General features: G+C 39.3%; 3 protein-coding genes and 2 pseudogenes across 10 annotated transcripts; 3 read left to right on the forward strand and 2 right to left on the reverse strand.

Annotated features, from left to right (window-relative positions):
* Positions 1-55,753: 55,753 nt before the first annotated feature.
* Positions 55,754-87,933, reverse strand: LOC127438330 (transmembrane protein 59-like). 2 transcript variants are annotated; one of them, XM_051693852.1, is made up of 9 exons: positions 87,602-87,933; positions 84,942-85,047; positions 82,650-82,744; positions 82,392-82,544; positions 72,466-72,574; positions 72,154-72,268; positions 58,443-58,560; positions 57,669-57,710; positions 55,754-57,578 (listed from the first exon to the last, which is right to left on the reverse strand). In XM_051693852.1, the coding sequence occupies exons 1-9, from the start codon at positions 87,758-87,760 to the stop codon at positions 57,423-57,425; spliced, it is 1,053 nt and encodes a 350-aa protein (XP_051549812.1). In that variant the 5' UTR covers positions 87,761-87,933; the 3' UTR covers positions 55,754-57,422. The 2 variants fall into 2 exon arrangements, with proteins under 2 accessions (XP_051549812.1, XP_051549813.1); XM_051693853.1 differs by lacking the exon at positions 57,669-57,710 and having other exon boundaries at positions 87,602-87,932.
* A 2,247-nt stretch (positions 87,934-90,180) lies between these two features.
* Positions 90,181-102,631, forward strand: LOC127438329 (cytokine receptor-like factor 1). 6 transcript variants are annotated; one of them, XM_051693845.1, is made up of 8 exons: positions 90,181-90,727; positions 92,049-92,327; positions 93,577-93,706; positions 94,162-94,328; positions 95,889-96,046; positions 97,140-97,308; positions 99,770-99,955; positions 102,428-102,631. In XM_051693845.1, exons 1-8 carry the CDS (start codon positions 90,595-90,597, stop codon positions 102,613-102,615), a joined length of 1,410 nt encoding a protein of 469 aa, XP_051549805.1. In that variant the 5' UTR covers positions 90,181-90,594; the 3' UTR covers positions 102,616-102,631. The 6 variants fall into 6 exon arrangements, with proteins under 6 accessions (XP_051549805.1, XP_051549809.1, XP_051549807.1 ...); XM_051693849.1 differs by having other exon boundaries at positions 101,554-102,569; XM_051693847.1 differs by having other exon boundaries at positions 102,364-102,569.
* Positions 102,632-103,237: 606 nt separating this feature from the next.
* On the reverse strand, positions 103,238-106,876 carry LOC127438331 (required for excision 1-B domain-containing protein-like; annotated as a pseudogene).
* A 3,350-nt stretch (positions 106,877-110,226) lies between these two features.
* Positions 110,227-188,640, forward strand: LOC127438115 (C3 and PZP-like alpha-2-macroglobulin domain-containing protein 8). 2 transcript variants are annotated; one of them, XM_051693394.1, is made up of 43 exons: positions 110,227-110,492; positions 116,365-116,516; positions 116,762-116,784; positions 116,911-117,076; positions 117,505-117,557; positions 119,040-119,057; positions 119,700-119,754; positions 120,511-120,624; positions 120,786-120,870; positions 120,949-121,057; positions 121,473-121,700; positions 121,815-121,985; positions 122,928-123,056; positions 123,238-123,433; positions 123,570-123,745; positions 123,845-123,994; positions 124,089-124,247; positions 125,087-125,229; positions 129,990-130,052; positions 131,372-131,603; positions 140,258-140,411; positions 141,328-141,467; positions 142,985-143,036; positions 143,155-143,453; positions 147,297-147,522; positions 147,691-147,867; positions 148,002-148,083; positions 151,954-152,110; positions 156,724-156,798; positions 158,422-158,587; positions 158,667-158,753; positions 158,938-159,074; positions 159,181-159,336; positions 159,547-159,609; positions 161,511-161,752; positions 162,498-162,585; positions 165,874-165,948; positions 166,826-166,931; positions 168,902-169,012; positions 169,669-169,836; positions 175,345-175,419; positions 186,068-186,260; positions 186,391-188,640. In XM_051693394.1, coding segments are annotated over exons 1-43 (5,544 nt in total). In that variant the 5' UTR covers positions 110,227-110,400; the 3' UTR covers positions 186,392-188,640. The 2 variants fall into 2 exon arrangements, with proteins under 2 accessions (XP_051549354.1, XP_051549353.1); XM_051693393.1 differs by having other exon boundaries at positions 110,229-110,492; positions 169,624-169,836.
* A 2,148-nt stretch (positions 188,641-190,788) lies between these two features.
* Positions 190,789-205,748, forward strand: LOC127438081 (outer dense fiber protein 3-like protein 2; annotated as a pseudogene).
* Positions 205,749-207,660: the final 1,912 nt, after the last annotated feature.

Consider the following 207,660-nt stretch of genomic DNA (forward strand, 5'->3'; position numbering starts at 1 on the left):
CAAACTAATCGGAAAAGTTAAGTTACACCCTGTTATTTCGCATTTACACTCGGTATGGACTGAAGTGTCCAGATTGTTTAAATTGTACACTTATTTAAATGTTGCATAAAATGTTGAGTAAAAATCGTATCTTAGAGGGAAAATGCATACGGAATTGTTCAATGTAATTTGCATATTGTGTACATCAGACTATCTGGTTTTAATACCCCTGTAATTTCCTGTAATCTCGTGTGACCCCACGTACACATGCGTGGATGTTGTATTTTTGCTTCGCTATATGCAACGCATGATTCAAATTCATTTAATCTGACTCAGTTCAGGAGACTCTGTTCTGTCAGTAAAGGGTTAAACATAACAACATGGCGCCAACCACAGCAGAGTTTGTCTTTGGGAGAAACGCCAACAAAACTACATCTGTTAAGAAACCTAATTAAGTTTTGACATTGAAACCTGTTTGAGTCAAAAGATTTGTCTCTAGTTTCAGCCGATATGCCATTTTAAAAATTTGAGCTATTTATCGCGAAACACCATGCTGCTAAACACGATGTACACTAATGTGTACTTTAGCACATTTATTCCTGAGAAATCCTATATTTACTGTGCATGATCACACTGAGAATCCAAAAGCTGGAAAATGTTGCTTTCAGAAGCTTTATATGGAGGTAGGATGAAAATAAGGTGCATTTCGAACTGTTCTGAGATCAGTGCAAACAGACAGCACACTGGAGGTGAAGTCATGCACAAAATAGGGAGCAAGGGAGCATCCTATAGCTTTCCTATGCAGCTAAGTGCATTCACTCAGATGATGTTTTGACCACACAACATGTCTGGCAGACATGGGACAATAGTAATCAGTACATAGATTTAGAATTTATAATCTAAATTTTTTTTTTTTTGTTGCAATTAACATTTTTTATTGATTCAAAGAAAATAACACAACAGAGAAAACACAACACATACACACCGAATCAACATTTAACTTTTAATCCTCACTAATATCCCTCACAACCCTGTGGTCACATAAAATAACACACACACACACACAAAATAGATAAAAATAAAATAAAATATATAATAAACATTCATAATTAAACTAAACTTCTCTCTCCTTATCCCTTCCCCGAGAGTCCCCCCAAAACAGCAGATACCTTCCCCACTTCCTGAAAAACAAGTCCCCCAACCCCAGCCTTCTATCTGTCATCTCTTCAGAAGCCGCCACCCTCCCCATCTCCACACACTACTCCGGAAATGGTGGCGCTCCGTCCGACTTCCAACCCCTTAAAATAATTTGTCTGCCAATCATCATGATAGTCAGAAACCATTTTTTAAAATATATTTGTCCCCCAAATTTATAACTGCCCCATCGCCCAAAATACAAACTCTGGGGTAAAGTAAAATTTGAATGCCCAAAATGTCACACAAATAATTCTGAACCTTTAACCAAAAATGTTGGATCTTAACACATCCCCTAAAAACATGGGTTGTGTCTCCAACTTCTGACTGGCATCACCAGCAGGTGGGTGTGTCTTTAATACCAAGCCTATATAATCTAGAGGGGTCCAATAAAATCTATGCAAAATCTTAAATTGCATAAGGCGAACCCTTGCATCTCTAGATGCGAACTTGACATTTTTTAGAATCCTAGTCCACACTCCTTCCTCCAATACCAAGTTCAAATCTTTCTCCCATAATCTCTTGATAGAAGTTAAAGCTCCATCCCCCAGACTCTGAATTAGCAGGGAGTAATACACTGATGCCTCATGACCTTTTCCAAAAGCAGTAATCACCTCTCCTAAAGTATCTGCTGCTTTAGAGGGGTGTGTGCTACTCCCAAAAACAGTACAGAGCATGTGGCACAGCTATAAATACCTATAAAACTGAGATCTGGGAATCCCAAAATGATGACCCAAATTCTCGAAAGATCTCAACACTCCACTCTCATACAGGTTGCCGAGTGTAGTAACTTCCCTCAATCCACTCTGACCAACAGAAAGGGGACTTGTTGATACAAAATTTGGGGTTCAGCCATATGCTTGAGGCAACATTTAAATAAATGTCCGAATTAAATACTCTGGCCACTCTTGTCCAAGTCACGTGCAAATGTGAGATAACGGGTGTGACTTAACTTCTCCGGTTAGTTTGATAGAAAGGCTTTGCAATGGCGAAATAGGGGCAAGGACTTCCTGTTCAATAGAAAACCAGGGAGGGGCTCTTTCAGGTGGAAGCGACCAATGAGCCAAATGCCTGAGACCGAACGCATAATAATAAAACAAGATCTTGTGTAGGCCTAGCCCACCTTTGTCAATCGGCCTATGTAATTTGTTGGAATGTAGTCTGGGACGTTTACCAATCCAAATGAAGGACTTCGCTATGCTATCAAATTGCTTGAAATAAGAGTGGGGGACATCGATAAATGTAATGAAGCCCACCTGGCCACATCGCTCGAAAACCTTTTTATTAAAGGGTCAAAATTAACTAAAACTAAATCAGACAAATTTGCTGGGAGTAAAATACCCAAATAATTAATGCCCTGTTTGGGCCACTGGAAGGTGCCCGGCTGGAAGGCTGTTACAGTACACTGTCAGAGCCAAAGCTTAGGATTTAGACCAATTGACTTTGTATCCTGAGAACTTATTAATAATCCTGTGGAGTCAAGGCATAGATCTAGTAGGGTCAGAGATAAATAATAAAATATCATCTGCGTAAAGCAGAAGCTTATGCGCCACACCTCCCGCTGTCACCCCTGGAAAATCATCCTCCTTTCTTATCGCGGCTGCTAATGGTTCCAGGGCAAGACAGAACAACAATGGGGAAAGAGGGCAACCCTGCTGAGTGCCCCTATTCAGAGTAAAATAATCTGAAATTAATCCATTTGTTTGTACCGCTGCTACAGGGTGTCTATAAAATAACTTAATACAACCAATAAATGTACTCCTGAACCCATACATTTCCAAAATCTTAAAAAGATAATCCCATTCTACAATATCAAACGCCTTTTTGGCCTCAAGTGAGATGGCAGCGACCAGAGACTGATCATTCGCTACTCTCCACATGATATTGATGAAATGCCTAATGTTATCAGAAGAGCTATGGCCCCAAATAAACCCCACCTGATCTATATGTATAAGAGATGTCATAACTTTACTTAACTGGTTAGCCAAAATTTGTGTCCAAATTTTTACATCTATCTTGATCAGGGAAATTGGACGGTAACTTTTACTCTCACTTGGATCTTTGTCCTTTTTAAGAATCAGACTGATCCGGGCTTGTGTCATGGTTGGGGGAAGCTTTCCATTCTTTAATGATTCCGTAAAAACTTCTAACAAAAGTGGAGCCAATTCTGAAGCATAAGATCTAAAAAATTCAGCAGCAAAACCATCTGGCCCCGGAGCCTTGCCTGTAGGTAAGGTCTTAATTACTCGTCAAGCTCTTCCAAGGTTATCTCAGAATCAAGATAATTGTTTTTTCTCAGTCATCAATTTAGGGTGTTCTTATGGTTCCACAAATGTTCTAATATATTCATCAGTAGACAAAGACGTGGAACTATAGAGATATAACTCTTTAAAGGCATTATTAATATCAATGGCCGAGGTAAAATTTTTTACCACCGGCAGATTTCTTTCTTCTCTGCTTTATATATCTAGCCAAAAGCTTCCCTGCTTTGTCCCCTGACTCAAAGTATGACTGTCTTGCCCTGAATAACCAAAACTCCACTTTCCGCGACAAAATAGTATTATATCTGTATTTCAATCAGGTCAATTTTCTGAGGCCATCAGATGACATTCGCCGCTTCAGCTCTGCCTCGGCACTTTTAATATTCCCTTCCATCTCCAAGAGTTCTTGTGCTTTGGATTTTTTGTAAATGAGGCATACTGTATGATCTGACCCCTAAGAACCACCTTAAGTGCCTCCCAAGCCACGCCCACAGAAGATACAGAGGACCAGTTGGTCTCCATATAAACACTGATTTCAGTCTTTAACATTTGTTGGAAATCAGGATTTTGCAACAGGGATACATTAAAGCGCCAACTATATGATTTCTTTTTCTCCATAAGTGGCAACATCTCTAAATTCACCAGGGCATGATCTGAGACTTAGATGTTTCCAACTGAACAATCAACAACAGATGAAACAAGGAACTTAGATATATATATATATATATATAAAAAAATATATTCTAGAATAAATATTATGGACTGATGAAAAAAATTTATAGTCCCTACCAGATGGGTTCAAATGTCGCCAAATATCTGCAAGACCAAGATTTTTACACATCCTGTGAAGCGTCAGTGTTGCTCTGGGGGGCTTACACACATTCGCTTCACTATGATCAAGGACTGAGTCCATCAAAAGATTAAAGTCTCCTCCCAATATTATATCACGAGGGGTGCCAGCGGCTTGCAACATCCCTTCAAGATCAATAAAAAAGCCCTGATCATCAACGTTAGGCATGTAAATATTAGCCAAAATCAACCTTTGCCCCTGAATTTCTGCTAAAACAATAATGATTCTTTCTAATTTATCTTTAATCTGTCAGAGAGATTTGAATTGTAGATGTTTACTTATCAATGTAATGACTCCCCTACTCTTACTTGAGCCAGCACTAAAGAAGAAATGCCCACCCCATATCTTCCCAATTTTTTCAGCTTCCTGTGGCGAAAGATGCGTTTCTTGAAACACTATATCACATTTCTTATGCTTAGGAAAAGAAATAACCTTCCTTCTTTTTATGGGGTGCCCCAACCCATTCACATTCCATGTGGAGAAAGATAACCGACTCATATTAACATTTGACATTTTGATATAATAGACAAAATAAATTGTCAAAAACAAGATTATACAGACCACATTCCAACATTAGTGCAACAATCAAACCCCAACACCCCCCCCCCGAACCAAACAAACAGAAAAAAGAAAAACGTGCGCATTAACCCCACGCACGACAGCGCCAACCGGAGTCCATCCCTCTAAACTCAAAAGGTCCATGTCCGCCTACGAGAGCCCCCATGACAACTTTGCCATCGGATTGCTCAAGTCCGGTGCTTCTGCACAAATTTTGTAAGGCAAAATTACATAACAGAAAATACTTTGTAAAACAAACCCCAGCCAATAGGCAGAATAAACACAAAGAATGTGTAGATTCATTCACAGAACTATCTCGAAGGTGTGCTCCTCCACAAAACAAATTCCGACCGATATAAAGCCATTCAGTTTCCTTGGACAGACAAACAAGTGTTCAGTGAGCCGGCTGTTTATGAGTGCAGCAGATGACGTAATCATTCCAATATCCCGCAAAAATACTCCACAAAACAAACTCCAGCCAACAGGAGGCATAAGCACAAGGAAAGAACAGATTCATCCACAACTGTCCCGAAGCAGTGTTATTCCACAAAACAAACTCCAGCTGCTAGGCGGAACCAGCACAAAAAGAAACAAAACAGGTGTCCCGGTTCCTCGGATGGTCAAGAGTCAAATTCACTCAGAGGCCGCATGAAAAAATACACCATGACTTACTCAGTCCGTCAGCTTTATAAAAGGCATCCTTTGTATGGGCATGTAGATATTTTGCGGCCATCCACAGCATCCACTCTCAATCTGGCCGGGAACCCCAGTGCAAAAGCGATCCTCCGTCAATGCAAAAGTTTCTTGAAGGAGAAGTGTTATTCCACAAAACAAACTCCAGCCGCTAGGCGGAACCAACACAAACAGAAAAGAAAATGGTGCCCAGCTTCCTCAGACAGTCGAGTGCATGTTCAGTGAGACAATCCACTCACAGGAGAAACACCAAATGGCTTTGTGAAGGACTCCACAAACAGAAGGGAAGGAAGACACAGGGAAGCGGGTTTTTTGGCCACTTCAATGCTTTACAGCTTCACAAACTCTCTCTCTGGACAGATGCTCGACCATGCCCCCACTGCCACAGGCTTACTCACTCCAATGTATTTATGAAGGACAGTGATTGTTTGGGACACGTAAATACTTTGCGGCCATCCTTCGTATCTATTCTCAGTTTGGCTGGAAACATCAGTGCAAAAGCGATCTTCCGTTGATGCAAGAATTTCTTACACTCCTTGAATCGATCGCATTTCTCTCGTCGAATTCGCAAAATCTGGGAACAAGAAAATATTGTGATTCTTCCAAGAAAGCTTTCCTTTGCTCCTCGCCTCACACAACACGAGATCTTTATCGGATGATCTCAAAAATTTGACCAGAATTGATCGGGGCCTGTCCCCCTCAGCAGATCTGCAAGCCGGGACTCTGTGATTTTGCTCGATTTCCAGCTTATGGCCCGTTATGTCGAGGAGACTCGGGGAGAGCATGTCTAGGAAGTTCACCATATCTCTGCCTTCTTCATGCTCAGGAATTCCAACAATCTGTACATTATTTCTTCTGCTCCTATTTTTGAGATCTCCCAGTTTTTCCAGAATGTTTCCCATGTCTATTTTGGTCGCGAGCGGATTAGCGGATAATTCCCTTTCCGATGACTCCAGATAATCGATCCGTTTCTCAACATCTCCCACTCTTGTAACCAACTCAGAGAATTTTGTATCCATCGCCATAATCGATCAAAGTAAAAACCTTCATCAGCATCACAAACATGTTGGACAGTTGGTGTTGAATCTCTCCTGCCGCGCCATCCAAATCGAGTCTCCAGTCTGCAGGCCCGTCAGAGGTTTCAGCTTGAGCACGTAAGTGTCTTTTAATGTCACCAGAGCCCGAGGATTTTGACTTCTTTGCCATGTTTACCTCAAAGAACAAATATGTAACTAGGTATATCGAATCTCTCTGGATTATAACATGAAAATAATAAAAAAACTAGCAAAGTGCGCAAAGCTCGTCACTCACACTTCTGCTCCTCACATGGCGTCACGTGACCTCCATGTATAATTTTATTTTAGCATGGTTGGCAGTGATTGGATGATGCTGGCCATTACTTTGCATCAGAATTAATTATGCTCATTTCTGATGTAATGTCTGTAACGTCTCAAAAACATGAATAACCAACACTCCTGGAAACATAATAAACAATTTGAAAAAAAATATAAAAAATGACTGTCTATAGCAGCAACATTTCTGACATGGAGTGCCATTTTTTATTGGAGTGTCGATTCTTAAAAATTTCACAACTTAGTCTCGCTGTCCACATATGTTGCCATACATTTTTAGGAAAACTATTTGCTGTAGAATTTATTTTTTATTTATTTTTTTGCATGTTTATTAGGCGCTACTAGTTAAAAATCAAAAAGGGAAATGGAAAATGCACTCAGCAGTCATGCTCAGGTCTCAGGAGGTTAAGTTTACACTATGTCTTTGATAATGCTGCATTTTCAAAATTGTGAAATACACAAAATCAGTTTCACCCTCCAGTTACGACAAGATTTCAGAACTGCTTTACAAGAGAGAGCAGTAGAAGAAAATATTTTATATATTCAAAGCGACAGGGGGCAAGGATGGAGGAGGTTACACATTAGCAGACTGCTAATTTATGCAGAATTTGAAGGTAGGGGAGGAGCTAGGGTAATGACAGACTAAACAGAGGTTGTTCTGTTGTTCCTATTTGATAGGATTATTTACACACCGTCCAAATGTCATTGAAGGTACAACCTTTAGCCATAGTTGAGTGGTTGTTGGGGCCAGAGCTCTCAACCAAACCGTTTCTAATTACTCCAGTTACCCTTTCCTCTCCAGAGCTGTTCACAGGTTTTACTGTGTATGTGGTTCATTGAGTTGGCTTCATTCATTTCTCCCATACTCGTTTGTTTTTCACACTTGTCTGTTTTCTCAAAGGAGCGATCGCAGATCGCTGATTGCAGTTGGATTAGTTCTCCACTTGTAAACTGGATTGCCTACTCTACAATGACTTTTTTATTTATAAAAGCATGAGAAAGATTGTGACATCATGTTTGGTGGCACAATGGAGCATGTTTTTGGTCAAATGTAAACTCCTCCTTGTAATCAATCAAAATGCATTTGAAAAACTGACAGGCATATACAGTATTTAACACGTTGCAATTGTCATGTATGACACAACACAACGGCATCAACTACATAACTGTTTTTGGGTCTCCAATGTGTTCTACATGCACCAGCATAATCCAAATGGAGCACTTGATGTGGACATGCAGTCTCTTGCTCTTGCTCATGGCAATTGCTTGCACCCATCTGTGAAGTCCATGAGACTATAAGATGTTCCATTTGTCATCTCATGATTCAGAAGAGTGCCTCACAAGTGCCCCCTTTGTTGGTGATATTATCATTTTCACACGGGAAGTCGACATGTTGCTACCGAATGTTCCAGTACCCTAAAATCAGCCCCATTCTGCCCAAGTTACTGACAAGCACCATCTCCAATCAGACATTTTTGCATCAGTTCAAGTGTGTTTACCTTCTACTGTGACTCAAGTGTGTTGCGTGTGTTTTCAACACTCGTTTAAACCAGGAAGTAATCACGTTCTCATTATCAGTGATGAGCGTGATTTGGAGATGTCATTTTCTCTCTAAGATTACATTTTTGCTCCCTGGTAATGTCCTCGTGGTCACTATGTGTGGTTCTCGCTCTCGATGGGGAGCGTGGTGAGATGTGTGTGGATGCCACGGATAATAGCGTGGGCCTCCACACGCGCTACGTCTCCGCGGTAACGTGCTCAACAAGCCACGTGATAAGATGCGTGGATTGACGATCTCAGTTGCGGAGGCAACTGAGATTCATCCTCCGCCACCCGGATTGAGGTGAGTCAATATGCCACCACTAGGGCTTAGAGCGTATTGAGAATTGGGCATTCCAAATTGGGGAGAAAACACTTCCCACTTTGGCCACTGGGAGCAGTGCTTCGAATTTCGGTAAGCAAAAACATAGTTTGATTCAGTGAGATCAGTCTGCTGACATCATGTCGCCAAAGTGTAAACTTAGAGCAAAGTATTTTTTTATTTTAGCTCTGTTTTATTTTGTACATTTTTAAGTGCAGTTTACTATTTTTAATTTAAATTATGGTTTTATTTTTTCAAATTATTTTTTTATTTTAGCTCTGTTTTATTTTTTTATTTTTTTGAAGTACAATTTACTATTTTTAATTTAAATTTCTGTTTCATTTAAGTCCGTTTTAGCAATACATTGTGAAATGCGTTTTTATTTTGTGGACACATTTCTATTTTGTTTTTATATATTTTGGTTTCAGTTTAAGTAATTAGTTATGGAATCAATTATGGACCCAACAGATTAATACCAAAATGTATTACATCTAAAATGGATTTTGTGTGACACCATTTGTATAATCCACCTTCTTTGTTAACTTTGTGTTTTTTATTTTGTCAAAAATGAAAATATTGCATTTTACAAAAAGTTTTTAAAATGTTTTTTGTCTTTTAGTTTTAGCTTTTGTATACAATAACAACCCATGGTTATATATATTGTGAATATATTGTAACAGAGTTCGTATTTTCAGGGCAAATGGAGGAGTCAGGAGACAGCGGAAACAGTCAACGTGAGTATTTTATTACTCTTCAGCGTTGTTCATAAAACTCAAACAAAAGGGCACGAAGTGGCCAGGTAATCACACACAAACGAAACAATAATTCTTGTCGCACACACAGGAACAGTCTCTCTCTGGTCTCTCTCTTTCTCCTGACTGATGCGCTTGTCGGCCTTTTCAGGTCTCCCTCTGCCATCACTATAACGAGAGACAGGTGTTAATGATAATGACAGCCCAGGTGACGAGCCTTACCGCTCTCCCTCACACGCAGACAGACACACGACCACACCCCATCCCCACATACCCCCACCACCCGACTCAGGCCAGGGCAACATTCGGCCTGCCAAAGCCCCCCCCCCCCCCCATTTCTGGAGAGAAAGTCAGCCACAGCCATCTGCACCCCCAGTCTGTGGATCACCTCGAATTAAACGGGATCCGCGCATTGGTATCTTTCATGCAGTGGAGCCATTGGAGTGGGCCGTGATCTGAGCAGAGGGTGAAGGCCCACCCCAGCAGGTAGTAGTGGGGGGTGAAGACAGCCCACTTGATCGCAAGACACTCCTCTATGGTACTGTACTTTGTCTCCCTCAAGGAGAGCTTGTGACTTATGAACAATACCGGGCGTTCCTCCCCTCCCACCACCTGCGAGAGCACCGCTCCCAGCTTTTTAGGAAAGCCTGTTGGCACGACTCCTTCCACTGGACTGGATCGGGGTCCCCCTTTCTTGTAAGATCAGTTAATGGGCTGGTGACATCAGAGTAACTAAGCACAAACCTTCGGTAGTAGCCAGCCAGCCAGCCCCAGAAACTGTCTGACCTACTTTTTTGGTCTTGGGCCTTGGGCAGGCCGCGATCACTGCGGTTTTGTTAACTTGGGGTCACACCTGCCCATGACCCAAGTGGAACCCCAGATACCGAACTTCCACCCGCCCAATTGTGCACTTCTTCGTGTTGGCCGTCAGTCCCGCCCATTGCAGCAACCTCAGGACAGCTCTCAGATGTTGCATGTGCCGCCGCCAGTCATTACTATAAATAATAATATCATCTAAATACGTGGCGGCATATGCTGTATGTGGTCTGAAAATTTTGTCCATGAGACATTGAAACGTGGCCAGGGCCCTGAACAAAGCGAACGGAATAGTCACAAATTGGTATAAGCCAAACGATGTGGAAAAAGCTATTTTTCTCGGGAGATTGGAGTTAAAGGGATCTGCCAATAAACCTTTAAGTCCAGTGTCAAATAAATTGAGCTGCGCCCAACCGATCGAGCAACTTGTCAATCCGAAGCATTGGGTACACGTCAAATTTGGACACTGCGTTCACTTTGCGATAGTCTACACAGAACCGGACCGTCCCATCACTCTTAGGTTCCAGAACCACCGGGCTTGCCTCTAATTTTTCTGAACAACCCTTTTCTTGTGTTCAGAAAGGGGATGGGGTGGCAACGAACCACCACCAGTGGTGTTCTATGAGGTTCGTGTGACCGGGGAGAGGCGACAACACATCTGCGAATTCTGATTGCAACTTGGCCACGTCTGTGAGCTACGACGGTGAGAGGTGGTCTCCACACAGGACCGGGGTGAATGAATTTGGTTTGTGAGTCACCTCCGGCCTGAGTTCCGCCCTCTCCGGAACTACCATCTCCAAGGCCACAGGGACCACCATGATTTTAGGAGGTTGAGGTGGTAAATTTGATGTGCCCCGCCCCTTTCTGTTCCCCTAACCTCATAATTGAGATCTCTGACTCGCCGTTTGACTTAAAATGGCCCTTGCCACTTGGTGAGTAATTTAGAGCTTGAGGTGGGCAGTAATACAAGCACTTTATCTCCCGGTGCAAATTCCCGTAGTCAAGTGCCCCTGTCATACAGTCGGCTTTGACATTCCTGAGCTTGGAGCAAATTCTCCTGTGTTAATTGACCCAAAGTGTGGAGCTTTGCTCTAAAGTCAAGAATGTACTGAATTGTAGGGGGCCTGGGTAGCTCAGCGAGTATTTACGCTGACTACCACCCCTGGAGTTGTGAGTTCGAATTCAAGGTGTGCTGAGTGACTCCAGCCAGGTCTCCTAAACAACCAAATTGGCCCAGTTGCTAGGAAGGGTAGTCACATGGGGTAACCTACTCGTAGTTGCGATTAAGTGGTTCTTGCTCTCAATGGGGCACGTAGTAAGTTGTGCGTGGATCACGGAGTTTAACATGAGCTTCCACATGTTGTGAGACTTCGCGGTGTCATGCACAGTGAGCCACGTGATAAGATGTGTGGATTGACGGTCTCAGAAATGGAGGCAACTGAGACTTGTCCCATGCCACCCGGATTGAGGTGAGTAACCGCGCCACCATGAAGACCTACTAAAAAAAAGTAGTGGGAATTGGGCATTCCAACATTGGGAGAAAAGTGTATAAAAAAAAGAAAAAAAAAGAAAAAAAAGAAAGTACTGAATTGAATTTTTACTTATCACACTGAGCGCGCCGCGCGGCCGACGCTCATACAGCAGCTCGAATAGAGAAAACCCTTTGGAGGCTTGTGGGACCTCTCGCAATGCAAATAACAGGGATTTGAGCCACTTATCCCAATTTCCAGTGTCCTCATGTAAGAACTTACGAATCATATTTTTTAAGGTTTTATTAAATCGTTCCACCAACCCATCTGTTTGTGGGTGGTAAACACAGGTGTGAATCGATTTAATACTTACACCCCAATTTGCACAGTTTGCGTAGTGTTCGTGATGTAAATGTAGTGCCTTGATCAGTGAGGATTTCTTTTGGAATCCCCACTCGGGAAATTATTCTGAAGAGTGCCTCTGCAACTGCTCCCGGATATCGCGTTGCATAGTCCACCAGAACTAATACAAAGCGATGCCCACGTGCGGTCCGTTCTAATGGCCTGACGAGGTCCATGGCAATTCTTTCGAAGGGGACCTTAATTAGCGGTAGAAGGTGCAATGGCGCTTTTGGGGTGGCCGGTGGATTCACTAACTAACATTAACGGCATGCCGCACGCCACTTGAACGCCCGGCCAAAAAAAACGTGCCATTATTCAGTTAAGCGTTTTCTCATGACCTAAATGGCCAGCCATTGGATTATGGTGAGCCGCCTGGATGAGGGTTTCCCGATGACTCTTCGGCATTAATAATTGGGTTATATTTTCTTTAGTTTGAGTGTCATGCATCACTCAATACAACCGATCTTTAATAATTTAAAAATATGGGTATGTGAGTGTGACGTCAGGCTGGATCTGTTGACCATTGATGACTCGCACTTGGTCAAATGCGTATTTGAGGGACTTGTCACGATGACTGCTCTAGAGGGAAATCCCACTCAAGGAACACCCTGAGGACAGGAATTCCCTCTCTTGCGTCATCTTGACATGGAGCAGATGCAGACAGCCCTGGCACCACCTCTCCAGCCATAGCATTGCACGACAACATTTTACAGGACCCATCCACACATATTTCCTTTAATAAATTCCTAAAATCAGGCCAATTTCTTCCTAAAATCAGTGAATGGGTGAGGCGGGAATTAACCGCAGCCTCTACTCTATGCTTTTTCCCGCTAAATAGTATCTCAATGGTAATCACCAGATACCTGTGAATATCCCCGTGCACACGCCGCACACTCACCCATTTATTCGTACCCAATGCCCTGCCTAGCACCAAGCGTTAGTGGATAGAGGTTTGGGTACAACCCGAATCCACCAAATCTTGATATGTATCCCCTTTTAAACTCACCAGTATCCGATACGTCCCTGCCTGATTGGGGCGGCCTGCGGAGTGTCAGGGATCCGGATCATCGTCCCCACCTCCATCACTGGACACCGATCCTGGCAGTGCCCAGCTTCCCTGCAGCTCTCACAGACTGGCCCAGGCTTCCCTAACGTGCCCATGGGGGTGGTATTGACAACCTGGGAGAGCGGAGGCAGACAGGGGAAGGGTGAGACACAAACAAGGGGAAGGGTTTGGGCAGGGCTCCTCCCAATGGGGGGGGGGGGTTGGAGAGGTTGGAGAGAAAGAGAGAGAAGAAAGAGCCTCTGGTTCACTGCCTCCTGGAAACGCTGGTATGTAGTCTTCTGCCAGCTGGACGGCCTGTTCTGGGTGGTGGCACTGGACCCACTCGGTCATCCCCCAAGGGAGTTGAGAGATGAACTGCTCCAGTGTCACCAGGCTGACGATATCCATGACACCACAGGTTCCCTCAGCCAGAAGTGCTTCCCAAACTTCAGGGTCCTGAAGTGTTGGCGGTTCTGCTCAAGACTACGGCCAACCTGTTGCATGATCGCATTCTTCAGGTCTCTGTAGTTGAGGAGGCTGGCGGCAGGAAGTTGCTGGGCTGCTAGCTGTGCTTCCCTGGAGAGCAAAGGTAACAGGTGGGTCACCCATTGGTCAGGTGGCCATCTCCACACCTCAGCTGTCTTTTCAAATAAGTCGAGGTAGGCCTCGGAATCATCACTCGGCCCCATCTTGATGAGGGTAACAGGAGTTGTGGGCTCCGGTGTCGAAGCTGCAACCCCCTCTCTGGCGATCAGGCTCCAGAACACCTGCTGATCCTCTGCTTGGGCCTGGAGCAGGAGTTGGAAATGCTGTTCCTGCTCTAGACGTAAATCCATGAGGGCTTGATATTGGTTCTGCTGGATGCTGGTGAGGTAATTGATTACTTTGCCCAGTGGTGAAGGGTCCATGACGACGTTATCCTCCAAATCCCGGGTTTTGGCACCAGTGTAACAGAGTTTGTATTTTCAGAGCAAATAGAGGAGTCAGGAGGAAGTGAAAACAGTCAACGTGAGTATTTTAATACTCTTCAGCATCGTTCACAAAACACAAAAAGGGCACTCAGTGGCCAAATAATCACACACAAACGAGACAATAATTCTTGTCATACACACAGGAACAGTCTCTCTCTGGTCTCTCTCTTTGCTTGTCGGCCTTTTCAGGTCTCCTTCCGCCATCACTATAACGAGAGACAGGTGTTAATGATAATGTCAGCCCAGGTGACGAGCCTTACCACTCTCCCTCTCCTGCAGACAGACACACGACCACACCCCCATTCCCATATATATATATTTAACATAATCAGTATATTAATAAATATGTTTAACATTATTGAATTAACTTTAATACATTAGGTTAAACCAAAAAAAAAAAAAAAAAGAGTAAGAACAAGTGGGGGAGGGGGGATAGGGTTAGGCATACCGGCACAGTGATTAAAATTAAAATGGCACTTCATGTCATAAAGATTGCCGACCCCTGATTTAGATGATATTGTGACACTACTGAAATACACCCTGTCACGCCCAACCAATCTAATGTGCTGAGACACCACTTTTGGAGTCCATTGTATTTCAATCGCCATGCCATCCAACTTGTCTGCAGATACCTCTATTTGTCAATATTTGCATGTAGGATGATGTTGCCAACAACATCCCCCCTCCTCCATCTGCCGCCTGCATCTCCTTCTCTTCTCTTTCTCTCCACCGTATCACATGTGTCAGTGAGGAGCTTATCCACATAGTCTATTTGCCTCCTTGTTTTGTTTGGTTTCTAATTTCGCCACTGTTGGAAAATTACACATAATTGCAGCCTACAAATGCCTCCCCCTTCTCTCTCTATCTCTCTCTCTCTCTCATTTTCCCTCTCGTTCGCCCTAAGTGTCGTCTGCTACCCACCCCCCACATCCCCCCATCCCCCTTGTTGTCTCTTCTCCTCTGCAGCCAGTAGTTGTTAGTGTTAAAGAAATTCTTTATCCTCAATAGAGGCTATCCAAACACACTCAAAAACAGAGCACCATAATCCGCTGATTGACAGACAGACCTGTATGTTCATTTTAGCATTGATGCAGCAAAATGGACAATGTATTCATTGTAATGGGCAATGTGGAGAGGGATACATAGGTTGCCATAGTTTGGTTGACAATGCCTTACACACCTTGTTGTAGGTTAGAAATGTATGAGTAAAGACGTAGTTCACCCCAAATTTATAATTTATATGTATGCATTTGGCAGACGCTATTAACCAAGAGCGCATTTAAGATAAACATTTTATCAGTGAATGCATTGTCTTGAATTAAAAACACATGACCTTGGAGTTGCTAGCGCCATGCTGTACCATTTGAGCTACAGGAACTCTTGGTACTTGCTTATCATTTACTCATCATCATGTCATTCCCATCCCGTATGACTTTCTTGCCGAAGATGTTTCGGCAGAGTGTTTTTAGTGACCACGTCTGTCAAGATCCAAAAAGAACAAAAAAGCATGATAAAATACCATGGTACGGTGTAGCCAAGGGTGTAAATTTAGCTGAACATTGGGGGGGTTGCAGTGTGAAGCATTTACCCATTTTTCCATTGATCATGGTATAAATAATGGGGGGGGGGGGGATTGTACTTTTTTTGCAGGTTATATCCCCCCAGAATCTACGCCCCTTGGTGTAGCCATATGGCAACAATTGATTTTCTTTCACAACAATTCACATTCTTTTTTCACCTTTTAGAAAAAACTACAACACAATGCATTTTTGGAAATGAAATGGCAGTCTGTAAAGTATACAACTGATTTTGTCTACATCCCTGTCCAACATCATAGTATATTAAAAGGAGTGTCCCAAAGTTGCGTAGATGGCCTACTATTTATTGCAGATTTTCGAAGTGTGGATCCTTGCACACTTTTTTGTCTAATATTGCCGACAATCCCTTGCTCGACATAAGAGGAGTTTGACAATTTGCTTCAGAACAACAATTTTGTAATGTGAAAAACTTTACCAGTTTTTAAACGTTTTAACAACTTTAACGTCAAGTTAGTTTAATAGTTGAATGTTGTGAAAAGAAACTACTTTTCCCACCTTTCAGGTACAAGAGCCAATCACCTTTTACAGAGATCACCTGTCAGTCAACTCGAAAAGGCGCATGTGTATTAGCGGAACCAGTCTGAAAAATAGCGTATTTCAGACAGAGCCAGAGCCAGCACTGCAAGCCTCATCCGTCCCAGAGCCAGCGTTGCAAGCCTCGTTTGTCCCAGAGCCAGCGTTGCAAGCCTCATCCATCCCAGAGCCAGCGTTGCAAGCCCGCTCCAGCCCTAGAGGAATTTTCAGGGGAGGGCCACTATGGCTCCAGTGGTCTCCGAGCTCCCTTCAGTGGAGACCACTTTCTCCCCAACCTCGGTGGTCCTGGAGACTTCCTTTGAGTCTCCCATGGCTCCGCCCTCCAAGTCTCCCACAGCTGTGCTCATGGCCGTCTGGAAGCAGAAGAGGAGAAGAAGGGCTCCTACTCCCCAGTCACTGCCAGTGTTCACGGCCACGGAGGCCATTCCCCTATCACTGCCTATGCACACGACCACAGAGGTCATTCCCCTATCACTGCTTGTGTCCACAACCACGGAGGTCGTTCCCCTATCACTGCCCATGCTCACAACCACGGAGGTCGTTCCCCTGTCACTGCCAGCTCTCCTGACCACGGTGACTCCACCCTCAGAGTCTTCCATGACTCCACCCACTCCTCCAGAGACTCCTCCTCCAGCGCTCACGTCCGCTCACCCAGAGACTCCTGCTCTAGCGGTTCTGTCCACTCCTCCTGTGATTCCTTTTCCACCGGCTCCGCCCACTCCTTTAGAGACTTATCCTCCAGGGTCTCCGCCCGGTTCTCCTGAGACTCCTCCAGGGACTCCTCCCACTCCAGCTGAGTCTTAAATCCCTGATCCTCCAGCGGCTCCCCTGCTCCACCTCCGGATCCTCCTTCTGGAATTCAATACCCTGCTTATCCTGCGGCACTGCCTGCTCCGCCTCCTGAGACTCAGCTCTCCGAACCAACTGTGGCTCCACCCCCTGACCCTGTCCCTACCTTGTGGCCACCTCCCAGGCTTCCTGTCCTGGCCCTGGGGTCACCTCCCTGGACTCCTGATCATCCGCAGGCTCCTCCCTGGCCCCCTGATCGTCCGCCAACTTCTCCTTGGTCTCTTAATCATCCTCCGGATCCTTCCTGGTCTGCTTAGCCCTGACTTCCTTCCAATCCGTCATTGGGTGCCGCGGGCGGGGGGGGGGGGGGGGGGGTTTCTGTCACGAACTGCCTTGTGTTTTTTCCCCTCACCTTCAGTTCAGTTTCAGTGACTGTTTAGTTTTCCCCTAGTTCTTGAACTACATTTCCCAGTATGATTACCCTCACCTGCCCTCCATCTTCCACAGCTGTTCCCTGTTCCCTCATCATTCTTCTGTGTATAAATACCCTCTGGTTTCCTTCCTGCATGGTCGGTTCATGTTAGTTTGTTAGTTTATTTGTTTGATCGTTTGTGAGCACATTAGTGTTGGAATATTACACACATATTTAACCAGCAAACTGCTGTTATGTTTGATTTCCCTTTATCTCAAGTGTTTTATTTTCATCATTTCTTCTTCTTCTGAGTAGCAAAATAAAATATTCTGCATTTGGATCCACACTCTCTTGTCTCGTCCATCCCATCAGCATAACAGGATGGGCGATACCACTTATTTTCTTTTCGATCCGATACCAATAATTTCCAATATGGTCGATACCGATGCCGATACCAATACCGATACTTCTATTAAATTGATGTTTTTGTGATTTCTTGGGATAAAATGGGTAATTTAAATATAATTTTTAGTCATAATTCAAGTCTTTATTTATTTATTTATTTATTTTTTACGTTTGTGTGCCTAAACAGAAAATTGTTAGACTTCTGTTTTGTTTACCCTTACAAAAATTAACCATGTTTCACTACAGTAACTATAGTTAACCATGGGATTTAGTTAAACTATAGTTACCACACAATTAACAATGGTTACTACTACAATATTACTGTAGTAAAACCATGGTTTCTGAATTTATGAAAGACCCAATTTTATTAGAAAAATAAAATTTTATTTAAAAAAAAAAAACATTTTGAAATGGTTGACTTGGACCGAATAATTAAGAAAAGTAGCTAATATGTGCCCAGTATTGATGGGAACTCCTTCAATACTGTTTAAAAAGCATCCCAAGGTGATATCTCAAGAAGATGGTTGAGAAAATGTCAAGAGTACATTCCTGCAAATTCTATGCAAAGGCTGGCTACTTTGAAGATGCTAAAAAATAACATAGTTTTGATTTATTTTAGATTTTTTTAGTTACAACACAATTCCTATAGTTCCATTTCTGTTCTTCCATAGTTTTGATGACTTTCCTATTATCCTTAAATGTGAAAAATAATAATAATAAAGAATGAGTAAGTGACCCTAAACTTTTGACTGGTAGTGTATATATATATATATATATATATATATATATATATATATATATATATATATATATATATATTTTTATGTTTAGCAGGGAAATACATTTACAGTGCAAGTTATGGTTACTCCAGGGTTGCTTGTGCATCAGACGCTGGAAATGTCCTGCCCCTTACTGAAACGTAAAATATTATTGGTTAGCAAATATCCAATCACATCTGAAATGAATGTTCTGATTGGTGGATCAGCTTAGTCCGACTGTCTGTCTTGCCAGTGCCATCAGTTGCGCTCCCGCAGCTCTGCGCGTGTTTAGAGAGAATCTTTCCTGGGTGCCCAGATGTTTGTGTGATGTCACATATCTGCATCTTGGCGAAATCATAGTTGAAGTTTTCTGCACGAGTTTCCAAGTTGGAAGTCGGACTTCAAGTAGCGTTCCATTGCACTTTTCCTAGTAGGAATTTGAACATTTCTAATTTCCGATTTGATTTCAAGATGCAAATTTATGATGTGTTAGTAGCCTATCCCTTACAAAAATCGAGAGTTCATGGCAAATTTGTCAAAAATTCACTACTGATCATTTTCAAATGCAAATGAGCTTTGCGGCAAATTGTCCATTGTTGCCAAGGTTCACCACTACCAGCAAAGAGCTGCAAACTTCTGGCAAACATCTGTGGCGAATCACAAGCTCATTTGCATGTGAAAATAACAATCGGCAAATTTGCGGCAAGTTTGCGGCTAGTTTAGGTTTTTTTGTAAGGGTGGTGCATGAATACACACCACGCCAGCTTTGACATTGGTTTTCGAATGTCTTGACGAACCGTTTAACAAGATTTGTATGGAAAAGAGCAGCACAAACGTTCTTCAAAACATCTATTTTTGTGAAAGAAAAAAATATGTGTTTGGAACGACATGGGAGTGAGAAAACGATTTTTGTGACCTATTCTACAGATCGACATTCACATTGAGACCAAGAGGATTTATAAATGAGAATACAGGAATTAAGAGCAGGAGTAATGCAAACCTGACCTTGGAAAAGAACAATTTTTAAGAGTGAGGTGTTGTGGGAGTTGAGTGAGACAGAGCGAGACAGAGAGACAGACAGTGAGGGAGGGCGTAAAGAGGTCATGAAAATGGTTATGAAAGCTGTTCTGACCTAATCTTCAGTGTTTATGGCTTTTTGCAGTCGCAGCGATGCAGGCTGAAATTAGAGTGGGTGATACCACAGCAGCGAAGACAGCAGACAGGGAAGTCACTACAGTTCACCATCCCTCTCACTCCTACTGAATTAAAGTCACAAAACGTATTTTAAACAACAACAGCTGCATAACATCTCATTGCCTATCTATTCGCATACTGGAAATGCCGAATATGCCGAATAAGGTTGGCAAAATCCTGAGTTTCACACTGCAGCCACATTTTTTTTTTTTACCTATTTGTTTGGTTGCCAGAGTGCCCATTATAATTAAATCAAGCATTACTATTACTAATGTTCATTTTTAGAGTTGAACAAACCCCTATCTCTGAGTTCTAGCAAAGTCTTTCTAACAAGTCAGTCCACGGGCTATTTCCAGCCATGCCATTGCAGCTCTTATCTACTTGAATGGGGGGACACCGAAATATAAAAAATGGTCAGTCAAGTTTACGATCAAAGAACATATTTCAAATAAGCAATAAAATCTGATAATATTGGAATCATAAATTGTGCTTCTTGACCTCATATTACGCTAAAACCCGCAATTTTCCCGGCTTGTATAGCATGAGTTGATTGACAGGCAATGTCTGTATCTAAAAGGTGATTGGCTCTTTTACCTGTAAGGCGGGACTTCCCTTCTACATCCATTGACCGTTGGGCACGAGAGCTTCTTGGTTGGGCATTCCAGTTTCTCCCATTCATTTAAATAGAAGTGGCCCATCTCTGCTAAATAGTCTCTGGTACTAGCCTAACATTTGGTGTGTAACTCGACCTGCACTGGTGTGCTATGGATGTGAATGATACCTTTAAAATAATGCAATTTTCTCATGGCGGATAATAAAATGGTTAAAAAAATCCCCTAGATTTAAATTGAAGGAGCGACCTGAGCCATATCTAGGGACCAAAATAACATACATTTGAGTTGGACCAGTAAGCAACCATCTAGCAACCACCCAGAACACTCTAGCAACTACCAAACAAGGGCCTCGCAACCACCAACAACACCCTAGCATCATGGTGGCGGGTTTTGCATTGGCAAGCACCACTCATATTTTCGTCCTAAAATGTAAAAATCTATAATATGTAAGACATATTTTGAATTTGAACATACTGAAACACAGTGCTTCCACAATCAAATTACTGTGCACCAGTACCATGCATCCATTCTATCAAATTAATCCATATATATGCTACGATTATGAATCAACATGGCAGAAACATGTCTGCCTGCAAGAGGGGTTTCACTCACCATCCGAGCACACCGTCGTTATGAACTAATCAAAAGCAGGTATTGCTAAGAGCAACAAGAAAAAGCCTATCTGCGCATGAAAAAGTCCAACCACATTGTGGTGGACCATGCATGCCATTTCGGTGATGTAGGTAGATGGAACGGGGCCTCTCTGACTTGGAGCTGTCGGGGAAAGCAGAATAGAAACAATATTCTGTTTAGAGTTGGCAACAGATTTCTTGATGTTGCATAGCGTAAAAGCCCTTCTTATTCTTTTGCATCAAATTATCCAGAGTGTGAAATACAGGGAGGTTTGGGAGGGTCTGACCCCTGTAATTAAGACCTGAACCCCCCAATAGAAGTCAAAACAAAAGGTTTTGTGGGTCTTAAAAGTTATACTTTACAGTTTTAATTCATCATATTGCATAAGAAAGGATGTTTCAGTAATGTTATTTTAAACGTTGTTTAAATGTTTATTGCACGTAAGAGTGCATATTTTACCTGGCACAAAATAGTCATGTTCCCTTTAGGATGTAACCTTAACAACAGTAGACAGAATCGTTTTCATTAAAAATGTAGTATCTTGTTTAAAATGTAAATAAATTATACCTGACATTTGGCTAACTGTTTGAGGGGTGCCAAAAGACAATTCAGATTGATCTTACTACGAATTCGGCGAGAGTAGGTCGAAAGTTCTTCAGCTGAAATCGTTCTGTGCTTACTAAAATTCAAATTACTTCCCTCAGTAGCTAAAGCTGGAAGTGTTGTTGAATGTATGGGCATGCGTAATGCATAATATATGCATGTAATACAGTCAACAGGAACACATTTTTTATTAATCATGAACTAACCCCAACCCTTAACCTAACAGTCAGTGGATTGAAAATGCAATCTTAGAGGGAAAATACAACCTCATCATTGATTATTTGAATGCAATTACTTCCTGGTTTCCATGGGACCAGTACCCATGTCTCGGAGGCTGCTCACGCAACGTGTTATCAGTAGTGCCACAGGAAAAGGTAAAAAAAATCTGAATTGATGCAAAAATGTCTGATGAGAGATGGCACTCATCAGTAACTCGGCAGAATGGGGTCGATGTCAGGGTACCAGAACTTTTGGTAGCAACATTTAGAGTTACCATGTGATCATGTTGGACAATTTGAGTTGTCTGAAACAAACATTATGCCTCGAAAATTAACTACAGCAGTTATTCTAAAATTGATGACCTGCCCGATGGTCATTGTATAATTCACAAACTGATTATCGATGCAAGAAAATTGTGCATTTTACTTAGGGCCAATAAAAAGAGCAGTTCAAGTTTATGACCGCAGGTCAATTCTGATAGGGTCACAGACAGCAAATAATCAGTGTTGGGGGTAACGCGATAAAAGTAATGTGTGTTACGTAATCAGATTACTTTTTTGAGTAGCGAGTAAAGTAACACAATATTTTTTATTTTAGACCATAATATCTGAGTTCTTTTTTTTAATAAATGACGCGTTGCTTTTGTATACCTCTCCTTTCCCCGTATTGTGATAAATCAGGAGAAAAAGTGTGCAAACTTCGAGGAGGGGCATGTTGGGCATTTGTAGTTCTATACAGTGGGAAGCTTACTAGAGATGTTCAATGAAGTTGTAGTATGTGTGTGCAGGATGGGCATTGTAGTTCTATAGAGTATGAGCCATGCTTATCAGCGATGGGCAGAGCACAACAAGTCTTCTTTTAGCCCACCCTGAGATTTATGTTTTAAAAATGGCAAAATATTGCTGGTAAAGGAATGTAAATCTGACTGGAGCTTAAATGAGCAGTCGTCATAAACTCTTCCATTGTCATGACAAGCACAGCAAGACTTAAGAAATGTGTTCTCATAAGGCAACATTTTGTCAAAAATGTAACATTCGGGTAAGTGATACTTTGATTCTCGCGATTGATTCATGTAGGCTGCATTTATAAGTGTGTAAACACACATTTTCGTGGTTTAATATAGCACAGGCATAAGTCGGAGAAGTCTTCTTGTGACCATGGCATGATTATACAGATACATACAACGTGGAAGGATCGCTGACTGTTTGTGCATTTGAATTGCTTTGTGTTAAAGCATTTAACATTCAACATTCGGTTGAGTGAAACATGATTGATTCATGTGTAAATACACACTGCATTAAGAAAAAATCAGTAAATGCGTTTAGGCAGAGGGATTATAAGACTTGTTTTCCACTGGCCACAGCGTGATATACAGGGTGAAATACCTGCTCAATTCACTGACTTATGCAGCCGAACTCTCTGTGTAAGAGCTCCCTGTAACTGGGAGAATAGGATGAGAAAAGCTGTCTCAGGATTAGCAGCTGCAAGCAACGTTCTACATCGATTGTGTACACAGAGAAAATGTCTTAATTTCTTTCTTTCTTTGGCCTTTTCTGGCTTTATTAGTGAGAGGACAGTGGAGAGGTGACAGGAAATGATAGGGGACAAGAGTGGGAATGGGATTGGGAAAGGACCTCATGAGCCAGGACTCATACTCAGGTCACCTGTGATGCATCAGCATTGTATGTCATGAGCGCAGCCCGCTAGGCTATGGCTCAGACAATGTCTTCATTTCTTAAAATATTCGACATTTTATTTCTATAATAAACAAGTAATTTGATTCGTGAAACACAAAGTTTTGAAGACATTTGGTAGCATTAAATACGATTCCATTCAAGTTGTATCAACACGCACGTTTGCAGTTGTATGCGATCAACCAGTGGCATCTGTACGCACCGAGCATCAGCTCAAAACAAGCATGCACTGAAATGACTTGAATGAAAAATATTCATTTATTCATCAGACGTATTCCTTGAACATGTTAGACTGGCATTCCCCACTGAATTTTATCCTGACTTCTGAAAAACATCTCAAGTTGACTCTGGCATTGTCGATGGGCACAGCACATGATGACATATGATGCAGGTTCAAGTGTTGGACTTTGCAGCTTTAGGTAAGACAGTGGTTATTCTTCATTATTCATGATGGCTGCCATGTCGATGGAAAAACAAATCATGCATATTCCAGTTGAGTCTTTATAATAAATATGTCATGAAGACCTACTGATTGTAGACTTTCTAAATTTCTGTTTGTTTAATATGTTTTTTTGACATGAGTATTGTATAGTAGCTAACATGACCTGTAATGTCTCTACATATCTCTTGTATTTGTACTGAATGCACAGCAGAAGACAGAGTGGCGGTGAGAAAAAAGAAACGCAAAAGTAATGTAACATTTTACTTTCCATAAAAAGTAACTTTTAATTAATTTAGTTACTTTTTTAAGGAGCAACACAATGTTCTAATGAGTTACTTTTAAAAGTAACGTTACCCAACACTGCAAATAATAGCCCATGGCTGTGACATAAACTAAAGTCTACTGGCTGTTTTTTTTTTTTTTAAGTCACAAACACTTCAATATTTTACGTTTCAACTTCTTGTATCAATAGGAGATATGTCAACACTGCAAAGAAAGCTCCACTTGTCAAGGCATATTATGGAGTGTTTAAAAGAATTTGATATTAGATTTTTTTTACTTTTCTTTTACTTTTCTTCAATGAACTTTTTTCAACATGATCATACAGGAAGTCGACATGTTGCTATTGAATGTTCTAGTATCCAGACGTCGACCCAATTCTAATGAATTACTGACAAGCACCATCTTCCATCAAAATATTTTTTGGATTAATTCAAATGTGTTTACCTTTTTCTGTAACGCTACTGATACCACATTGCGCATGCAGCCTCAGAGACACGGGTTCTGGTTCCACGGAAACCAGAAAGTAATCATGTACACAGAATCAATATTGAGTGTGATTCGGAGGTTGCATTTCCCCTCTAAGATAATAGTTTTACTTCACTGGCGGATGAGTTAAGGGTTGGTGTTCCGTTATAAAAAATCTAATCTAGCCGCAAACTTGCCACAAATTTCCAGCGAATTTGTCACTAGTTATTTTCACATACAAATGAGCTTTTGATTTATTGCAAAAGTTTGCATCTCTTCGCCAGTAGTGGTGAAACTCCGGCAAACCTTTGGCAACAATGGACAATTTGACGCAAGTTTTCCTCAAAGCAAGTGAAAATTATCACTGGCGAATTTGCAACAAGTTTATGGCAAATTTGCCATGAACTCTCGATTTTTGTAAGGGCTCCAATTTCTGCTACGGGGGACAGTGATTCGAATTTCGGTATGTACACACCGATTTCAGCAGCAGAACTTTCGACTTACTTTGCCAAATTCACTGTGAGAGAAATATGCTCTTTTGGTACTGTGTTTGTTCGCCACTTGATGTTGAATGTAAAATTTGGGTTCTGAAGCAAAACCAGCTAAGAACCACTGTGTAAGATTACATTTGCAATTTTCTTGTACGGTATGAAATGCCAGCTAAGGAATTTTCCTTGTCTTGTTTTATGCCATATCGTCATGTGTCTAGGCCGATATCAGCTCCCTTCTTAGTGTTTTGCATTGTTGACTGTGTTTCCGTGGGCCAGGCCAGCTAACAAGCTCTGTGTATTCCCTTCCAGGGCCTCAACACCCCGAAAAACTGTGCGTACAAACACACACACATACAACCCTCCCCCACTGCGAGCAGAGGAGGCATGTGGACAAACCGCAGGCAGGGAGAGGTACACAGGGCTAGGGCTGTACTATCCCTGATTACTGCAGGAAAAACACCACAGCCAAGCCATTTTTCTTGCTTTCTCTCTCTCTCTCACACATATACACTCACAAACTGCTATGTTGCACGGTCACATACATTCTCATTTTTATGCAACACACAAACAATAACTAAGCATCCTTCAAAACATGTCAAAACAATACATTTACAAAACTTGAGAAGCAAAATGACATAAGGTTTATGCATAAAACAAGAAAAATGTATTTACCAATGCGGTAAGAAAGGTTAACTTAGGCTACGTCCACATTAAAGCAGATTAATAAAAAAAACGTTTTGGCCTTTTTGTCCACAAAACACGCTGTCCCAAATGAAAAAATTTGAAAACAACCTATTAGCGCTAGGGACAACGGAGATATTAGAAAACGATGTAAGTATTTGTTGCCATGTGACGCAGTCATGTGATCCATTCAACTGAAAACAGTTAAGATGGTGCCCCATGTTGTAGTGGCATTGTTGTGCCTGCATTCTTCTTTGAAAGCATTGTTTTTTTGTTTCGTTTTTATCCCCTTTTTTTTTTTTATCCCAGTTTGGAATGTCCAATTTCCACTACTTAGTAGGTCCTTGGTTACTCACCTCAATCCGGGTGGCGGAGGACAAGTCTCAGCTGCCTCCGCTTCTGAGACCGTCAATCCGCACATCTTATCACGTGGCTCGCTGTGCATGACACCATGTGGAGGCTCATGCTTCTCTCCGCGATCCACGCACAACTTACCACGCGCCCCATTGAGAATGAGAACCACCGATCGTGATCACGAGGAGGTTACCCATGTGACTCTACCCTCCATAGCAACTGGACCAATTTGGTTGCTTAGGTGACCTGGCTGGAGTCACTGAGCACACCCTGGATTCGAACTTGCGACTCCAGGGGTGGTAGTCAGTGTCAATACTTGCTGAGCTACCCAGGCCGCCTACTTTGAAAGCATTATTAAAGATAAATGTTACTTTGTACAACCTTCACATCCCTTACAAAAATATTTGCAGCAAATTTGCCGCTCGTTATTTTCACATGTAAATGTTTGCGAGAAGTTTGCAGCTCTTCACCGGTAGTGGTGAACCTCTGGCAAACCTTTGGCAACAATAGAAAATTTGCCACAAGTTTGCCGCAAAGCTCATTTGTCATGAACTCTTGATTATTGTAAGGGATTGCATTCCTTCAGATGTGAAGGGAAGTTTAATCGGAATTCCTGTCCGGCGGCAGAACACAAGGAGTATTTCGTATCAGACCGTACATGGAATGGCAATTTTGGGTGCGACCTGGACACACTAGTAGGACAGTTTTGTAAATTAAATGAAATAGTCCTGTCTGAGGAATGGCGTGAGAACTTTAGGATGTGCAGGGACTCAGTGAGCATGCACAGTAAAGGGATTTAAGCGTTTTCAGACATTTCAGTGTAGACGTGCAAATTTTGGAAAACGAATGGAGGGTGTTTCGAAACAAAAACGGCGTTTTCAAATTTATCCGAATTAATCTGGAATTAGTCTTCATTCGAATGGAGAACAATTTATTTTCTGTCCATCTGCAAATATTATTTTCTTGTAAAAAGTATAGGTAAAGTAAATGTATCTTTTATTAAGGATTTTTAGATAATTTTACTGGAAAACAAGACAAAAATACTGATGAAGAATATGATTTTTTGTAGTGTTCCACCAGCACTGACAGCACACAGACACATAATTGGACACATACATATGCTTACCCAACAGGCTACCAGCACACACACGCACACACAACACACACACACACACACACACACACACAGAGGTGTTCATTATTTTACCAGAAACGCACACACACAAACATTCGCTCACACATACTTCTCCAGTGACGTCCGTGCTCACACACACCCTCCACTCTGACATACTACTGCAGCGCTCCCACTCACACACACACACCTTCACACACTCTTAAGCCCATAATACACTCCAACTCCTATGAGATCCCACACACACACACAGGAAACAAGCTTCTTTTCTCAAATACTCACTCTTGCACTTTTACACTCACATAAACACATAAACATACACTGACACCACTGACCAAGCTTCTTTTTTTTTTTTTTTTTTACATACATATAATGCAGGATAATTTGTATTTGACTGTAATATAATAATACAACGCTGCAAAAATAACAGTAGAACGCTGCATGTGCGCACTACAACATGATCTGGTGGGAAATTCCCGTGTTAATTCTGAGTGTATTTGCACAAAAATTCTACCCCGACGTGCCGAATTACGTATAAGCACCACCATGCGGCGAATGTTAATGCCCTGATGTTAGACTTTATGGTTAGGTTTAGGTTAAACTTAGAAAAATCATGATAACATCGTTTGTTGGAGTTTTTCCCAAAATGGAATGACCAATTCCCAATGCGCTCTAAGTCCTCGTGGTGGAGTAGTAACTCGCCTCAGTCTGGGTGGCAGAGGACGAATCCCATTTGCCTCCGCGTCTGAGACTGTCAATCCGTGCATCTTATGACATGGCTTGTTGAGTGCGTTACCGCAGAGACATAGTGCATGTGGAGGATTCACGCTATTCTCCGCGGCATCCACGCACAACTCACCATGCGCCCCACCGATAGTGAACCACATTATAGCAACCACGAGGAGGTTACCCCATGTGACTCTACCCTAGCAACCGGGCCAATTTTGTTGCTTAGGAGACCTGGCTGGAGTCACTCAGCACGTCCTGGATTCGAACTCGCGACTCCAGGGGTGGCGTTTGTTGGAGGTTTGGAAATTCTGAAAGCAGAGACAGATTTTAGTAGTCCTGTCGCAGATTTCACGCGACTCTAGAACATGATTTCACAAGTGTAAATTTGTGGCAGTATTCTCATACAAAGGCTACTGTGTGAGATGTTTTAATATTGACTGAAATATAAAAAACTTTTGTTAGAGTTAGAGAAACTATTATACAGACTTGATATTAAGACTTGATATTTGTACAATATATAATCAAATTGCCCAAGATTTACATAAGATTAGGCAACAATTTCTAAAAATGGTTTACTTTACAAATGTCTCTTTTACAAAAAAGTACTGTGGCAGGACTATTGTACAGTGATGCTATATAAGTTGTTATACCATGGTACATTGATATCTACCATTTGATATCTACAGTATATGTACATACTATGGTACAGGTACATGTCCAAAAATATGGTATTACCGTGGTATCATGTCTAAAAAAACATGGAAAGAACGTTTTGTAAGTGTTGAAATGGACCCATAATACATACGTAGTATTACCATATGAAACAGTGATTGTCTTGAGCCAGACAGTATGCAAATGCAGACATACATTGTTGGCTAACGGATAGCAAACGTGCTGTCCCGTTGTGCATACTTAACGTGCATTCTTGCATTACTGTGGCTGTAAAAAACCTCAGTCCTCAAGGGCATGATAAAGTTACCTTGAAATATCTATCCCATCAAATCGGATATGTTGTTTTTCAGGTATCTAGCTATAAACACATATACAATTTAGCAAATTTGCTCTGCAAGATTCTCTCCAGACTGTTGCTCCGCCATTATAATAGTTGACCTAATAGAGAAAACTGACAGTAGTTGGCCGAAAATAGAAAACTGAAGAAATTAGTTAAAAGATGAAGACAGCAAAACTGAATGACCAGCGTATGGTAACTCAGTGGCAATTGGTCAATCAATCCCAAATACTGTGCTTCCATTTCTAGTCTGGATCTCTGAGGACTGTTGTGTCTGTTTTCCCTGACCACTTCCCTCTGCCCTGTGTAGCCCTTTAATACTTCTGCCATGTTTATTAGCCCTTTGTAATATATCTATTTTACTGACTGCAGCCCTGGACCTCCTCAAGCAAAGGTGTGTACCTTCCTAAAGCACTGCATCCTCCACGGCTTGCTCCAAACCAGGGGCAATTCTAGGATTTCAATCTTAGTTCAATTTCAGCCCCCAGAGACACTTTAAGATTTGCACATTTAATTTATTCCACTCTGTTGCATAGATTTTTTAAACTGTGTTTACATAATTTAAGCTAGCCAGTTTATATTCATTCAGAATATTGTCATTTTCTATAATAAACATTTATAAAGCTATAAAAATAACCTAAACTGCTCAAAGAACACAGACAAACCATATATTTTCATTACCGTCTACTTATTGGAAAATGTTTCATCTGTTCTCATCATTCCATTTTGTTCTCCATTTATTAACAATAATCATAGAACACAAATGAATAATTTAGCAATTTCTATAGTTTAAAACACCTTAAAAACTATTACTACAACAAATGTCACATTTATTTTGTGGAGTGAACAAACTCCAGATGGTGTTTCTCTGTCTGTCAGGAACTGGTGACTCCAGTCTTTTGAATTCCTACACCAAAAGGTTCAGGTCATTCAGTGTCAATTTTTTTAAATCACACCTTAACCAGTAGGTGGCAACAGATTAACGTCTTTTATGTGTGTTTAAATGAGTCATTAAACCATTGATAAAGCACCATTAAGTTGTTCACAACCAAAACAACTGAAATTGTACTTTAATAAAATGTGCATTTCTACAGATCTACTAAGAGAATTCAGCAGAGTGTCATTTTGTTAAATGATGTGCAGAACTATACAAAAAAAAAAAGTTAAAAACTAAGATTATACGTGATTCAATTACGTCCTGAAGTCATTGTAATGTCATTAGTCACTTTTACTCATAATTTATACAGCCCCTTTCTCGCCTTGTCAAACTAGATTACCAAACTAAACAAACAACATTCCTCCTTTTCTCCTTCAGTCGGTCAACAGATCATAATCCTCGCTAATTTACAAACGAGATGACTGATTTGTTCCATTCAGATTCAATGAACGACTGGTTCAGTGAAGGGCGTATTCATTCAGTGGGTCAAACCAATGATATGCTCATTCACAGCCCATACTCAAATGCTATTGACTCGGGCTATAATCAATCTTTACAGACAAGAAAAGTCACCAAAGCAGTCTTGCGCTACAAACTAGAGCTCACAATGGGCAATAACAGATTTGCGTGCTGATTGCAGAGTCGCAGATTTTAAGGGGGCTGAGAGTCCTAAATTGGGTCTAGCATGTACATATTCACGCCTGTTTGCATGTATGATGTAAATGAGTGCATGTGTATATGCACAAGGTGATTTTTTGGGCCTTAGTAGCCTACAGAAGGACTGCCTCAGAAGGACTGAACCCAGTGTTCCCCTAATGTTTTGTGCAGACAGAAAAGATTCCAGGGAGAAGGCAGACTAAAATGTGTGGAACAAAACTATTGATTCTTGAATCAGTGTCTATCTGCATGTGCATTGATTAGTTGTGCAACAGAAGCTGTAAGAAATCTTGTCTGTAAATACACAGAGCTGATTAACTCGTAAGATAATGACCACGTTATAGAACGATACCGAGATTTTAAGATTTTAAGTGGCGCATACAGAAGCCCACAGAGGCCATGCGTTATTAGGCCAGAAACATACTTCATGCAAGTATGCGTACGCAGATGCGAGTGCTTGGCCAATGCATTGCTAACACATGTTATGGTTGAACATGCTTAACATGCGTTCTTGCATTAGGAGCTGTTCACACAGACACGCGTTATTAACAGTTGAAGCTCTTTTCAACTTGACACGGTGTCTAAAAAAATGTGGTGCTCCTGCATGAGACTCTTAAAAAATAGCGAGACGTGGATCTAAGACGTGTTAGCACATTTTCACAAAGGAAAACAACTGGAAAAACGCTAACAGACACAAAAACACATTCGGTCTGTCAGCAGACAATCAGTTCACACTAGTCTACTATAGCACTGAACTGCAGTCTGACACATTTTGGAAAGCAGCAACGCAACAAAATCAAGCTTAAGTAGCTAGAAGCGTCCGTATTCACGTGCTTGCAAAGAGTCTATTTTGACCTTTATGTTTCTATATTGTTAAAAAAAACAAAATAAATTTTTTAATTTTCTCTCTTTTTTTCTTCGAAAAAAACAAGCCCGAAAAACAACAATAATGTATAGCTTCTAAATGTATTGTTAATTAAATATTATTATTTAAATTTCATTATTTATATAATAAATGTAGAATTATTAATTTATATTTTATTAATTACATTTTGATTAAGAGTACAAATCATTTGAGAATATATACTATATATTATTCAGTTATTATTATTTTATTTGGGCGGACTGTTCGGCAGTGGCGTGTCCAGACTTTTTTGACTGGGGTGGCCCATATGTGGCATAGATTCATTCAAGGTTGGCATGAAGTGTAACTCAACATCCCTGATATTATTATTAATAATAATAAGATATATACATTTTCAGGAAATTTTAATAGTCGAATGTTACTTAGCTAAATAATTTATTAACTGTTATTAAATGTTAATACTGCAAAACACAGAAGGCCCAAATAGCATTTCTTTTTTATTTATTTATTTTTTCAGGATAATTTTTAATGAATGTAGTGTCTCTTGAAACTGCATAAATGTTATGGACACTGCTAAAATGAACACGGTAGTTCTGTGCAATTTTGTGAAGATGACGCTACCGTGATGTGATGTAATACTATCAAGTAGGCTACTGTTTTATTTTGAGACAATAAAAAAAGATATTTCTTAATCTTATCATAGGCCTAAAGAATGTGCATGGATTTCAGTTTTGTGTAGGCTACTCAATTTAGCCATATACTGGGACTGCCAAAAGCAATTAGATTAATTAAACAGTGCTTTAAAAACAACTTAATTTGATATTAAAATAGTTTTCCTGATCTCCAGATCTCTTTTCTTAAGAGATGCACAATTAAGACTGAATGCATTACATTATAAAATGAAATAAAAATAGCCTATATGAAGACTCAACTTTCTGCTAATTAAAAAATGTAAAGGTGTATTAATTTAATTGTAACTCCAACACATGATTATGATAAAGAACCTGCCAAAGTTTACAAGGTTTGTGGCAATGTGACATCATATCTTTTAAAGATTTAAAAAAAACTTTGTTTGAGGCAGATAGATTTAAGTAAATGAGATATCCCTGCATGTTTAAAAAAAAAATAATTATGATGCACACATCAATGTTATACACACCTCAAAACAACATGTGGGAAAGTAGTCCGACATTTTATATCTGAATGAATGAATGGTTCTTGGCTACAATAAGATGATGAAATATGCAGAAGTTTACAGCATTACAGTTTTTGTCTAGTTGGGACAGAAGAGAGTACTGGCTTGTTTACTTCAAGCACTGGTGATAGGACATAGAGGTGCATTCCCGCGGATTTCCGCAGGTTGTTTCTTGTGGTGCGAGATTACATTTCCGAGTTGAAAGCGGGAGCAGATGGTAATTCCATGAGATGTGGACGGGAGCAGGTAGTCAGAAAATATCCTGAAAAATTAGATGTGGATTTGTATTTTATTTGATTAACTGATGAATGCAAAAAAAAAATTAAAAAAATAAAATAAAATAAAATAATAATAATTGCAAATTTTTTTACCAGGTAAAATAAATGTGCACACAGCACGTGCATCAAATTTTACAATATTTAGAGCAGGCAAGTAGTCAACAGGGCTTTATAAGAATGGCAGAGCAAAGCGTGTGCACACTGTGTCATCAAAGGATGTGTAAGTCGGACAAGAAAATGGTCAATTAGTGTTAAGAAACCAAGTCAGATGGGCATCATGTCACACGTCTTCTGATAATTGCAATAACAGAAAAATAGAAAGTTTTAACTTGTGTACACTTGTCTATTTGTATATTTGGAAAACAAATGTGGAGTTGAGGGAACGGAAGCGGTTGGGAAGAAAATCACTGTGGGCAGAGAGCGGGTGAACATGGAGTAAAATTCAGCGGGAGGGTTCGTGTGCGGGATAGAAACTTGCGGGAGAGGGAAGGAAAAAACTGTCCTGCGCAGACCTTTATCGGAATTTCAAGTGCTTTTTGTCACTATGTACAGTGTTTGCAGTGAATGTAACCATTGTTTCTAGTGAAATGGTCCCTCACCTGATTTCCTCAAGCCCTCTTCACGGGTGCACTTTAGTTATGTCGCGTTCTCAAGGATCATGTGACATGCAGCGAGATCTACAGTTCACGTTCATGCCATATTTCATTTCGGATGACTGTACGTAGTGTTTCCCCCGAGTCCACTTGAATAACTATTATTTCCTGACACTGCTTTCTGCCCCAATTTAAACCAACAAGGTGACACCCCATGCCCTCCATCTTGACACGCCCCTGCTGTTTGGCCATGTGAGCAGATACATATTCTACTCAGGTGGCTGAACCGCCCAACAGAATTTTCAAGACTTCACATGTTTTCTTAGAAGATAGAAAGTCCTGAATCCTTAAAAAACTATTCCTTGGTTAAACATTTTTTGAAAGACTCAGTCAAGGAAATTAATTAAGAAGTGTGACTCAATGCATTAATTGCTATCAAAGCTCATTTAACTCTTAAAAATTTTAAAAACATTGACTTCAAACATGAGTGCACTCGTAAGTCCCATTAAAACTGCCATCAAAGAACAGCAAATCTGTTTTCCTCCTTCTCCCTTACGTTTTGTGCAATCAACACACCAGCGCTATCTGCGGCTACGTCTGTACGATCCTTTTAAAGACAACCAGGGCCCAATTGATTATCGTCTCAGTGTTCAGGTCCCAAATAATGAGATTTGACTCAATTAGGCTCCTTTCAATGTGTGAAAGTAGAGTGAAGAGGCTCTGAGAGCCAGAAGCAGCTAATCCACACGGCTCGGACTGAGCACAGTGGATTATACCCGCTGCTGCTGTTTATCCTGTTCATATAGCCATCCGCACTACAGACACCTCCTCCAGAGATAACGTCTCATCTGGGGAGAGGGAACACGTCAGAATGTGTGTGACAAAAAGCAGAACTCATATTTCTTCAGTAGGACTCATTTCAGACCAAGTGTGTTTGGATTTTGGATGTTCTGGATGATCTCTACCTGTGGCCAAACTACAGCATGGCGCTAGCAATGCATGATTGTGGGTTTGATTCCCAGGGAACACATACAGTACACGTATACTGATGAAATAGGTAGGGGAGAATGGGGCTAGTTGTCACACGAGGAAGTTATCACAAAAGCTACATTTCAGTTACTATAAGGTTTTGAGTAAGGCTGTCGATTTTACTGATTTAATTTAATTTTGTGTTATTAATTTAAAAAATGTACACTATTAAATCATGCCCCCTGACTCTATATGTAATTTCAGTGATAAAGTATGTATTTTCCTACCATTGGAGCAATTCAATCTTGAAGTACATGTAACTTCGTGTTTTAATGAACAGCGTCAACAGGGGGCAGTCAGTGCGCCTCAACAAACCTTGCAAGCACTGCACAGAATAAAAGTCAATCACACAAGACACAATCTTGACAGCTGGACAAAGCGCAACAGAATGCAGGGATCTCAAGATGTGATTTTCAAAGTTTCAACAACTTGACACAGCATTTTAAAAATTAATTTATGACACTGAAAACCAGTGAGACGCTTCAAAAACGTCTATATGAAGCACATTCATAGACCAACAATTAAAAATAGTGCAGATGGAATACATTAACATGTCCTGTGAAAACAGAACAGGTTAACGTATTCAATTGCAAAATAAACTGCTGTAGACTGTGGCTTGGTCAAATAATGGGAATAAATTTATTGACTTCTAAAGACACTTTTTGTATTGTCTAATCAATGCTTTTCTCATTTACCACAATAATTATATTTATTATAGGCCGATAGATAATTATTTGAATTAAGTATTATTTATATTGAATTATGTTTATTTACTTGGAGGTCGTTCTCAGCTAATTTTGATATATGCTATAAATTAACTGCCATGTCATGTAATTCATTTGTTTAAAAAAAACTAATTTGCGATATACAGCCCTAGTTTTGTGTCAATAGTCATATTACATAATTTTTTGTTTCAAACACCATGTTCAAAAATGTCTTAAATTAGGATACTTTTTTGTATATTAGGTCACTAGTATTACCAAACAAAACTGCAAAATAATTGTTTTCAAACAAGGTTCCCGAACACTCTCTTCCCGTCTGCAATTTGTAAGACAGGCACGCCCCAAATTCATGCCATTTGTTGAGCCAGTGTTGCTAATTATCAACTAGAGAATTGCATTGTGGACTGCCCAACAATTCCACACCAATATACAAACTAACAAAGTAATTAAAATGAACACTTTGTGGGATGTCATCCCATCTTCTTTTTTCTTTTCTCCCAATTTGGAATGCCCAATTCCCACTACTTAGTAGGTCCTCGTGGTGGCGCGGTTACTCACCTCAATCTGGGTGGCAGAGGACAAGTCTCAGTTGCCTCCGCTTTTGAGACTGTCAATCCACGCATCTTATCACGTGGCTCATTGTGCATGACAACACGGAGACTCAGCTTGTGGAGGCTCATGCTACTCCCCGCGATCCACGCACAACTTACCACGCGCCCCATTGAGTGCGAGAACCACTAATCACGACCACGAGAAGGTTACCCCTTGTGACTCTACCCTCCCTAGCAACTGGCCCAATTCGGTTGCTTAGGAGACCTGGCTGGACGTCATCCCATCTTCTTTTTTTTTTTTTGTAATTAACATATTTATTGATTCATATGTATATGACAGTAGAAAAAAACTCTACACATATATAAAGAATCAACATTTTACATTTAAACCCTACTAATACAATCCCACCCTGACCCCTAACGAACACCCCTGTGGTCCCACATAACACACACACAATCCAAAAAAATTAAAAAAATACAAATATATATATATATATATATATATATATATATATATATATATATATATATATATATATATATATACATACATACATACATACACATATACACATATACATACATACACATCCACATACATAAAATAAAATATATATATATTATATATATATATACACATACATACACAAATAAATAAATAAATAATAATAAACATACATGATTAAACTAAACTACACTCACCACATCCCCTCCCCGAGAGTCCCCCAAAAAAATTAAATATTTGCCCCATTTTTTAGCAAATAAGTCCCTAAACCCCAGCCTTCTACTTATCGCCTCTTCAAATGCAGCTACCCTCCCCATTTCCACACACCACTCCGAAAAAGAGGGTGCTCCACTTGACTTCCAACCCCTTAAAATTACTTGCCTGCCAATCATGAGACTGGTCATAACCCAATTTTTTATGTGATTATCCCCTAAATGCATGACCGCCCCATCACCCAAAATACAGAGTCTGGGACAGAGCAAAACCTGAGTGTTCAAAACATCACACAAATACCTCTGAACCCTCAACCAAAACTCCTGGATCCTAACACACCCCCAAAAGTCATGGGTAGTGTCTCCAACTTCTGACTGGCATCGCCAGCAAGTGGGTGTGTCTTTAAGACCAAGCCTATATAATCTAGAGGGGGTCCAATTAAATCTATGTAAAATCTTAAATTGCATAAGGCGAACCCTTGCATCTCTAGATACAGACTTGACATTTTTAAGAATCTTAGTCCACACTCCATCCTCCAATACCACATTCAAATCTTTCTCCCATACTCTCTTGAGAGAAGTCAAGGCTCCATCCCCCAGACTCTGAATTAGTAGGGAGTAATACACTGATGCTTCATGGCCTTTTCCAAAAGCAGCAGTCACCTCTCCCAAAGCACCTGCCACTTTAGGTGGGTGCGTGCCACTCCCAAAAACAGTGCAGAGTAGGTGGCGAAGCTGTAAATACTTATAAAACTGAGATCTGGGAATGCCAAAATGTTGAACCAAATTTTCAAAAGGTCTCAATACTCCACCCTCATACAGGTCACCAAGTGTATTAACCCCCCTCACAATCCAATCTGACCAACAAAAAGGGGACTTATTAATACATAGTTTAGGGTTCAGCCATATGCTCGAGGCTGCGTTTAAATAAATATCCGAATTAAACACTCTGGACACTTTTGTCCATAACGAGTGCAAATGCAAAATAACGGGGTGCGACTTAACCTCTCCGGCTAGTTTGATCGAAAGGCTTTGCAGTGGCGAGATAGGGGCAAGAACTTCCTTTTCAATACAAAACCAGGGAGGGGCTCTTTCATGTGGAAGCGACCAATGAGCCAAATGTCTAAGACCGAACGCATGATAATAAAACAAAATCTTGGGTAGGCCTAATCCATCTTTGTCAATTGGCCTATGTAACTTAATGAAATTTAACCTGGGGCGCTTAACATTCCAAATTAAGGATTTTGCTATGCTATCAAATTGCTTGAAATAAGAGAGGGGGACATCTACAGGGAGAGACTGAAGCAGGTAGTTGAATTTTGGAATACAATTCATTTTAATAACATTAACCTTCCCAATCATCGATAAATGTAATGAAGCCCACCTACTCACATCGCTCGAAAAGCTTTTTATTAAAGGGTCAAAATTAACTCTAACTAAATCAGACAAATTTGCTGGGAATAAAATCCCCAAATACTTAATGCCCTGTTTGGGCCACTGGAAGGCGCCCGGCTGGAAAGCCGTTTCTGGGCAGTACGCTGTCAGCGCCAAAGCTTCGGATTTAGACCAATTGACTTTGTATCCTGAGAATTTGGAAAAGGAATTAATAATTCTGTGGAGGCAAGGCATAGATCTAGTGGGGTCAGAGACAAATAATAAAATATCATCTGCGTAAAGCAGAAGCTTATGCGCCACACTTCCCGCTGTCACCCCTGGAAAATCATCCTCCTTTCTTATCGTGGCTGCTAATGGTTCCAGGGCAAGACAGAACAATAATGGGGAAAGAGGGAAACCCTGCTGAGTGCCCCTATTCAGAGTAAAATAATCTGAAATTAACCCATTTGTTTGTACCGCTGCTACAGGGTGTTTATAAAGTAACTTAATCCAACCAATAAATGTACTCCCGAACCCATACATTTCCAAAATCTTAAAAAGATAATCCCATTCTACCATATCAAACGCCTTTTCGGCGTCAAGTGAGATGGCAGCGACAGGAGATTGTTCATTCGCCACTGGCCACATGATATTGATGAGACACCTGATGTTATCAGAAGAGCTGTGGCCCCGAATAAACCCCACCTGATCTATATGTATAAGAGATGTCATAACTTTACTTAATCGGTTAGCCAAAATTTTTGACAATATTTTTACATCTAGCTGGATCAGGGAGATTGGACGGTAACTTTTACACTCGCTTGGATCTTTGTCCTTTTTAAGAATCAGACTGATCCGGGCTTGTGTCATGGTTGGAGGAAGTTTCCCCTTCTTTAATGATTCAGTATAAACTTCTAACAAAAGTGGAGCCAGTTCTGTAGCATAGGATCTAAAAAATTCTGCAGCAAAACCATCTGGCCCCGGAGCCTTACTAGTAGGTAGGGACTTAATTACCTCGTCAAGCTCCTCCAAGGTTATCTCAGAATCAAGAGAGTTTTTTTGCTCAGGCGTCAGTTTAGGAAGATCTAATGGTTCCACAAAGTTTCTAAAATCTTCATCAGTAGACGAAGGCGTGGAACTATAAAGATCAAGATAAAATTCTTTAAAGGCATTATTAATATCAATGGCTGAAGTAAAAATTTCACCGCCAGCAGATTTCACTGAAGGAATGATAGAAAGAGACTCTCTCTGCTTTATATATCTAGCAAAAAGCTTCCCTGCTTTGTCACCCAACTCAAAGTATGACTGTCTTGCCCTGAATAACCAAAACTCCACTTTCCACGACAAAATAGTATTATATCTGTATTTCAATCGGGTCAATTCTCTGAGGCTGACATACGGCGCTTTAGCTCTGCCTCGCACTTTTAATATTTACTTCCAACTCCACAAGTTCTCGTGCTTTGGACCAGTTGGTCTCCATATAAACATTGAATTCGGACAAATTTGTGAAGCAAAATTACATAACAGAAAATACTTTGTGAAATAAACCCAGTCAATAAGAAGAATGAACACAAAGAATATGTAGATTCATTCACAGAACTGTCTCAAAGGTGTGATCTTCCACAAAACAAATTCCAGCTGATATAAAACCGTTCAGATTCCTCAGACAGACAAACGAATGTTCAGTGAGCCGGCTGTTATGAGTTCAGCGGATGACGTAATCATTCCAATGTCCCGTAAAAATACTCAACAAAACAAACTACAGCCAGCAGGAGGAATAAGCAAGAAGAACGTACAGATTAATCCACAGCTGTTTCAAAGGAGTGTTTTTCAATAGAACAAGCTCCAGCCGCTAGGCGGAACCAATACAAACAGAAACAAAACCGGCATCCCGGTTCCCCGGATGATCGAGTCAATTCACTCGGAGGCTGCATAAAAGTATATACCATGACTTACATAATCCGTCGACTTCATAAAAGACATCCTTTGTGTGAGCATGTAGATATTTTGCGGTCATCCGTAGTGTCCACTCTCAATCTGTCCGGGAACTTCAATGCAAATGTAATCTTTCATCAGTGCAAAAGTTTCTTTAAGGAAAAGCGTTATTCACAAAACAAGCTCCAGCTGCTCGGCGGAGCCAACGCAAAAAACCTAAAATGTCGCCCAGCTTCCTAAAGAGTAAGTACAGCGAGTCAGGCCCACTCACATGAGAAACATCCAATGGTTTACTCAGACATTGATTCTATAAAAGACATTGCCAGATTTGGACATGTAAATACTTTGCGACCGTTTTTCATTTCTATTCTCAGTTTTGCTGGAAACATCAAAGCGAACGAGATATTTTTCTGATGTAAGAGTTTCTTACATTGCTTGAACCGATCGCGTTTCTCTCTTGTCGAACTCTTAAAGTCCGGGAATAAGAAAATATTATGGTTCTACCAAGAAAACTTCCCTTTGCTCCTCGCCTGTCGCAACACAAGATCTTTATCGGATGATCTCAGAAATCTGGCCAGAATCGATCTGGGCCTGTCTCCCTCAGCTGATCTGTGAGCTGGTACTCTGTGAGCTCGCTCGATTTCCAGCTTATGGCCTGTTATGTCGAGTAGACTCGGGAAAAACTCGTCTAGGAATTTCACCATATCTCTGCCCTCTTCATGCTCAGGAATTCCAACAATTCTGATATTATTCCTGTGGCTTCTATTCTCAAGATCTTCAAGCTTTACAAGGAGATGTTCCAAATCAACTTTGGTCGCAGGCGGATTAGTGGTTAATTCCCTCTCCGAAGATTCCAGAAAATCGATTCGTTTTTCAACATCAGTCACTCTTGAAGCTAACTCAGAGAATTTTATTTCCATCGCCGTAATCGATCAACGTATTACAGCGAGATCCTCCAAGTCAGCAAGAATCTTCGTCAACATCACCGACATGTTGGACAACTGACACTGGATCTCCTCTCCCGCCGCGCCATCTAAATCGAGTCCCCGGTCTGTAGGCCTGTCAGGCCTGCCTGAACATGTAAGTGTCTTTTAATGTCTCCAGAGCCCGAGGATTTTGACTTCTTTGCCATTTTTTTGCAACAAAGGGCAAACGTGTAACTGGGTGTATCAAAATTAACCAGATTATAACATGAAAATAATCGAAAATTCAGCAAAGTGCGCAGAGCTCGTCGCTCACACGTCTGCTCCTTGCATGGCGTCACGTGACTCCCGTCATCCCATCTTCTAAAATAATGACGTCTTCTTTTATCCAGACATGCCAACATGTCTTGGTTTGATACGCGGTTTCTTCATCAAGGAAAAGAAGTAGAGCAAGAGCAAGTTCATACCATCTTACTGCAGGTCTACCAACCTCCAGCCCAAATCTCTACTTTTGACAGAGGAAAAGTGAACTCATCCCAATGTCATTGGGTTCGGTTTTTTGGGGGGATACATGGGGCCCTTTTTACTTTTATGGCATGTGTTCCAGGCCTATAGAGATATGGTTTCATTCTCCCAGTGCGGGAAAGATCCTGCAGGCCCCACTGCTGGCAGCAGCTTTTATTTAATGTGGATGTCTCGTGTTGGGTTTCAGCACCAGCTAAACATATGATCTCCATTACGGGCTGGAGTAGCGTATGGTGGTTGCTGACTGGTGATGCTGTACAGAGTTAGAGTGAGGCACTAATACATCCGCTGCCAGATTGTGGGTAAAAGTGAACAGCTAAATCCGACATCAAACATGCATAGTATGTTCAGCGAAATGCGAGATGGGGTTTTATCTATGAGCTGAATTGTAGCGTGAGAAATCTGATGGGGTCTTGTAGAGGCGAAAAGTGTGGCGGTGTACATCATTGAAATCTAACCACGTATCACTGCTGTTCAGTCGGCCAGTACAGATCTCAAACAAAATAAATCACAACCATGTGATGAATGAGAGGTAAAAAAAAAAAAACATTTCCATGAGAAAAAATCAACATAGTCTGATGACAACTAATAATAATTAGTACAAGATGGCAAAAATCGTAAGATATACTACGACTTGGCTCGTTCGAAAAGTAAGGCTTTTATTCCCATAGAGACCAACCAATCAACATACAGAATTTCAAATCGATACAATACAGGCATCGAATTGTAGCTCGCCTCCTATCCAACACTTCATTTTGAGAAAGAAAACGTCTCTAACAAATTTAGTTACTCATTCTATATTTATGTATGCAATACAAATGGCTGATGTAAGTCATTAACCTGGAATATGCTTTCCTCGTGTCGTTCCAAACCCAGATGTTTTCTTTCTCATGGTATACATGAGTGATTTTAACCATGAAATCATGGTTAGGTTTAGGGTTTGGGTAATGGGTTAGACTTAAAGTTTAGGTTTAAGCTTTACACTTTGGAAAAATCATAATAACATAATTCATTGGTTCATTTATTTTTCTCTATGCCCTTATGAAAATCAAGAGTTCATGGCAAATTTGCTGCAAACTTGCCGCAAATTCGCCACTGATAATTTGCACATGCAAATGAGCTTTGCTGCAAACTTGCAGCAAATTATCCATTGTTGCCAAAGGTTTGCCGGAGGTTCACCACTACCAGTGAAGAGCTGCAAACTTCTGGCAAACATTTGCAGCGAACGGCAAATTTGTGGCAAGTTTAGATTTTTTGTAAGGATGGTAGTAAAAGTCATACTCATACAATTTCTTAAGATTTTTTTTTTACCTCATACTATTATTATAAATGGCTGTAAAAAATGTATAGTTCCGACTAAATTCTGATTGCCATGTTCAAAGCCGTTGTAAAATAACAAGGGCTGGGAAATTTACTGCATAAACTGCATTAATTGTGTTCATTTTTTTAACGCATTAAACAGTCACTTCCTGAATTTTCATTAATGTTTTCCACCACTTCCTGTGGCTAAAATTGGCATATGTAAATTTCCAGGAGGTACATGCTTGACTCCATTGCACATTCTAAGTCCATTCTCTCCGTAAAATCAGAAAGGCACAGTATTTTATAATGCTTCCTTATCAGCTTCGGGGTTTAGTTATCTATTTTATGGAGCGGATTTACTATACGGAGAATGGAGACTTCAACTGCAAGTGGCGAGCCAGGTGTGGGAGGGATATGGGCAAGCTGCCGTATCTCTTCGCATCGCCTGTAAACGCTCACGAGCCTTATTAATGCACACACTAACAAAAAAATCTAGAGTTGCCGCAAACTTGCTGCAAATTCACCACTCTTCATTGTCACCAAAGGTTTGCTGCAGGTTCACCACTACCGGTGAAGAGATGCAAACATTTAGCAAACATTTGCCACAAATAGCAAGCTCATTTGCATGTGAAAATAATGAGTGGCAAGTTTGTGGCTAGTTTGCCAGAACTCTAGATTTTTTTGTAAGGGCACCCCTTACCCCGGGTAAAATCATTACAATGCACGGCCTCTCATTGGTTTTTTGCTTTATTTCATAAATCCCACTGAATTATTCATGATATGTAATAATTATGTCATTCAATATGAGCTCTGTAAATGAAATAGTGGAAATCTGTGTTTCTAAACAGTACTCGGTATCCAAGATTCAGGTATCGGCAGATTTATCCAGATTAACCTTGATTTATAAGAAACGTCGTGCACAGAGATTACTGATACTGCTTATGCAACAAGTGTAACCAGACTGCTGAAATAAAAAAATGCAATCTATCTACTTGTGTGCTGATGCAAGTTCGCATTTGTACAAGATGCAGCTAGTTCCTGTAGCATGAGTCTCTGATGATGCGCTGGTATGTTTTAAGTTTTTCGAGTAAATGGTAAATTAAAATCATTTGGGTTATGAATGACTTGAATTAATTATTTAGTGCATGAAGTCTCAATGTTATTATTGTAACAAATATGTAATAACATCCAAGAAGAACACATTTGAAACAGTCATCAATTCATTCAATTACAGGAATGCTTGGATTATTAACCACATTTAAAATCTCTATCATATCTCGAAAGTTTGCTTTATTTTATATATTTTAGTTGATGATAGTCTATCTCTCTATTTTATTGTCTTGGCCATCTATTGTTCCTCCTCCGTTTATGATAGGAAATATTTACATTTCCATAATATGATGGGACAGAAACATTCACATTTATTGCGTATTTATTTTAAATCAATTCTCTCCGTAAAATCAGAACGGCACAATATTTTATAACGCTCCCTTATCTGCTTCGGGGTTTAGTTATTTACTTTAAAATGGACTAATTTCTTATTCTAGCGGAGGGGGTAACGGCCGCTGACTTGAACAGCTGCTTCATGACCCAAAAAACTGTCAGTCTTTCCCTGGAATAAATTGTGGAATGTTCCATTTTTCGAAGGAGGGTGGAGAAGCTGCGCGGAGAGAGACGTGCAAAGGAGAAAATCGGCGTTAATAAAACCAGGTTTTGCTTTCTTACAACAAATAAGCATAAAACATATTCCTAAACACATATCTGATTGATTAGAGGCAGACAATGGGTGGTATTTGTCCGATTAAAAGTTTATATTTTCTGGTGTACACCTCGGTCCTTTCTTGCTCCGATTCGGGTAGGCTCATAGTAGAATCAATTCACAGAGAGGGGAGCTTGAAACCGTCTTCTCATGCCCGTGCGCTTAGTTTGGTGAGCGGCGTGTTGGGTATCTCAGAGCTGAACTCTGGTGTAAGATGTATGATAACCTGTCCATCTCCTCACTCAGTCGTATATCTGTGTAGTGCGCTGGAGACATATCCATTTATGTTTAAATATGTCGTTCATGAACGTGCGTTTTAGATTTAAAGCAACAAACGACACGTTTGCTTCGGAATTAAACCAACACATTCTTGCGTCCTTTGTTTATAAAGTTAAAACTTAAAGTTTTACCTCATTTCAAGTACGCTTGCGTGTGCTGTGGCTTTAAAATTAATGTTTACAGGGTTGTCAGCTGTTTGGAGACCAACATGAGGTTTCCTAATTTTTTTTTTTTTTTTTTTTTTAAGTCCACAGGTCCGATACACTTCGTTCATTTGATTGACAGGCGTCAAGTACTACTCACGCAAATCCTTTGTGACGTCATGCGCCGCTACTCATGAATTATGCATATTTAGCAAATGGAAAGGATGATATTGGATGTGTACTTATTTTTTTATTTTTTTTATTTGTTGTAATATCTTCTCACCATATGCATACACTCATGCAAACGCACATACATTAATATGATTGTTATGCACACTACAGCTTAAAATATACACAAATATATTTTTAAGAGAAAACTTTTGCTTTAAAAGGTTTAAAAATATTTATTTTCTCATGTTGTCATTCATAAAACACTGTACACCCTATGGAATAAGTAGTGTATGCACATTTGATGTTTATCCAGTTTAGAAGTTGTTTATGCTATGTAATTCCAAGGTTTTGCGACAAATGACAGTTTGTATAATGAATAAATAATTATATATATATATATATATATATTTTTTTTTTTTTTTCTCCTTAGCTGTCTGAGCTGATAAATATATGAAATAGTGTGTAATGATGTTGGAAGTTACAGTAGTTGCTCACAATTCTTGCATATGGATGCCCTGCATTTTTTCCCCCTTTGGTTGAATCTTATTTATTATTCTTGATTATTTCCATTTCACTTATGTACGTACTATAACCTTATTTGGGAGGTCATATAGCTCACATATAAACAAAAATAATTTTAGTGCTGGTCCATAAATGACTTAACCTCACTGGCAAAAACATATTCCAATAGCACCTACTTATGCATACATGAGATGATTATGGAAACGACCTGATATCACATTCATACCACTTAGTTTCTTTCACTGTTTTTCTCTCGCTCGATCTCTCCCAGTCTCTTTGACTACTCTGTTCATTTCTGCCAGCATGGTTATTTTCATAGGGCCCTGTGTGGTCGTGGGTTTGGCTCTTCATTGCAGGCTGACTTTACCAGCAGGCTGGGGCTGATAAGGAAGTCGTATAGGGTTGACGCGGAGCTCTAGTCCAAAGACAGTTTCCACACCTTAGCAGCAAAGGACCTTATTCACAGTAGCGCCATCTTTAATTATTATTTTTTTTCCCTTTTTCACCCAATTTTGGAATGCCCAATTCCCAATGCACTCTAAGTCCTCGTGGTGGCGTAGTGATTCGCCTCAATCCGGGTGGCGGAGGATGAATCCCAGTTGCCTCCGCGTCTGAGACCATCAACCCGCGCATCTTATCACGTGGCTTGTTGAGCGCGTTTCCACGGAGACCCACCGCGGCATCCGCGCTCAACTCACCATGTGCCCCACCGAGAACGAACCACATTATAGCGACCATGAGGAGGTAACCCCATGTGACTCTACCCACCCTAGCAAACGGGCCAGTTTGGTTGCTTAGGAGACCTGGCTGGAGTCACTCAGCACACCCTGGGATTCGAACTAGCAAACTCCAGGGGTGGTAGCCAGTGTCTTTTACCACTGAGCTACCCAGGCCCCCTTTAATTTTTGATGGAAATGACAATGAGGCTGTAAGGGATATACATAAAGTTTTTTCAATGGGTTGTTGTTTAAAGTGTTTTTGGATTGTTCCGCTGACAAAACATCGAAAAAACATCTTTCCATAAAAATTAAGTAGACAAAAAACGTCAGATTTCAGACATTAAATGTTGAAAATTAGATGTGAGGGGCCTGGGTAGCTCAGTGACCACTGACACTGACTACCACCCCTGGAGTCGTGAGTTTGAATACAAGGTGTGCTGAGTGAATCCAGCCAGGTCTCCTAAGCAACTAAAATTGGCCCGGTTGCTAGGGAGGGTAGAGTCACATGGGGTAACCTCCTCGTGGTCGCGATTAGTGGTTCTCACTCTCAGTGGGGCGTGTGGTAAGATGTACGTGGATTGCGGAGAGTAGCATGAGCCTCCACATGCTGGGAGTCTCCACGGTGTCATGCACAATGAGCCACGTGATAAGATGCGCAGATTGACTGTCTCAGAAGCGGAGACAACTGAGACTTGTCCTCCACCACCCGGATTGAGGTGAGTAACTGCGCCACCACGAAGACCTAATAAGTAGTGGGAATTGGGCATTCCAAATTGGGGAGAAAAAGGGATAAAAAAAAAATAAATAAAAAAAATTAGACGTGTAAAGTACAATTACTTTAAACAAAATACTGGATATACTCAAGTAGAAGTAAAAGTACTCATGTTAATAATTACTTGAGTAAGAGTAAGAAAGTAACTAACTGAAAGAATACTCAAGTAGTGAGTAACTAATTACTTCCACATATAACATAATAGACGTTTACTCCCCAATATTCCATTACATAATACACATTTAATGTGTTACATAATAGTAATTATTATTAAAATAATAATTATTATTATTATTACTATTATTATTATATTGGAAATTCTGTCATCATTCACCATTATGTTGTTCCAAACCATATGACTTTCTTCCACAATCAAGGAGATGTTAGACAGATTGTTAGCCTTAGTCACCATTTACTTTCACTGCGTGTTTTTTTTTTCTCTCCATATTTTAAAAGGGAATGGTGACTGAGACTGTCAGTCTCTAACATTCTGTCTAACATCTTTCGGGTTCCACAAAATACAGAAAGTCACACATGTTTGGAACAACATGAAGGTGGGAAAATGATGACAGCATATTCATTTATGGCTAAACTATCACTTAAAGGATGCTTTTCAGATTTAGATGAATATATCAAGTAGAAGAAAAGTTTGGAAACCTTTCTAGTAATTAATGTGAACAATGTTTCACAGGCCCAATTATATATAATGCTGAATAAAACAAAGAAAGATCATGCCTACTGTTGCTACCTCACAGCTTTTTAAAGTCCTGTATGTATATATTTTGTCGAAAGAATTTAGATCATTAGTTCTGTACAGTAAGGCTAAACTGCGCCTTATCTCTGTGTTTGGAAGCATGTTAGTCTTATTTAAGTTCAAAGCTGGTTCTCTGTTGTCCATTAGAAAAACATGCCGTGTCTGTCAAACGAAGAAATGCTGTGCCCTTGATGGGCAGAGCAAAAGACATTTACACTTAATGCGAATGTTTACATGGATACAGACACAGATGTATTGCAGCACTGATATAAAAATGTACAATTATAAACTGAGGTACTAAGAGCCCATAGATAAAGAGCCCCTGAAAATGACCATCACCATGACACAAACAAGCTCAAGTTATCAAAAAATTGCCAAAACTTAACAACGTGCTTTCTTAACTGCAATTTTAATCTTGAAATATCCGCTTGTCTTGGTGTAAAATGAAGGCATTGTGTGTCGAAAGAAAGTGTTTGTTTTGTGCACTTGCTGCAGGAGTGATGAGCTCGACTTGAGTGACAGCGCCGCTGTAAAGTTCCGCTGTCGGAAAAGTCCCATTCAAAAACTCTCAATAAATTATGTATTAATTAAAATTAAACCCAGTAATGTAGTGACAGGAACGTCGCTCATTATAATGAAGTAAAAGTAAAAAAATTTCATTCGAAATTTACCTGAGTAAGAGTAAAAAGTACCCATAATTAAACATACTCATAAAAGTATATGTTTTCCAAAAAGTTACTCAAGTAAATGTAACGGAGTAAATGTAGTGCGTTACTACCCACCTCTGGTCACAGTATACTTAGTTTAAGGTATTATGGGTATGCACGTCATACCGGCATCACTTTCAGATTAAAGATAAGTATCCTTGATGTGGAATGAACGTAATAAAATGTTATTCATGTAAAAAAGCTACAGATTTCATGCTTTAGATGTAATTTTGCTGCACTGTTTTAAAGGAATATTATGGGTTCAATACAAATTAAACTCAGTCTACAGCATTTGTGGCATAATGTGGATTACCACAAACATTTATTTAGACTCGTCCACCCTTTTCTTTAAAAAAAAAAAAAAAAAAAAAAAGCAAAGTGAGTCACTTACAATGGAAGTGAATGGGGCCAAAAGGTAAACGTTAAAATACTCACTGTTTAAAAAGTATAGCTATAAGACGTAAAGCCGTAATGGCATAAACCCTAAAAGTGATGATTTAAACAACTTTACAGCTCAAATAATATACAAGTTTTAACAGAAGAATTAATGCAAGTGCTTTTATAAAATTATAAGCTTCACATTTCTGCCTTTAAACCCTCCAAAAATTGGCCCCATTCACTTCCATCGTAAGTGCCTCACTGTAACCTCGACTTTTCCTTTTTTTTTTTCTTTAAAGTAGACACGAGTCAAAATAATTGTCTGTGGTAATCAATATTAAGCCACAAATGCTGTCAGTTGAGCTCAACTTGTTTTGATGAGCTCAATTTTTTGAGCTTTTTTCTCCCCTTTTCTCCCCAATTTGGAATGCCCAATTCCCAATGCACTCTAAATCCTCGTGAGTGACTCGCCTCAATCCGGGTGGCAGAGGACGAATATCAGTTGCCACCGCATCTGAGACTGTCAATCCACGCATCTCATCACATGGCTTGTTGAGCACGTTACCGTGGAGATGTTGCACGTGTGGAGGCTTCACGCTATTCTCCGCAGCATCCATGCACAACTCACCACGCGCCCCACCAAGAGCGAACCATATTATAACGACCACGAGGAGGTTACCCCATGTGACTCTACCCACCCTAGCAACCGGGCCAATTTGGTTGCTTAGGAGACCTGACTGGAGTCACTCAGCACACCCTGGATTAGAACTCACGACTCCAGGGGTGGTAGTCAGCGTCTTTACCCGTTGAGCTTGAACCTTGAACCTGTGCTTGAACCCCCGAACCTGGAACATTCTTTTAATTAGGCTTGATTTTCTTTATGCAGAATATATGCATTTTTTCTTTTCTTTTTCTTTTGGGGTAAAATGTGACTTGGACATATTTCTGCTGGATTCATCCCTAGATGTACCCTCACCAGATACCCAGGTGGAGCAAGCCGCTCTATTCAGAACCCAGCACATATCTTCACTGTTAAAGTTGGATGCACTTATGGGGACAAACAGAGTAGAACAGGCCGGTCTCATTCACTGAGGAGTTCGTGTAGGGTTGTTATTAGCTTTGTGCGTTAGTATTGAGTCAGATGCTTCAGGAACTGACCGTGTGAGTCATACGCAAACAAATCTATCTTTAGTTGGGTTTCTGTAGTCAACCAGCAAGCCTATTGTGTGGCACCAGAGGCCCGTCGACTCTGTTTGCACAGCAGCACAATGGTCTCTATCTGATATCCTCATCCACAGCCTATCAGATTAATACTAAACTGAGGTGAATAGATAGACTAGATAATCCAGAGCAACTTTATCACCATCCGATATCCATGTTAATCTCAAATCGAAAGGTGACGGTTCCAGGGATAGGTATACTTCCTTTCAGTCTATGTGTTCCTTGTGCTTGTGTTTACTTAATTTATGATGCACCTTAACATGTTTTGTAATTCATCATTGACATATGCACAACTCTTTTAATGATTAAATAGGTCTACAGATACTCTCCGTCCAGGTGGGAAATGTTCAAATGTTCACAAAAGATGAGTGTGTATATGTGTGTGTGTGTGTGTGTGGGCAGGTTTGGATGGTTTACAAGGAAAATATTTTAGGTTACAAACTGGTAATTACAAGGGTATTATGCTATAAATGTGGTTTATGAGGACAGTTCTAGTGTCCCCATAATTCAAATCGCTTAAAAAAAACATATTAACAATGTTTGTTTTTTTTTTAATGTAAAAATGCAGAACGTTTTTTTTTTTTTTTAGGGTTAGGTTTAGGGGTAGGGTTAGGGGATAGAATCTATAGTTCTTACAGTATAAAAATAATTAAGTCTATGGAGAGTCCTCATCAGAATAGCAGCACCAACGTGTGTGTGTGTGTGTGTGTGTGTGTGTGTGTGTGTGTGACAGGGTGTTACATCTCAAGGAGGCTATTTTTGAAGAACAATCAGCTGGACATATCGCCTAAAATGTGCCATTGACCTTCACAGGTGGTTTACTGTTTTCAGAAAATACCTGTAAATGCCTCGAGATACAGTGCCTTCATTGTGTAGGTAAAAGTCAATAAGTTTGAGAGTTTATGATATAATGAAGCAAAAGCAAAAATGTTTTTATTATTTATTTTTCTCATCCTATACATTAAACTGAGATTGAATTGAGGATTATATAACTAGTTATTCATTTAAACACGTCATCTGTGTGCCTGAAGGCGTCCGGTCATCTCTATGTGAAAGGTCGCTATCTAGTGGTCATAGTGTGAACGTAAACTTTTACACAAGTCCGTACAAATGCTTCACACTATCAAAAGCCTTTATTTATTATTTAGGTCGAGGTTCACGTCTCCACTCAAGCTACCATGTCAAAACGTGTCTTAACATAATTAAAAGTATGAGAAAATGTAAAACATACAGGGCTCTCACTAGCGAATTTCCAAGACCTTTTCAAGTGCTTGTGATCACTGGATTTCAATGAACGTCATTCGAATTTAGACCGATTCGATAGTGAATAACGTAGAACATTTGTGAACAACTTAATTGAAAAGAATTGACTCAAAAGTACGGTTTGCTCGCAAATGTCTTTCGAGCTTTATTCTCTAAACATCACTATAGAAATTTCCATGATTTTTCCATGGCCGTAGAAGCCCTATATGTGAAAACTTTGCTTAAAAGATTTCTAATGCTTAAACCAAAATGAAATCTGCCATTTAATGCCTGGGGCCATTCGTTTTGCAGTAACTTATGGCTGTAGCGCCTTGTTGTGGTGGATAAACTACCACAATTACAGTGCTATGGACATTCACAGTAGCGCCATCTTGGATTTTTGACGGGAATGACAACAAGGCGTTGAGGGATAGACGACCAGGCTTTTCAGTGGGTTGTACAGTGGTTTAAAGTATTTTTGGATGGTTTCGCTGACGAAACATTGTAAAAAATTGGCTTTCCTAGAAATTCCAGTAGACCAAACAAACAAAAAACAAACTCTAGACAACATGAGTTGTGGACAATTAGATTTCATGAAGCTTTATATCATCGAAGAGTCTGTAAGTCAGTCATAACCTCACAGAGTTGAATGTTCAGTATCAGATCACATTAGATGGGGTAAGTCAATCCCAAATACACTTTCCTTTGCTGTCATTGCCATTTATAATTTCACTTAAAAGTGAATGAAAAAAAGATCATTCATTATTTCAGGGTTGCCAAATTTGGATACCAGGCTGGATTGAGATTTTGATGTCATGACAAATAGTTCAAGCCCAGGGGGCCCCGTGACCATGGCACCTTAATGTGTCCCTGGACATATAGTGCACGTACTTGATACTAGAAGGGCATTCTATCTTTAATTTCTAACACCAAAACAAGACCTCATCCAACCCTACAAGGCAAATAATAATAATTTATTTATTTATTTTTGGCTCACTTATGCCAATTTACCTACCATTCACAATTTCAAAACACCCATTCACTATGGCACAACCAGGGTTATCCTTGGGTCCAAAAATGGTCTTCAGTGTTTGGTTAGGTACCGAGCTCACCCACAAGCTCAAAGTTGGTTGGTTACATAATTGCAATCAACTACTTATTAACAGAATTACTAATCTGCATTTCATGTTTACACTGGAAATCTGGAACTTTTTGATTTTTACAAAAAGTTTTACTTCAGAATGCTATGGGAAATCAAATTAAATTAACGTTAATTAAACAAGACCTTATTTTTATAGGGCTAGTTAAAATATTCTGACGGTATACCTACAGTATGAGTGGGCCACTTTACTTTGCTGGGACTGTGTTTCCAGTAAAAGAAATGTGTGTCCTTTCAAAATACTATTTTCCTTTCATTGGCTCTTAATAATTTATATTAAGACATATTTTGAAATTTCTAAAGGTAAACAGGGCCAGGGCCAGTTAGAACAGGAGGAAAACCTTTTCTATAATTTGTCCAAAATTAATGGAGGTCCAGATTTTAAACCCCTTCATTCTACAATTTGTCCTTGCCTTTATGAATGTTTAGCCTGTCATAGTTCTTCCACTGTTTAATTGTTATTGGTAGACTTATAATAGTGCCATAACCGTAATGGATGGCTCCTCATCATGTCTTTAGGTAGGTCAATGTAGCTAGTCTTTCTAAAAAATATAAACTTGTATTTGTTATGGAAAAAACTAATAGCCTAAACACATTTACATAAAGTACTTAAAAAATACTTAAAATAAAATAATATAAAAATGAAGTTAAATGGATTCCTCCTAATAGGTTTAATATGAAACTATAACTTGTCTGTCACTGTCTTTCTATAGAATAAACCATGCATTTTAGTAAGGTTGATGATGTGCATTTAAAAAGCCTTAATTTATATTGATGCATGGTGTTGTCTCCTCTTTGAGGAAATGTAGAGACCAGACCTCTTGGAACTTTAATTGAATACCCCTGCATTAGGCTTTAAAGGTCATTATCCTCCTGAGGCCCAGCAATTCATTTTTGTGTAGGACAATTGTTATTTCTGTTTTTCTTAGCCCATACAAGCTACAGTGGTACATATTGGGGTATTTTTAGAGGACTCCCTGCGCTTTTCAGAGATACCAAATGTTTAAGAGTTTGGCCATGACAAATTCCTCTCTTTGGTCTAAAAATATGGACTGAAATGTATCACAGTTCAATTCAGCATATCAAATACAATATGAATAAAATATTCTTTTTTCAATAAACAATTTTTATCATATGTATTCTAAGCACCAAACACTACACCGATCAGCCACAACATTAAAACCACCTGCCTAATATCATGTAGGTCCCCTTCGTGCCGCCAAAACAGCTCTGACCTGTCGAGGCATCGACTCCACAAGACCTCTGAAGGTGTCCTGTGGTATCTAGCACCAAGACATTAGCGGCAGATCCTTTAAGTCCTGTAAGTTGTGAGGTGGGGCCTCCATGGATCGGACTTGTTAGTCCAGCACATCCCATAGATTGAGATCGGATTGAAATCTGGGGAATTTGGAGGCCAAGTCAACACCTTGAACTCTTTACCATGTTCTTCAAACCATTCCTGAATAAATTGCAGTGTGAAAGGGCACATTATCCTGCTGAAAGAGACCACTGCCATCAGGGAATACCGTTGCCATGAAGGGGTGTATATGGTCTGCAACAATCTTTAGGTAGGTGGTACGTGTCAAAGTAACATCCACATACCAGGACCCAAGGTTTCCCAGCAGAACATTGCCCAGAGCATCACACTGCCTCCTTCTTCCCACAGTGCATCCTGCTGCCATCTCTTTCCCAGGTAAACCATGCACACGCACCCGGCCATCCACATGATCTAAAAGAAAACGTGATTCATCAGACCAGGCCACCTTCTTCCATTGCTCCATGGTCCTGTTCTGAAGCTCCCGTGCCCATTGTAGATGCTTTCGGCAGTGGACAGGGGTCAGCATGGGCACTCTGACCGGTCTGCTGCTATGCAGCCCCATACACAGCAAGCTGCGATGCACTGTGTGTTCTGGCACCTTTCTATCATGGCCAGCATTAAGTTTTTCAGCAATTTGTGCTACAGTAGCTCTTCTGTGGGGACGGGCTAGCCTTCGCTCCCCACACGCATCAATGAGCCATTGGCGGCCATGACCCTGCTGCCGGTTCACTGGTTGTCCTTCCTTGGACCACTTTTGGTAGGTACTAACCACTGCATACCAGGAACACCCCACAAGACCTGCCATTTTAGAGATGGTCTGACCCCGTCGTCTAGCCATCACAATTTGGCCCTTGTCAAAGTCACTCAGATCCTTACGCTTGCCCATTTTTCCTGCTTCCAACATATGAAATTCAAGAACTGACTGTTCACTTGCTGCATAATATATCCCACCCCTTCACAGGTGCCATTGTAATGAGATAATAAATGTTATTATTCACTTCACCTGTCAGTGGTTTTAATGTTGTGGCGGTGTATATTGCCATTTAAAAATGGGACATTCTAAAACTTTTTTCGCTGGGTCTCACGAACTTATGGTAAGATGACATCATAATAGCTTGTAATGTAAAATATTTTGATCTTTATAATGACAGAGCAGGCTGCATATATGAAAATACACAGAAATATTACTTTACACAAAATATATATTTTGAATTTTCAGAATTTTCAAAGTTCTGTGATTTTTTTTTGGGTATGACTGGAACGTAATGTGATTGAGAGATATACCTCAAAAGCGTGTTGTATCTTATTTGATAAATGGATTTCAAAGGGTGTTTTTCAATCAAATAATATTCAAGCACAAGTTGCTTATATTCAGCAAATACTCATTCTAAAATATCATTAAAAATATAATCATTACTGTCACTTTTACTTTATTAAAATAAGCTGTCATTTATCCCAACATAAAAGTCACTTTTTCACGCAAGTCCGCCAGCATTTTAAATAGATCAATATAAACATTGAAACCATTTTTGTTCACAAATAACCACTAGATGGTGCCATAAACATGTGAAACTTACATTTCATAGGTTGTTTGGCTCGTCAGCTTGAACAGAGTGAAACAGGAGCCGTCAAACGTTCATATTTGATACACATGGCTTTACAGGGTTAAGAAATATAATATATTTATAATATTAATATATAAATATAATTGTATAACAAAAGTTCTGCCATATATAGCTTGAACAGGAATTGCACCCACACCAGATTAATTAGAACATGAAAACACTTTATTCATCCGATATTATGGATTACCTTACGACAAACGGTTTAAAAAAAGGAAAAAAAAAAGATATAATTGACCTCATACATTGTATTTCATACAGTAATGATGTTGTTTAACCAGTTGATATTAAATGGCTTATTAAGTTATACCTCACCTTTTCTTAATAATCTATGGTCATAATTACAATGTCTACTGAACATTAAGCAAAAACACAAAGATCACGAGCATACAGCATTTTGCCAAGAGATGGGACGATACAGTATATTCAATGTTACATAGCATACTTGCATGCACTGTGGCTGGGCTTAAAAGGGGGAAAATAGTTGCACAAGACATATAGTGCCATGAAAGCACCTCAAATCTACAGTCTAATTACAAAAGGTATATTTGTCAAAGCCTGGCACTAGGCAGGAAGGAACCACCCCATCTAAAACACCAGCTCTAACTCCACCCCCACTACCTTTACATTAACTTTTGGGGTCAGTTTTCCCAACAGAATGAAACAATGTCTATAATCGGGCATAGATGGAGAATATAAAAGCACAATTCACATTCGGTCTGAACAGAAACGTTTTTTGCCTCTCTATAATGGAAATAAATGTCACAATGAAGCATTAGAATCGATGAGCTAACTAAATGAGAGATGATAGACTACAATCGCTATATGCTGTGTTACTCGAAGCTGTTAATAAATAGAGAACTAAATAAATATATAAATAAATATACAACATGCTTCTTTGATTTGTATGTGGGTAGTGTAGTTAGTTAAGTTTAGATGCATAATTATGCAATATTAAAATCTCCCTCTATTCTTGTCAGAGTATAAAACATCCCACAACCTTTAAACACGGTAATTTCCAATTTTACTATTTAAACTACCAGCATTTACTGTTTTTAAAAGTAATTAAGAGTCCTTGTCAGGTTGATGACATCAGTTCAAAGGACATATTTACGCCTCGTGAATATTTTGTAAACGGCATCTCAAGCATCAGTTACGAAACCAGATCTGCCACTAATTGGTTGCGTTTGATTTTTCCATTGCTCCTTTCACTCCACCAAAAATCAACCTTCAAAAGCAATCTTTCAGTCTTTGTGTGACACCAATTAATAAGGGGGAGGGACACTTATTCATCCTTAATTTCGTCGCAGTATGTGTTCTGTATAATCTAAACGCTAGATAAAGCTCCCAAACCTTGACAAGTCATCCTACTCTTCTTTCGAAGTTAGGGTAAGTGGCTTTATCTAACAGAGCCCAATGTGTTTCTACAGTGCGTATTTCATAAAATCGATAATAATGTATCACAATAGCCATAAGAAACTTGCTGCAAAGTTGTTCATGAGCTCAAACGTTACTAGTGTTTTTAATGTATAGATAGAGTTAAAATGCATAAGTTAGTACATTATGTGAACAAGCACCTAAACTATGACTGCATGATGTTTAAGAATTCAGTGAGGAGACTAGGATTCAGACAGGACATAACCAATAATAATAATAATAATAATAATAATATTAATAATATTGCAACCAATAATAATAAATGGTGTCATGCTTTTTATTTAGAAAAATTATGTGACTTCTTAAATTTGAGAGAAATAGCTCTGGAGATGAGTTAAACCCTAGTCATCAAAAGTATCAACCTCCTCAGTGCTTTTAAAGTGATGTTTTGCTGAGGTCGACCTTGACCGGGAGTGGCCCCGCCTCCTTGCTTTCAGATTGGCCAATCGTCATAGCGATTACTGGCATCAAATGGTAGGGATTGGACTTCTGGGTGTCATCCAAGAACTCTTTATCTCCATTGATGCTTAGCTGTAATAACAACATCTACTGTAAACATGTAACATATTGCCAGTGGCGAATTAGGAATAGTTCACCCAAAAATTGTCATCATTTACTCACTCTCATGTCGTTCCAAAGTCGCATCTGTATCTGACTTTTTTGCTTCCGTCGAACACACAAACAAAAAAGAGAACTTCAGCAGAATAGTCTACCTGCATCTTTCAATAGAATGAAAGTGAATAGAGACGGGGGCTACCCTACAACACTGCTCTCAAATTACACAAAGCTATCTAATAATAATTGTAACATTTTTTTCTCCCCAATTTGGAATGCCCAATTCCCAATGCGCTCTAAGTCCTTGTGGTGGCGTAGTGACTCGCCTCAATCCGGGTGGACGAATCTCAGTTGCCTCCGTGTCTGAGACCGTCAACCCGCGCATCTTATCATTATCACCGCGGAGACTTAGCTCGTGTGGAGGCTCCACGCACAACTCACCACGCGCCCCACCGAGAGCGAACCACATTATAGCGACCACGAGGAGGTTACCTCATGTGACTCTACCCTCCCTAGCAACAGGGCCAATTTGGTTGCTTAGGAGACCTGGCTGGAGTCACTCAGCACGCCCTGGGATTCGAACTCGCGACTCCAGAGGTGGTAGTCCATAATTTTCATTTTTTGTGTGAACCATTCCTTTAAGTGTGCCCTTATGTGTACTTTGCACATCACAATATTGCATAATCAATTTTACAAGTCATTTGCTTAAAATCTTAAATAAGCAAACAGGGGGGTAGGCTGAATTCTCAAGAGAAAAGAATAAAATTAGTTTTTCCTCTCACTGACGTTGTCTGGCTTGTATCACAGTTGCTGGTGTGTGTCTGATAAATTATTGTGTACCTGAGTCTTGACGTGCTGCTCGGGTGCTGTGACAAGACTGGCACAGCTCAGCCACAACATGACCATGATGGACAGGAAAAGACATGCTGCTAAAATCCAACGTGGCAGTCCTGAGCGCCTGGGGAGAGACATGGTACAACGTTTTACCTTAAGGCGTAAATCCATGAAGACATTTTGAGTCTTCATAAACCATTTAAAAAGCACAGATCAAGTTAAGTGTGCATCAAGTAATTGTTTTCACGTTTCACAGGTCAGTATAACAGTGGTCTTTATACTGACACCTATCGGTCAATTTAGCATCATGCACATTTTTGGTTAGTGATGCCATTGCAGAAATACCCTACTTTCAGCAACTCACTATTTGAATGTTTTAACATGGCAGAATAAAAAAAAAAAAAAAAAGCAAAAACAAAAAAACATCTGCATTCTTCCAATCAAAAACAACTGCATTCATCTGATAAAAAAACACCACCTGTATTCATCCATAAAAAAAATAAATAAAAAAACCCCTGCATTCATCCAATAAAAAACACCTGCATTCATCTGATAAAAATAAAACAAAACAACACCAGCATTCACACAATCAAAAAACAAAACACACCTGTATATATCCAATGAAAAAACAACAACAGAAAACAAACCAAAAACAACACCTACATTCATCCAGTCAAAAAACAAAATAAAAAACAACTGCATTCATGCAAAAGAAAAACACCTGCATTCATCCGATCAAAACCAAAACACCTGCATTCATCCAATCAAAAAACACCTGCATTCATCCGATCAAAACCAAAACACCTGCATTCATCCAATAAAAAACACCTGCATTCATCTGATAAAAAAAACCACATCACCTGCATTCATCCATTAAAAAAACAAAACAAAAAAAAACCCCTGCATTCATCCATTAAAAACCACCTGCATGGGTTCACGTGACGCCATATGAGAGACAGACGTGTGAATGAGGAGCTCTGCAAACTTTGCTAGTTTTTAAATTATTTTCATGTTGTGATCCGGTGAGATTCGATACACCCAATTACATACTTGCTCTTTGAGGTAAATATGGCAAAGAAGTCAAAATTCTCAGACTCTGGAGACATTAAAAGACACTTAGGTGTTCATGCTGAGGCCTCTGACGCGACTGCGAGACGGGGACTCGATTTGGACGGCACGTCGGGAGAAGATATTCAGCGTCAGTTGTCCAACATGTCGGTGATGGTGACGAAGGTTCTTGCTGACTTGGAGGATCTCACTGTAATACGTCGATTGATTACGGGTCATCGGAAAGGGAATTAACTGCTAATCCGCCCGTGTCCAAAACAGATTTGGAATTAATTTCGGAAAAACTGGAATATTTCGAAAATATGAGCTGAAGGAATAACATAGGAATTGTTGGAATTCCTGAGCATGAAGAGGGCAGAGATATGGTGAAATTCCTGGACGAGTTTTTCCTGAGTCTGCTTGACATAATAGGCCATAAACTGGAAATCGAGTGAGCTCACAGAGTGCCTGCTCGCAGAACTGCTGAGGGAGATAGGCCTCAATGCATTCTGGCCAAATTTCTGAAATCATCCGATAAAGATCTCGTGTTGCGCCAGGCGAGGAGCAAAGGGAAGCTTTCTTGGAAGAACCATAATATCTTCTTGTTCCCGGACTTTGCGAATTCCACAAGAGAGAAACGCGATCGGTTCAAGGAATGCAAGAAACTCTTACATCAGAAAAAGTTCTCGTTTGCTCTGATGTTCCCGGCCAAACTGAGAATAGAAATGAAGAATGGTCGCAATGTATTTACTTGTCCAAAACAGGCACTCTCCTTTATAAATACATTGGAGTAAGCCATTTGATGTTTCTTATATTAGTGGACTGACTCGCGGTTGAGGGACTCTATTATCTGAGGAAGCTGGGAGCCATTTTTGTTTCTTTTTGTGTTGACTCTGCCTAGCGGCTGGAGTTTGTTTTATGGCATGACTCCAAGAAATTTTGAGATTGAGAGATTTTGCATTGACGGAAGATTTTTTGTTACACTGAAGTTTACGGCCAGATCGAGAATGGACACTTTGGATGACCACAAAATATCTATATGCTCACATAAAGGACGTCTTTTATAAAGTTGACGGGCTGAGTAAGTTATGGTGTTTTTTTTTTTCGCGCGGCCTCCGAGTTAGTTTGGCTCTTGATCATCCGAGGAAACAGGATGCTGGTTTTGTTTTTCGCGCTGGCTCTGCCTAACTGCTTGTTTTGTGGAATTACACTACTTCAGGACAGTTGTGGTTAAATATGTTTGTTCTCTGTGCTTATGCCTCCTAGTAGAATGATTACCTCATCTGCTGCACTCATAACAGCCAGTTCACTGAACAACTGTTTGTCTGTCCGAGGAAACTGAACGGTTTTATATCAGCTGGAGTTTATTTTGAGGAGGAACACACCTTCAAGACAGTTCTGTGAATGAATCTACATGTTTTTTCTGTTATTCTGCCTGTTGGCTGGGGTATGTTTTACAAAGTATTTTCTGTTATTATAACTGTGCCTCACAAAACCGGACTCGCGGGGGCTCTCGTAGGCGTACATGGACTCAGGACTCACGGGGGCTCTCGTAAGCGTACATGGAGTTTAGAGGGTTTGTCGCCGGTTGGCGCTATCGTGCGCGGGGTTAATGCACACATTTTTCTTTTTTCTGATTGTTTTGTTCCGGGGGAAGTTCGGGGTTTGATTGTTGCATTAATGGGGAATGTGGTCTGTATAATTTTGTTTTTGACACACTCATTTTTTTATTATATCAATATGTCAGATGTTAATGTGAATGGGTTATTTCTCTCCACATGGAATGTAAACGGGTTGGGGCACCCCATAAAAAGAAGGAAGGTTATTTCTGTTCTTAAGCGCAAGAAATATGATATAGTGTTTCTTCAAGAAACGCATCTTTCCCCGCAAGAAGCTGAAAAATTTGGGAAGATATGGGGTGGACATGTTTTCTTTAGTGCTGGCTCAAGTAAGAGCAGGGGAGTCATTATATTGATTAATAAAAATCTACAATTCAAATGTCTCAAACAGATTAAAGATAAATTAGGAAGAGTCATTGTTGTGTTAGGAGAAATTCAGAGGCAAAGGTTGATTTTGGCTAATATTTACGCACCTAACGCTGATGATCAGGGCTTTTTTATAGATCTTGAAGGGATGTTGCAAGCTGCTGGCATCTCTCATGACATAATATTGGGAGGAGACTTTAATCTTTTGATGGACTCAGTCCTTGATCATAGTGAAGCAAAAATGTGCAAGCCCCCTAGAGCAACACTGACACTTCACAAGATCTGTAAAAATCTTGGTCTTGTACATATCTGGCGACTTTTGAACCCATCTGGTAGGGATTACACATTTTTTTCATCAGTTCATAAGATTTACTTCAGAATAGATGTTTTTTTTTTTTTATATCGAAGTCCCTCATTTCATCTGTTGTTGATTGCTCAATTGGAAATATCTTAGTCTCAGATCACGCCCTGGTGAGTTTAGAGATATTGCCACATACAGAGAAAAGGAAATCATATAATTGGTGCTTTAATGTATCCCTTTTGCAAAATCCTGATTTTCAACAAATGTTAAAGACTGAAATCAGTGTCTATATGGAGACCAACTGGTCCTCGGTATCCTCTGTGGGCGTGGCTTGGGAGGCACTTAAGGCGGTTCTTAGGGGTCGAATCATACAGTATGCCTCATTTATCAAAAAATTCAAAGCACGAAAACTTGTGGAGTTGGAAGGAAATATTAAAAGTGCCGAGGTCATCTGATGGCCTCAGAGAATTGACCCGATTGAAATACAGGTGTAATACTATTCTGTCGCAGAAAGTGGAGTTTTGGTTGTTCAGGGCAAGACAGTCATACTTTGAGTCAGGGGACAAAGCAGGGAAGCTTTTGGCTAGATATATTAAGCAGAGAGTCTTTTTCTACTATTCCCTCAGTGAAATCTGCTGGTGGTGAAATTTTTACCTCAGCCATTGATATTAATAATGCTTTTAAAGAATTCTATCTTGATCTCTATAGTTCCACGTCTTCGTCTACTGATGAGGATATTAGGAACTTTGTGGAACCATTAGAACTCCCTAAACTGACGAATGAGCAAAAAAACACTTGATTCTGAGATAACCTTGGAGGAACTTGACGAGGTAATCAATTCCCTACCTACTGGTAAGGCTCCGGGGCCAGATGGTTTTGCTGCTGAATTTTTTAGATCTTATGCTACAGAACTGGCTCCACTTTTGTTAGAAGTTTATACTGAATCATTAAAGAATGGAAAGCTTCCACCAACCATGACACAAGCCCGGATCAGTCTGATTCTTAAAAAGGACAAAGATCCAAACGAGTGTAAAAGTTACCATCCAATTTCCCTGATCCAGCTAGATGTAAAAATTCTGGCTAAAATTTTGGCTAACCGATTAAGTAAGGTTATGACATCTCTTATACATATAGATCAGGTGGGGTTTATTCGGGGCCGCAGCTCTTCTGACAACATTAGGCATCTCATCAACATCATGTGGTCAGTGGCGAATGATCAGACTCCGGTCCCGGCCATCTCACTTGAGGGCGAAAAGGTGTTTGATATGGTAGAATGGGATTATCTTTTTAAGATTTTGGAAATATATGGGTTCGGGAGTACGTTTGTCGGTTGGATTAAGTTACTTTATAAACACCCTGTAGCAGCGGTACAAACAAATGGATTAATTTCAGATTATTTTACTCTGGTTAGGGGCACCCGTCAGGGCTGCCCTCTTTCCCCATTATTGTTCTGTCTTGCCCTGGAACCATTAGCAGCCGCGATAAGGAAAGATGGTGATTTTCCAGGGGTGATGGCGGGAGGTGTGGCGCATAAGCTTCTGCTTTATGCAGATTATATTTTATTATTCGTCTCTGACCCCACTAGATCTATGCCTTGCCTCCACAGAATTATTAATTCCTTTTCCAATTAATTAATACAGGATACAAAAGTTAATTGGTCTAAATCCGAAGCTTTGGCTTTGACAGCATACTGTCCAGTAACGGCCTTCCAGTGGCCCAAACAGGGCATTAAGTATTTGGGCATTTTATTCCCAACAAATTTGTCCGATTTAGTTAGTTAATTTTGACCCTTTAATAAAACGGTTTTCGAGCGATGTAGACAGGTGGGTTTTATTACATTTATCGATGATTGGGAAGGTTAATGTTATTAAAATGAACTGTATTCCAAAATTTAACTACTTGCTACAGTCTCTCCCTGTAGATGTCCCCCTCTCTTATTTCAAGCAATTTGATAGCATAGCGAAGTATTTCATTTGGAGTGGTAAGCGCCCCAGACTACATTTCAATAAATTACATAGGCCGATTGACAAAGGTGGGCTAGGCCTACCCAAAATTTTGTTTTATTATTATGCATTCGGTCTCAGACATTTGGCTCATTGGTCGCTTCCACCTGAAAGAGCCCCTCCCTGGTTCTGCATTGAACAAGAACTCCTTGCCCCTATTTTGCCATTGCACAGCCTTTCCATCAAAATAAATAGAGAAGTTAAATCACACCCCATTATTTCACATTTACACTCAGTATGGACAAAAGTGTCCAGAGTGTTTAATTCAGATATTTATCTAAATGTTGCCTCGAGCCTATGGCTAAACCCCAGAGTTGGTCAGAGTGGATTGCGAGGGGGGTTAACACACTCGGTGATCTTTATGAGAGTGGTGTGATGAGATCCTTTGAAAATCTGGTTCAATATTTTGGGATCCCCAGATCTCAGTTTTTTAGGTATCTTCAGTTACGCCATTTGCTCTGTACTATTTTTGGGAGTAGCATACACCCCCCTAAAGCAGCAGATACTCTAGGAGTGGTGATTTCTGCTTTTGGAAAGGGCCATGAGGCATCAGTGTATTACTCCTTATTAATTCAGAGTCTGGGGGATGGAGTCTCAACCACTCTCAAAAGATTATGGGAGAAAGATTTAAACCTGGAATTGGAGGAGAGAGAATGGGCTAGGATTTAAAAAAAAACATAATAACTGCATCGAGAGATGTAAGGGTGCACCTTATACAATTCAAGATTTTACATCAGTTCTGTTGGACCCCCTCTAAATTGTATAGGCTTGGCCTTAAAGACACACCCACCTGCTGGAAATGCCAATCAGAGGAAGGAGACATGGCCCATGTTTTTTGGTGGTGTGCTGAGATTCAGGAATTTTGGTTGAAGGTACAGAGTGTTCTGTGTGACGTGTTGGACATTCGGATTTCGTTTCGCCCCAGACTCTGTGTTTTGGGTGATGGGGCGGTCATCGACGTAGGTGATAAATACATAAACAATTGGATCCTCACTAGTGCGATGATAGGCAGGCAGATTGTTTTAAGGGGTTGGAAGTCGGTGGGAGCACCCTCAATTCAGGAGTGGTGTGAAGAGATGGGAAGGGTGGCAGCCTTCGAGGAGGTATCATGTAGAAGGCTGGGGATATGGGATTCTTTTATTGGGAAATGGGGTAGATATTTGACGTTTTTGGGGGCTCTCACAGTGGGTCTGTGGAGAGAGAGGTATAGTTTAAAGTTGTATGTTTATTATAGGTGTGTGCATGTGTATATACATATATATATATGTGTGTGTATATGTTTATGTATGTATGTGTATATGTATGTATATATGTATGCATGTGTGTGTATATACTGTATATGTATATATTTATTTATTATTTTATTCTCTGTAAATGTGTGTACTTATGTAAGACCACTGGGATGTTCGTTTGGGGTGGGGTTCTTGATCGGGGAGGGGAAGTAGTGGGTGTTAATGTCGATTCACTGTATATATGTTTTGTTTTTCTTTATTTTGAAAATTAATAAAAATGTTAAATCACAAAAAAAAAAAACAAACACCTGCATTCATCTGATCAAAAAAAACCCACAACACCTGCATTCATCCATTAAAAAAAAACAAACAAAAAACACTCATTCATCCAATAAAAAACAACTGCATTCATCCATTAAAAAAAACAAACAAAAAACACCTGCATTTATCCAATAAAAACAACTGCATTCATCCGAACAAAAAAACCACAACACCTGCATTCATCCATTAAAAAACAAACAAAAAACTCCTGCATTCGTCTAATAAAAAACACCTGCATTCATCCGATCACAAAACCACAACACCTGCATTCGTCTAATAAAAAACATCTGCATTCATCCAATCAAAAAACCACAACACCTGCATTTACCCATTAAAAAAACTAAGAAAAAAACCTCCATTCATCCAATAAAAACACCTGCATTCATCTGATAAAAAACAAACAAAAAACACCAGCATTCTCCCAATCAAAAAATAAAACACACCTGTATATATTCAATGAAAAAAAAAAAAAAAACAGAAAACAAACCAAAAACAACACCTGCATTCATCCAGTCAAAAGAAAAACACCTGCATTCACCCAATAAAAAACTACTGCATTCATTCAATAAAAAGACACCTGTATTCATCCAGTCAAAATACAAACAAAAACTACACCTGCATTCATCCTATAAAACAAACAAACTTGCATTAATCCAATAAAAAAAAAAAAAGACACCTGTATTCATCCAGTAAAATACAAACAAAAACGTCTCGGTTACGTACGTAACCTCGGTTCCCTGAGATGAAGGGAACGAGACATTGCGTAGTTACGCATATGGGGAGTGCCTTCATACACAACCTAGTTGAAACCTCTCTTCAATAACGCCAGTATTCTAATATTGGCTATGGTGTTTGAGCCCCGCCTGTTTTGGCGTGAAACTGTCCGCTATAAAAACAGGTGCACAAACACCATTTCCTCAGAATTTCTGACTGAGAACAAATAGCACATCGCTCATGCCTCAAGAACTCTGAGTCTTGTAGTGCGGCTAGCGTTCACAATGTCTCGTTCCCTTCGTCTCAGGGAACCAAGGTTATGTACGTAACCGAGACGATCCCTTACGACTCAGTACACTTGACATTGCATAGTTACGCATATGGGGAACAGAATCCCATCACGCCGCACTACACGACATAACTTCCCAGAGAGGAAACATGGCGGCGCAGTCTTGTGGGACGGTGACCAACATGAGCATGCCGCAGTGAGTGATCCTCGTGATGGCCAGGAGGAGAGCACTCATAACGAATATATGAGCTATAGTCATATAGTATGAATTAACTCCTTATGAACCCAGTCGGGAAGGGAGTATATTTATAGTGAAAGTGCTTGCAACTTTATGGTAAATTATAACAGCCTGACTGCAGGCGATTTTGCAAATGATGCGGAGCCCATACTGAAAGGGAAGGGCATAAATATATATATATATATATATATATATATATTTGGCTAATGCATAGCAAGTGCTCTAAACAGAGAGGACTGTGAAAAAAAGAGACGCTACATCTAGGTTGTAAAACCTTGCGAATGTGTTTTGAGAGGACCATCCTGCTGCAAAACATATGTCCATGCCCATGAGGAGGCCATGCCTCTAGTTGAATGTGCTTTAACACCAATTGGGCAAGTCTTACCCTGCGACTCATAAGCCGGGGTAATTGCATCGACAATCCAGTGAGAGAGCCTTTGCTTGGAGACGGACATTCCTTTTGTGTGTCCTCCATAGCATATAAAGAGCTGATCAGACAGTCTGAACTGGCAAGTATGCTCAACATATGCATGTAGTACCTGTACAGGTCATAACAATGCAATGATTGTTCCTCATCCAAATTAAATGGAGGAGGGAAGAAGGCCTGAAGGTGAAACACCTGCGCTTTGACGGGCGTGGTTAGGACCTTGGGTACATAGCCTTTCCTGGGTTTGACAGTGGCTCTTGAAAGACCGGGCCAAACTCCAGACATGAATTGTTGACTGATAGTGAATGCAGGTCACAGACCGTTTTACTAAGGCCAGAGCCAGCAGTAGTGGCGTCTTAACGGAGAGCATGTGCAGTTCAACAGAGTCCAAAGGCTTGAAGGGGGGCCCTGCGAGAGCTTTTAGGACTAAAGTTAAGTCTCAGGTCGGGACTGTAGCCGGCCGAGATGGGTTTAATCATCTTGCTCCTTTAAGGAACTTTATGATTAAATCATGCTTGCCTATAGAGGAGTGTGTGTGATACGCAGATATAGTTGCCACATACACTTTGAGCGTTGATGGGGTGAGTCCTGCGTCTAATCGCTCTTGAAAAAATATTAGAATTTCATGTATGGGCAGTTTACTGGGTCCTTGCCATGTAAGAGACACCAATCAGTGAACACCTTCCATTTTAGTGTGTAGAGGCGTCTCATGGACGGTGCTCCGGCTTGTAAAATGGTGTTCATGACTGAATGCGTCAGTTCTGGTGTGGGTAGTGTGCCCCGTTAAGAGGCCACACATGCAGGTTCCAGAGCTGGGGCTGGGGATGCCAGATTGTGCCTCGCGCCTGAGGGGAGATCCCTCCTCAGTGCTATTTCCCATGGTGAGCAAGCTGTACAGCATCTCTATCATTTCCGGAAACCATGGCTGGTTGGGCCATTTCGGTGCAACTAATAGAACCGTTTCCTTGTCCTCTCGGACTTTGCATATGACAGAGTGAATAAGGCATACCGGGGGATACGTATATTTGCGTTTCGCTGGCCATTTGTGTGCCATTGCATCCGTTCCCAGTGGGGCTTGGGACTTCGAAGGGGACAGTGGGCATTCTCCACTGAGGCAAATAGATTGATTTCTGCTTTGTCGAATATTTCCCAAATCCTCAGTACAGGATTTTTTTTTCCCTTTTTCTCCCAATTTGGAATGGCACATTCCCAATGTGCTTTTAAGTCCTTGTGGTCACGTAGTGATTCGCCTCAGTCCGGGTGGCGGAGGATGAATCCCAGTTACCTCCGCGTCTGAGACCGTCAACCCGCGCATCTTATCACGTGGCTTGTTGGGCGCGTTGCCACGGAGACATAGCGCGTGTGGAGGCTTCACGCCATCCACCGCGGCAACCACACCCAACTCACCATGCACCCCACCGAGAACGAACCACATTATAGCGACCACAAGGAGGTTACCCCATGTGACTCTACCCTCCCTAGCAACCGGGCCAATTTGGTTGCTTAGGAGACCTGGCTGGAGTCACTCAGCATGCCCTGGGATTCGAACTAGCGAACTCCAGGGGTGGTGGCCAGCGTATTTTACCACTGAGCTACCCAGGCCCCCCCTCAGTACAGTTTGAGGATGAAGTCTCCATTCGCCCAGTATCTCAACAGTGGCGGTAAATGAATTCCGCCTTGGCTGTTTATATATGCCACAACTGTCATGCTGTCTGAGCAAACCAGGACATGACAGCTCGCTTTTCTGACTGAAATCCTTTAAGGCTAGAATTACAGCCAATAGCTCTAAGCGGTTGATGTGCCACACCCTCCTCACACCTGTCCAGGTGCCGAAAGTCGGGCGTCCATCGCACACCACTCCCCAACCTGTGTTGGAAGCATCCGTGGTCACCACTTTCCGCCTGACAACTTGGGACTTCGAGTACCAGAGTTGGATTGTAGAACCATGTTCGATCGTTTTTGCACCCATTCTGAAATAGCCGTTAGGGCTTGCCACACATCCGTGTAATGGGACAGAGGGCAATTTGGTTTGCTCACTGTATATGATGCGACACTCACTATAGGAGAGCGGCTGCGCATAATGTGTGTGCTTTGAAGAGGAAAAAGGGGCTCTTTATTGAGAATGTGTGAGCATCTTTTGCATTTGCTACAAATGCTGTATTCCTTTTTGCACATTTTTTATTGCATTTATTTGAGTGCAAGACACAGAAACAACATTTTGAACTATATTGTGAACAGCAATATTCCTTTCCTGACAAACAATAGTGGGGAGATGGGGAAAAGTGTTTTGTGTCTCCAGTCAAGCCTTTTTTGGAGTAACCATGGACTCTACTTTCCGCTTCAAAGAGTTGTGCCCGTCAGGAGCGCTTTTGCTGCGCGTGCAGATACACAGATGCCGGTGAGGCAGCAGGTATGGGGCTTTTAGTCAGGAACTGGCTCAAAACAGAGCGAGGGCGAACCAGCTGATATGTACTCCATTTGGGCATAAAGTGTCTCATAGCCTGTGACTGCTGCTGAATCGCGACGTAATGCTCAGCAAACTTATTCACAGAGCCGCCAAAGACGGCGTCCGGACTGCTGGAACCATTCATCGAGGCGAGACTGTTCAGGTTCCTCTGGGGGAGACCACTCAAGGTGAAGCTCTGACCACCCTTGTAAGGACGCGGAGCATCTCCCTGTCAGTGTCACGTGCACGTTCCTCGCCCTCGCTAGGGGGAGGGGCGGCAGCATCATCCGCTGACCACTCGCCTGATGCAGCGAGAGACATGACATCATTATTATTATCCCCAACTTCAGAACCGCTGCACAAGACGAGGCCGCCCGCTCTTTCAGAAGGCCGGAGCTCGTCTCGCACATAGCGTATCGGAAAACATGTGCTTCGGAGAGACTGAGGGGCTCGCGGGGCGTACCGCCACAAGGACCACCTCAAAATCCTCTTGCTCGACCTCGCGGCCCCGCCGTGCCTCCTCGTGTGAATCCTTGGGTATCACAGAAGAGGCGGGTGGGAGGGCTTGTGAGGCTGAATCATCCCTCAGAACGAGGGTGATTCACGAGAAGCGTCTTGAAACTCATGCCCACACAGTGAGGGCAGTCTGTCTCCATGAAAGCTGACTCTGCGTGGGCACGGCTCAGACAATAAACGCAGCTCTCATGCTGATCTGATGGCGGGATGTGCCTCTCGCACAAGGAACACTTACGGAACTTTTAAAAAGACGCGAACACGTAAGTGACTCTTTTAGATATATAAATATATAAATTAATATATATTTATATTTATATTTATATCACACAGTATACAATACACCATTGTAGAGCCGAGGAGGGCGGGGCCAGGCTGGAATGATGCACGCCCGGTCCCCAATCAGCCTGATGGGGCACATGAGGGATAAAGGCGGCCGGGGACGACAGTTTGAGAGAGAGAGAATTACAGGCAGCTGCCCTGTGTGTGTTTATGGTTGTGTGTTTTTGGTTAAGTTGTTCATTAAATTATTATTTAAGTTATCAAGTCGGTTCTCGCCTCCTCCTTTCCCTCCAACTCCCCTTACACTGGTGCCAAAACCCGGGAGGGAGGATGGATTCCCGTTGCAGAGTCCTCGACACTGCCGTCCACCCAGGGGAGCACTGATGACATCCGACGGGGGACGGAGTAGCCCGACCACCAGGACGCGGCTGGTCGTTCTGTCCGCTGGGGGTCGGAGGTCTGACTCCGGTCCACCCGGGGAGGAGCGGCTGCCGTCCGCCTGAGAGGGTGGAGGAGTGATCGAGGACCACGCGACGGCGCATCAGAGAACCGGTGAGTTTCTTTTTCTCTCTCTCCTCTCTCTCTCTCTCTGTCGCTCCGGGTTGGCCTTTCCCTCGCCTATTTTGTTTTTGTTGTTGTTTTTCCCCTCCTGTCTCCTCCCAGGTCGAGGAGGGCGGGGATGACCCGCCGGCAGTCGGGGCGCAAGGCACGCCCCCCGGAGCGGAAGGGGGGATGTACGTCATGCCGGGGGCTCCCCGGCCTGAGGCAACGCCGGGAGGAGTGTAGAGCTGAGGGGGGCGGGGCCGGGCTGGAATGATGCACGCCCGGTCCCCAATCAGCCTGATGGGGTGCGCGAGGTATAAAGGCGGCCAGGGACGACAGTTCGAGAGAGAGAGAATTAAGGGCAGCTGTACTGTGTGTGCGTTTACGGTTGTGTGTTTTTGTTTAAGTTGTTCATTAAATTAAGTTGTCAACCTGGTTCTCGCCTCCTCCTTTCCCTCGAACCCCCTTACAACCATATACAATTGCTTTGTAAGGATACACAAACCCTGCCGAAACGCTGCGGAGAATCAGGATGCTGAGGCCCGTTCACCAGCGAAGCGTCAATCGGCGAGTCAGTGTGATGTTAACCGGAACACTGCAGGGGAGCGTAAAGTTTTCCCACGAAGATTCCGCCCGCTGACTCGTGTATATCGAAGGCAAAGGAAGAGGGCTTCTAGACAAGAGATGATCGCTGTCTTGAAGGAAGAAATTCTGAGGAAATGGTGTTTGTACACCTGTTTTTATAGCAGACATTTTTGCGCCAAAACAGGCGGGGCTCAAACACCGTAGCCAATATTAGAATATTGGCGTTATTGTAGAGAGGTTTCAACTAGGTCGTGTATGAAGGCACTCCCCATATGTGTAACTACGCAATGACTCGGTACACTTGACGTAAGAGAACTACACCTGCATTCATCCAATAAAACAAACAAACAAACTTGCATTCATCCAAAAAAAAAAGACACCTGTATTCATCCAATCAAAAAAAAACAATCAAAATCAACACCTGCATTCAACCAATAAAAAACCTTCTGCATTCATCCAATAAAAAAAAAACCTGTGTTCATCCAATCAAAAAACAAACTTGCATTCATCTAATTAAAAAACACCTGTGTTCATCCAATCAAAAAACAAACAAAAACAAAACCTGCATTCATCCAATAAAATAAAAACACACCTGCATTCAACCAATAACAAAAACAAACTTGCATTCATCCAATCAAAAAAACAAACAAAAACAACACCTGCATTCATCAAAACAAAACAAAAACACAAATATTCATTCAATAACAAAAACAAAAAAAAAGACACCTGCATTCATCCAATAAAATAAAATAAAAAAACACTTGCATTTATCCAATTTCTGCCTGTCTCACCTTGACATGCAGCCCAGAAAGTCGTGCTCAGCAGCTGGTTCCTCAGCGTGTTGGCTGACATGCTTACCTTTCACCCCAGGTTTTGCTGCATTCCTCTCCCCATGCAATCGCCCACCTGCAAGGATGCAAAGGCAGCACTTTCAGCATGAGGCCATCGATTTTATGACCCTCCACCTCCGGATGCTGCACCGGATGTGTCACCAATGAAAGTCAAAGTGCAAGCTCTGGTCCACCACTCCACCGAAATGAGTTTTCAGAGGAAAAATGAAAGAGCTGTCAACAGCCATCTGGGGTGAAGGCGGTTACTCTTACCCGTATGTGGCCGCTGTGTGTGGGTGTTGACTTGGGGCCAGGGCTTGTCAGCCACATTGGAGCGCGGGGCTTGTAATTCAGGCAAGGAGTACTCGATCTCTGGCTGGCTCTGGGAGAATCAACAAACACAATGTCAAGAGCAGGAAACGGTATTATGGGATTTACTCAGCAGACAGGCTTCTGAATGGAATGGCTGAGCGTTTTATTATGGTGAAGTTTTCAACACCATCATGAACAGAGTGGCAATGTCTGGCAGAAATTTAATTTGCAGAGTGACAAAAATGCTATGTTTTTCACAAACATAAGAGATGATGAATAGCACACTTAAACTTGATTGCATAGAAGACACATTTCAAAAATATGAGCTAAAACGAAGTGCTAAAGTAGCTCCTGCATACGGCAATACCACAGGAAGCAAAAATAGATTCCTATGAGCGATCATTGACTTACAGTAAGTAATCCCTGACAGCATACCTAAATTATACCCCCTGCAGAACATTTAAGGCTGCACTTCTCAAACCGGGTTCTGATTTTAATTGAGCTATTTTTTGCAGACCCCTTGGTTATTTGAGATGTACCTCCAGGGGTCCGCAAAAAATTGCTGAATAATTGTTTTTTAAATTCAAGCATTCGTACATAAATTTAAGTAAGGAATGGTTTACGAACAATTTACACAAAGTTGATCTGATCGCATTTAATGAATACGGTACTTTGACTAGAAGTATACAATATATTAGACATTTATTAGTAGTGCTTGCTTTAGCAAAGTGCCACAATTACTATAGCTCTGACCTTTGTTTAGGGATTTTCCAAAATCCCTAAATCAATTCTTCTTCTTCTAAGAAAATTTTCGGCATATAACTCGCCCTGCACCGTTTATGGTACACCCTGTGAATGAGGTGTCAAATCGACCAGCTTAATGAGGACAAGTATGCAATTACTCTTCTAAATGATTAGGCTTACGATGTTCGCTCGGCAGGCAAAAAAGCCCATAGACTTAACATTGAAAAGGGAGTGCATGACTCATTTCTCTAAAACAGAAATCGTTGAGATATGGGGGTGGCCTCATTTCACTTGGGGCAGTAAGGCAAGTTTAGGGACACCCTAGCAACCACCCAGAACATGTGGGGGGGGCAAGTCTCTACTCTAAAGATATGGATTTAACCACTGGAGTCTTATGGATTACTTTGGCTGCCTTTATGTGCTTTTTGGAGCTTTAACATTTTGGTACCCATTCACTTGCATTAAATGTACACTCAGAGCCGAGAAATTCTTCTAAAAATCTTAGTTTGTGTTCTGCAGAAGAAAGAAAGTCAACCACATCTGGGATGGCATGAGGGTGAGTAAATGAGATAATTTTCATTTTTGACTGAACTTTCTCTTAACAAGCTAAATGTATTCGTTTGCTCGTTAATGAGTTGCTAGATAACCAACTAGCTAGTTTGTTAGCTAATAAGCCAGCTAGCTAGCAATAAACTGGAACGCTTTGAGGTCGACACTGTGGTTTTCAACTCAGCACTCCCATCTCCGATTTCATCTTGGCAGAAGACTAAATGTAGAGAGGGGAAGGATAAGTAAAATCAGAACAGTGTCTAAATATTTCATTTCACTATGACCCCATCAAGATTCCTTAAAGCCAAAGTCAGCTCCTTTTAGGTCAAGAAACCACACAGGAACACCAAGTCAACTGAGTCCCTCTTTCCGCCCTCAATTACATTCGCTGCCTGGCGGTGCTAAGCCTTGCTGGTCCAAGTGAGCTGGTCAAACAGAGCACCAGACAGCAACTCAGACGAGAGCGAAGGGACAACTTGACTTGAGTAAGAGCTTTTAAGAGGCCACTTTCAAACAGGATTCAAAAGGACATCATTTGAAATCTGCCTCATTAGTCTATGGCAGAATGTGTCCCTCTCCATCCCTCTGTCTCGCCTTATATGGGTAAATGATTACATGTTTTTTTAGAGTGTTTCTTCAGTTCCCCCCTTGAGACCTTATTAAAGAGGGATTTTTGCTCTCTTACACTGAATTCTTCTAAAACGAGCCAACAGAGCAGACATCTGAGATAACCTCTTCAGGGAGGCTCATATGAACTTCCAAAATTACTACAGAGAGGTTGGTGGAGGATGGTCATGGTACTCATCCATCATACAACCCAGCCCTACGAGGAACCCAAGTTTCATGTTTTTCATCTATTTAAATAATTCATAACTGGACGCAGTAGGTCTATGGGTAGAAGGGGTTATGTGCACATTGCACATAGCGAATGTATAATTTACTGGTATGTACAATCTTAATTTCCAAAGATTAAAGGGACAGACATGGGAAAACATTAAGTCATAGCATGGCATAGCATGTAATGCAACATAGTATGGGCAATTTAGCCCAGCAAAATCTCAAGTCTCACAGTCACGTTAATTGAAATGGATGCTGTCACAAGTATTAAATCCAGATGTCTGCAAGGGATGAGAATCAAAGGGGGGGGGATGAACATCTGAGGAAGTTAATGTTGACTGGCCACAGACCGATGGAATCTTGCCATTAGTGAAAGCAGCCTGATGTGCATCTGTCACGCATTACCACAGAACTCGCCAAAGGTGATCGGTGCAGCTTATGAGACTGCCAAGAAGACGAGGCTGAGATTGTTGACTTAATAGTAAACAATCCCATTTCTCTTATTTGGAGTTTGCTAGCTTTCTCCGAGCCCATCTTTTCTTGTGTAGTTGGTCGTCCACATTGAACTCGTCCAGAATTTAAACAAGATGGCAGACCTCCTTACAAACAAAAATCCATCCCCCCAATTAGTGGCTAGTCAGCAACAAGTCATGTTTACTCCTTAGCTCGCAGGAAATAGTCAGATTCCCCTTGATTACCTCTAAGGGACTCAACAAAACACTGGACAGAATGGACAAATATTAAGCCCATAGTGCAGCTTAACCAATGTCAAATGTCGGCCTGTTACTAATGTGAACCTGGGCTCCAGATCATTGTAGATTTGTTGGGGATGGGGGACAGTCCCCCAGTGTTCGCAACATGTCCCCCGCAATGTTTGGAAGGGACATTGTCCCTATTAGTGTACAAATGCAACGGTTCTGAAATTAAAGGTATGCAAAAATTCCTACTCCCTGAAAGATATTAATAAAATAAGTGTTGTGAGATCTCACCAGTCTCTGTGACAGTACTAGACTCTGTAAACAGCAAACAAATATGTGTTTGCAGTCTCTGACATTTTCTTCCTGTCAATCATTTAGCACGTTCTTATAGTATTGTAGTTACAGCGAATTATTGAGGCTTAATGCCAATTTTATGCCATGTTGTTCATAACAGTTGTCAGTTGAGGGCACTATTTTGCTGCAGTTGTTTTTGATAACCATTTCTGCTCAATGTCCAAATCAAATCAAATCAAATCACTTTTATTGTCACACAGCCATATACACAAGTGCAATGGTGTGTGAAATTCTTGGGTGCAGTTCCGAGTAACATAGCAGTCGTGACAGTGATGAGACATATACCAAATGATGAGACATATACCAATATACCATATACCATAGCTCATTTGGTCTCTTTTAAGTGAGGTGTTTTGGAAAGAAGGGGCATGGCTAATCCAATGACTCAACTTGTGGTAATTCCAGAACAGCTTAAATCACTAACAGCACCTTTAATAAACAGAAACTAATTAAATCAATAACTGACTGACCAAAATGCTTTGATACACTACATTGTATCAAAGCAAGTAAATAAACATTGAACTGTCCCTCACTGTTTTCAACATGTCCTCCTCAATGTTTGGAAGGGACATTGTCCCTATTAGTGGAGAAATGCAATGGTTCTGAAATTAATATACAGATTATAAATCAAATCAAAAACTGTCTCACTCATTCTGCATTGTTTTAAAGCACGTAAATAAACACTGGACTGTCATTCAATGTTTTCAACATGTCCTCCCAATGTTTGGAAGGGACATTGTCCCTAATAGTGGACAAATGCAACAATTCTGAAATTAATATACAGCAGATAAATAAAATCAATAACTGACTCACCTAAATAGCTGCATTCTATCAAAAGATGTAAATAAACATTAGATGGCCTCCTAATGTTTGCAACATGTCCCCCAATGTTTGGAAGGAACATTCTTCCTGTTTCTATGGTTCCTATTTGGTTCCTCAATGTTGTGTTAAAAACCTACAACTGAAATTAAATGAAAATCTACACCAAACGTTCTACAGCATTCATGGAGTGCTAGATGGTCTTTGCTGGAGAATCTTGAGCATCAATCAAAGACCAATCAAAGGCCTGAACAAGCTGCTTCATACAGAATTTTTTACATTAGTTTCTACCAATGCTACTTAAAAATGGATTCACTGTGCTGGTATCTTGAATGGATTTTTCCAATATTATATTTGTGCAGTGTTCTAGGAGTCACTTGGGGAAGTGCTCTTTCTTAAGTGTAAGAATTCCCTTCAGACACCCCTTCATTGATTATTTCTATAAGATAATCAAACAGATTCTAACATTTATCGAGGAAACTCTCAAATTCTGCGAACCCTGCTCCAGCACAGAGAGTCAGCCCAGTGATTTGGTAAAGTTTCCAAGCTCCATATTTTGTGTTCTTTATGCTTTACCAATTCTGTTGTGCAATGGTCCACGTAACTGTGAAAACTGCATTATCTTTGCCAAATGCTCACTACAGCAGTATGGAAGCCAAGGACTGCCAATTAAAAAAGAATAAAGGAATAAATTATCAGTCTATTAATTTGAAAATAAAAACATAAATAAACCAATTTATAAATGGACAAATAAAGACATTTAAATGTGTTTATTTAATTCGCATTTAAAAATGTAATTATATTTAACAATAATATTTAGCATGAATAAATTTAATTCATGTTTAAAATGCAATTAAATGTAACAATAAAATAGCACATTAATAAGTCATTTTTAAATGCACCTTTTAAATTGCATTAAAAAAAAAAGCATTTGGCAATTGCTTTTCTTCATTCATTTGCCAATGGCTTTTCATTTTACTTTTGCTTTTCTTTTTTGTTTTACTTTGGCTTTTCTTGCCATTGGACCATTGGACAGTTGACATGTGGGAGCATCCAATGAACTTTCAGCTCAGTTTTAAGACACACTCCCTCTCCTACGTCCCACTCGAAGGAGATGCAAGACGATTTGTCAATGGATGGCTATTGATAGAGGTTTACGTGGTCTGTGAAGCCCACGGAAAAGAAACGGACGCGAGGCGTATCAAAAGTTAATGGTCACTTGTCGCTGCCGCAGTTAAATGCTAAACACAGCCCTACCCGAATATGCAGAGTAGTACGTGTCCAGGAAGGGAGCCAGTAACCGCGATGCCATCAACAGAACAGATCCGTGCCACTGACTGAAAGCACGCTAGATCCTACCTGAAGCAGACGCTTCTCTGTGCGGCCAGACCTTCCAGTTAATAATCTATTTCATATGACTTTACTCCATGACCACTCTCTCTGCGATATTTGTGAACAAACTCCCCATATACTGTACCTGGATTCAATAAAATTTTACTAAACTGTTTCTGTTTATATAGCTTGATAAAGTGCTTCTGTGTTCACGTTCACAACCAGAAATGCTTTTTTTTCTTTCAAAATAAAGTTATACCTTTTAAAGGGTCATGAAACACTACAACACATTTTTTTAGATGTTAACTGGTATATACAGCTCTGGAAAAAATTAAACCACTGCAAAATTATCAGTTTCTCTGGATTTACTATTTATAGGTATGTGTTTGAGTAAAATTAACATTTTTGTTTTATTCTATAAAGTACTGACAACATTTCTCCCAAATTCCAAATAAAATGTGGGATTCCAGCCTTGCTGAAGCACCACCAGATCATCACCTGGTTGTCTAATGGTTAGATGGAGAGCTGGAGAGGCCTACAAGCCACAGTGTCTCGCAACCACTGTGAAATTTGGTGGGGGATCGGTGATGATCTGGGGGTGCTTCAGCAAGGCTGGAATCGTGCAGATTTGTCTTTGTGAAGGACGTATGAATCAAGCCTCGTACAATGTTATCCTGGAAGAAAACTTGCTTCCTTCTGCTCTGACAATGTTCCCCAACTCTGAGGATTGGTTTTTCCAGCAGGACAATGCTCCATGCCACACAGCCAGGTCAATCAAGGTGTGGATGGAGGACCACCGGATCAAGACCATGTCATGGCCAGCCCAATCTCCAGACCTGAACCCCATTGAAAACCTCTGGAATGTGATCAAGAGGAAGATGGATGGTCACAAGCCATCAAACAAAGCCGAGCTGCTTGAATCTTTGCACCAGGAGTGGCATAAAGTCATCCAACAGCAATGCGAAAGACTAGTGGAGAGCATGCTGAGACGCATGAAATCTGTGATTGGAAATCAGGGTTATTCCACCAAATATTGATTTCTGAACTCTTCCTAAGTTAAAACATTAGTATTGTGTTGTTTAAAAATGAATATGAACTTGTTTTCTTTGTATTATTAAAGGTCGAAAACACGGCATCTTTTTGTTATTTTGACCAGTTTTCATTTTCTGCAAATAAATGCTCTAAATGACAATATTTTTATTTGGAATTTGGGAGAAATGACAGTAGTTTATAGAATAAAACAAAAATATTCATTTACTCAAACACATACCTATAAATCCAGAGAAACTGATAATTTTGCAATGGTCTTTTAATTTTTTCCAGAGTTCTATGTCTTGCACACAAGGGAAGAGAATGTTAACATTCGTTATTTTTAATTTCAAGAGGAAAAGGGTTAATTTAGGGATTTTTCTGGCTATTTTCGTCTTCTGGGTTTGAAATGAACATCGAATCAACGTCACAGGTCATGACAGACATGGTTTAGGCTTTCCATTGAACTTCAGCAAGTCTACATCATGGGTGTTCTCAATATTATTCATGAGAAGGCGTGGCCTTTACCCTTTACCCGTCATCTTCACAAGTAAGTCGTTGCACGCTTCAAACCCTCAAGTCAGTTGATAGTACCATTACGTGAGTTCTCCACCCCCCCATGCTGCTGACAGAGGGACATGACAGGCTTTCATTCAAAGGCAACATCTTTTAAATGTTCGCACAGCACGCATTTATTAACCTGAGTGTTTTGAGGCTTGCGGTGATGTGCGGTGTCTCTGACTGGGACTTGTTAGAGACACGCTTTGCATTGATTGTCCCAGACACATACGCTATCCATCCCTAATGTAAGTGTGTTAACCGGTCTAAGAACTTATATTTGTAAATCATCTTCTAAGTCTCAATTTATTAAAGTGTAAAAAACATTAACATATTTTCAATACAGAGTACATGGCATTTATTTGCGTATTAAATTACAGATATAAATTACTAGTGTGAGAAATGTAGTTTGAGCTTACAAAACAGTGTATAATTTATTTGTGCATTCTGTTATGAGCAATTGTGTGAATCTTTGATGCTGTTAACTGCATTATTAAAATAAAGCTGAGTGACTGGATCAAATCGTTTTTGGGTTCACTCCCCTTTCTCCCCTCACTCCACTGCTGAAACACACCCACTGCGAGTGCATCTTCTAAAAATGTGGTGAGAGCTCAACTGTACTGAAACAGTGGGTGTCCTGACCCTTTAAGCTCCATGATTTTCAACAAAGTGTACTTGCCTTTTGTGTATCAGGTGGTCTGCCTTTTCCCGATCAACAATTCTTTCAATGAACTTAAAATATTAAAAAGGTGAATATAAAGTGTCTTTAGTGGAATGTGATATCACTGAAAGTGGACGTGGTGTCACCACTTGATAGGAACGGATGAGGGAAGGTCTGGCCGCACAGAGGTCCGGCGTCTTTCTCTAGCTGCTCGGTACCTCATGCCGGTGAAGCGCGAGCATAGCAGCTGTGTGCTTTCAGTCAGTAGCGTGGATCGGTTCTGTTGACGGCATCGCGGTTACCAGCTCCCTTCCTGGACACATACCACTGTGCACGTTCGCCTCCCCTAATTGCATTTTAAACATGAATTAAATACCTGATTTATTAATGCAAAATCTTATTGTTAAATATAATTATATTTTTAAATGTGAATTAAATAAACACATTTAAGTGTGTCTATTTATTTGACCATTTATAAATTGGTTTATTTATTCACGTTTTTATTTTCAAATTAATATATTGATTCATTCTTTTTTAATTGGCACTCGGCTTCAGCAGGTATGGATTGGCAAATGAAAAAAGAAAGTCAAACAATCATGAAAAGCAATTGGCAAATTAATGAAAAAAAGCAATTGCCAAATGCTTTTTTTTAAATGCACTTTAAAAGGTGCATTAAAAAATGACTGATTAATTTGCTGTTTTATTGCTAAATATAATTACATTTTTAAACAAATTAAATAAACATTTAAATATGTCTATTTATTTGTCCATTTTTAAATTGGTTTATTTATTCAAATGTTTATTTTCATATTAATAGATTGATCATTTATTCCTTTGTTCTTTTTTAATTGGCACTCCTCTGCTTCCATACAGCAGGTCCCCTAAAAAAAAACAATCTCTTTTCTTTTCTCTGTTTAGATGCCGGAGGCAAAAAAGGCCATCATTAGTCTTCCACAATCCCCACAAATGGTTTCTTACTATTTCAACAAAGTTCTAATTCCATATGCTTGATTTTAACGTTAGGTAGCATAATGCTACCACTAAACCTTGGGTTTTTTCCCCTCTTCTGGCCTGAGTTGATCATTCACATGGTTGGCTGTCTGCCAGCTGACCACTAAACACAGACTAGGCTAGCCGCAAGATGGCTGTGGAGGCTTTCTCTTGCCTGATAAAATGCATTTATCATGGCTGCGACTTAACAGATAAATCATGGATGCACTTGGCTTAGGCTTAATTCTACACTCTGTAACCACATCTCCAAACCCCAATGTGCCACAGACTTATAATGCTAGTTATAGGCAATACAATATTTTGGTCTTGGACTTTATACTGACACCTATTGGCTTGGATGCAGCATCACGCAAAGACAAACATTTTTGGTTACTGATGCCATTGTAGAAATATCCTATTTGCAGGCATATTTGCCACCCACGATAAATTTATTAAGCAACCAAAAGTGTCAAATAATAAAGGGGTTACCGATATAAAGTGAGTAATATTTGGCTTGTCATGTGATCTTAACATTGTGGCCACTGCAAGCTTAAATAGTCGAACCTTTTCTTCATGTGAGTGTACATCATTTATACATTTGCTGAAAGTGTTATTCATTTCTTTAGGTGTAAAACTCAAACTTTTATCCTAATCTGTATTTACAAAAACATTTCCAAGGTAGTTTTTTTATAAATATACAGTAGTTGGTTTAGAAACAGCAGAGAACTCGTGAAACTAAACCTGCAATTGGATGCAAGATTCCCAAGGAAAATAAGCATTTGAACTATTTAACCATTTTAACCTAGTGCTTCTGTTTTTACTTCACTGTCCCGCTGTGTGTATGTGCTCTGTTTACTGCCTGCTACCAAGATGGGTTTTGGGCGATCTGATCACAAGTGGATAGGCACTATCACCATACTGTACCTGCTAATATGCATCTCTTTTGAACAATTGTGTATAGATTTCGAGAAGAGGGTCTCTGATTTCATGACTTTCCCCTAACACTCCTCAGATTCACCACACTCGCTTGTGAAGTAAAAAATCTATTATATACTGCATCTACTGTCATGTGTATTCCAAAATAATGGATGCTACGCCCCTCAATGTAGCTCTAGTACTCAGTCCATCAAAATGACGGATAAAGATTTTTTCTGCCGCAACCTCTGGGTACCAGTGCACTTCTCAGGTGTGGATCCCAATACTCCAGCGAATGTGACGGAAACCCTGGTGTAATGGACCATATCTTGAAACCAAGAGCACATGAAAGTCCATAGTGCAATCTTCAACAGAAAAACCAGAGATGGTGGTGGACTAACCTGGAACACAACTACCTTCCCATCATCAGCCTGCAAGTAGAATGTCCAGGTGGAGGAAATGAAGCTCTGGGCAGAACTGACGATGTCACTGCACCAGCTGGACACGGCATCCATCACAGAGATGGGTTTGGGGCGGTTGGTCAGGGCCTTAAGCTACAGTTCAAATGAAAAGCAATTAGTTCAGAGTTTGATATGTTTGATAGAGATGTCAAAATACCACAACACCAGACGGCAACAATGAAGTACCAAGAGTAGTACCTTCCTCCTTTTGATCTCCGGCTCGGCAGGTTGGCTAGCACACCCAGTGCTACAGGCCTCCTGCTCCAGAAGTTTACTATAGGCTTCCTGGCATGCTGCACACACACACACACACACACAAATTATACCTGTCAGGTAGTCTTGCATTGTCAGAACTTTACTAAACTGCAAAAGGTCGGATCGACACGGCAGCTTATTCTGGTCAAAAACTGCTCACTTTGACAGGAAGAGAACGTTTGAGGCTACGTCCACTTTAATGCAGATACATTTGAAAATTTCGCTTTCGAAACCGCTCTCTCATCCACACTAAAACGGATGGCAACTCATAAATCCCCTTACAGTGCATGTGAAAAATCACCATTCCATGACTGAAATGCAATTGTCCTAGTGTTCCGTTGCTGGACTGCAATTCCGAGTATACTTCCCGTCGCCTTTGAATGAATGCAATGTGAAGGTTCTACAAAGTAACATCTATCTTTAACAACGCTTTTAAAGTGAATAGCAGACACAACAACTCTGCAACAACATGGGCCGCCATCCTGATTGTTTTGGGTTGAATGGATCACATGACTGAGTCACATGACAACAAATACGACATTGTTTCAGATATCTCCATTTTCCCTGTCTACACTACAACACGAAGACGTCGTTTTCAAATTTATCCACTTGGGAGAGCATTTTCTAAAAGCTCAGTTTTCACTGTCAAAAATGCCATCTCAGTGTGGACGGAAGACCAAAACATTTAGAAAAAGATGCATTTTCAAATGAAAAGGTATTAGTGTGGACGTGGCCTGGCTGACATTTAAAGTGACCAACCACAGTTCATTTTGTACTTACGTGCCATTAAGGGACAAGTTTTTAAAATAGACCAGGATGAAAGCATTTATTTAAAAGCATTGCGCAGCAGTCTACATGAGCAGTTTTACAGAAAAAAAAACAACCAAAAGAATTTAGGAAAATGTGTAGACTCAGTGATAAGAATTTCTCCAGCCTGATCTTTTTTACAGCCTGACATTTTTGCAGAATGACTATGTGATTTACACATATTGAGGCAGTTCCAAGGTGAAATGTCCACTGTGTGGTGCTAAAAGTGAGTTAAATGTTCTCCCAAAAGGGTGAGGTTTTTAAGCTTAATGCAAGTTTTAAATTAATTTAAAACTTTTTTTTAAGTTTTAAATTAAAAAAAAACCTACATCGCTACCCTAAACCTTAAACCTAAACTTAACCAGTAGTGTCATAAAAGCTAATGTGAGATGAACAACGCAATTGTTAAAGCAACCACATCATTTTATGCTTCTACTATGACACTTTTGCCTCATGTGATGACTTGTGTGCTCTTCAGGGCTTGCTCTGTATTTCTATAAGACCAGGTCGAATTCCTCCCTGTCCAAAGATGTATTCCTGTCAAGTTCTGTTGAGATTGTTTCACAGATGTTAGTTAAAAAGACGGCAAAATTTACATCTATGTTCTTCGAAATTTAGACAGCTTAGTTAAATTAGTTAGTTTAGTTACTGCCTCAAATAAAACTGAATATCTTTCAAATATTTGAAGCCACAAATCTGGTGAACTTTGGGAATCAAGAGATTATTTCATTCTCAAGAGTGCTTGTTGTATCTTGAGTCGGTACCTTGTAAACATGACTTTCCAAGAGGACTGTTAAAAAAATCCTGTGCACGCTTACTGTCGTTAGTTGTATAAAGCCAGCCAATCAGATTAAAGCTTTCCAGATCAATAAAGTACTTTCCAGTTTTGTGTTTATCGTACATCAAACGGTCAGCAAACAGGCTGATAATGGTCCGTGGGAGTGCCGAAGGATGCTGAGACTACCTGTCAGGCAGCTCCATCTCCATCTAACCCTCATCAATATCAACAAACATCTGAGCATCAGCCTCCAGCACCAGAAAGCGCAGGATTGATTTTCAATAAAAGAGCTTCCCTCTTGCCTCACAGCTTCCCACAGTCTTCAACAGCTCCGTTTACCACTAGCACACAATAACATCTCCAGATAAAAATGAGTGCTATTCGACTCTCTTCACACTCTATACAGTATATGGCCTTGAGCTATGCAACGCCTCATTCCAAAACATTACTTGTTTCAAATGTTCATATTACCTTCTTTAAAATGTAATGAATGCATTTGACAAGCAATTCACTTAAAATATTCACCATTTCAATACACTGTGCTTCACAGACCGGGTCAGCCCAGTTCTATGCCATTTATGGCCATACATACCAGAATGTATCATTTTTGTGGTGTAGCCAGAAAATGTTGAGCTAAGCTGAGATCTTACCTCCCTGACATTCTTCCTTGCTTGTATTGACGCCTGTATTTCCATTCACAAACTGGCAGATGGAGTAGAGCCGGCAGCCACGGTGACAGGCATTCATGATGGAGTCCTGTAGGAACAAGGTAACTTTATATACAAGGTAAGCCTCATCCAGAATGGATCCTTTGTAGATTTTGTAAAGTAATAATTATGCAATACAAGTTCTGAGAATGGACTTGTGGAATAATGTTGATCACCACGAAAAATTATTTCGACTTGTCCCTCTTTTTCTATAAAAAAAAAAAATAAAGCAAAAATCTGGGTAACAGTGAGGCTCTTACAATGGAAGTGAATGGGGCCACAAGACGTAAATAATGTGTGTGTTAACATGATTTTAGTGTGAAAAAAATCACTTACTGACCTTTTCTATGTAAAGTTATAGTCAATTTTTCAACTTTGTTGTCATGATGATGTAATGCCATAAACCATAAGCCTCTTAAACGGCTGTAAAAATTACGATTTAAACAACTTTACAGCTCAAACAATACATGCATTTTAACAGAAGAATTAATGTATGTGCTTTTATAAAATTATAAGCTTCACATTTCTGTCTTTAAACCCTGCAATAAATTGGCCCCATTCACTTCTATTGTAAGTGCCTCACTGTAACCTCGATTTTTCCTTTTTTATTTATTTTTTTTAAAGAAAAGAAGGGACGAGGGGGCCTGGGTTGCTCAGCGAGTATTGACGCTGACTACCACCCCTGGAGTCGCGAGTTCGAATCCAGGGTGTGCTGAGTGACTCCAGCCAGGTCTCCTAAGCAACCAAATTGGCCCGGTTGCTAGGGAGGATAGAGTCACATGGGGTAACATCCTTGTGGTCGCGATTAGTGATTCTCGCTCTCAATGGGGCACGTGGTAAGTTGCGCGTGGATCGCGGAGAGTAGCATGAGCCTCCACATGCAGTGAGTCTCCACGGTGTCATGCACAACGAGCAACGTGATAAGGCAATAAGACTGACTGTCTCAGAAGCGGAGGCAACTAAGATTTGTCCTCCGCCACCCGGATTGAGGTGAGTAACAGCGCCACCACAAGGACCTACTAAGCAGTGGGAATTGGGCATGCCAAATTGGGGAGAAAAGGGGATAACATTTTTTTAAAAAAAAGAAAAGGAGGGATGATTCAAAATTACTTTTTGTGATTGTCAACATTATACCACAGATGCTGTCAATTGAGCTCAACTTGCATTGAACCCTGAATATTCCTTTAATTTGATGTTTAGTTTCCTTCCCCAGGGTAACTGTGGTTAAAGACATTTAGAGGTGTCATCAAAAGATCTTTTATGCAACTTAACTTGCACAGAGCAAAGAGTGCTTTTAGAACCTGAATAGTTACAGTACTCACCTAACCCTTTTGTGACCATGTACATGTATTGTGTCAAATATATTTAATGCTTACATCTGGACAGTCTGTTTAAATTACATTCTGGACTAATCTGACAGTATCAAAAACGAAAAATAAAAGGGATATCACACTTTATTCCAGGCAAACAGCGCCGATAAATGGCTGAATGGACAAAATTAGCAGTAGTTCATATATTCAGTCATTTACAGGTGCAATTTCACCAACACCAACACCTCATGTTTGTTTGCAAGGCATTTTGGTGACACTTTAAGCCATTATTACACTTTAACTGTACTGCATGTTCTACTCTTTGCAGCAGCCCTTTGATTGTGATGTAAACAAAATAATAGGTTATGAAACATCTAATAAGAGAACTACATGCAGCAAGAACGAGTTTTTATAACGGTAAAAAGCCGAAATAAGAATTTCACGTCATGCTCACTGCACCACACCTGCCGAGGTGGAAGCAAGGTGATGCAGACTTCCGAAAATAGATATTTACTCTATCGCAGTTCTTGAAGATGACCAATATTCAGCGCCTTCACATTATATAAACAAGCTACACGATAGTTAAATTACTTCGCAATAGGATATCGAGCAAAAAGCCAATCAGCCCACCCAACTAACATTGTCTGGTTGGGTTAGGTTTATGGTTCTAAACAAAAATTAAAACCTAACCCAAAATAACCAAATGAAAACCATGCAATAACGTCAGGGAAACGTTCTGTCTTTGCATGCGTCCATGTGCCAACATCAAACAATGGAGATCAGTTCAATGGAATTCGTTTTGCGCATTTAGAATGTTTCGTTTCCGTATAAACAGATCTGGATGACAGATGCGCGGGGGTTCGTCGCCAGACGGTGAATGAATGAGGAGTGTCTGTGTGTCTGCATATTGACCGTTATAATTCATGCGTCATAAAGCATAACTCTCGGCCTGGTCTTGGTGGATACGAAGTAACGCACTGTTTCCATGCGGTGCCAAGAACTGGGACATAGAAATCCATGAATCGATTAAGATTTGGCTCGGGATGCAGCCAAATAATGCTCCCATCTTTTGCGCAGTGTCGAAACTGCAGACGCAGAACAGGTTTGTGTCAAAATGAACGTTTGATTCAATCTAACACGTTGCCTTGTTGATTTTTCAATTGCAAAACGACTTTATTTATTCAGATCTGCAAATGGCTGCGGCACATGTCATTGCAAAATCTTAACAAAAAGGCATTTTTCTTCAAAGGTCGTTACAATATAATGCAGAAGCATTTGGTGTGTGGCACTTACTTTGGCGGAGCTTTTGTTTTTGATGGTCATCTGGCATTGCTTTTTGCAGTAATTGATATCGCCCAGTTGGCTGTCAAAGAGATCAGATGATGCCAACGCCACCAGAATCAGAGATACTAGCGCGGGAACGCCGCACGCCCTGCCGCCGAACTGGAGCATTTTTTTTTCTCTTGCGGAAATCGGTAAGCGCAGTTTCGGCGTGCACTGGCGCGTCTGCGGGGTTCGGTGCGTCCCGACCTGTCGCAGTTGCTGCTTCGGTTCGGGCTCGATCAGCCTCGGTGATCTCGTGCCTTTGATGCGCGGTGTCGTCACCCCTCACATCATCGCGCACGCGCTGCAGTTCTCCTCGCGCGTCTGACTGAATTTAAAGGTGTGGATCGCCAAACATGATATAGATGCCTGTTTCTTGGTTTTATATGTGCAAAGAAAAACAAACTAGTAAACGTCGCGTTTCTACCATTTGCAATAATGCAAAAAATGGCTTCGACGTTGCATCTGCCCTGATGGGTTAAACTGAAACTAAAAACAATGTGTCATTGTAGCCTAAGTTTGCTTTGCTGTCAGTAAAAGGAAATTCTATTCTACTTTATTCTATTCTAAAAATTTCACTTTCCAAAGTTATTTTGTTGCTTGTAAGCACAAATGCCTTTCTAAGTTCTCGTGAACATGCACAAGTTGTCATTACTGGAAATATTACCTCAAGTATTACTTGAAATGTCAAGTTTTGGGCTCATAACTCAAATATTTAAGTTAATTGAACTTATTTATCTTAAAAATGTGTTAATAACTCAAACTTTTGAGTACTACTACTACTTACAAAGGGAAGTTATGGGGGCATTTAAATAGCTGCCATTAAGAATTTAGCATTAGCTTTTGTAGTATTATTTATGTTGTTTTGTTGCAAATAGATGTTTTTGTGTGATCAGTGTCCCATTTAGTCAAGTTGGACCCTGCTGACTAATATTCTTTGTGCATGTGCAGTTTAAGTGCAGGTATATATGCATTTCTATGGAGAATGAAGTTTATTTAATGACTGACCTAGAATCAGTTATGATCTTTATTTGAGCTGTGCTATTGTTTGATCTAAAATTGAATCAATTTAAGTAAAATTATTAACAACAGTACAAACAACAATATTTAAATAGCAAATCTGTGTTAAGTCTACTAACTTAACCTACATAAACAGTTAAGTTCATTCTATAGTAATTTAAATACAAAGTTTTGGAGACACCATTACTCAATTCAGTTGAGGAAATGAGTTTACTCAATCAAATGAGTAGAGTCAACTTATTTGGGTTTTCAGTGTATGGTCTAATACATGAGCGAAAATAAACAAGAAATGAAATGAAATTAGCTATTACACAATTCCTACTGAGGATACATTGGGTGTGGAATTATAAACAGGCCATAATAATTATACAGATGAGGATGAAAAGTGTGTTTTGGCTATGGAGCAAATTGTGGTCTTGAACAAGACAGGTTTAAATGAGATGTAAGGAATAGCCCACAAAATAGCCTACATGATGAGATTTTTATTTTATGTTTATGTACACTGGCGGCCAAAAGTTTGGAATAATGTACAGATTTTGCTGTTTCGGAAGGAAATTGGTAATTTAATTCACAAAAGCGGCATTCAACTGATCACAAAGTATAGTCAGAACATTACTGATGTAAAAAACAGCACCAGCACTATTTGAAAAAAGTCATTTTTGATCAAATCCATGCAGGCCCCATTTCCAGCAGCCATCACTCCAACACCTTATCCTTGAGTAATCATGCTAAATTGCTAATTTGGTACTAGAAAATCACTTGCCATTATATCAAACACAGTTGAAAGCTATTTGGTTCGTTAAATGAAGCTTAACATTGTCTTTGTGTTTGTTTTTGAGTTGCCACAGTATGCAATAGACTGGCATGTCTTAAGGTCAATATTAGGTCAAAAAATGGCAAAAAAAGAAACAGCTTTCTCTAGAAACTCATCAGTCAATCATTGTTTTGAGGAATGAAGGCTATACAATGCTTGAAATTGCCAAAACACTGAAGATTTCATACAAAGGTGTACACTACAGTCTTCAAAGACAAAGGACAACTGGCTCTAACAAGGACAGAAAGAGATGTGGAAGGCCAGATGTACAACTAAATAAGAGGATAAGTACATCAGAGTCTCTAGTTTGAGAAATAGACACCTCACATGTCCTCAGCTGACAGCTTCATTGAATTCTACCCGCTCAACACCAGTTTCATGTACAACAGTAAAGAGAAGACTCAGGGGTGCAGGCCTTATGGGAAGAATTGCAAAGAAAAAGCCACCTTTGAAACAGAAAAAACATAAAGAAAAGGTTAGAGTGGGCAAAGAAACAGACACTGGACAACAGATAATTGGAAAAGAGTGTTATGGATTTTAACCCCATTGAACATTTGTGGGATCAGCTAGACTGTAAGGTGCGTGAGAAGTGCCCAACAAGACAGCCACATCTATGGCAAGTGCTACAGGAAGCGTGGAGTGAATTGTCACCTGAGTATCTGGACAAACTGACAGCTAGAATGCCAAGGATCTGCAATGCTGTCATTGCTGCACATTGAGTATTTTTTTATGAGAAGTTTTGAAGTAGTTTAAGAAGTTCTGATCATTTTTCTTTCCATAAGAGCAAAATCTGTACATTATTCCAAACTTTTGGCCGCCAGTTTATATCCTTTTCTGTTGTGGTCATCTGACTGTATACAAAAGAGAAAAGCAACATTGGCTGCAGATGCATTACTAATAATGACTTGTGGCTGTGTGGTAAGACGTGGGAGGGGCTTCAGAATATTCAACTTTTTCAGCTTTTGAGGCGTGCTCTTTATTGATTCCCCTCTAAATTTGGGAGTGAAGGTGAATCCGAGGGTCCTCTCCGCGTAATGTTGCTTTTTTGAACGAGCAATTATTTTCCTATACGGAGTTTTTCGGTGAACAAGGCAACTCAAGGCTTTTCATCTATTTTCTGTGAAGAAGAATGGCTTGCCCGTGCGCGCGCTCCCACCAGCATGGCAAGAAAAGAGCGGAGAGCGCGCGCGCCCGACAGAATGTGACCATTTCAGTTATTATGTTGTTTTTTGGAACGCTTCTTCCTTACGCGCTCACAGCACGTAAGTACATTTTCAAATGTATCTGAACACTTATGCCTCTAACTTCAAACATGTATTAGACACGAAACTCGTTAAAAATAAATGAATAAAATGACAGAACGTTTCTGAAACCTTACCTTGTTTGACGGATTCAGACGGAATTCTGTTTAAAGTTTACGCTTTAAGACGTTACAAACACATTTTAAGAAGCGTATTACTATCTTTTTTTTATATATATATTAACCGCATTTTTATTATCTCTTTGTATTTACAAAGAGAACTGCATTTCATTATTCTAAACATTTTATTATGTAAGAAGGCAAACAAGAGGCTGATGCCATTTGGAAATGCTTGCAATTGCCATAAGAGCGCACTGAATTTTTTTATTGTCAATTGAATAGAATTGTGCACTGTAATCCCTAATAAATTAGCAGAACACAACAACATTTGAGGCAATCAATAACATAACATTTTTAAGTTAAACTCCCAAGTTTAAGTTAAACTTTCAGATTTTGATTTTGTACTACACATGCATGTTGATTGTTTTCAACTGGAAATATTGAATAAGCTAACTAATACAGGTTACTGGGACTTAACTGTAAATTGAACTCTTTGGCTGAATTTAAAACTATCATGTAAGTTCAACTAAAATGCTTCAAGTAGAGGGAACCCATCTAATTATTTTTTCCCAACCTTTTGTAGGTACCCCCAAAGCCTCATCAATAAGGCTCAAATACCATCATAAACACCAAACCTGGAATGCGTTTCTTTTAGGCCTAAATCATACTGGGAAAAAGTGTTAACTCCAAACAAACCATGAGATTAATTGCGACTATTATGTTAACGTTCTGATTGCAATGCAAATTCAAAATCTTTCCAAGTACCACCTAAAACATGCGTAAAGGGCTAGTTTACCCAAAAATGCAAATCCGGTTATCATTTGCTCATGCTATCCATTTAAATATGACCTCGAGTATGCTGTCTTGCTTCCTAACTCGTTCAGTTAGTGTGAGAGTAATCCAGGCCCAATGGCACATGTTAAAAAGCTTGTCCGCCTCCCACCATGAGCAGAAATGATCTGCATTAACACTTGTTCTCCCTGAAGGACAAGTAGTAGTAGCTCTTAAATCCCAGCTATTGTTTTCCCCGAACATTTGTCTTAAACATGAATAAATATGAGCGCTGTGGACACAGAGGAGGAATATTTTGAGGATGGAAAACCACTTAAGCTGTTGAAAAATGACCTTGTGCGACCAATCTCTCAACTGTTAAAGCATTGCGGTCGTAAATCCAGTTGTAAAATTTCTGGACTCATAAAGGCTCCTCTTTTTCTGACCCCCAGACTTGGCTGTCATATCCCCCCAGGACACAGTTCTTCACATCGGCTCGAGTTTGACTGCGGTGTGCACGGTTACTGCCGAGCTGGAAGTAACAGCTAGATCTTTGTACTGGACTCTGAATGGAAAACGATTGGCTAGAAGTACTTACAGGGTGCTGAGTCCAACTGAATTGAGTGTCACACTTCATCAACTCAATGGATCCTTGCAGCAATCAGGAGACAATCTGGTTTGCCACCGAAGTAATGGAGAAGTGTTGGCTGGATCGTGCCTTTATGTTGGCTGTAAGTGTCATGTTAGAACCAAAAAGGGTTTTGCAGTCTGATGTCGAAGGAGAACCTTTATGTGTTCATCAAATAACTTTTTAGAATACTATCTATGTCCTGGTACTTTAAAGAACCCAAAAACCAATACAACGATCTAAAGAACGAAACTGTATGGGGCGGTCACACTACACTTCGCACTCCATTCACTTGCGCTCAAAGCCATCCGAATGCAGAAGACCAGAAATGCAAGAAAGTTCGTACAATGTTGCGTTTTGAAAGTTCAAGTTTGGTGAAATCTGACTTGCAAATCTGTATGATGAGAGGACTCATGACCAATAGAAGATCAAAACGTCATACGCTGACCCCTTGGTTCAATTCAAAGAATACATATTTTGCAGGAAAGAGAGTAGACTAAATATTTTTTTTACAATTTTAATATAATATTTGTAATGTATTATAGAGCTGTTCAGCTTGTAGTCCAAAAACCCAGAAGTCTAATTCACCATAGGCTCCCTCGGGATTTTCCTATGGGTTTTTATAATGGGGTTTTCAACTTATGAGTATAATAATGTCTGTGGTAAACATCACTTGACGATATGTGGACATTTTGTCCTACAACATAAATTACACACTTTCAGACCTCAAACGAGAATTTTTAAGCCGCTGTGTGTTTTATTTATTAAATATGTAATTTTTTAAGCCGCCGTGTGTTTTATTTTTTAAATATGTAATTCAATACCTTTGAGGTCTGAAAGTGTTTAATTTATGTTGTAGAGCAAAACATCCACAGACCTTATTTTACTCATAAGTTCAAAAACCCCATTATAAAAACCCATAGGAAAATCCCGAGGGAACCCATGGCGAAATATACTTCCGGGTTTTTGGGCTACAAGCTGAACTGCTCTATTTACTTACACCAGAAGCCCTCCTGCAAGACATCATATCCTGGTCTGTTACGTTGTCCGAAAAAAATTTGTGCTCAAAGCCTAGTGTGACCACCCCTTTAGAACGTTATTACTCTCAAAAGAACCATATAGGCAACTCAAGAACCTTATACTGAACCAAAGGACCTATGAAGATCAATTGAAGAACCTTAATTTTTAAGAGTGGAACAACTTGAATTCTGATTTATTCTACATCTGAACATTTGTCTTTGAAGATACCCTTTCCGATACCCTTCTATTGATCAAGTTTTGGTAAGTTTGTAGCCCATGTGTTTTTGAATATTCATGCTGTTTTTTTCCTTTTGTTTTAATTGGTTGTTTAGTGCCCCCTGAGAAACCTGTCAACCTGACATGCTGGTCACAAAACACCAAGGATCTCAGCTGCAAATGGAGACCAGGGGGTCAAGGAGAAATGTTCATCAATACCAAATACACCCTCAAGTACAAACTAAAGTGAGATTTTTTTTGATTCTCTGTAGGGATTTTTCTATGAACAGCAAACATTGTATCTAGAGGAACCTGTTTTCAAGCTCTCCTTTCAATGTGAGTGTTTACATGCACAATAATCTGATAAAAAAAAATCAGCATATTATAAAAGACAATGTAAAAAAGCTGCGTTTACAAGAGATTTGAAATCACTGGATTATTTCCTGCTTTTGACGTCAAAACGTAAACAAGCATGCACACAACATTTGCGAACATTGGATTAGTCGGTAAGAATGACGGAAAAGGCATTTACATGTGATGCAAAATTTGGGTATTGGGCAAAAATTTACATTTACCGATCATTTTTTATTTAACCGTTTATTACCATACCCCGATTATGGCTTTCCTTAAATGGCTTCAGTGTAAGATTGTGTATGTCAGCGTGCTCAATATGTAACTTTTCTGTTTTGATAACTGTATAGATGGTACGGTAAAGAGAAGGATTGCGAGGACTACACGGGACAGCCGTACACATGCTACATTCCTGGAGATTTGGCCATTTTTACGCCATATGAGATCTGGGTGGAGGCGTCGAATCAGCTTGGCTCTGCCACTTCTGACATCATAACTTTAGACATTTTAGATGTGGGTAAGTAGAAAGCTGCAGCTATGGAAAAAATAGCCCTTGTAAAACGAATAGATCCGACTAATAAAATTCTGATTTCATGAGCTGCATTCAGAGCCATTGTAAAATCACTATAAACGCACACCTGTAACCGCACATGTGCCAAGTTGTGCAAATGTTGCTTGGGAACCACAAACTGCCTACAGTTAGGATAATGAACTATATTTCTTAGCAGAAGAATAGTTTATTCTCATATAATTTTTCTATCATAGTGCAGTTCCGTGGTAAAAATCACTGTAATGCACAACCTCTTGTTGCTTATTGCTTTATTGAGATTGGGCTGAGTATTAATGAACTGAATATCAACATTATGTTTCCCAGCTATACATTTATCTTCTACTCCCTCACACATAGATGTATATAACTGTCTGAATGTCTTGCATATGGTGCACACACTCTCGTCTGCGAGAACGGATTTTTACAAACTATAAAATTGCTTTCCAACACCTGAAATGTTTCCAAAAAGCAGCTCATGAAAACAATATTTTAAAGGTCACTGGGCAGCAGAATGTCTGAAGTTTGTATATATGAATGTATATACACATTTTTTGAGGCGAGACACGAAAGTGCATTTGAGTGATCATGATCAGAGAAGGTTAAGCTACACCAGTAAGAATGCCTATTGGATGACACATCGCAAAGCCCTCATTTCCTCATCTTCTGCATTACAGAAACAATAAGCTTTGGAATTCTCCATGATTGGCTCTGCCCTAAGGGTGAGCTTGATTAAAAAAAGCAATGGAGCACGTCTATTCGCAAACAACAATGGAAAGTAGAAATTATGTTGGGAAAGGATAGCAAAAGATCGACTAGCTAATGAGCGGCGATGGAGGTTATTGGGAGATTCAATTACAAGCAGCTAGTTTTCAGCTCAGTTTATGTTCAGAGGGAAAGTGTGCTGAATTAGTGTGTTGGTCTAGTGCTGGGTGTCTAGAATATTTGATTCTGATTGGTCAATTGTGCCATTCTGTTGTCAAATATAGTCATATAAAGACCACTAAACTGCATAATTGACCATTGTCCCTGACAACCAGTTTCCTTAAATAGCTGTGCTAGTTTGCTCTCATGGCATTCCACAGACACTTTCTTTTCACATAATAAAACTATTTTAACTTTTATCAATATTTCATGTCCATTCATTTATTTATTTGGTAAGTAGCTGTGTAATAAGTGGGATAATGTACAGTCAGCCAGTCATCATCGCAAAATAAACCCCTACAGGATTAATCAAGACCCCTTTGCATCAGTGTTCTGATCACCCTGTCGGCGGTTTATATTGTGATAATGACAGGCTGACTGTACATTGTCCCTTACTAAATGATGGGCCTAGGAAGAACAGTTTAATGACCCAACCCAATTACCCAGTCTTATTTAATGGGTTTAATCAACAGATCGGAAAATGACTGAGATTATGGGGATTTCATACAGTTTAAATTATATTAAATATTTATTTCAAAATAACAAACACAGGGATTTCTTTGTAATGTTGGGCCTTGAGTATTTTATCTTTATTTCCCTGTTTAGTAACTACAGACCCTCCTCCTGATGTCCATGTGAGCCGTGTTGGAGATCTAGAGGATCAGTTAAGTGTCCGATGGGGAAATCCTCCTGCCCTCAAAGACTACCTGTTTCAGGCCAAGTACCAGATTCGATATCGTCTGGAGGAGAGTGATGAATGGAAGGTATGGCAGCAACAACTTTTTTTATTCCAACACTGAACAGAATTTAACTGTAGGGCAAGTAAAAAAATCAGGAAGGGTGATTACATGTAAGGTAGAGTAAAGGCCCTGATATACTTCCGGAGAAGTTCTTCTTCTTTCTTTGTTCAATGTTTGATAACTTTATGCCTTATTCTACCAGTAGAATTCACACTAGATCAGTTAAAGATGCCTTTTTATCCATTCGATGAAGTAATATACTGTATATGCAGTATATAATGTTTAATTAGTCTGGTTTTCATTCTAAATTCATGACGCCAATGCGTGAACACGCTATAAGCGTTCATAATATGCGCTGGTTACACAGTTATTGTAATTTATGATGACTCTGATACTACTGCAAAGATGGGTGTACAAAAGTGATAATGAGCAGAATAAAGACAAAAGAATGATATCTTACTATGGGCAGATGTGTGAATGGCTTTTGCTGCAGATTGCACATAAGTAAATGGGCACTTATGAGTATTTGAGTAGATTTGATTCCTTTTGCATACTAATAAATAAATAATAAAAAAATCGCATGGCATGGTCTTGGAAAATGTCTCTACATGAATGTTCATACAGATGTAGGTAAATTTGCACCAGCTCGCTCTGCATGCCGTTCTGTTCATGTTGACTGAACTTGACTGACTGAACAATGTAAATAAAATAAAATAGTCTGTTGGCCTTCAAGGTAGGCAGAGCTCCAGGTCACACATAACAATGACGTGGACCAATGGCAGTAAGGTGTTTAGGAGCCGGTAAGAATTTTTCCTAAAAGTTCGGCCAGACGAGCCATTACGAGCCACCGAAACGAATGCAAAAATACCTTATTTTTGGCCAGATTTTGTTCTAAATGACGTCACACCCATTCATTCTTCGATTTCATATGAAGTATGTAGGGGCCGTAAGATGTGCCACTTTTTACTGATTTTATTAATTTAACTGACGGTTTTATCCAAAGCGAGTTCCAAATTATGAATACTACAAAAAAAGTTATTCATCTTACCCCACTCTCTCTTCTGTACATACTTTTTGTAAAAATGTTACTCTGTTTTTATTGCCAATTTTCGCTAAGGTAATAGATGATGCTGGGAACCAGACATCTTGTCGGTTAGCGGGTCTCAGGGCCGGTACAGTTTATTTCGTCCAGGTGCGCTGCAACCCAGTCGGTATCTACGGCTCCAAGAAGGCAGGCATCTGGAGCGACTGGAGCCACTCTACGGCTGCTTCAACACCTGGCAGCGGTAAGTTATGGCAACATTCGTAGCCTTAAACGCGAACTTTCCTTCAATATACATTCAGCTTCTTCATTGTAAGCCAATTAGATTCAAAACCTATGTAAATCATAAAAAAACTAAACATCGAGCAACCTGATAGGGATCTCTCATCAGCAGATTCAAAAGACTTCAACAAAATGTCAAAGAGCTTCAGGAGTCCATTGGCGAATTCTTTGTGCTTTTCGTAGATTGATAAATTAAAACGATCTTTAGAGCATGTTCAGATTAAAGGAGAGGTTGTCCTGAAACTTAGTGAAAACAGATTTGAATCATAAGATGTGATTATTGTTACATGTCTGGAGTGGCATGAAAGAGAGAATGTTATTAAACTTTGTTGTATGCCATGCAAAATGAGTTATGGCAAGTCTGAGCTACCCCTCCTTCGCAAGAGCTTGTAAATACCCTATTATTCATGGGTATGTGGATGTTGCTTAGGGCAACATTATACAATTGACAGCATATAAGCCACTGTTGTCAACTGGGTTTGAATGTAACAAAGGTCTTTACAAGTGAATTTAATCTAATCAAATGGTGGGAGGCAGCGTTGTGAGAGTTATGTTTTTACTCCCCGTTCAGATTCGGTAATAGCATATAAAATATATAGACGCTAAGCTACTAAGATACCAAATAAAGACTACTAATTGCAATCTAAAAAATTGCGTGCATGCTTCATAGGCTTATTGCTAATTATTTACTAAAAGTACTTGCGCAAATATCTACACGTGCATGTGGTATTTTAACTATGCCGAATGTAGGGGGCCTGGGTAGCTCAGCGAGTACTGACGTGGACTACCACCACTGGAGTCGCGAGTTCAAATCCAGGGTGTGCTGAGTGACTCTAGCCAGATCTCCTAAGCAAACAAATTGGCCTAGTTGCTAGGAAGGGTAGAGTCACATGGGTAACAACCTTGTGGTCACGATGAGTGGTTCTCGCTCTCAATGGGGCGTGTGGCAAGTTGTGCGTGGATCGCAGAGAATAGCATGAGCCTCCCATGCTGTGAGTCTCCGTGGTGTCCTACACAACGAGCCACGTGACAAGATGCGTGGATTGACTGTCTCGGAAGCGGAGGCAACTGAGACTTGTCCTCCACCACTCGGATTGAGGTGAGTAACCGCACCACCACGAGGACCTACTAAGTAGTGGGAATTGGGCATTCCAAATTGGGAGAAAAAGGGGATAAAAAAACAACAACAAACTATGGCGAATGCATAAAGGCATATACACTGATCAGCCACAACATTAAAACCACCTGCCTAATATTGTGTAGGTCCCCCTCGTGCCGCAAAACAGTGCCAACCCACATCTCAGAATAGCATTCTGAGATTATATTCTTCTCACCACAATTGTACATAGCGGTTATTTGAGTTACCGTAGACTTTGTCAGTTCGAACCAGCCTGGCCATTCTCTGCTGACCTCTCTCATCAACAAGGCATTTCTGTCCGCTGAACTGCCCCTCACTGGATGTTTTTGGCATCATTCGGAGTAAATTCTAGAGACTGTTGTGTGTGAAAATCCCAGGAGATCAGCAGTTACAGAAATACTCAAACCAGCCCATCTGACAAAGTCTACGGTAACTCAGATAACCGCTCGGTACAATTGTGGTGAGAAGAATAGTATTCTGAGATGCGGGTTGGCGCTGTTTTGGTGGCACGAGGGGGACTTACACAGTATTAGGCAGGTGGTTTTAATGTTGTGGCTGATGGGTGTACACTACCATCTTAAAGTTTGGACACACCTACTCATTCTTTATTATGTCTATCTTCCACATTTCAAAAAAATAGTAAAGTCATCAAATATGAAATAACACAAATGGAAGTATGGGATTTATATAATAACTTAAAGCATGTAAGAATATGCTTTTAGATCAAAATTAGCTTTTATATATCATGAGAAGTGTGATCAAACTTTTAATTTGTAGTACATATGATATAGCCCCTGGTTTTTATTGAGAGCCTATTATCTGTGATGAGCAATTCATCTGAATACTTAGACATGACACTCTTGAACTGGTTTCAGAACGATTGCAGAGCGGAAGGCGATATCAACTGAATTCACAAATTAAAAAGAACAAAATGCAGTATTATTTACATGTTTAAGCCACTCCACCATGGATTTCAAAACTGCAAAGTATCTTTACTGATGCACAACAAGGATCACCACCGATGACCAGCAAGATTTTCTAAAGAGCTATAATATGCAGTGTATTCGACATTTGATATGATTTTGTGCTTCAAATATAATTTTGAATAAAACAACTGACTCTAAAAGCTCATGAGAAATAATTTCGTATAACATTAATGGGTGTCAGCAATCCAGCAGCATTGGGTACATCTACTATTCTTTCATGCAAGTAACACTGATTACATAGTTGTACAAGGCAAGTCATTTTGTAAATAATGGCAGTGTCTTTCCTATCTTCCCTGCAGAAAGGGCACATGGTGGCTCATGTGATTCCAAGACCAGCGAGCAGAACTCAACACTACGAAGGGAACTAAAGCAGTTTTTCGGCTGGATGCGAAAACATGCCTACGGCTGCACGGACGTCAGCATCAAACTCTATGACCAATGGCGCGTCTGGCTACAGAAAGCCCATAAAACACACGACCAGGTCGGTAAGGAAGCTGCACCCCCTTTTTTTCTACTTCCAATGATAAGCTTTCGATACCATCAAAAGTATGAGTTCACATTGAAAATCTGGGATTCAAAATTTAATTTAAACCTGGAAATAAACAGAAGATTAGATTAAAAAAAAAACAAAGAAAAGTTATGTCAAATGAATGACATATTTAAGATTCTGGATTATTTCAAGGTCATCGTATAAGCAAATTTGTGAGATTGACCATGTTAAAGGAATATTCAGAGTTCAATACAAGTTAAGCTCAATTGACAAAAATAAATAAAATAATTTCGACTAAAAAAAAAAAAAAAAAGAGAGGCAAAAATCAAGGTTCCAGTGAGGCTCTTACAATAGAAGTGAATGGGGGCCAATTGGTAAACGTTAAAATACTCATTGTTTCAAAAGTATAGCTACAAGACAAACTATATGCATGTTAACATGATTTTAGTTGCCATGATGACATAACTCCATAAACCCTAAAACAACCATAAAACCAATTTTTAAAAAAAACAACTTTACAGCTCAAATAGGACATGAGTTTTAACAGAAAAATGTATGCAAGTGCTTTTATAAAATTATGAGCTTCACATTTCTGCAATTAAACCCTCCAAAAATTGGCACCCATTCACTTTCGTTGTAAGTGCCTCGCTGTAACCTCACTTTTTGCTTTTTTATAAAGAAAAGGAGGGACGAGTCGAAAGTACTTAGTGTTATTACTTTTTGTCGACTGAGCTTAACTTCAATTGAACCTTGAATATTCCTTCAATGCCTTTGTAAAAAAGGTCAGATTTTCTTGTTTCCACTGAAGGAACTTTCTTAAATCATGCTGGGATAACATGGATCAGGTTTTGTACAAACTTGTGGAGTTCATGCCAGCTTGAGAACATGCTGTCATTAAAGCTAAAGGGGGAACAAATAATTTTGGTAAAACATACCAAATAATTTTTCTAATTAAATCTCAAAAAACTCATTGTAAAGTTAATAATATAATTTGTAATGATAAAACACAGCCATAAATGAGAAAAAAAGAAAAGAATAGAAAAAAGAAATAAAAACTGCAAAATAGAAGCATTTTCACAAGTGGCCCCAACTACATCAGAAAGCAAATCATTATCGTTGGCAAAAATTAAATATGGCCCATGTTAAAAGCATTTTGTGGTTTTAAGTGACCCACAAAAAAGGGAACCAAAATATATGTTTATTCTTTTGATCAATGTTCTCACATTTGATTTCTTTTACTAATGGCAAAGCATCATATAATCTTCAGTCAATTACCACAACAGAGAAAGAATGGCCAGTCAAAGTAATCGGCAGGAATTCTAATAAATTCCTTTTAGGTTAGACTTTGCAGCATAACTTCAGCTGCGATCCAGCCGAGGCCGAAAACGCTTGTGAACACTCTGAACTGATTCAGCGGTTACTCTTCCTCTGGCACTGACGACTGTTGGGAGACTTAGGTTGCTTGATTAGTCACACTGTCCTTTGAAGAACACGATTTAAAAGCACAAGAATGGCTGGTAACAATTATGATTCTCTGTCCTCATATATCAAGTCATCACATTTACTTGTAAATGCCATTGTCTCGCCTTTCAGGTACTACAAAGCGGTAAATCATAGCGAAACTCCAAAGAAGGCTTGCGGGGGCCTGTGACGACACAGTTTTTATCACTCTCCAGTGCTTGGGACATTTTGTTTGGATGAGCCAAGATTGTCTGAAGGAACCCGCAAGGAACTGCAGTTTGCTGACATGATCTACTGTTTGCCTCCTGCTGTAGTCCCTAGCATAAAATGTCAAAGGAAGTGCTTTTGTCTCAGACATATTTATAAGGGCATTAAAATACAAAAGAAATAGACTCAAAATGGTGAGAAACATCTTAAAATCTAACGTTAGGAAATTAAACCTTTCTGAGGATTCATAGGCTTCTTTCAGACATGCAGCACAAATTTTACGGTTACATTTTTTTGGCGTATTTGACTCAAATCTGTTTTGTTATATGTAGTCTGAACGAATAAAAAAAAATGTCAAGTCTAATCCAAACCACATCCATCTGTGGTAGGAATCTGATTAAAATCTGACTTTTGGAAATGCGTTTCAGTCTGAACAAACAGATTAGATTTCAAGTAGTTTTTTTCGTCATTCGGGATACGGCGTTAGTGCAAAAGTCATACCCAACTGTAACGTATCTAAATTCATACATTTTCATTCAAATGTGGTATTTGCTATGAATTGCAAGGTGAATAGGTGAACAAGCAAGCAGTTTTAGAAAACATATACGCGTTATTGTGTAAATAGCATAGTAATGCCTATGGTGCGCATGTTGTCTGATGCCCTAATGAATTCAGCATTTCGGCGAGTTGGATATGAGCAGAACATTTTTACTTTACCGTCCTCTTTTTCCACAGTGAATCCTACTCTCTTATGTTTGTTGGCATCGTGCTGACATTTAACTCATTACTATTGCAACAGATGTAACTATATCAGATTTGAATGAACAAAGCCATCCAATCCAACTTTGGAACAGAAAAAAGGAGCATCACAGAAACTACTCGCAGAAACCCCATGACAGACTGCAGGAGGATTTTCGGAAAAGAAAACGACTGAAACATGGTCGTGCTGATTTAAGAAGATTTCACAAACATGATGATTTCCATTGATTTTCAAAACAAATGAAATTTAATGTATTTGCCAAGAGTGAGAATTCGTAAGCAACAAAAACTTTGTGAATTTCTTTTTCTCTTGATTGGTAAACAAGTACCGATCCTGTAAATAAAGCAATTTGTTTATTATCTGTTACCTCTGTTCAAAAATGTTACCATGTAAATACTGTACCATTATGTATAAATAGTTTTGTCAGTAAAAAAAATGTCTTTCAAAAATATTTAAGGGACATTCATAATTTTTTAATAGTTTAGCTTTTGCTGGCTATTTTTTAGTATTTTCAATGTTATGCATATGATCATGAATACTATTTACATTGTGAATTCAGATTTATACTCTGAATTGACTTCAACAACCAAAAAAAGGAAAAAAAAAAGATAACTTTAAAAAAGTATATTCTTATCATATCAACTGAAATAATGAAACAAAAGATGCCATAATCTGTTTAATAATACAAAAAATATGCACTTCAAAGCCTGCAACAGTAGCAGTACAGTCTATCTATACAACGCCAGCGATCGCTACCTTAGATGATTCCTCATAAGAAGGGAAAGAAGTCCTTCATAGAGAACTGTATCCATCTCTGTCAAGACATCCATCTTCATCTTATTCTACAGCTTATTCCAGTTCTTCTGAGTCATACTTGAAGTCTTGCAGAATCTCAGCCAAAGCTGCTTTATTCTTTATGATCCTGACAGGAATGGAGAAAAATACAGAGGTCTTTTAATTGGGCTGTTCTGATGAAAAATAGGTTTTTATAATTGACCTAACCTCTTTAACTCTGCAGCGGGTCCAAAAGGGTTAGCTATGTCACGAAAAATGTTTACGCTTAAAATGTTCAAGTCTCTGAATACATAAGTCAGGCATATGGGGTATCGTTTGAAAGCTTAGAATGTGAATTTTTCATATATAACCATCACTTCTGCATTTATATGTTACTTAAAATAACTAAATAAGGTCTCAAAATATTTGTGGCACAAATCAGTGCCATCTAGAAGTCATGTGTTAGAAATATTAATAAGAATATAGAAGTCTTTCAAATAGCACTTAAATAGACAACAAGTCATATATCAAATGAAAGCTCTCATTCTCATGTGAATGTAAAGTTTATCTTGTTGGCCTAATACAACAGTTCAAAAGAATTTCCAAAAAAATCACAAAGTGAAATATGATTTTTGTAAGACATCAAGTAAAAACATCTCTTTTATGCGCCAGTCACTGCTGATGTAAGCCCCAAATAGCCCACCATAAAAAACTTTATATCTGCTTTAACCTTAGGCAGTTTTCTAAAAAATTAGCCATTTTTGACATGTCTGTGAGCTTGCTTGGCTGAATAATCCAATGTTATATCTTAGATGTCCAGTACAAAATATATGGTCCAGTAGGTAAATGATGCTAAACAAATCATTAGAAATATATGTTATCGACAATTGATTATATTGAGCTTCTAGTCCACTCAGAGGCCATGATATTCAATGAATCAGTGGGGGTGGTGCATGAACTGAAAATTAAACTGAATGTCTATTGACGAGCACATCTGGGATGGCCAGAAATGCGTTAGAGCGCCACCTACATTTCAGATCAGCATTTTGTGATGGAAGGTTATAGAGGAAAAATATTTTTCCTAGAACTTGCTGCCAACTAGTGGAATAAAATAAGACTTTTCAGAGGGAGGAGGAGTAAACAGAACCAGAATTACATGCTTACAAGTTCAGGACAAAAAAACCCCACACATATATACTGTATATGTGGGGGGGGGGGGGGGGGGTAACTGAGCCCAATTTTTGACAACTAGTCCACAGTACGTGCGAATGGTGAGCTTTTAAACTTGAGTATGAAAAATTGCAGCCCAAAAATACTTTAGAGTTGAAGAGGCTAATACACTGCCGGGCCAAAAAAAAAAGTTGTATACTCAAATATTTCATTGGACCACCTTTATCTTTGATTACAGCACGCATTCATCGTGGCATTGTTTCGACAACCTTATGCAATGTCACAACATTTATTTCCATCCAGAGTTGCATTAATTTTTGGCCATAATCTTGTATTGATGACGGGAAAGTCAAACCACTCCGTAAAGTCTTCTCCAGCACATCCCAAAGACTTTCAGTGGGGCTAAGGTCAGGACCCTGTGGAGTATGCCCGTGCCATCAGGGAAGACAAAATTAATTGATGGGATAACCTGGTCATTCAGTACATTCAGGTAGTCAGCTGACTTCATTTTATTGCTGCATAGCTTTGCTGAGCCTAGACCTAACCAACTGAAGCAACCCCAGATCATAACACTGCCTCCAGAGGCTTGTACAGTGGGCACTATGCATGACGGGTGCATCGGTTCATGCGCTCTCCTTCTTACCCTGACGCACCCATCACTTTGGAATAGGATAAATCTGGACTCATCAGACCACATGACCTTTTTTCATTGCTCCACAGTCCAATCTTTATGCTTCCTAGCAAATATATGTAGTTTTTTTCTGATTAGCCTCACTAACAAGTGGCTTTCTTGTGGCCACACAGCTGTTTATTCCCAATCCTGTAAGTTCTCGTAACATTGTGCATGTGGAAATGCTCTTACTTTCACTTTTAAACATAGCCATAATTTCTACTGTTGATTTTTTTATTTTGTGACTTCAAGTGTGTGATCTCCGATCACGATCATTCAAGATTTTTTTCCAACCACATTTCTTCCGCAAAGCTGACGGTTCACCACTATCCTTCCAGGTTTTAATAATGCGTTGGACAGTTCTTAAACCAGTTCCAGTGATTTCAGCAATCTCCTTAGTTGTTTTCTTTGCTTGATGCAGGCCAATAATTTTCCCCTTCTGAGACACAGTAACATCTTTTCATTGACCACGGGATTCGTCTTCCAACATTGTTGTATAAGAAATGAGAAGCTACACACTGCATCATTTAGGGTTAAAAAAATTGTTGCCAGCTGAAACGTATTACTCACTGCAATAATGATCCAATCATAGGCTCTTAAGTATCTGCTTATTTAGATCCAAACAGCAACTTTTTTTTTTTGGCCAGGCAGTTATTCAGAATTAAACTTGTTTGCAATACACTCAATTAGGCAAGTCTAACAGTGAGGTATTGCCATCTAATAATTACTAAATATAACTATAATACTATATTATAATATAAATATAAGTTAATTAAAACCAGTCTGAGAGCTTTAAAAACAGAATACTCTCTAATGCTGATACAGCAGAGCCATGTTAGGTTAATTTATTCATTGATTAGCAGATGCTTTCAATTTGAAATAAAATTACGAGCTTAAACAAAATGAACAAGTGCCACATGCAAGTAAAAATATAGTGTGCCAGTTGGTCTCTAACGATAAGAACTGCAATATAATGCATGATTTAAATCTAATTGCAAAAAGGATAATCTGACCCTTGGGGATGTAATTGATGTAAGCATTCGAATTCAAGACATCATCAACCAACTATCTACTAAAGGAAACATTGCGACTTCTTTTACAACTTTTACCTCAGTGGGAAATGTACATTGAATTCGCCTCAATTCACTCATCACTGACTGTTGTGGCAAAAAGGTTTATTTTGGACCCTGTACATCCCTCTTAAACTGCAGTTCATTGGTCAAGTACACAGGGAAAATATGAAAAATAGAAATGTAGACAGAGTTGCACTTACTCCTGTTTGAGTTCACAAACTCTCCTGGAAGTCCTTATCTTCTGGATGATCCTGGGCATTCTGGTTTGCCAACTGTAACTTAGCTGTCTGTAAACAATTCATGACAACAGATCAACATTAAAAATACAGTAACCAATGACAGATAAGTTGTGTTTGTTTCAGTATTATTGCACAGTCCTATAGATGACAAAGGGCATTATCTAATTATCTAAAAACCGACTTTTCCATGGTATACAGGCAGAAACAAGTGTTGAAGTATTTTTAAGATAATACATTCATGTGCAAAGGTGATGACAAATGCCCACCAGCTCTAACTCTAGCTAATTTGCAGTTTCTCAATGTGCTCGAAGAGGATGGGCTGTTCAAAGGCTTGATGCAGTTGCTCTTTAATTTCCAGAACTTCTTTGGAAATGCCACAGAATGCTTTCGTTATCTCAACTACCAGCTGTTTATAGTGCTCAAAGTCATAGTGGGGCCCCGTCCTTGAGTATGCCTCATGGCCCTTGTGAAAAAACTGTATAACCTCAAACAACCCCAGATGGCAACCAGATATACATGCATATATATATAGACATAAATATATGTCTAAGTAATTGATGTATTATGAGAAGCTGGCTCCTCAAAAAGCTTGAAGGCCTCCACACATTCAGCTTAAAGAACATAAAATCTTCAGACCAAACTTTTGAAATCTGTAGGTTTAAAACAATGACAAGACACATGATATGAGGTTAAGACAGACAGAACTAAACATCAGAAAGACAAGCACGATCTAAATCCCTTTCATCATAAAGAACTGTGGGGATACCATGGTACAGTGTTGGTATCAGATGATTATGTGTTTTCATAAACACCATGGTACTGAAGGACATCCATATTTATATCCTATGGTATTTACATTATATTATCTTCAAAGAATACCATGGTACATCACCAAAAACATGGTAGTACCATGGTACTTTTTTGTTAGTGATAAATAAAAATTATTAGTTTACTTATTTTAGCAGTTATTATTTTAACATACTACAAAGTAATATATATTTCTAGTATGTACAAGCATTAGCAAGCTCACAATCTTATCTTACTGGCTATCTACAGTGTCTAAACACGATTACACATTGTCATTGTATACACTAAATTACCATTTTGCACCGACACTGATGTATCTGTTGACTCGGAACATGTGTATCGCTTCGGTGCAGTCACGCTTCAAGCTTGCAACATAAACTTTTTTTTTTTTTTTTTTTTTTAATTGAAGAAACTATCAAAAACAATACAAATACAATACAACATTTCAAATGCTAGGGGGAGGTATAAACAATATTATAAGAATACTTTAAAGAGTGTACATGCTTGTAAAATTCGAATAGATTTTTGTTTCTTCGAGGGCAATATTGACTCAATATAATGCTTCACTTCACCTTTAAATACTATAAAACATGTTTTTTCCCCCTGAAAATGTACATTTATGGATGTGAAATTTATTTGAAGCATAAACTTCCTGTTTGGGATCGCGGTGAGTGACGTCAGGTGACGTCGCTGCGAAGCTTGCGCTTGATGCATCTGTGCAACACAAATTAAGAAATGGTCAGGGTCCAAGCCAAATTTCATTCATTTTCTCCAGGAGATCAAGAACTACAGCACCTGTTTGGAGAATATTGTCAACAAAACAGCAAAAAAGACTTGTAATATTTTTCGTGGCTACTTTTTTAATTAAGGAATGAATGTTCTGTACACTCTGGTATGTTTCTGTACATTTCTGTATACTGTTGTATATTATATTCTGTTAATAAAAATAAAAATAAAAATATAAATAAAAAAAATTAAACATATCTGACACCGGCGGGGAAAAAAAAAAAAATCTGGAACACAAATGTACATTTTCAGGCAAAAAAAAAAAAAAAAAAAAAAAAAAAACAACAACAAAAAAACAAAAACAAACAAACCTTGCTTTTAGGTTTTAATAAAAGGAGATGGAACATTACTTTGACTCAATTCGATCCTCTTTGAATCAGAAGGCAATAAAAACTGTTAGAACATGCAATTTCTTTAAGATTTTCATATAGAATTGCTTTGTGCTCCCCCTAATGTATAAATGCTGAATTACAGTCATGGTTTTGAATCTATCTGTTACACATTACATACATATTACATCTGTTACATACAAAAAAAATAAAAAATTAAAAAAAAAAAATCTGTGGAACTGTGTAATATGGCCTTGTGTTTTATTATTATCAGTTACTGTTACAATTACTGTTATTATGTTTTGTTGTACCCCTCGCTATGTTCTTTTGTACTGTTTTGAGCATAATATTTATATATATATATATATATATATATATACATACATACATACATACATATATACACACACATTTTATTTTATTACTGTTTATTAATACTATTATTATTATTATTTTACCCCCTTGCTGTTGATTTCTTGTACTGTTGATTGTTTTGTTGTTTCACTACATTGTAATTATATTTGTTCAATGCTTATAATAATAATAATTTTAATCTGAAAATGAAAACTTTATTATATCCATAAATGCAAGTTGCCTGTCATACCCAAATGTGTGATCGTCATGCAGGATTTTGCCTCAATATTGTTGACTTTCAAAACACTTAGTAACAAAAAATAAAATAAATAAATACAAATAATATATATATATATATATATATATATATATATATATATATATATATATATACACACACAACATTTAAATCAATATTACATGTATGAGAATTTAAATGAGACGTTGTGGAATGCCTCATGATTATTTTATTTCCCCCTTTTTTTCTTTTTTTTTTCTTTTTTTGTCATCCAGTGCTGTTGTGGACTGACATGTTTTACTATTGTCATCCTGTATGATTATTTCAATTAAAAAAAAAATAATAATAATCTGAAAACATCAACTGAGGCACGATGTAAACGGAATACAGTTTTCACTCCAAAAACGTGCCAGTATGACATAGAAGGTATCAAGACATTAAGACATACGGTTTACAATTACAGCTGAATAAAGACTGGTATAACAAATAAGGAAAATGAGGAAAAAAAATGGCATACATTAAAGAAAATCAGGCCATTCCAAAGCTCCCAAAGCAAATAAGTTCAATAACTTATTTGTGTCCGTATTTCATCTCATCAGTTATCTAAAAAGTAGCTAAATTTCACTTCAAAATGTGTGCTTATTTATTTTTCTTTCTTTCTTTCTTTCTTTCTTTCTTTTTTTTTTTTTTTTTTTTTTTTTTTTTTTTTTTGAGATATGGTGAAAATAAAAGTTCCGTTGCAGTTACCGATTTCAACACTCGGGGGAGCCCAAGGCATATCCCACATAAAAGTTCGCATAATATTAAAATTACTGTGTGTCAGGTTGAACTTTCCTACTTTTAACACCGTACCTTTTCCTTAATATTTACTAAATAAATATTCTAGAATTACCAGATGCCTCAAATAAATAATATTAAATGCAATATCAAATTCTTTAGAAATATATCAATATCACAGTTAGTAAATGAATGAAAAAGTCTTCCACCCTTTTTATTAAGACCCTTTTTGTCATTTTGTTGAACATGTAAAGCTTCTAACTTATGTTTGAGGGACAGTGCAGTCTTGTCTCTACTAGCTCAGAGGGTCTCTATTAGACTTGTCCTGACACACACCACTGAATATATAGACAAAAGCCTGTAGAGTTCAAAGGGCCGAGTTGCAGCAGCAGCACACCGTCTCGGTTACATTACAAGCAGTTTGCAGCTCACAGAATCTGATGTGCATTCACAAATACCGTGCTACACAAGGAGTGGGGTGGATGGAGATCATTTTTAATGCTGAAATATGAGCATTCGGAACTAAGGCGGATAAATAAGGCACGCCAAGAGGGATTGTCTTTAGTTGCACGGACAAGATTGGGAATTGGGATAAAAACGTCGCACGCGCTGAACCGGAGTGAACGGAAGCTCGTGCGTGCTTACTTACCCCGCGTGGATACTTTGGATTCTTGCATTCTGGAGTTTGAACTCTGCGACTTTGTTGCAATTCGAAACGTTATCAATAAATTCTGGAATATAAGCAGAAAAAACTCTTTACAATATACAATACAATACAAGACAACAAGGGGCAAAATGAGAGTGTTACATATAAACCACAATTATTGGACTCTGGCGTGGACTGTTATCATGTGTGTTATGACTGGAGTTCATTCACAAGAAAGGCAGTAAGTATGCATGCGTGTTAAATGGAGCTATGTTATGGTTGGGGTGGAAATATCCATGCATGTTTGTTTGTTTTTTTGTTTTTCATTTTTAGCATGGGATTTTGATAAGACTTTGCAGTAGGTGATAACTACATCCTAAACAGTATCACCAGTGATAAGCAGCACTTTTGATTGCTGCGCGCCTGTGGATATGTTTCCTTGTGCAACAAGTGAATTAAGCTGCACAGCTGCTTGGGTGTTAGTAACAAATAAACATGTTGTCCCTTACAAAAGTTTACTTGGTAACCATAGTTTCCACCAAAATACCAGTTACATCAATATGTGTTAGTAGCACCATAATAAAGGGTCAACACACGTGTCATGTTCGTAGAAATGTAATCTTATGTGTCAAATTTAGTTTCAAACGTTTCTGAAAAACATTTGTAGCTTTTTTTATTTTTAACATTACATTTATATTATTTTCTACAAAAAAATATTTATTGATTTAAAAAATGTCATGTGGTGTAACCATTATGTAAAAGGTGTTAAAATATTTTTTTTGCACCTTGCAATACATGACAGTGTACACAACTTAATCATGCATTTCAAAAAAGTTGTTTTTCAAGGTATTTGTTTATTAATTTTTTACAAATATCATGAATTGGAGTCAAGAATATCAAGAAGTTTTCTCAGGGTTACTTCATATGACCTAAACAAAATGTTTTTTTTTTTCCCTTTTTTTTTTTTTTTTTAAATTCACACAGTCAGAAGGGTCTAAAGGGGTCCTCTCTGTTTTTTGTTTTTTTTTAGTTTTTTTTAACCTACATGATCTACAAGTTGGTTACACCACCTGACTTTGATTTGGTGGACAAAAGTTTTCAAATATTAATAATAATAATAATAATATATATATATATATAAATCACATTATTATTATTATTATTATTATTATTTAGGAAATAATTACAAGATTATTCTGCTGTACTTATGGTATTTATGTTAGCTTTTAATGAGACTTTTATTTTATTTTTTACATGTTTTTACATTTTAACATGTTTTTGGACATTTACCATAGTAATACCATGTTTTATTGACATACCATGGTAAAACCATCTTTTTTGGCATGTGCCATGGTATTACCATGTTTTTGAACAAGTATCATGCTATCACCATGCATTCTGACAAGTACCATGGTAAAACCATGTTTTAGGACATGTACTATGGTAAAACCATCTTTTTTTGGCATGTACCATGGTAACACCATGTTTTCGAACAAGTACCATGGTAATACCACGTTTTCAAACAAGTACCGTGGTAATACCATGTCTTCTGAAAATGTACCATGGTATTACCATATTTTCTGAAAATGTACCATGCTAATATCATGTTTTTGGACATGTACCGTGGTAATACCATGTTTTTTTGGACATGTACCATGGTATTACCATGTTTTTGGACATTTACCATAATAATACCATGTTTCACCATGTTTTTGGACATGTATCATGGTTATACTATGTTTTCAAACAAGTACCATGGTATTACCATGTTTTCTGAAAATGTCTGCTGAGTCTGTTGTGAAAAGGTCAGTGTAGGATACAGTCACATTAGGTATTAAAAAATAATGATAATCTATTAATAAATTCCGTAATCGTTGCATAAAAATTTATTTGAGAGATTGATGCACCGGAGCATTTTTACACCTCTACTCTGGACGGTTACATCAATTAAACATTTTTTTTTTTTACTTTAAGCTCCAGAAATAAATATAAAAATAACTTTTAAAAAATAAATTTTCATAATTTCAATTTTTGTAATGGGTGGCATTACTGAGCTTATGAGGTGAACAACTCCTCAAAACTCCCAAGTTCTAATGAGCTAAAGATGATCAGGAGAAATACATGAGAGTTGAACTGAATTTCTACTCTTAGAGATCCTCATTGCAGACCAAGAAACAACCTTCAGAACACTGCAGTTCCCCATCACCTTCCCAAGGCACTGTTAGGACACTCCGCTCGTTAAAAAAAAGAGAACGATTCTTCAGTAGTTGTTTGCAGGAAAGTTTCTTGTTCTGTTAACACAAGAAAGGTGAAGTTCTCCTGGGTTCTTTTTTTTTCCCTCCCCCTTTTCTCCCCAGTTTGGGATGCCCAATTCCCAATGCGTTCTAAGTCCTCGTGGTGGCGTAGTGTCTCGCCTCAGTCCTGGTGGCAGAGGAAGAATCTCAGTTGCCTCCGCATCTGAGACCGTCAATCCACGCATCTTATCATGTGGCTTGTTGAGTGTGTTACCACGGAGACTTTTATTCTCCACGGCATCCACGCACAACTCGCCACGCGCCTCACCGAAAGCGAGAACCACACATTATAGTGACCACGAGGAGGTTTCCCCATGTGACTCTACCCTCCCTAGCAACCGGACCACTTTGGTTGCTTAGGAGACCTGGCTGGAGTCACTCAGCACACCCTGGATTTGAACTCGCGGCTCAAGCGGTGGTAGACAGCATCAATACTCGCTGAGCTACCCAGGCCCCTGCTATCCTGGGTTCTTAAGTCTGCCCCTAACCCCAACACTTACCTTCAACATTAACTACCCCTAAATCAGAGGGAAATGATAGGTTGAGAATTATTTGCAAGGTTCTCCAATGACATTAGGCTGCAAAACCCTTTCTAGTTCTGCTTGTGACTCTTTAAGAGTGTAGTGTAGAAATGATTGCGTATGGATTGACTATACAGTATGTTGTTGTAATGGTGCTTTACAACTGGATAATTGCCGATGTTCTAATGCAAATGCTCACCACAACTCAATCAGTTGTCAGTGTTTAATTAATTCTGCATCTTTTGTTCTCCCAGATTTTATTATCTTTGAGCACTGATTTAATTAACCCGTGGTCCATGAACTTCTCCAGTCTTCTTCATACAAGATCATATAGCTCAGTGTCAGTGTACCTGTTACACGTGGCATTGCCAAGTATTTGAAGCTCTAGAGATCACCAGAGAAGGAGGTCAATAACCAACTTGCCCTTTCCAACAAAGAGCCACATTCTTTTAAGTCAGCCAGTGGGTCTTCTTTCCTTCAACAAGATAGTGCTATCATGTAAACACCAAATAGTTCTTTGCCAACTGCACACATGAGACTTTTGTAAGATAGGGAGTTGAAGATCAAATGCAGTCAATTCCGCATAGGTGGCTTGCAGAGGCTTTACTCATGGCTTGAGACTTAAATTGCTTCTGGCCCCGCTGAACCGTAATGCCAACCACCTGATATCTCACACTCAGGCATGAGCTGCCCAGGAAACACCTTTTAAACTGCATTTTGCCCATGTCCTTTTCCCATCGTTTAAGGTCACTGGCAAAGAATTTGTAACTGGCTTGTTTGAGATTTTTAACTGTAGTCGAGACAACTTAGATTCCACAGGGGGCAAAATGCCTTAAGAATTAGGTTAATGTGTTTTAATGGTGGAGTAATGTTGCCATAACTCTTGTCATGACATGCCTCTGAGAAACAAGACTAGAATTATGTTTCATGTTTTATTTGTTTTAATTACATTGATGCCCCAATGAAGAGATGTAAATGCTATTTTTTTAGAATGTTATGCAGTGCAACCCAGCTCTGTGACATTTTTGTTTAAAGGCTAGAATATACTTAATTTTTCCACGTGCCGTCCCGTTTCGCACACAGTCACGTGCTCGCCCTTTCATAGTAAACTATTTTGAAAACATCTGCATGGACTGCGCATGACAAAATTTACATCACACACACTGGGCGCAAGATGTGGCAACCATAGTATACTTTGGCCTTAAGAGTAAAGGCTTGTTCACACCAAGTGTGAAATGAAAAAGCGAAATTTATCGCTGACGAATAATTTATTTAATCTTGTTTGCATTAAATATTTGCAGTAAACAGGTGGATTGTGGTCCTGTGAGGCCCCTGGGTGCTTATCTTTGGAGCCCCCTACATACCCACCTCCAGCCGCCCCTAGGGGCAGACCCTTTATTCTACTTTAAGCAACAAGAGTGATTCAACTAAAAAAAACTGGGGCCCAGAGTTTGCACTTTATGTGCAGAGGAGCCCAGGGGCTCTAGTGGTCAGTTCAAAGTGTGAGCGGTCCGGGAGCCTTAAAGCCCGAAGTATACTTTGGTTTTGATTCAAATGCAGTATACTTCAGTTTTAATTCAACTGATTTGCGTCTGTGTACAATCGAACACGAGCCTTTCAAAGTAAACTTCATATGACTGTGCATGCATACACAGGCGGTTGCCGTATGCGCGCTATGACTGATATGAGATACTGGACTTTTTCTCTTCAGGAGATTAGACCCATAAAGATGGCTTTATATTCTTCAGACTCGAGTTATACAAATGCAGGAATCCTGACTTCCTCACACATGCGTTCTTGACATACCCATCCACTGTTGTTGTTTCCACATTCATCTTCTGATGTTTACCAGCAATTGCATCTTATTTTAGCACTTCTTCGTGACAGCAAATGTGAGTGTTGCCACCTTGTGGACCCACTAATTAGTGCAAATAATTCCAGGTCCATGTGCATTCTGCATGTTCAAAGATGGACGGTTAGAAAAATAAGGCTGCACGCGTTCAGTACTCGAGCACTCTGTTGATTACGAATTAATTACAATTGATTACGATTATGGACAGAGTATACTTTGGCTTTAAGGCTAGGTTATACTTCATTTTACCATGTGCCTTTATGTGTTTTGCACAGATGCGTGCTCAGCTGTTCAAAGTATACTCTTCTGAATGGACAGCCCATACGGATGCATTCAACGCATACTCACTGCGACTGCTTTATGATACTCTTTAGCACAGTTAACGGCAGGCGCATGTGCATATGATGCGCAAAGACGTGGACTGTCCAAGAGTCTAGAAAAATTGGGCTGCACACAGACAATCCACGTAGACAGTATGCATGACGAAATTTACATAGCACACTATGTGCGAGACGTGGCGGCACCTGGAAAAGCAAAGTATACCCTAGCCTTAAAAGTAACGACCTATACACACCAAGTGTGAAACAAAAAAGCAAAATGAAATGCTGATGTGTTGTCTATTTACACAGAGCAGAACAATTATTTGTCAGGCTGAACAGAAACAAAATTTACACTGGTGCAAGTACTGTAGCGCGCCTTTTAGGAATGCATTGTTTACATCTAATCTACTTTGCATTAAATATTTCCAGTAAACAGGGCTGGGTTATGATCCCATGAGCCCCCCATGCTCCTAATAGCAAACCCCTTAACCTACTTTAAGCAACAAGGGGAATACAAAAAGTCTTTAAAAAAAAGCTGGTGGCCCTAATTTGTGCTGTATGAGCTGAGGGGCCCTTGCGCCTTTGTGGTCAGTTCACACTGAGTGTGCAAGGAGCCCTTCATTTGGCTGTGGCTTTGGAAGCCCCTGTCTGAGGCCCTAGGACAGTCTGGGTCTTTGCACAATGTGAGGCGCATATGCTTGCCGTCGACTGTACTAAAACTGTAAAATAAAGCAGTTGTAGTGCGTATGCCTCAACCATGTCCATATGGGCTCGCGAACAAACAATTATACTTTGAAAGGCTGAGTGCTTGGCCGTGCACAAGATTTACTGGCACATAGAAAAAATAAATGATACCTTAGCCTTTAACTTTCAAACTGACTGATGGTGTGAAATCGTGGAATTTGTTTTAAGCAAAAACCAGAGAATAAAACTGTGTGTTTGATCATCTGACATTTGTTTAGGTTGTCACATGGAAAGACCGTTGTTTGTTTCGGTTTTGTGTCCTATGATGTGAGCTTTGGATGAGCTCTCTAGACAAAACAAGTGTTAATGAAATTGGTACCTTAAATGTAGTGTTTTACGTGTAGTGAGCCACTGTTCTGAATGTCTTTCCTTTCATACACAGGGGTTACTTGATTGCTGCGCCGTCAGTGTTTCGTGCTGGTGTGGAAGAGGCCGTGAGCGTGACCATCTTCAATGCTGTAGAGGACACGCGAGTACAGCTGCAGCTCAGCATCAAGGGCGAGATTGTAGCCCACAGTCATGGCACTGTACGAGGTGAGATTTATGCAGGGTCTCGTATCTCAAAGTACAGGTTTGTGAAAGACAGCCTTTATTCTAGCTGACCCATTACTAGAGGCAATGCTCAAATCAGCATTTAAAGGTAATGTCCAACAACACACATGGTAGCTAAGCACCTGTTGAGGTATCATTGCCTTTTAATGACATAATGAAGCACTTAACAGATCACATGGAAGTAATTATTTGAAATGGTTTTGATATTCATTTCTCTTCCATTTCAGATAAAGGCACCATCAAAATAAAGGTGAGCCAATCAGTCGAGTCATCAGCCAGTTTAAGACCTCATTCCTCAGTGTGAACTTTCATAAAGCAGCAGTTAGCATAGAGCTTGATATAGGACCTTTATGCCTAATTACCTCAATTTGCCCAGGTACCATCAGATCTCAGAGGTCACCTTCATCTGAAGGTTTGGGGGAACCGCCAGCTCAATGAGGGTGGCTACATCTTTCACAACCATACCACTGTGACAGTGGACAGCAAAGGCACAACTGTTTTCATTCAGACTGACAAGCCAGTCTATAAACCTCAGCAGAAAGGTCTCTTTCCTCACACCAAATAGGAATGGTTTACTTATTAAGTTAAATTAATTTGTAATGCTAAATGTCTTTAAGCTGCCGGTAGATATTGGCTGTGTTCAGAATGTATTACTAGTGTACGGCATACAGTACAGTATACGCTGTATATTACCTATTAAAAAAAGTATGTGAAACAATGCATTATATAATGATAAGCCTTTCAAACAGTAGTATGCTGCATTGTTGCTGCATGACCTCATTACTTTGTTTAAATTAGAGAGTGCCGTCCAGTTATCATACAGTTATTATTCACTTTAAATGGTATTAATTTTAAATGCTAGTCATTTTTATGGAAGCATGCTATTCAGAACATAGCTAATGTGTCATGAATACCTTTGAGAAAGAAGCAATGTTACTAATGTTTTTGTTTTTTTGTCTCTCATCTCTAGTTCTTATAAATGTATATGCCGTCACGCCAGACCTAAGGCCAACCAGTGAAAAGGTAGCGCAACTCCTGAATCATTCTTAGGAATTCAGTCCTGAAATGACTTGTACAAATGCTGAATAATGCTTTGTAGTGGAGGAACATAGTCTCGATTAGCATTGTTTGTTTAGTGTCTAAAAATCTTGCAAACATTTTCAGAAAGGAGCACGAGAAGCAGGAGAGCTTAGCAGCACAAACAAACATGAAAATTGCGGAAACATATTCACCACAGTCAAATTGGAGTCAACAGCTTTTTTTTTCCGAAAGCAGCTCCAAGCGTAATGTGTAGCTGTGCGGACAATGTCCTTATTGAAAGTAGGGCTGCTCTCACAGAAACAGAATTGATTCAGATCTTGAAAGGACTAAAAAAGCTTTAACCATTTAGCTAAGCAGAGTGTGTAATAGAGCAGAACAGTCTGGTTCCGGGGGTAAAAGTCACATTCATTTTCTCCATAGATGAATTGATTTTTAACAATAACTTAAAACCTGTAAAGACAGACCTAACGTGAGCTTAAATGTTGTTTAATAGTGGAATTTCAGGTGATGGGGAAATCCATGAATCAGAGAGTCGCGGCAAACAAATTGCAGCAAAAGAGCTCTGCAGCGACCACCCACTTCCATGACGCACTTCAAATGAAGTAATCGAGTCTGTCTCCCTACTCTCGCACTTGTATATATCTTGATATTTTGTAATAATCTTAAAATATATTGTTTCTATATAACTTTAAATCAATAGTTTTATATTTTTTAATCTTTTTGAATTAATAACGTAAATTGTAAGGCTTCATGGTTCATTCCCTCATGAAAGACGTTCAGTACGTATTCTTCAAATAATTTTTTTCTTCAAATCAAAGTATGTAAAGTTGTGATTCACCTCGGAGCTGGTGGGTTTGTTTTATGTCTAAAAGTGCAGTCACCCTTACCTTTGCACAGCGGAATTCCACAGAGGAAATACAGTCATCTCAATGGGAATTTGCGCGATCTTAAATGGACTTCCTGTGGCGAAGAATTTCCCCTCGTGGATTTTGCGTAGAGTTCAGGTTTGGTGAACTTTGACAGGCGAATTCGCCACTTTGACCAATGGGAAGTTGCTTGGTTTGGCAGTGACCTATGTGTGGGCGGTGCTTCTTACAGAGCTACACTGAGTATTCACAATGCACAAGTATATCATGTTAGTGGTGAGTTTCTTTTTAACTTAATTCTCATGGAGTATAATGTGCAGCATTAAAAATAGGCTGCTGGACAATTATATTTTTGCTGGTTTCAAACGTGCTCAGCGTCCGGCCACGCCTTATTCGCCAGTGGAATTTTGCTGTGCAAAGGTGTGTGTCCATGTCTTTAGAATTCTTTAATGGCAATTTTTTTTTAAATCCCTATGGAAGAAATGATAGAGGAAAAATACCTCCGGAAAAAAGACGACTGAAAAAGTGGGCGGGCATTGTTGTGCTCTGTATGTGTCATCTTTATCCCTCTAATCACTTCCTTCTTATTGTTTTTCAGATTGACGCTTACATAGTGGTGAGTGAAGGCTGTGGGATGGAGACCGCTCTGGTTGAGAAGTGTGATTGGAGTATTTCTTTCCCAGCAGGGCCCATGTTTAGAGCTATAGAGCTTGACAACTGGCCGGTGGTGTTGGGTTCAACCCTAGAGCAGACCCTAGCGGGTGACTAGGGAGATAAAAGGGAACCAGTCTTCCTGGGCTGTTGCCCCCTGCTGCACTATGCTTAGCTTCCAGTCTTTTCCTACATGCTGCTTGGCCTTTGAAGCATATCTGGGGCAAACACTGTTACTTGGTTCCAGAAAATTCCTCTGAAAGTTGTGCAAATGGCCAAAGGGGGACTAGAAAAAATGTTTGCTATGTATACAATGTTTTATGTTTATGTTAGTTTGGCACTGTCGGCTTCTGGCTCTTGTCGGAGTCAGTTGGGGTGTGTGTAGTTTTGTCTTGATTGACGGGGCTCCCGGAGTGTTGGCCCTTTGAGTCAGGGGAAGGTCAGTTTGTTTAAAAGCATCATTGGATTTGGAACATGTTTGCTTAAGCCTGATTCTTTGCTGCCTTTTACGAGTGTAAAGTGGCCTCCGAGTTTAAGCCAAGCAAATAAGCAAGAATGTGACTATTTTTACCACATGCTGTTTAAGATTAACACTTTGTTTACTCAGGACCCCAGAGGCTCCCGCATAGTCCAGTGGAAAGATTTGAAGTCTATTTGTTGTGGTAAGAACTGTTACTGTCACGTTGTGTTGCTGTAATCATGTTTTTGTCTTTTGTAATCATTTAACTATCATTGTGTCACACTGGCCCTATGCCAAATGGCACTTTCAGCCCTTGCGGTCCTCCTCTGAGTCTACTTTGCCGCATGGACTGTTGGGTAATAGTTCACTGTGGAGTATGAGCCAGTGCATGCTCAGCAAAAGTGTCCATTAAGGACACAAAAGGGGGTGCTTGTGAGTACATCTGAAACCTAAAAGGACAAATGGGACATCCTGTGTTCTTGGAGACTTAACGGTCATATGAGAACAAAGACGACAAGACTGTAGGGTATGGTATGCTTAGTTTTTCCATGTATCGTTACATCTTGCTCACGGTCGGACATTCTAGCCTTTCAAAGTAAACTATTTTGACCATGAGCCTGTAGGGACACGTTCAACGGATGCGCAGTACGACTGCTTTGTAAAACTCTTTAGTACAGTCAACTCCAGTCTCATGCGCACAGATGCGGACAGGTGCAAAAGTTTACAAAAACTGGGCTGCACGCGAAGAGTCTACACAAACTGTGCTGTTCACAAAATGCACATCACGCGAACTGTGTGCGAGATGTAACAGCATTCGGAAAACCAAAGTATACTTTAGCCTTAAGTCCATGTCCACTGCAGCATTTAGGACAGGGCCACTGTAGAACTTTATAGACCCTAGTCACTATGATATCTTATAAACTTTGATTACACTGATATTCTCTCTCTCTGTTGTCAGGAATTGTCAATATGAGCTTTCCACTGTCAGACCAACCTGTCTTTGGCGAGTGGTTTGTCTTTGTGGAGATGCAAGGCCACACATACAACAAGTCTTTTGATGTACAGAAGTATGGTAAGTTGTTCAGATAGCAAAAGTTAGAGAAAGAACTAAATGGAGAAAATAGGAGACCATTGTCAATAAACCTGAACTTGACTTGAAGAATCTATTATAAAGTGTTCCTTCCATATTGGCATGTGTAATTGATTTTGAACAGTCTTTTGTCTCTTGAACAGTTATGCCCAGGTTTGAGCTTATTGTTGAACCCCCTCCCTACGTCCAAGACCTCAACTCATGTGAACAAGTCACAGTCAAGGCAAGGTAAGAGAGAGAATCCAGACATCTCACAAGTTGGTTGAGGTTGGTTTCCAATTTCACAGTCACTCTGTCATCCACCAGGTACACCTTTGGGAAGCCAGTGACGGGCAAATTAATGGTTAACATGACGGTGAATGGTGTAGGCTACTACAGGCATGAAGTTGGTCACCCAGTGATGAAATCAATGGAGGTGAGGAAATTGTAATAGTTTTCCTGCTGAAAAGACCAACAAAGTTGGTCACCAGCATATGTCTCCATCAGGCTTCTAAACTAGTTCAACCAGGAAGACTTCCTTGGTCAACCAACCTCACCAGAAGGACCATGTTGGCCAACAATTTTTGAATAATAAAGTGACAAATGGGACACCCTATGGTCTTGTGGTCTTCATGTTAGCAAAGGCCATGAACCGCATGTCATCATCAAGTGCGCCATTTGGGACATGGCCCAAGAAGAAAAATACACAACCGGCATTAATCAGCATGGACCTACATTGAAATTCATGCTGGTCTTTTCAGTAGGGTTTGTCATATTATGGCCTTTTTAACTTCTAAGGACTACAAAAATAAGTACCAGCTTACTGTGGCCTTGCCTTTTCTTCTACATAGATCAAAGGTTCAGCCACTTTTAGCCTCTGTGTGAAGGACATGATGCCCTTAGAAGTTACTGACCATTTCCGGGGTGCGGTCAACATGTGGGTGACAGTGAGCAGTGTGGACGGTGGACGGCAGACCATGTTTGACGATTCAACGCCCGTCCACAAGCAGCTCATTGACATCAAGTACTCCAAAGACACTCGTAAGCAGTTCAAGCCTGGTCTGCCCTACAAAGGGATGGTAAGGGAATGCTCAATCTCCTGTTGGTCAGTGTTTATTGAGAGACAACAGGTTCTAATGATCTAATGTCACCCATGCTAATTTGGAATTATTGTTTTTCACCACTGACCTTAGATTGAGGTGACCTATCCAGACGGGAGCCCAGCGGATGGAGTGCAGGTGCGAATTAAGGCAGAACTCACCCCAAAGGACAACATCTACACCAGCGAATTGTTCTCGAGCAATGGCAAGGCCAGTTTTGTGATCCCTTCCATCCCCACGGCTGCCCAGTACGTCTGGTTGGAGGTCAGTGGGAGGGATTTAGAGATAAAGCCTGTTGGAAAAGTGGCTGGGTTAGTAACTGAAAGGTTGTAGTTTTAAACCCTGCATGGGGTGATTCATGAAGGTCCACCATTGTGCCCTTCAACAAGGTGCCTGATCCTAGAAGTTGTTTCAAGGGGACTATAGTGTTACCTTCACACTAGAGATTTTGGTGTGAATGTGGGTTTTATTGATATTAAAGTTTGTTTCATTTGATTAATGCAAAAGCCATCTTCCAATCTCAGGTGTGGAAGCGCACTTAAGTCCATTTGAAAACGGTGTTTTGGGGTTTGGTCTACACGCTGTAAAAATTAAAAGATAGTCGAGGAGGAGCGGAGTGGAAACCTCTGAAGATCCTCCAGGCACACTTCAGTTTTCTTAGGAACTTACTCTTAGTTCCTGCAAGAACTGTAAGGACTGTCAACGGTTCCTTCAACAACCCCATCATAATGGAAAGGCTATAAAGTTCTTGAAATATATCTTGAAGTTCCTTGAGTACATAAATAGGATATTTGAGGCTCCTTTGGAGAGTGCCTGGAAGATCTCTTGAGTATCTTTTTTTAAATTTTGACAAAGGATGGAAACATGTATATTTTGACATATATTTTGAATTGTTGTTCACTAGTAGTTTGCTAGTAGAACCAAATAAAGTTGACACGAAACAGGCAATGTTCTCAATTTCTAACTTTTAGTTTTCAAGTTTTGTTGCTTGGTAATAGTGGCAAACATACTCCAGTGGTAATCAAATTAATGATGTAAGATTTTTAGAAACATATTGCAGTTTAGAATGAGCCACTTTATCCAAAGTGACTTGTGTTGTTTGCAAAATCGACCATTTTCATGAGTCAATTTCGATAAAACTTTTAGCTACATGACAAGTTAGTAAAATGTCAAGTTACTTTGTCATATTTTCCTCTTTTCTCACAGTCAAAAGTGACGGCCATTGACGGCAAACCTGCAGGAGACCAGTATCTCCCCAACTATCTGTCCATCAGTAGCTGGTATTCTCCTAGCAAGTGCCACATCCAGCTCCAAAATCCCAGTGCTCATCTTATGGTAAGAGACACTGCCATCATCTTTATACACACAATAGCCAACAGACGAATGCAAGAAAATACATTTAGTAAACATTTTGTTAACATTTTCTTCTGAAAATGTTAACATTTAGACTGCTATTTTGCTTATACCTTGTATGTTCATTTATCTTTTAATCTTGTAAGCATCTGCTTGTGTTTAGATTGGACAGGAAGCAGAGATCTCTCTTAAGTCCACCTGTCCTTGTAACTTCACCATGCACTATGAGATTGCCTCTCGCGGGAATATCGTACAGTCGGGTTTGAGACATCCAAACAGCACAGCCCATCGTGGAAAGAGAGCTACTGTCACCTTCGATACAAATATTTATACAACTACCAAACCAACACATCACTTAGGTCAGTGCTGCAAGAAGTGGCAATAACTGTGGGCTAGAGTTCAAAAGGCTGAGATTTTTTTGTTGACATGTTGACAGTGCTCATTTTCCTTCTCATCATTTTTGTCTGTCCATGTTTTTGTCCACTGTCTTCCCAGACCCTGGTGTGTCCTCTTCTCAGGCCGAAATGGACAGCTGTGTGTTGGTTCTGCGTTTCAACGTGACACCCTCCATGGCCCCTCTTAGTCGCCTGCTGGTCTACTATGTTCGGGAAGATGGCGAGGGAGTGACGGACAGTCTACAACTTCCCGTGCAGCCCAGATTTGAAAATGAGGTGGGTTTCCTGATTCCTTAATGTATCATCCTAGCTAGTAAGCTGAGATGCCAGGCTGGCTTTTAATATATTAACACATATCTGTTTAATTGTCTTTAGGTGTCTGTGTCTTTGTCCACAAATGAGTCTATCCCAGGCAGTCCAGTCAGTCTTAAGGTCAGAGCGGAGAGTGGCTCATGTGTATGTGTGGCCTTGGTTGACAAAAGCATGTACCTTCTCAAACCAGGCTTCCAGCTCACACCAGAGAAGGTCAGTCCTCATTAAAACATCTTTTCATAAATTTTATGAATATCGTGCAACTCTGGAGTAAGATTACAGTGTGCATGGGTGTTTGGGTTTGCAGGTGTTCAAGGAACTGGCTGACTTTGACGTATCTGATGCATTTGGGGTACCCAAAGATGAGGGGCATTTCTGGTGGCCCGGATTGTCTTCACGGCGACGGCGTTCTTCTGTGTTTCCATGGCACTGGGACATCACTAAAGATGCCCGTTTTGCTTTTACAGTGAGTACCTGTTTCCACTTGGGTAGTTGACAAATGGACATTATCAACATCAAGAGTTTAGGTTAAAATTTAGTGAATAATTACCTTGCATTTGACCCTCAAGACTATTAAATAATTTCAAATTAAAAAACATATTTGATATAATTTATATTATCTACATAAATTCTAAATAAATTCATGGTGTGAGAGGCAAAAATTTTGCAACTTACAGGTAACTGCTCTCAAGCCAACCTCATTCCAAGCCAACATCTCAAAAAATTAAAAAATAAGGCTTTATAAGCGAGGAATCTTTAGAGAAAATGTTTAATTGAATTTCTTTCTCTTTTTTTTCTATTAATTAAATTGAGACAATTTTAAGACAATAGACCCCTATGCTATAAGGCAAGATGCTTTTTCATTTGATGCTAACAAAAAAATTATTAATTTAATGAGAGTTTAATCATTAAGGAAGGTTATATTATGATCAAAATTGCATGATGAAATTGAAACAGGTTAAGTTTTACTGATTATACAAAACTCATTATTCAACATAAATCATCCTTCATCATACAATAAAAAAAAATTTTAATATCTATTTTATAAAGGCACAGTGAAAACATGCATTTACCTCAACCTCCTTGTGGCAAGGAGGAGGGCGGGGCCAGGCCGAACTGCCACCTCCGGCCGCCTTTATCCCTCTCGTGTGTTTGATTAGCCTGATCAGGGGACGGGAGTGCGTCATCACGGCCCGGCCCCGCCCTCCTCCTTGCCACACTCCTACATATAAATGGCATCTATAACCGATTACCTGACATTTATTAAAGATATCAAACACTAATATGTCAATGTACCTGTTGTAGGAGACGGGGCTCGTGGTCATGACAGACATGGTGAGTCTGAATCACAGGCAAAGTGGAGGGATGTACACAGACGAGGCTGTGCCTGCATTCCAACCGCACACCTCCACCCTAGTGGCTGCCATGCACTCGCGATCTGGGACACGGTACACTCAATACTCTCAATTTTCAGAAATGACCATTAGACATTACAGTTATCTATGATAGGGAAAGTTAATGTTATTAAAATGAATTGTATTCCAAAACTACCTGCTACAGTCTCTCCCTGTAGATGTCCCCCTCTCTTATTTCAAGCAATTTGATAGCATAGCGAAGACCTTCATTTGGAATGGTAAACGTCCCAGATTGCATTTCAACAAATTACATAGGCTGATTGACAATGGTGGGCTAGGCCTACCCAAGATTTTATTTTATTATTATGCATTCGGTCTCAGACATTTGGCTCATTGGTTGCGTCCATCTGAGAGAGCCCCTCCCTGGTTTTGTATTGAACAGGAAGGTCTTGCCCTGTTTCGCCATTGCAAAGCCTTTCTATCAAACTAACCGAAGAAGTTAAGTTACATCCCGTTATCTTGCATTTGCACTCGGTATGGACAAAAGTGTTCAGAGTGTTTAATTCAGACATTTATTTGAATGCTGCCTCGAGCATATGGCTGAATCCAAAATTATGTATTGATAAGTCCCCTTTCTGCTGGTCAGAGTGGCTTGTGAGTGGGGGTTGCTACACTCGGTGACATATATGAGAGTGGAGTGTTGAGATAATTTGGTAATTTAGCTCAACATTTTGGGATTCCCAGATCTCAGTTTTTTTAGGTATTTACAGTTGCGCCACCTGCTCTGTACTATTTTTGGGAGTAGCATACACCCTAAAGTGGCAGACACTCTGGGAGTGGTGATTACTGCTTTTGGAAAAGGTCATGAGGCATCAGTGTATTACTTCCTACTAGTTCAGAGTCTGGGGGACGGAGCTTTAACCGCTATCAAGAGATTATGGGAGAAAGATCTTAATTTGGTATTGGAGGAGGGAGTGTGGGCTGGGATTCTAAAAAAGTCAAGTCTGTATCTAGAGATGCAAGGGTGCGACTTATCAATTCAAGATTCTACATTGATTCTGTTGGACCCCCTCTAGACTGTATAGGCTTGGTCTTAAAGATACACCCACCTGCTGGTGTTGCCATTCAGAGGATGGTGACATGGCCCATGTTTTTTGGTGGTGCACTGAGATTCAGGAATTTTGGTTGAAGGTACAGAGTTTTGTGTGTGACATGTTGGGCATTCGGATTCCGTTTTGCCCCAGACTCTGTGTTTTAGGTGATGGGTTGGTCATCGACATAGGTGACAAATACATAACAAAATTGGATCCTGACCAGTGCGATGATAGGCAGGCAGATTGTTTTAAGGGGTTGGAAGTCGGTGGGAGCCCCCTCAATTCGGGAGTGGTGTGAGGAGATGGGAAGGGTGGCAGCCTTCGAAGAGGTAATGTGTAGAAGGCTGGGGATATGGAATTCATTTAATGGGAAATTGGGTAGATATTTGATGTTTTTGGGGGGGCTCTCAGAGTGGGACTGTGGAGAGGGAGGCATAGTTTGGAATCGTATGTTATTATGTGTATATGTGTGCATGTATGTATGTATGTATGTATGTACGTGCGCATATATATATATGTATGTGTGTGTGTGTGTGTGTGTGTGTATATATATATATATATATATATATATATACACTATATTGCCAAAAGTATTCACTCATCTGCCTTTAGACGCAGATCCATAGGGTTTAATATGACGTCGGCCCACCCTTTGCAGCTATAACAGCTTCAACTCTTCTGGGAAGGCTTTCCACAAGGTTTAGGAGTGTGTTTATGGGAATTTTTGACCATTCTTCCAGAAGCGCATTTGTGAGGTCAGACACTGATGTTGGACGAGAAGGCCTGGCTCGCAGTCTTCGCTCTAATTCATCCCAAAGGTGCTCTATCGGGTTGAGGTCAGGACTCTGTGCAGGCCAGTCAAGTTCTTCCACACCAAACTCGCTCATCCATGTCTTTATGGACCTTGCTTTGTGCACTGGTGCCAAGTCATGTTGGAACAGGAAGGGGCCATCCCCAAACTGTTCCCACAAAGTTGGGAGCATGGAATTGTCCAAAATCTCTTGGTATGCTGAAGCATTCAGAGTTCCTTTCACTGGAACTAAGGGGCCAAGCCCAGCTCCTGAAAAACAACCCCACACCATAATCCCCCCTCCACCAAACTTCACAGTTGGCACAATGCAGTCAGACAAGTACCGTTCTCCTGGCAACCGCCAAACCCAGACTCGTCCATCAGATTGCCAGATGGAGAAGCGTGATAGCTCAGCGGTTAAGGCTCTGGGTTACTGATCAGAAGGTTGGGGGTTCAAGCCCCAGCACCGCCAAGATGCCACTGTTGGGCCCTTGAGCAAGGCCCTTGACCCTATCTGCTCCAGGGGCGCTGTATCATGGCTGACCCTGCACTCTGACCCCAGCCTAGCTGGGATATGTGAAAAAGAAGAATTTCACTGTATATGTGCAAATGTATAATGTGTGATAAATAAAGAAAATTATTATTAATTATGATTCGTCACTCCAGAGAACACGTCTCCACTGCTCTAGAGTCCAGTGGCGGCGTGCTTTACACCACTGCATCTGACGCTTTGCATTGCACTTGGTGATGTATGGCTTGGATGCAGCTGCTCGGCCATGGAAACCCATTCCATGAAGCTCTCTACGCACTGTTCTTGAGCTAATCTGAAGGCCACATGAACTTTGGAGGTCTGTAGTGATTGACTCTGCAGAAAGTTGGCGACCTCTGCGCACTATGCGCCTCAGCATCCGCTGACCCCGCTCTGTCATTTTACGTGGCCTACCACTTCGTGGCTGAGTTGCTGTCATTCCCAATCGCTTCCACTTTGTTATAATACCACTGACAGTTGACTGTGGAATATTTAGTAGCGAGGAAATTTCACGACTGGACTTGTTGCACAGGTGGCATCCTATCACAGTACCACGCTGGAATTCACTGAGCTCCTGAGAGCGGCCCATTCTTTCACAAATGTTTGTAGAAGCAGTCTGCATGCCTAGGTGCTTCATTTTATACACCTGTGGCCATGGAAGTGATTGGAACACCTGAATTCAATTATTTGGATGGGTGAGCGAATACTTTATTATATATATATATATATATATATATATATATAAACTCAGCAAAAAAGAAACGTCCACTCACTTTCAACTGCTTTTATTTTCAGCAAACTTAACATGTGTATGAACATAAAAAGATTCAACAACTAAGACATAAACTGAACAAGTTTCACAGACATGTGACTAACAGAAATGGAATGGGGGGGGGGGGTTCAAAAGTAACAGTCAGTATCTGGTGTGGCCACCAGCTGCATTAAGTACTGCAGTGCATCTCCTCCTCATGGACTGCACCAGATTTGCCAGTTCTTGCTGTGAGATGTTACCCCACTCTTCCACCAAGGCACTTGCAAGTTCCCGGACATTTCTGGGGGGATGGCCCTAGCCCTCACCTTCCGATCCAACAGGTCCCAGACGTGCTCAGTGGGATTGAGATCTGGGCTCTTCGCTGGCCATGGCAGAACACTGACATTCCTTTCTTGCAGGAAATCACGCACAGAACGAGCAGTATGGCTGGTGGCATTGTCATGCTGGAGGATCATGTCAGGATGAACCTGCAGGAAGGGTATCACATGAGGGAGGAGGATGTCTTCCCTGTAACGCACAGTGTTGAGAATGCCTGCAATGACAACAAGCTCAGTCCGATGATGCTGTGACACACCGCCCCAGACAATGACGGACGCTCCGGCTCCAGAGTACAGGCCTCGGTGTAACGCTCATTCCTTTGACGATAAACACGAGTCCGAACATCACCCCTGGTGAGACAAAACCATGACTCGTCAGTGAAGAGCACTTTTTGCCAGTTATGTCTGGTCCAGCGAAGGTGGGTTTGTGCCCATAGGTGACGTTGTTGCCGGTGATGTCTGGTAAGGACCTGCCTTACAACAGGCCTACAAGCCCTCAGTCTAGCCTCTCTCAGCCTATTGCGGACAGTCTGAGCACTGATGGAGGGATTGTGCATTCCTGGTGTAACTCGGGCAGTTGTTGTTGCCATTATTCGGATATTCAGATGTACCGATCCTGTGCAGGTGTTGTTACACGTGGTCTGCCACTGCGAGGGCAATCAACTGTCCTTCCTGTCTCCCTGTAGTGCTGTCTTAGGTGTCTCACAGTACGGACATTGCAATTTATTGCCCTGGCCACATCTGCAGTCCTCATGCCTCCATGCAGCATGCCTAAGGGATGTTCACGCAGATGAGCAGGGACCCTGGGCATCTTTCTATTGGTGTTTTTCAGAGCCAGTAGAAAGGTCTCTTTAGTGTCCTAAGTTTTTTTTAATTGTGATCTTAATTGCCTACCGTCTGTAAGCTGTTAGTGTCTTAACGACCGTTCCATAGGTGCATGTTCATTAATTGTTTATGGTTCATTGAACAAGCATGGAAAACATTGTTTAAACCCTTTATAATAAAGATCTGTAAAGTTATTTGGATTTTTACAAAATTATCTTTAAAATACAGTGTCCTGAAAAAGGGACATTTCTCGTTTATATTTATTTATTTTTTATTCTGTGTGTGTTTGTGTGTGTGTAGTTATGTAAGACCACTGGGATGTTCATTTGGGGTCAGGTGGAGTTTTTGATTGGGGAGGGGTAGTGGTGGGAGTTAAATGTTGTTTCATTGTATATATGTTTTGCTTTTCTTTGTCTTTGTAGAATCAATAAAAATGTTAATCATAAAAAAGAAATGACCATTAGATACCTTGGGCGTTAGTTGTCTCTAAGGTCTAGCGCCTCTTATGTCAGTTTGTGTTTTACAGGACAGAGAACCGCAGGCGTACATTCTTCCCAGAGACATGGATATGGCGCTGCTTCAGAGTCAGGTACTGAAATATTAGTTTGGTTCAATTAGGTTTTTAGATTAGGGAGGTCTTAAAATGGGGATTCTTCTTTTGCATATATGTATTTAGTGATGGACTAAACTAGCGATCTGCAGTACGCATTTCAGCCAGGCTGATTAATAGGCCAATATTTGGTCACTTGGTTTATATGTCTTGCAGCCAGTGATAGTTTTTATATATATATATATATATATATATCAGCATTATATACGGACCATTGGCCACCATTGACCCCATGTACGTAAACATCTAAACTAGCCACAAGCTTGCAGCAAATTTACAGCTCGTTATTTTCACATGCAAATGAGCTTTTGATTCGGCGCAGATATTTGCCAGAAGTTTGCAGCTTTCCGCCGTTGGTGGCGAACCTCCGGCAAACCTTTGGCAACAATGGACAATTTGCTTCAAGTTTGCCGCAAAGCTCATTTGCATGAAAAAAAATTTAGTGCCGAATTTGCATCAAGTTTGCAGCAAATTTGCCATGAGCTCTCGATTTTCGGAAGGGTACACTTCTGGAAATGGTTATTTCTAGGGTTTTTGAAAGAAGTATTCTGAAACATAATGTAAACACGAATGCTGCTTTGCTTATGCTGTTTAAGGGATTAAAAGAAAATGGTTTTACACACCTAGGTTTCTCCTAGAGAACGGCTTTAGTGGCCATGCAAATGCATAAGAGGAGTTCTTATAAGTTTTTGAAGAGTGTGCATGTGCATGGAACAGACCGGTCATAGTATGTAGCCCTATATCATATCATCAACACAGAGGAAAGAATTGAACATTTCTGGGAGTACAGTGGGAAAAGGCAAAAATCACACACATAATAAACAATAATAATTTATACACACCAGTTTAAAATATCGACTAATGTCCCTCACATCTGCGAGAAAGCCACAAACACAATGCACGTTAACGTGTATGCCACTTTCGAGTCTTAAGCAGCTTTCTTGCAATAAACAGCTTTCTAAGTGGTGGTGGCATAGTGGGCTAAAGCACAGAACTTGTAAGCAGAGGGATGCCAGTTCGATCCCCACAGCCACCACCATTGTGTCCTTGAGCAAGGCACTTAACTCCAGGTTGCTCCGGGGGAATTGTCCATGTAGTAAGTGCACTGTAAGTCGCTTTGGATAAAAGTGTCTGCCAAATGCATATATGTAAATGTAGTGTAAATGTTCTGCCATCCATGTAAATGAGTTCATTGTCTCTAGATACCATATCAGAATCTCCTGTTGAACTAAACATTAACAACAAAATTTTGAATGTTTTAGCTTAACCCGACAATTCTTATTTTATTTGATTGACAGTAATGTTACCGGAGATGCAGAGTTACGATTGGACGTCCCTGATTCCATCACCACATGGGTGACAGAGGCTATTGGTCTGTCTGCAGGAAAGGGGTTGGGCCTGGCTCAGACTGCAGAACTGCGCACATTCAAGCCCTTCTTCATCGACTTCACCCTGCCGTACAGTGTTATCCGTGGTGAACAAACCAAAGTCCCACTGACTGTGTATAACTACCTCCAAACTTGTGCAGAGGTGTGTGCATGTTTTTAGTTGTGCTTTTCTCAACATTTTCGTCTGTCCAGACAATAAAATGGATAAAAATATCCTATAGACTTACACTGAAGGAGGGCCATATCTAGGAACCGCAAAATCATAGAGACGAGGGGTGGACTTTTTTGACTTGGGCTAGTAAGCAATGCCCTAGTAACCACTCAGAACACCTTAGCAACCAATTAGGAATACCCTATCATCATGATGAGTTTGCACAGGCAAACACCTTTTTTTCAGAAATGTAAAAAGGGCTTTTCACACTTGAAATTGTTCAGCCATTGTCATCCTTAACCCTGGGGAAACGAAATCCTGGGTTATCTTGTTTCATGTTTCACACTGTTAATACTTTAACCTGGGTTAATAATTAGCCCTGGCCATTTGTTCCTAGGTTTCACACTGTACATTCATAAACCCTGGGTTAATGTTCTTATTTGCATATTTGCTGTGTCAATAACAATTTTTGGACAAATACAGCTCACAATGGATACGCAACCTGTCAATGGAGCTGCTTTTCTGTGGAAATGTCGGCAAGCAAATCAGCTCTGTTGGTCTATCGTATTCTTTTTTTTTTTTTTTTATTGGTTGCACGCTCAAATCAACACAAACAGCACATGAAAACACGGAATCAACTTTCAACAAAATATACCCCCCTCCCTCCCCCCCCACCCAGCACACATCCCAGTGTTCAGACACGAATAATAACAGACACACATGCAAGCAGACAGTCCAAAGAAAATACTCAGACTTAAAAAATTGTCCAAAAAGAAAAAGAAAAAGGGTTCCACACATCAATTAATTACATACACACCATTTAAACTGTCCCTCTCCACTGTTCCTCCCTGGCAATCCTCCAAGAAGGCCAAATAAGTGCCCCACTTCTTCTCAAAGGACCCAAGCTGCCCAGCCGTCTATGCAACATCTTTTCAAAGGCCGCCACTGTGCCCAATTCGGTGCACCACTCATGAAATGAGAGCGCACCAGCCGACTTCCATCCCGCAAGGATCACTTTCCTGCCGATCATCACACTGGTAAGGACTCGGTTTTTAACATGTGTATTCCCTAAGTTAACCCCCACCCCATCACCCAAAATACAGAGTCTGGGGCAGAACGAAATCTGAGTGCCCAGGATCTTACAGACATAACTCTGAACCCTCCACCAAAACTCTTGAATCTTAGTGTAATACCAAAAAACATGGGCTATGTCCCCATCCTTTGATTGGCATCGCCAGCAGGTGGGTGTATCTTTAAGACCAAGCCTATGCAATCTAGAAGGAGTCCAATAAAAACGATGCAGAATCATAAATTGAATGAGGTGCATCCTTGCATCCCTAGATATAGACTTGACATTTTTTTAAATCCTACCCCATTCTTCATCCTCCAGTACTAAATTCAAGTCTTTCTCCCATAACTTCTTGAGAGATGTCAAAACCCTGTCCCCCTTGACTCTGAATTAGCCAGGAATAGTACGCTGAAGCCTTGTGACCCTTTCCAAAAGCCGCTAGTACCATCTCAAGCGTGTCTGCAGCTTTAGGGGGCTGCGTACTACACCCAAAGATGGTACAAAGTAGATGGCGCAGCTGTATGTACCTGAAGAATTGAGATCTGGGAATCCCAAACCGCTGTGTAATATTTTCAAAGGATCTCAATGCTCCATTTATATACAGGTCACCCAGCGTAGCAGCTCCCTTCTCAATCCATTCTGTCCAGCAAAAAGGGGACTTGTTAATACACAATTTACGGTTTAACCAAATATTTGCGGCAACGTTCAGGTAAATGTCCGAATTGAGCACGTGGGAAACTTTTGTCCACACTAACTGCATGTGTGAGATAACGGGATGTGTCTTTACTTCTCCGGGCAGCTTGGTAGAAAGACATTGCAATGGCAAGATAGGGGCAAGGACCTCCTGTTCAATAAAGAGCCAGGGAGGAGCACTTTCAGGCAGAAGCGACCAGTGTGCCAAATATTTGAGACCAAAAGCATAATAATAAAACAATATTTTGGGGAAACCTAACCCACCTTTGTCAGTTGGCCTGTGTAACTTGTTAGAATGCATTCAGATAAAAGATTTAGCAATTCTATCAAATTGTGGGCACTTCAATGGGGAGAGACTGTAATAGGTAGTTAAATTTTGGAATACAATTCATTTTTATAACATTTTTATAACCTTCCCAATCATAGATAAATGTAATGAAGCTGAAACTGAATAAATCACTTAAATTTTCTGGGAATAAAATACCCAAATACTTAATGCCCTGTTTAGGCCACTGAAAGGCACCCAGCTGAAAAGCCGTTACCGGGCAGAATGCTGTCAGAGCCAGAGCTTTGGATTTAGACCAATTAACCCTGTATCCTGAAAATTTAGAGAAGGAATTGATCATTCTGTGGAGGCAAGGCATAGATCTAGTGGGGTTGGGGACGAATAATAAAATATCATCTAAGTAAAGCAAAAGCTTATGCGCCACACCTCCCTCCATCACCACTGGAAAATCATCCTCCTTTCTTATCACGGCTGCTAATGGTTCCAGAGCAAGACAGAACAATAATGGGGGAAAGAGGGCAACCCTGCCGGGTGCCCCTATCCAGAGTAAAATAGTCTGAAATTAATCCATTCGTTTGTACCACTGCTACAGGGTGTCTATAAAGTAACTTAATCCAACCAATAAATGTACTCCCGAACCCATACATTTCCAAAATCTTAAAAAGATAATCCCATTCTACCATCCTTTTCGGCATCAAGTGAGATGGCAGCGACCGGAGTCTGATCATTCGCTACTGACCACATGATATTGATGAAACGCCTAATGTTGCAAGAAGAGCTACAGCCCCGAATAAACATCACTTGATCTATATGTATAAGAGATGTCATAACTTTACTTAATCGGTTAGCCAAAATATTTGACAAAATTTTTACATCTAGCTGGATCAGGGAAATTGGACAGTAACTCTTACACTCGCTTGGATCTTTGTCTTTTTTAAGAATCAGACTGATCCAGGCTTGTGTCATGGTTGGTGGAAGCTTTCCATTCTTTAATGATTCCGTATAAACTTCTTGTAAAATTGGAGGCAATTCTGTAGCATAAGATCTAAAAAATTCAGCGGCAAAACCATCTGGCCCCGGACCCTTGCCTGTGGTAAGGCCTTAATTACCTCGTCAAGCTCCTCCAAGGTTATTTCAGAATCAAGAGAATTTTTTTGCTCAGTCGTCAATTTAGGGAGTTCTAATGGTTCCACAAAATTTCTAATATCTTCATCAGTAGACGAAGACGTGGAACTATAGAGATCAAGATAGAACTCTTTAAAAGCATTATTAATATCAATGGCAGAGGTAAAAATTTCACCACCAGCAGATTTCACTGAGGGAATGGTAGAAAAAGACTCTCTCTGCTTTATGTATCTAGCCAAAAGCTTCCCTGCTTTTTCACCTGACTTAAAGTATGACTGTCTTGCCCTGAATAACCAAAATTCCACCTTCCGTGATAAAATAGTATTATATCTGTATTTCAAACGAGTCAATTCTCTGAGGCCATCAGACAACATTCGGTGCTTCAGCTCTGCCTCTGCACTTTTAATATTCCCTTCCAACTCCATGAGTTCACGTGCTTTGGATTTTTTGGTGAATGAGGCACACTGTATGATCCGGCCCCTAAGAACTGCCTTAAGTGCCTCCCAAGCCATGCCCACAGGGGATACTGAGGACCAGTTGATCTCCATATAAACATTGGTTTCAGTCTTTAACATTTGTTGGAAATCAGGATTTTGCAAAAGGGATACATTAAAGCGCCAACTATATGATCTCTTTTTCTCCGTATGTGGCAACACCTCTAAACTCACCAGGGTGTGATCTGAGACTAAGATGTTTCCAGTTGAGCAATCAACAACAGACGAAATGAGGGACTTAAATATATTTAAAAAAAATCTATTCTAGAATAAATCTTATGGACTGATGAAAAAAATGTATAGTCTCTACCAGATGGGTTCAAAAGTCGCCAAATATCGGCAAGACCAAGATATTTACACATCCTGAGAAGCGTCAATGTTGCTATAGGGGGCTTGCACACTTTTGCTTCACTATGATCAAGGACTGAATCCATCAAAAGATTAAAGTCTCCTCCCAATATTATATCATGAGGGGTGCCAGCAGCTTGCAACTTCCCTTCAAGTTCTATAAAAAAGCCCTGATCATCAGCGTTAGGTGCGTAAATATTAGCCAAAATAAGACTTAGCCCCTGAATTTCTGCTAAAACAATAATGACTCTTTCTAATTTATCTTTAATCTGTTTGAGACATTTCAATTGTAAATGTTTATTTATCAGTATAATGACTCCCCTACTCTTACTTGAGCCAGCACTAAAGAAAACATGTCCACCCCATATCTTCCCAAATTTTTCAGCTTCCTGCTGGGAAAGATGCATTTCTTGAAGAAACACTATATCATATTTCTTACGCTTTAAAAAAGAAATAACTTTCCTTCTTTTTATGGGGTGCCCCAACCCATTCACATTCCATGTGGAGAGAGACAATCCACTCATATTAACATTTGACATATTGGTATAATAGAAAAAATAAATTGTGTGTCAAAAACAAGATTATACAGACCACATTCCCCATTACGGCAACAATCAAACCCCGAACTCCCCCCTGAACCAAACAAACAGAAAAAGGAAAAACATGCACATTAACCCTGCGCACGACAGTGCCAACCGGCGCCAATCCCTCTAAACTCAAAAGGTCCACGTACGCATACGAGAGCCCCTGCGACAACTTTGCCATCGGATTGCTCAAGTCCGGTGCTTCTGCACAAATTTTGTAAGGCAAAATTACATAACAGAAAATACTTTGTAAAACAGACCCCAGCCAATAGGCAGAATAAACACAAAGAACATATAGATTCATTCACAGAACTGACTCGAAGGTGTGTTCCTCCACAAAACAAATTCCAGCTGATATAAAGCCGTTCAGTTTCCTCGGACAGACAGACAAGTGTTCAGTGAGCCAGTTGTTATGAATTCGGCAGATGACATAATCATTCTAATGTCCCTTAAAAATATTCCACAAAAACAAACTCCAGCCAACAGGAGGCATAAGCCCAAAGAATGAACAGATTCAACTACAACTGTCCCGAAGGAGTGTTATTCAACAAAACAAGCTCCAGCCGCTAGGCGGAACCAGCACAAAAAAACAGAACAGGCGCCCCGGTTTCTCGAATGGTCAAGTGCATATTGAGCGAGTCAAATTCGCTCGGAGGCTGCATAAAAAAAATATGCCATGACTTATTCAGTCCGTCAACTTTATAAAAGACATCCTTGTGTAGACATGAAGATATTTTGCAGTCGTTCTTAGTATCCATTCTCAATATGGCCGGGAATTTCAGTGTAAAAGTGATCTTCCGTCCATGCAAAAGTTTCTCGAAGGAGTCATTCCACAAAACAAACTCCATCCGCTAGACGGAGTCAGTGCAAAAAGAAACAAAAATGGCACCCAGCTTCCTCAGACAGCCAGAGTAAGTACAGCGAGTTAATCCACTCTGGAGCTACATGAAAAACCCCAAATGGCTTACTCACCCATTGTTTTTATAAAAGAGAGTGCTTGCTTTGGACACGTAAATACCCTGCGACCATCCTTTGTTTCTATTCTCAGTCTGGCCGGAAACAACAGTGCAAAAGCGATCTTCCATTGATGTAAGAGTTTCTTACATTCCTTGAACCAATCGCGTTTCTCTCGTCGAATTCGCAAAGTCCAGGAACAAGAAAATTTTGCTTTTCTTTGCTCCTCGCCTCGCGTAACACAAGATCTTTATCGGATGATCTCAGAAATTTGGCCAGAATTGATTGAATTGACCCGGGGCCTGTCTCCCTCAGCAGATCTGCGAGCAGGGACTCTGTGAGCTCGCTCGATTTCCAGTTTATGGCCTGTTATGTAGAGCAGACTTGGGAAGAGCTCGTCCAGGAATTTCACCATATCTCTGCCCTCTTCATGCTCAGGAATTCCAACAATTCAAATATTGTTCCTTCGATTCCTATTTTCGAGATCTTCCAATTTTTCCAAAATGGATTCCAAATCTGTTTTTGACGTGGGCGGATTAATGGATAATTCCCTTTCCGATGACTCAAGATAATCGATCTGTCTTTCAACTTCTGCCACTCTTGTGACCAACTCAGAGAATTTTGTTTCCATCGACGTAATCGAGCGACGTATTACAGCGAGATCCTCCAAGTCAGCAACAACCTTCGTCAGCATCAGTGAGATGTTGGACAGTTGACGCTGGATTTCATCTCCCGACGTGCCGTCCAAATCGAGTCCCCGGCTTGCAGGCCCACCAGATGTTTAAGCTAGTGCACATAAGTGTCTTTTAATGTCTCCAGAGTCTGAGGATTTTGACTTCTTTGCCATGTTTACCTCAAAGAGCAAATATGTAACTAGGGTGTATCAAATCTCACCGAATTAAACATGAAAATAATTAAAAAACTAGCAAAGTGCACAGAGCCAGTCGCTCACAAGTCTGCTCCTCGCATGGCGTCACGTGACCCCCTCTGTCTATCGTATTCTTAAACATACCACGAAAACACATGCACGTTTGCTATCACTGTTTGACATTTCACCAGTTTCCATTAGATGGAGAAAGTAAATACCGTGTGAACGTTTCTGTGACTGTACAAAGTGCATACAATTTGAATGAGGAAAGCATTGAGGCATTATATGATTGGTTGTCTTTTGTTAAACAACTTTCCTGATCTGGAGCAGGGTTTCATAACCCAGGTTAAAAGTGGTGCTAACCACCTTTCAAAATTACAAGTGTGAAACATTGCTTTACCCGGGGTTAAAAGTGGGGTTTAAAAAGACCATAACCTGGGGTTAAGCGCAGTGTGAAAAGCCCTAAAATCAAGTTTAGCATTATTTCTGCTCTTAAAGGGATTGTTCACCCAAAAATGAATATTCTCATCATTTACTCAACTTCATGTCACAAAAGGAGATTTTAGGCAGCATCAGACACCATTCACTTTCATTGTATGGAGAAAAAAATTATTAAAGTAAATGACAAAATCAGAGGTTGACTGATAGTGGATTTTGCCAATTCCAATAACTAAAGTGTTAGAAAAGGCTGACAACAGATTAATCAGCCGATAGTTTTTAAAATTGATTTATAGAATGATTTATAAAAATGAGTTCGACTGATAATGGCTTTTTGCCGAAACCAATAACTAAAGGCGTGGTCTCGCATACCTTTGCACAGCAAAATTCCGTAGACGAAATACAGTTATTTCAATGGGAATCTGCGCAATCGTGAATTTCGCGTGATGGACTTCCGGTGGTGAAGAATTTCCCCTCGCGGATTTTGTGTGGAGAAAGTTTGGTGAACTTTGCGGCGAACTTTTGCTGCATTGACCAATAGGAAGTTGCTTGGTTTGGCAGTGACCTCTGAGTGGGCGGTACTTCGTACACAGCTAAACTGAGTATACACAATGGACAAGGAGATCATTTTAGCGGCAAGGTTTTTTTGTTTTTTCAACTTCACTCTGGCAGAGTACGAAGTGCAGCATTAAAAAGAGACTGCTTGGCAGTTATTTTCGGCTGAATTCACACGCGGTCAACATCCACCCACGCCATCTTTGCCCGCAGAATTTCGTTGTGCAAAGGGTATGTGTGACTGCGTCTTAAGGTGGTGGAAAAGCTGATTAATCGGCCGATAGTTTTTAAAATGGATCTATAGAATGATTTTTAAAAATTGTCTTAGTCTTTCCTTACTATGATGGGCAGAGAAACAGAGGTGACAAGAGTCCAAAATAAGTCAAATCCCAATAATAATGAAAAAAAAAACAAGATTTGGTGCACAATGCGGGACTTTTAATTATAAACAAGCCCGAAACACACCAGGGACTCTTATTTTGAAATGAGGTAGACTTAGCTCCATTGCAATGCTCTATACTTAAGTATTAGCCAAATTAAGCTTTTAATAACCTATATATTCACCAGATGACAGGATATGTATTTGGAGACATGATATGTGCGCTGATGGTGCATGTTTCCATATATTCACGTTTTTTTAATGCATGCCCTCGCTTTAATTTAGATACTTGTTTATGTAATAAAAATAACAAAATATGCATTGAAGTGAGGATAAATATATGGATGAATATTGTCAATGATGAAAGATTAAGAAAACTATCTGCAACTATCGGCATGATTTTTACCAATAACCGATAGTGCCAAATAGCAACTATCCGCACCAATTAATCGGTAAAACCGATATATCGGTCTAACTCGAGACAGAATTAAAATGTTTGTGTGAACTCTCCCTTTAATGCAGATACTTGTGTGACTTTGATACACTGATACACTCATGGTTGCTGTGAATTTCAACCCATATCATGTTAACTCTAAAATATTATTTAGTGTCTTGACTTGAGATATGTGCAGAGAAAGGATTTGTACTAGTTTTGGGCTTTGGGGTTTGAAATCAAATCCTTCAGGAATGATGGGAGGCCATGAGGTACGCAGCATAGAAAATGTGCAATACACCTCCGAAATTTCCCCAAATCTTTTAAAAGCCCTTGGGAATTCATGCTATATAAGTGTGTATGCAGAGAACATGTTTGTGCTCTATGGCAACTCCAATTTGTACAATCATTTTCTCTAGGTCCATGTGAAAGTTTCAGTGTCCAAAGGGATCAAGTTTGTGGGTCATCCAGGGAAACATCATCTTACCCGGAAAAAGTGTGTGGCGCCTGGAGAGGCAACGCCCACTTTTATCGTGCTGCTCTTTTCTGAATTGGTGGCTGCCAACATCACAGGTTTGTCTATTAAAAAAATTTAACAACGTTGCGTTTGTTGTGGAACTTTGTACCTCACTGTATGTATTTAGTCGCCATTACATTCCTGATCCATGACTTAAAGGAATCCTATTTAGCATGCAAGTCGGTAAACGGAGGGTCATTTCAGCTTTAGTGGAGCACATTTGCCAAGATAAACCCCTGTCATTGACTTATGTAATGACCTGTGCTGGACAGCTACGTTCTTTTGGGTTATCAGACCATTTTTGTTGAAAAGTACATGAGGGCATTAGTGGGAGGGACAGTGGGGGTCTTTTCCATGGCATGTCAATGAATTTGCAGGTCAGTGCTGATCAATGGGACCCCCTTGGCTTTTGCCTAGTCCCTCCAGCTCCAAGTCCTTCCTTCTCACTACACGCATACAAAAGGACTTTGCTGGCAAGCAGCCATCCCTCTACAGAGCCATGTGTGTATCCTATTCGGCCATCATGGTCTCAGAAGACATTACGTGTTTTGTTAAAAAAGAAAGCATTCTGCCAAGTCTCCCATGTTTGCATTTTTCATTTGTATATTCATATGAAGTTTAGGACTTCAACTTGAGATACACAGGCAATTCATCTGATCAATATTTTTTTAACCAATATTCACACTTTTCACGGTTTCAAATATCGGTTTTACAGATAAATTGCATTTAGCCTCATAAAGCAGGCTGGTTAGTGATAAATGATTTGATTATTTTGTCAAAAAAAAAAAAAAAAAGAACAGTAGTTAAAAATCTGTTAGGCATATCGGTTATGGGACATTTAAATGAAAATAATTGTATCTGTATTGGTGCGTATAAAAGCAATATTGGTCGATCTCTATTCCAAACTGCTACTTTTTCCTCTGATATCATTGAGATCTGCTCTGTCATTTCCCACATTTTTTTCCATGGCAGCTCGTGCCGTTGCCTACAGCGAGCTAAGTTGTTGCTCTGATGGGATGCAGTCAAGCAAAGCAGGCAGAGTGACCGATGAAAAGGAGGACAGGAGAAACCTCGTGGGCATGGACTATGTGGGCAGGAGCGTGCTGGTAGAGGTGGGGACCCTGGATCTCATGTGTTTTATTCACTAATAATTTGCATAAAATTGTTCTTCTGTGTGCAAAATTTCAGATGGATTCACAATATATGCCCATAATGCCTTCCACACAATCTCACTTTTACAGCCATTCGCACATCAATGAGGAAAATGCGTCGTTACAGATGTGACAGTTGTAAAAGCGCCACTTACCTATACATGATGAGGTAAAACCATCCAAAACGCTTTGAAACTAGCAAAGTTTCACATTTGTATAGTATCTATTAAGGCTGCACGATTAATTAAGACTGAAATCACAATATGGTCTTGCGTTATTACTAAACATTGAAAGCTTAAAAATAGACTACATTCAGCGATTCAGTCAGCATTTCAGTCAGCATTATGTAAGCAAGCGGCACCCTCTAGCGGTCTGGATGGCAATCTATTATACCACAGTAGAACTTAAAAGGGTGTTTTGTTCCTTTGGAGACTTTTTATTTTTCCATGATGTGGTTGACATTCCCGTTGAATTGCCCTACATATGCATACTATGAATTTGTGATGTTCTATTATATACAGTACAGACATGTAAAATGTGAGCTCTGTTGTTTTGAACTGCAAAAACAGAAGTCCAAATATGTTTTAGAAGACAAAATAATATATATATTTTTTCAGATACTCTTATTTTTCTTTTTATCTTCTATTTATCTTTCATTGTGGCTGTCTTTAAAATTTTGGCCTGTCATGTGTTCAACAGATCCAATCCATGTTCAATGGAAATTATTAATTTTTAGAGCAATAAAAAGTGTAACTCTTTGTACATTTTTAAAACATAATTTCTGAAGAAAACAGTGATCTGATGGCAAAATATCGGTATTGATATCGTATCAGCCAATAGTTTTTGTTAAAATCAGTATCCAAATTCGTAAGCATTTCAGCTAAAGAAGTGTATAAGTCCACCAGGAGTCTGTGATTTTTTCCATATGGGTGGTTTGAGTTGGTTCAAAATGTTGTCCTAAATGTAGAAAAAAAATGTATGTTCGTTACAGCTAGGCATCTCCAACTGCCTCACAATACGATATGTATCGCGATACATATGACACAATTCAATAAATTCGCTATGCATTAGATGTCATGATTGGATTGCAATTTAAACTGTGGAAAACACTTGTGAGAGAACCAGCATGACAGCAAGAGAAAAAGCAAATTGCCCTCATGCCTCATAGAAGCAACGCTGAACACTAAGAAATGCTTGTCTCAGAGTTTGCACTGATTTTAACCTGCTTTTTCATTATTAAATTGTTGGACATAATATGAATGCACAAATAGATTCATAAAATTATTGATACAGGGATCTAAAGTATCCATGCCTTTATAAGAAAAAGTATCGCTAAAGTGCTTGAAGACGTTTGCACACAGGTTTTACATATAAATCTGCACATACAATTGGCTCGTGAATGGGACTCATTGGCACTGTGTTGTGTTGCGAAAATGTTTTAGTTACTAATATCCCCCTCTTCTTGCTTTTTTTCATAGCCTGAAGGTTTACCTAGAGAGTACACATACAGTGTCTTCTTTTGCCCAAACGGTAAGCAAGTCTTTCCTGTTCTTCATCAATTCTCAAACACACATTTGCTAGGTTGCCCTCTGAATTCAAATGTAAATTGAAAGTTATTCTCCAATATTTCTCCTCCGGCGATTGACAGAACGAATCCACATCTCCACACCCAACAAATACGAGTATCAATACGTGAAGAAGCCGGCCAAAGTCACACATGCACAAGTGGCCATCAAAAGCCATAATGATGCCCACATTGCCCTCTCACCCACTGCTCACGACAGCTCTGAAATGGTGGAGATTGTACTGGGTGGTCGGCAAAACTTGCGCTCATGGATTTCGCGGGGTAAGATGGGTGAGCCTGTCGCCAGCACCCCGACACCAGGCATCTTGTCCTGGGATGAGTTCAGAAGCTTTTGGATCAGCTGGAGAGAAGGGGGAGTGCAGGTAAGATAGATTTGAGAAAATTGGGAGATATAGTTTTGGATAGCTAAAACATAAGCTATGTTGCGGTCCAAGTTGTGAATTTAATTTATGTGAAAAATCGTAAAATTGCAAAAACAATTTGCGGATAAAGCAGCGTTGATGTGCTTTAGAGAACAAAAGTAGTCTCTTCTGGTGAGCAAAATTGTCATAATTTTTATATGCAAATTTTGGAAACTTTATTTGCAACCTGGTTTTTCCATCCAGCATTTTTTATACAATATCACAAAATTAGCATAAAAATATGTGGATGGAAAGCCAGCTATGGTTAACTACTTTTTAGGATGTAATGGATGTAGTATGGCTGATTGGTTGAAATGTCATAAGTGGATGAATAGATTTGTGGATGTACAGATTTACTTTGTAATAAAATACTGGCTTTTTATTTTTTATTATTAAAAATGTGGAAAATGGTGGTTTTGAGAAGGTCATGATTATGTTTTGTTTTTTTGTACCAACCACATGTGAGGTACAATTAAAGGCCTATTCATACCAAGACCAGATTTTCAGCATGAAAACATACATACGATTATAAAATGAAATGGTGTATCTCTATGAACCCCTTTACAAGAATCTTAAAAATAATGCCGCAGTGATGCATTTTATTTCAGAGGCTATGTTGATTTAAAAAAAAAAATACTGTATCTAAAAAAATACTAGCATGTAATTGCTTGGATACTGAAAAATTCATTTAAGTATCCAAATGTTTTTCAGAGAATTATTTAACTTTTTTATTAGCTTTTGGTGCAAAAAATAAAATAAATAAATAATTTGTTTGCAAATATTTTATACTTTCACGTTGTTTAGTCGAACTTGGTGTAAACTGGACTGAAGGCAAGTTGCTTTTGGTTACCTGAGTGTTGGGTGCTATTATATTTGGCATCCGTTGCACCATTCTAGAAAAAGACTTTACTGGCGCCTGGACGGAAAGGAGTTTTTCTGTGTTTGGGTGTGTGTTGGAATGTCCCAGTGTTTGGTCCTGGCAACAGGGTTCAGTTGTTAATGATATACAAGTGAGGTGGTCATACTGTACCAGTTGATTTTATTGCAAAGTCCTTGTGATCTGTGACCATTGCCTTGCTCTCACTGGCACTGAACTGTTGGATCCAACACTGAAACTACTCTGCTTAAAGTAGGGAGCAAAAGTATAGTAATGGTACACTTAGTCACATATAGCTGGGGTCAGATTTGTTATGATAGTGACCTATTTTCATTGTAGGATGATGAACCATGTTCCATTTTACATGCCCTAAGATTTAATGACTGATGCTTGTCAATACCAATGAGAGTTTATGGAAGATTCTAAAATGGGTCTGTGTAGGTAATGTGGATATCTTTTGCCAAGACTTGGCAATTTAGTTTTATGAGCCCCTTGCACTTGTAAGATTAAGCATTCATTAAACTGCTTTTTGAATAGAACTTAATTAGTTCCCATAGTATTGTTATTAAATTAAAGTTTAGTCATACTTGATTAGTTTTCTCAATGAGAGCATTCTGGGGATGAGTAATTATTATTAGGAATGTACCAATGTATCGGATGCCAGTATTTATCGGCCAGTTATTGTTCAAATTTAAACCATTGGCAAATTGGTTTTAAGCATGAAAATGCAGATATGGAAAACTGATGGTTTATAAATAAAAAATTATCATCACACTTTATAAAAAGTCTGTGAATTCAAATGCACAATCCAGAAATAACGATAGCCACAGAGTGTAGTAGTGTTGGCACTCCTAAGAACATGTAATATTTAATTTTTAATCATTCTCTTTATCACATTAATGAGGAAAAAAAACATCATTACAGACGTGACAGTTGTGAAAGCAGCACTTACCTATACATGATGAGGTAAAACCATTCAAAACACTTTGAAACCAGCCAAATTTGACAATGGTATGGTATCCATTAAGGCTGCACGATTGATTGAATTAAGATTGAAATCGCAATATGGTCTTGCGCGATTAATAAACCTTGAAAGCTTAAAAAATAGACTGCATTCAGCGATTCAGTCATTGCTTTAGTCAGCACTTCAGACAGCATTGTGTAAGAAAGCGGTCCCCTCTAGCAGTGTGTATGGTATTTTCCATTATCTATTATAACATAATAGAACTTATATGGGTGTTTCGTTACTTCAGTAACTTCTTATTTTTCCATGATGTGGTTGACATTTCTGTGGAACTGCCCAACATATGCATAATATGAATTTGTGATGTTCTATCATATACAGTGCAAACATGTAAAATATGAGTTCTGTTTTGAACTGCAAAAACAGAAGTGCAAAAAATGTTCATAAGTACAAAATAATCTTTTTTTCAGATACTATTTTTGACTTTTTATCTTCTATTTATCTTTCATTGTGCCTTTGTTTAAAATTTTGGCCTGTCATGTGTTCAACAGATCCAATCCATGTTCAATGGAAATTATTTATAGAACAATAAAAAGCTTTTGTACCTCTTTGTAAATTTGTAAAACATAATTTCTGAGCAAAACAGTGATCTTATGACAAAATGAGGTAAGTGGCAAAATAACGGTATCCGTATCGGCCAGTAGTTTTTCTTGTTAAAATCTGTATCTTATCTGCAAAACATTTTCATATCGGTGCATTTCTATTTACTATATATATATATATATATATACAAATTATTTATGGTAACAGTATATATATATTATAATTAAGTTTCTATTTGAAATTCAATAAAAAATGGTTTATTAATACTTAGAAACCAAAAATCCAAAACACATCCGAATGATTTCCATCAACAATTTCTGGACATAAGAGCAGTATACCCACAACATATCCCAATATACACAGATGGATCTAAATCTGGAAATAAAGTGGCAGCAGCTTTTGCAACAAATCAACTGTGTCAGGGTATCCGCATCCTGACCAAAGTTCAGTTTTCACTGCAGAGGCAAACGCTCTACTACTGGCACTGAAGTTTATTGAGACTGCTCCACAATATTTTTTTTATTTTTTTAATAATAACAGATTCAAAATCATGTCTTGAAGCATTGGAAGCTTCTAAAACTGATCACCCAACAATCGTGAAGATTTTAATCAAACTGTCATCTCTTGAAGCAAAGAGTTTTAATATTATTTTCTGCTGGGTACCTGGACACTCATGAATCTCCGGTAATGAGCAAGCAGACAGAGTTGCCAGAGAAGCACTATCTGCTGAACCAGTAAAATTCCTTATAACTTCCACAGATCTGAAACCAACTCTGAATGAATATATCAAAAACAAATGGCAGTCGGAGTGGGATCAATGTTTTAACAACAAATTACGAGAAATAAATCTTGTTGTTGGAACAAGTTATGTGTTCCCTTTTAATAATTGCTGGGATCAAGTCATTTATTCACGATGCTGGATAGGACATACAAGACTCACACACCAATTTTTAATATCAGGAGAAAATTCACTAAAGTGCTCATCTTGTCAGAACCCACTATCCATTAAACATATTTTACTGGACTGTCATACCTCTACACATCTGAGGAACCTGTATTATTCAGTTGATTCTTTTGAAAAGGTTTTTAATCAAGTGAATCCAAATTTAGTTTTAAGGTTTTTAGGAAAAATGAATCTTAAACACCTCATTTAACTTATTTAACTATTTTAAATAACTAAACCTGGTTCCCGCCATGAATATAGCCATAGAAGCTGGCATGGCGTAAAAAATGAAACAAACAAACATTAATACAAATAATTACAGGTAAAAACAGTATAGCAAAATCTTTACCTGGGACAATTATTCATACGCTCCAATTAGTATCAAGTTTTATGATTACATAATCTTATTTGTGTTAGGTGGGGCACGGCCTGGAGCCATCCAGTGAAACCCTGATCTTGCAATGGACTGGACCACTTCCTGCTCAGGTGCAATATATTGGCTTCTCCACTGGCTGGGGCTCTGTAGGTGAGTTCAGGATCTGGCGCAAGGAAGATGCAGATGAGAACCACAATGAGGCCTTCACTCTTGGAGTTCCACACAACGTGGTACCGGGCTCAGAGAGAGCCACCGCCTCCATGATCGGTGAGGACACTTGGGAACATCTCCGTTCATAGTGTAGCCAACCAACCAAATCCCACCCCAAACTTGCGCCATTAGTTTAGACAGAAGTTGGACAATTATAGAAAGTTTACACCGTAGACTTTTAAGTTTGAATGCTATTATAAAACATGATGGCATTTTGTGTCCTAGGTGATGTTATGGGCCCCACCCTTAATAACCTCGACAAGCTCTTGCGACTCCCCTTCGGTTGTGGCGAGCAGAACATGATCCACTTTGCTCCCAACGTCTTTGTGCTCAAGTACCTCCAGAAAACCAGACAGCTTAGCCCAGAGGTTGAGGCAGAGGCCACCGACTATCTACTGCAAGGTACAAGACACAACATGCCTTCATTTTTAAATGCGTCTTCTTGATTATTAATCTCCCGAAGAATTACTTAAAAATGATTGAAGTGCACAAATGCAGTGTAAACAATGCCTTGGGTCTTCCAATGTACCTGGCAGGTTATCAGAGGCAGCTGACATACAAGAGGCAGGATGGTTCTTATAGTGCCTTTGGGGAAAGAGATTCCTCCGGAAGCATGTGGTAAGCTTTTACTGTGTGAAGTTTGTACATGCCTTGTCTGCTAAAAAGTTGGCTTTAATTACAATAGGGTAAGCAATATTTTTTTCTTAGTTTGTCCTTTATTTAACCCCTATCTCCAGTCAAAGAGAGGTGAACTTCACAAACACTAGGGCTGGGCGATACATAGAATATTAACTTCCAAAGTCCTATTACTTAATTTCTTCTGTGGAAAAAGACTGTTCAAGATTAAATTAATTTTATATGAATCATTTCAAACTGTCCATTTTAATAAATCGATTCTCAAATTACAACTATGATTCAACGATTAGTTTTCATATCTGCGTGTACGTGTCCTATCAGGGTCAATGTTGTGTAGCATTTTTTATGTATTAAATTTTAAATATTGCTGTTTATTTCTCTGTATTGTTATATTGGTTCATATGAATGAAAATTATTAACTTCTTTATTAATTTAGTGGAAAACAGTGTTATGTGCCAAGATTATATCTAACTATTTTTTATTTTACTGTTACTTTTGCTACAATGGCTGTTTGGTCCAAATGATGGTTCCTCTGTTTGGAAAAAACACCCATTACAGAGCAAATTCATAAATATCAAGATATATTGAATATTGTCAAAAAGATTAAAAATATCGAGATATATTTTTATAAGATGCACAGGGTCTCAGATGCGGAGGCAACTGGGATTCATCCTCCGCCACCCGGATTGAGGTGAATCACTACGCGACCACGAGGACTTAAAAAAGCGCACTGGGAATTGGGCATTCCAAATTGGGTGAAAAAGGGAAAAAAAAAAAAATAAATAAAAAATAAAAATAAATAAAAATATATATATCTTCCAGGGCCTGGATAGCTCAGCAAGTAAAGACTCTGGAGTCGCAAGTACGAAGCCAGGGTGTGCTGAGTGACTCCAGTCAGGTCTCCTAAGCAACCAAATTGGCCCAGTTGCTAGGGAGGGCAGTGACACATGGGGTAACCTCCTTGTGGTCGCTATAATGTGGTTCTTGCTCTTGCTGGGGCGCGTGGTTAGTTGTTCGTGGATGCCGCAGAGAATAGTGTGAAGCCTCTAGACGCGCTATGTCTCCAAGGTAACGTGCTCAACAAGCCACGTTATAAGATGCGTGGATTGATGGTCTCAGATGCAGAGGCAACTGAGATTTGTCCTCTGCCACACGGATACTACGCCACCACAAGGACTTAGAGCTCATTGGGAATTGGCCATTCCAAATTCGGGAGAAAATCAAAAAACACACATCAGATAGACGTCTGGGTGATGTAAGTGTCCTATCAGGGTTGTAGTAGGCTAAACCTTAGCTTAGAAGCACATGATGTGTGTGTTACCTAAGAATACAAAATAGAATGCACAATGGAAAAGAAAAACTTTGTCATCCCTGTATATTTGCTTAAAATTTGAAGTGATTCATTTATGCAAGTTAGACTAACTTTTAATAGAGGCATGCATTGTAAAATGCTGAACTGACTGTACCCCGGAGTCTTATTAACTAAGTACTAATAAGGTCTTTGACTCCAGTCACATATGTACATATTTATAAGTTGTTTTGGGGGATTTCTTTCCGTGGTCCAGAACAGCCATCATTAACTATGCCCTCTGTGAGGTCAACAGCCCTACCCCCACGACTGGCTATTTCTCCTTACGCTGTTGGACACAAGGGAACCTAGTTTTTTTTTTTTTTTCCCGAGTTGCATCCAGTCATTCCTGGCCAATGCATATAGCCTCTTTATTCTATATAAACCTATAAACAATTTAGGTCACAAAGCAACTGTCTTTTATTTTAAAGATTGCACATGTACACTTTTCAAACCAAACATTTCACAAAAATTAATTTGTTAGGTTTAAAATATCCAAAACAATAGCTATATTGTTCAAAATAAAGACAAACGCTTGGACACTTTCTGGTTGTTAAACATTAGTGGAACATGTCTGTCATGATATACCTGTGGTTACTCTGCTAAAACATCTGTGTGAACTTGAGGGGAACTTACTTCATGTAGTACATCCAGTAAAAATTACCCTGACACCAATTCGTTAAAAGTCATCGCAAAAATGTTCTGTTATCTAATGAAATCACATTTTTAAATGTGACTTAAATGTCCTGATGTCCTTTGTGGGGCCACTGTATGCAGGTTGCGAACAAGTAGTTTACTTAAAACTTCATTTTATGGTGTGATGGGGCATTCCTTTTTAAAGCTGTTGGGGCACGGTCCAATGAAGATGTCAAACCTTTACTCAAATCCATTACCTTCACTTTATACATTCGTCGGAGAATGATTACAAGTCTGAACAACCCTGCTTTTTTTCTGGTCCAGTTTCAGCTATTAGCACAGATAATTTATTGCCAGGTTAACAGCAATTTCAGAGCTGGGTTAATACATCCCAGCTTGGGCTGAATGATAGGAGAGGAAATTATGACTCCAATAAAAAGATTGGACATAATGGCACAGCAAGTATTTAATGTCCCCATCAGCACCTTGGTGCTCCAGTAATGCCAAGTCCTTTAGAAATAATCTGCTTTAGTGGAAAGGGTGCCTAATACTCTGGAATAAAGTGGAAACCTTCATTTATAAATGCCTGGAAGGTAGTTTTGTTATGTGCGAGGATGCCTTCAAAATTGGAGGAGAGGTTGTTTAGACCTTGGACCAGACCTGGCAACCCATCTTCTGGCCTCACTCACTGACATAGGCACGTCTGGATCCAATGAGAGCTACATGCGGCAACACTACACCCCCCAGCAATCGCCCAAACTTCAGTAAGCTTGCCTCAGGACTTGGGTAAATACTTAATATCAACATTTATATTAGATGTTGCTTACATCTGTCAAAATTCATTCTTGGAGTGGTATTGACTTTGAGTAAACAATGCTAAACAATGCTCGCTGTAATAGCTTTCGGTTAATGTAAGGATCGGAATCCCATACTTGGAATATTACTGCATGCGGAATATTAATGCATGCAGAAACTTACTTGATTTGACATTGTGAAAGTCTGAGTTCTTTGTTCACACCCACACCACATTTACCAGCAGTTTCTTACGCTGACCAGATTCACATGGATACCAGAAAGCGACTTCTTGTGAGAAAAAGGGTTATTCCAAGAAAGCAGCATTCCCGTTTAAGCGGCGTACTCTTTACTTTTGTATACATGCGGCTCGGTCAGTAAGCAGCTTTCTCCACAGCAATGCAATTTCTCCACAATGCTTGTGTTAATAACAAACATGGCATATGAGGAAGACTTTGCCAATTTATTCTCTTCGCTTTATTTCCAGATATACCAGAGCTGTTGCTGTTTTTGTTTACTTGACTTTCTATCACGACAGCGGAATTGCGCTGCAATAATGGGGTTTCCCTCTTACGTAAAACCCCGGGACATTGGTGTGTATAAATGGGTATAGTTTTAGTGTAGTTGTATGTGCTTTGCCACTGTACTCTGAGAAATGTTGAATTCTTTCCGCTGTGTTTACTTGTTGTTTGGCTCCACCCGATGACGTTAGTTTTATGGTCTGTTCCACTTACACGCGCACTCTTTAAACACCCATCAGAACGACGCTTATGTGTTTTCATGGCCACGTAAAGCGGCGTTGTCGACGAGAAACCTAGATGTGTTAAACCCTGGAATAACACTTTTCTTAAGTGCATGTAAACATGGTTATGAAAGACAGAATTGCTTGACTTCTGGGAAGTACTTGAGTATTTTTCACAAGCCAAGCACCAATTAGTAAAGAACAAGGACAATTGCATTTTTTGTGTAATGTCATTACACCTTCCAAGACTAATTTCAAACCCTTTACTTTGAATTTACCTAAAATTAATGAAAAGTATAAGATACTGTAAGACATGTTGGGCTCTTTCCTCCAGGTTGACTGCCTTCGTACTAAAATCCTTTGCTCAGTCTCGTGGCTTCATCTTTATTGATCCTCAAGAACTGCGAGCAGCCAAATCCTGGCTGATCACCCACCAAAAGGAAGAAGGATCCTTCCCAGCAATGGGCCGGATACTCAATAAAGACCTGCAGGTACATGAACAGAGACCTTCCAATTGTTTCATACCACCACTTTATAAGATTTAAAATCGCTGCTGGCACTGTGACACGAATAGCACACTTTAACCGTGCCATTTCGATATTGTGCAGTACACAGCATTCTTAAACCATCTGACAAACCTTTTCCAGGCTGTATAGGAGCATTCCACCAGCAACATCCAAGCAAATCCAACAGCTTAGAGTACGTCATTTGTGTGCCCCATCACCGAGCGCACACAGCCAGAACCAAGCTTAAGCTGTAACACACATACTTTTTGTTGCTTTAAAATAAGACTATATATTAATACTATTTTATAAGTGTGTGTGTGTGTGTGTGTGTGTGTGTGTGTGTTAGGTAATCAGTTACATCACATTTTTTAACTTAATAAAATCCAAATTTAAGTAAGTGGAAATTTCAGATTTTGATTTTGAACTACACATGCATGTTAATTGCCCTTAACTTGAAGTATTGAGTAAGTTAACTTATACATTTTGATGGCACTTTAAATTTAATTCCTTGTCTGAATTTCAAATTACCATGTAATCACAATTTTAATACTTCAAGTAGAGGGAGCCTGATTGGATTAAGTAAATGCAACTTAATTTGACATGTTAAATTAACCTTAATTAATCTAGTTTTTCCGTTATAAACTAGCGAGTACAGTGAATGCTAGCATGCTGAATGCATGCTAATAGAAAATACTATGCTTTGATTAGCATAGAAATTGAGTAAAGCAATGTAAAGCATTCTTAACTTGTACCTGTCATCGACCTAAACTCAAGCTCCACTATTCACCATAATGGTAACAGAAAGTCTTCTAATTAACACAGCAAAACATTAAACACTAACAAGTCTCTATGCAACATTGATAACATAGATTGAGAGGCTACTGGACATCTTTAAATTCAGTTAAGCAATTTAAGTTCCTGTGAATTTAAAGAGTGAAGTTTATTAAACTCAAAACAATAAAGCAGTTTATTTATTTAAGGTTACTTAAAAGGTGTCAGTTTTGTGAACTCAAAAGAAAGAGAAAGTTCTAAATACTCATCAAGGTTCATTTATTTGAACTAATTTGTATGATTTTCCCTACTCAATACAATTAATTTCTTTGAGAATTAGAGTTAACAGTGTACAAGATGAAATGTCATGCTATGCGACTAAAAATGTCTGTGATTAGTCACTTGCTTGTACATTTTTACATTTCACTCACCAGTTATTGAGTAGTATATTGGCGAAGAAGTTCAGCATCCTTTCACTGAGTGAAAGGCCTTGCGTGAAAGGAGTTCTAGTTTGATTTGATTTGTCCTGTGTAATGTGTGCAGGGTTGGGAGGGTTACTTTTGAAATGTATTCCACTACAGATTACAGAATACATGCTGTAAAATGTCATTTGTAACATATTTCGTTAGATTACTCAAGGTTAGTAACGTATTTTAAATACTTTGGATTACTTCTTCAGCACTGGTAGATTTTTTCACTTGTTTTGACTATAAAAACTCTGCCAGTACAGTAAGACAAAATACACATGTTAAAAATACATTCTCTGAAAAACCTAAATATCTTATGCATTTTTAAGGATTTTTAGATATTTTTACAGGAAAACAATACAAAAATTATCATCAAGAATAAGATTTTTTGCCCTAATATCAAAGGTCTTACTAGAAAAAAAGAAATGATGATCCAATGTGAATTTTCTTGATAAAAAAAATATAATCATGCCTAGTAACGTGCATGTAAAATGGCTAGAAATAGCATTTTAGCTTAGCGTAAAGCTGACAATTTACACAAGGTTTATTTCTATTTCTTGTGTTCCAAACTTACTTCAAATGTACTTCTCTGTCTGCTTGTATGAATGTAACACATCATAAGAAAGTTTCACCGCTGTTCAAATGCACTTAGGATCGCATCATTTATATGTATAAATGTTTTCCATCTGAAAGGACTAAATTTTAAATGAAACCTCTCGGTGGGGCGCGTGGTGAGTTGTGCATGGATGCCACGGAGATTTGGGTGGGCCTCCACACATGCTACATCTCCACGGTAATGCGCTCAACAAGCCACGTGATAAGATGCACGGATTGACGGTTTCAGATAACGGAGGCAACTGAGATTCGTCCTCTGCCACCCGGATTGAGGCGAGTCACTACGCCACCACGAGGACTTAGAGCGCATTGGGAATTGGGCATTCCAAATTGGGGAGAAAAGAGGAGAAAAAAAAAAGAATAATATAAAATGAAACAAATGACAATAAATTGTAAAGTAATCTCTTCAGTAATCAAAATACTTTTTGAATGTAACTGTATTCTAATTACCAATGATTTAAATTGTAACTGTAGTGGAATACACTTACTAATATTTTGTATTTTAAATACGTAATCCCGTTACATGTATTCCGTTACTCCCCAAACCTGAATGTGTGTCCATGAGACGAGATCCACACAATGCATTTGTCATTGAATAATGTCTCTTTTAAAATCCTATCTGTTCTTTACAGTCAATTGTTAATCAAAAACAACAAAATATAAACATTTAATTCTAATCACGAATGGCATGGATGAGGTAAAGAAGCCATTAGAGTCCTCTCCTGTTAATATGCACTCATTTACAGATGCTCTTTACAGAACTGCCGGTTTTCGTAGAGACAGTACAGTTTTTTAGCATGTGTTCTACAAAATCAATGTTAATACTTGTAAATAGTATAAATTGTGCAATAAACATGTAATAAAATATATTATATGCAATATAATATCATATTTATTGACAGAATACATGTATTTGTACATTTTTAAAAAGCTAAAATGTGAGCAAAATTATGAAAAATAAAATATAATTTGTAAAATTAATATTTTCATAATGTTCCTAGTTAGTAGGTCTCCTGTATAATTAACAGCATTAGCTGAGAGAGAATTGCTTTCATATGTAAACAAAATGGACATTATAACCAGGGCTTAACATAAACTTTCTGGCTAACCAGCCATTGTGGCTAGTGGTATTTCAAAGTACTAGCCACTCAGTATATTCACTGGTCAAAATCCCCCGTCCCACAAAAAGTTATGAAACTAACAGTAGACTGTAGACTATCTGAACACAAATTATGAGTTCAGCTGGACACAAGCCTAATGATTTAAGTCATCTCTTAGAATATCTAAAGGCAAACATGACCAGTTAACTGGAGTAGGACAGAACAGGAGGAAAACTTTGTCCATTGGTCTATGGAAGTCCAGATTTGAACCCCTTTAACCATTCTAAAATGTACTTGCCTTAATGAAAGTTTACCTTTTTTCTTCCTTTTTTTAACAGTGGCATTTGTAATGATAAAGCAATTGCCACGGGTAAGATCATGGTTGGCTCCACATTACTGTGGTTCAGCGAATACAGATAGTCTTCCTAAAAAAAATCAACAATAGTATTTGTTATGAAAAACTAAGAGCCTAAACATGTTTAGAAACCTTTAACTACAACTTTAACAGTTAATAATTCCATGGAGGACAAAATGGATAATAAAATGATTAAACCCACTATTATTAAAGTCACTATTTATTATTTTATGGAAGAAAATCCTGAGGGTTTGGATTAAAGTTAAGGTGACTGAATGATGGCAGAATAATTATTAATAATAAAAATAAGTCTTATAGATTCACCCTAATCGATTTAGTATGCATCTATACCAGATACCAGTTACCAGTTAGTGTTAATGCAGTAAAAACATTTTAGTTTGGATGATAGTGTATTTAAAAAAAAACTTGTAATTGATGTTGATACAGGGTGCACTGTTGTCTCTTTACCTCGTTAGTGCTTTTTAATGTCAGGGCTGTCTAAAAGTTTGAGAGGTTTGACTTCCTCCATAAAGAGCTTTATACTAGAATGTCCTTTGTAGAATTCAAATGGGTCACAAAAGTTTTGTGGCCTCTGCCGGCGCTGTGATATCAAAGCCTGACTGAATCATGCAAGTTTCACTCTGCATTGTCCTAGAGCTTTGGTTCTATCTCTGGCGAATGCTGATGTGCGCTGCTGCTGTTCACGCAAAACCACTCCTCATTCTCCCCGCTGAAATGCACGTCTCAGATATGAGAAGCATATTTACTGCTTATAAAATGATGGATGCTAGATGAATACTATTAACTTTGTTTCGGTTGTGGCTGCCTGCCAAAATGACTAGTAAGGAGTTACACATCACTGCTGATTTCTACTTGCATTTGGTGGGTGGGCAGGTGTTAATATCAAGCCCTGATTATAACTGAAATATACCTAAATATATCAAATCGAAACTGGAAATTTAATCGGGAGCTTGTGAATTGGAATTGAATCAGGAAATCTGTATCAATACCTAGCCCTACTAAACCTAGGCTAATAACTGAAAATGTTTTCTAGCATAGCTTAGACCAACATATTTTTACCACAGACTTGATTCAGATCTTATCTTGAAGTCCTGTACAACAGAATGAACCATTTTAAAAACAGCTAGGTCATCTCAGAACATTGTGTATTTAAGCCAATAGCCAAAGTAAGAAAATCGTTTACAAGCTCACATCAAACTGAGGAAGCTGGAATAGACGTGTTATTTGTCATCACTCTAGTGAAAGTTGCCCTGTCCTATTCATTTTAAGGGTGGGATTCATGGAAAGATCTCCTTGACTGCATATGTGGTGGCAGCTCTTATGGAAACCGGGATTACAGCTGAGGTGAGAGAACTTCCAACATCTCCTGTGCTTGATCTTGTTTATGTCCCATTAACCACCTCTCAGCCAGTCTCTTTGACAACCTTAACGCCCAAATTTCCATGATCCGTGTTAATGGTGCATTCCTGCTTCGTGAGATGATGGATGTTCTGGCAGAGAATCAACAGTTTTTCTTTAAGCTATGTGATGGGTTATCTAATATGGAAGCCTGCTGTCTAAATCTAAAAATTTATGATGAGAGCAAGCAGAGACAATGGAATTCTTTGAAATTTTCACCCTGCCTTCATTCCTTTCCTCAAACTTAACAGTGATTTGACATTTGCATTAAATGCACATGAACAGCATTTTGTAATTTCAATCAATTAACTGTGCTAATTACTAAATTTCATTACTGCCGTTAAAGGCACAGCTTTGTTAAATGTGTATATCTGCTAAAAGGGAATTTTGTCAATGGTTAGGAGTAAACTAGCTTATAGATGGCCTCAATGCATGCTAACATGGACTAAAAGCCACAAAACTCTAATTTTGATTTCATGGGGTCTTTAATAAAACAACTCTTCACAATATCCTGCAAGAGTTTGCTTGGTTTAAGGCCAAGTCTTTTCCATCAACCCTCTGATGTGGAGCATTGGCTGTCTTGAACGGCAACGCTGAGAATTTTGCCCTTTGAAATGGATTGAGTCACTTCAAAGGCCGGCTTCTCCCACTCTCAAATCGACTTAATGAAAAGAATACCAGTCAGATTAGCGTGCATGGCTGCTCAGGGCTAGCATCCAGGTTCCTTGAGAAAAAGGACATGTGGTACAGATAAAAAGTCAGTGCGCTGATGCTAAACAGATGAAAGATCGTGAGGTGGTACGCTTCATAGGAATGTAAAAAAAAAAAAGCTGTAGGATTTGTATGACTTTGTACCAAAGGTATTTGCATCTTAGCATAAGAAACACCTGTTAGCAGAATAAAAGCTAAGCCATGAAATTGTCTTGTATTCTTCATCAACGTTCCTCTAGAGTAGACCTTATCAACAAAGTTGTACTCTTCTTTGGTGTGTAAGAAAAAACTGAAGGATTGGTGTGACTTTGTACCAAAGAAATTTTAAGTTTAGCACAAGAAACGCCTGTTACATTTACACAATTGGCAGACGCTTTTATACAAAGTGACTTACAGTGCCCTTATTACAGGAACAATCCCCCTGGAGCAACCTGGAGTTAAGTGCCTTGCTCAAGGACACAATGGTGGTGGTTGTGGGGACTGAACCAACAACCTTCAGCTTATCAGTTCAGTGCTTTAGTCCACTACGCCACCACCACACCACTGTTAGCGGTATAGAAGCTAAGACATGTCACTGTCTTGTGTTTTTCGTCTTATGTTTTTCTACACCTTATCAACACGGTTGTTTGTGTCTTAAGCATGTAAGAAAAAGATGAAGTATTTGTATGACTTTGTACTGAAGGTATTTGAAGTTTAGTGCAGGAAATACCTGCGGCATAAAAGCTAAATCGTGTTATTGTCATTTAATCTTCGTCAGTGTTTCTCTAACCATATCAACCCCTTGATGAATATACAAATACACCTCTTGAGCTATAATAATTCTCATAATTAATTTTTATGATTGATGTTTTCATTTAGGAGGAGAAGGTAGCAGTGGCTAAAGCTAAGGCGTTTCTGGAGAGCAATACGTACTCTGCTGATGACCCATACACCACAGCTCTGTCAGCATATGCACTTACTCTACTCCGCAGTCCTTATGCCCCACTGGCTCTCCGAAGACTTAACCACATGGCCATCACCCAAGGTCATTTATCAATGTGTGTTAAAAGATACATGTTATTTAAAGCTTTGCATGTTGTTGATCCCAACTATTCTACTAGCAGATGGTTTTACTCATTGGAGTCTTACGGGCAGCACTGTAACTGATGAGGACACGTTCATGGGCTTCAGTGATGGCCTCTCCCAATCAGGTATCAATCAATCAACCAACCAACCAAACTACAAGGATTGTTAAAGGGATAGTTAACCCCAAAATGGAAGTTGTCGTCATTTGAACTTTTTGGTGAACTTTGGTAACTGCAGCAGAAGTGAGCATCTAAAAACAACTTGCATACAAATTGTAGGAAATGTTATTCTTTTACCCTGCTTCTTTAGTGGTGTCAGCCGAAGTTGAAATGACAGCCTATGGTCTACTTACCTACACTCTTTTGGGTGATGTGGCTTCTGCACTGCCAGTGGTTAAATGGCTCTCACAGCAAAGAAATGCCCTGGGTGGATTTTCCTCAACTCAGGTAACAAATCTGTGTTATCTTCTTCAGTCATTGTTTGTAAAAAAGATCCTAACATTTTTATGCTTGATTGAACCAAGGGCTATTTCTTTTTCTTATCCAAAAACAGGATACATGTGTGGCACTGCAAGCACTGTCCGAGTATGCCATCCTGTCATATGTGGGTGGGGTCAATCTTACCATATCTCTGGCTTCAACTAATCTGGACTTCCAGGAAACATTTGAGCTTCAGTGGGACAACAAGAAGATTCTGCAGAAAGCTGCGGTAAAGGGTCTTAAACACATTTGTATACTCTTGGAGAGGCACTGAACATAATACGCCCTCTAAGCATCAGCTTGGCACATCACACTCTCATAATTAGCAGTGTCAGTTTAAATGTGTGTAATTTGGATGTTGGACAGGGTCCAGTCCAATAATGTATTTGTTTGTACCTGTAGCATTAATTTGATTGAGTCTTTTTATCTCTTTGTTCAGATCCCAAGCATTCCAACAGGATTGTTTGTCAGTGCCAAGGGAGAAGGCTGCTGTCTAATGCAGGTATTGTTGGTGTCTGTTGAGCCCAAACCCACATTCTTTTCAAGAATAAAAGACCTGCTGAAAAAGTCATCTTAAACCAACCTGGTTTTAGCTGGTCTCCCAGCTTGGCCAAGCTGGTGTTTAGCTGGTCGACCAGCTGCCAAGTGCCCAAACCCTTCTAAAACCACAAAACCAGACCAAGCTTGGAGACCAGCTAAGACTAGCAAACCAGTTTAGGCTGATTTCGGCTGTTTTTTTGTTTTTTGGCAGGGCGATTGGTATTTGTACTTTTCCTCCTCTAGAGGCAATTTTTTTCCTAGGAGATATCCAGCACTAATGTTCACATTCCTGCCTTTAGAATGGACGGATCTGGTCAAATTTTAGCAATTGTATGCCAGGGGTATGTTCTTTCCCCTGTAATCTACCCCCTGGATAGGATGGATTTTTTTGGTAACTTGTCCCTCAGAAACAATAGACTCATTCTAACTAGGAAGCATAATCAACCGGAACCACCTCAGCACCATGACCTAGAACGTCTTGTTCCCTGGTTGTTTGGACTAAAAGATTATCTCTTATATGTTGTTCAGAGCAGATTGATTGTAGCAGAAATAATGCTGGGAGGCTGTTACAAGGTTAACATTTATTTTTTCAAGAATGATGAAGGCAGTTCTTACTATTACTATTGCTCATACTTCTGCCCTTTTACACCAATCACAAATATTTCACGCAAATGTTCAGCCCAAACAAGATTTTGAATAGAATCAATGGATTGCAATGCAATCAGAATTGGAAAATGGTTTGTCGATCAGTGGCCTCATACTGGCGCAGATTTACATTTTATTCAGCCTGCTGGAGATCCATTTCATCCTGGGTGTGAATAGACCATTCATCATCGATTTGTTTAGCTTTCTCATTTCTTGTTTGGTGTCAAAGGGCCTTAAATATTAAACTTGAATATTCACTTTTTTTTTTTTGCTACAGACATGAATGATAGATCAAATCGTGCAGCTATTTTTTTTTCTCCCCAATTTGGAATGCCCAATTCCCAATGCGCTCTAAGTCCTTGTGGTGGTGTAGTGACTCAGTTCAGATGGCGGAGGACGAATCTCAGTTGACTCCGCGTCTGAGACCGTCAATATCACGTGGCTTGTTGAACGCGATACCGTGGAAACGTAGCACATGTGGAGGCTCACGCTATTCTCCGCGGCATCCACGTACAACTCACCACGAGCCCCACCGAGAGCAAGAACCACGTTATAGCGACCACGAGGAGGATAACCCAACGTGGCTCTACCCACTCTAGCAACCGGGCCAATTGGATGCTTAGGAAGCCTGACTGGAGTCACTCAGCACGCCCTGGATTCGAAAATTTGACTCAAGGTGTGGTAGTCAGCGTCTTTACTTGCTGAGCTACCCAGGCCCCCAGTTGTGCAGATTTTTGAGGAGAGGAGAGATGTAATATTACTCATCAAGCTGACTAAGGATTTACTCCTGGCAGATGATAAAAAAAAATGACCATTGAAAAAGGGGAACCACACATATCTAGGGACTGAAACAGCATTAAGACATGGGGATGGGCTCTTTTGACTTGGACTCAGCAACCACTGAGAACTCCCTAGTAAGCACATAGCAATGCTCTATAAACTACATAGAACACGTTAAAAAACTATATGCGCAACACGACTTTTACACAGGTCAGAAAATGTAAAAATCTATTTTTGTAACCTGAAACAAACACTCTATCCTCAAACCCTGTTTGCTGTGAGAACATTAGGGAAATGTTGTACCTGGAGGCTTCTTTATGGTCAGCTGTTTATGGTAAAAGCTTTGTAGTCTGCAATCAAATGCATGCCGAAATGCAATGTTTTCACCTGATGATGCTAATGTTGTGATATTGATCATAGTCTTTTTTTCATCTAAAGATCGATGTATCTTACAATGTGCCTGACCCAGTGGCTAAGCCAGCTTTTCAGCTGAAAGTGGACCTTAAGGAACCCAGGCAGGAACTGCACACCCCACTTTTCTCACTCCACATGTCTCCTCGTTCTCGTGCTGATGACCGTTCAGAGCTGAGTCGCAAGCGGAGGGTACCTGTAGACGACGAGGACCCAGCAGCCCACCAAGACCACCTAGACTACCGTGTTACTCTGGAAGTTTGCACCAGGTATTGCCTTTGACATTAATGCATTTGCCAGATGCATTTGTCCAAAGCAACTTCAAGCATTCAAGCTAACCTTTTTATCAGTCCATCCATTCAAGTAGGTAAAGCTTGCAGGCCAGAGATTTCCAAATGGGGGCAGACTCTCCAAAAGAGAGTGGGGTTACTCCAAAAGGGGGTTGAGCATGGTTGGGGATAGCAAAAGGGTTAGGTTAGGGGCTCACTATATCATTGCTGGCGATTTAAAGGCTCTCGCCCCTTTTTGGAGCTCTGCCTGCAGCTATATGCTTCTCCATGCATTCCTTGGCAATCGAACCCATGCCATGACCTTGGAGTTTCTAGCGCCATGCTAACTGTTGAGCTACTACTGCATATATTGCATATTAACACCTCAAGCTACAAGATTGCTAGCAGATAGATCAAAACCTGTTATCACATTTGAATAATGAATGCCAATTGGATAATGTTTCATTAGACAAGTAAATTATTGCAGGGGACATCTTAGCTTTGTCTGCTGAAATTTTAACCTGTAATGAACTGTAGTTTTATTCAGTATCTCGGTCGACTTTATTTTTTTATTTTTGTTTTGTTTTTGAACAATTCATTAAGTTATTTCAACCTTTTTCAGAGAATGACAATAATTTGGCTTCAGACTTTTAGTGTGAAAATTGTGTACGATTGTTTTATACTTTTGTGTTGTTTAGTTAACACTAAGACTGTTAGCTTGTTTACTCTCTAATTCCTTCCTCAGGTGGATGCATGCCGGCTCATCCAATATGGCTGTCTTAGAGGTCCCTCTATTGTCAGGCTTTCGTGCTGATATTGAGAGTCTAGAGAGGGTAAGATTTGTATTGTTTTATAATGTTATTTATGTATTTTTGTCTCTCCCAGACACCCCTTTTTCTGTCACACCCACTTGTATTTCAACACAACATCTTAGGTAACTACTAAAGAGGGCACAACCCTGTACTCTCAAGGGTTTTGGAGTTAAAAGGGGCTGTATAATAGGACAGTGGACCTCTCTTTCTATGTCGTTCTCTGCATGTGTGTTCCTGGCAGATGGACAGAGTTAACATCTGGAGGCTATTTTAAAGGAGGCAGGATGGCGTGGAATTTATCAGTCTCTGTTTCACTCTCACACAAACACACGTAAACATTAACACTGAAGTACACCCATTCATATTTTTGCCTATGGCTAATAATTTTCGGTTTTAGAAATAGCAAATTTTGACTATTCAGTAAATAGATATTCCAACATGCTTCTATGATGGACCAAAATGTAGAATAGATCAAATACAAAAAGTACTTTGTGGTATCGGTGATGGTATCAGGTGGTAATACCACATTTCCAAAAAAAAACATGGTATTAACATGGTACATGTACAAAAAAACATGATGTTGCCATTGTACTATGTCCAAAAAGCAGGGATCTACTGTACTATGGTACTTTTTGTGACCTTTTTTTTTTTATTTATATACAAATCAGTGTTGTGTTGTAATGGACTACATGTAATCTGGATTACATAATCAGATTACTAAAATCAAGTTATCTGATGGATTATTTTACATTAAAAAAAATTGCGTAATCAGATTAGTAACTTTTTATGTATTACATGATTACATATTCATTACCTATCAGACAATGGTAATAATTAGTGCCAAATTTCCTTGTTTTGCTTTTTGTAATTAACGTTTTATGCATTAAAAAAAAAAGACTACACGTCCAATCTTAAAGGAATAGTTCACCCCAAAATGATCATTTACTCACCCTCAGGCCACCCAAGAGTTTCTTCCTTCATCAAAACAGAATTTAAGACTTTTAGGATTTCATTTCAGGACTCCTCCTATAAACAATGCAAGTGAATGTCCTCCATTTTTTGACGGTCCAAAATACATATTTAGGGTGCATCAAAATAATCTCCATTCGACAAATAAAGTTCTTCTGAATGCAAACGATTGATTATTTTGAGAAACAATACTTATATACTTTTTAACTACAAATGTTCACGTCCGTACATCTCTGTGACGTGCTCATGAGAGGGATGACGTAAGCTCGTTGGTAAGGTCACGTGGAGGAGGAGTCAGGAAGCGCATCATTGTTTACATTTAGTTTTTTTAATTATTTGGAAATGTTTTTATTTTTATATTGTTTTGGGATTGTTTTGGTTTGTGAACGGCACAAGTTTCTATCGTAAACAATGACACGCTTCCCGACTCCTCCTCCACGTGAAGCGTGACCTTACCAACGAGCTTACGTCATCCCTCTCATGAGCGCATGTCACAGAGATGTGCAGAAGCGAAAATTTGTAGTTAAAAAGTATATAAGTATTGTTTTGTTTCTCAAAATAATCAATCGTTTGCATTTAGAAGAAATTTATTTGTCGACTGGAATCATGTGGATTATTTTTATGCAGCCTCAATATGCAATTTGGACAGTCAAAAAATGGAGGACATTCACTTGCATTGTTTAGAGGAGGAGGCCTGAAATGAAATCCTAAAAGTCTTAAATTCTGTTTTGATGAAGAAAGAAACTCAGATACATCTTGGGTGGCCTGAGGGTGAGTAAATTATCAGCAAATTTTCATTTTTGGGTGAACTATTCCTTTAAGCCACGTTTACAGCGCCAGTGACTTTGTTGCTTGATGTAAGTAGTCCCTATATGTCGCTAGTGTATAGTAATCAAATAAGTATTAATGCAATAAGTAATAATAGGAATCAGATTAGAGTAACTAAAAACTGATTACAATTTTAGTTGAGTAATTTGTAATCAGTACCAGATTACATTTCAAAAGTAATCTACCCAGTATATAATTTATGTACTGAGGATGAAGACAGTTATATGTGTTTGCTTTGTAAATATTATTGGAAGACATGTTTATTGCAGAGAGTAAAAGTGTGTCTGGCCCCAGACTGGTGTGACTTCATTTCCAGGCGGGGTCCGTGGAGCTCTAACTGGGTTTGCAGACCCTCCACAGGCCAGTAACCTCCACAACATCAGCCTGGAACAGGAAACCACCTCCTTCAGCTGGGGGTAAATGGGTTAGGTCACATTCGTTGTCCCCAATCAACTGATTGTCCCTCATTAGTCATGTTATTGGTCTCAGGCCTCATGTCCTCCACGCTAGTAAACCGTTGCTACCACAGGAGCTGTATAATGCAAACCGACTCGGAACCTCACCGTGCTGGAACGTGTCTCATTAGCGGCATTAGCCAGTTATGAGCTGGATTTACACTGGCCACCTCTGGCTGGCTCCATGTTTATTACACGACCCCAGCTGTTCAAATTCCTTGCTGCTCTATGGGAAGCGGGATTGCTTACACCGTCACGTCTCATTGTTTTAATTTATACTCAGGGGGAGGACACAGTTATTGGATTGTTTGCTTCTCAAATATTCCACTGTGAAAATCTCTATTTTTTTTAAATGAATGAAGAAGTCAACTGTTTAATTGAGAGGTTTTAAGGTATTAGACTTTAAATGGTTTTGGCCCCTAAAGCAACAACTTTATTTTTTGGATTCTTCCTTATTTTGGCAACACTAACAAACAAGGATTTGATTTCCTGGTTACGGTAAGAAATCATGCTGTATGCTGTGGCTTTACACAAATCAAATCACTCCTGGTTCTAAGTGTGTCATTTATGTGGGGCTGCAGTCATACTTTGTATGTTTGTGTGTATATGTCTGCGTTAGAGTGTGTGTTTGTGTATTTGGATGTGTCCTTGTGGCGCCAACTCACACTGAGCCCCTCATAAACTGTGTCCAAGTGCCTACCACCTCTCCCTCACACACACACACACAAACTCAATGAAGGACAGTAGAGTGGTAAACAGAGGCAGCAGCTATTTTGGCTGCAACAGTTACTAGATAGTCTAAGGAATGGATTGGACGATGATTAACCAAATCAATCATAAAAAGAGGATTAATGGTTAAAAATCTGGGCTGGCAACCAAAAGGTTGAAGGTTCTAACTCCATAAATTTGCAAAACCATGTTGCTGCAAAGTGACCTGTAATGTAATAAGTTTGCTTTGGATTCAACTGTCAGGTAAATGGCATATTAACATTAGCATTGTCTATAATGGTAAAAGAAAAAAAAAAAAACATTTTATGATGTAAAATTCTGTTTCCAGCTGTTGATGGATAAGAGAGTGGGGCTGAAGAGATATGAAGTGGATGGACGAAAAATAATCTTCTACTTTGACGAGGTGAGTTGACATTGTGTAACAACTAGGGCTGTCGATTTAACATGTACTGTATATTTAGTGCAATTAATTAAATAAATAAAAAAATGGCTAAAATATTGTACACAATTAATCATGCCCCCTGACCCGTATGTACATTTTGTAATAAAACTACATACTTTCCTACCATCAGAGCTATTCGAGCTTGAACTAAGTGCAACTTTGTGTTTTTACGAGCTGCATCAGCAGGGGACTGTCAGTGCGCCTCATCAAACCTCACAAGCAGGGCTGCGCCAGAAGAAAAGTCAGACACACAGGATGTGTTCTTGATAACAGAACATGGGGATCTCAACACGTGATTTTCAACTACTTTTAACTTGACACAGCATCCTAAAAATGCTCGAAGCATCCGTCTGGCGCACAACTACATGGGGGGGGGGGCTTTCTCAGCAATATTAATATATATGCGATTAATTTGATTAATCAGCAGGTCGTAATAAAAAATTTGATTAAAAATTTGAATCGGTTGACACCCCTAGTAACAACACATTTGTGTAGTGCCAACACAATTTGAGCTGTTTATATTAAAAGAATGTGCTGGATTCAATGCAAGTTAAGGTCTAAGGCATGTTTTTGAGCACAACATTAAATAATGCGAGTTATTGAAGTTTGCATAAGCAAACTGAAACGCATTGTCAGTTGGATGTTTACAATGTAAGTCTATGGGACAATATAGGCTGTGTTCCACCATAGACATATATAACTGTCAGCGCAAGTACTTGAAGTCTCATAACTCCAGGTGTTTTGCCAGGGGAGCCGAATAAATGCATATGATGCCTTATAAAAGATTTGTTGATGTAACGGCTTGAAATGAATTTCTCTGGTCCCGACTCTCCCACAGATCCCCAGTCAGTGTTTAACCTGTGTGACCTTCAGTGCCGTGAGGGAGTATATCGTGGGCAAGACGGCCCCAGTGCCAGTAAAAGTCTATGACTACTACGAACCAGGTGGGTGTTGTTTGTGCCACCACTTCCAAAAAAAAAGTACTGTAGTGATACACCACACTGATGGTTTCAGAAGGTAATAGTAAGGTACTTTGATACATCCTTTGGTACTGAATTACAAACATGACATTTGCAGTAAAAACGTGAAATTTCTGAGTGACTCCAGCCAGGTCTCGTAAGCAACCAAATTGGCCCGGTTGCTAGGGAGGGTAGAGTCACATGGGGTGACCTCCTCATGGTCGCTATAATGTGGTTTGTTCTCGGTGGGGCACATGGTGAATTGAGCGTGGTTGCCGCGGTGGATGGCGTGAAGCCTCCACACGCGCTATGTCTCCGTGGCAACGCGCTCAACAAGCCACATGATAAGATGCGCGGGTTGACCGTCTCAGACGCAGAGGCAACTGGGATTCGTCCTCCGCCACCCGGACTGAGGCGAATCACTATGCGACCACGAGGACTTAGAGCGCATTGGGAATTGGGCATTCCAAATTGGGAGAAAAAAAATCCCCCCCCCCCCCCGCCAAAAAAAAAAAAACGTGAAATTTAACTTTACATATTAAAGTACTCATTGACAGTATATAAAACCATTTGCGTGTATCAGTTTAGACCATTTATTTATTTTAGTTTAGATCTGGAAATGAACTTGCGCTACGGATGCGACAAAAATGGACATTAATTTTTGAGAGAACACACACTTTGTAAAAACTCTGTGAATTGAAATACACAATCCAGAAATAATAATAGCCACAGAATGTAGAAGGATTGGCACTCCTAAGAACATGTAATATTTCATTTTTATTCATTGTTGTTTTCACATAAATTTGGAAAAAACGGTGTTACAGACGTGACATCTCTTCGTCACGGATGTGACAGTTGCAGCACTTACATGATGAGGGAAAACCATCCAAAACACTTTGAAACCTGCAGACTTTGACCTCTGAGACATCAGTTAGATATCCATCAAGGCTGCATGATGGACTGAAATAAGATTGAATAATCGGCCTTGCGCGATTATTAAACCGCAAAAAATATAAAATCTGCATTAATATAATATATATTTTTTAAAATATAATCTGCATTAACCACTTCAGTCAGTGCTGCGTGAGCAAGTGGCGCTCTCTAGCGGGTATGTGCAGAACACACTAAGCAGCAGCGCAGCAAAATGAGATGATCTAATGTTTATCAGATTTGTCAAAATGATCTCTTCCAAAATGTTGTCTATAAATGCAATACGATTGAAAATGTCACAGATCAAGAGCTACCTATCTGAATTATTATGGTAAAAAGAACGAGTGGTGGATGTAATGGTCACTATTTGTAATGCGTTATTGTGGGTATTTAAAGTGAAGAAGAGAAACCAATGAACAATATTGAGTGAATATTGTTTGAGTTATATAAATGTAATCTTTAAAATGTTATTGACCTGATAGCACTGAAACGCAGTTACCTCATAAATGTGGTTCTTATATTTTCTAAAATAAGCGTTATGACTAAGTGTATACTGTATATTTCTCAGACATTTCCTTGTCTGTCTGGAAAATGATTATTGTTTAAATAAAGTGTAAATAAAGAGTCCTTTGACCCCTTTTGGAACCATTAAATATGACTGGTGAAAATGATGTTTTAGAAATGGTGCACCCCTCATTTGAGGTGGATAAACAATGTAATTTCCTAAAAAAAAAAAATAAAATCATTATAGCACTATTATACAGTAAAATATAGGCCTAATGGATAATTTAAAATGGGTTTTGTTCATTTGCTTAAGTTTATTTTTCCATGGTATGTTTGACATTTCCATTGAATTGCCCATATACGAATATCAGAATACCATGGTATTACCGTTGTATATGACCAAAAAAAAAAACATGGTATTACCATAATACCATGTTCAAATACCATATACTTAATGTCTTTTAAATGGCATGAATTAGGCACATGTTGGCAGTAATCGTGGACTTTTTGTGTATATAAAGCATTTGAAGCCACTCGTTTCTACAATGTGAGTGAGAGCAGTCCTCTTGCACGAGAACTGTGTGACGGCACTACATGTAATGAAGTGGAGAGCTCCAGCAATCAATGGACAGGTCAGTACTTTGTCTTATAATATTATCCCTATTATTTTCTTGTCTTCTCCAACTTTGCTTTCAAGTACTCTTGTTGAAACCTTTATGGCACATTTTCTGTTAGTTAAATCACAAGTGTGATTTTCAAGTCCCATCCTATAAGTTTAAAGGCCCCGGCATACTTCGTTTTTGCACGTTCCGGATTGCCTCGCACCCGGTCTACCGCATTCCCTTTTGCGAGTATACTTTTCTGACCGCGAACGAATAGGAACGTGTTCGACACATGCACACTACAACTGCTTTGTGGCACTCTTTTAGTACAGTCAATGGCCAGCTCATGCGCAGATGACGAGTCAAGAAAATCTAGGCGGCGAGCGCTCAAGCCGTGAAGCTGTGCTGATGACGCAGTTTGCTTCACACATACTGTGCGCAGAGGGATCCTCAACGCGCACACCCGAGTTATACTTTGGCCTTAAGTGTGCAATTTTTGAGCCACTAGCATCACTAAACATACTTGCAATAATTGGCCATTTTCAAAGTTTTCTGAGCATTCTGCCTTTGGTTGGGCAAATGTAGTCCTGCCCCTGAACTTATGCCATTTAGTTTAGCCACTGTTTCTCTTTTTCCTAAAGGTTTTGTGCAGGGTGGTCAGTGCAATAACATTTTTGACTGTCCAGAGGAGGAACACTACGAGTACTGTACATGTTATCGAGACTGCGGCTATGATGGCGAGCCTGTTTGTGGTTCTGACGGGCAGCTTTACCAGAACCAGTGTCAAATGGAGGTGTCTGCCTGCAGAAATGTCACACGGATCGAGCAAATGCCCTTTAGCTTCTGCCCACAGGGTAAGTGCACCCACCTTTTACTCTGTGTTTAGGTAATAGTTCACCCCAAAATTAAAAATTCTGTCACAGTTGTCTACGACTTTCTTTCTTACATAGAACACAAAAGGGAAAAATATGAATGAATATCCCTTGTTCACTGTGGCATTTGTGTTCACTTGATAGCACTTAAAACAAATGCAGGTTAACACGACTCTTTTTCGCTCTTGTATTATTTCATTGGCTATTGCTCTTGCTCGTTTGGAGTGCACAAACCTGATGACAGGTCAGCGAGATTTCAAACCAGTTTGAAATTTTCATAGCATCTGCGACTAGTCACAGCCAGTGTTGGGTGTAAACTGATTACAAAGTAATTAGTCACTCTAATCTACATAATTTAAGTCAAAAGTAATGTAGTGCATTACATTTAATTCATTTTCAATTAAGTTAATTACTTTACAAGTACATTACTTGAGTAATACATATCTGAAATACTATTGTCAAATTTAAAACATGAATTATATTAATATTAGTGCTGTCAGTTGATTTAAGATTAGCAGCAGATTTTGAAAATGCTAAATTTTGACACCATATACACTTCCTGACAAAATGCATTTATTTCCATCTTAGGAAAGAAAACAAAACAATATGTAACAATATAATGCTTTAACTTTTTCCAAACAACGCCTTCCACAATATAAGTATATAAAGTTTGATTAATTGAAAGAACTAGTCTCCCCATAGGTTGCATTTTCAATGCAGTGGACATTAAATCTCTTAAACGCTCATCCTCCACAATATAAATCTGCTGGTAGGCTGTGGCTATCCGCTTTGTTGAAGCCGCGTTCACGATTCGCATCAGAGCGTCAATGCCAGTGTCTAGAGGCACATTGAACACCACATGAAAAGCTCTCACAGACAAATGTCGTATTCCGCATTTTGGTGATAGTTAAGACTTGGTGTGCTTCTGTGGTAATTAAAATGTGTCTTACATAGGCTGAAAAATACTTGATTTCTATCACAAGTCCCATCTGGGCTTGTTTTGTACATCAAATAGTGCTTAGAGGGAAGCGCTATCTCTGGTGCTGTTGTGTGTTTGTGGCGTGTGCATCATTAGCTGGGTTTCCATCAAAAGGTTTCACATTTATAATGTGCATTTCTGAAAATTAGACTAAAGAAAATACGAAGCATCACGTGTTTCCATGAACTGTAATTGTGTATTATCTTGAGGGAGCCCGCCTTTTTGTCATGGAGCAGCTGAACAATCTCTTTGCTTTGGGGAAAGTTATATTTGCTGTAATAAAGCAATTGTACATTATGTTATTAAATGCTGCCAGGAGACGTAGCAGAATAAGTGCAATAGCTCACATAATGAGGGCTCAAATGGCTATTCCCATTTGCTGACAGCCTCCATATACCTGGGAGCACCCGCTCTCAAAACAGTTCAGGTGGATTGTGAGGACCCACTTTAACGACTATCTGTGGGTGAAGCACTTTCGACTGACCAGGGCTACGTTTAAGAATTGTGTGCCATGTTCGGGCCTTTCGTTGAGCCAGTCACGTCAAGCTCTCGCACATATACCATCCGATGAGCCATTGCGCTTTATAAATGGTCATGACACCATCATCGTTCATGCCATTTCCATCACTTCAATGCCCATTTTAAATAATGCAAAACTCTTGAAAATCCACCACCTCCTAGCGCATTCAATTTTATGCTAATTTTTTATTTATTCACATATCAAGCGTTTCCATTCAGGATTTCTTATTTGCATTTTCAAAATGCGCATTAAAAATAGTTGGATAGAAACACAGCTAGTGTAATGACTCCAGGCGGACACATTTCAAGGGTTCTGCCCTCCCAACAATTGTTTACTCTGGTTACTGCTGTATTAATGGTAAATGCGTTAATTGCGATTTAAGAAAAATTAACACGTTAAACTTTAATTAATCGCATGCATTAACAAGCTCTTAGAATGAACGTTAGTTCATATGTACTGTATGTCTGTTTGTGTTTCTATGACCGCTAAAGGGCTTTCGCCCCCTTATGAGTCATTGTAATGGAAAACGTGAACAAGGAGAAAATATAGCCATTATTTGAATTCGTTGAGCAAAAAAATAAAACCTTTCTGTAAGAAGTGTTTTAGAGAGTACGTTAGTAACTAATTAGTAATGTGATTTATGTATTACTTGAAAAAGTATTAGAGTAAAAGTAATCGGAATACAATTTACAGAAGTAATTAGTCATTTGTAGTGGATTATTTTTTTTTTTTTAAATTTACCCAACACTGGTCGCAGCGTCTCACAATTGCAAACATTAGAAAAGTGTCAGTGACAGACATGCACTGTGAGTTGACATTTTGTCGCATTTAGCTGCTTCAGTCTTGTAGTGTGCTTGTCTTTAGACCTACCCCAGTGCAACTACCCCACAGGAAGTGCACATATGCGGTGCCTTTTGAATTTATAGCCTAGACATGCCAGTGAGATAAGAGATCCCCTATTTTTAATGTTGGCTTAAGGACCTAAGCTCTTTGTAAAACTGTAACATTTCATTACTATACTAGCTTTGGCCAAGATTAATGCCATGCGATATAAAACCAGGTGCTGTTCTCCCTAGACACTCTCTGATGAAGTCATGCTCATTGCATAATTAGAGACATGTTTTTTCCTTCTCCTTAAGAGGTTCATGTGCAAGACTTTCAGATAGAATACATGCAGACACAGACATGTGCGAAGAAAACTGCGCATTTCGGCCAAACAAATCTCCAACCTGGTTTGGATCACCGTAATGTTGATCAGAGTTTCCTCATTGGGTCATTTTGGTCAACTCTTCACCAGGGTTATTATAGTTTAAAAAATTTCAATAATTTGTCATTTTGTATTTTCGTTTTCAATTTTGTTTAGTTTTAATGGTGCCTAAATAGTCATTTTCAATAAAAAAATAAAAATAAAAAACTGTGTAGACTGAGTTTCAGCACAGTTTTAAGCCATGTCCACACTTATTCGTTTTTGCTTAAACGCATTGATTTTGCTACATTTACGCATCTCATCCATATTGGAACAACATCTTCCTCCACCAAAAATGGAGACTTTCGAAAACGCGCTCTAGTATCGTTTGTTTTTTCATTTTGTTTTTTTAACTAAAATGTATTAGTGCTGATGTGGCCTTAGTTATGATTTCTTATAACATAGTGCCAGGAAATGTTCCATATGCCTGTAATCAGGGTTGGGGAGTAACGGAATACATGTAACGGGATTACGTATTTAAAATACAAAATATAAGTAACTGTATTCCACTACAGTTACAATTTAAATCATTGGTAATTAGAATACAGTTACATTCAAAAAGTATTTTGATTACTGAAGAGATTACTTTGCATTTTATTGTCATTTGTTTCATTTAATATTTAGTCCTTTCAAATGGAAAACATTTATACATATAAATGATGTGATCCAAAGTGCATTTGAACAGCGGTGAAACACTTTCTTATGATGTGTTACATTCATACGAGCAGACAGAGGAGTAAGTTTGGAGTAAGTTTGGAGCAGAAGAAATAGAAATAAACCTTGTGTAAATTGTCAGCTTTACGCTAAGCTAAAATGCTATTTCTAGCCATTTTACATGCACGTTACCAGACATGATCATATTTTTTTTATCAAGAAAATTCACGTTGGATCATAAATTCTTTTTCTAGTAAGACCTTTGATATTAGGGCAAAAATCGTATTCTTGATAATTTTTGTATTGTTTTCCTGTAAAAAAAAAACAAAAAACAATCTTGTTTTAGAAACTACACTGCATAAGATATTTCGGTTTTTCAGAGAATGTGTTTTTAACATGTGTATTTTGTCTTACTGTACTGGCAGAGTTTTTATAGTCAAAACAAGCGAAAAAATCTACCAGTGCTGAAGAAGTAATCCAGAGTATTTAGAATACATTACTGACCTTGAGAAATCTAATGGAATACGTTACAAATTACATTTTACAGCATGTATTCTGTAATCTGTAGTGGAATACATTTCAAAAGTAACCCTCCCAACCCTGCCTGTAATTACGCATGATACACTAAACATTCCCTAAACGTCACATACAAAATTGTAACTGTGGTTGATTGTTTTACTGTCTAATTGCACAGAAAATACTGATAAGCTGTGGTTAAATCCAAGTTCCCCTCACTTTCATTCATATGCATGCAAATGTCAAAGAGTGGAAACGCAAGCACAATGAAAAAGTTCTGTTTAGTTTGTTTATTTTTCATATTTTTGTAATTGCCTGTTTTTATTTTTTATAAAAAAAATTGGTGTTAATTCTGCGCCACCAAACAAAATTGCAAATACATTTCCCCAAATACATCCCTGTCTGCTGCGGGTCGAACAAACAGATAGTTCCACCCCCAACAACACGCCATTGGTTGAGTCATTGTTCATGTATCAGACTGGATGGGGTGCTCAATTTTTATAGCACAGTGTTTACAGTGTGAGGAAATCAAACAATGAATGGCTTACTTGTAGTTGACTCTGCGTGTTAAGCTTGAAATAGAGTATTTTAATATTGAAAAAGTTACACACTTCAGCTTTAACGATAGATTTTGCTTTTAACATGTAGAGTTTTGAATCTTGCTATTTGACATCTGCTTGCCCTATTTTTTTTTCTATATCAGAAGATGAAGGCCTCTCCTACTTCTGCATCAAAGGGAATCAAATTGTTTTTGGTGCTTTGCAATTATCCATGTCCAGGCAAGTCCAAGTCGAGGAGTCAAACCCCACTCCTGCCTACCGAGAAAGACTTGGTAGAAACAGCTGTTCAGGTGTTGCAGCTGATGATATAAACACAAACATACACTCATATATACCAAGAACGGCTTATAGTCTATTACAGGGCACCCCAAATGACAGAGCGCTTTTGTCCGGGACCCTTTGACAGAAAGATGGGAGGAGGGGGCAGAGAAGAGAAAAATCCTGTCACATTCCTTTCCGATGCGCAGACCAACAACAAAGAGGCTTTTTTGTTTTACAGTGTACCGCCATCGGGAGGGGGACAGATAAAAAGGTTGCGCGGGAAATCTCTGTGGCCCCTGCCAAACATATTCTCTTCGTTTGACCATAAGAAGGCAGTGGAAGTTTGTTCAGAGCAGCCTTTTTTTTTTTTTTTTTGCAGGTAAACTGATATTTTTTTCAGCATTTGTCGTTCCAGTAAAGCAATAAGCCACAAGGCTGTGATATACAGTGATTTAAGCACGGGGTAAGGTTTTTTTTTAGGCACAATAACGGATAGTACCATCTTAAACTCACCGTTGGTTGAGTCAATGTTGCTATGTCGGGCTGGTTGGGATGTATCAAAGTTTTGATCGTGCCTCTATAAAAAAAAGTCTGGGGAATCGAACTACAAATGGCTTACTTGTCTCTGCATATTTAGCTGGGATAGGAGTATTTTAACATTGTAAAAATGATATACATCACCTTTAAATGAACCCTTCCCTTTTTAATTTAAATTATTTATTGATTGATTTATTTGTATGTTCTTATCTTGCAGTGGGGGTAGTGGTAGAGGAGCGAGAACTTGCTACAGGAGAAGAACCAGAACAGGAGCCCATACTCATTCCTGCAGGTGATCATCATCTCCTCTCTCTATTCTCTGAAAAACATCTGCATCAGTGCCCTACAGAAGTGAGTGTGTGCGACACACGGGCAGGTGTTGAAAAGTTTGAAAAGCAATTGGAAGTGTTCATACAGGGAAGCTTGAGCATGCACAGACCTGCGGATCAGCCCAGACTTTGTTAATGCATGGATAATTAGCATTCTAGCCTCCTGTTGCTTACCCCTCCTGTATACATGGTATGTTCAAATACCATTAGCAAAAGTGAGCATAAGTTTGTTTGGTTTGCTTTAAATCCAGTAATTTATGAAAACATTAATTTAAATCATTAGTTTAACATCTATAATTTAGGGTGCATTTCCATTTATAAGTGATAATTTCTATGCCCTCTTCCGTTCGAAGACTTTACCGTCCACTGTGAGAGCTTCGGAGTGCTGAAAGGTGTGGTGCTCAAAAATAACAGTCATTCAGAACTCACATTTAAAGTGATTCTTATTAAATGTTTTCAACCAACCATCTATCGAGTAGCCACCCATTTGCCATTCATCCATTATTCATCCATCCATCATCAATCTACCCATCCATCAATCCATCATCCATCCATCCAGTAGCCACCCATCTATCATCCATCTAGTAGCCAGCCATCCATCATCAATCTACAATCCATCATCATTCTACCCATCCATCCAGGAGCCACCCATGTATCATCCATCCATCCATCATCCATCCAGTAGCCAGCCATCCATCCATCAGCCATCCATCATCCATCCACCCATCTATCCAGTAACCACCCATTCATCCATCCAGTAGCCATCCATCATCCATCCATTCAGTAGCAACCCATCCATCCATCCAGTAGCCATCCCTCCATAAAGTCTCCATCCATCAAATAGCCACCCACCCATCCATAATCAGTCTATCATCAGTCTACCCATCCATCCATCCATCATCCATCTAGTAGCCATCCATCCATCCATCATCAATTTTCCATCCATCCAGTAGCCACCCATCCATCCACCCATATCATTCCAGTAGCCATCCATCCATTCATCAACCCATCCTTCCATCCAGTAGCCACCCATCAGCGACCCATCCATCCGTCATCCACCCATCTATCCAGTAGCCACCCATCAATCAATCATCCATCCATCCAGTAGCCATCCATCCATTCTTCTGTCCGGTTGGGCTGTAACAGAATACATGCAACGAAGTTGCTTATTCAGAATACATAATAGAAGTAACTGTATTCAGTCCCCGCTACGTTTTCAAGCACCTGTATTGAGAATATATTTTTTAATAATAATAATTTTGTGGAGTCGCGTTTCGCCATGCGAGGTTCGGATGTGAGAATGGTGAGCTCTGCTTACTTTGCTAGTTTTTAATACTTTTTGTGTCAAACCGGTGAGATTCGATACACCCTGTTCCATAACTGTTCTGTGAAGACAGTATGTCAAAGAATTCAAAATCCTCGGGCTCTGGAGACATTAAAAGACACTTATGTGCTCAAGCTGATACCCCTGACAGGGCCGCAGACCGGGGACTCAGTTTGGATGGTGCGGTGGGAGAGATTCAACGTCAACTGTCGATGCTGACTCGGAGGATCTTGTAATACGTCAATCGATCACTGCCATGCCGACTAAATTCTCTGAGTTGGTTGCAAGAGTGGGGGACGTCAAGAAACGGATTATATGGAGTCATCGGAGAGGGAATTAGCTGCTAATCCGCTAGTGTTTCCGCATTTGGGAAAAGTTGGAAGACCTTGAGAATCGTAACTGGCGAAACAACGTCCGAATTGTTGGAATTCCTGAGAAAGAAGAAGGCAGAGATATGGTGAAATTCCTAGACGAGCTCTTCCCGAGTCTGTTCGAAATAACAGGCCATAAGCTGGAAATCGAGTGAGCTCACAGAGTTCTGGCTCAGAGGTCCGCGGAGAGAGACAGGCCCCGATCAATTCTGGCAAAATTTCTGAGATAAAGATCTTGTGTTACGCGAGGCGAGGAGTAAAGGAAGGCTTTCTTGGAAGAACCACAGCATTTTCTTGTTCCCAGACTTTGCGAATTTGACGAGAGAAACGTGATTGATTCAAAGAATGCAAGAAACTCTTACATCAATGGAAGGTCGCTTTTGCACTGATGTTCCCGGCCAAATTGAGAATAGATACTAAGGATGGCCGCAAAATATTTACATGCCCACAGCAAGCTATGTCCTTTATAAATTCAATGGAATGAGTAAGTCATTGGGTGATGCTCTCGATACAGCCGAGTGGACCTGACTCACTGAACATTCACTTGAGGAAACTGGGCGCCGCCTTTTGTTTATTTTTGTGTTGGCTGGGGTTTGTTTTGTGTAGCGGCACTCCTTTGGGACAGTTTGTGGATGTATCTGCTCGTTCTTTGTGCTTATGCCTCCTATTGGATGGAGTTTGTTTTGTGGAATATTTCTTGCAAATCATTAGAGTGATTAGGGCATCTGTTCCACTCATGTAATGGCCGAACGGGCTGGCTCACTGAACATTCATTTGACTGCCCAAGGAAACTGAACGGGCTTTTTTTTTATTTTTATTTTTTTTGTGCTAGTTCCGCTTGTGGCTGGAGCTTGTTTGTGGAGGAACACACCTTCGAGACAGTTATGTGGATGAGTCTACACGTTCTTTGTGATTATGCCTCATATTGGCTGGAGTTTGTTTTACAGATTATTTTCTGTTGTGTAATTCTGTCTCACAAAATTTGTATAGAAACACCGGACTCTAGCAATCCGACGGCAAATGTATCGTGGGGGCTCTCGTAGGGGTACATGGACTGTTTGAGTTTAGAGGGATGGATGCCAGTTGGCGCTGTTATGCGCGGGTTAATGCGCACGTTATTCTTTTTTCTGTTTTTTTTTTTTTTTTTTTGTTCTGGGGGAAGTTCGGGGTTTGTTCTCTATTTTTTTCTAAAATGTCAAATGTTAACATGAGTGGATTGTCTCCACGTGGAATGTGAATGGGTTGGGGCACCCCATAAAAAGGAAGGTTATTTTCTTAAACGTAAGAAATTATATAGTGTTACTTCAAGAAATGCATCTTTCCCCACAGGAAGCTGAAAAATTTGGGAAGATATGGGGTGGACAAGTTTTCTTTAATGGTGGCTCAAGTAAGAGCAGGGGAGTCATTACATTGATAAGTAAACATCTACAATTCAAATGTCTCAAACAGATTAAAGATAAATTAGGAAGAGTCATTATTGTTTTAGCTGAAATTCAGGGTCAAAGGTTGATTTTGGCTAATATTTACGCACCTAACGCTAATGATCAGGGCTTTTTTTTATAGATCTTGAAGGGAAGCCGCTGGCACCCCTCATGATATAATATTGGGAGGAGACTTTAATCTTTTGATGGACTCAGTCCTTGATCATAGTGAAGCAAAAGTGTGTAAGCCCCCTAGAGCAACATTGACGCTTCACAGGATGTGTAAAAATCTTGGTCTCACAGATATTTGGAGACTTTTGAACCCATCTGGTAGGGACTATACATTTTTTTTCATCAGTCCATAAAATGTATTCTAGAATAGATTTTTTTTTTTATCCAAATCCCTCATTTCATCTGTTGTTGATTGCTCAATTGGAAACATTTTAGATCACGCCCTGGTGAGTTTAGAGGTGTCGCCACATATGGAGAAAAGGAAATCATGTTGTTGGTGCTTTAATGTATCCCTTTTGCAAAATCCTGAATTCCAACAATGCTAAAGGCTAAAATCAATGTCTATATGGAGACCAACTGGACCTCAGTATCCTCTGTGGGCATGGCTTGGGAGGCACTTAAGGCGGTTCTTAGGGGTCGGATCATACAGTATGCCTCATTCATCAAAAAATCCAAAGCACGGGAACTCGTGGAGTTGGAAGGGAATATTAAAAGTGCCGAGGCAGAGCTGAAGCGCCGAATGTCGTCTGATGGCCTCAGAGAATTGACCCGATTGTAATACAGATATAATACTATTTTGTCACGGAAGGTGGAGTTTTGGCAAGACAGTCATATTTTGAGTCAGGGGACAAAGCAGGGAAGCTTTTGGCTAGATATATAAAGCAGAGGTAGTCTTTTTCTACCATTCCCTCAGTGAAATCTGCTGGTGATTAAATATTTACCTCAGCCATTGATATTAAAAATGCTTTTAAAGAATTCTATCTTGATCTCTATAGTTCCACGTCTTCGTCTATTGATGAAGACATTAGAAACTTTGTGGAACCATTAGAACTCTCTAAATTGACAAATGAGCAAAAAAATTCTTGATTCTGAGATAAAATCGCAGGAGTTTGGCGAGCTAATTAAGGCCTTGCCTACAGGCAAGGCTCCAGGGCCAGATGGTTTTGCCGCTGAATTTTTAGATCTTATGCTACAGAATTGGCTCCACTTTTGTTAGAAGTTTATACAAAATCATTAAAAAATGGAAAGCTTCCGCCAACCATGACACAAGCCCGGATCAGTCTGATTCTTAAGGACAAAGAACCAAGCGAGTGTAAGAGTTACCGTCCAATTTCTCTTATCCAGCTATATGTTAAAGTATTGTCAAATATTCTGGCTAACTGATTAAGTTGTGACATCTCATATACATATAGATCAGGTGGGGTTTATTCTGGGCCGCAGCTCTTCTGATAACATTAGGCGTTTCATCAATATTATGTGGTCAGTGGCGAATGATCAGACTCTGGTTGTGGCCATCTCACTTGATGCTGAAAAGGCGTTTGATATGGTAGAATGGGATTATCTTTTTAAGATTTTGGAAATGTATGGGTTCGGAAATACTTTTATTGGATGGATTAAGTTAGTTTATAGACACACTGTAGCAGCGGTACAAACAAATGGATTGATTTCAGATTATTTTACTTTGGATCGGTGCACCCGGCAGGGTTGCCCTCTTTCCCCATTATTGTTTTGCCTTGCCCTGGGACCATTAGCAGCCACGATAAGAAGGGAAGATGATTTTCCAGGGGTGGTGGCGGGAGGTGTGGCGCATAAGCTTTTGTTTTACGCAGATTATATTTTATTATTTGTCTCTGACCCAATTTGATCTATGCCTTGCCTCCATAGAATTATTCATTCCTTTTCTAAGTTCTCGGGATACAGAGTCAATTGGTCTAAATCCGAAGCTTTGGCTCTGACAGCGTACTGCCCAGTAACAGCACCTTCCAGTGGCCCAAACAGGGCAATAAGTATTTGGGCATTTTATTCCCAGCAAATTTGTCTGATTTAGTTAGTTAATTTTGACTCCTTAATAAAAAAGGTTTTCGAGCGATGTGGGCAGGTGGGCTTCATTACATTTATTTATGATTGGGAAGGTTAATGTTATTAAAATGAATTGCATTCCAAAATTTAACTACCTGTTATAATCTCTCCCTGTAGATGTCCCCCTCTCTTATTTCAAGCAATTTGATAGCATAGCGAAGTCCTTCATTTGGAATGGTAAGCGTCCTAGCTTACATTTTAATAAGTTACATAGGCCGATTGACATAGGTGGGCTAGGCGTACCCAAGATTTTGTTCTATTATGCATTCGGTCTCAGACATTTGGCTAATTGTTCGCTTCCACCTGAGAGAGCCCCTCCCTGGTTTTGTATTGAACAGGAAGTTCTTGCCCCTATTTCGCCATTGCAAAGCCTTTCTATCAAACTAATTGGAGAAGTTAAGTTACACCCCGTTATCTCGCATTTGCACTCGGTATGGACAAAAGTGTCCAGAGTGTTTAATTTGGACATTTATTTCAGAATCAGAATCAACTTTATTGCCAAGTATGCTTACACATACAAGGAATTTGTCTTGGTGACTGGGGCTTCCAGTGTACAACAATACAAAACAATATAAAAACAGCAGCAAGACATAGATAATAATACAAATAAACTAATTATACACATACGTACAGACAAACACATACATACATACACACAGGTAGTGCAAATCTAATACAATCTGTTATGTACAGTGCAAATACAAATCTGTTATGTACAGTGAAAATGTTTTTTTTTGTTGTTGTTTTTTTAGAGGAATGAAATGGCAGAAGAGGTTGGATGTGTTGGATAAATAGAAAAAAAGACTAAACTGTGTATTGCACATAGTTATTGCTCAATGGGGCAATTTAACGGTTCATGAGATGGATAGCCTGAGGGGAAAAAACTGTTCCTGTACCTGATGGTTCTGGTGCTCAGAGCTCTGAAGCGTCGGCCAGAAGGCAACAGTTCGAAAAGGTAGTGGGCAGGGTGAGTGGGGTCCAGAGTGATTTTTCCAGCCTTTTTCCTCACTCTGGAAGTGTATAGTTCTTGAAGGGGGGGGGGGCAACCAATAATCCTCTCAGCAGTCCGAACTGTCCTTTTGTAGTCTTCTGATGTCTGATTTCGTAGCTGAACCAAACCAGACAGCTATTGAAGTGCAGAGGACAGACTCAATGACTGCTGAGTAAAACTGTATCAGCAGCACCTGTGGTAGATTGAACTTCCTCAACTGGCGAAGGAAGTACAACCTCTGCTGGGCCTTTTTCATAATGGAGTCAATGTGGGATGGTAGTGCCCAGGAACCTGAATGACTCCACTGCTGCCACAGTGCTGTTTAGAATGGTGAGGGGGGTCAGTGTTGGGGTGTTTCTCCTAAAGTCCACAATGATCTCCACAGTTTTGAGCGTGTTCAGCTCAAGGCTGTTTAACCTCCCTTCTGTATGCAGACTCATCGTCATCTCAGATGAGGCCGATGACAGTGGTGTCATCTGCAAATTTCAGGAGCTTGACAGAGGGGTCCTTGGTGATGCAGTCGTTAGTGTATAGGGAGAAGTGTAGTGGGGAGAGCACACATCCCTGGGGGGCACCAGTGCTGATTGTACAGGTGCTAGAAGTGAGTTTCCCCTGTCTCACAAGCTGCTGCCTGTCCGTCAGAAAGCTAAGTGTTGCCTCAAGCATACGGCTGAACCCTAAATTATGTATTAATAAGTCCCCTTTCTTCTGGTCAGAGTGGATTGTGAGGGGGGTTACTACACTCTGTGACCTGTATGAGAGTGGAGTGTTGAGATCTTTTTGGGATTCCCAGTTCTCAGTTCTATAGGTATTTACAGCTGCGCCACCTGCCCCCCCAAAGCGGCAGATGCTCTGGGAGTGGTGATTACTGCTTTTGGAAAAGGTCATGAGGCATCAGTATATTACTCCCTGCTAATTCAGAGTCTGGGGGATGGAGCTTCAACTTCTCTAAAGAGATTATGGGAGAAAGATTTAAATTTGGTATTGGAGGAGGGAGTGTTCAGACTTGACACTTCTAAAAAGTGTCAAGTCTGCATCTAGAGATGCAAGGGTTCGCCTTAAGCAATTCAAGATTTTACATAGATTCTATTGGACCCCCTCTAGATTTTATAGGCTTGGTCTTAAAGACACGCCCACCTGCTGGTGATGCCAATCAGAAGATGGAGACACAACCCATGTTTTTTGGGTGTATTAAGATCCAAGAATTTTGGTTGAATGTTCAGAGTTGTATGTGTGACGTTTTTGGCACTCAAATTTTACTTTGCCCCAGACTCTGTATTTTGGGTGATGGGGCGGTCAAAATTTTTGGGTTCTGGCCCGTATCATGATTGGCAGACAAATTATTTAAAGGGGATGGAAGTCAGATGGAGCGCCATCATTTTCAGAGTGGTGTGCGGAGATGGGGAGGGTGGCAGCTTTCGAGGAGGTGGCAAGTAGAAGGCTGGGGTTTGGGGACTTGTTTGTTAGGAAATGGGGTAATTATTTAGCGTTTTTGGGGGACTCTCGGGGAGGAGATGTGGAGAGAGAAGTTTAGTTTAATTATGTATGTTTATTATATTTTCTTTACTTTTATGTGTGTGTGTGTGTGTGTGTGTGTGTATATTATTATATGTGACCACAGGGGTGTTGGGGTTGGTGATGAGGGAGGGATATTAGTGGGTGTTAAATGTTGATTCAATGTGTATGCGTTGTGTTTTTCTCTGTGTATTTTTGAATCGATAAAAAATGTTAATTGAAAAAACAAAAATATAATAATTTTAATAAATACTTTTAGAATACTTCTCTCAAAATGACCATAAAATAAGACAGAAAGAAAAGAAATTGTCAATCGATAAACTTGATTGTTTTCCTGAATAGCGCAAAGGCTGTGCACTTGTTCTCTCACTCTCTCTTCCCCAGAGCAGCTGCAGCTAATGAGCAGTGTTGCCAGGATTTTGTGCCAAATTGAGCTAATTTGAAAACACAATCGCGGGTTTTTTTATAGCATCTCATGTGGTTTTTGGTATACTTTAAAAATGGGCTGCAGTCACCAAAAGATTTGATGGTAGACTCTAGATAATGAAAATATAATGTCTTGTATAATGATTCCGGGATTGAATATCTGGCAACCGCAACGGAATGCTGAAGTCTTAATCAGCGCACTGCCATCTGTGCACCAGAATCAATACAGCCACATTTTACACAAATGTTACATTCAAGCACATGATACATTGTTTCCTGCGACTGTAATTGCTGTGTAAATACATTCACTATGTTGCATGTTTAATTTCTGCAAGTAGCATTCAGTTATCATCTTGAAAATATGGTTAATTTGCATTTTGTATTCCATTTTGGGTCAGAATTGATTGATCTTTATCATTCCAATCAATTCATGGGTTGAGAAGAATATTAAAATACTAAAAATTCCATTCAGAAACAATGCTGATTGGTAGCTACAATTTCACAGCTTGGAGCTTTTGGGTCTTGGAGGTACAGACAGCATTTTTCTTGTTGGAAAGTGGACGAGATATTATAATTGACTGCAAACTGCCTTCTGTTTGCCTTCTGCCTTCAATAAGGAAAAACATCAACTCCACATCTAATTTAAAGAATTCAGTGTAGTGTAAAGTTCGTTAAATTTGCTGACAGATAGCTAGCTCGCTGTTTAGACTCACTTAGATAGTGGAGTTAATACCTGAGATGTAGCGGTTCAGATAATATGACATATCAATAACATATCAAACATAATTCTTCCGATTGTGCCTTGCAAATGTAATGTATTCAGAATACAAGAATACTTTTAGAATACATATGTATTCTTAAAGTATACTTACATTCTGAATATGTTACTTTTTATGTGATGTATCGGAATACATTACTGAATACATTTAAGAGAGAGTATTCAGTATTTAGTATTCAGCTTATCTGTTCATCCACCCATCCAGTAGCCATTCTTTGCCCCTTTGTATGCTGGGTGCTTGTTTACTACTTCTCATTCACTATCTGGTCCAAGTTATCTAATAAAAATAAAATTAAACATTAATGTTTTTATTAACAAATTTATATATGGGCACAATGTCTGTCTACACAACAAATTTCAAGCAGTTAAGCATAAGTCTATTTAGGCCTAAGATATTCAGTTAAGTGTGCCTGAACTTTTGACTGGTAGTGATGTATAATTTTATGTGAAAAACAAATTTGAGGGGCATTTAAAACTATGATCATTTATAAATAGTAGTCACTTTAATGACTTAAATGAGTTTAACAATGGCAGATCTTCCTTGCACAGCAATTGTTCTACAATGTTACACTGGTTATTGCCCTCACTGGACAATGTAATTTGAAAAACATTTAAACCCATTAAGCAACAGAATTAGCACTTAAGACAACTTGGAAATACTCATGATATTACACGCACTCTCGACTGTGTATGTGTGTGTCCTCTGGAAAACTCCCAGACTGATTAGACAGTCTCTTACAGAGCTGTTAAGACTTGCCCTGGTTTGTGTTTGAGCAAGGAAAATGTGTCTGTGGTGCTGGGGCTTCATAATCCCTTCAAAATCAGTTTTGCATGCTTGCTTTGCTTTATTAAATCTAAAATGTCTTTGAAGGATTACTCGCTATAAAGGCTTATCATCAATGAAGAAGTGTTGTTCAAAGCCGAATCATCATTGACAATGTTGTCTAACAAAATCTGATCATTTATGTTTGGAAAAACCTCATATAATTGAGATTTCTTTGATCTTTTTCACATTTTGTAACATTTAACTTCATTCTTTTAATGTTGAAGGATTGTATGGAAACTAGCAGTCTTTAATTCCAAACTGTAAGGGTGTCATTTTTTCCTAAATGATGAATTGGCACTGAACACTGACATAAGCCTATAAGAAGGGATTTGTGTAGTTTCTCTTTTATGTATATTTCTACATTTATATCTGTGCCTAAAGCACTGCTGACATTCTATTGAATGAAAAAGGAATGAGTTAAGACGCAGGCCAAGAATTCCTAATATTCGAGATAAACTTAAATACTTGCTCTATTAAAACATATGACGGTATTAGAATCAGGTTGAGCAGCTGATGTTTGTATGGAAAGAGCTCCCTCTACAGGCCATGTTTTGCCTTTTTTTTTTTTTTTTTTTAACCTTAGTGGAAATATTTCTAGCCTTTTCTGATTTTCAAAACAATCTGATCTTGAAAATGTACCCAATGCTGAAATGTTATTTTATTTGCCAGAAACATGTGAATAGAAAATAAAAGTGGGCCTAAAACGTAACCTTGAGGGACGCCAAAACTCTGATATTTTTTTTTAATTGATTCCATGCAACAAAACTATGGTCTTTGATAAGTAGGAAATAAAGTGAGTTCAAGCAACACCTTCATTAAACATAAAAAATTATTCTGCAACGTTTGACTTACTGCTGTTAATTTATAGGAGGGGAGGAGCCAGGCTCCATGGCCGAGGTGTCCTACTATTCATACGAGTACGACCCTGACACGGATGGCTTTTCACCGGAGAGTAAGGAGAAGTTGGTGATTAAAGGGGAGGAAGAGGAGGCGGTAGACACCGTTGGGCCTCTGAATGGACATCTCCTCTTAGTGGACACAAAAGACTCACCTGAGCGATGGTGAGCAGCAAAGTACAATACAATAAATTATGTCTTGACAATTTCAAACAGATTTTCCTTGTGTTTTACTATGCATGTATAATAAGCTTCAATCTAACCTTTGTCTGCTTCTCTACCTCTCTTACAACAGAGACCCTTGCCTGACAGCAGCAAAGCTGAGAGCTCCACAATGTACATTCTTTGTGAATATGTTTGTGTGAAAGAGACTGGAGAGGAGAGATGAACTCAGTCTGTTACTATGAGATGACAGCACTGTGTGTGTGTGTGTGTGTGTGTGTGTGTGTGTGTGTGTTCTGAAAGAGAGAGAGTATCAGTTCTCCTCTCTATTTTTATATCTGCTGCCACTCATGAGTATTTTCCATAACTTTTAGTGATGGTATGATGTTTCCTTTTATTCCTATTGTAATCTAGTTTTAATAGTCCAGTATTTATGTTTGTAAGTATAAGGGAACTAAAATCAAATATTTTACTGTTTTGTTTTCTATCTGTGGTATTTATTTGTGGCTAGTGACCTTGTTTGTTCTGTTTTTTTGTTTTTTTTACCATATCGTCATATCATTGGTCAGATCCTCCCATCTTTTTCAACCACAATCTACTTTACTAGATTCACTCCCTGCTAAAATGTGGCAGGATTTAATGCACATTTCCTGAGCAGGTCTTTATTACAGAAAAAGCTAATTAAATTGTGTTAAAGTGTGTAGCTACTAGGCTTGGGATCGATTTAAAGTGGGTCACGTACCGGATGCATCTGACATGACATCATAAACGTGGCCACTTCTAATCATACTTTTTGCACAGTTACATACAGTTACAGTGTCATAAACTATCCTGCAAACTCATCAACATCACATTGTTAATTCTTGAAGTACAAAAACCTTTGATACTTTGGACTGCCATCAGCTTGTAATGTGTGTGTCATACCTGTACCTAGTCCATGCAGCAATGGGCTTCACTAAAGTTTATATCGCCCCCTTGTTGTCTCCCAAAGCAATTTTGTCAGACTACATTGAAAGGAATGCAAATGGCAGTGAATTTAAATGTCAGCTGATGTTAATATAACGATCCCTCAAAAATGTTTTCGATAAAATAACGAGCCAATCAATAATCGATATCAATATTTTATGACATCCCTAGTAGGTGCTGTTGTTACTTATAACCTCTGACTTACACCCCGTCTACACCAGATGCGAATGTTGTGTCATGTTATGTTGCATCAAAAACAAAACACTTCCAATTTAATCAATGACACTGTCTACATTAGATGTGCCCGTTGCATAGCATCGTGGCAACAGTTGACGCATACCCTGTCACAGCTGTCCATGTTTGCTGCACGTCATTCAGAATGTTCACTTCGACATCGGTTGGTCGTACTGCTCGGTGTAGACAGGGTGTTAGACTAGAAATGACGTTTACACAAGTAAGCACTATATAAAACATACATTTTAATGCTTGGCAAATGCTTTGCCAAAGCATGGTCCATTTGAACATGCTTAATTACTCAAGGGGCGATAGAGTCACCTTCAGAAGTGTGTGCAGTTAAACCTGATGTGTTATTCTAGTAAGTTATTATAAATATATTGACTTTAACTTGCTCAGCAATATTCTCTTCAAACTGTTGCTTCACCATTACAGTAGTTGGCTTGAATAGAAAACTCACTGTAGAAGTGGACAGTTCACACTAATATTCATTATAGCGCCTCTTGTGGCAGCGTTGAGAATGCAGCATGTACTTGCATTGTTATGAATTGCAGTCTGACACATTTTGTAAAGCACAAAATCGAGCATGCTTAGCTAGAAGCGTCTGGATTCACGTACTTGCGTAGAGTATGCTTTGGCCTTCGGTCATCAAAGAGGAGACAGCAACTGATAAATAAGCTGCCCAGTAAGTCTGTGCTATATTAGCTGCAACATCACAGAAAAGTAAACAAAATCTGACGCACAAACTTCGATTTGATTGTACAGAACATAAGCTATTTTGTAAGCTATTTTGACTAATCTGCCATGCTATATGGCAATTCGGTAGACCCAAACGGAATCTGCGCACATAGAACTTCACAGATTTCCGCAGAGTTTTTGAACACAACAAATCACTTGCAAAATCCTATATATCCCCAACCTCTATTTGAAATATATTGGCTATTTTTATTATGTTTTCAGCTACCAGTAAGAGTGTAGTACTCTAAGTTCCATGTAACAAATGCCGCAATATTCCAGTTCCCATCTACAGATTCTGTCTTGGAAATTGCCTGAATGCCCTATGTGAATTCTGAAAATCACTGTACATTTTAAGGAACCTTAAATGAATGTATCCTCCAATGCTATCAAATACAAAACATTTGAAAAAAAAAAAAAAAAAAAGTCAATGAGAATAAACTTTATATGCAACTTTTATTATGTGTGAAAGCTTTGTTTTTCCATGGTTGAATTGCAAAGGATGGCATACTCATCCTTTGTAAGATAGATTTAGATAAGTACACCCTAAATCAGACAAGTTAACTTACTTGAATTCAAGCTGACATTATCGTGTACATATAAAGTCAATTTTACCTTCACCAGCACAGTACTTTGGTGAATCTGCGGGCCGCATTTAACTGCTTTAGTGCTTTTTCAAAGCTTTTGTTTAAAGGTCCCTGAGACACATTTGACCCCATGTGTTGCAGTGTCCGCTGGGTCAGCTTGTGTATGTTTGCCCATGTTGACAACCAGCTCCAGTTACCACAGCATCAGCAAGCAGAGACTTAGAGCCTGTTCATGTTTAATGTTTGTTTGCTGATCAATGTAGCAGACAGTTGACATGTCACCTAGCTAACTCCTACCAACTTTCTCTTCCTGGGATTTAAAAGGAGTCTTAAATGGATAGTTAGCCTAAAAATAAAATTCTGCCATCATTTACAGTACTCACAATCACGTTGTTCCAAACTCCTATGACTTCTGTCGAACACAAAACAAGAGTCGTTCACACCGAATAGCGCACTTTTTCCATTGTTTTTATATGTACAGTTACCCAAGTGTTTGGTAAGTTACTAAAAAAGTAATCTACTACAAATGACTAACTACTTCTCTAAAATTTAAATCAGATTACTTTACTGATTACTTCATTGAAAAAGTAAGCACATTACCAATTACTTAAGTTACTTTCTAAAACACTTGTCACAAATTTTTTTGGTTTTCCCTCTAAACAAATTCAAAATAATGTCTATTTTCTCCTTGTTCAATGTCACACACCCTTTAGCTGTCACCAAAATGCAGACGTACATATTAACATTTTAATTGTATTACACAAAATTGTTTATAGAAATATTTTGTAACACAAATAATGTACTTAAAATTACTTTCAAAGTCAGTAACTGTAATCTGATTACAAGAATGTAAAATGTAATGTTACATTACGGTTTGTGCCTAAAAGTAATCAAATTACAGTAATTCCTTTGTAATACAATTACACCCAACACTGTGTACAGTAAACGTGCTAGATGGACATTTTTTACCGTTGCACTACATCCAGCTGTTTTTTCAACGTCTTGCGCAGGATCACTGTTTTTTTTAGATGGCATGTCAAGTGCATCTCTAAACACCAGCATTCTGTTATATGCATTGCACTGGGTCTACCTTTATTTAGCACAATGCTTTTGGTATAAACAGCCCCTTAGGCCAAATGTTAGTCTGTTACTATTCACTTTCATTGCATCTTTTTTTCCATTCAATGAAAGTGAGTGGTGAATTTGGTACCCTTAGATTTCTGCATGAATTCGTCATTAAATTCAATCTGATCTTAGACAAGCAACAATAGACAAACATCATCTGTTAAAACAAATCACACACAAACATTGATAAGTGTATGTCTTCTTTGAAGACAATGTGTAATGAGTCAGCTAAACCTGAAGTCTAAAAGATATAGCAACTTGGCTATTAAAAAATTCTGCATTTATCTTTTTGGAAGTAAGGGCCATTTTGATGGTGCTTTGCAGGGGGGCCCCAGTTGCACAGCTCCTAGGCAACCCATGATTGACTGATGCACGATGGTCTCTCTGTGCTCTTATGGACAGATTAAAGGCATGAAAGCAAAAGAAAAGCGAGGGAAGGGATTACCTGGTGGAAATAGAATTACATGACAATGAATTCAAGTGATGACACTTTTGCTCTTCTTGTCATTTGGCTGCCCCTGATTGAGTCAACATAGAGGACCATTGTCAGGACTTCTTGAATAAAGATTAGCTACGCCAAAGCCTTCAGTTTTCCACATGGGAGGCTTTGCAAGAAGTCACTTTCCACTTTAAAATAGTAAGGAAGATCTGAAGATAATGCTTACACCTTCATAGACTTTAAGTAGTAACTTACTCGTTAAAATTACCTGGAATAACTGACAATGATGAGAATGTTACTTGCTTAATTGCTTGGCTTTGAGCTCTGTTCACTCAAACTTGTTGGAAAAGTCAGTGTACAGATTTGATTAATTGTAAGTAAGCTTATATACAAATCAAGCAAAGAGACTATCTAGATTTCTTGGAGGGGTAATGCAACCGTGACCATGTGTGAGATGGAGAGAAAGCATTTGGTCATTGCTCGCAGAGAAAAAGGTGAGCTGTTTCTACATACAGTTGTGCTCAGAAGTTTGCATACCCTGGCAGAAATTGTGAAATTTTGGCATTGATTTTGAAAATATGACTGATCATGCAAAAAACTGTCTTTTATTTAAGGATAGTGATCATATGAAGCCATTTTTCATCACATAGTTGTTTGGCTCCTTTTAAAATCATAATGGTAACAGAAATCACCCAAATGGCCCTGATCAAAAGTTTACATACCCTTGAATATTTGGCTTTGTTACAGACACAAAAGGTGACACACACAGGTTTAAATGGCGATTAAAGGTTAATTTCCCACACCTGTGGCTTTTTAAATTGCATTTAGTGTCTGTGTATAAATAGTCAATGAGTTTGTTGGCTCTCACGTGGATGCACTGAGCAGGCTAGATACTGAGCCATGGGGAGCAGAAAAGAACTGTCAAAAGACCTGCGTAACAAGGTAATGGTAATGAAACAACCACTCTGTCTTTTTCCAGAGCAGCCTGTATTTCTCCTGAGGTTACCTGTGGGTTTTTCTTTGTATCCTGAACAATTCTTCTGGCAGTTGTGGCTGAAATCTTTCTTGGTCTACCTGACCTTGGCTTGGTATCAAAAGATGTCCGAATTTTCCACTTCTTAATAAGTGATTGATCAGTACTGACTGGCATTTTCAAGGCTTTGGATATCTTTTTATATCCTTTTCCATCTTTATAAAGTTCCATTACCTTGTTACACAGGTCTTTTGACAGTTCTTTTCAGCTCTCCATGGCTCAGTATCTAGCCTGCTCAGTGCATCCACGTGAGAGCTAACAAACTCATTGACTATTTATACATAGACACTAATTGCAATTTAAAAAGCCACAGGTGTGGGAAATTAACATTTAATTGCCATTTAAACCTGTGTGTGTCACCTTGTGTGTCTGAAACAAGGCCAAACATTATCAGGGCCATTTGGGTGATTTCTGTTATCATTATGATTTAAAAAGGAGCCAAACAACTATGTGATAATAAATGGCTTCATATGATCACTATCCTTAAATAAAAGACAGTTTTTTTGCATGATCAGTCATATTTTCAAAATCAATGCCAAAATTTCACAACTTCTGCCAGGGTATGCAAACTTTTGAGCACAACTGTATGTATATATCGAGAGTATTGTAAATGTACTGTAAATATATAGCATACTGCATATGAAGTACTGGGGAAAAGTCTTAGGCTGTTTAAGGTCACTTTTTGGCATTGAGTTTGGCTAGCAGTCGGTTCCAAAAAGAATAAAATATTCGAGAATAGATCCTGCTCAGACATGTTGCCCGATCTTTTGTCATTAATACTTACAATTTTAAATGTTGTGAAGTATGCTTAAAATTGCACTGTCTATCGTAAGATTTCAAATTTTTCCTTAAGACATTCCTAGCATTGAGATGAATGTCAAAAGTGCTCCAATTTGCTTGAATTCACCTCACTTCATAATGCATTTAAGCAAAATCACAAGCAAGAGTGCTGTAGTACTGAATATTATCATGTCTGTGGCATGGGACTGCAGATATTAAGAGGTTGTTATCGAGTAGCTGACATTTGAGACACAATATGGCCAGCTATTTGGTCTATTTTTGCTCGACCAAGAAAATAGTTCTGAAAGAAGCCAAAGCAAAATAAAGTTATATATCCATTATATGAAATATCAGCACTCTTGGAACACTGCTCGTCCAGTCAAAATAGTGAACTGGACCAAACGACTTAATATTTGAATGAATACCAAATGAATGTAAATACAATAAAAGGGAAGATGAAATGTTTGTCTTTCAAAAACTTAAGACATTTAACAAAAAATAAAGGGATCGTCTGGGTTCAATACAAGTTAAGCTCAATCGACAGCATTTGTGGCATAATGTTGATTACCACAAAAAATAATTTAGACTGGTTCCTCTATATATATATAAAATTTTAGGTTACAGTGAGGCACTTACAATGGAAGTGAATGGAGCCAATTTTTGGAGGGTTTAAAGGCAGAAATGTGAAGCTTATAATTTTATAAAAGCACTTACATTAATTCTTCTGTTAAAACTCATGTATTATTTGAGCTGTAAAGTTTGTAGGGTTTGTTGATATTACATCATCATGGAAATGAAGTTGTATAATTGGCTATAACTTTAAACACAGAAAATGTTTGTAAGTGATTTTATCACACTAAAATGATGTTAACACACATATTGTTTATTTCTTGTGGCTATACTTTTGAAACAGTGAGTATTTTAACGTTTACGGATTAGCCCCATTGACTTCCACTGTAAGTGCCTCACTGTAACCCAGATTTTTGCTTTTTTTAAAGAAAAGTAGAGACGAGTCAAAATTTATTTTTGTGGTAATAAACATTATGCCACAAATGCTGTCGACTGAGCTTAACTTGTATTGAACCCGGAATATTCCTTTAAGACATTGTGAGAAGGCTTGATTGGTTTCCAAATCTCCGAAGTAACTATAGTCACTACACATGAAGGGGAGATTTGGAAATGGCAAAACACATTTTGATAAATTCAGTCATGAATTTGTGAGCAATAGCAATCTGAGAACAACTCTTAAAAGAATTGTGCCTGTAGGACATATTTCAGCGTAACCAATTTTGAAGAAAAGCATTAGTAAGACTTTAAAAAAAATTGACCTTACAAAATATCCATACATCAGTATGACACTGTATTGTGTAATGCATGCTTTTGTTTCTCCTTCCAATGTTCTTCTTGGCAGAAAAGACGTGTCCCCATCAAATCTGCATTAAACTGAAGAGTTATCTCCTACATTCAAAAGGACAATCTTCAGGAGGATTACAATACCTCTGTGCCCAGGCCTGCCAAAACATGCTGAAGTAAATGTAAAAGAATGTTCTGTGCTCCCAGTAGCTTTTCATGCACATAAACATTTGTGGGCTGATGTCATGACATTCCCCTGGTAGTATCAGAGCAGATAGCTGAAGGCATTGTCGATCCTCCACCCCAAAAACCATCACGCCACTGCGATGAGCTCACATTCCTGACAGTCTGCATCTACAGGGTGTGGATCTCCTGAGAAGATTTGCAATGTGTATCAACTTTCTTGTTGATGTGTTGCCAAAAAATGCTTCACTACATTTACATTTTTTACATTTTTATGCATTTGGCAGACGCATTTATCCAAAGTGACTTACAGTGCACTTATTACAGGGACAATTCCCCCAGAGCAACCTGGAGTTAAGTGCCATGCTCAAGGACACAAAGGTGGTGGCTGTGGGGATCAAACCATTACCAGTTATGTGCTTAAGCCCACTACACCATCACCACACCACTACATATTTCTGATTGTCTAAAGGGCCGGGCATAGGCTATACATCCTGCCACCAACTATTGGTTTTGTAGGCCATGATTTCACAAAATCTACAAGTCCTGCCTTCTCCCATGGCAGGATGAGTAATAACAATAAGTATGTGCATCCTTTCCAGTACTTGCAGTTCAAGAAATTAACTCAATGGAGAACTCAAATATCATAGCTGGAGAAAATCTTTTAAGTATAAATATGCTCCACTCCATGATGATATTCCTCATAAAAATTATTAAAATGAATATTTCAGGTTTAACACAAGTTAAAGGTAATTTTAATTCATTAATTTAAGTCATTTTAATCCAATACACTTTTTGTCTAATTCCACAAATATCTCTTCACGGTCTGCTAGCTGTCCGTTCTGTGTGTGCGCTGAAAAAAAAATCTGGTGTTTGTACACAGCCCTGGCTCTGTAAATGAGAAAATAAACAAAGTGGATCAGACCAATCCACACAACACTATTCCAGCCAACCAGCAACAGGGGGCAGTTCATGCAGTAAAGTACAGCCTTTCTCATGAATCGCTTGCTCCACCTTTAAGCTCTATCAACAGTTAGTTACCATAGAAAATAATTAAAGACTGGTATATTGTTAAAGCCAAACATAAATGTCTTGACAGTTATGCACTTACAATGCAAGTCTATGGGGCAAGTGTACAACAGTTTCCCCCCGTCCATTGGGTATTTTTTGGGGGTGTTTGGGTATCAGTCAAAATTATTTTCTGTAGTAATCAACAGCATGCCACATATCTTAAACTGTATTGCTCCGGGTTCAATACACAAGTTAAGCTCAATTAAATTTGTGCAAAATATAATTTCGACTCGCCGCTCATTTTATATATTTATATATCTATCTATATCTATATATCTATATCTACACACACACACACACACACACACACACACACACACACACACACACACACACACACACAGTGTTGGGGAGTAACGCAATACATGTAATGGGATTACGTATTTAAAATTTTAAATATAAGTAACTGCATTCCACTACAGTTACAATTTAAATCATTGGTAATTAGAATACAGTTACATTCAAAAAGTATTTTGATTACTGAAGAGATTACTTTGCATTTTATTGTCATTTGTTTCATTTAATATTTAGTCCTTTCAGATGGAAAACATTTATACATATAAATGATGCGATCCAAAGTGCATTTGAACAGCGGTGAAACTTTCTTATGATGTGTTACATTCATACGAGCAGACAGAGAAGTAAGTTTGAAGTAAGTTTGGAGCAGAAGAAATAGAAATAAACCTTGTGTAAATTGTCAGCTTTACGCTAAGATAAAATGCTATTTCTACCCATTTTACATGCACATGTTACCAGACACGATCATATTTTTTTATCAAGAAAATTCACGTTGGATAATAATTTCTTTTTTTCTAGTAAGACCTTTGATATTAGGGCAAAAATCATATTCTTGATAATAATTTTTGTATTGTTTTCCTGTAAAAATATCTAAAAATCCTTAAAACAAGATCAGTTTGATTTATCTTGTTTTAGAAACAACACTGCATAAGATATTTAGGTTTTTCAGAGGATGCATGCGGGATTACAGGGTTTCGTTAGTAATTGAAGTGATTTTTTTTCCCACACTAAAATCATGTTAAGCTTTATAACGTTTACATCTTCTGGCTATACTTTTTAAAGTGTATTTTAGCGTTTATGGTCTGGCCCCATTCACTGTGGAAATCAGCATTATGCCGCAAATGCTTTTGATTGAGTTTATCTTGTACTGAACCAGGAACATTCCTTTAATCCAAAATATTCCTGTGACTGTATTTTTGCTAATATCACCACAAGAGGGAGACATAGACATTGTCTGCTACCAGAATTTATAACGTTTCCACTGGATATCATTGCTTTGTAGATTGAAGTAAAATATCGCTAATATTATTTATTTATTGTAAACTATTTCACAGATTACATTTTACACATTACTATAAGCTTATTATCGCTATTGCTCTACAGGTACATATACATTACATGTTGTTTGTGTGTATTACGCTGTACTTACATGAATGCGCAGTAACATGAACACTGCAATGTAAAGTGTGACCATTTTTTTCTTGAGTAATATAATGCTATTTATTCTGCTTTGATTGTATAGTGCATAGCATAGACTGCAGTCCAGGGCCTAAATATCATACTGATGCAAAACGTACTCACTTTGGGTGGGACGGAATGCCTGCCTATTCAATAAATGGCAGAATGGAAAATCAATGTAAGTAGGTTGGTTAAAGGAATAGTTCACCCACAAATGTACATTATCTCATCATTTACTCACCCTCATGCCATTACATATGTGTATGACTTACTTTCTTCTGCTGAACACAAATATTTTTAGAAGAATATCTCTGTAGGTCCATACAATGCAAGTGAATGGTGACCAAAATGTTGACGTTCCAAAAAGCACATAAAGGCAGCATAAAAGTAATCAATAAGACTCCAGTGGTTAAATACATATCTTCAATAGTGATATGATAGGTGTGGATGAGAAACAGATAAATGTTTGTGTCCATTTTTGCTAAAAATTCTTCTCCCTGTCCAGTAGGGGGCGTCTGCATGAAGAATGTGAATCACCAAAAACACAAGAAGAATGTGTAAGTAAAAGTTAAGGTGCGTTCCAATCCGCAGGGTCCCTACTCCGTGTTCACTGCTGACTTCTCCCTACTCACTGAGCACAGGATATCTGTTGAAGTCCACTTCACTTGACAAAATTCGTTCATTTGGAATACCCTACAACGTCATCAAACACAGACAACGCTCGAGTCACACTGATCACGGGGTTCAAGTCATAGATATACATACAGTTGTGCTCAAAATTGATTTTGAAAATATGATTGATCATGCAAAAAACTCTCTTTTATTTAAGGATAGTGATCATATGAAGCCATTTATTATCACATAGTTGTTTGGCTCCTTTTTAAATCATAATGGTAACAGAAATCACCCAAATGGCCCTGATCAAAAGTTTACATACCCTTGAATGTTTGGCCTTGTTACAGACACACAAGGTGACACACACAGGTTTAAATGGCAATTAAAGGTTAATTTCCCACACCTGTGGCTTTTTAAATTGCAATTAGTGTCTGTGTATAAATAGTCAATGAGTTGGTTAGCTCTCATGTGGATGCACTGAGCAGGCTAGATACTGAGCCATGGGGAGCAGAAAAGAACTGTCAAAAGACCTGCATAACAAGGTAATGGAACTTTATAAAGATGGAAAAGGATATAAAAAGATATCCAAAGCCTTGAAAATGCCAGTCAGTACTGTTCAATCACTTATTAAGAAGTGGAAAATTCGGGGATCTCTTGATACCAAGCCAAGGTCAGGTAGACCAAGAAAGATTTTGGCCACAACTGCCAGAAGAATTGTTCAGAACACAAAGAAAAACCCACAGGTAACCTCAGGAGAAATACAGGCTGCTCTGGAAAAAGACGGTGTGGTTGTTTCAAGGAGCACAATATGACGATACTTGAACAAAAATGAGCTGCATGGTCGAGTTGCCAGAAAGAAGCCAATGCCACAAAAAAGCCTGGTTACAATATGCCCGACAACACCTTGACACGCCTCACAGCTTCTGGCACACTAAAATTTGGAGTGACGAGACCAAAATAGAGCTATATGGTCACAACCATAAGTGCTATGTTTGGAGAGGGGTCAACAAGTATTGTGCTCCTTGAAACAACCACACCGTCTTTTTCCAGAACAGCCTGTATTTCTCCTGAGGTTACCTGTGGGTTTTTCTTTGTATCCTGAACAATTCTTCTGGCAGTTGTGGCTGAAATCTTTCTTGGTCTACCTGACCTTGGCTTGTTGTCAAGAGATCCCCAAATTTTCAATATCTTAATAAGTGATTGATCAGTAGTGACTGGCATTTTCAAGGCTTTGGATATCTTTTTATATCCTTTTCCATCTTTATAAAGTTCCATTACCTTGTTACGCAGGTCTTTTGACAGTTCTTTTCTGCTCCCCATGGATCAGTATCTAGCCTGCTCAGTGCATCCACGTGAGAGCTAACAGACTCATTGACTATTTATACACAGACACTAATTGCCATTTAAAAAGCCACAGGTGTGGGAAATTAACCTTAATTGACATTTAAACCTGTGTGTGTCACCTTGTGTGTCTGTAACAAGGCCAAACATTCAAGGGTATGTAAACTTTTGATCAGGGCCATTTGGGTGATTTCTGTAATCATTATGATTTAAAAAGGAGCCAAACAACTATGTGATAATAAATGGCTTCATATGATCACTACCCTTAAATAAAAGACAGTTTTTTTGCATGATCAGTCATATTTTCAAAATCAATGCCAAAATTTCACAATTTCTGCCAGGGTATGCAAACTTTTGAGCACAACTGTACGTAGATGCCTAATTAGGCTGGTTCAGATGCGTAAACCGCAACGTCATCTTTGAACGGTCAACAAGGAGAGCTGTGTGAATGCAAGTGAATGGAGAAAAAGCCTCAGACCACTGCATAAACCGCTTTTGTGTGGAAACAGTTCATCATGTAATGAAATGACCAGAGGTGGGTAGTAACGCACTACATTTACTTGAGTAACTTTTGGGGGAATAAACCTTTGAGTAGGTTTAAAAGTGGGTACTTCTTACTCTCACTAAAGTAAATTTCTAATGAAATTTTATACTTTTTCTTCTTTACAATGGGCAGTGTTCCTGTCCTTACATTACTGGGTTTAATTTTAATTAAGAGATTATTGAATGGGACTTTTATGACAGCGGAAGTTCACACAGCTGCGTGCTGTCACAGACTGTCACTCAAGTCATCAGTGCTGCAGCGTCAAACAGGTAGTGCACTGAATCTTCTTCATAGTTGTTTTAACTACAAAGCCTGCTATGTACCCCACCACAGCCTCTTTGAACATGGACAAGCTGGGAAGACATACAGTGATGTTTTTCTCTGTGTCTTCTGTTTCAGGCTGAACATCACTTTGCCTGAAATATCCAGCATATCAGAAGGTGTTGCCTCCAGTGTCACTGTGCTATCCGGTGGAGAACAGTTGCCACTAGCTCTAATGGCATGTCTTGCTACCATTCTTTTGAAAGCTGATTTAACTTGCCTTGCTGTGGGATTGTTGTTAAATCCATTGGCAGATTTGTCCCCACATATCTTTGAATTTTTATTGTATTGTTCAGTTTAATAGTCCATTTTTGTGTGTACTTGGAAGCTTCTGTTATTGAACAAATATATACATGTATGATTTCCTTGAGTGTGCATATGTCAATAAACCTCTTTCTGATTATGATTTAACAGATCAGGGGATTGTTGAAATAATTAAATGCTCAAGCTGGTATGTACATATTCCAGAAATGAATGCAAATGCATGGGATAATTCCATTAAGTAAAGGTAAATTCATGTGAATATACATACTGCATATGAACGTGTGTGTGTGCGTGTGTATATATATATATACATACTATACTACATTTTTATGTTTAGTTCTTCTGCATTTATTCTGAAGAGGTACTGTCTAGTTACAATATCAACACAAAGCTAGTTGTTTTTATTAACAATCACTGATCTCAGTGATTATAGCTTTAAAATCTGTTGATGTGCATATACAGATGTATAATTTGTCAACATTATAAAATTTTGAACAGCACACTATATAGTAAATGTGAACTCATTTAAGCAAAGTAAAGTCAAACCCATGGGTGGGGTCAATGAACATCAAAAGGTTTAAAACTTTGAAGGCAGAGAAACGTTGATTCCTGTAACAATCTGCAGATGTCACTATTGGATACTTTTGCTTTTAAAAAAGGGGTAATTTATACACTTAGATGTTGAATTTTTACTGTTAAAGATTATGATCGTTATGCCCACTCTACTTGGGGATAACGACTCATTTGTGCTTAATAGGTACATAATCTGTATAAATTACAACCTGTGGGCACTTTTGCCACATCCTTTAGTGAGCATTGTTTCGCGGTTAAACGGCGCACATCGGGTCATATTGAGAGTTTCGTCTGTTGGCGGTAGATGCCCTCTGTTGGTAGGGAATAGTAAGATGGCCGCCAGAGCACTTCTGATGGCTTCACCTACTGCTGGCAGTTTAGAATTCTGAGCAATCCAGTTAAATACATCAGTGGTGTCAACATTTTAAATCACATAAGTCAGCATAAAAGTAATCCATAAGACTCCAGTGTTTAAATCAATATCTTCAGAAGCGATGTGATAGGTGTGGATGAGAAACAGAGAAACAGATCACTTTCACATTCTTCTTCTTGTGTTTTTGGTGATTCACATTCTCTGCATATCACCCCTGCTGTCTAGCAAAAAATGACAAATATTGATCTTTCTCACCCACACCTATCATATCACTTCTGAAGATATGGATTTAACCACTGGAGTCTTATGGATTACTTTTATGCTGCCTTTATGTGCTTTTTGGAGCATCAACTTTGTGGCCTACAGAGCTAAAATATTCTTTTAAAAATCTTAATTTGTGTTCTGCAGAAGAAAGGAAGTCATACACATCTGGTATGGCATGAAGGTGAGTAAATGATGAGAGAATAATCATTTTTGTGTAAACTCTCTCTTTAAAGTGATAGCTCAGCCATAATTTAATATTATGTCATCATTTCCCTACCCTCATGTTGTTCCAAACCCTCATGTTGTGACGCTTTGCATTATGTGGAACACAAAAGATATTAGACAGAATGTTAGGGACTGACAGTCTCGGTCACCATTCACTTTCAAAATATGGAGGAAACATTTTTTTTCACTTAAGGTAAATAGTGACTCAGACAAACATTCTGTCTAATATTTACTTTGTGTTGCATGGAAGAAAGAAAGTCATATGGGTTTGGAACAACATGATGGTGAATGATGACAGAATTTCCATTAATAATTATAATAATTCTGTAATACATGTTAAATGTGTATTATGTAATGGAATATAGGGGAGTAAACGTCTATTATGTCGTTTGTGAAAGTAACGAGTTACTCACTACTTGAGTACTCTTTTAATTGGATACTTTCTTACTCTTACTCAAGTAATTATTTATGTTAGTACTTTTACTTCTACTTCAGTAATTATTTTTTTTAAAGTAATTGTACTTTTACTTGAGTACAGTTTGAAATCTGAAAGTTGGCTGGAAAAGACAATAGACTTTTGCAGACCGTATATGTCAATTTACATTCATGTTTTGATGGACGGCTCTTGACTTATCCAATATGGCGGATACGCCGACGTATTGCGGTCCATAGAAACAGCAGCTAATGAGGTATCTACGTATAGATATCTATGGTTTAAGTAAGATGACACAATATACTCGTGTTAATAAATATAAATGTACAATAAATAACATATAACAATAATAAATTCTAGAGACTGTTGTGTGTGAAAATCCCAGGAGATCAGCAGTTACAGAAATACTCAAACCAGCCCAACTGGCACCAACAAACATCCACACGATTATCTAATCAGCCAATCATGTGGCAGCAGTCAGGTCAGGAGCTTCGGTTAATGTTCACATGAACCATCAGAATGTAGAAAAAAATGTGATCTCAATGATTTGGACCGTGGCATGATTGTTGGTGCCAGATGGGCTGGTTTGAGGATTTCTGTAACTGCTGATCTCCTGGGATTTTCGCACACAACAGTCTCTAGAATTTACTCCGAATGGTGCCAAAACCAAAAAACATCCAGTGAGCAGCAGTTCTGTGGACAGAAAAGCCTTGTTGATGAGAGAGGTCAAAAGAGAATGGCCAGACTGGTTCAAACTGACAAAGTCTAACTCAGATAACCACTCTGTACAATTGTGGTGAGAAGAATAGCATCTAAGAATGTTATTCTGAGATGCTGGTTGGCGCTGTTTTAGCAGCACGAGGGGGACCTACACAATATTAGGAAGGTGGTTTTAATGTTGTGGCTGATCATGTATATACATTTTTATAATACATCCACGTAAGACATATAATTTTTTTTGTTATATATTTAAATTAATATATTTTTCCAGACTTGTAACCCCCAAGTTAAATGACTATTGCTGTTTAATATAAAAATAAATGTAATGCGGTTATTTTATAATAAGCGAGTCTTCTTGACTGTTATGACCAATTGTCATGATAATGGATGTAACTGTTGCATTTAGTGTGATTTGTACTTGCGCACAACCGCATAGAAAGCAGAGTTAAATTTTATCCACACTACCTCAGTACTCTACTGGTTCGCAATGACTGGTGGGTACATTTATCTCTCCACTTTCTGTGAAGTGATGTATCGATGTACACCAGAGCATGTGAGTGGAGTGGAGCAGAGCGGTGATAATTTCACCTGAGCGGAGAGCGCTTTTTTGAAGATTACGCTCCGCTCTCTCAGGCCGCTCAGCGCCGCTCGCTCAACCCAGAATGCGCTTCATGATATGCTGGTTTGGGAATCTGCAAAATAAGCAATAGGCCTGACGTTATGGAGCTCTAACACTGTTTTAGTGAATTTGCAAACCTTATAACCTAAATAAATGCAAAGTATAAATCAAAGCTAAGAACCAGGAAATCGAAAGGGAGTGTGGGGAGACCGTGAGAATTAGCAAATATTCCTTTTGTAATCGTACGTGTCACATTGCCAGAGAGCACGAGGATGTGCTACGCGAACATGGTAGCGCAGCAAAAGGCGAGCTAGTAGGCTACACTACTATTCGATAATAAATTAATAGACAAGTAAGGTATCTTGTTGTTTTGCCATCATGTCAGTGCAGCTGCCAGCTAGATGCGAGCCCGGTTCTGCAGGGTTACAAACGTTAGAGCACCCTCAATTGAATATGTAAGCTTAATAATGCTGTATATTGGCAAAGCATTTTTCCTTGAATCCTAGTGAACACACACAAAAAAATCCCTGCATCAAAACCAATAAACATGTATGATCTTGCAGATCAGTGTGTCCTAATTTGCAGGTGGAGCATTTTGCTTTCATGCCTCTATTGTACAATTGAGCATATGATTGGTAAAGATTTCCGCTCTCGCATAGAGAATTTCATAACGGAATTATCTCACTTAATCGACCGCCTGTTGCTTTCAATTTCTGCTTTGGGATAAAGTGGCACATAACTGCTGGTCAGTTTCCCAAAGCCAAATCCACACCTTAACGATAAGTGAAACCTAAAAAAAAAAAGATTCTAGATTAGTGGTTGCAGATAACATTTTTGACATCGCAAGCTGCATTCATGCATAGAGAAAAAAAAAAAAAAACTATTAAAGATTGTACATTAGGAAAAAAAACTTTTCTTAAAAGGCAGTGTAATTTGTGAATTAAATAATTTGTTTTTGTTTTAGGATCATTAAATATGAAAACATTTCTTCTAATATATATATATATTGGACAAAATCTCACTGTCTCTTTTCTGGATAAATAAATACACCCTTTAAAACTGAACACAAAATTAGGATGAGAAATTGCTCATTTTAATTTACAGACCCAAAGTCTGATAGCATTAAATCAGAAACATATTAATGTATCAAATCTACAGTATCATTCTGTGGAGACAACTGAAAAACAATTATGAATTTCACTTTTCCTGCAATATTTTTCCTGGTACCAGTCCATGATTTCATTATTGCCATAAACGACTAACAAACTTTAAAGTTGAAAAGCGTAAATTTGCGCGTATGCGAGTTTCCGTGCCAATGCACATATGTTTTATCACTTGTAGAGGCATGTTTGATGACTTGTTTAAAGTAAATAATGGTAATTTAGAACTGAATTTTTTCTTAAGGTATTATTTGAAGATGTTGATGATATATGTGCTAACAGAAATATCTGACTGATTACAAATGATAAGGAAGGTCTAGTTCACCTGATTAACTCACAGACGTTGTAAACCAGTCCAAAATAAACTAGATTTTATATAGTAAAACACAATGTTACAATCACATAATTTCAGATGTGTTCATTACTAATCTTTTGATAATTTAATAAATGTTGGCCTATAGTCTATATTTCACCCAGAGGGGCTCCTCAGCCCATGTGGGCAAAGGGGCTGTTGCTTGGGCCACTGTAGCTACCCCCTGTGTACGTTCTTGGAACCAAGTATACTACAGAGAAATTTAATGTCGGAGCGGGATTTGAGCGAATGTTTTTTTACCGGTGAGCGTGAGTGGTACTTGAGCGGAGCGTCCGCTTGGGCCGTGAGCGGCTGAGCGGGTTATTGAGTGGAGTGTCACACCGCTCCGCTCACATGCTCTGATGTACACTTATTCCCTGTGCCATTTGGGGTGCCCTTCCAACTGAACATGTACGCTCCCTTCAGATTGGAATCTCCCTTAAGATATCTGAATACTGTGTGCATTTCGGAGGACCCTAACAGTCATTTGGAACGCACCTTTAAAAGTGGACTGAGTAGGCAGGAAAATTTATAGTAAAAATTGACTTAAATATTGATCTATTTCTCACCCACACCTTTCAGAACGCTGCTGAAGACACTGATTTAACCACTGGAGTCATATGGATTACTTTTATGCGGACCTATGTGATTTTTGGAGCTTAAAAATGTTGGCACCCATTCATTTGCATTGTTGGGACCTACAGAGCTTAGATATTCTTCTAAAAATCTTCTTTTGTGTTCTGCAGAAGAAAGTCACACATCCGGGATGGCATAAAGGTGAGTAAATGATGAAACGGCTGCTTTTTTGCTGGTTGATCAGTCCACTTCATGTCAAAACCACAAGAAAACACTTAGTTGGAAGGGGCTGAGTTTGAAAGTTTTTCCAGAACTACATACTGTAGAGCTGTTCAGGTTGTAGTTCAAAACCATGGAAAAAAATCAGAATTTTTGAGCCATGGTTTACCCTCTGAATTTTCCTATGGGTTTTTATAATGGCAGTTTTGGATTTATGAGTAAAACAAATGTCTGTGGTAAACATTACTTAAAGATATTTGGACGTTTTGTTCTACAACATAAATTACACAGTCATTCCCCAAATGTGAGTTTTGAAGCCGCCATGTTTTTTTTTCTTCAACTAACAAGTATGTTGCTAACAAGTTGCTAAATGAGGACAACAATGTTTTTGTCAGGCATGTACATTCACATGCTTCTGGTAGTTGTAGTCCTTATTTAGCAACTTGTTAGCAACATGCATACCGCCGTACAAATGTAGACATCCAGGATGAACAGCTCTATTGCTTAACCTAACCCTTGTTGTACCAAATATTTCCAACAGGAATTTTGTATACCCCTGGACCAGGAGCGTGCAGCCCTGAGAAAGCCCATCTGTGCTGCACCCATCGCAAACCACCATCCCACACCATGGGATACTGCACTCAGTATCGCTCTGTGGACACCCCTAACAAATACACCCTCCCTTCTCTCATGGGCTCCCATGTCCTCACCAAGACATCAAGTGCCAGTTACACCATCTCTGGGAGAAGCAAATCTGGGGTTCCTGCCGAGGACTCCAGGTCCTGGTAGATATAACAGCACGGATCCCAGTGTCTATCTCCCAAGGCGGCCAGCTTTCTCTGTGTTGGGTAGACACACTACACCGAGGGAGTCCACACTAGTACCAGGTTCTGGAAGTCATAACATTTGAACCAGTGTCAAAACCAAAACAGCGTGATAGAGACCCAGCATGTGCACGATAAAGACTGAACGGCAGCCAGAGAAAATAATAGTTTTGAAATTTAAAACTTCCACAAATTTAACTTCAGCGTTCAATTTGTTATGTGTCTGTATGTATAGTGTCTAATAATGCATTGTCAATGTACACAAGTTTCTCTTGCCAATAAAGCTTCATATGAATTGAATCTGCCCATTTGATGCTATTATTAAAAGAAGTCCACTGGAAAACGCAGAATATTTTGCCAAACTTTAATTACATTATGTCCATAATTTTATAGCATGTAAACATATGCTGCTATCAAAGATTTTTACCAGTAAAAATTTGACTAATTTAACTATCTGCAAAATACTTTTTAAGATAATAACATACTGTGGCAGCGGGGGCGTGGTCGAGCGCCCGTCCGGAGAGAAAGCGGTAAGGGTGCTTACACCTGAGCTAAATTATGTCTAACACCTGTCTCCAATTCCAGTGAGCTGGGGAGAGCGGCATAAAAACAGCCACGCCACCGTCAGAAGAGAGGGAGAACGACACGTCAGTCCAGTGTTGGCGTGTGTCCTGAATGTCAAAAAGCTGCATGTCTTTTAAGAAGTTTATGTTGATGGAGAGTTTTTGTTATTGGTGAAGCTATCTGAGTGAACCCAGGAAAACACTAGAGAGAGTGTACAGGCTGTGCAGAGGGCAGAAAATAAAAGCCTTATTTGACGGTGTTTGTGCTTCCCGACTCGTCCTTTCCCGTGAAACCTTCACACATATATTAAAATAAATGATGATTCTTGCAAGTTCTTATAAAGTAAATATATAAATTTACGACTTTAATGTCTGTTTTAATGTAACAGGTACCATGATTTATTTGCAATTAAATCACAAAAAAACTGTGATTAATTAGGGAAACATTTTAATCGATTCATAGCTCTTATTTTTTATAGATTTTTGATATTGATCATCAGGGTCCAAAATGTATTTTTTGCCAAATATACCAGCCATAAATTGCACATCCCCCCAAATTTCATTTCAGTAACAGACGTTTTACTAATCCCATTGTTTACAAAGATAATTCTCATTACCGTAACAGGTTTTTTGTTTACTGTATAACGGTAAAATAAATTGGTTGTACAATGATTTTTTTTTTTCTGCAAAAATGAAGGGCAGTTCCAAGGAAGTACTACTATGATGTATAAAGTTCACAATTGAAAAAATATATCCTTTTTTACATTGCGGTAATGAGAAGATCATAATGAACATTTTTTTATCGCATTGCAATAGTGAGAATTGGAAATAAAGTCACAATGTAAAAAAGGTTAATGGCCCTTTGTTTCCTTTGATTTTGGAGTAAAATAGGACCAGTAAATTGTTTTAATAGGTTTTGTGAGAATCACCCATTTATGTTACAGCTCCTTATAAAGTAACTTATTTTTATTTACTTGCCAAAGCAAACAATTACACGCATTTGGCGAGTGTTAATTCTGGTCCCTGTTGATCACACAGTGAACTCCTGAAATGTTTTGCCTAGATAGACATTAGAATTTCTTAGGCTGTCCATATTAATCCAGATACATCTGAAAATGATGTACTCATTTTCAAACCACTCTGCGTCCACACTGCCATTTTCAAGCGTTTTCCAAGCTGCTTGTCCACACTGAAACGTACAGAAACTTTTAAATCCCCCTTACTCTGCATGCAAAAATCGCCATTCCATGTACGATCTGAAACGCAATTGTCCTCGTGATCTGTCGCCGGACAGCAATTCCGAGTAAACTTCCCGTCGCATATGAAGTAATGCAATGTGAAGGTAGTACAAAGTAACATTTAACTTTAACTACACTATTAAAGTGCACAACATTACCGCTACAAAATGGGCCGCCATCTTGATTGTTTTGGGTTG

Source organism: Myxocyprinus asiaticus, chromosome 49, assembly GCF_019703515.2.
Source record: "Myxocyprinus asiaticus isolate MX2 ecotype Aquarium Trade chromosome 49, UBuf_Myxa_2, whole genome shotgun sequence".
Taxonomy (NCBI): domain Eukaryota; kingdom Metazoa; phylum Chordata; class Actinopteri; order Cypriniformes; family Catostomidae; genus Myxocyprinus; species Myxocyprinus asiaticus.

Coding starts and splice junctions, on each gene's coding strand:
- LOC127438115 (XM_051693393.1), top strand. CDS start 110,401: ATGAGAGTGTTACATATAAACCACAATTATTGGACTCTGGCGTGGACT. Junction 110,493..116,364: donor GTTCATTCACAAGAAAGGCA/GTAAGTATGCAT, acceptor TTTCATACACAG/GGGTTACTTGATTGCTGCGC. Junction 121,701..121,814: donor GTCTGCCCTACAAAGGGATG/GTAAGGGAATGC, acceptor CACTGACCTTAG/ATTGAGGTGACCTATCCAGA.
- LOC127438329 (XM_051693845.1), top strand. CDS start 90,595: ATGGCTTGCCCGTGCGCGCGCTCCCACCAGCATGGCAAGAAAAGAGCG. Junction 92,328..93,576: donor ATCGTGCCTTTATGTTGGCT/GTAAGTGTCATG, acceptor TTGGTTGTTTAG/TGCCCCCTGAGAAACCTGTC. Junction 99,956..102,427: donor TAAAACACACGACCAGGTCG/GTAAGGAAGCTG, acceptor CTATTGCAACAG/ATGTAACTATATCAGATTTG.
- LOC127438330 (XM_051693852.1), bottom strand. CDS start 87,760: ATGCTCCAGTTCGGCGGCAGGGCGTGCGGCGTTCCCGCGCTAGTATCT. Junction 85,048..87,601: donor AAAACAAAAGCTCCGCCAAA/GTAAGTGCCACA, acceptor TTGTTCCTACAG/GACTCCATCATGAATGCCTG. Junction 82,745..84,941: donor CAAGGAAGAATGTCAGGGAG/GTAAGATCTCAG, acceptor GTGTGTGTGCAG/CATGCCAGGAAGCCTATAGT.